The sequence below is a fragment of the Trachinotus anak genome, unplaced genomic scaffold, assembly GCF_046630095.1.
Source record: "Trachinotus anak isolate AG129_WGS33_773 ecotype Australia unplaced genomic scaffold, CSIRO_AGI_Tana_v1 ptg000020l, whole genome shotgun sequence".
NCBI classification, from domain to species: domain Eukaryota; kingdom Metazoa; phylum Chordata; class Actinopteri; order Carangiformes; family Carangidae; genus Trachinotus; species Trachinotus anak.
The window spans coordinates 1,997,993-2,267,500 of record NW_027273871.1 but is presented as its reverse complement, the minus strand read 5'-3'; the positions used below and the strand labels follow the sequence as shown (position 1 = coordinate 2,267,500).

Here is a 269,508-nt window from a genome sequence, read left to right as displayed (position 1 = left end):
GCAGCCTTGTGGGCCAGCAGCTTGGCCTCCTCCTCGGCAATCTGGGCCTTCTCTGCCAGGAGGTCTGCTGTCTCCTCAGATCGCAGCTGTAGAAAAAGCAATGCCACATTAAAAAAAATAATCGTTTTTTTACAAACTGGTATAAGATAAATTGTGGCAGAGTTTAGGGCGCAGCATGACGGAGGAATCTGGCTCCAATTTTTTTCTTGAGCCAATTTCTATCACCATTTCTGTTACATAATTAGCAACAGAAATGTCACAACAGAAAGCATGTTCACACAAAACTCAAGCAATTATTTTATATCGAGGATGAAGCTCTTACGAGTGCCTCGTTGGCCAGTCGTGCCTCGTCCTGTAGCTGGAAAAGTCTTCGTTCCATCTCTTCTTTAGCTCGTTCCGCTTCCTCCCTCATCTGTTTTTCCCGTGCCAGGATTTGACGCTCCATCTAGACGGAAGCCAAGAAACCCAATTAGAGTAAGGTTTTGCAATTTCCATTTGCATGCATGAAGTGCATCCCATCTAATCTGTTATTCTCATTGCTCCAGTGGAGTTGAGAGAGCACTGACCTTCTTGCGGGCCTTCTCCTCTTTAGCCTGAGCCTTCATCTGCTGCACTTCAATGGAGTCCACCTTCCTCCTCCTCATGAATAGATCATGGTTACCGATGCACAACTGCAGGATCTGGACCCAACCAACAATATGTTACTTCATGTAACTTTCATTTACCTTTGATATAACTGAACAATTAGATGGACGAACAGGTTAACCAACCAGCTTGTTGACACGCAGCTGAGATGAGTAGAACTTGAAAACATCTTTCTTCTTGTCCAGGGGTTTGATTGTGAACTGCAACATGGCAAAGGTAAACATTTCAGTTTTTTTCTGCTCTGCTGGTACCATTTGTTTTGCATTGTTCTGACAGACAACAGCTTTGCATGACAGTGATGAATATAACAATCCATAATGTCTTTTGCTATCGTAAAAAACAAACAAAAACAAAAAACATATGATCTGTTCAAACATATTTTCCTTAAATTAAATTTCCATCATGTTAAATCAGTGTTAAAGATGGAGTAACTAGAGGTCCCATTGTTCTACTTTTTCCAAAGTGACGGGAAAGAAACATAAAGTGCAGAAAGTAAACTGTCTGTGGACAAAGATGGCAAAGACCCAAATGGGTCCATTACTCATTTACCTCCTTTTCACTGTAGGAGATATTACGGATGTCGCTCCAAGGAAAGGACTTGTTAGGGTTGAGTTTGCTGTTGGGGCTGTAAATGTGAAGACCCTGAGCATCCACTCCAAGTAACAAGTCTGTGTCCCTCTTATTTTGCTGTCAATGTAAAAAAAATGGAAACCAGCGTGAGAGTAATCTTTAAAGTTGCATTTTTCATAATACCATGCAAAATGTACCTACAGAACATCGAGACACAGTAATTCACACTCACAGTGATGGCAAAGTAGCTGACACCGTACATCTCCAGGTCCTGAGCAATCTTTAGATATTCCATCTCAGCCTCGTCCCTGTACGGACAATGTAAAAAAGATAAGGAAGAGAACGCACATCAACCATGATATATTTATGTCACTTCGACTACAGAATCTGGGGCTACACCTTTTGTAAGGGTGTTAATTTCTCTGCTGGTTCAGTCCTACCTGGCGATGCCTCTGTGCTCTGCATACCAAGCTGTGATCTTCTCCTCCCACATGTCAGCTGTCATTTGGTATTGCATCAGAACCTGGGACGCACACGCACAGGATCACAGGAAAGACAATATATGTCTACACGCACACAGGCGCACAAACACTGGCTAACTGCTGCAACACTGAAGTGCACTCAACAGACATTTCCTCCAAGTGGACAACCTGTTAGAACTTGCTTTAGTAGATGGTCAAATATGCACAGGACTGGATACTTACTCTTTTTGGCAAAAGCTCATCTTGTGCCAAGAAGCCTGGCTTGTGAAAGTTCGGGTCATAGTCCCCATACTATGATTGAGAGGGAAACATGGGCATTAATGTTGCACATTAGCAAAACTTAAAGCATATACAGTTTGCACCGTCATGTACATCGAGGCAAAATAATATGACCACTCACAGATTAAGCAAATAATGTTGGTTATCTCTTAACTATGGCGTGTGTCAGGCTCTGAGATATATTAGATGATGTGTGATGATCGTTATGATCAGATCACTGGGTCAGATCATCTCTGAAACGGTAAGGCTCGTAGGGTGCACCTGGTCAGCCTTGCCGAGTACCTGACGACAGTGGTTTGAGGAGGGATAAAGCATCAACCGGCAATAGTGTGCTGGGGGATGTCCTAGAATAAGCCTGATCCGTAGCAGCTCCTCCTCACAACTTACAGGACTTAAAGAATCTGCTGCTACTGTCTTGATACCAGATACCACAGGGCACCTTCAGAGCTCCTGTGGAGTCCTTGCTGCTGTGGGTCAGAGCTGTTTCAGCATATTTAACAGGGGTGGTAATAATGTTTTGGCTGCTAAGTGATCTGTGCTGTGCATAAATCTATCTGGTGTCAGCTGTCGAGGGCGAAGATCAGTACACAGACATAGATTTATTGTTGCATTTGTTGGTCTCCTGAGTGCACGAGTGGACTTAAATGGACTAAATGTTTTGAGATACAAGTAGGACAAGCATCCTGGAGTTGCTGCAATAATTTAAATGACCATAAAGGGCCATTAACCTTACATTAACCTTGCATAGCTCTCTTACCTTAGCTTGGACAGCATATGATGCCAGCAGAACAGATGCTTCAGGGGAGCAGAATATCTCTTCATCTAATATCTGTTTTTTCACCTAAACACAAGTTGGAAGACATGTGTGAACATTTAACTAAAGGTGATTCATTCAGCTTTCTAAAACATGGAGATGAATTCTACTACCCACATGCAAAATAATACAATCACCAAAATCTCCAAATAAGATCAGACTAAAGGTTATTTCACAAGAAATATCATCGGCTAGATTACCTGTAAGAAGAAGAGGTGCTGAGTAATTTCTTGGACCAGTTCCTCTTCTACTTTTTCTGGGAAGAATTTAGCCAGGAAATGAAACGTTATGGGAGAGTCCTTGGGAACCTCCTGGTCCAAGACCTTGATGAACAAATAAACATCATTATCATTAGACTAGATTCACTAAAGCTACAATGTCACGTCTCTATCAGTGTCTGTGTTATGTACTAGCACAACAATTAACAATTAATTCGTCTACTGATAATTTGTTTTGTCTGACTGTCAGACAAAACAAGCAATCTGACAATGCAACCTTTGACTCTGGGAAATTGTGATGGCCATTTTCTGCTATGCTTTGACATTGTTTAATTAAAAAATAATCCAGGAATTAACTGATAATGAAAAATAATCGTGAGATGCAGTTGTATAATCCAGATTTGCCTCACCTTTCAAATTCTGGGTAACACATACAAATCATCTGCATCGTGCAAAATGTTTTCACCACGTGGCGTAATTAGTGATGTGAAATATTTTTCACATCACTCATTGTTTCCGACTCCTCCATTAGCCAGTTTGACCTCGTCTACTCACCCGTTTCTCTGGTTTCAGCCAGGCGTAAGTGTCCTTCACTGTGTACCTGAGTCCAAAGAACCAGGTCTCCCTCAAACCAACAGTGCGACACACCAGGTCAAACAAGTCTTTACCTTTCCACTTCACCTGAGAAGAACAGTAATCGACAAAGAGACCGGTGAGTTGAAATGATGAAAGGTAATGTGCTGGTTTGCAGCAGCTGTTCTCTACTTATTTCCACTAACTTCAAAGGTAACCCAAGTATAAACTAAAAACTCAAATAAAACTTTGCTTTTAATTTTATAATAAAATCTTGATGTGTCTGATTTACTGACTGGGCCTTCCTGTAGTCTGTTAGTGTGAGGAGTAAACACCTCCTCCCCCAACATCATGAAAAATTAATACACTTAGATAGAACATTAACCTTCAGGGAAATAAACAGAGGCCCTATTTCACTCAGAATATGATGCATTTAATGAGTGTGGATATTGTTTAGGAAGTCTCAGCCAGCTTCATGTATCTGGGAGGCTCATGACTTTTACTAAACAATTTCCAGGTAGATGCTTTTCCAAAGAAGTTGTATAACATCTTTCAGGAGGTATGTGTATTAAGATTGCAACAGTAAATAGTTTGGCACATGAGGAAACATGCCCAATTCCTTTCTTCTTCTGACCAAGTTTAGTGTACGGAGACTTGAACTTCAAAACGGATACATAAGCATAACCATGACTTGTGCTAAAGAATATATATATATACGGTACTGTGCAAAAAGTTTTCAGCTTTTTAGATGTTTAAATTCATATCCATTACGCAATTCCATCAGGAAGGCATCTGATCCCAAATTCATTCTGGAACATAATAATGAGCCCAAAAACACAGCCAGAGTCAAAGAGCTGTCCTCGGTGACGAGAAGAACGAGGAGTCCTGCACCAGATGGTCTGCCCCCCCCCACAGAGCCCTGATCTCTACCTCATGGAGTCCGTATGGGACAACATGAAGAGACAGAAGACACTGAGACAATCTAAATCCACAGAGGAACTGTAGCAAGTTCTCAAAAATGCTTGGAAATACTGTCACTACCTACCAAGTACTTTAACTTGTGCCGTTTTAAAGTTTCTTTTCTCTTTACTAGCTCTTGAAATCGACCTTACTTTACTTTTATAGTCTAAAACTTTTGCACAACATTGTATATATATTCTATATGCCGGACATTTCATTTCAGGCTATTCTTCAGTTTGCTGGTCCACGAATCAAAGACGGTTAATATATGTGAGCCAATAAATGATTATAGATTATGCAAATATATGGCTACATACATTGACCTGGACGTGGAAATTATCATCCATACAGAGACACATGAAGCATCCTTTCAGACTCAAAAGTCGGCCTGAAGAAATCCATACCTCACAGCTGAACTCCATTTCAGCATCCATGGTGATAACTTTGACTTTGAAAGTCTTTGGCTGTTTCTTCTTTAACCCAAGGATGGACATTTTGAGGGTTTTGCTGCCAAAGAAAACTGAGGAAAGAGAACAGACCTGCTTTCAGGATAAAACATAACAGCTAATAACTCACAAGACATTTTAATGCGATTCACAATTTTTAAACACTTGAAGAGACTCAAGCCACAGTTCTGGCAGTTAAATGTTATTGGATCTTGAAAATTACCCATCAGGCGATACTAATTTAATGTCTCCAGCGGTTTTTACAGAAGAAATATCTGTTACTTCTTTGTTATACACCACATGTATTTGAAATGTAGATGAGAGTCATTACCAGGGAGTAAAGTTACAAACGTCTGCCGTCCGACAAGGCTCAGGAGAGGCTGGGCTTTTTGTTGCTAAGCTAACTGCTATTAACTCAACAGCGTTAGCTTCCCAGCTATGCCACGAAAACGGACCAAAACAAGTTGTAGAAGGAGCGGAACTTTTGATTCTTCATGATGAAATCCACCGAACAACCGGACTTTGTAGCTATTAAAGTTTTCAGAGAAATAGAGACAGTTTTGCTAACGTTATCGGCGGCTACGTGTTTTAGCTGGTTAGCTTGGTGTTAAAAAGCCAGAACGACTTTTCATGAGATTTTTTGTTTTGACTCCCACTCTACAGGTGGGAACATGAATAGCAGTTGGGATATAGCTACTGCGCATGTGCATGAATTTGGAAGCCAGGAAGTGTTGCGTCTCAGGCGGTTTAAAGCGTGGTTTAAAGGCACTTTAGGCAGACTGTGGTGGGCGTGGATGCAAAAGCAGGGACTGCTGAATTATCTGTTTGGCTGCTTGTTACGAGCAGCACAGTAAAAAGCCCGCAAAAAAGAAGAAGAAGGAAAAAAGGCAGACATGTGCCAGTGACGTTCGTCTCCCTGACAGTCTGCACTGAGGGAAAACCGCCCAGTGAAACCTCACACTGCTCCAGCTTCCTGCCCTCTGTGTCTGCAGCCCGACTTAAATGCTGTTCCACTGTATTTGTGAAACGAGCAGGGGAAGCAACTTGATACAGGATTGTGAAGAAACTGCCAGCCAGGCTGAGAGGCTGCTGTAGGTAACTCTGTCACCACTGTCTGTGCATATACATCTAAGCTGCCTTTGAACTGGTGTAATGTTAAGCAGTCCTTGCAGCAGGCAGTATACTTTTCTAACCATAGGACAGGTCAAACAGACCCAGTCGACACTACTTGGACAATAACCACAAATACCACAAGGTTGCAACTTGTTCAACAAGTTATCGCTGCTTATTGATAAGTTATTAGAAAACTCAAAACTCTGTGCATGAACTACCTGTTGTAATTTACTGCAATTAGATTTCCCCAAACTGATTTAGAGCTAGACAGACTTCAGTTTAGTTTAGCTTTACACATGGACGGATTGAACAGGTAGATTGAACAGATGTAACCATGTAAACTGTAATCAGTTTGTACCTTGTTTTGCATATCTTTTAGTTGTTTTTGTGCCTCAGTCTTACTCATTTTATGTCTCCTTTTAGTTATCTTCTGTCTTCTTGTGTTTCTTCTGCACCTCTTTTAGTCTTTTGGCATTTCTTTGTAGTTGTTTCATTGACTTTCTAACTTTCATACAAAGGCTCTGGTCCAGGGGCTCCCTGACCCATTGGGGTTCTGGGCCTGTGCCCACTAGGTCCATTAAGTGAACTGTCCATGGCTACACATGATATCACAAAACAACTTACAAATCACATATCACTTTAACGTCATATCAAAACTATACAGTAAGGCGATCAGACTTGATAGAAGATGAATGGTCACCTGTGAAGATATATGCACACAGAGCTGCAATAAGTGTTCTGATATCTGTTTTAGTTATTTTCACCTGACTCTGTTGCCTCTGTTTCTTTCTGTCTTTGAACAGATTTTTAGATGATGTCAGTTTCCACCAACACATTTGAAAATGTGAAAGCAGTTATCTTATCAGCACATAAGAGCTCTACATCAAGGGACAAGGTCAACTTCTACAACTCCTGGGCAGAGAACTATGATCAGGTGAGATAACTGAAGCAACACATTACTTTATGTCAGCAAATATGTTGGCAGAATTTTTTTATTTTAATTTTGTAGTCCTGTTAATTCATAGGACAGATGTTGTAAATAATACAATGAAGTCAACTGGCTGAAAAACTAATGCTAAAAAAAGAATACCATCCAAAATATATAATTTTATGTGGCTCTGTATCTGTGTTTTTATAATATTAAAAATTGCCTCTGTTTTCTTTAAAATGTAAATGTACAGTGCTCACAGCAATCCTATAACCTAGTATATATCTGATGGTAAGATCAGTTATTAATACATGTTAGTAATTAATAAATATGTTCAGATACGTGTTCATGTTCACAGTTCTTCCTTAAAACTTGTTTGAATAGGATGTTGGTGTTCTGGATTACCGAGCGCCAAGTCTTGCAGCAAACAGCATCTGCTCCCATTTCAGTGGCGACCGGGAAGCAGCGGCCGTGTTGGATGTGGCCTGTGGTACAGGACTGGTGGCCAAACAGGTAAACTCACAAGAGTCTGGCCAAAAGGAAAAGCTGCATCCAATTTAGAAGATGAAGTATTAACAGTGAATGTGCAGAACTTTCTTATGATTGTCTCTGTGCATATTTTAGCTGTTTGGATAGAAATGTTTACTTCAGACCTTTCCTGTCCTGATCCTGTGATTTAGAACAGCACAGAACCTATCCCTATCGGTTTTTAGTCTCCATGTCCAGCTGATTTGATCAGTACGACTGATTACCAACCGGTCTCTGTTGTACAGATGAAGAGGTTTGGATTTGGACATTTTGTGGGTATTGATGGGAGTGAGGCCATGCTGGAGCTGGCCAGAGACAGCGGGTTGTACCGGGAGCTGAAGCAGTCCATGCTGGGAGAGGAGACACTACCTGTCCAGTGGGGTAATTTAATGGTTTATTATTTCAAACTAGGTCATTGATCATTGTGATTCAGTAGATGATCATCAGGTGGTTTTATTCAGCGTTTTTGTGTCTTTGTTATTTTTATGTTCTGCTGGCAGCCGTTTCTGATTTATTACATATTTATGTCACGATTGCAATAATGTAATGTTGTAATGTTGTAATCACTACTGCTGAAAGTTGTGATTATTTTATTTTTTAGTCTGTCTTTGAACAACTCTAAAAACTCAAATATATTATGGCAATGAAATATTATGAACTGTTATTATCAGTAGTAGTAGTAGTTGTATACATTACATTTGGAACCATAATTATCTCCTTTTGAAGTGACACTCTTCTTCCACTTCTCCCCTCCTCTTCCAGCTGATTCGTTTGATGTGGTTGTGATCGTTGGAGCTCTGAGTGTTGGTCAGGTCCCAGTTGCTGTGGTTAGAGAGCTGTGCAAATCCACTAAACCAGGTGAGGAATTTGCTTTAATGCTACCTCAACTGCAGTTCTGATCTTCTGTTATAAAATCAGTATCTCCTCATATCATCAACACTCACTCAGCCACACCACTGCACTGTTGCCTATAACCACCAGGTGGCTACGTTTGCATGACAACCAGAAGCAACCGTGACAATCTGGAATACAAAGCTGCCCTGGAGCGTGAGCTGAAGCAGATGGAGGAAGAGGGGCTTTGGCGTTGTGTAGAGGTCACTGAGGTGGAAGACTGGGAGAGGGCAGTGTCAGAGCAGGAGGACGGCTACATATCTGGCGCTGTGTACCTTTATAAGAAACTACAACTATAGCACAGTGCCCAACTGTGTAGATGTGACTTCACAACAGTCAAAATACAGAACAAAACTATTCAAAAAGATGCAAAATATTCAGATAACTCACTTTACCCCTCACATAGAAAGTGTAGGATTTTTTGATATTCTCAGTTTCTTGTAAACTCAAAGCTGAAAATGTATGTAAAACTGCTTTCACAGATGTAAATATAAGACTTGAAATTTTCATGTTTAACATCTATGTTACATGCATAAGCATGTTGCAATAAAATTGGTATCTGAAAAATGTGCTTGTTGTACTTGTGAACCACGTCCAATTTCTATCTTGCAGATATGCAGTTAAGTATAAATAGAATGTAGAACAGTGTAATAAATGAAGATGTAACTTATGTCTGGTCACTGTGTCTTTGGTGCATTAATATCTGCTGCATGTGAATAGGACAAACAGGCTAGTTAATGAGTATGAATAAGAATCATGCACTTTGTAATCAGCACAAAGATTCAGATAATAGGGTGTTAAATTGTAGGCCACTCATTTTCTATTTAAAGCAGTTTATTTTAGTGTTACTGTAAAATTTATTCTGAAGTGCTGAACATACTGTTTTGTTGATAAATGATGAGATCTACGCTGAGGGAGACAGAACTCCATCAAGTTGTTGCTGTGATATTTCACAAAATGTGACCACCAATGGGCACCAAAGGAGAAATGTACTAGTGGTCAGTCCACTAGATGTTGAAATATTTCAGTCTGGACTAAAGTGGCTGACAGACTGGCAGACCAACATCTCAGGTAGTCTAGTTATGAGGCACAGTAAGACTTTATTGATAGAAATTTACTGCAGCACAGAAGCAATAATATATTATGAAGTATATGGTATTATATAAGATTTATGTGGAGTAACACGCTATACAGTAATAATAAAATGCTATAAAATAAATATGATTAACATTATATAGCGGTATAAGTAATATAAAGTCAACATGTAGTTCTCACTATCACCTGCATTCTTCCATGTAAGCATATAAACATACTGTTTGAAGTGATATGCTCACACTTGAATTTCTCAGTGCAAATCGGTGCATTAAATGCATTGGCAGCAGCTGTCACAGCCAGGACAACACAGCAGCAGGAGGTGATAGATCATGAAATCTCATATGCCTGGCACGAGGTCTTAATGCATTCCCTCAGACTGTAATGGATTGTTTTGAGTCTTGAGGTTTCCTTTCTGTTCCAAAGTGGTCAGCTGCCATATTCCTGCCTACATCCAGCCTACTCCTTACATCTGTCTCCCTTTGTGTTGCACACTACTTAATTGGTGACTCTAAATTGCCCGTAGGTGTGAATCTGATCCTGAGTGACTGTTTGTCTCTATATGTGAGCCCTGTGATAGACTGGCGGGTGTACCCCGCCCTTGCCCAATGTCAGCTGGGATTGGCTCCACCCCCCCAACCCCCCTGCGACCTGGTTTGGATAAGCGGTATAGATAATGGATGGATGGATGTTCTGGACTACCATGCAGCAAATCAAGCAAGCATCAGCTCCTTCCATTACAGTGGTGACCGTGTAGCAGCTGTTGTACTGGATGTGGGTTGACTTGACTGATGGCACAGCAGGTAAAATGACAGCAGCAGGCAGAACATATTTGGTTTGTCTATTGCTGATAAAAAAAGATAGAATAAACAGCATAGAGGATAATAAAGAAATCAAGCTCTATTGAGCCATTTTGACCAATGATTATATCTTTGTCGGCATGTTTTCTCTACAAGTGGTATGATGTATTTCTAAGAATACATGTGCACAGGTGAGTGTGTAAGCACTTACTCCTTTTGATTCTGTCTGTTTTGATCCAAATAAACATTCTGATTTTCTTATATGGGACCATAGGGATTCACCTTTTCTATCCAAGGTTCATCACTTTGACCTCAGTGACCTGTATCAAGTTAAATGTGTGTGTTTGACAGATGAAACTGGATGGGTTTGGACATTTTGTGGGAATTGATGGAGGTGGCCCAAAATAAAAGGCTGTACCAAGACCTCAAGCAATGCATTTTGGGAGAACAGCTGCTACCTGTCCAAGAGGATGGTAAACTAATTATGTCAAAAACCACCAGTGAATGTTTTACTTCTGTAAATATAAATAACAAATGAAATCACCATGCATGATGTCAATTGATCCAGCCACAGTGAACCAGCTAAGAATTACCAGCCGGCTGCAGCTCTACTGAGCTTTCTAACTTGTTTAAAACTTGCAAATTTACTGTTCAGTCCCAGTTCATACATCATTCCCGTTTTTGGCAGCAGCAGACAGCTGTTTTCAGCAAATAAGCAGTGATAAACAAAATAATTCCTCTCCAGTACCTGCCTGTCACATAAAGTTAGGGACTAGCTGGTATAGTCAAGAATGAACAAATATCGAGCAGTTATTTTTGGAGCAAACCAAAACGGACCTGAAACAAAATCAATTTAGGGATAATGTATATGAACATTCATCAGGTGGCCAAAAACATGACTGATATAAATGATAATGTTGCTCTGTGTCAGCAGAGACGAGTACTTCTTTGCTAGAATGTTAACTACAATAACACGATAAGGCAATAATATGTCAGGGCTGTGAGTTTGGCAGCTTGCTCCTCACCAACCCAAAAAGATAGTCAAGAATAATACATAAATAAAAAATGCAGCTGTAGCAAAAAGAAAGTGTTGGTTAATTGAAAAAACAGAAAACTTTGTGTTGTTAACTGATTGTGTTCACTCGCTCTTCACCACCTCTTCACTTCCTTCTGCAGGATCATTTGATGTGGTTGTGATCTGTGGAGTGTGGGTCATGTTCCTTTAGATATAGTCACAGAGCTGTGCAACGCCTGCAAACTAGGTAAAGATTTGTGGTGGGGACTTCGATTTATATTGCATGAAAAATCATGGTGATTGTTTTATCTTGTGGGTAAGTGGTATTTTTATTTTATGTAGGTGTTATCAAACCATTCTAACTCTTCTGTTAACTCAGCATCACTGCTACACTGTCACCTGTCCCCACTAGGTGGCTATGTGTGTATGACAATCTGGGGTACAAAGCTGCCCTGGAGCGTGAGCTGAAGCAAATGGAGGAAGAGGAGCTCTATAGTTGTGTAGCTGTCACTGAGGTGGAAAACTGGGCAAGAGCAGAGTCAGAGCCAGAGGATGGTTACATATCTGGTTCTGTGCACCTCAACAAGAAGCTGTAGCACTGCAGAGATGTGACGGTTTACGTACTGTATCACACGAGCACATGTAGACAATAAAATATGCAAGGAGATACAATGTATTCAACCCACTCGACACTTCAAACGTCAAGTGCCAGGATTAGTATTTTTTGGCATTGTCGTTAATAACGTTGAGTCTGTCACATTGTGACAATAGTGCTTCCCTGTCTGTGAAGTTCAAGAGGAAAATACATAATGTGGTGTGTAATACAGCATTTAAAAACACAATTTAGTGTTTGTAAGGGAAAATGTGCGAAATACAATTATCAAATAAAACGTATTTTGATGTATGCTGTAATTACATTTTTTCCACAAGTTGAAAGTACAGCATCCTGTAGTGATCTGAAATCCTTTGTTTGTCTTCTTCGTATCGTTGTTATACACAGTCAGTTAACAAATCACAATGCACATCTCCTTTTTTAATTCTAAAAAATCTGTGCATGTGTACTTAAGTAGGTGTGCTATGGTTTCTTTGTTAACTCCCATAATGCAAAGGGTCCTGTCTTGTTCAGATTAACCACATTACACAATACAGCATAACATACTGTAGCTACAATACTCAAGTCTTCAGTATTTCAGTATACTCCCATTTTCCTTTTCCCCATATTCCCTCTGTTTTCCTCTTCCTGTCCACTCTCATTCCTGATGCAATCCGGTCTTAATAAAGTTAAAATATGCAATAGGAGGAGTATCCCACACTCCTCCTTTGCAGAGTAAATCTGCCCCAACAACACAAGGCATCCAGACCACTCATACTGCTTGCCAATGATATTGGGACAGTCTTCAGTCTTCAGTATTTGCCTCTCACATAAATCCGAACCATAACTGAATAAGCAACAAAGTAAAAAAAACAAAAAAACAAAACAAAACATCTGTAATCATAAACCATCTATGGTCAGGGATCTGGAGTTAGAGGCTTAGCTCTGAAGTCTCTGAATGAGTCTGGGTTCATGCATCGATCAATAAAAATGTGCAATATAGGAAAGTGCTATATGACTAAATGACTACTACTACTGCTATTACCATTATCATTATCACTTCAAACACACTGTTAACTGTAAAAAAAAAACTGCAGGTTATGCACATAGCCAATGTTTCCTGAGAAAGGGAAACAAGTTACAGCCCATTATTATGGGGGCTGCATCCTCATGAGACCAACCTGAAGAACTGGCCCCTATTTGCCTCCCTCATCGATTATGTGCATAACCTCTTGTTCTTTTTTGCTCTCTACATTCGGTACATGACATGAGTATGGGGACTTAGCAACCTGCTCTGAAGCACCCCTGCAGACAGACTGAAAAAAAAGGTCCAGCCTTAGCACAGCAGTAATGGTGATGTCAGTGCACCACAAGAGGATGAGAGCCAAGGGAAATTTCTTCAATTCCCACGTGGCAGGTGGAAACAGCCAACAGGTAAACTTTTATAGTGGAAAAGACGGACATTTCTCCAGTAATGCATTAAGAAATGTCGACATATTCCAACACAGAACTTTTGCGAGAAAAAATGGTCCTCACAGCAAGCATCAAATATACACAACTGAAGCATATAAAACCCCCGTGGAGATGTCACTTTGGCACTCTGTGTAGCGTCAATAACATTGGCAGGCAAACCTGTGGCCATCAGTTTCTTCCTTTCAGTGGTCAAGCCCACAAATCAAAGATTTTTGGATGTGAGTGCTATATTTGCCCATGAGCCTGCACAGTAGGTCTCTGCACACAGAGATACACCATGGTCTCCCATTCAACAGCATCATGATCTTCATGAACCAAGCCCTGGATCAATGCAACCAGAGGAAACGCCCACAGTCCAAGGCCACTGATGGGCCAGTGAGCCTGTCGCGCCACAGTGTGAAGTTCTTTAATATCAGCACAACTTTTCTACTTTCAAAGAATTGAGAAGAAGTTAATTTAAAATGATTTATTACAGCAGTAAATATGGAGTGGCTCTGTTAGTCTCAGCTGTTTCCAAACTGTCCCTGATCTGATCAGGCGCCTTACCATCCCACTATCAAAACAACTATAAAACAGCCATTTAGGAACAACAACACACAGGTACTGAAGCCCATGCAAAACCCAACAAGGAAATCCATAAAAGCAAATGCAATACAACCATGCAGGATATATGTGGCACATATTTTACATTTAAATAGTTTCTTTGAGCAGTGTTGACACGTCTGACTCGATGGGCACAACGACGGTGGAACTGCCAAATGTGCCCATATCTGTTCCACCTTGTCTGGATGCGGTCTTCATGGCACTTTGAGGCACCTGGCTGCACAAATCAATTAAAGCCAGGATGGTTCCGTCCGCCTAAGTTGGAAGATATCCACTTAATATCCACACTTAAAGAAAGGCTCATTTTCTAATATTTGTTAATGCAGGGGTTGTATTTATTTAATTTCACTACAAAAATCAACAAAATGTAGAATTTGCCTTCGGTGCCCAAATGTTTGCAAGCACAAGATCCTCAATAAAACTACAATTGTCTTTGAGCATTTGTATGTTTTTTGACCTGTTAGGTGTATTTTTGCTCTTTGGACAAAACCATAGCCATAGTGTTAATAATTACACTGACAGCATAACAGCTTCAGATCCATACTGTATGTGTCACGGTTTGAGGGGGCAACTGGGGGGAGGAACCAAATGCAGACACAGAGCAGGCAGGCAGGAACCTTTCAGTGAAGATCCACCTGTTTTTAATTTCCACTTAATTTCCACACAGGTGCCTCTGTGTCATACAAGTCTGCCTTGAGGCTCTCAGCTGTTCTTCCATCTCTCAGGGCCCACTTGCATTGCCTCAAAAGTGCCCGTCACGCCTAGTTTGGTCTTGTTGGAAACGTAAGACATCTGTTTTCAACCTCAAATGCTTGTCAAAGGTAGTAACCGATAGCAGCACTTTCTCCAATGCAAGAAAATTGCATCATCACATTTTTTTAGGTATGCTCAGTGTCCTTACAAGCCCCTCCTGGAGTGAAATGTGATCGGATCCCACTTTGTACACAGAGAGCTGACGAACAAACCCACCCCTCTGAGACAGCGCTGGTGTAACAGGAAGGAGAGGAATCGATGAAATGTGCCTCAATTAAACAGTTGCTCCTAATCTGATTTCTCATGACGATATTCATAACTCGCAATGTTTTTATGAAAAAACACTTTTATTTTTGTGATCTGTGGACCCTAACAGACTAATGGATTGTAAATAATGGAGAAATGGACAGAGAATACAGCTTCTGGGCGTCAAACAGGTAGGTGGCTGTTATATCTGGTATACTGTGCTGGTAGATATTAATAAATCATATTTATGTTCTTAAGGCACTTAGCTCAAAATGAACTGAATATTTGAATTATGGAGACTCTGACTGGTCTAATGAGGTAAAGCATGTGTAAAGCATATGTATAGTGACAAAAGTTTAAGCATTTACTCCTTCAGCACAGTTCAGGAATGTCAGATCGGAAGTGCACAGGCCAGCTGAGCTTAGGAGGTTAATGGAAGAGATGGTGATAATTAGGGCTTACAGACAGGCAGGCAGGAACATGAAGAGGTAACTAGTAATAGGAACTTTGTAATTTTGATGTCCTTATGCCAACTAGGTGGTTCTGGTCAACTAGTAAACGGTTGCTTATTTATGCCAGATCACTGCCTGTTATGGCCAATGCACTGTGCCTACACATACCATTGCTGCTGCTGCTTCAGCTACAGGCCGCTGCCTTCCTTGGCCATATTTTGCTCATGCACTTTGTGTTTGTATACTGCTCCTGGAGCTGCTGCTTTAGCTGCAGGTCACTGCCTGCCTTGGTCAAACTTAACTTAACAGGCTGGGTTTAATTTCATTGTTTTTATGTTTGTTTGTTATCACATTTTCAGGCTGTATTACTCCTGAGAGAATTCCTTCAAGGACAAAAAAAAAAGGATTAAGTGAGATTAACTGATTACACAAATTTCTACCACCAGTGATGGACCGTAATTAAGTGCATATGCACAGTGCACGGGCCAAGGCCAAGTATGGCTAAGGCAGCGGTCTGGTGCAAGCTCATCCACCCCAACCTCCTCCTGCCAACTGGCTGCCATTAATAAATGTAGCGCTTCATTCATCCAGAAAAAAGGTTGCCTCTCAACATAATCCAGCCAGTGATTACACCACCATCACAATGTACCCAGGATGTAACTGGAACAATGAGATACAGTTTAGCATCTAACCAGATAGTGCAAAGGAGCATATGATGATTATGCAAATTTAAAACAAAGGCACAGTACAGAATGAACCAGAATGACCAGAATGGGTGCCCTGCAATAAAAAAGGAAACTTTTCCTGCTCTTGAATCGCTTTAAGGGCTTTTTACTGCATAAACTGTCTCAGTAGCAATGATGGATCCGCTAGGATGAGATTATGATTACTCACAAAAAAGGATTTTCTAAGAACTAAAGAAGAGCTAGGGAGATAAGTGGATGGGGGAGAGGGTATCCCTCACAGGGACTCATCACAACGTGATGTCCAGCAGCCAAAGGAATATCAGATTTGGGAGAATGAGTATCATTCAGGGAGTTCATTTTGCTTGGAGATGGGCTTGCTATCTCTTTAACTCTGGAAACCCCTGCGACTGGTTCTCCCATCTGTTTTAGCTATGAGCTGTCCCATGGCATTTGGCACACAGATTAGAGTAATAGGGGAGAAGGGGCAGGGGTACGTTTAGAGACTGTGAATTGCATTCTAGAAGAGAGGACGGGCCACAAAGACATAAAGGAGTGAAATCACGTCTTACACAGAGAGAAAGAGAGAACAGGTCTTTGACAGGGTTTTGCTGTGAAGGCATTTAAAGGAGTGAAATAATTGGATGCTGGAGGCCTCGTTTCAGCAAAAGCAAGAATGCAAACTCCATTCTTTCCATGAGTGTGAGATATGTGGAGGAGGTAAAGTCGGGTGACAGGGGTTGTCATCCTGTAAAATGGTTTTAATAGCTTATCTTTAACACTACACCATACATTCTATATAAACGAAATGAGGGCACTTTTTGCTGAAGAATTGTATCTTAGGAAGAGGCCAAGTTATACACTGGTATCAGGGGATCTACACACTGTATGGCTTTTTCAGAGATATTGATCCTTTCATGGCTATTCTGCTCCAGTGCAGATGAAAGCGGGCTGCTTCCCTGCTCAGTATCTCACTGGTGAACTTGGCAAGAAATGAATGAATCCCTGAGACAGAAATGAAGGCAGTGCTGAATGTAATCCTAAAACCTACTCTTACAGCAATTGGGCTATGGTTTAAAGAACAATAGACCTGGACAGGACAGGCTTATCCGTATTCATGCTCATTCAGTTTATGGTAATTGACTGGAGCTGAGTTGAAGTTATTTAACCAATTTTCCCCCTCAAATGTGTCAGAGTTAATTGATGAAGACAATCCTCCACCATGCATGTGAGTCCCTTCCCATGTTTATGAACACACATGCAGTAAGCAGCATTCAAGTAAACCCCATCTTCCAGACGTTTTTCCAGCTAAAAACATTTCCGTCAAAGAAACACACTGGACTAGAGCACAGGCGGGCTGCGCTAGGCGGACCACTGGCTTGAACCCCGGTTAACGGGTTGACCATCAAAACATCTATGAAGTTTCTGCCAGCCCCGTCAGTGTCAGTCGTACTGAGGCACCCAGCAGATAAGTAGGCTAAAAGGTTGAATTTCTCTCCCAGTCCAACCTTGGTGACAATACTGCTGTGGCTTTACTGAGATGGAGAACTCTATGAGCTGCTAAAGAGCTCCAGCTTGACTCTGAACTGGCTTTTCTTCTCCTTGATGTGTAAGTAACTTCATGCCTCATAAGGTCACATGTCTGTTTTCATTAGTACAGTAGGCATGATAATGTTAGCTAATCTGCCGTTACCTATAGTATGAATTTGGAGCATATCACAGTGATGCTAGCCTGGGCTAACAGTTGTGGCTGGGTTTTTTTTTTTTTTTTGTTTGGTTTTTTTTGGAGGGGGGGGGGGGGGCTGGTCATACAGTAACTATATTCAGTTGCTCTTCTTGTTGTATGTTTAGTGGCTCACTTTCATTGGGCCTGTTAACACCTTCTTGAGAAGAAGAAGGGAGGAGGGGGAGGTGTGGCTGATGAAGAATTTGTTCTGGTCTAAGATAACTTTGGTCCGGCGTCAGTGACGATCACTCACAGGACCTTTCAGGTAGACACATAATGGTCTCTCTTAACAGTTACACAACCAGCTGTGTGCAGCTGTGCACTCCTCTCTGCTGCAGAGTGTCTTCAGTGCGATGTTGTGTTTATGTCTTTCTTTGTTGCTGACTGGCATAAGTCAAATGAACTGACCATGGCTGCCCCCTCTGGATGTGTACACCCATGCATTCCTATCAGCGCCAAGCAGAATTTCACAGATAATGCACATATTTTCACAAAGCCATACAGAGGCCATGGCAGCACTGCAGACACACACACACACACACACACACACACACACACACACACACATATGCATGGCAAAGGAACAATAATGTTTGAGTGTCTGCATATGCTTGTACCGTATGTGTTTGTGTGTGCGCCACGTGTCTGTACCTGGCAAGGTCAATGCCACACATCAGTCATCTGGGCCGATGGGACTCCTCTCATCTGTCAAAATCTGGCGACAGTTGACTGCATGGAAGAAATGACAGACTGACTGTTTTATATCCAGAGGGTTTATTTCAGTGTGCTTTATATGCATGTGATTGTGTGTGTGTGTGTGTTGTAATCATGTGTTTCTGTTCTTGTCGAGACAAACCTATTTATGGGTAATTCCTTTGCTATAAACACTATGTTCCCTCAGAAGGGACTAACCAGGCAGCAAGATGAGAACTTCATGTTTTTATTGTTTATCCTTTCTGTTTGACTTGCCGCAGTGAGAATAACAGGGGGGAAGAGATGTTTTTATTTTGGTTCAAACAGGCTTTTTGGTGCAACTCGCAGAGAGGGTGGCTTCTTTAGCTGAGAAACTTTGTCAATGAGATGCAAATCCATGCAGCAGTGAGGAGGGAAAAAGCAACAGAGCTGGGTTACTGCACGTGCACACACACACACACACACACACACACACACACACACACACACACACACACACACACACAGTCAGACATTAGAGCTTAACTTTTTTTTTCAAACGCTTTAAACATGCATGCGTTTGCTGAGACACTGCATTGTAAGAATGCCTTTCTTCGTGAGCAGTCATTTAAAGATTTGCACACCGTCGGTGTCAGCTGCAGCACAGGGGCTGTGTCTGGGCAATCCTGTGCACAAATTGAATCAAGCCCTTCATCCTCATAAAATCCAATCATTCTGCAATACAGATATTCCATGTGGGGCTTTATTGGATTACAGAAGAACTGTGTTCCAAAACATGATATATCTATTTCAGTGTCGAAATATATCATAGGCAAAAGCTTTTGGTTGACCCAGTGGGACTGGAGTGATTTTATTTGTGATAGATACTTTCACAATTAATGGTAAATGTTACATATGGGACTATTTTATGCTAATGAGGAGAATCCAGACAAGAGTCACGGTCACAGCTGCAGTTATGTTTAAATTGCTAAAATTAAAGGAGCTCGAGTGACCTTTAAGTCACATGATTCATGTACATCATGATTTACTCACCACTGTGTTTTAATTGCACTTTATTGCATTTTCTTTTCATCGATACATCAGCCCTTACATCAACTTCTTTTGACATGGAAACTGAAACTGTGCATAAACAGATGGATGACTTTATGACACAATACACAGGATCAAATGAGAGATTGTTGCGCCCAGCTGTCAGCTTCCTGTCATAGATATCAGGCAGACACTGTGTACTCTGATCCCAACATTACTCTTCTACCTCTTTGTGGAAACACCTTTTGGATACATCATCGTTTTTCCATGAAAGTTAAAGTAAACACTAAAGTAACATATTCACAACAAGTCATCCTACATAAGCCTGGGAGGGGAAGAGTCTTAGTAACACAAGAGGAGCCATATGGTCACTGACACCGCTCCATGATTGGAGTTGGAGGTCACACTGCGTTTTGCTTTGCTCCGCAGATCTAGTGAAGGTGACGGCTCTGTCAAATAAGATATTGATCTAACTTGTGTGTGTGTGTGTGTGTGTGTGTGTGTGTGTGTGTGTGTGTGTGTGTGTGTCTCAGTGAGTTTGTGTGTGTGTGAATTTAAGTGTGTGTGCTCTTGTTCTACTAGTCTCCTTATAACCAATTTATTGAAAAGCTTTATTAGTATCTGTGAACTGTAGGTCATTCAGGTTCCTCAGGGCATGTTAGTGATTAACCAGCGGCTTGTTGAATATTTGATTTTTCTCCCGTCTTTAAAAGTGTGTGTGTGTGTGTGTGTGTGTGTGTGTGTGTGTGTTTTCAGGCATTGAAAAAATATTAGTAAATCGATTCTCATTTCTCATTTGTATGTACAGACCCTGAATGTGAAGGTTGAGTCCTCTTTGTATCTGTTATGCAGCTCACCAACATGAGGTGACACTGTTGATTTGGCGATGGATCAATAGGACAGGATACTGTCGCACCAGGAGATAATGAGGCATCTCTCTCACTCACAGCATCATGTGTTTACTGATGTCATCTTGAAAGCATTTTGTTAGTGTACAAGAACTCGGATTTTTTATGGAACTTGTATTGTTTAAACCCATTTTTTTTCTATAAGTTGGATATAAAATTTCAGTTAAACTTTGTTTCACTGAAGATGTAAATGCTGTCTTCCTATTACCTGAAATCCTATCATTCATTTTTATTCTTGTGCTTTATTCTTTGAGTACGAAGTCTAACTCTATGCACACTTTTTTACTCCTTACGATTTGAACAGTAAAATACATATTTATTGCTTTGTTTCTCCAGGTGCAATGGTTAGGAATATTTAGTTTATGACCATTCAGACACGATTACCCAGCTTCTTTATTTTCTTTACTGACGTGACAATAGGCTTTGATTTAAAATTTGAAAGAAATGTTAATGGTCTGTGACGTGACAGATTGTGCTTGATGTATTTTATCTCCTTAGAACGGTGTTTCGTGTTAAGAATTAATGAACAATAAAACCTACTTTCCCATAATCCGTCTGCGTTTTGCACCGCAGCAGCACCAGGGTACTGTAAATATTGAATGAAAAGGGAAACTGGGAGTGAGAGATGAGTGTGAGGAGGTAGAGGGATGGATGAAGGAGGGTGAGTCGACAAAACAGAGATGAACGGGACAGGATGTGTTAACGAGGTCTGAGTTGGCCTTTTTCGGTGGTCAGGTGTGTGTGCAATGCCCTGGTTAAGTACTCACTGCTTTTGAGAATCAAAATTGATGCAGCAGAACCATTTTCGTCTTCTTTATTACATGCTTTCCTCTTCCTTGTCAAAACCTGGCACCTACGTTATGATGCAACTTCACCGACAACAGTTTGGTTTAAAATTAGGGTGTGTCATGCTCGTAGCAGCTAACCAAATTTTTTTTTTTTTTCATTTTCAAACTTGCAGTCTTCAGACCCAACTGATGCTGACCCTTGATTTAAGGGTTAGGGTCAGGAACACAGAGATGCTTAACAACTTTTTTCACATATAACTCTCCTATCAAATGATTGTCCATAGTTAACTTGCGATTAATTGCAAATTGATCGAACATTTAAAAAAAAAAAAATCTGTTCTAAATGTACCTTAACATGATATTTTTTAAAGTTTTTAATACTCTTATCAACATGGGAAAGGACAAATATGCTTGCTTTATGCAAATTTATGTTTATTATTATTGCAACAATCCAAAACAGTGACAAATACTGTCCAGAACATTCTCCAGAATGACCTCAAAGGTACTGCTTGCAGACTTTGAAGCTGAACTTGCTGTTCAAAACACCCTTTTCTTTATCCATTTCTTCTCGAGAAGGTTTGTGTCTGCTTGCCATCCACAACGTTACTGCTGCTTTGCCTCATGAATTCCCAAACTAAGGGGGTGGCCCGAAAGGTCATCTTCATCTTCAAGCTTGAAGGTATAGCTAGTGGTGATGACGTCACACCTCCTCTGTGTGTGTTGTAATCTGAGTTTTTCTGTTCTTTGTTTTAGTAGCTGGTCTGGTAGTGCGTGCATCTTAGTGCATACACGTGTGCATGTTAATGCATGTGAATCCCACCTGTTAAACTGTTGGTCCTCCCCACTTGTATAAACACACAGGGACAGCCCACACGTGAGATGGCACAGCGCAGTACCCAGCGTTCAGGTGCAAACGACACTGTTCAGGTGAAAACCACCTCTACTGAAGAAACCACATTTTTATTTAAAAAAGACCAGCGTACAGGTGGACTACCCATTGGGACTCGCTTAAATCCCAGTCATCTGATGTCCCATTAAAATAAAGTTTTTGCCGGTTCCATCAGTGTCAGTGTCATTTTGTGTGACCATGGTCCCAGTGGATAAGTCCAAGGCCAAATTTCTTTCCCAGTTTGACCGTGGCGCCAAAACTGCCCCCCCCCCCCCCCCCAAAAAAACATGATTTGGCAAAGACGAGCAAAGACAATTTGAAGGAGATGACTCAGCAGAGGCTACTACACAGAGCAGAGTGATAGATTTGTACACAGAACAACAAGCTGCAGCTCTGGCCTCTGTTATTGTCAGAAGCTGATGAGTGTTAACCTTTTTCCATCCTTTTTTTGAAACCATATGTTTGTGTGTATTAGTGATATTGGGGGATGCCATGTGATACAGATGTGCTTTAATTTCTGTAAGACATTTTCAAAGACATACACAAATAATAACTAAATGTAGATGGCAATAAAGGCCAGGTTGCATATTATCTTTAGAAATTTCAGTGGAAGCAACTGAGCGAGTGAGAGTAGGAATGTGTGTGTGTGTGTCTGTGTGTCTGTGTGTTTTGGCTCAACTTCCTAAATCTTCAGGCTGTTCATCTCATCATCTGAGATTTGGCAGCTTCTTGCTGTTTGTGTATGTATATTTAGATATTGAAATGTGTGTGCGTGCGTGCGTGTGTGTGTGTGGTGTGTTTGTGTCTGAATATGTGCAGGAAGACTAACTATGCTAATATGGTCTTTTTTTCTTTTCTGCTCTCATTCTCTGTCTGTGTCACACACACACACACACACACACACACACACACACTAGCAGCTTCTCCTGCTCCTCTGTTATGGCCTACTTCCTCCCTGATCATGTGACCACCAGTCAGCATTGTTGATTAAGTGGGAGGACCACAGGTCCAACTATGCTGGAGGGCACTCCAGGTCCCAAGATGCTGAGGGGCACCTCGCTGTTTTCCGTGCCCCCTGGAGAACCCTCCTGTCAGTAATTAGTGAACACTGCCTCTGGCGTGTGTGTACGCGCGTGCGTGTGTGTGTTTTTTTTGCGCGTGTATGAGAGAATATTCTGAGACATGCTGTTCACTGCTTTCAGTCTAAACCTCCAGTTGTTGCTTATTTGTCTGGTAAATACTTTGATTCTGCTAACAAGATGACAACATGCTTTGTCTAGTGATATTAGATCCTCCCTTACACATGTACCTCCATCCTTTTCTTTAACTGCTCTCGTCCTATTTTTAAAAAGTTCAGTGTCTTACTGAAGTGCAGTCATGACTTCTGAGGACTGAATTGGTGACCTTTAAATTACAGAATGATCTCTGCCGGTCCTCCGCCTCCTTGCAGCAATTCGTCTGAGAACTGAGAGAGCAGTTATATTAACTTAATAATCATTGTTTACATTGCTGGTTACATTATTGAGGGGTGATTCTCAAGTTAACATGTTTAGAGGTAGAAAAACTGATACTGATGAACTCACTGACCATCAGCTAATAGTTAGACCCGATCGCTACACATTGCACCTCAGAAGAAAGTTAGACACTGTCTAACTAGCCCTTACTGAGCACATCCTCATACAATCTCCCTGCACGTGTTAAATGTTGTACTTAATACTTACACCAAGGTTTCCCACTGCACTGACACTTTACTGATGCCCATCACCAAATGAGTATATATAAATGGGAATGTATGTAAGTCTTGTCCTCACAGTGAAGCCATTGGTGTAACCGGATTGAAACAACCCCTTGACTGTGCATTATGTCGGGTTGTGGGAATTGCCATATTTCTGTGCTGCCTTTCATCGCCTGAATATGAACAGAATGTGAACTGCTCAGCCGTACAGTCAGCTCGCTGCAGTTGGCTCATGCAAGATCAGCAATTTAACACATTTTTAGCAGTGCACCACTCCATGTTATATGACCAATTTAATAATATAAAATGTGTAATCTTCTATGCTTGTCTCACAGCTTTTGAGTCCCTTACAAATTATTTAATGTTGTCAATTATTTGTGTAAAATTTGAAAGCTGTGCAGACAAGTGCAATGATCTGGGTGTGAATGTGAATCTGAGCTTGGAATCACTGGAAAGGCTCAGTTGTGTCTTTCTGGCTAAATAGAGGTGAAAATAAAAAATAAATAAATTAAAAAAACACATCTTTGCTAACAAAAGTACTGAATTTGCTGGAACTGCATGTAATGAGCAAGTTACAGCGAGATGTGTACTCTGATGTTGCTCTTCCTTTGCTCTGCAGTTTGCTGTCATGTTAACGGAGAGCACCTCTCCATATTAAATACGCCCTTGATCCCTCCGTCCTCCTCCTGATGTGCTTCTGAATCACATTATACAGTACGCGCACACAAACATGTGCACATACACACACTCGGCAAACGGGCACAAACAATAACAGATACACAGAGACACATTAACCCAGCCTTGTTTTATATTTTTCCAAAGTCCACCTCCATTCACTCAAACCCAGTCATATCCACTCGCTTATCGTCTCCCAACTCATACTCCATTATATCACCGGCTCAGGCTCTCCTTTTCATGGCGGAGCTAATAAGCAGACAAAGACAGAGGAAATGAGAAAAAAACAGAGTTTAGACACAATCCTCATTACTTTTCCATTCACGGAACCAGAGACATTGTAATTACAGGAAAAAAAACCACGCTGCCTCTTCGTCCATTTACGGCTGAACCCTCAAAAAGAACGAGTGATTGATGTCTCTCTCTTTCTCTCATTATTTCATTCATCCAAGCAGTCTTTCATGTCCTCCATACATCTGCCCCACATGAAAAGAGCAAATGAATATTGAAGAAAAGGAGGTAACATTCAGCAAGAGGCTGAAGCTCCACCAAAGCCTAGTGAGTGACACAAACTAGCCCTTAATTGTTCTCTAGAAATCTTTCTTCCCACACGTCTCTTGTTGCAGAATCAATACTGAGTGAACAGACACACGTGAACGCATACTGACAGCTGCATGCACACAAACACAAACAAGCACTCACACGCACACAGTGCTACTCGCAGGAAATCGATTGGGATGTTCAGTCTTCTCGTAGCAGTGTTTCTAGTGGTTTTGTTTGACTCTCCGAGAGACTGAATGAAAGAAGAAATCTTTGCCCAACAGATGGACGTCAGCTGAGGTGTGTGAAGCTGTGTTTGATGCTTGCGAGTGTGTGGATATCCCACTCTGTTTTTTTTACCGGTCCCCTCTCCACAGTATGGTTGGAGGTCTTTTAATAGAGCTGCTACACATGAGATGGACGGACGTCCCGCTCTCTGATTGGCTGTCCCACATCAAGGTGAGCTTGTCCCTGAACGCCTGCCCCACCTTGTTGAACGCCTTCCCCACCTGTCACCATCTGCAGCAGTGGGACGTGGAGCACGTGGTGATTACATGAGCTCGCTCCTCTCTCTGTGCTGCTGGGACGGTTTGACATCTGGCTTCCAAGCTGCGTTAGACTGATGTGCTATTTTTCAAAGAAAACTAAAAGACAAATAATAAACAAGATAATATTGACTGTTTTGTTGAACTGACTAACAGAGGTGTTCAGATTTGTCACTTCATGTGGATTTGATTGCATGTAAGAGGAGAGTTGGTGCATGTTGTGTGTTTTACTCACGAGCTGCAGACAGATGGTGACATGCAGGAGGTGGCAAAGTTCAATGTCAACCCAGACACGCACATTTTGCACATGTTTACTCGATTTCACTATGAGCGCAACAATACGAGCAGCTGTCATGATCAGACTCGGTGCTCAGACATTATTGTAGCTCAGACGAGACACCGGTGATTGAGGAGTGTGTTGGTTGGTGGGGCAGAGACCAATAAAAATGGTGTTATGAAGGTATTATTGACAAATAGAGTGGCGGGTTTATTATGGGGTATTAAACTGGCAACAGATGGAGACCTTTGCCCATTGTTCTAGTTCAAACAAGGGCAAATATCGTCATTCCACCTTGTCTTTTTTTGTCCCTCACTTGGTCCTATTACTCCCCTTTGAACTGTGTGTGTGTGTGTGTGTGATGCTGATCTGGGCTTAACTCATTAGTATTAATGAATCACACACTAACTACATCATGTTCATTATCTCTGTCTACTTCAGCTCGGTTTAAGAAGCAGTTGTTAGTCAGTCAACATCAAACAAAATATGCAACAAAGCACAAGACAGGAAATATATAAACACTTGAGAATTATAATGAGTCGAGCAACAGACAACAACATCTGTGGGGTTAGTCCGCGGACTGTGGTAAAATAATATGGGAGTTTCTGGGAGTAAAAATGTCAAGTTGGATTTTCCTCAAACTGCCAAAATGTCAGTTGTTGAATTGAACAGTTGTGTGCAGCTGAGGTGAAGTGAACCAGCTGTAACCACCGCAATTTATTTTTATGCCTCCGCGCCGGCGACAGCCAGAGCTGGGGGCATGTTTTCAGGTTGTGCATCCATCCGCCCGTTCCATTCTCTTGGACACGATATCTCAGTAACACCTTGATGGGACTTCTTCAGATTTGGCACAAATGTCCACTTGGACTCGAAGATGAACTGATTAGACTCTGGTGGTCAAAAGTCAGTGACCTCCCGATAAGATGGTTTTGGCCTTTTGAACATAATATCTCAGTAACACCAAATTTGGTACAAATGTTCACTTGAACTCAAGGACAAACTCATTTCCTTTTTTTGCATTACATAACGGTAACACAGCAATTATGATAAAATTTCAGACTAATGGTTAATATTTTATTTGACTCTGGATAAACAGGGTTGCAATCTGAAACTAGTCTGAGTCACAGAGGCTCAGTGAGGCAGTAATTCTAGTTCATGTCTTAAAGCTCCACTTATCAATACTTTTATAGTAAATATGGGTGAAATGAATGTGTAATGTGAAACGACACCACAGGGAATTATCATTTAATTTTGCGTTTCCATTCACCTCTGTGGTGCATTTTAGGCTCTTTCAGCTCTTTGTTTTGGTTTTGTGGCCTGCACCTTTACTGCCCTGATTCCCTCTCACTGCTCTAATCAATCCTGTTTTCAGTTGGCAGCTGCGATGAAGCTCTGATAAACTATTGTACACTACTATCTTTCCTGCACCAAACAACTACCAGACAAGGTTGGCTACTCACTAGTGAACATAGTGCAGCTAAAGAGCCAGATAACTCCCTCACGAGATGGTAGAGACCAAAACAGAGCTGAAAGAGGGTGAATATTGGACTGAAACTCATCAGATGAACAGAAACTTTATGAGGTGATACGATGTCAGTGCTGCTTTAAGATTTTGAAAATTGAAAGACTCAAATTAGAAGAAATGAGATGAAGTATTCATGACCTGCCTTCTTTTACAACCTCTTAATTGACTTTGTATTTGCTCCCTTCTGCATTGTCTTTCAGTACGAATCTAGTGCTTCCTATCCGATTCTCTTCCCTCTCCTCTCACACTGTGTATTTTATTCTTGCCCTTCTTCTTGAATTTCTAGCTGCTCTGTGTTCTTTGCATTCGTTCCTCGGAGGTGGTGTCTGCTCTGTGCAGCTACTCTCTGGGCCAGCGGAAAACCCCCAAACCATCAATCCCGCATGCTGGCAGCCCCAACGATGTGGCAATGAAATGTGAACCTATGTTGTGACAAAGCTGACCTCCTTTTCTGCATCTCTGGGGATTGTGCCAGCAGGAAGGCGAGAGGAGAGGACAGAGGAGGAATCTAGGGAGGCATGGTTGATGGGAACAGGCAACTGTCTATGATGACCTGAGAAAATTGGGTTGGTGGAGGGATAGTTGAGGTAAAGGCGTTAAATGAAATCTAGGGGTGGAAGCGCTGGAATGGGATGTGGAGAGAGAGGAGACTTGCAGAGGGGGCTGGCATGTGAAAGAGGAGAGGGTGGGAGGTAGGAAAGTGGAGGGGAAAGGGGTAAATATAGGGGAAGGAGAAGTCAACGAATTGGGGAGAGTAGGACAGGTTACAGCTGATGGGGTTCATAGGTGGGGGGCTAGTAGAGCTCCATCTCTCTCTCTCTGGTTTCAGCGTCTAGTGGGAGTTGATTTACTGCCCACGGCCGAGTGCGGATCCTCCACGGTCGTCTGCCTCCGTCTCCGGTTTAGTGCTCCCTCCCAGGGGTGATATTAATACCTGAGAAAACACAGAGTTTCTATTCACCTGCTGTAGCAGGAACTTTATAGGTCACTTCACTGCCAGAGAGGTAGAGCATTGCTCACCCAAAAGAAGTGTAGGGCACCGCTGTATAGCTAGAAAACATCTTCTGCTTTGCAATAGTGACTCCACAGTGTTGTTCGGGCCCCTCAGCAGAACTTGAATGGAACAAAACAGCCTTTTGTTGTCATGCTGCACTTTTCAAATACTCATCTGACTTGTGCATTTACTGCAAAACGCTTGGTAGTGTTGTCATAGAAATTAGAGCTGCGGTTTCAGCCCTGAGTTTGGTCCTATGAACATATGACTCAGAAAGCTAATATGTTGCCATGGCAATTCCCATGGCAGCTAAGTTGAAGTCTGATGAGCTGGCCTCAAATGAAACGATTTGAAAAAAAAAAAATCCATTCAGATTAGGTTTGCAAAAGGAGATGTTATGTTAATACAGAGTCAGACACACACTGTCCTCCTGGATCATCATCATCCAGTGGTTGTTTACTCGTTCACCCTTTCTCCTTAACTTCCCCTTCCCCCTTTCTCTCATCTCCTTCACCTTTTTCTCTCCAGGGCCCCTCTTTCACCTTAAATCTACATAAGCTCTTGCTGCCCATCTTCCCTGCCTCTCCTTCCCCCCTCACTGTCTCTGCACAGCCCCCCCCCCCCCCCCCCCCCCCCCCCCCGCACCTCAGTGATGTTTCATTTACTTTAATCGAATTTGATGTTATTTAATTTAGAGAGCCGTGACTTCTGATGGCTCAGCCGGGATTTGGGGAGTAGTTGCAATGTCGCGCGCGCACACACACTGTGTGTGTGTGTGTGTGTGTGTGTGTACGTACAATCGCATGCATGTGTGTGCATTCACGGGCCTGCACTGTGTACACATGCACAGATGTGCCCTTCAGTGGAGCAGAAATGTTTGATTTCTGCAGCCTGGGTTTGTCTCAGTGAAAACAAACTAACTCACAATCATGCCAAGATGGTCATCACTTATTTATGACAGAGGAAGAAGTTGGGAGACAGTGGGGATTAAAGGATGATGAGGGGAAATGTTCAGACAGCCATAAGGGGGAAGAAATGAGAGGTGCAGGACAAGGCGAGGAAGAGTAGGAATGACCTTGGGGAGGCCAGATAAACAGAAGTATTGTGATTTATAGGACCTCATGCATTATTGACAGGGGAATTATTAGCTGCAGGGAATGGTCGTCACTTGCAATAATCTCCCGACTGTTTTGCCATGCTGCTATTGAAGCAGGCTGTTAAGACAAAAGTGTATTGCCCATTTAAATTCAACCCAAAGGACATGCTCTTCAGCTGCAGAGGACAGATCTGAATGTCTGAGATAAAGTCAAATCTTGTCCGTGCAGTGTTTGCTGTAATATGTATCTGCTGGTATAAGACGTAGCTTTTTTTCCCCTTCAGTTCTGATGGGCACATCGTTTTGTTTTGTTTTTTTTTTTTTTAGTGGCCAGCTCTAATCTCTCACTCGCTGTGTGCTGAGAAGTGTTTGTTTACTTTGTGAGTCCTGAAGTTTTGAGCTCAGATGAACTTGTAATCCTGTTAATTTTGTACCTCAGACTTTCTCAGAGAGCAGCAGTGATGCCAGCAGCATTACCATATCATGAATTAAAAGTAATTTAATCGCGTTTTAATTAAACCTCATTTGGGTCTGTTACCAGCATGTGGTGTGTGTGTGTGTGCGTGCGTGTGTGTGTTTGTGTGTAGGTGGATGATGGGGCTTTTATTGTGTGCTTTTGTGTGTGCCTACGGGTGTGAGTCTGTGCTTTTGTGTGCGTGTATATTTGTGTGTGTGTGTATTGGCTTGAGACTTTTTTTGTTCAGTGTGTTTAAAGAACCCCCTCTCGTACACTCACTCATAATGCTGCTCAGACACAGACAGACTACTGTTCTCCACTCTCAACTTCACCTCATCGCACTGATTCAGTTACTTTTTCATTTTTCTTTTTTGCCGCTTGCCTCTTACTGTGGGTTTGTGTTTACCTTCCTGCAGCCTGAATGAAATCACTGTGCCCTGACTGCAGCTTTTCATACAGTTATACACAAAGATACATCAGAGATTCACACAAAATATGTCTAGTGAAATGTTTTTATTGGTTTGTTGACTCTGTCCATGTACTGAGTTTGTGTGTGTGTGTGTGTGTGTGTGTGTGTGTGTGTGTATGTGTGTGTATGTGTATGTGTGTGTATGTGTATGTGTGTGTGTGTGTGTGTGTGTGTGTGTGTGTGTGTGTGTGTGTGTGTGTGTTATAAATTCAGGCTGATTCAAACCATTTAGAAGTAGGCAGGATGAGAAAAAAAAAAACCAAAAATAAAAACGGCTGCTGCTGAATTCGGGTGTCTGGAGAGATGATGGACTGGCAGCTGCCTGGCTCAGAAGAGAAAACAGACTAGAACAGCTTAAGCCTAGCAAGGTGTGAGATTTATTCATGCTGTGTGAGAGTGGGTGTGTGTCTGTGTGTGTCTGCTAAGCCTCAGCTGATATGGGATCTTCGAAGGCTGAATCAGATATTTCTGTATGGCAGGTTCCTATAGCTGATACTGTGTGCAGCACATTTGAGCTTTTTCATGCTAAAATTGACATAATTTCAATTTATTTTTACTTTCTCAGGTAGGAAAAGCCTCTGAAATAACATTTAGACCCAAATGTCGCACTCCAAATTCTCCTGAAAGCCATTAAAAATTTAATCGGCCCCGGGTTGAGCAGCTCCCGTTGAATGCTCGGAGAAACTCTGCCATCAAACGAGCTTTTAATTTACCAAAACATTACTGGATAATTAACTGAGGAAATGAAATTTGCAAAGAACATAAAGAATAGGTCTGTGGATCAGATCAGCATTATCTGCAATAACTGACTGATACTGACTGACAGGTAGCAGGATGATATATTGGGGTGTGTGTGTGTGTGTGTGTGTGTGTGTGTGTGTGTGTGTGTGTGTGTGTGTGTGTGTGTGTGGTCTTTATGTGGATGTGTATTCCTGAGTGTATCTGTTTGAGGCAGATGATGAGTCACACAGTAATCTCCAAATGGAAGCACATTTTGAGGACACATCCATCATGTCTGCAGCAGGTACATGCAGGTCATCAGGGTGGTCACCGTGCAGCACTAACTAGTTAGCACTTCTACCAGCCTCTCGCTTTGCCTGTCACTGCTCCAAAATTGGCAATAATCCCTTATTTAATGGTCCGTAGGCAGCCGGGGCGACGGCCTGTTAACGTTACCGTGGCTGATGTCATTACAGCCTGTCAGACACGTTTAGCTTTAGTTATTTAGCTGACAGCTTATAAACAGTGAGCAGGTGAAGCTTTGCTGACTTTCCCAAACACTCTCTCTCAGTCTGTCTTCTAGTTGCACAATATATACTAGTTGTTGTCTCTTTGTAGACTGTATATTTGTATATTTTTAGCTAATTGTGTTGTCTCCTCTTAGACTATAGCTCACATGCAATGAATTTCAATATAAAATTTTACTCTACTTATGTATCTGTAGTGTATTGTAGTGTTGTGATAGTTCAAATTGACTGTTTTGGTTGAGTTGCACATGTAAAATCCCAACTAGGAACAGGAGCTGAGAATTAGCCGTAGCTATAAACTCTTTGTGCTGCACATTGGTTTCATGCTCTGGTTTCTTTATGCATATGCAACACATTACTAGTGGAAAAAAATGCCTGGATCAAAGATACTTACTAATGACCATGCAATTTAAAATGACTGTCTTTTTGAGTGTGAGGTTGGTGGACACAGTTTCTCCATAACTCAGTCCAAAAGGTAAATGAAGGAGCTGCGTACAAATGGAAAAAAAAGGTTGTGGGTAAAATGGTGGGTGGTGCTGTGGTTCTGCTAAAACGTCTCTATTTAGCACAAAGAACATAACTTTATTCTACTTGAATGTAACCTGGGATGAGGACACACTGACTGAATGAAATGTGGACACGTCACATCTTTTAAAAACTGCACTGTCACATCCTCATAGTTGTATCCACTGATATGATCCTCCTCGGTAATGTACGGTGATCACATCCTGTCTGAGGTATGAAAACACAGATACAGCATTAAAACAAACATTACCAGCTTTAAGAAATCTATTCTGTTTTGTCTGCAAGTGCAAATATAATTTACCTTTTTAAAGATTTAGAACATTTTCCTGCCTTTTCACTGTGTTGCCCTTGCTTTGAAGTTTCCAAAATAGTCTCATTTTCACACTTTATCTAACATATCGGCACTTATTATTTGTATTTTTGCAACATGTAGTGCCTTTACACAGAACTACTCCACCATGGACACGATGCGTCTCTCCCTGGCGTTGTGCCGCAGACAAAACAATGCCAAAAATCCATTTTAATTTTCTTCTCAGCCCAAATTCTCCACGACCTGCACAATGTTAGTCCCATTTTTATTGTGTGTTGCTAAATGCTTCATAATTTTTATCATCTTGCTTAATGTTTCCTCGACACATCTGCAAGCAGCTGGCCACTCTCTCTCTCTCTCTCTCTCTCTCTATCTCTCTCTCTCTCACTCACACACACACACACACACACACACACACACACACACACACACACACACACACACACACACACACACACACACACACACACACACACACACACGCATATGTCCACACACACTCTCTACTCCAAAGGTCTGGATGTTAAATCCAGTCAGTGTTGCATTATTCATGAGGCGTCACAGACATAACCTTCCTGGGAGGAACTTTAAGTTTAAGCTCTTCAGGGTATTGTATTTTATACAGGATGCATATTCAACTGTGTGTGAGAGGAACCGTTTAATAAAAGATTTTTTAATAAGTGCACACAGCCAAGCTCATTGTTTGGCGGGATGACCTTTGAGCTGTAATGTTGCAAATGAATGATACATTTATGTCCAGTTCCAGTTCCAGCATTTCACCTGTTTACCACAGATTCCACATCATCTCTGTCTCTTGCTCACTTGCACACTCTCAGTTTGTCTCTTGGTCATTCGCCGGTCGTTTACTTATTCACATGCGCAGACACACAGACACACAAACGCTCTGTATCACACCAAACTGCTGATTGTTTTAGTATCTCCTTCTGTTCACAATCCTGGCTACACAGGTGAATGTGAATTAAACCTCCTTGGGGATTTTAAATTTAATTTTCTGTGATGCCTATGGCGCAGAACTCTGGCTGACAGGGTCCTGTGTCTTCTTCCCCCCGCGGAAGGTCATCGCGGCTCCAGGACTCGGGAATAAGCATGGCAGGGATGCGGAGTGGAATGGATGATGACGATATTTAAATGCTAATGAAAATCAGGTCGGATTTGGAGAGATGTTGAATGTATTATACAGCAGGGTTGTGATCAGAAACCGTAATCTGCTTCCTCATGCTGCCATGTTCCCGCTTTATGAGAGAGCAGGAAACAAGATCAAGGCACTGCTCCTCTGCCAGTTGCAACTTTAAAAAGTAAACAGAATTTATATAAGAGGCACAGACGGTGTCCTCTACAGCTTTGCAGTGCAGAGTGTGGAGACCGAAAGTTACGGTTCATTTCCCATTATCTCCCATTTGAGTTTCATCATCATAAGTCTAAGCTGAAATCACACAAACTTTGACACCCTTCACGATAACCCTTTCATTTTGATAAATACAACACTCTGAAAGAGGTTCTTTAAAACAGCACATTATCGTCACCTTTCACTGTCGTGGAGGAAATAAATTGCCATATCTGAACATGAACTTTGAAATGCTAATGTTCTTGTTCAAAAGACTGCTGTACTGTGACCTCAACAGAGACTCTTTCAATCTGTAAATTCATTCAGCCTCATTCCACTTTCTGATCTGCTACCGCATAGCTTGCTTTCTATTTTTAATGCGGACCATTTAATACTGTTATTTTATTTATTTGCTGAATACATTTGACTTGATTTCAGTCTTAGGGTGTTCCAGGTTCAACTTCCATTTTATTGCATGTGATTCCATCATATTTCTTGGCACTTTTAATTGTAAAGAATCAAAAGAATTAATTCTGTCACTTCAGGCTTTGTATTAGTCATGGTCTCGTTGATTTGGTGATTAACACGAAGCAGGATAAAAACACATCTCTGTTAGTCAGCAATAAATGGTCTGACAGTAAATGTGACAGAAAAAATAGGGCAGCCACTTGTGACTATCGACATGACTCCCTGCATTGATTTATTGCGAGGGCAGAGTCCATGTCAGCGTGTTCCTGTGGCTCTTATTTGATGGTTTAGACTTCCTCTCATGACTCCTGTCTTTTATTTTTTTGGCACATGAGGTTTTGCCAATTGTCAGTTCTCTCAGGTCACTTGACAGGAGCCAATTGTGAATGTACAATCCATGTAATCCCCAGGGTGAAGTGTATTAGTCAATCAGCAGGGAACTGTAACACAGCGAATCAGGATGCTGAAAATAAGTCAAGTTCTTTGACACGGCAGAGATGTTTGCATTCAAGGAAACACAAAGAGGAGCTGCTGACATTTTTCACCCGTGTCTGTTTATTTGTCAGCAGGCTTACGCAAGAAGCACAAAAACCGATTTGCTCAGAACTTGGTGGAGGGATGGGGCCTGATTCAGGGAAGAACTCACTGTGAATTTGAATTTTTTTTCTCTGAAGTCTGCTTGATGTTATTTGACATTTTTGTGAATGAATTGCAAATCTTCCATGTTTGCAGAATTATCCACAGTGTGTGAACAACCCAACCCAACCCACACCTAAAAATAGCAAATGAATAAATTAGATTTGTAAACGCCTAAGGAAATTGTGCTCAAGTCGCCATGAGATTTTGGATGATGACGCTCTCTACATTTACAAGCTCAAGCTTAACACTGGCCTCTTTGATAAAGCTTTCAGTTAGGATTGGCTCAGGTGAGCCGTGATGCACTGAACGCTTCTCTCTTCTTCTTCTCTCTCCCTCTCTTTCTCTCTCTCTCTCTCTTGCCAAGCATTTATATCACACTACTGCCCACTACACTATCATTAACTTTGTGTCTTCTCTCTCCTGTAGTCTGTGCTTCTAGTCTCTGTCTCTCTCTCTCTCTCTCTCTCTCCCTCTCTCTCTCTCTCTCTCTCTCTCTCTCTCTCTCTCTCTCTCTCTCTGTCCTCATTATGCAGGTGTCTCTGACTTCAGAGCTGCAGGGATCCAGATCTGCCACTCTAACACTCATCATTATTGTTATCATTGCATAAGGTTTTAGCTATTCAAAAAGTCACAGAGTGCCTTGTTGGGAGCGGCGCATCATGATATAGGAGCTTGTCAAACCGCAGAGATATTTGTATATTTATTACATTTCTGTATGACATTAATGTATTCATTATAGAATTAGAGCTGATGTAGGAAAAGGAAATAGCCTCCAACTCTCGCTCCAGACAAACCCTGTGCCTTTGAATAAAGCTAAATCTAATTAAAGTCATTGAGTCATGCAGGTTACGTTGTTTGGAAATGCTGACATGAGGCGCACCACTTCACCTTCACTCGTCCTGCCTCTGCTGAAGGAAACCCGTCAGCACCACGGACAGCGCCAAAAAAACAAAAAACCCCGCAGACGCTCAGAGGAGCTCTACCTCTTTGGTGTGTTGAGAATGAAATGATGCATCTAACGACCGTGTTATCTCACATTGATCTTATTTCCCCATGAACCAGGAGGTAATCTGTTGAAAACCTTGGCTGTTCTCATCAGATATGCCAGAGTGAAACTCCTCGGCTCCCGGTAGTAGCTGTCTAGTTCCCCACCACACACACTGTCAAACCCTCTCGGCGCACACATAACGTATTAACCCTGTGCAATCAGCGGCAGGGGACCAGACTTGGTGCTTCAATAAGTTGCTGCAGCCACTTTTAATTATAACGGCGCAGTAGCGCGGGAATTTTCACAGTTTTCAACCTCAGGGCTGAGACTGCAGCTGAGCTGCTGCGGTCCCACCGGCGGGGAGAACACAAGCCTCACATAGGCTATTATATAATTAGTATAGGAGATGTAAATTGGATAGTGGTGGGGTATTCTAATCACAGGCAGAGGCAGAAAAACGGCCTGATCAGGAGATAAGAGGAGGTGGAGAGGACGTCTGGCAACAGTGAGGCTTTGGGTGGAGGGAGGTTCCTTGAATCTTGAGTCCTTACCCACGAAGAAGAAGAGGATGATGATGAGAAATTAGGATGGGTGGTAGGGAGGAAAGAGAAGGGGGGGGGGGGGGGGGGAGTAGACACACTGCATCATTTAAGTGGCGGCTGATGTCATTTCCTAAGCACCATAATTGGTCATGAATGTGAAGATAAATGAAACACACACACACACACACACACACACACACACACACACACACACACACACACACACACACACACACTCACACACACACACACTCACACACACACACACACTTCCCCAGGGGAGATGTTGTGGCTTCACTGATCCACTGAAACCTTAATTGCTCGGACCTCTCTCTCTCTCTCTCTCTCTCACTCTCTCTCTCTCTCTCCCTCTCTCTCACTCACACACACACACACACACACCTGCGAGGAGGGCAGCTCCCATTGAGCGCCACGGCGTTTGCGTATTCCCCGCTCACCTATAGCCTACACAGTCGCACCTCTGCTGCCGTGGTCCCCATGTGGCCCCTCCCTTACCGGACTGGACCGATAAATGGCTTAACTCTGACACCGGGAGCGTCGGGAGATCCCTTCCCATCCCCGCCGCTGTGTGACCGAGCTGCGCTTAGAGCTTCCATCCTTTCTTCTCCGTGTTGATTCGACAGGAGAGATTGAATTTAGATCGTGATTTATCATTGTGGTAAGGAAGCGACCGGCGGCGGCAGCAGCAGCAGCAGCAGCAGCAGCTCTTAGACCCAGACCCGTGGGCGTCTGGGTGGCTTCCGTCTGGGCGAGCTGACAGGACGGAGATTTGGCACTCTCTCCACACGGCTTCATCCCAACAACACCCCAAATTCTCAAGATATGGCGATGAGAAGTGAGATGTAGAAAACGGATCGGAGGCCATTCATGTGGGTCTGGACTTCAGCTGAAACGGACAGAATCTCCCACCACCATCATCCCCCTCCTCCTCCTCCTCCTCCTCCTACTCCTCCTCCTCCTCCTCACCTAACCAGTTGATATTTTTGAAATAACTATCTGAAAAAGTGTGGAGCACATGACACACTGGTGAATCCCCGCGGCAGGTCCAGCGCACAGACTGAATGAGTCCATCTCTGGCTGTCGGACGGACTCCTCAAGAGCACAGGACGGATGCAAACACACTAAACGCGTCTTGGCAAATCAAAGCACCCTCAGCGTCTCCGCCAGCGGTGCTCTAACCGAGCGGGGGGAATCTCACACCGGGGGGGGGACCAGTCGCTTCACAGGCAGGTAGGCATCACCCGGTCCGCTGATGAGTGTGCCACCCCCGGGGTTTGGTGTGCTAAAGGTGAGAAAGGTGATTACCGCGACCATGCGTCGGTCCCGCTGATGGCCGCGGAGCCGCGCACTTGGCCGACTGCACCTGTTGTAATCTGTGTACATGTGCCGAGCGTGCGTGTGCGTGTGCGCGCCTTGAGAACAGACCTGCATGTATGTGTATGATAAGTCTAGATGCGGACGTGTTGTTTTAATGGCTGACAACCTGACAACAGTCTGTTGTGTGTGTGTGTGTGTGTGTGTGTGTGTGTGTGTGTGTGTTTTTTCCCCGTCCGTTTCAAACTGCTGAAAAACTGGTGTGATGGGTTTGATGTGTGAGATTAGGTGATTATAGGTCCATCACACACTCGCCTAAAGTCTCAAGGCGCAGCGGGATACTCGGCACTCCATCACACACCATACATCATGCTTTGTGGCTTTATCAGCCCCCCCCCCCGCTCACTCAGGCTGTAGCAGCTCACATATTGGCTCTGATAAATGGGGACTGGCTGCAGTTTAAAGCACAGTTGTATTCGTTCTCATTGCCAGACGCTGTAAAAGTCCACAGTCATAAAAGATAATGATCAAATCTATCACCCGCCTCACACATATTCATCATCTGATCACCCCGGAGCAGACCCGCCTGTGGATGGTAAAGGATGGAGGGTGTTACAGTCCGTGCGTGGTGTAATGGGTGTGTGTGTGTGTGTGTGTGTGTGTGTGTGTGTGTGTGTGTGTGTGTGTGTGTGTGTGTGTGTGTGTGTGCGAGCATCTTGGGGGGTTGCGCGCATTTTTATTTTTTTTTCTCGGACACTCTTTTCTCAGTCTTCAGTGAGGGTGACATGGTGATGTAGCACCAGCTTGGAGCAGCAGCCGGTTGAGAGTCCAGCTGCGCTCCCTCCGCTGCAGATGCGCGCAGCGTGCCAGGCCGTCATGGGTGTCGGACTCTTCTCCCGTCAGCTGGGACTCTCTTTAACATCCAACACAAAAAACCCTTAAAACGACAGGCCACCAGACGGAAGAGCAAGGGCGCACACGCCCACATCTCCTCTACCAGAGCTACTCCATTGGCGCAGCTGACGGCGGGGTCAGACACTATAGAGCGGGTTGGATGACCCAGCTTGACCTCCGGCAGGGGCGGCTGTAGGCGACGGGATGGGCAGCCCATCCAGCGCCTCTCCTGGGGAGATGCTTTTAGAGTACGGCTTTGATGGGGGGGAGAGAGACAGCACAGATCACAGCTGTGTGGAGGCTGCCTATTGTTGCCCAAGGTGACTTGAATAGGACACTGACAATGTGACAAGGAGCAGGGACAGGGGAGAGTTAATCATTTTCATCACTGGTGTAAAAGATCTAATAAGAATTAAGCCACTTTGTTGATGGTGGCCTGTTGAGGTAACACATGCCCTTTGAAGCATCACGATGATATGTCCATTTTGTTTGGCTTTGTGGTCTATATGACACATCAGAGAGTTGCAGTTTTATCCAACACTGGCTCAGCCGATCGACTGTGGTCTCTCATTATTTTTGGCAGGCAGCAGGGGCCTTCGCTCCAAAACTGGAGAAGATGTGGAAAGCCTCCTGACGTTTTAGTGGCTTGAAGTAAAAAAAGGGAATCATTTGTTGATTTCTGATGACATCCGCCTGGCCAGCTAACAGACGTCAGGCATATCAGAGAGCCCTCGGATTAAAGGGAAATCACACAGTTTTGCATGTTTTCTTGGTTAATTGGTGGCTGCCGCAGTAGCAACAACCTGTTTCCTTTGATCTGGCAGAAAAGGCTTGATTCTGTTGATACTGTTGTCTTGTCATGCAGGGCTGCCTGCTCGTGATGGCAGCGATGTGCGTGTGCTGTATGGAAATACACTGTTGTGACCCCTCAGCTCTTTTCTGTCATACTGCTAATGCATTTTTCTCCACGGGGACAGAGGGAGGTGAGGAAAAAACACGAGTCTCCTCTTTCCCCACTGCACAGCTTTTGGCTCAATCTCGGTCGGTCCTCTCCCTTCATCTCAGCCTCTTCTCTCCTTTCTGAGCGTAGATCTGCTCTGATCACCATGCTGCAGACTCCCTGAGGTGCAGGTGACCCCACAGTTCAAACACTGTCAGTCAGCCCACTTTCATTTGCTCCTTTCATCCCCCCCCCCCCCCCTTTCTCTTTCACCTGTCTGTCTGTCTGTCTGTCTTCCTCTCTGGCACTCATCTTCCTGCTCTCAGGGGATGAAGCTTATCAGATGGAGGTTTTCTGCTAAAGCTTGTCCTTGTCAGCTCTCATGCCCGTCTCTGTAAAAACAGTTTGTGTTTTCATGAGAAGAAAAAAAACACAATCCAAAAATATAATAGGGAGAAAAATATAATAGGGAGTCAGTGAGTGAGAGAGAGGTAGAAAAAAAAAAAGGAGAAGATCTGGTGTGACTGAGTTTGATGTGTGTGCATTTTCGCCATGAGTGAGTGGGTGTTTCTGTCAGGGGAACAATTGTGAGAGCAGATGGACTGTTAAAATACACTCTCATATTAATTTCATATCATATGTCTTATTAATTTCTCCAATGATAAAATAAATGCTGGATCCTGTTTAATTTGAGGTGTTGAAGAATGTCGGGGTCCTGAACAGCCATTAAATCTTCATTATTTTTCATCATCAATCTTTTTTTTTTTTTTTTGTCTTAAAAATATTTCTTCATCAGTTTTCTCCATAAATATATTCACTTGTAAATGTTACTGAATATGTCCTACTGCAAATCCAACATCACCTTGCAAAGGGGGTAAAATAATAATAGTTTACCTCATACACATGCATGTTCCCAACACCTACAGCTCCACATATAAACCTGTCTTACAAACATGCATGCACTAACACACCGCTAGGAATTTAAACATGCACATGGATTAATTAATTCCTGCAGAAATAAACCCAAAAATAAAGCCGCATACATATGATGAACCAATATGCATGCATGAATCCATAGTATCTGCACATCATACGCCAACACCTTAAAGGATGGGTTATTCTGGAAAAGAACTAGTTCGTATGACGTGTTGTTTGACCACACTGGAAATCAAGTGTTTATAGCTGCTTCAAAGGTAACACTCAAAGGCGGGGGGGGTGAAAAGACAGAGAGGGGGAGATGGATGCATTTAAACATGGGGCAATTTTTCAGACTGTCTCACCTGAAAAGCTTTCATTGTGTTGCATTTGGTTGTTTGCGTGAAAAGTGACGGCAGCATAGTCAGGGGACAAATTATAGGAAACACTTGAAAAACGAGGAGGAAACAGAATAACAATGCCCCCATCCATAGGGCATGAGGGGTCAGGGAATGGGTCGATGAGGATGAAAAATGATGTAAATCATATGCTGTGGCCCTCACAGTCAAAAGATCTCAGCCCAGTTGAACCTGTGGGAGATGTTGGACCGATGCAGATTGAAGGTAAGACACTTTGTGTCGGTTTTTCCTTTAATTCGTCACCCGTCTGCAGTTGTGTCAAGGATGAAGAAGAGAGCTAGAGAGAGAGAGCAAACCATGGCTGCTTTCTCAGCTCAGCACAGCTGGTCAATCACGCCATGAAGTGGATGTGATGTATGTAATGTTCCAACAAGCACTTCTAATGAAACACACTGGCAGCTCAACTGAGCAGCCAATAACACTCTATTTGCTCATGTTCCCAGCACATCTATTCAGGCATGTGCACATACGTTTCATATAAACCCTGTTGTATCCTGTCACAAAAGGCCTCCTTGTTATTTTCTGTCAAATGTTGTGCCCTATATTTTACTATGAATAAGTCTGACATGAATTCATCTTCCATTGTGAGAAACTGAACAATAAGGATGTTTGTGCTGTTTCTTGTTATAAACAAACCTGATTCCTTAAAAGATAAAACCTAGTAGAGGGACTGCCAGTCTCCAAAGTGATGAATTTAATTGAATCAAATCTTAAATTGATTGAATCTCTAAATGAATGCTGCAGTACCTCTTTGATGTTAACAGGCTCTACATGTCACATTTGTGAAGCAGCAGCCACTGTGACCACAAGTGATTGTGGGAAACTGTAAACTGTGGTGCAGCAGTAGCACAAAGAGAGAAGAGTCATGAAGTCAACTGGATGTACATCAGTTACACTGCAACATAAGCCTGAGGTTGCTAATGGTAGCTAACATTAGCCACCATGCTATATGCTCTTCCAAGACCAAGTGAGGCTGTAGCAGCAAAACAGGGCAATTTATTATTACTGCTTCGTAATGAAACATTATGTGTGTGTGTGTGTGTGTGTGTGTGTGTGTGCATGCGTGTGTATGTTTTCATCTTCTTGCCTAAAACATGTCGGTAGAACAGATACATGTTGCCATGGTGACCTGAATACCTTTTAATGAGCAGGTGGGACAAGAGTAGAACCAGGAACAGATGGACCGAAGAATACATTTCCTCACTAACTATGTGCAGATACACACCTTTCTGCACACACACACACACACACACACACACACACACACACACACACACACACACACACACACACACACACACACACTGCTTACTGTCCGTCTCTGCCCTAATGCACACAGCCACTGTCGGACCGGGTGTCCTCTACAGATCACCAGAGCAGATTTGCACCTATCCCATGGCTCTTAACCTTTTACACAGTCTTTGTCTCTGCACTCAGTCTGTGTCCTTTTCCTCCCTTAGCTCTGATTCCAAGATCCACAAAGGATTTAAGTAGAATAACAGAGAGGAGAGGAGAGGAAGAGAGGAGGAGGAGGAGGAGGAGACTGGTTGTTTATACTTTGTCCATGTTTCCTCTGACAGAGACATCCCCACTTCTATCTCTATCTCTCCTGTCTGGCAGCACAGCCTCTCGGGATCTCTAGCTCTTCGTTCACCCGTCTGTCTTTCTCTGTCTCCCTCATCTCAGTTCAGTTCTGCATGTACTGTTAGCAGGAATATTACTGGAAGCATATTGCCAAAGTGTCAAAATATTACAGTGGGAAAGTCCTCAGAGGGACAACGCTCATGAATCAACAGCAGAGAATCGCTCTGATCATACGACAGCATGGGCCGCTGTTGATTGATGCCCTGTCAAGCCCTGAGGTCTGCTGGTGAGGTGTTGGGTGGGGTTAGGGATTGCCTGGCGGGACAGGAAGTCAGCACATCTGATTGGGGGTGCGGGGAGACGAAACGATAACAATTGACAGGACTTTAGTGCTTTTCCTCTGTGGACTGATGGGACTGAACAAAGAACAAGCAGGAGAAACACAGCCACACAATGATTGCTAGATAATACCGAGCTCCTCATTCTCCTCTGATGGTATTTATCAGAACAATAACAGTGGAATATTTTTTTTTTTTTGACTCTATTGAATTATAATGTGATTACATAATTTGTCACTGTGATTCTGCCACAAGGAGACAGTGGTTTCTCCCAGAAATGAGCATTAGCAGAGTGGAAGGAACAATGCTCCCTCCACAGGAGCATCTGTTTCTAAAAAGGGCTCACGCCCAAGCGGGAAGCAAGGGTTTGAATACACACACACACACACACACACACACACGCTCGCACTAACACACGCACATCCTTCTTACCTCTAGTCTTCTCATTCTCACATACACGAACACGCAAAGTTTATTCAGACTCTGTGTTACACTGTGTGTGTGTGTGTGTGTGTGTGTGTGCTCTGCAGGGAGAAGATGCCATTCCACCATGTGCGGGCGGGCCTGCTCTATCCAGACAACTACCTGAGCAGCTCCCTGACCGAGGGCAGTGAAGCCTTCCAGCTCACCAGCATCTCCACAGAGGAGCTGGGAGGTGAGTGTGTCGACAGAGAGAGAGGGGAGAGGGGGGAGGGAGGGGGGAGGGAGGGGAGGTGGGGGTGCAGGGTAAAGTGTGAGCTTCTAGCAATTAATGTTTCACTGCTGGAACAATGCAGTTACAATGCTCCAGGTCTCCTGGGGAAAAGTTTTTTCATTTAGCCATTTTGTCAGCGCTTGGCTGGATGCATTGGTTTCCAATTATGGTTCTTGGGAAATAAAATCAGTCGCAGGACTCTGACAGAAATAAAATCCGTTTGACCGATCCTGAATTAGGACTCCAGCGTATTGATATCGGTATCACGGTTCAAGTTGTCGATCCATCTTGCATGAAAATTGATGTCATCGGCGACAAATAGATTGTAGAGGCGTTGCATTTGGACCATTTGAGGTAAAGTAAAGCCATGTTTTGTGTATGTAAACAACCAAAAACATAAGTGAAATCCACTGTGCTGACTGTAGCTTTTGTAAAACACAAGTATGTTATTTAACAGTCACCACCTGGCCTAGATTTTAGAATTTTTTTCTATTACTTTCTTCTTTTCTTTTTTTTTTCTTCCTTTCACTAACAGCATCACACTGAAGGAAAACTACAGCTTAATACAACACAGATTTTACTGTTGTAGCTCTGCCCACTGGTTGTAACACTGAATTCAACAAACTGTTTCCTGAGATCTTGGAACATGGCAACATCTCAAACAATAGGTCCAATAGGGAAACAGGTGTGTGATCAGATTTGTATCATATATGGTACATAAATTATGTATTGTCCTAGAGTTTAAAGCAAATTTTTTATCTCCATTTAATTGGCTCACAGGCAGGTAAACAACTCCCTGGGATAATCAAATTTATTAAGAACAGAACTGTCAAACAGTAAAATTGCGTTTCAGTCTGTTGTAAACTTCTGTTACAGTAAACAGACATCTACGGACCACTCTCTGGTTCAGCCTCGACCTGCAGTGCTGTAGTTGTGTGCAATCATGGTTTTCCTCTATATTTATATTAGTTATTATTAGCATCACATCCAGTGTGCTCACTGGACTGTGGTGGCTAATCCGGTAAAATGGAAAATTTATCATAGAGCTAAGAAAATAAAACTAAGGTCTGATGCAGCTTTCCTTTAAAATGCCTTAAACTAACAAAGAGGAGTTTTCCCTGCACGCAGTCTGTTCGGGGTGTGTTCAGTGAGTTCCAGTACCTCCTCTGTCTCAGTGCATGTGGGTCCTGATTTGACCCGATCTTATGACACAACCTCAACACAAATTCTTCTACACTGCAATGAGTGCACTTGTTTCTGACATCAGTTGCAATTCTGTCACCAAGTGAGGACGGAGAGCATGAGCGTGTTGCGTTTCAGACTGAGGCTGTTTGCTTGTGTTTATACATGTGACCTATTGCAGTTTGCTCGAATGGGCTTTGGTATGAAGTACTTTGTAGCATAAATCTTTTAATCCAGTTTCCCTTGTGCACAACTCAACTCAACCCAGCTCACTGAAACAGTTGCTTTAGTGAACTGAGAGCAGAGCAGCTACAGTGACTGAAACATCTCATCATCATCATCATCATCATCACCATCATCAGTCCAGTTGGCCTGATTCTTCGTCAAGGGCAGCGAGAAGGGTGAAGTAGTCTGAACCTGTGCTGAGCTATTATATAAATTGAATTTGGACTCTAGGACTCCAGACATTACGATGAGGCATAATCTCGGCGCCGTCAGCCACAGATCCAACGCAACCAATGGGATTGTTTGATGTGGACAAAATATCCGTGGTATTTACTGCCAGCGTTTGAAAACTCCTAATCCCACTTCAGAGAGACACTGAAGGTTCTTCCAGGATCATCTGCGAGCACAGACAGAAGGCCAGTTAATCACCCCTGTGTTGGATCGCCACCATCCTCTTCTCTAGTTTCCAGGCGTTTCATCCATCACAGTGAGAATATGTACCAATGCTGGAGGGTTGACTTGGTAACACACAGCCGCACACACGCAGGGCTGTGCGCTCGTACAATCAGACACACAGGCGTTCCACAGTAATACATCAGGGACCAGCTCATTCGTGCCCTATTGAAAATGTACTCCTCACTGTTGAGCTGCATACAAATACATTTCACTTTGTTTTGGGAGGCTGCACACTCGCCAGCATTCGCAATCCCTCGCCTCTGATTCTCACTTTATTTGGCGAGAGAGAAAGGGAGGCAGCGGCGTGGCGCTCAAGTCTAGTTATCAGCTGAAAAGGGATATTTACAGGCTCAGATGGAGGGTGCGAGTGAACTCCGGCTCTCGCGCAACTGACAGAGCAAAGACAGGAGCAGCAGGCAGATCTGAGACGGACTTATTACACAGAGGAAGGAAGGAGCAGCATGTCTGGACGAGAATATTAATGACACGCGGCCTGAGAGAGACACACAGAGAGATGAGCATCATGTAAAATTCATTGTTTAGGTTCGGAAACGGATTAGTCTTGGGGAAATTTTGATTTAAATTCCGTCGTGCGGCAGGGTATTACTGTTCTCGATTGCTTTTTTTCTGCAGAATGCCAGCTAAAACGACACCCTCTCCCACCCCCGAAGTGTAGAGCTCCACAGAAAACTGGAGCACTCGCGTGTGAAAAGATGTTGGATAAAGACTTGCAAAGCCTCTGCCCCATTTCTGCTGTCTTTATCCAGTCAATAGTTTCGACCACCTCCCTCCAACCCAAAGCTCCACCACCACCCCATCCCCTTGCACCTCCACTCAGATACTACCAACTGATTGATGGGTAATTAGCTGGAGATTGACCAGGGTGTTTAGCAGGGAGGTCCTCAGAGGTTTGAGAAAATCTGCTGCACGGGCAGATTGACGCCTCGTGAGATGTGTGTGTTTACTTACAATTCCAAGTTAGGAAGAAGCCTTTTATGTGGGAGGAGAGAGTCGGAAATTGCTCTTGGCGAGGCTCATGGTGATTGCGCTGTGTGGAGGGACTGGGACAGGCCCCTTGGGGTTTGTAAAACGCAATAAGTATATAAAGATGTAATAGAAACAAGGGGAAGGAGTGAGAGAGAGAGAGAGAGAGGGAGGGAGAGGAAGGGAGGGACAGCGGGAGATCACCCTCACCTTGATTTGCATGGAAGACAGGCTGCGGCTCTTCCTAACAGGAAAGCCTGTTATCAGCGCCGGGGAAGCACCTTCCAGCACCATCTACAGACCTGCTCACTTCTGTTAATCATTAACGTCATGGCATGGATGGGTCCATCTCACTGACACCATCTGATGGCTCACTGTTTACACTTAAGGATCACACTAAAGACACAACCATACCACTGAAACACTGTGCGCCTTTAAGCAATTGTTATGGTTACAGTTTGTTGTACTCAACAAGTCCTTCAACCTAAATAGCAAGTAGGTTGTTAGAGGTCGTCGCCCTCCCCCCTGTTGTCAAGACAACACTGGCAAATGAATTATATGACTCTAATCTATGGTAGAGTTCGACTACAGCTGGGTCGTTTTTGGACACTTGGCAGAAGTGCAACAAGCAGTAAACACAACACTGAGATATCATCACCATGTCAACAAACAGTTGCTTATTCACACGTCTGGCAGCTCAGGAGAAACATTAGCACTGATTTGTAGTTGTGTTTCCAGCTACCTGACACATGGAAGTCCAACATTCACTCTCTTTTAGCCCCGCTTTTTGGTTTCTGCTGCCTTTATCCTCCACGGGTCTGTTTTCACCAGCTGGTTTCTCCTTTGTCTGCCTGCTGCTCGGTGCCTAGCCTGGATTTTAAGAGCTTTATCACTGCTACATCTGGAAACTGTACTAGGAGCGCAGTGAGGCTGAGCCAAAACAGTGGAGCTGTGGGCAGGAAAAATGAAAGCAATGAGCTCAAACCCTCTACAGCTGAGAGGAACAGCAGAGTCAGGTGACCTCTTTAACATTTAATTGGCTGTTGATATAAAAATATTGATTATAACCACTTTGGGGTTAGAGAATGATTGTGGTGATGAATAAAGGAAATCATGCTAAACAGATGTTAGAGAGTAATGTTGGAGTCACACAACCATCCACCTCAACATCCTCCCTCAGAGATGTCGTGGCACGATAACAGCAATGCGCTTCCTTGCCAGGAAAAATGTAATGTCATAAAATGTCATTTTAAGTGTATGAACAAACAACCAATGCTGTTTTTTTTTTATCCAAATCTGTAGTGTAATAAGCACATATGGAAAGTCAGAGATCAAACACACTGAATGTCAAGGAGACAATCTATAAAAAAATGCACTTGTGCAGTGAAAATGAAAAGAAATCTCCAAATAAAATGCCAAATGTGTCAGAGTCAGTCAGTCACAGCATCTCAAAAACGAAGGAATAAAAGGAGATGAATAAAATGGGGGAACACGCCTCTTTGGCAAAAATACACACACAAAGGAAAGAGCGGAGAAGTCACTCAATCCATTAAGTTTTCGATGGCAATATGAAATAAAGATGAACAAATTTTTAACCGCTGTGGTTGCCAAGGATGGACAGATGGAAATGTACAGTGATGATATGTTGTGTGTTTGCTGTGCAGAGATCCGTGAGGCGTTTCGTGTTTTGGACCGTGATGGAAATGGTTTCATCTCCAAACAGGAGCTGGGCATGGCCATGCGCTCCCTGGGTTACATGCCCAGCGAAGTGGAGCTGGCCATCATCATGCAGAGACTGGACATGGACGGTGAGGAACTACATAAGGACACGCTCTTGGGTGCAAGCACTGAGCCCACATACAGAAAAAAAAACACAGAGTGAGCAAGTGTGTGACTGGTTGAAATATACTGCAGGGGTGTAATGTTTCCTTATAGGTGTTGTGTGTGTATTAAAACATGAGGTGCACGAGCCTGAAGAAGAATATTTTCCTTTTCAAAGAAAGCAAGCCATGTGAATATTTCTATGTGTTGAATTTTAATGTGATGTCAATGAAAAACACTGTTAAATGAGGCCAAAAACACAGAACTTAATGTCTCTCCAACTTCCTCGAGGCCACATGGAGTTTTGAGTTACAGCTTCTTTTTAAAATGCTCCCGCAAAATGTTTCTACACCGCCTCAAGAGTAGCAGGTGGTCATCTGTCGAAAACAAATTCCCCTGAGACAATTAAGTGAGAACCTGTTCGCTCCTGCTCCTTAAACTTCCAGCTCTGCTTGTAAATTCACACAAGACTGCAATTACCCCTAAGCAGTCCCTGCATCACAAACAAGCTAGTCAATCTTTCAGCTGGGTCCTATCTTAAATGTCAAAGGTCAAAGCTAAAAGCATTTTGCTTTTGCCTCCACAAGAGCAGCGCTGCCATTTGTTCTGAGCAGAGACGGCATCTCTCTTAAAAATCCTCCACCTCTGACTGCTGTCGCCTCCGTGTCGTCGCTCACAAAGCACTGAAAGCAATCACCGCTGGCGCAATTAGCTGAAGTATGTCAATCATTATCATGTGTTAGACTACCTGCACAGTCTCTTTACAATTAATTTTATGTGCTTAAGAAATCTTAATCCGCTGATCTGTGGCATTATCCTCCTTCAGGCTTTCGGGCTAAGTACTCTTGAAATATAAGATTATATTATGTTAATTCAAAGCTGCGTTTTTGAGAAGCTGCAGTCAGGTTTCAGAACAGAGAACTGTTGGTTTTTGATTCCACTGGTGATTGACATGATACAAGGCTGCACTGCATTTCGTGAATATGTAATTACTCAGTCATTTCTCAGTAATTTCCTAAAAATTTCCTCCAAAGAACTGTGTAATTTTCAACAAATTGTAGGGACCAAGAAAAAAAAAAAAAGAATTTTCTTGGAAAAGCAGCTCCATTTAAATCCAAGTAAACACTAACTTCATTGTATACGTGGAACTGTACGCTTACCTGTGGACAAATTTCACATTTTTACATGTCCAGCTGGCCTGCTGTGCTCTGACTGAAAGACTATAGGTTACACAGCAAGTAATTAGACTTCAATTATTGGAAGTGTACCAGCTGAATACTAACCTGATCTCCTCCTTAATTAATACCACATGACATTGTTTTTTTTTTTTCCAGGGAACTTCTTGGAAATTATTCAGAAATTACACCCATAAAATTAAGTGTTATCTTGCTACCAATAAAAACACAGGAGTGCTGGCACTTACACAGTTTACTACTAATGCTTCTAATATGCTCTTTATTATAGCAAATAATAAATAGACCATTAGATAAGACTGTGACCTGCTTGTAAGATCAATGTAGGCACTATATAGTATAATAGGTCTGTGCAGTAACTCAGTTTATAAGACATGCTGTCGTGGAGATGTTCACTGAGCGGGACGCCGGCTGTTGATTGCAATCTCTAACAACATGCAGCCGTAGAATACATAATGCAAAGCCTTGCAAGTTGTGTCCTTTGAATGTAAATTTGCCAAATGTTCCTGGACTTGTCACAAAGAAAAAAAAAAAACAACCCCACGGTCACTGGTGCACAGAGACACACAGGCGCACACTCACACAGGTGCGCACACATTATTTGAAAAGTGAATTAGGGCTGATGAGGCCTGGGTGTTTCTCACAGCTATCTGTTGATCGAGGTCAGTGCGCTTTTCTTTGTTTCTGCAAATGTAAACCTCTGAGTATCTGATTTTCTATTGTCCTGGTGTATGTGTGTGTGTGTGTGTGTGTGTGTGTGTGTGTGTGTGTGTGTGTGTGTTTGTGTGTTTGTGCCTGCAGGAGATGGCCAGGTGGACTTTGAGGAGTTCATGACGATACTGGGGCCCAAACTGCTGTCGTCCGACAACAGAGAAGGATTCCTGGGCAACACCATTGACAACATCTTCTGGCAGGTGAGGAGCAAAGCGTCCTCCTCCCAGCTGGCAAAGAATCTGTTTCTCATCACTCACACTCTTCATCATTTATCAGTTCCATCCTTTACGCCTCCTATTACTTACTCTCTCACCTCTGCCTGTGTATTTTAAGGAGTCAGAGCTGGTCTTACATCCTTAAGCACAGCCCTAGTTTCTGCAGGGAGTCTGCACAGACTCACATCTACTTAAGGGGAAAAATACACACATAAAAACACACCCTCAGCCCCCCCACCCCTCAACTGCTTCCTCTGTTCTCTGTCAAAAACAGAGACTTTCCTCTTTTAACCCGGAGCCTTGAAGGAAAAGAGACCTGCTGGGAATTGAGTGTTTCTTCACATGAGTATGTGTATGCTTTTGGGTTCGGGTGTGCATGTGTGTTTATCATTCACAGTGTTGCAGGAGGTATTACCATAATAAAGATATCAGGGACGGGCCCCTTTATGGGGGAAGTCTGAGCTCATGTGCTTTCAAGTGTCCAAACTGGGCTCAGTGGTGATTAAGGCTGCAGCTCACATACATGCATTTGAACGTGCTCGCTATGTTTTTGAAAATTGTTCCAGACAGAAAATTTTCTGCTCTCAGATTTATTTTTTTTTGTTTGCCCCATGCGACAATAATGAAAAGTGCAGAGTGTGTATGTGTGTGTGTGTGTGTGTGTGTGTGTGTGTGTGTGTGTGTGTGTTTAAGTGAGTAGGGTGGCTGAGAATGAGGACGGCTGGTTGAGCAGGGCGACAGCTCTCGGGAAGCTGTTCTCGGATTTTCCTTGAGTCAAACGAGAGGAGAAACGTTTAGAGGGTGACTCACTGAAATGAGGGGGTGTGTGTGTTTCAGGTTATAAAAAAACATACTGGGCCACATTTACATAGACCGTCTTCATCCCAGATTTCATTGTGCAATCACTTAAGAAAATATCATAAAAGAAAGCAATCGTCGATGCCATTCACACATCAGAAAACAAAAGAAATGAATGCAAAAAAATTCAGATTTGAACCTGGGGATCATTTCTGTCTAAACTGTGTGGAACTGAGCAGACAGTGACAGAGAGATAGAGCAGCCAGCGAGGCTGAGAGAGATGAGGAAAATAAAGAGGCGAGCTGGACAACATGTGGGGAAAGGGAGGGTGGTGCGGGTGCAGTGGGGGGGATGCCCCACATAAAGATACAGGAATATAAAAGAAAACCACAAAGGAGAAGAGTGGGAGAAAATGAAAGAAGAGGTACAAGAGACTGTGATTCATGAAGGTCGCAGACGGTGTGCGTCTCAGGGGTGATTTAAAACGTTCACCTCCCACAAAGAGAGGGAGACGGACCAGGGGAGAACAGGAAGAAAGGGGACGGAAAGATGAGAGACGGAAGAGGACAGAAAAGCAGGAGAGGGGAGAGGAAGCGAGCAATGAAAGCAGAGAGCAAGAGAATATGGGAAGGAAGAAGAGGAGGGGGGTGAAATGGTGGGAGGAAGTGTATCTGAGGACTATGAGAGCAGTGTTGTGTGTGTGTGTGTGTGTGTGTGTGTGTCTGTTTATATTTCACAGACCTCAGAGAGAGGCAGGAAGAGAGGGAGAGTCATTGTGTTGGGAAGAGAAAGGTGGAAGAGAAGCAGGCACATCACGGTGGGCCATAATGACTCAGGTCAGGATAACATCCTCGCACAGTGAGATGCATAATGACTGACTTCATGTTGGTGTTGGCATGTTTTGTGTGAAATTACATTTTCCTGTGTGAGTTTGTGTGCATATATGTCTTGAATAGATTTCGTGTGTGTCCAGTCAGATTCAGTGTACCACTCAAATATTTGGGAAACATTAGCGTTTTTCTGTTTATTTCCCTCTGTAGCGTGGTGTGAGTAAAACCTCGGGGAAATTCAGATATCTGCTTTGAAAAAAACTCCTGACTCAAGTTATCGCTTTTCTGCTGACAGTCAGTAAATTAGATTTGAAAAAGGAAGCGTCCAGTCTTCCATTGCAAATTAAGCTGCAGTGCCTAAAGATAGTCATTTTCAGCTGCAGTAAAGACAACAAATTTTAACCAATATCAGAGCAGTGTACATAAGAAAGTGTCTATAATGTACATAGGTTTGCAGAATCTTTTTACCATTTGACAGTAGCTTCAAAATGTTGTTGACACTGGTCGGCCTTGCATTGCTTTCAATTGGCTGATACTTTTTATCCCAAGGGGCCTATGTATTTTTCCTGCACGTCAGGAGGAGCAGTTATAGGGCTGTTGCTCATTAAAGACACTAGACAGAACAACAAACCATACAATTAACAGCCAACTCGCTCTTCGACCTGAGATGCTGCCACCACGAGGACCACAGAAACATGTTTAAGCCCAATTACTGCAAATACACGCATAGATTTAAGAGTAACTTAACACTCCATGAAGATCTGACCTCCAGTGGTTTACCAGTCACCCTACTGCAGTGATGCACAGGTGCATGAAAAGATCCTGTGACACATCTCTTTAACGTTACAACAAGCCTTTTTGAAAAGCATGCCGTAGTGTTTCAGTGGTTACAGTAAGGCAACAGAAACTACTTGTTCAAAAGGAACGGTTTGGTTTTCCTACCAACAGTTGAAAAAGAACATTAAAACCACTCTAATGTCTGCAAAGTAAATATATATAAAGTAACTACTGCCAGTAGCTGGTTAGTTTAGCTTAGGATAAAGACTGGAACTGACTCTGCCCAAAGGTTGAAAATCTTCCCACCAGCACCTTGACAGCTCACCAGTGTTAATCAACACAGTGTTGATCACACAATCTTTGATCCTGGTTAGTGTTAGACTATTGGCCAATTAACTTGTTAGTTAATGGTTATTGAGTGTGGCCACAGTTCATTCATTAGTTTTCTTCATTTACCAGTTTCTTCTTAAAAGAGTTTCACTGAGGCGGGGCTTGAATCCTCCAGATCTTGAAGTGCTTGTAAGCAATAAACATCACTGAATCGACAATGGAGCTGTCTGTGTCTCTTTGTTGGAGTCATCTAGTTAACAGTCAGCCGTTAGTCCATCACCATCACCAACACAACACACAGACTGTAAGCTGTCACCGCTATCAGCGCTATAAAAGAGGTCTAACAGGCATGATGTAAATTGTGTATGATAGTCAAGAGAAGACTGAACCCTGGTTATCTTATCTAAGACTGTAAGCTGGTTCCAGTTTAACAGTGAATGCACAGACATGAGAGAGTTACTGATCTACTCAAACAACTCTCTCTTGAAAAGCATAGTTCTTAAAATGTCAAACTACTCCTTTTATGTTAGGAAAAGGTTGTGGTCAAGGTGAGAATGAAATCAACAAGGACTTAGTCAGTAGGAGATGGGACACCAGTCCCGGTCTCCAGAGTCAGTGTAACAGGCTTTGTTATCCCGACCATTCACCTTGAGTTCTTACAGTCATATACAGTAACCCCATCACTTCACTTCCATCTTGGCAAATAAGTCATTATTTATTTGCCAGTGTTATATATCAAAGTTATATCAAGTTGCAGGTGTTAATCAAAGTTTTCTACCATTAACTTTTAGGTTTTTTTTTTTTTCTTTTAGCTCGACCCGCTGTGATCAGTGTTTTGTCAATGAAAACAGAAACTGAAGTAGAAGGGGGAAGGAAGCAGAACGAAGGCCAGCGACAGGCTGATCTCTGCCATCTACATCTGCTGAGACAGTCTGCAGTGTTCGTACTCATGACCAGTGATACCAAATGTGGAGTAATTTTAAGAATGTGGTCTGTCCCCGTTACATAATAGCTGCCATTTGGTGGATGGTTTCATCCAAAGTGCAGCATCATAAGTGCAGTTATTCTAACACTGGTGTCCAGGACGGGGCCTCTTCGGTTTCAGCTCCTTGACTGTAAAACATTTTGCTTCAGGTTGACAAAATCTGTTTTTATTTCTTTCATTCCATAACATACAATTTCAACTGATTATGTTTCTATGGATGTAATTGATCTATTATTCATTTATAGTTGGCTGTAGCCTCAGCTGCCTTTGTTAAAAATAACTTATCTTACCCGCAGTTTTATACAACATGTGCCCTCTGTGTGTGTGTGTGTGTGTGTGTGTGTGTGTGTGTGTGTGTGTATGTATTTGTGTACATGCAGATCACATGGATACACATCTCTGTACTTTTTTTTTTCAGTTAAAGCACTTTGGTGCAAATGTGGTTTTCCAACAGAAAGAAGGGAACTTCACTCGATCTTGAAGGTGTCACCTAACTCTGACAGCACTGCTGCAAAACAGAAAAACGGGAGGAAGAGAGTGCAGAGTAAAAGAAACAGTACTTGCAGGTTGTCACTCAGGGTGACTTTTTAGAGAAGGGTCAGAAGACAAAGCAGGTGGACGACTGAAGAAATAAGCTTGTGCTGTGTGAGGGCAGGCGGGATTAGACAGGAAGGGCGGCGTGTAAGCACCTGTTCCTCTGATTGATGTGTCCTGGCTCCTTCAGTATGTCACCGGTCACTGCTCATGATCCCCTGCTGTTTCCCCGTCACACGCACACGCACGCGCACACACACACATTGCACAACTGAGTTCATCCAGCGAAAGACAAAATGCTCCGACAGGCAAACTCTCAAATCTTCGTCTCCCCATCATCACTCTGTGTGTGTGTGTGTGTGTGTTTGTGTTTGTGTGAATGTCCATGTCCTTCAGAGACCAGGCAGGTGGAGAAATCACTCTGCTGGTTGGTAACAGGTAGCAGCTCCACTGTGGCATTTTCCCCCCCTCAGACAGACAGACAGGAACATTGTACATTCTCCGTGCTCCTGCCCTGAGCTGTCATGTTGTCTGTCCTGCGGCTGCAGTCCAAAGAGATGTTGCTCCACTTGCCTGCATCCATTCAAAGCAGGGATAAGTTCGGCAAGAAGGACAGCAGAAATCAAGCAGCCCAGGCTCTCAAACTGCTGCTGCCACTCCCAATTTATCTGCCCTCGAGTGCCGCACAAGGTTGCATGAGTCAGAGCAGTTAAAGGTCCAATCTGTATTTTTGTTTGACCATATGATTTTTAAGTATAATCACATAGAGGAAGTGGTTTTTATAGATGGCAATCATCATTATTAAACATGTAGACCTGTTTTGCAGCTAAGAAAATATTAACCCTGTAATGCCTGACCCCAGAAATAATAATACTGAAAATTCTGATTTCTTGAATCTGGAACCTTTATTTGGCCTTTTCACAAAATTTGAAAAAAAAATTATTTGCATATAGGTTTTTCCAAATTTTATACACAATTTTACTACATACTAAAATACAAAAAATTATGCAATTATAACTTGCTCCAACAGATTAAGTGTTCATGTTAGAATATTACTAAAAATTTGAAAGAAAATGTCACTGGAAAATCGTAAAAATCACAATTTTCTTTACATTGATCCAGTGAGTTGGGAACTATCTGAAGGTGTCCCATGTACTGTGTTTGAATTGTTGTAGTGATAAAGGTATCAACCAGGGGGTGGAAGACAAGTATCAGATTGGATACAAGAGGGTTTTGAGTTTTTACCATAAGGTGATACAATAGGTCTCAGAAATGCTTGTATCAAATTTGATGCATTTGGCATTATAGGGTTAAGTTGTCTATTATTAAAACATTTCAATCAAGCTGGTAGTGACAATAGTTTGCAATGCATACCACACCTTTGGATTATATTTTCACTCCAGCTAAGATGCTTGCAGTGTAAGAGGCTGTAATTTTGATTCTTGTTTGTTGTTTCGGACCATCCCGCCATCTTTATCTTCTGCAACATGGCTTTGTTTGCTTTGCAGAAAGAAAGTAAAAATGTTTTAGTTTGATCTAAGTTTGAAAAAAAAAAGTAATATTGGTTCTATGATCTTTTCAGTTGTTCTCTTTTACCCTACTAGCTACCAAAGAGAGTTTCACTGAGTGTTTGTGTGGGTCTGTGTGTGTGAGTGAGAAGGAGGTGAGGAGAGAAAACATGAGAGAAATGAGCAATTTAATGAGTGTGTTTATCTGTATGTGTGAAATTATTCTTCCATTTGCCACAGTGTCCCAGGTTTACTAATAATGTTGTGCGTGTCTGTGTGTGCATGTGTGTGTAATTACGGTGTAAATCATCAGGAAAAGCAGAAGGAACGATTAGACTGGAATCAATACACATCTGCAGAGCGATTTTTGGCCACACATGAATGCACACAGAAACAGACATGCAAAAAATACTGTACATAAAGGATGCACTTAACATTCCAAACTATGTGCATACATAAAATGTGTGTTTGCATGTGTTTTTGTTTCTTATCATGTGCATGTATTGATGTTGGAAGATGACATCACACTTTTATATTAATGCATTAATGTCTTGTTTTCATTCCACTGCTGCCTTCATTAAAATCTGACATTACAAAGAACATCAATAAATCAAGCCGGGTTTAATTTCAATACTTTATTTTGAGAGCAAAACAATTTTCAAATGTTAAATGTTATCACAAGCTCACCACAAGCGCTTTGCAACCTACATTTAAAAAAAAAAAAAAATTCTCAAAATGATGCTATAATTCATTAATTCATTTTGGGAAATACACTTAAGGTCTAAATAAATCGACCTACCAACACCTTTTACGTTCATTAATTAAGAGGTTGCATTTCTGTAGAAAAAACAAAGGATGCTTTTACAGTTCTTGGCTGCAGGCACTGACTTCCTCATGTCTCCACTCGCTGCCTGCAAAACTTATGGTGATGACAAGACTCCAGACAGTCAGAAAGAAATAGTTCCATGAAACTCTCAAAAAATTAAACCTCAATGTTTTAACGCTTATTTTTATATGGATTAAGCAGAGCAGATCTCAGGTCTTATTTCAAAAGCTCTAACTTTGGCCACCGGAGCCAGGCTAAGCTAAGCTAACATCCTTTTGGCTGTAGCTTCATATTCAGTGACTAATGAGACTAGCATCTTCTCAACCAACTCTCAGCAAGAAAGAGAGTATGCATTTTTATTTCCCAGAATGTCAAACTATTCTTATAATTAAAAAGTCAACTTCAAACTGACCAAGCATTCACTGCCAGGTTTTAATAATTAATAGTCACATTTTGGTCAGGACCAATATTGAGGTTCAATACCCAATTCAATCACTACTGGTAGAAGTAATAGTAGTTTTCCTTTGGTAAACTATATCTGTTGTCTTAGCCAAGATGTTGGAGCATTTTAGCATTTAGCAATAGCAGTAAAGCACAAGCAGGATTATGTCCCCCTGTTGAAATGAGCATCTCCTCTTCACTATCTGAACATCCCTGTACCTCTATTGTCTGCCAGTTCTGTTTTCTCCATCTGTGTCTCCCACTACGTCCATCGTCTCAGTTTTCTCTGCCCTCAACCATACTTCCTACTTTACCATCTTACACTATCTCTCTTCGACTCTCTATCAACCCCCTATTTTCCTCCTCTCTGCCTCAGTATGTCCATCTGTTGTGTTAAACCAAGCGACTGATTGTATTTGAATCTGTCAGTGAGGTAAATAATCTAGACATAGATGCTATATGTGTGTGTGCATTAGGTCTATAACTTGTAGGGGGGATGTGCTGGACGGGCAGGAAGGACATGATGTTTGGGAAGGGCAGGCGGGGGGTAGGACAGAGGCTGAGATATATTCAGATTTCAAGTCAGTGATTGGTCACAGCCTCATAAATCATTTTAAACACGAGCACCTGAGAATGCAACCGCCTACAATCAAGTAAATGCGTCTGTATTTTCATTTTCATTCTAATCGATGCGTCCATTAACCTGGTGGTACATGCATACATTTATCCAACTATATCAATTCACACACACACGGGTTTGCATAGTGATTCAGGCACCCAAAAATAGCACCTGCGATGCATAGGCAAAACATGCTGCCATTACATTACAACAGACACCTTTCTTACTTACATTTACAGCACATTTAGGCAACAAAGCACAAATGTAGGTGCCATCATTTTTCACAGCTTGTACATTTCACACCTCATTCTTACATTCTTCATGGTCTATATTTATCTGCCCTCTTAAAGCCAGTTTGTGGATGACTGTGTCTCTGCATTGATCGCCGTGTGCCCCTGCAGTTTGACATGCAGCAGCTGTCTCTGGATGAGCTGAAGCAGGTGCTGTTCCACGCCTTCCGGGACCACCTGACGATGAAGGACATAGAGAACATCATCATCACCGAGGAGGAGAGCCTCAATGAAACCTCAGGGAACTGCCCTGAGTATGAGGGAGGTGAGGGAGCTGTTCTCGTGGAAACTTTGCTGCTATAAATAATTGTGCTTACAAAGACTTATTTTGTATTGTACTACTCAAATTACATTTATTTGCCTTCTTCCTGAGAGTTAGATAGGAAGATCAATACCACTCTCATATCTGTGTGGTACAGCGCAAGTGCCAAGAGGCAGCTTAGCTTAGCATAAAGATGGAAAGCAGGGCTAAACTCAATTTCCAGACCTTCATTGCATCTCTAATTTGTTCAGCAATTCATATAAGTCTGATGTTGGCTCTGTTTATGAGACACAATTGACCAATCAGAGCTTGGTTGGGAGGATTAAGAGTAGGGAAGCTACCTAGCTACATCCACAAAAAACAACAAAAGAAAAGTGGCAGCAAGCTTGGATGGGATCAATACAGCTGAACATGCTGCTGTAAATTTACTCAAAAATCACTCAGCACTTAAACTGATATTTTTCTTCAGTCAGTGTGAAAAAAATTACGTTTACTGCTCACAGCAACTTCTCATCAACTGTCAACGGAAAATTATGTCCACAGGACACTACTGACAAAAAAACAAAAAACAAAAAAAACCCAAAACCTGACTGAATGAATGGAGTGAAACAAAATGGCAGTTCAGTCTGATATCAGGAGGAAACTGTCCGGCTGTCTCAAGCCAGGCTGGTTTTATGAGAGGCTACGTGCTGGAAAGATTTGCTGGTGTCCAGTGGCCATAGCTTAGTGACTTTCTGCAGACTCCTGGCAGCCTCACAACCTCACAGTGACACGAAACAAGCAAAACCAGCAGGTAACTTGACGTAAGATCACAAATTTCCATTCTTAGTCTTTCGAACAAGATGCAACATGTTAACTAGCACGCTTTAGAGCTGTTCGTTGGCATGTGTTTGAACTAACGCTTCGCCTCTAGCTTCCACTCTTCTTGCTAAGCTAAGCCAATTGCCTCCTGGCTCTACCTCCAAACTCAGGGCACAGTAATTGAGAGTGTCATTGATCTTCACATATATAGATATAGATCACAAGCACCGCTCTAAATTCTTTGTTCAGTTAGAATAAAGTGGAAAAGAAATAACACTTGAAACGCGCACACCTACAGACATTTAAAATGACTTTCTGAGTCTTTTGTTTTCAAAATTGAAGGTGAAATTTTTAATCAGTTGCTATACAGTATCATCCACCACAAAGCCGTCATCTGTAAGGTGCTGGCACTTAGAGAAAGGTCAAGAACGCTCAAGAAAACAGATGTCATATTTAATGATAAAATCTATTAATGTCAAGGTTGTGCATTAATTCCCTTGAGTTTCAAAGCCGGGAACAACAGGGTTATGGGTTGCTAATGTTTGAGTGCCCAAGTGAAACACAAAAGGCATTTTTCTTGAGACATAAGTTATGTTGCTTGAGGGAGAAGAGGGAAGCGAAAACCCGAAACTGACCCTTGGTTAGTTACGGTCCAGAGTTAGAAATTGCCTGTCTGCTGTGAAACTTTAACCAAGTCGGACTGGGACAAAGGTAAAGATGGATCAAACGCACTTGAAAACTAGGAAAGTCTTAATGAATCCATTGGGTACTGGCCTACAGTCTCAGGGAGCCCTAAAAAGAGTGAGCTAGGAGGAAATGGAGAAACAGCAGAGAAGGAACAGTGAAGGAGGAGATAAGAGGCTAAAGAAGGGCTCAGGGAACTGCTGGCTTGGCACTCTTTTCAGAAAGTTTCTGGTGTTGAGGGAAGGGCATGCCGTGGAGTAATGGAGAGGAAAAAGAACAGCAGAAAGAATCAGAAAGAGGAGAAGTAGGCACAAGGGAGGATAAAGGAGCTATATGAAGAGGTATAGAGCCTCTCTTGTAAACGACAACTGTATATCCTCAACATCCTTCTTTCATGCCTGCTTCCATCTTCTTCCTGACTAGTGGGACAGCAGCACCTTTCACAATCTTCTTAGATCCACGACTCAGAGCTCTGACTTGATTTATTGATGCATCGTGTGATTCTAACAAACTGAGACAAGGGGCCTGACAGAGAGGAAACTTTTGCTGCAAGGCCCGTTGCAGGACACATCTGTCTCCCCTCCTCATCCTCTTTCAATCTGAGATTATTTCCTTGGGGCAAAAGAGGCCTTTCAGCCCAAACAGAGGTGGCAGAACAAAAGTTCCACCACACTCCTCTTGTCTTTGTTTTTGCCACAGCAGAGCTTGTATCAGAGCCAGTTTGTGCTGCTCATGTACTCATCATTTTTACATTGCAGACCCTTCCACTGATAATCTGGGTCACAGAAATAAGCAAAACATGGCAACTAGAAATGTTAGCAGCTATTTCATCCATATTTCTTTGGGTCAATGAAGTATTGTGCACCATGAGAAACAGGTTAAAATTCATTCACTATACACAAATCTGAAATTGCATATTTAAACTAACAATTTCAGAGAACTTGTAACACAAAAAATAATAGTCTGAATGTAAGCAATCAAATGGGGAAGTGATATCTATTAGTAAAACATTTTCCCCTGTTGACCTCTCTTGTCTTGCCTTAACTAATGAATAAAACTGCAAATAAAGAAAGACATGCAGAGACTCTTATCTCTTATTCCTTTTCTCTTCTCTTTCTCTCCTCCCAGTCCATCCTAAAAAGAAGAATCGGCAGACGTGCGTCAGGAAAAGCCTGATATGCGCCTTCGCTATGGCTTTTATCATCAGTGTCATGCTTATCGCAGCCAATCAAATGTTGCGGAACGGCATGGAGTAACCACTTGCACTGTGAGCATGGGGAGTGGACAGAACAGCCATGACCTCACATCTTGTCTTTGCAGCCAAAGCTGGACCAGCCACAACCCGAGCACTTCTCTAAACAATCAGTTGAGGTTTTTTTTTTTTTTGTGTTTTTTTTTAAGTTTATTTTGAACTTAACCTTATAGGAGCAGACAATGTGAGTAAAATGCAGAGAGATATATTTGTTTTGCATTGAAGATATCACCATACAGAGTTACTGGACTTACTGGTCATAAGGAATCTGAAATGGAAAAGAATTATGTTTTTATATAAATCATGAGAGTAAATAGAGGGATTTATTTAGCTGTTTTCAAGACCAAGACCACCCTTTAAACTTAATTTTCTAATTACCGAAAATACGTATCAGGTGCTTTGAGCCATTACTAATTTAAAAAAAACAAACAATGGTTATTATGGACAACTGCATATTTACCCCAGAGAAGTTGCGCTGAATGTGAACAGAGTGAATGTGGGCACTGTATGTTGGGCACAGTATTTAAATGCATAGTAAATCCCTCCCATCTCGTATAGTCTTGTATAAACATCACACCTTTTGTGAAACATCTCCATCTGTCCTCAGCTCAGTCCACTAATCTTTGGACACATGAAATCTTTGTGTATCTACAAGGAGCACAACTCAATAATCAGAAAGGGACCACTTAAGAATGACCACTTCCTGCTATCTCCACTCTTTAGTCTTAGTACTGACTGATTGATTGGTCACTGAACATTTGTGTGAGTCTGTAAAAGACAGTGTTGACCATATATATATTGTATGCTCAGGCTGTCTGAGAGGTGTCAAATATATGAAGGTAAAATACAAGAGACATCAAATGTGTCCAATGAAAGTGGAGGTATGGTTTTTATAGGACCAGGCTGAGATAAATTATTTTCAAATATGTGTTGGGAGGAAATGTTTCACCTCAGTATCTCCTTGTAATACTGCCCAACTGTGGTAAATATAGACCACACAAAAGCATGCCAGTATATACACTGCCATACCAAACATTACTCAAACTCCAGCTGTTTCACTGTATATATAGCGCTACTTAGCTTGTGTAATGTATTGTTCCTCTAAACAGCAGAATGTATGAAGGGCAGAAACTAGTGAGATATATCAGGGATACACAGTAGAGCTGTGAATTACTGTCGCTACTGCTGCTTTCTTGGAAAAGGTTGCATCCTAATGGTTAAGATGAGAACTGCAGCGAAATGCCTGGACAAACATGTTTACAAGGTGGTCAAAAATCAAGAACAACGGCACTGATTTTAAGCTTTGTGTGTTGTGTCAGTGTCACAAGGGCAGTTTTGGTCTGTATTGGTGAACTTTAACTATTTTTAATGGCAAAATCAAGAAAAAAAATTTCCACAGCCCAAACTGTGCTGCTGCAGTGGTGTGCAGCCCGGGATTGGATGAGCGACTGAAGGTGTCAGCCTGTGATAGTTTCTGGGGTCATATCTGTGTTTTATGGTTTCCGATCTGATAGCACTACCAGATCGGCATGTTATAAAGCTCACCGGGATGAAAGAGTTTGGAAAAGACCTTGTAGGTGTTTACAATCACGCTCCTCTTTTATAATGGAGCCGCCCGAGGTTGAACATCCCATTGACACCGCAGATTAAATTTGAGGATGAAAGTGTTTGTTTTTGTTGTTGTTTTTTATGTGGCTGCAGGGCTGGCCAATAAAGAGATGTCACTGTTTATCTACTGTCACTGGAATTGTATTGTGAATATATATGTATGTTCATTTTCTGTTATTGCTTTCCAAAATTCTCTTGTCCAATACAAAGAATCTCAAGATAATTTTCATTCCAAAATAAGATAACCTGAGATTTTTGTTAAACACGTTTAAAGCACCAGTGGAACACAGTTGATTACAGCGAACACCATCTCTATCATTTTATATGTGATTAATTTGTAATGTTAAAATTATTTTCAGTAATATTGTGACAGGTATTTTAAAAACCACCTGCCCGGCCCTATGTGAATGCCATCTTTAAAATATATTTGCTGGTTGATCATTGCTACAACATTAACATGTGTGGATTCTTAAACTGCACGGTGCTCCCTTTGGACATCACTGGATCAGAGACTGTTTTGTTCCCATTAATACCCTGGAGCGATTATTTGCTCTCTCGTCTTTTGCTGGGATGGACGAAAGCAAAACTAAATATTTCATTCAAACTAATGTGCAACCATGTGAGTTTAAATGCTGTCTGTGTTAGACAATGTATTAAAGAAGGCAAGAAGGGGAGAGGGCTTTCTTTTAAAATAATTTTAAAAAAAAAAAACTAGCTTTGTAAGATCAAGTATAACAGCAAAAATGTATTATACTGTAAATCAGTATGCATGTTGTTGTTTAGGTTTTCGTGTCTTTAAAAGACAGGGAAATCCATTTATTCTTTCTTTGTGGTGGCACAGCCTTGATTTAAATGTAGGTATGTATGTACTACTGTCACATATTTGACTTTCCAATTTATACTGTAATAGCCATTTTTTCTAGTTTCTACCAGCTATTAATCAAATCAGAGTGCAGGAGAGGGCATTTTCATAAATATGCAAATACAAGGTCACATCATCATCATCATCATCATCATCATCATCTCTGTTTCACGTCATCTAGGGTAGAGTTTGTAGGCCTCACTGTGGATGATTAAAATTGAAACTGAGTATAATATATTGGGTATTTTAGTCACATTAGGTTTTTTTCGGGAATGTTCTCACTGCCCCATCGTCCTGTATGAACTGCTGTATAATGTAAGCTACACTTATCCTCATAAGTCAGTTTATGTCTTTAATATTCTCAGCACATTGACATTTGACCAACGGACCATGTTTTCACCTTTGTCTATTAGCGCCATGGTCCTTTTGAAACCAGCATAGACCACTTTCTCTTAACAATTCTCTAATAATTGTGCCATTCAGACATCCTTGCATGGCTATGTAAGGGAAACTCGTTTGAAAGACCTTTTACCAACACTTTTGAAGTTTACATTGTTATACTGTACATCTGTAACAGGACGGAATGGGTTCATGATTTTCATGTTTTTGAAAGTTGCTTTTGAGATTTGTTTTTACCAAAACATGTTTTTACCTTGTAGATTGTGTAGAGATAAAAACTAAACACAGACATGTAATACAACCTTGGCATGCTGCTTAGAAAAGGAGAAAGAAAACAGCAATAGTTACCAACTGAATGGATATTTAAAAATGCAAATAACAAGTTTAATCTGTTTAATCTAAAATTATATCCATATATGTTTATGCAATAAAACCTTGTTTTGATAGAAATATAAGGCATGTGTGTTTCCTTGTGGATTCTCTGACCAACAACACATACAAGACAATAATGACAAAACAATGTTACTCAGTGACATAAAAGGTAAAACCTTCTTAAATAAGGCATCTAAATTCCTGACAGTGAGCAGGTTTTCACTGACTCTTAATAAATGTAAAACTCGGTATAAAGCAGTTGATGCTGTGCTTGTCACTTGTTATCATTGTTGCAGTGTCATTTTAAATACCAACCCTTAAAATAGAATTACAACACACTGTGATTTTCGCTGAGCGCCCTTCACTGCACTTTACCACAGCACACAGAGAGGAGCTGTGAATCACAACAGCAGCAGCAGCAGCAGAGTCAGACCTCACAATTGAGATCTGTATCTTAACACTCTTTTTTAGCTTGATGCAGTGTTTGATGGCTGGAGGTGAATTTACACATTTGTCAGCTTGTTCCCTGGGGTTTTCCTGCTGAGCAGTGCTGGCATCAGTGCTCACTCTAAATCATGATAAATAGGGAGCACAGGTCGAACACAAGAGACAATAACCTCGCAGCCAATGCACCCGGACCCCATTAACTACCAGATAATGAACCAAAACATGCCATTAAGCCGACAAACAAGGCATTATACTAAGTGTAATGGTCCAGGCACACGTTATTAGCTTGACTCTCTTGCAAAATCCATTAGTCTGTTTTCATCTCTGTGGGTAAAATTAAGGGGTTTGACTTTATAAGGCAATTCCTACTCAACTATTCTTAATGATCAAGTCAAGGGACACAAATAAAAAGAAACAATACATCGTTTGTCTCCACTTTGCATCATGTGAACTCACGTTGCCAAACTCTGAATGCAGTATCAGGAGAGTCATGGATGGCGTCCGTGATTCATTTCAAGTGATCATACAGAAAAAAAAACATCAAATTATCTCCACTGTGGTGGTGCGCAAATAAAATCCAATAAAGAGCTCTGACGCCGGTATGCATAAAAAAATCTCTTTAATATGAGGTATTCATTGCAGCTTTGTTGACCATATGAACCTCTGATGTAACACACCTGCATGCACAGAGAGCATGAACGTAAACACACTGTCTCCCAGCACTTGGAAACTAATCAAAAAATGACAATGAACAGCATCCGGTTAAGTGATGCAACTTAAAGTGATGCAACTTAAATCAAAAAAAATATCACCACAGTCAAAACTGCTCATTCTGTCATAGCAGTTAGTGTGGGATTATTTTATATGCTACACTGAATCTGACTTAAAGGGAAAAAATAATTTACCTTAGTAACACTGCTTATCATTGATGAAGTAAAATATGGCTTACAAATACCATAAAAACACAAAGACGTACTGTGTGTTGCTTCCCGAAGTTTAAAAGGCTCGACAATGTAAACACCTACTACTTTTTTTTAAAACAAGATAAAGGCACAAGTGTCACAAGAAACACAAGACTCAGTTCTGTATTGTAGTGCTGCTGCTGATGGCAGTTATCTAACAATAAATAACAGCTGAGAGGAAAACCTCTTCTTGGATGTCAAGTGTTACAAACTGTAATAATAATAATAAGTAATGATATACAGTAAAACTGCATTTTGAACACCATTATGTATTCTTGTACCTGTTAAGGTAAAATCATACTGTTATTCAAATACTTTTAGCTGCTGGATCTCTGAGGATTCAATAGTTTTTTCCACATTAATCTCCACAGATATTTTGTGGGATGTGGATATTTATTTTTAAAACACTACTGTATGTCAGAAACGTCGGTGTGGATTGGATAAGATGAAGTAATTGTAGCCTGATCCGTGACAGACTTTGGCACAGTCTCTTCAAAAGATGACGGTCAAAAGGAAATGAGAGAGAAAAATGAGGCAGGACAGGGGACAGAGATGCATTTGGAGGCTGCTGGTACAGATGTAATTAGAGACAGAGGTAGGAGTACAGAGGTACACAGGGAAGAAAATGAGAAGAGACAGGAGGGGAGAAGAAAAGCTCAGAACTCTGTGTGTGGGTGACTGTAGTCTCGGCTGCCCGCCGGGCTCTCGCTGGGCTTCATGAAGATGCCCTCCATGGCCTTCCACAGGCTGTGCTGGCTGGGGCTCGACATGGCGTGGACTTCCCTCTGACCGTGGATCGGCTGTCCATACTGCTCCCCTGTCACTGACAGTAGTGCGTCAGTGGCCTTGTGACGGAAGCGGACGGCCTCCTCGCGTTTCCACACTGATCCTCCACACTGAACTGTCCACTCATCCAGGTGGTCCCCTTCCCCTTCCTCACCAAAGGCACTCACCTCCTGTGGACAAATGGGAGATTAGAAGACCAGGAAGAGGGAAGAGGGAAGAAGAAGAGGTACTTTGCTTTTGTGAACGTATTTGGGTCAATTTTCTAATTCTAACTATGTTTGTTTTTTAATCTTCGACGTTGCTTCTGTACTGAAACCATCAGCTGACTGAAATTTTTGTTCAGTAGGAACAACTTTCACAGACCCAATTATTCACCAAGCCAGATATCCCAACACATATGTTGTTTAGTCTAATACTCACTGTACAAAAGCACAGTGATGTCCTGCCTTCGGTCACCAGTGATACTGATGCTTAAGTATCAGGCTTCTTGAGTGGATCAGGGAGGCCAGACAGACTGCAGTGCATACTGCGACATGTATACTTTTATATTACAGTAGTGATAAAAAAATCATGATTTGGTGCATGTTCTGGAAACTCAGTCCACAGATAAAAAAATCACACAAGAATGTCTCTTTTTGGTTCACCCACTGAATTAAAGACCCATCTATCGAGCACCAATCCTGTAAATCAAAAAAGTGCCATAAAGCCGACCTGTTCATTGATTTACAACATTACCCACAATCATCTGATGTTAAAGGACTTTAGTATAAACAGTTCACCATAAAAGTCTAACAGTTAACAAATTTCTATGATCTCACGTCACACATCATCCAACCCAGTTACCCTTTGGGCTGACAGTGTTTTCACACTTCCTCAAGACAAAGGTGGTTTTTGCTGACCCAAGCCTGTGTGGTTCCTGAAGCGTAAACGCTGCTGTCAACACGCTTTCACCTCAAAATATTGATCTAGGTTTCACTAAATGTTAAAGGAAACCTCCTGCTATTTTCTCTGATTACTTTTTAGTAATATTAATGTAATTAATCTCTCAGTGACTTCAACTTGTCAGGGTAGTAGTGATTTATCAGATGTTACACACGCATTCTCATAATCAGCTTTTTCTTTTTTTTTTTTTTAATTAGGCTGCAAATGTAAAAACCGTCTTTTAGACATTGACATCATGTCCCAGTCTCTGCCGCACCTCCCCTCTATCCACGTGTCCTTCTCACGCCACCCACCTGGTTAGAGGACAGCGGGGAGGCGAAGTAGTGGCTGTGCAGGTTTCGGCCTGTGTTGACATGGGTGAGGCGGATCGTCTGCCCGCACTTTACTGGGGTACCCCGATGGCAGAAGGCGTCACTAGTCCCACGGACACTCCAGTAGCTGTTACTGTCTTCCACTGCAGTGACCCCTGTTACAGACTGCTGCCCGCTACCTGTCTCACACAGACAGACACACACAACGAGCAGAAGAGTGTTACAGCGAACCTCAAAAAGAACAGACCCCGAGGAGAGTGATCCGCAAAGCTGGGTTTTTGCCTTAAACAGTTAATTCAATTGATGAAGGAAGGGTTTGACTTCTAATTCATGGTCTGAATGAACAAGTTCTGGCAGGTTTGACTTAAAACCTGAGGGCTCAGCCTAATAGCTTGGGTGGTCAGCTTTAAAGGACAGAATCAAACCACCACAGCTCAGTGTGGTATATAATATTTCTCAGAGTAGCTCAAAGAAAACATCTGTAGAGTTTGGACATGTGTTCTTGTTCCTTTAGGTTCTCTGTTGGGTCTCGTGCTAAACAAGCATGTTCCTCTACATCTCTGTAACACCACAATGCTTCACTTGTTGTATGTTGTAACACATTTTACCTCCATCCTGTGATCTGGGTATCACACTTGACCATATTGCGATTTCAGTTAATCAGCGTTACTTGTCTGCAGTTTTTTTTTTATAGCTGATTGTATTTTTGATGTGGGCTGGAGAGATTTTATTAATTCAGGTTTTTATTTTAGGGTTGTTTTTTTTTTTTTTTGGAAGATGTTACGCCTCCTATACTCCTGCATCTTTCTTACCTTTACTTCAAGGACCAGAATGAAAATAACCCTTGGATTTAATTGTGTCATCATCCTTGACATTTTGTAGTTGATGTTAACCCCAGCTGCAATCGCCCCATTGTGTTCCATATTTATAACTAAAACAGTTTCTTAGTGAAGGAAACAGATTATGTTTATGATGTTCATACACTGATTTTTGATCAATTGAGTAGATCACCTAAAAGAGGCCACAGGTCATCCATCTTTTATACGTATCTAGAGTTATGCACTAAATATGAATTACCAATATATATGTCAAATCCACACTGTAAACCTTCATGCATAGACATCAGTCAACAATATTATCTTAACTGCAGAGGTGGGTATCTGGAGAGAAAGTTAATGTTAGTGCAAATGTTGTTAAGGCTTAGTTATTATTATTATTATTATTAATGAGAGGAAACTCACCGGATCCGTAGCGTACGTCGTGCGAGTGTAGTCTCACATTGTGCTTTAGATTTAACAGTTTGACGACTGATCCACATGTCACGAAACTCAACTCGGTGCCAAGTGACAGCCCAAATACACAGGATAACAACAATAAAAGTGTTGGCTGAAAGCGTGGAAGAAAAGTGCAGTTTAATTTATCCATTCCTACCAAAACCCGAGCGGCCGATACCTCACTCGGATTTGTATTATTTTTTCGCTACGTCATTAAAGTGGCACAGATGCCAGGGTGACGTCGGGGAGACGGCGCCCCTAGCGTCTCGGAATGACAACTGCACTGTACTGTGTTTTTGTTGTTGTTGTTTTTGGTTTATTTTAAATGTTATCTGGCGTCGCGGTAGGGTGATTTGATGTTGGTGATAACATGACAACATCTCCGCGGAAAACTCGCAGTGGCGTCGCATTCAGTCGCTTCGTTTTCGCGTGGAGTCCAGGTGAGCCAGCAGGGGGCGTCACCTCGCTGCTCTGAAGGCTGGAAGTTCCCTCACGGCATCCCGGAATTGTCATCACGCCGTCCGCCCTCGGCCTGGTTTTTAACAAGTACAAGCTCCCCGAAACACAAAACACAATACAAGCCCGTTATCACTGTAAATATTTACGGAGTATACCACCGCAGTGAGACGTGTAAGTCCGATTTCACCGTGGTCAGTAGCGATGTTTAGATTATTGAGCTTAGCCAACAGCCGTTAACTAGCTTAGGCTAATGCAGCTAGCTGTTGTTGTCGTTACAGCTAATGCTAGGCTAACGCACTGATGTGCTAAAGCTTTAACTGTCGTTAGACTGCGAAGTTGGCTCAGAGGCCTTGGTTTGTTTTTACAACGGCGTATTTGGTGCGGTTGTTCTTTTATCGGCAGCTTAGTTATTGTTGTGCACAACACAGGTCAAAGGGAAAACGTGAAACTGAAGTACTTGGTAAAAGGCTGCTAGCTAGCTAACTTGCATCGCATAGGTAACAGTCTAGTTGGTGTTGCTAACGCACAGCTAAGGTTATTGAGCAGAAATTTGCAATATAACCATTATATTTCTTGACCGACAGCTCATCAAGTAATGCAAAGATTTCGTTTAGATAACGTTAGCTACCGCTGCATTGATAGAAAGTAATGTGTTTGGTTGGTCACATCCGTCCATGTTGTGTGTGCGCATTGCGACATTGTTAGGTGTAGTTTTTTTTTTTCTCTAGCCATCTAAGTGTAGTTTTATTGTAACACGGCGGAGTGAAAACCATTATCAGGTCAAATACAAATATGAACATCCAGTGTTGTTAATTATTATTTAATTGATTTACTGTGGTCAGCAATACGATATACATCAAACGTGTTTTGTGAATGAGAAGGAAGTCCTTTCATGCGTAAATCTGTGCATGTGTTTGTTTTCCTGTAACATCCTCAGATACCTTTAAATAGTCCCCTGACAAGATAATGTTATACATCTTATGTGACTGGACAACATAGATTTTATATAGATTATACGTAGTCGTACAGACTTCTTCCTCGTCTACCTCTACCTGATCAGTAAAATCTCATGCTTTAAAGGACATTGTTCAAACCCAGATAACTTTGTTTTAAATATTGAGGAGATCCTAAAGTTAACAGAGATACCAAATATGACGGGGAGGAATGTTTGTCAAACACACAGAAATGATTCACAATACATCTTGCATGTTAACATTTTCTGGAATGGTGCAGCCTTAAAAAAATGCATCTTGGTTTTGAGCAATTCACACAATAAAATCATATAACATTAATGAAGAGGTGGAACAAAGCAATGGACAATACATACACGTTTATATATGTAATACTGTCCATGTAATATGAGATGTTATTTCCGACCCTAATGCTGCTTAAATGGAAAATTAAAGCAAACGTAATGTTAAGGAGTGAAATTGCAATTACAGCATAGTGTTGTGTTGTTGTTATGGTATGATTGCTTGGCTTTGGAGAACAAAGTAGTGCTTGGCTCATGTTGAGAAAGTTTACAACATTTTCAATTTCTTCTCAGGAACAGCAGTCATGTCAGACTTCATTGATAACGAGGCCGAGGAGTCAGAAGAGGAGTTTGAAGAGAAAGACCTAAAGCCTAAAAAGACCCAGAGGTTTATGGAGGAAGATGGTAAGATTTGAACTTTTTAAAATGGGGTGTTTGTGTCTTTCTAGAGGTGGGGTTGCCTGACATGTACTACTACTTATCTGTCATTTCTCAACAGATGAGGAGGAAGAAGAGAACACAGAGGACCAGGATGAGCAAGGAAATTTACGCGGATTTATTGATGATGGAGATGATGATGGGGAAGAGGAGGAGGCAGACGCTCACAAAAGTCCGAGTGGAGGGGAGAGTGACTCAGAGGAAGAGGTGAAGCATCGACGTAAAAAACGAAGTAAGTTCATCAGGTGTTTTTAAAGGGTCACAGCCAAGGATGAAGAGGCTGTACCGGAACTCTCTACATCACTACCCCTTTTTAACTTTTTTCTATGCACATTCACATTGTCCTTTCATCATAAGTGCTTTTCATTGTCTATATGAGCGTTCTCTCACTGCAATAATTGTACTATATGGTGTAGTAAAATGGCTTCTCACTTATATTAACAAAAGGAAGATCGTGAAAATGCAAAAAATATCACAATTACTGTATTTGAAGTCTCCAAACTCTGTGGTTGATGAATGTCATCTGGGTTTGATAAGTCATGCCTTTCTGGTTGACAGTGCCAGTGCTGCATTACCTCATCACTTCAATAAATTACATTTTAATGTTGAGCAGTAAATCAATAGAGGGAAGCAGTGATGTCACATTTTTATGTGAAAGTCAAGAATAAAGAAGAAAGTCAAAATAATCTATGGATGTGGAAAACTGTTATATGGAGAGGAAAACAGAAAAAAACAAAAGAGGTCATCAGAAGGGACACTGGTCCGAAAAACTGTGTACTTTGTTATTTAATGTAATGTGAACGTGTTGCCATTCTGTAGCTCTGCAATTCCGTGTCATTATTAATTTTTAAAATGATCTTGGTCTTATGTTTGCATTGGACTGTGATAAACAGTAGATTTTAAAGTGAGTAAAAATAAAAGATAAGAACATCTGTTGGGCAGGTAAAACAACAGGTGTCTTTTTTTTTTCTTCCTCTGCTTTCAGCTCTATATGCTGTGCAGCCAAATGCACCCACATACTGGTCGCATTAAGCTACTCAGGTTAATGCTGCAGGTGTGGGGTACAATCCGAGTCTGATATGTTTTATCTATCTCATTTTTGAAGGAAGTGAATGTGTTGTTTCAGATGCATTTACTTGTTTTGAGCATCATAAATAAATATAAATTGCCTGCAGCAGATTTACAGATTGAAAATATGGATTTGTAATCATAATGGTATAATGGTGCCAAATTAAAAAAAAAATTGAAAGACAATAATTTATATCACATTTTTTTTGCTGTTCCTATTCCTCAACATTTGGTTTCCTCACCAAATAATCCCACGTGTCACCTAAAAACAAGTGTTCTTATAGTGGTAGAAATGCAACATGCGTTGAAGCCGTTTCCTCTGAGACTTTTCCTCTTTGCAGATTATGACGACTACCTAGATGATGATGATCTCGACCTTATTGAAGAAAACTTAGGTGTTAAAGTGAAAAGGAGGGTAAGAATAATTTCTTATCACTATTTTCTCTTTGTAATTACAAATTTATCTTTAGCCTCTTACATCATGCCTGACTTCCAGCATTTTCATGTAATTTTTGTGCACTTGAAAACTTTTAAGCTAGCCATGCTGATGCTGTACCTGTCTTGTGTTGCAGAAGAAGAAATATGACCGTGTAAAAACACTGGATGATGATGAAGATGATGATGATGAAAAGGACTTGATCGCAGATGAGATCTTTCATGGGGATGGAGAGGGTGAGCTGGAGGAAGGAGAGGCTGTGGATGAGCCTCTCCAACAAGCAGATGACGATGAAGAAGGAGAGGATGAGGAGTCAGGTAGGCCACAGGGATTTTTAGATCTGTGTTAAATTAGCCAAAAAGGGTAAAAATGAAAGAGTAGTAATTTCAACTCAGTCCCACACTTGATATCAAAATGATGTAGCATGAAATGTATTAGTTTTTAAATTTGCACTTTTTGTCCACAGATATAGATGATTTTATTGTGGATGATGATGGCCAACCCATCACCAAAAAGAGGGGCAAGAAGTTCTCAGGCTATACAGACGCGTGAGTATTTTAGTTTATGCAGGAAATCTGTCTGTCTGTCTGTAGGACAAGAAGCTTTTTCTCTTGTTCTCACCTTCTTTTTGCTGTATGTGAAATGATCTGTTAGGACTCAAGTGTCAGCCCCGTCCATCAATTCTAATATATATCAGGAAACAGTGAGACAATAAAGCACATAATTGCTGCCATTTCCCCTCATCATTGTTGATCCTCCCTCAGAGCCCTCCAGGAGGCACAGGAGATTTTCGGTGGCGACTTCGACTTTGCTGACTTTGATGCAGATGCCTACGACCAGGGTGAGGAGGAGGAAGAGGACCAAGATGAGGAGGGCTGGGACCGACCCAAGAAACAAACCAAGAGGAGGCAGGGGAGGAAGAGCATCTTTGAGATCTACGAGCCCAGTGAGCTGGAAAGTAGCCACATGACCGACCAGGACAATGACATCCGCTCTACAGACATGCCTGAGAGGTTCCAGGTGTGTGTGTGTGTGTTTGTTAGTTAGTTAGTTAGTCTGTGTTTTAGCATTTTCATGCTTGCTGTGCTTATTCACTGTAGTAACATTTTGAGATGGACCATATAGATCATTAATGAGTGCTTTCTCTTTCTCTGTCTGCCTTCTTGACTCTGTTGTCATAGTTACGATCCATCCCAGTTAAACCTGCTGAGGATGATGAGCTTGAGGAGGAAGCTGAGTGGATCTTCAGACATGGCTTCTCCACTCTTACTATATCCATGCAGGTACGACCTTTGTCACACACACTTCCGCACACATAAAACACAGAAAACTTTCTTGGAATTTCAGTCATGATACCTGTTTAGAATCCCCTGTTGTGGGACAAAGCAGTAGATTTTACTTAGATCTTTCCTCTGTTTATCATTTAACAAATTTGTCTTTTTCTGTGATACTAAACAGGAGAGCACAGATTATCTAGACAGGGGGACAACCACAAACTTCAGCAGGAAAGGCCCCAGCACGATTGCCAAGATCAAAGAGGCCCTTAACTTTATGAGGAATCAGCAGTTTGAGGTACAGTGGGCTCACCATAGCCATATGATGAACATCTGTTCCCTTCATTTGATGTCAATCTTCAAGCCATTAACAGCTTGTCAGTGTAGTTATAAGAAGGTATCCAAAATATGTTGTTATTGTAAAGACCTAATTTTATGTTTTGTATTTTTTTCAGGTTCCGTTCATAGCTTTTTACAGGAAAGAATATGTGGAACCAGAGTTAAACATAAACGACCTGTGGAAGGTGTGGCAGTGGGATGAAAAGGTAAAGTTGGTGTTGCTTTAATCACAGAAGAAATAGATTGCAGACATGCAGAATCCACCGTTAGGAGTCAATATGAAAGAATCAAACCTTTGGGTGCACTGCACAGTTAATCCTACATTAATAATTACTTAGAATAATCAAAATCATGTACTTCCACCATCTTGGCGTAGTATGCCACCTCTGATTTCTTGACCAATAAATTTTCATGTATTCACCCATCAGTGGACTCAACTGAAGACCCGGAAGCAGAACCTGACCCGTCTGTTTCAGAAGATGCAGTCCTACCAGTTTGAGCAGATCTCTGCTGACCCTGACAAACCTTTGGCTGACGGCATCCGTCCTCTGGACACTGCTGATATGGAGAGGCATGTCTTGATAAAACTGGGGGGCTGTATTTCTATTGTATTTGGTTGTGACTGCACTGAGCAAACAATAGTTGTGGGAAATTAACATAATGAAGTTCCAAGTTCATATTATCATATTCTCCTGGCATTTTTTTAGGCTGAAAGATGTGCAGACTCTCGAAGAGCTTGGTGATGTGTACAACCACTTTCTGCTCTACTATGGCCGAGACATCCCCAAGATGCAGAATGCTGCCAAGGCCAATAAGAAGAGGCTTAAGAAGATCAAAGAGGTGTCAGAGGATGGTAAGATGGATGTGTCTGAATCGACCAAAATTGAACGTATACTGCAGAATGGTTCAGATCTAATTGAGGCAGATTTTGCATTAGGAGTGTTTTCATTATTTTACCAATTTTCTACATGACTGGTGTTGATGGACTTTCTTTATAGGTGAAGAAGAGGAGCTGGAGGTAGAAGAGGAAGAAGAGCAGAAAGGACCTGACCTCAAGCTGGCATCTCGTAGGGATATGTACAGCATCTGTCAGAGCGTAGGACTTGGTTAGTCTCCTTTTTTTATTACCTTGCACAGTCTCATTGTTTAAGTATCACTGTCTCATCTCAGCCGCACAGTTTCATCCCTTGGTCTGTGAATACATTGGTAGATCCAACCCCGTCCAATGCCTGCACTTCAGTGTCTTTTTTTCTGTTTCCTTCTGACTGCAGATGGCTTGGCAAAAAAGTTTGGGTTAACCCCAGAGCAGTTTGGAGAAAATCTGAGAGACAGTTACCAGCGTCACGAAACAGAGCAATTCCCTGCTGAGCCTGTAGAACTGGCCAAAGATTATGTTTGCAGTCAGTTCTCCAACCCTGAGGCAGTGCTGGAAGGAACCAGGTACATGGTGGCCATGCAGATTGCTCGGGAACCTCTGGTCAGACATGTTCTCCGACAGACTTTCCAGGAGAGGGCTAAGATCAACATCAAACCCACAAAGAAGGGCAAAAAGGTATGAACTCTTTGAATCACAGACATTTTGAAAACAAAAAAAAACACAAACATTCATCTAAGCAAAATGTTTTCTGAACTTGCAGAATGTGCTCTGAATACAATTCTAAACCTGCCTTATGTTGTTTACTCTCTGTAGGAGATAGATGAGGCTCATTTTGCCTATTCCTTCAAGTATCTGAAGAACAAGCCTGTAAAAGAGCTGAATGGGGATCAGTTCTTAAAGATGTGCCTGGCAGAGGACGAGGGGCTACTTACTATTGACATCTGTATAGACCTTATAGGGGTCAAAGGGTAAGTACAGTGACAGTATTGACAACCAACAACTAAAATGGAGGCAGATCTGTTAGACGATGTTGGTCTACCAAATCTGCATAGGATGAACCTCCTCAAACCAGATGTATGTTAATTTATGGTTATAGGCAGAGCAATGATTAAGGAATCTGGCCACTTACACCAAATAAATTTTAATGCACATTACTTGGGCATAGGCCATTTACCAAGCACAGGATCTGATTGGACAAACTATTGTGCCATTTTTAGCATCTGTATTGAAACCTAACATGGAGGTGGGAGGAAAAGGGGGGTTGATAAATAGGTTAGGTCCCCTGAGTTTTACTTTCTTGAATTTTGAAGATGCAGCTTATGTTTGTATCCACATCCTTGTCAGTAGAGCACGAAGCTTTTGAAATATGACTCTGGTAATATTAACACACTCCCTTCTGTCTTTCCTCTCTCTGTCTACCCTCTGCTTCTCCTCAGATATGCTGGGGACCAGACATACTTTGATGAGATCAAACAGTTCTACTACAGGGATGAGTTCAGTCACCAGGTGCAGGAGTGGAACAGGCAGCGAACTTTAGCCATAGAGAGAGCTCTCAATCAGTTCCTCTACCCACAGATGGCGAAGGAGCTCAAGAGCAAACTGATCGCTGAGGCCAAAGAGAGCATTGTCAGGGTAATTTGTGAGATCTGCGATGTCTACATTTATTGTACTGTTTTTTGTGTTGGTGTTATGCACACAAAATCTACACAGCAAGTGTTTAAGAAATAATTACAAAATCATTAAACAATGTATGTTTTAACCTTAAAACTCACTGTCAACTCTGTTGTTCGTCATTTCTTCTTGTAGTCCTGCTGTCGCCGGTTGTATAACTGGCTTAAGGTGGCACCTTACCGGCCAGATCAGCAGGTTGAGGAGGACGATGACCTGATGGACGAGAGCCAGGGAAAAGGCATTCGGGTACTGGGTGTAGCCTATGCACCCAGCAGGTATGGTCCTCTCAGTAATAGTATTTTTTGCCTGGATAAATTAGTGTCTTGAATGTTGAGTGCTCACTTTAAATGCAGAAGCTACACTGCATGTTTGAGTTTTAACCGTGGAAGACAAGGCAGTGTTTGCCACATAAATAACACAGTTATGTAACAGTGTATTGTCTTACATGCACTTTTTGCTCTGACAGAGATACACCAGTTTTCTGTGCTCTGATTAACGGGGAAGGAGAGGTGGTGGACTTCCTGCGTCTGCCCTACTTCATGAAAAGGAGGAACGCCTTTAGGGAGGATGAGAGGGAGAAGAAGGTACAAACAGAGAACCCACGTGTACTTCAGGGCAGTCGACAGATGTTTTTCTGATTCAGAAAAACATGGCACTGGATGCTTCATTAAGATTATTACTTTTTTCTATGTGTGTGTCATCCTCAGGCCAACGACATTGAAAATCTCAAGAAGTTTCTGTCCAGTAAGAAACCTCATGTGGTAGCTGTTGCTGGAGAAAACCGGTAAATCATTGATCTATTTTGTATGTGCTGGAAAGCTACCTGTATACATTTGGAACAACATTTAGAAGTCATAGGGGAGTCAAACTGTAAATATTAAAAATATTTTTTGTGTATGCAGAGATGCCCAAATGATCATGGAGGACATCAAGAGGACTATCAGCGAGCTTGAACAAGAGTCCTCTCTGCCTGCTGTGGGAGTAGAGCTTATTGACAATGAATTGGCCACATTGTACATGAACAGCAAGAAGTCTGAGGTAAACAACTTGCCTTACTGTCCATACACAGACACATTTGTGTATAGCATTTAACCAGAGCAAGTTCATTAACTTGTGGATCCAAAGTATTTTTCAGGTGTGGCCGAATGTTCTTGTCGCCATTTGTTTCCCCCTGACCTTCTGCTATCTGTCTGTGCAGGCTGACTATAGGGATTACCCTCCCTTGCTACGACAGGCTGTGTCTATAGCTAGGAAGATCCAGGATCCCCTGGTGGAGTATGCTCAGGTCTGCAGCACTGATGAAGATATACTCTGCCTCAAACTACACCCGCTACAGGTGAGAGATGGAAGAAAAGAGTGGATGTGTTTATATATTTTTATTTATATATATATATATATATATATATATATAGAGAGAGAGAGAGAGAGAATATTTATTTTTGTATGTAGTTGAAGCATGACAGGCAGATTTACAGCATTCCTGTGATATCACTTAAAGTCTAATTAAGACTGATGAAGATTAATTGTAGTGTAATGATACAATTTGAAATTTTTGGGGCTCAGATTTTTCAGGGCTGTTGTTTATTTGCTTTTCAGATTAAAGTGGGGAAGCAGCCATTAAATAGTCTGTTCAGATCAGATACATCATATATCAACTAGTGATTAATACGATGATAATGACTTGCTGTATCTTCAAACTGCTGAACATCAATAACTGTTATTGAAACTAAACTTTGTGATATAATGAAACATGATTCTGTAGTTACATATTTGTTAAACCAATCACCTTTTTTCTCAGGAACATGTGGTGAAGGAGGATTTGCTCTCTGCTCTTTATTGTGAATTCATCAACCGGGTCAATGAGGTTGGCGTGGATGTGAATAGGGCCATTGCCCATCCTCACACTCAGAGCCTGGTCCAGTATGTCTGTGGTTTGGGACCAAGGAAGGGCTCCCACCTGCTCAAGGTTTGCTTATGTGCTGCTGTCATTATGTTCTTGTGCTGCTGTCATTATGTTATGAGAGTACGGTGCCTCGTCCGCTGACCTGATAACCTTCACGGCCCTTGTATTTGTGCAGATTCTGAAGCAGAACAACACTCGTCTGGAAAACCGAACCCAGCTGGTCACAATGTGTCACATGGGACCCAAGGTTTTTATCAACTGTGCTGGTTTCATCAAGATCGACACTGCATCACTTGGAGACAGGTTGGTACCTTGTAGAGGTTTCTTACATGCCCAGATCATCCTGATGTTTCTCACCATGCTAACTCCACCATTGTCAGACGATGCCGTGATCTATCATTTAGCCTGTTGTGAACTTATTTCAAGTCAGCAGCTTTTTTTTCTTCTCTCACACAGTACGGACTCCTACATCGAGGTCCTGGATGGGTCTCGTGTCCATCCTGAGACTTACGAGTGGGCTCGTAAGATGGCTGTGGACGCCCTTGAGTATGATGAGTCGGCAGAAGATGCTAACCCAGCCGGAGCTCTGGAGGAAATCCTGGAAAACCCAGAACGTCTGAAAGATCTGGACCTGGATGCCTTTGCTGAAGAACTTGAGAGACAGGTCAGTGTGTGTGTGTTGTGGCTTTGACTGTAATAATGCTTCATGCATGTTGCCAAAGTAACATTTGGAACAGTTTAAAAAAGTATAATAGAGAGAAGAAAAGGAACAGGTCCGGTACCTCATATTTTTCAGGAACTTGTGAAGCCAAAATAAACTTGAGCTATGTTTCACATCCACTCACCCATCTGTTCTGTCCCTTTAGGGTTATGGCAACAAGGGAATTACTCTGTATGATATCCGTGCAGAGCTGAGCTGCAGGTACAAAGACCTGAGAGTTCCCTACAGAGTCCCCAACACTGAGGAGGTCTTCAACCTGCTCACCAAGGAGACTCCAGAGACCTTTTATATTGGTAATATACACTGCAATGAAGTATAAAAATGTATCTCTTGAATCAAACATCAACAAAGCTCAACGATATATAGTTAATTCCCAGCCATCATGACTCAGCCTGTGAAGTTTGTGCAGTACTCATAGCTCATGACGTGTTGAAAGGAGCGGTGTTGGTGAAGTCAAAGTAGAAATGTAGCTTGGTAGGTGCATGGTTGATCTTTTTTCTTCCTTTCCTTCCAGGTAAGCTGATCACCAGTGTAGTAACAGGTATCGCTCACCGGCGGCCCCAGGGAGAGAGCTACGACCAGGCCATACGTAACGATGCTACAGGGCTGTGGCAGTGTCCCTTCTGCCAGCAGGACAACTTCCCTGAACTCAGTGAGGTACCAGACTCCTGATTTTTCTTCTTTTGACAACCTGATGTTAGAACAGCTGAGAGTTTGCTGAGAGTTTGACAGCTAAACATCATTCTTTTTTTGTTTTGTGTTGTTGCTTTAGGTGTGGAATCACTTCGACAGTGGTTCGTGTCCGGGTCAGGCTATTGGCGTGCGATCCAGATTAGATAACGGTGTCCAGGGATTCATTCCCACCAAGTTTCTAAGTGACAAAGTGGTCAAACACCCAGAGGAGAGGGTCAAGGTGAGGTGTGGTTTTATTGTCGTCGTCCTTGTTGTGCTTTGCTGATGCGTTTCAATTTATTTTTTGCAGGTGAGATTAACAAAAGAAAAGTTTGTCTCTCAGAGTTTCCAGATTTTGCCAGTCACAGAACCCAAATGACAAATCTATGATAAATTGTTGCCTGTTTGTGTTCATCTTGTCCTGTTTTCTTCAATCGTGGCACCTGTGTGATACTTGATTGTTCCTCTCCCTACTCCTGCGTCAGGTGGGCATGACGGTTCACTGCCGCATCATGAAAATCGACATTGAAAAATTCAGCGTTGACCTCACGTGCCGCACCTCCGATTTGATGGACAAGGCCAATGAGTGGAAGCTCCCCAAGGACAGCTACTATGACTTTGACACAGAATCTGAAGACCAAAAACAGGAGGAGGAGTTCAAAAAGAAACAACAGCGAACACGTTAGTATAAAAACAGGGTTAATAAAAGTCGTCTCAACTGAAATAACTAAAAACAAACGGTGCACTTTGCTACCCATGAGGGATTTTTTTCTCTTAAAACACTTTTTACTGAATAATATTTACTTCCACAACTCTACACCTTAATACCATTTTTTGATTGTTTGCATTCTGTCTGTCTCTCCAGCATACATAAAGCGTGTGATCGCCCACCCGAATTTCCACAATATCAGTTTCAACCAGGCAGAGAAGATGATGGAGACCCTGGACCAGGGAGACTTGATCATCAGACCCAGCAGCAAGGGAGAGAACCACCTCACCGTCACCTGGAAAGTAAGAAAGAGACGGAGTAGTACTGTAGGGTAGTAAAGAGTAAAATAAAAAAAACAGAGTAGATGGAGAGAAAAGATGCAGAGTAACAGAAGAATTCATAGCGTCATGTAATTAAATATACACACAGTACGAGGCAACGTGTTTGAGGAGCTTGTTTGACACATTGTCTCCCATTCTGACTCTGATGTTTCGTAGGTGGCTGATGGTATCTACCAACATGTGGATGTGAGAGAAGAAGGCAAAGAGAACGCATTCAGCTTAGGGCACACTCTCTGGATCAACAATGAAGTAAACAGTTTTGTCCTCTTTGTTCAGCATGGTGTTTTGCTTCCTGATCAAAGCTGCAGACATTTTATGGTCATTTATCAGTGTTGTTGTGGCTGCTGCTGCTGCATGTTTCTAAAGAGTCTGTTCCATCCTCTGCAGGAATTTGAAGATCTGGATGAAATCACTGCTCGGTACATTCAGCCAATGGCATCGTTTGCCCGGGATCTGCTGGGGCATAAGTACTTCCAGGAGTGCAACGGAGGAAACAAAGAGGTATAAACTAATTCACTGTCCTGAGTATTCTGTAGTCTTTTAAACATAATTTGACAACTCTTCTTCTACAACTTATTTTTGCCACTCGTTGTGCCTCTCATACTTCCTTTTGTTCTCTCTTTGATAGAAAATGGAGGAGTTATTGATCAGAACGAAGAGGGAGAAGCCTACTTTTATTCCTTACTTTATTTCAGCCTGTAAAGATTTGCCAGGAAAGTTCATACTGGGTTACCAGCCTCGCGGAAAACCACGGTGAGCTGAAATGATTCTGTCTATGTTTTCTGGTGACTCGCTGTGTTGATGCCATAGGTAGAAAATATTGAATAAATAACTTGGACTGATTTCAGCGTGAGCTTCTTTATGTTTGAAATTGTAAATGTTGCCTTTCCTCAAAGCAGCTCAAGCTCACATTAAAACCACAGAAACAGCCAACGATGCCGTTCGGTTCTGTAAATGAATCACAGTGACATATGGTGACATGCAAACGTCCACAGCTACTACAGAGGCTCATATTTTCAATATTGAGTCATGCCATACACGTTGTGCCAAATTACTCAGCGCCACACAATTCTTATCCACTCTGACTTTTTTTTTTCCCCAGAAACTTACAGATTTGATTGACAAGGTTTCCGTACCAGTAGAACTGAGCATCAGCTGTCATTTTTTCTTTCCTAGGGTTGAGTATGTGACCATCACCCCAGATGGTTTCCGCTACCGTTCACAGATATTTCCTACAGTCAACGGACTATTCCGCTGGTTTAAGGACCATTACCAAGAGCCTGTACCAGGTATGAAAGCACTATACCTATTGTTTATGGTGTATATTACAACAGTTAAAATATACTGTGGATTATTATTTGACAATTTCTCTCGTGTCAAAGGCATCACTCCCAGCAACAGCAGCCGAACAAGGACACCTGCGTCCCTGAATGCCACCCCAGCCAACATCAACATTGCAGGTGAGTCACACTCTTCCGCACACACAAATCTACATTGTCAACACGAGTGTAGTTGTAGTACACTGTACTACTTCCTAATGTATCCCTTCCTCCCTAGACTTGACACGAGCTGTCAACGCCCTCCCTCGCAACATGACCTCTCAGATGTTCAGTGCCATCGCCGCAGTAACGGGCCAGGGCCAGAACCCCAACACCACCCCCGCACAGTGGGGCTCCAGCCAGTACGGCTACAGTGGCAGCACAGGAGGAGGGGGAGGGAGCTCCTCTGCTTATCATGTGAGTGCAGCTTGTAATGTTGACAACTGCTGTGGAAGGAAAAGGGTTGTTTTTGAGATGCTGGTTGCTCCTAAAGGAGTCACTTAACATTCATGTCGGCTCTGAACACATTGTAGGTTTTCACTTGAGTGGATACAAGACACAGATATATTAGATTGTGGTTGTGGTAAATGGGCGGCCTTATGAAGATGCATTTCATATCTGTCATATACTACTAGAATAATATTGAATTTTGTCAAGTCATTCAGAGTCAAATTCATTAGCAGAACTTCCTCCACTGCAGGTATTTGCCACACCTCAGCAGCCCATGGCGACGCCCATGATGACACCCAGCTACTCCTACACCACACCGAGCCAGCAGACCCTGGGCACGCCGCAGTACTCTGGCTCCACCCCGCAGTCCTCACACTCTCACGCGCACGCCCACCCACATGTGTCACACCACGGCCATCACGGCCATCACAGTAGTCATCACGGCCACTCGTCCGGCACGCCGTCGTCCTCCACCTCATCCAGAGGACGGACGCCACAGCAGCAGCCAAAGTAAGTACAGGGGGAATATGTGTACATCAACAACTTGACCCAGACCCAGATATTTGTTTTGTTTTAAACACTAGACATAAAATTTGGCAGTTTTAAAAAAATTTAGCCTTCATCTGCATTTTCTGGTTACCTCTAAGTCAGAATGCTTGGTGTCCGTTTTGCAGTATTCAACCCCACAAACCAAACTGATTTGTTAAATGACACATTTTCTGCCAGCAGATGGCGCTAAACTCCCAGTTTGCTTCATTTAAAGCTCAGCAGCAGCCCTGCGTTCAATCTGGTTTCCTGTTACACACTGTTTTTAGACTAAAACACCGAACTTTCTCTCCTCCCTCCCCACAGGGCGAGTGGCAGCAACGCCTCTGCCGTGGACTGGGGCAAGATGGCGGAGCAGTGGCTGAAGGAGAAAGAGGCGGAGGGTCGGAAGAAATCCCAGAGGATGACGCCACGACCGTCACCCAGCCCCATGATCGAGAGCACACCCATGTCCATCGCCGGAGACGCCACACCTCTGCTGGATGAAATGGACCGATAGGACACGAAGGGGGGCGTCGCCACACCCCCCTACCCAGCTCCATCATTTGTACTGCTCCTTTCTCCGGATAAACCTCCACCTCGTCTCTCACACAACCCATCAGCCCTTTCACCCAGCTGACCACTAGTTGGAGCCCACTCCATCCAGCTGACTGTCCATTCACATGTCCCCCTCACCTCATGATGTATGAGCCTCTTGTCCTCCTGTCTACCCATCTCATCCCCAAATCTTTCACCTCCTCACCTCCAGTCAGCTGCTCTGGCTGCATAGTATTTTGTATAGTCAGAATAACACTGTATACGTCATGCAGAAAGTCAGTATGATGACAAAAAAAAACTTGAAAATGTCTGACAGCAGTTGCATATAGGATATGGACCTACACAGACTTTGTCAGATAAGCTGTCCTGCTATCTTTCTTTTTGCAATTGGTTTTAGTTTGATCCATGAATGGTTTTGACGGAGGGGCACAGTTACAGTTTCCAGAACCCACCTTTCCTCCTTTATGATTGATGGATTTTTGGAAACAGTTGCCAAAAGAGCACTTTGCCAAGCCAATCAGGAAATTTAATTTTTTGTATGGAATGCGTCAGAATGAATAAAGACTGTTTTTTTTTTCTGTTTGAACCTTAAAGCCTCTGCTCTTCACATCTGTCTAACTAAACACATCTGTGACTGTACAGACACACACATGCCCAGTGTGAGGGATCGGGCTAATTTAAAAAGAAAAATTAATCCAAGGAGAAACCTTCTCGTCAGCTTCAGTTTCTCTCATACATGTTATTGCTAGTTGTTTCCACCACTTGCTGTATTATGATCAGCTGATGTATTTTGGCTCCTGTAGATAGCCTCTAATGTATTGTTGACTCTTATTTGACCTAAGAATGCTTGGTGGACACTTCTCATGTGCCACACGCGAGGTAACGGTGGTTGTTGATGACTTCATGTGTGTAGACACGAGGCAGTGCAGATGAAGTTGACTATTTTAAAGCGATTGATTTTAGTAACAATATCTAACTGGCAAATTTTCCAAGAGGAAGTTATCTTGCCATATCAAGCGAGCATCCATGGCAGTTTGTCAGGCGGTCATTCTTTTTAGTTTACTCAAATCTGAATCTCTTGTATCTTAAATGTTTGCAGATAAGTGAGTGTTCCACTTTTGACATTGGGTTATGATGTTTGCCACCTTGGGGGATGTGATCTCCTCATACACTGCTGCAGCGGTTCGGACCCAGACAGTATCACTTCTCCTACTAAATGTCTACAAACAAGAAAAGTTTTTCCACAGCTGCAACAGTAAAATTAAGATGTTTGAGTGGATGAGTTCAAATTTCTCACGTAACACTATCAGCAGAAGATACCATTAAACGGACTTCCTACTGTGCTTATATTCCTAACTGTATAATATTCTGAGCTGCACGCAGCTGTTTCAATAGAGTCAATATATTGTTGTTAAAAACACATTGAATCTTTTGTGATTGTCATGCGGCATATTTAGGCCACTCTGCATCCCTGTTGACTTATGCATTCAGTTTGTTTTGTTTTGTTTTGTTTTTGGCCACAGTACATACAAGCAGCGCTGGTATTCAATGGTGTGCTTCATTTTGCAGTGTGCAAACTATCATGGTCCCATAATATGCATATTGTTTTAAATAATTATGTTTTTTGGGTAAACTTGGTTTTACGTCTCTTGCCAGATTAAGATATCGCGTCTCTCACAGTGAGGCTGTGATTGGTCGTTGGGAGTAGTTGGTGATGGAGGAGAAATGATGTCACTGGCACTGCTGATGACCTTTTCTACCTGTGATCCCTTTAATAAAAGTGTTCATATTAAACCCTGAGTCTTGGTTGTGCGTATTTTGGGAAGCAAACTGGCAGTCTGGACATGTGACATACATACAAGTGTGTGTGTGTTTTTGCATTCTTGATTTTCTTCATGGAGCAAATATGATTAACTAAGAATGTGAAGAATTTTCCCAACCTGTGCTTTCTCTACACCATCCCATTTCAATGGGACAAAGGAACACAGTGATCAAAACCTGGTCATTTACAATCCATAATCTATGAGCTATAATCAAAGTATATCTGTGTATATCTGGGTTCATATGAGGACACACTTCTCTCTCTACTGAGCATGGAATCGATTGGCCTCAGATGTAACTCGCTGCTCGTTTCTCTCCCTGTAAACAATCCCTCCATTTTTGAGATCATGAGAACCCTTATGTCAGAGGAGAGAGATGTGTTTGTGGGTACGACCGTGGTCATGGGAGCCTGCGTACGCAACGCATTAGCAGCACAGACACATGACAGGAGACCAGTGAGGAAACCAAAAGAATTCATCGGGTCTGGCCCTGACATTTCATCCGAAACGGGAGAAAAATGTTCTATCAGACAGACAGACAGACACACAGTGTGTTTAGGAAAGCATCATCCAAAGGCAGTTTAATAAAAGATCTAGAGGAGAGTCATCTTCCTCTTTTGATAAATGTTTTCGTAACCAAGCCTATCACAAAGCTTTATTTGTTATAGCTCTGAAATTCCTGAGAGGACACTACTCTGGTCGCTCTGCTGACTGACTGACGTCTCTTTGTTTACAGCCTCAGATTACAACCCATTATGTCAAACCTACAACTTGGATTAAAGCTGATTCCCTCTCAGGCCATCTGCAGAGCACCACAAATACATAATCATGTAGTAGATACAACATCACTGTTTATTGGGTCTGTTCATGATGTTTGCACTGAGCGTGCAGAGTCCGTGTTTCAGTTTTATCTTCCTGTACGGTGAGCCGTGGAGTTGGTACGGTGTCATTCTCTCATCTCTCATCAGCAGCAGTTGGATTTCCTCTTGGTTGGTGTATGAGCTGCTTCTGTGCTGTCTGTGATCCCTGTGTGCAACACAAATAAGAATAAAACACCTTTTATCTATTTATTTATTTATTTTCCTATTCAGAAGAATGATGGGATGTCCTGTGGGAAGGATTTAAATGAGGCTGGCAATATTATGTATTTTTCCTTTTGTCAACAAATCCCATGAAAAGATCAAAACCAACAATACATTGATCCTACAAACGACATTGTCTAAAAACGATTAAAAACACGTAAATGAGCCACAGTTATACAGGGAGACATATGGCTTCAATACAATAAACATTGGCAATGTAGCTTATTTCAAGTGGATGTGGGAAGTTGCGAACACTAGAGCAGTGGTCACACAGTGATTGCAAAAGTATAATGACAAAAGTGTCATTTTTGTCTTTTGTCACTCGATACTTTTGTCCTTTCATTTCGATTGAACTCCTCACAACTCCATAACCCGTCACACAAGTAAACGCTGCTCGAAGGGCCTCTGTGAGTTGTGGCACAAGGTGTTTACAAGTGGGCACCCGTTTGGTTTGCATTGTGCAAACGCACGACAAAGCATGCCACACACAGACTGGTCGACCAGTTCCCGCTCCTCCACCGATCGACACTTGGAAGTGGTAACACGGCAATGAAGCAGTTTACCCACAAAGGCAGTGAAGAAGAAGAAGACTGCTTGGCTGTAAACAAGTGCAGTTTTAGATCTCTGCAAGGTTTTACGAGGAAGAAAATGCATTCAACAGGTTTTTAAGACCTCAAGGGCACACACAATGCATTTTAGTAAGTAACAGTTAGATTTTTTGTTGTTTGTTGGTTTGTGTTCTGTGTGTTTAAAAACTCATGAGGGCATCTTTAATTTTATTAGGTAACAAGCACAAAAGGTTGGTAACCACTGCACTAGAGCATCAAATCTGTATTAATCCACAGCTGAAAATAGTCCCCTGCGGAGGAAGCACTTTTTACTTCTGTTTTGAGTAATGTTTTCTCAGCCTTTCCTGAAATTGAAACTATATATTTTTGAGTTTGTTTTTAGTGTTGAGAGATGAACTAAACAACTATTTCGGTTTTTCATGGGATTTGGTGACAGTAAAAATAAAATAATTCTTGGGCTCGTGTGCCATGAGAAACTGATTTTAATGCTTCAGCTACATCTGAAGGGTCGCACATTTTTTAGTGGGTTGAGAAAAGGCCAAGACTGTCATCATTACTAAGAGCTTGTCATTGGAAGACACAGTAGTTCCCAGAAATGAGACACTAATAAGCTGGTTAATGAATCTAAGAAATAATCGAAAGTGTGATGCTGCCTTCTGAACAATGAGAATTTCCGGAGTGAACTGACTTACTGATAATGTCACCGACGTTTCTCGACCCACTTTTCTCGAGCTCAGACAAAACGTTGGCCTCAAAAGTCAAAGAGGCCACACGGAAGAAGAAATCCCTGATGCCATCTCCTGCAAACAAGATGGAGGAGAGAGTTTGGTGAGACCAAAACAGGACAAAACTGAAAATGAAAAGCGTGATGGGATGATGACTGTGGGAGTTGGGGATGTGTTCATGTTAATGTGAGTTTGACCACCTGACTTTGCAGACACAGCCCAGTACTCTGCTTTGATTTCCTCCGAGAGTCTGATGGCTTCCCGCTCAATGTTAGCCAACTGATCAGGAGACTGAAGAGCCAAGTACAGAATGGGGGACAGGGAGGAGGAGGAGAGTGGTGAAGAAAAACAACAAGCTTCAGACCATTGGTCAGTACAGAATTAAGCTCATCACAAACTAAAAGTGAGATGAAAAGCAAAGAGAGCTGCAATAATTCGTCGATTAAATCTGCAGACGTGACAAACATTTGATGGTTACAGGTATTCATGTGTGAATTTACTGCTTCTCCTTCACAGGAAACTCAATATGGATTTTGGATTGTTGGTCAAACAAAACAATTACATCACTCTGGGCTCTAAAAATGTTCATGGAATTTTTTTTATATTGTTTCATGTTTCAATCACATTACATTACAAATTTAAAAATGCATATGAAATAAATAAAAAAAATCTGTAACTGGAAATTCTTTCACTATCACTATTATATATATATTTTTTAAATATATATTATATATAATATTTTTTTATTATTGATGAATTGACTGGTTTATTATTATTATTATTATTATTAAATGGCTATTAAACTATTAAATGCTTATCACAGTTCCCAAGAGCCGAAAATAAAATAACATCTTTAATTTTATTTTTTTTTTGGTCCAACCAAGAGTCTAAACATGTTTAATTCAGTTATATAAAACAGGAAAAAGCAGCAAATCGCCAAATGTAACTTAATTAGTTTCACCCCAGACACAAATTTTTGGTAATTTTTGAAAAATGTCACCCACACTGAGGTCCTTCTTCGTACCAACAAGGAACAGTAAAACACTGGATGGGTCATTTTCCTTCATAGCGTCCTCTAGCCACTGCCTAGACACACACACACACACACACACACACACACACAGCTGTAAATGTTACAGTGGCATTTTAATGGCATCATCATTAGGTAGTAATGGAATATTCCTTACCTGGCATGTGCTAATGAGCCCACACTGCTTAAGTCAAAAACCACTATAATGGCTGGAGATGTAAAGAGACAACCAACATGAACAGAGGTAAAACAAAGTGTGTGAGAAGGTAAAAGAAGGATGGAGATTAAACACAGTCTGAATCATTTAGTCAAAGATGACAGGTGCAAAAATAGACTACAGAGATGGAGGCTAACTCACCTTGTGCTCCTCTGTAATAGGTGGAAGCGATGCACTTGAACCGTTCCTGACCTGCCGTGTCCCACCTGAAACCATCAGACGCAGCTTTAGTTGTTCTTGTTGGTATATTTGATGGGAAATGAAGGGGAGAGGGCAAGAGAAGAGAGGAGCGGTAGGATCCTGCTGCTGCCATGTCCAGTGATGGTGCAGTGTTTGGTCGTGACTATGGACTTACACAGTAAGGAGTTGAGAATACAGCTGTATAGGTGTTTTACAATGATCAGCTTTATAAAACCTCTATGCTAACACAGGTATTATGTTTACAGTACATTTACCTTAGTTTAGCTTTTTAGCATGAAAACATTTGCTAATTAGAACAAAGCAAAAAGTACAACTGAAGATGAGGAAAATGTTATTAGTTTTGCAGGTATTTGGTCACTGATAGTGGAATTTTTTTTGGGGCCTTTGTCTAACCTGTACTTATATAACTGGCACTTGACAATGTGATGATGATTGCTTTCTTACATGGCACCAGGGAGTCTAGCAGATATGCAAGAAGATACTGACTTACAGTAGTCAGGAGTTACTATGTATGGTCAGGTATATTGTTAAAACACATTACAACCTATATAAGATCTGTGTTCAAGAGTTGCTCTCTGTCAACATTTCCTGAATGCATGTTCGCTGATTATTGGCCCGTTGATCATCGATAATAAAATGTTCAACTGAGCTTCCACCTTCCAGTATCTACTATATTATTCCATATCTGTCAAATTCTCCGGCCTCCAATAAGTTCTTCTCATCTCCTCAAGAAATCATCCTCACAGTCATGAAACAAAGTACAGAGCAAATTGATGTTTTGACCTGATGATGGCACCGAAGGTAAGGTTCAGGTATCGCCAACGTTACAACAGTTCGTCCAGGAAAACTTGAATGTTGGGCAATAGATATTTCATTGTGGCACTAGAGGGAAAGTCAGGTGGTCACTAACATCAGTAGGATTCATCCTCTGGGAACCATGAATGTCTGCACAGCCTATCACGCCAATCCATTGAGGAGTTGTTGAGCTATTTCAACAACACAGTGACAGAGCAATCGACACACTGGCATTGCCATCCATAGAGTCACATCTCTAGCATGGGTTAGAGGCTCAACAAGGGGAAGAAGACGAGGAAAAGAACGTGGTCATGTCACAGCTATGAATGTACACTGACCTTCTGTGTTCAGCTCATTAACTGTCTGTCTCGCTGGGATATTAACCTGAAAATTACATTAATACTACACGTGCTCTTATATGCATGACTGAAGCCAACACAGTGATGGAAACACATGTCATTTAAGGCCCACTGACAGTCATAATTAGAAACTTATTGAATTACCTTAAGGGAATTGCATAGATAGTTGTACATTATCATGTGGTCTCATTTAGGCCTGCATACAGACTGTTCAGACATTCATCAGGGTATTTGAAAAGATGTTGGATAGGAAGCGTTAAACAGACCTTGTTGACCAATTTGACCCTGATGATCGGTCAACACAGGAAGTGAATTAGTTTGTCTAACTGAGTGTTTCTCTGTGATATAGCAAAATACTTACAGCTGTAGACTGAAGGGAACACCAAGCACCTCGAAACGCTCCATCTCAAAATCCACCCCTATGGTTGCTTTGTAGTTCTTATCAAACGCACCCTTACAGAACCTGACAGAAACAAAGGAAAAGTATGAGACCAGTTTTTGTTGTTTTTTTTTTTGAGAAAGATTTGTGTTGGCCAAATTGAGGCCTAAAGTTGATGATTCTGACTGGTCAACAGTCAAAAAAATGACATGTCATTTGCCCTAAATGACTTCAGGAAATCTAATGAATGTACATTAACTGACTCCAGCTTCCTTATCTCACTCCTGCATCATCGTGGGAGTAACTCACACAAACTCAGTTAAACCATTAATGATGATTTGGACAATTACCAAAGCAAATGTGAGTCTCAGCTCTGAGCACATGTTGACTGTGCACGAGTTGTGTCTGTCATACATTGAACCATGTTTCTGTCAAACAAAACTTTAATGATGCCCCACTGCAGCTACAGAAAAACACTTCAACAAGTAATAGAGTCAAATCAGACTGAGCACAAGACAGAATGAAAAAATCTAAAAGCTGCCTCTTATTCCTCTAATCGATTTAGCCGTTCATGAATGATGACTGCTTCTTACCTGCTGATCAGACACGTTTTCCCAACTGCAACATCTCCCACTACAATGACCTTGGCGATGTTAAAGCTGGGAAAAGAAAGTCAATTGTCAATCATGACTCCACACAGCAACAACAGCAGGAAGTACACAGCACCATGATCAACAACATGTGGACATCGCTGCAAACAACTTGCAGGATTTGACACTAATTAACCCTTAATTTTATGCTTCAAAAGCCTCTTTAACTTTTTCCATTCTTATTAAGGTGAATTGTGCATGAAACAGCCTTTACCCTGATCTCACAAATTAAGGCAAATTTGAAAGGACTGAGACATTTTAAGGATGAAAGGTTTTCTTTCTGCACTGGACTCAGACAAATTTGTTCCAAATATTTTTTGTCAAGCAAAAATCAAAACATATCAACATTTATAAAACAATTTTATTTGCCAGATTTTGTGTAAGCAAATCTGATTATCACATCCAAAAAAAGGGTATGTTTTTACATGCTATAAAGAATTTATTGACTTTAAGATTTGTGTGGAAGGTACCGACTGATTATTTTCATGTTTAATTCACTAAACTTATGGAAGGGTGCTATCATTGTAAGTTCTGACAAAATGTTTATCAAAGCTGCACAGAAAAGAGGAAATGAGGCAGGAAGAGATCAGGGTGATGGAGGCTCAGTAACAAATCAAACATCAGCATAAAGAGTACGTGTAACGCCTTGAACAGGTAATGATGATATTCTATATTTATCTCATGGTCAACAAATCCCATGAAAAAACCAAAAACAACTTTCTGTGTGGTGAAAGTCTGCCAAAGCTAGTGAGCCACATCGCTGCACTGGGTAACTGCTTCCTCTATTATGATAAACATGGGCATCAAATGTGTATTAATCCACGGCTGGAAATAGTCCCCAACAAATGTGCTACTTACGCCTGTTTGAGTAACGTTCGCTTAAAACTACAATGCCCAGCTGATTTAGGAATTTATTGAGTTTGTTTAAAGAATATAAAACTATATATTTATGACTGGTCTGTTTTTGTTTTTGTTTTTTCTCTTTACAGGAATTACTACTACGTAGTTAGCAGTGAGAGACAGACCTGTCGGTGTTGGACAATTTTATGTGATTCATTAGAAGGAGGAAAATATAGCACCACCAGCCTTATCCTGTAAACAGACCACCAAGTCAGCTGTGATGGGTGTGGTCGATGGCTGTCAGCTGACACAGCAGACAAAGCATGACTTAGAGGGCCTTGCCAGAACTAGTTTAACTAATTCAAACACATGTCAGACCGTGTGTAGTAGCAGGCTGTGCTGTCTCTGCGATCTTACCTCACTGTGCCCGTCTTCTGTACTTGACAGGCAGCCTTCACATGTGGGTGGAAGCCATCTTTAGTGTGCAATGCTGCATTTGGGCTAAAACACTACAAACAAAGTGTGAAGAAGAAACAGTCAGACACAGAAAGGAACTAGAGGAAAAAACAAATTGGACAGTAAAAGAAACTAAATTTCAGTTTTCTGGCAATTAAAAAATATAAATTTAAATTTAAAAATAAGAGAAGGAGTAATGTCCCATGTTAAAACCACCCTGCCTTCTTCTGGCTCATTAGATCTGCTTAACTGTCCAGTTACAACCTTGTATATCCAAAATGATCAGCTTTACATTAGCCATTAAATCAGGCCTCGCTTTCATTTTGACCACAATAACACTCTAAAATGTATCTACTGGGCTTCATTCACGTGGTGAAACACAGAGGAGCACTGACAATCTTCAAGAGGAGTTAAAACAAACAAAAAAAAAAACTGTGGCTGCAGGTTTTATGAGGACATTGGCAGTTTTTGCAAATTTGCAGTCATCCACTTTCAGAGAAGCCATTCAAGACCCTAAATAACTTCAACATCAACTGTAACACTGTTAGCTGTAATTGCATTACACTGTGTGTGTGTGTGTGTGTGTGTGTGACTAACCTTTGGTAGCTGAGTAATGATCCGGTCCTTCTTCACAGGTGGCAACATGCTGCTACGGTAGATCAACACACACACACATGCACTCACACACACAGTCACGTCTTCAAGCTGCCGATTTCACTGACAGTAAACCGATTTTCATTCACTTCAAGAAAACACACACACACCTAAGCTTTTCTGCTTTTTTTCTCACCGCTCCTTCCACAAAGCCACAGAAGGGCACAATTAAGGACTTTTTTTCCTGAAATAGAGCAAATATCGAAAGGTTAAAATGTTGGCTTCAATATGCAGTGTCTGTAAATCAGATTTATCTGAAAAGAAAAGAAACAGTTTGCAGTGAACTCTCATCCACATGCCCCTAATGAACATCCAAGGAAAAAGGAAAAACTATTCATGACATTATTTTGTCCTTACTTTACTTTTAGTGTCAAAACCTTTTCCCAGTTGTGTATAACCTTGTTGTGTGGTAAAACTACAACCCCAAAGCATTTTGTTTTTCCACAGTAACATTTCTCAGTGACCATTTATAGGTCAAGATTTAAGAAAGGCGTGGTTGAAACAGAATGTTTGCAAATTAATAACGGAGCATCAGCAGTGCAGGAAAGAAAAAGAAACTTGATGTAAAACAAACGCTGTGTAAATACAGAAGTGTTTAAGTAAGTTTTAGCAACTTTACCTGAAACTGCAGAAGGAAACGAGTTCTGGGTCTGGAGATGTGATGTGATATCCAAAGTCTGCCAAGAAAACACATCCAGCATCAGCTGAGCTGAGTCTCCACAGTTTATCTCCGAGGCAGACAGACAGACAGACAGACAGACAGACAGACACACAGGCTGAGCAGTCTCCATGTAACCAGTGAAGAAAACCAGCTGGTAACCTGTGAAACAGCACCACACCGAGGCCGCAGGGTATTCCCTCTCAACTTACTGAGGATTAAAGCTTCCTTTGCAAAACCAAATAAGATGTAGCTACTTTTTTCCTTTTTGAATATTTGTTAAATTTATGTTAATTGTCATGTTCAGTTGACAGTAGGCAGTGAAAAATAATGGGAGGTAAGAGGGGATGTGTTTATATATCTTCATGACCCTTTAGTAAAGACACAACATGAATTCTTTTGTCCTTGTGTATGACTTTATTTTACTCTTATGAGGTCATACAATCAGGAAGGCAGTTTGATCGAGAGCATTAGAACAGAAAAACATGTAACCAAGAGAAAATGAGTAAAAAGAAAAACAAAAAAATAAAGGACAACAAAGCCCAGGTAACAATCAAAAAAGGATGAGTTCATTTGTAGTATATTTCTTTTGTCCAAATCAACAGGTTGTTGGAACAGGTTTTAAGTAGAATACTGCATGATGAATAAAAGTTATTTTCACCTAAATCTAAGCTATTACAAATTTCCAAATTAAAATTACGTATTTATGTAAACTTGCACCTTTCAGAATATATATTATTATATATTATTATTTAGTTACTGGATTGTTATCATGTGTAAGATATGTCATAGCTGGTCAAGGTGGAGCTCATTTTAACTGCTATACACTTTTAGGTAGTTTGAGGAGAATTTTGTATCAATTGTATTTACTAATCATATATTTTGTATGTAATCTTAAAATGCAAAGTAGCTAGTTGCCAGATGACTGCAGGATACTTAAGCAGCTGCAGTGTTTACCTTTGGAATGTAGTGAAATAAATATACAGGATTTGGTTACTTGGAAAAACCAGCTATGCACTAACCTTGAAAGATAATGGTGGCATCACAACATGGATCACTACTGTCTTTGAAGTATCTTATATACATATTCACTGTACGGATAACATGATATAGAAATATAATATAACTATATCACTATAATCTGCATTTGGCCATAAGTTCTCATCCACATCTCAATACACCTGGGAAAGAGTCTTTTTATTGCCTGATCCCTTCCTTTGAGAACTAGAAATAATTATGTCCAAGTGCGACATCTGACCATAAACTAAAAATTGAAAAAACAAAAAAACAAACAAAAAAAAAAAACAAAAGCCATGCAGTTCACACTCCGGTGCAGCAGGCGGCGAGAAGCGCCTTTTACGTCAGTTTGTGCGTCTTACGTATTATTCCCGCGACGGTCGCTTGGCTTTAAAACCGTCCCGGACCACATTTTGCTCCTTTCCCGGGTCGACTTTCGTGTGTACAGCCGCATCGGATCGCATCAGTTTTAGCTGAACTTTTAAGCAGAGTCTAGTAGATACGAGGCCGCAGTAGTAACTATTAAAACAACTCGTTGGTTGAACTGTATTTGAGTCTCGGGTGAAAACGTGGTCCCGGTGGCGGCGGTGAAACGGCAGTTTTTGCTCAGATCGTCGCAGGCCTCAAGCAGCCACGTGTAGAGGACTGAAGGATGGACAGGAAAAAAGACAAAAGTGAGGTTTACTGTGCGTCTTGTGTTTTATTGTAAAGATGTAAAGGTCACTTCTGCATTTTGAAGGTGTTATGTTGAAATCAAGCATGTTAAATATCTAAATTTATCATATCACTGTGATAAAACTGAAGCCATGGCTGTTTGTGAATTGAATTCCCAGTAATACTGATGTAATATCTGTAAAGATGTTGGGAAATGAGTTTAGAAAGATGGCATTTTATTGTAATTGCCCCCCCCCTTAAGCCCCACTTCCACATATATTGTCCAATATTGACATTATTGCCCGGCTGTAGTCCCTGGCAGTGGTGATGTGGACACAATTTTAAAACCATGAATGTCTTGTTTTTCCTCAGGTGGGCGTCAGTGCGGCAGCTCCTTGCAAGAGTTCGATAAAGGCAATAATCGAGTCACGATGTCTTCTCGAGTCCCTGGCAGGAGGTGAGTGACAGGTCAAACCGACGTCTCCGTACAGATGTGTCAGTGATGAAAACTGTGAATAGGAAGTGCCGTCTGATGCGACAACTGACGATGTTTCTAACTCACTGTTCTGAGCTTCCAAAAACTGCACTGAAGGGCAATCTCAATGTATTATCAATGAAACTTAATAGTTTTTTTTTTTTGAAGGTCAGAATGCGCCCGTTCGAGATGATGCAAAGTCGAGACTGAGGTTGGTTTAAAGATGCACTTTTCCTTGAGTAAAACATCAAAGTGTGGTGATGAAATCTAAACTGAAACAGCTGGAATTACCGGCAGATTGTTCAGTGGTGACTCTCGGTTTTCTGAACGTTATGATGCAGTTCTGTTACCTGTCTAAATAAATGTTACTGTCGCCGTTCATAAATCGTGACCTTGGTATGTTTCCCTCTGTAGCCTGAGCCGCCATAATATGAGACCAGGGAAATGGACCTGCAGAGGACCAGCCATTTACACAGTGGGTAAGTTAACGCACTTTGATTGGTGTGGTGCTTCTGTGAAGGTTTGTTTGCCATTATTATTATTTTTTTTTAAATAAATAAAAAATATGGCAACTGGCTGCTTCTGTTGTGATGAAACCTAAACTGAAATAGCTGGAATTACCGGCAGATTGTTCAGTGGTGATCATTAGTTTTCTGAACATATAATAACTATAGCACTTTGTCTCGAATGGATTTAATCACTGCTCATCTCTTAACATTGTGAATTTTCTGTTTTCTCAAGGTTGAGCCAGAAGATTCCTCTGAAAGAAAGTGATTCATCTTATATTGTGCAGCTGCAGCTTTGAGACACTCCCTGTAAGTTCATTTAGATTTTTAGATCCACTTTGCAGATAAGCTTTTTTTGTATAAGCTCACCTTTGTACAGTGAAAGTGCTCAGTACCTGGTTGATTAGCACCAGATCTGCAGGCTTCAGAGGTTCCTGATGACTGAACAAACATGTCACCAGTTTCAAAGCTGCATGTAGATTTCAAATCCTCAGCTCTTCCTATTAAAGTCATGTGGATGTATCTGGCCTGTCCAGATACTGGTAAAATAAAATACTGCCAAATGGTCAATATAAGCACTTTGACTTATGTTGTACAATGGTGAGTTGATTGAAAAGCTAATTTGCTCGGAGGTAAATGAAGTGTTGTCAGTGATGAAAACCTGGAATAGGAAGTGCCGTCAGATGCGACAACTGACGATTGTTTTTAATCCACTTTTCTGAGTCCTTAAAGCTGTGTTGCAAAGATTTTTTTTTTTAAAGATTTTTGGTCCTAAATTTTCCTTGTTTTGTTGATTCCAGGTGACATTGTGATGTCTGATGCTGATGCCTGAACTCTGCTGTCGAGTGACTGACAGGTAGCTTTTCAGCTGTAGTAAATAACCGATGTCTGTTATGATGAAACCTAAACTGAAATAGCTGGAATTACCGGCAGATTGTTCAGTGGTGACTCTCGGTTTTCTGAACACTAAATGGCAGCGTTTATTAGCTCGCTTGCACATTATTTTACACATTTGTAGACCAACTTCCTCTTTGTTATGCTTCAGAGTTGGATCCAGATGGTTGCAGCGACTCTGCCTCGGTATGCCTGCAGTCCTCAAGAGGTAAGATCCATGTCATTTACTTATAAGATGAAAATGCCAAAACGTTGACGTTCATTTAACTAGAGAACTGGGCAGACTCCTGCACTGTCAGTGAGAAACACCCAAAATGCTGCAGAGGGGCTGTGTAGGATCACCCCTGCTGGAGAAAGTGCATCAATTCAACACTAAGTGCTGATAGAAATCAACAGTAAAGCTGCTCCAGACAAAACTCTTTCTAAAGTCAGCCTGATTTCTGGTATTTCTTTTTTCAGTGAAGTATAATCTTGAGAAAAGTTGCAGCTTTATGGAAAGAAAAATAAGTGAATAACAGTGATCAATGGTGAACAGGTGTGGTGGTCTGGACATTGCAACTACATCTGAAGCTAGAGAGGATTGTATGCATTTATGTAATTTATCAAATGGTCAACAGTAGGAGGGATTTGCCAGTTGATTTTCCAAACAAGTGTTTTTATAGAAATCTCAGATCTGATCGGACCTGAATAGCAATCGTAACAAGCAGCAGTGTACTCAGTGGGGACCAGATGAGCTGTGTATCAACCCACAGGACGTTTTGTGGTTTTAATTTTCCAAATCTAATCTGGGTCAATTTCTTCTGCAGATGAAGACTCAGGGAAGCTGCTCTGAAGTTGGATGATCCAAAGACATTTGGCACCATGTGAAAACAGATTAAATATTTCTATCAAAACGTTCTGAAATGTCTCCAGCTGCAATTTGTTCTTGAGCCACCATTATTACACATGAAAACAAATACAGACTAAAAGTGATGGCGGTGTTTCCCTCATTAATGTAAAAGACACGCCTGTCAGTATAATGCACTACTGTTGAGCAGCATCAGAGACTGCATCCTCCAAAATGATCGTGCAGTGGGATAAACTCCTCAGTTCTGATTGTAACTTTCATGAATAGCCTGACAGGAGCCTTTTAAAATGCAGTAGTATTAGTAGTGAGGTGTAATTCAATACAAGAAAGTGGATCCTGAGTGAGAACTACAACCAAACAGACCACTCCTCAGATTGTACGTGATCCTTTGTGCTTTGAGCGTTTACTTTTTGTGGAGTAACTTCAGACAATCGGCTACAAACACCACCCACCCACACACTAGTTAAATACTGAAATAAAGTAACAGAAAGATAAAGGTGTGTGTGTGTGTGTGTGTGTGTGTGTGAGAGAGAGAGATAGAGAATCAAACTATTAAATTGCATAAATCCATCATCCCATAAATAGATTAACACACTTCAGAGAACCTAATTATTACTATTGCTCACCTCAAGTTGCGCACATTTTAAACTGACTTCCATCTGACTTCATGTTCCTGATGTTTGTCCTTGGTTTTCTTGGCTTGATTTATCCAATCAATTAACCAAACTTAATTCCCCAAGTTTCCCTAACAATTCAATTCCCTACATTGTCAACAAAGTTCTTTACCAAACCAACATTTAGATGCATCAGAAAAATCCCAGTTTGGACAGAATCTGATATTTTCCAGTAGGGTCAATTGTTTTTCTTCTCCTCTCCAAGATAGACCTGATTGTGATTTGAGGCTGAAGCCACTTGCAGCCCCGTGTCCACCTGACACTCTGGTGTGATGAGAACTAGGTGAATAAGTTAAGTTGTGAAGTCCAGAGATCAGAGTTCTGAAGTTAAAGCGCATAGGTCAACTAACAAATGACTCGACTGAAGAGCAGGAAATACCTGTTCTTCAGGATGCTTTTCATTCACTTTGAAGAAAATTATTTTTTTTCTCTTTGATCAACGTTATGGGAATGATTTCGGTCATAAACAGATTCTGTGTTGTTTTCTTTTTTAAACAGCTTGTTTGTATTATAAACCTTATGTAACTGACATCACAGATCTATGCAGACAGTCTGCAAACGTGCCACGTAAATCTGCAACTACAGCCTCTCACTCTGGTAACTAATGTGATGTTACAATGATGTTAATGAAAAGATACAACAAAATACTCAACACCAAATGGGAGTAACAGAGTTGGACTAGCCTAAAAAGAAATATGGTCAAAGACTAGAAACATCCATCATGTATTTAAGTATAAAAACCCTCTCACACTGTTTGGTATTCTCTTGGTATTGATTAGTGATTGTTTCTCTCTGTCAAGAATTTTAAAGGGAAGTTTGTGACCAAACTAAGATGCTGTGTTTTTATGAGTGAGTCTGCTTTTTGTTTGTATCATGCAAGTGGACACATGCATGCACGTGCTGCGCTGCACATTCCCCTGGCAGAGATGCATCAGCTAAATGAAGGGGAGACGACTTGCCTACAGAGTAAACATGTACGTAAACAATGTAGGTTTTAAAACTTTGTGAAAATCGACTATGCAGATGATTCCTGACGAAGTAAATGCATCCCACGTTCCACCTCAATGATGATTTGTTGACAAGCACTGTGTAAACACAATTTTTTTTTTTTTTTTTTGTTTACAAGAAGAATTCCACAGGAGCCTTTAAGTCGGTGCTAAGGGACTTTGAAATGTGCGACTAGCCCTTAATTTTCGAGGTTTACCCAGCAAACATTTTTTAAGAGCCTGCGCTGTTTTGTCTTGAGAAACCTTCTGTTTTCCTCTGTGTGTTATTCATAAGAGGAATATGATTTCAACCCTGTGGGAAGAACCTCTGGCCACAACAAGGCAATCACATCTGGAATCCAGAAGTATGACCCTGTCAAAGAGTGTTTGTTCAAGTGGAGCGAACTGATAAGAGCCGCACACATTCTGTCACATACAATTAAACCTGTCCGAGCAGGATATCCGCATTAGTTTCAATCTCTGATGGTATTGCAGTTTGCTCTTGTGTTTTTTTTTTGTTTTTTTTTTAACAACTGAAATGTTGGTCCTTCACAGTTGTGATGAAACAAGTGGCGCCTCTGGATCAAAGCTTTAAAGATATATTGGGATATTTCATAACTAAGAACCCGGACAATCAATGGTGGATCATTTTGCATAACATTTTCTTTTAAAATAGAAATAATTATTGTGTACTAATTGCCTCTGATGGGATGTGGTTCTAGTGGAGACTTAAAAGAAGATGTTATGTTACCTAAAACATGGAGACTGTTTGAAATGCATCAGTTTCAGGAGAAACGAAAAGGAGTTTTTAACATATTCGGTTTGGTGCAGTCACTTCACTGTGACAGGAGTCAGTCAGCTTTGTACTTAACACAGCATATCCTGTTCCTCCATGTCAGCCAGTGATTAATGATGTCTGTGAGCGAGACAGGTCAGCTGACTCCTCAGAGAATTAGCAGAGTTACAAGATCAATGAGGACAGATTCTAAGGTGTGGGGGTTTATGCCGACACAGCTGTTGGGTATGGAATGATAATGATAATCATGAATGAGGTTGGACTACCAGGCAGGTAAACTAGGCACCGTGCTGCCCCCGGCTTGCTGTATGACTCCTGGTTTGATGAAGTGTAACTTAATATGGGTTTTTGCACTGCTTAGGCAACTACCTTTCAGCTGACGTTATGTTTGCTTGGTGCATATTCTGCAATTCTCATTGTCCATAGATTTAAAATCGAACGAGTTGAAAACCTGTTCGAGGATGACGACACAAGTATTTGCCTAAAGTCTTCGTCTGTTTTGACCCTGACAAAGACACAGCAGTGTTGAAGCATCAATCTGCTTGCACTCCTAAAGGCTGCAAATCACTTTATGTGCTTCAGTGCTTTTCCCTCTGAAAGCGATAACCTTCATGTGTATATTTTCAATATGGTCTTTTTGAATTCTCTTACACTTTTGAATACTGCTGTACTGGCTCTGCACAGGACTACTGATGTTTTCAGGCCTTTTATTCTGCTTCTCTGCTCCATTGTTGGTCCAGTCTGTTTATTTGCTGACTGTATGTGAGCATTTGAACCTGTTTGTGTCCTTTTGCTTGTTCAAACATGACTGTGAAACACTTGATATTTGACGTGTTTAAGAGTAATGTGAATCTGGTGGAAGGGAGACTGGACTTACAAATACGGAGCAGCGAAGCTGTTTAATAATGAACATCATCATATGCTGTACAGATCCGTGTGTAACGATCCCTGCAAAGCGCAAAGCAGTTGGTGCACAAATAAAACAGGACTTAATAGCAGGATACTGTGATACTTTGTGGGTAAAGCTCCCAAAAATAATCGAATAAATGAAAAACTGAAACATCTGTAGAAATAATGTGCTTCAAACCTCTCAGCAGTGGCTTGATTAACCTGTTTGGGGGCCCTGGGGACAAACTAATCCCCCCTCCCCCAGTATTGCCCTCATGTCAGTGAAAATGGTGATTTAGTGGTGCGTATGCCTATAATCACCAGCAGAATTACAGTTTGGCAAATCGCTACAGACCAGCTGTCACACAGTGAACCCGGGTCGCTTCTTTTTGTTGTTTGTTTTTCATTCTTTTTGTTGTTCATTCATTCATAATTTTGAAACACTAAATTAGTTATCATGGCAAAAGAAAAATCTTTTTGAACTGCACAGCATATGAAACACCTGTGATGCAGGTGTTTGTAAAATAGCATGTGACCAAAACTGAAGAGACAGGAAGGAGAGAGGGAGCTAACATGTTTGTTGTTTGTGACAGAGAGAGAGACGAGCTTCGTGATGTCTTCTCTAATGAAAAGCTCCGCATTATTGAGCAGCACTATTCTCTTTTCTTGTAGGTTTAGCGTGTTCGAGATTTTAAGGCAATCTGTGAAATGTCTCCTTGTCCTCTGATCTCACATTTTAGGATTAAAAAAACAAACAAACTCCTGACTCATGCCCCAGAAGTATATTGTTGATATTTAATATTTAAAACAGAAAAGCAAGATTGAAATAGTTAATTCAGTTCATTAACATATTATGTTTGAAATGTGGTTAAGAAAGCATTTTCTTAGCAAATGGCCATGGTATTAGGGGGAAACCCTGTTGTAAGTACATGAGTAGGCCTGCCTAACACTGTCTAATAGCTTACATGCACATCTGGATTGTAATGTAATTACAAGATCATTTCCAATTTGTCTCTGTATATGCACAATTAAATGCTTTAAGATGCACTGTAAGCCTTTAAGTTGCGGCTTCGCAACATCCTCTGCCAACTCTGATAAAGCCTGATGGCTCCACCTGCATTGAACCATACACCGCCTGAGAGTGACACATATTTGGCAGCTGATGAGTAGAAATAACTGTAGCATTCACCAGTCCTGTCATACTATGCTTTTACTTTGAAACCGCTACACGGCTCTAACTTTACAGGTAAATTCTGTATTTGCTTTATTTATTTTTATTTTTACCAGTTTTACCTGAAAGCTGTTGACCAGTTGCTGTTTATCTGACGTCAGACACCTCTGCCCCTGTTCTCCCACAGGACATCCACCTGTGTGAGTGGTTCACCCTCTGTATGTATTGATGAAGTCCTTCTAACGCAGTAAAGCACAGAGAGAGAGGTGAGGGAGTTAAATTCACCAACCGTGGCCCCCAGGGAATACTGTAAGTAATACCAGTATGTACAGACCTGTTACTGAGGGACTGAGACATCATTTTGGATAAAGTAAATCTTATGAAGAACTGAAGAAAGAAACAAAGTAAAAACCAAGTTTATTCTTTATTTTTATCTTTTAAACAAATTATTTTCATTTACAGTTTAAAGCATCTCCGGCAGGAATATATTTCCAGTATTTAACACCCAACCAAAAAGTAAAACACACACAACTAGGACAGGTGTATACAGGTGTATTATGTATCCCGGTGCCTTTAAAGATGATATAATCATTATGTTTGTATTAACAATGTGACTGTGGCTGTGTATTTTGATGTGATGTAATGAATAAAGAATAGAGAATCACCCAAGTTTTAGCTTCCTTTAACTCAACTTTGCTGTTTTAATTCTCTCAACTACATCATTTTCAGCCACAGCAGGCAGCTGTTTTCAGCAAAAGAGCTTTAAAAACCACTGGGCACTACCTGCCCAAAAATATTTCTCTCAGGCCTTGTGGGAGACAACCCACACGCCAATATAAACCCTCTTCGAAAACCACAGCCTACATGACTTGTTGTTATATGGATATTGAAAAGTCAAATCATGCATTTCAGAAATGAACAGCGACGGCGGGCACATGTACACACACACAGAGGGACTGGAGATGAAACGTTTAACTACACACAACATCAAATCAATGTGAATTTGGCTCCGACTTCACGCTCCTGCACGTTGGTGTTTCGCTGGCTGATGGACATGTTAACTGTTTCCTTGGCAGCACTTCTACATTTCTGCATTGATTTCATAGTCAGTGACTTTGGAATTGGTATAGCTATCGTTATGTTGGCTCCATATCCAGGCAGTAAAGTTGCTATAAATTGCTGGCACCTGATAACATTTAACATTTGAACTTGTGTTACTTCCTATAACCACAAATTACAGTATAATTAGTCTCCACTTCGTGTTCTGCTTTGCACAATAAATGTGAAAACACAACATGAGTGATGTGAGTTATGTGAGAGGACTCAGAATAAAGAGCTTATCATAAGCATGGTTTGTTTGCACCTTGTGTGTAGTAAGAATTTCACCCTAGGGAAATGCTCACCTTTACCTTCACAAAGTCAAACTTAACTCCATTATTTCAGCAAAGAATGTCTGAAAATGTGAACAGACATGTTGGGAAGTGGTTTAAGAGAAAAATGACAAAAGCTTTTGTTGCTTCTCAGCACACCTGTGATTTCAGCCATGTGAGGATGCTTAAAAAAAAAAACATCAGAAATGCTTTTGGTATTTTTCAGTCCTGTATGTGTAAAAGACAGTAGACTCAGGATTCTCCATGTAATGATGTGCACAATATCTTTGAATCAGGAAACTCTGAGACAAAACAGAATAATACACATTGTCTATTCTGTGAGTGAAGGGAACGGAGGAGATGGGACCCATCGTCCATAAATTCATGCAGTATTTTATTTTTTATATCATGATGATTATTTCAATCATCTTGTCACTACTGTTATAAACATGCTTGTTTTACAATCTTGTTTTACAGCCAGGGGCAGCACCACCCTCTAATTTTTTCTTGCAGCATAAGGCTTTAAAAAGACAACATGTTGGTTTTTAATTTTTTACTATTTTTATTTTTACTACTACAGTGTAATATTACTATAGAGAAATTCAACTAATAAAAGTTATCTTCCAAGAGTGAGCCCGACTTCCACTGACTCTGCTTTACATAACAATTCCTCATGATTATTTGCATATACTGCTGTGCTATTTGCAAGTTATGAACCACTTGAAGCTGTCATGATATATCTTGTTAAAACCCATTTTTCCTAAGGGCATCACTAAACCTGAAAGTAGAAGGAAAAAACCTCACAGTAAATGACACACTGAGACAAGTGCTGTGACATGTCAGGACTCGTTGACATAAGACTTTCCTGCTGCAGCAGATATGCATGTATACGGTGACACTGGTATTTATATGTTCTCATATGATGTCTGCTTCTTGCCAGTATGAGAGTGAGAATTGGTTTATCACTTTAATCCTGCAGCAGTTCATTTACATCTTTTACAGCAGCTACAGAAGCTTCTAGTAGTCACTTTTTGCATGTGTGTGTCATAAGGTCTACAGCATCGTAAAGACATCGTAAAGAAAATTTGTATTGTTAATGTTTGTTTATTGTTAATTGTTAATTGATTTTTCACAGGTCCATTTGGGTTGTATGTTTTGTCCGCTTTAGCATGGATGGACTATTGAATGGGCTGACTGGGCGCAGGCACAGGGACCTGTGAGGTCAGGGTGTCCCTGAGCCAAAGCCCCTGTGTGAAATGACTCCTAATATTTCTTGTTTGAAAGTCAAAGAGCTGAGTTAAAAGACACAAAATGACCAAAATCGGGTTCAAACAGACCACTGAGAGACTCCAAATGACAACGAAGGGATGCAAAACAATGCTAAAGAGAGGCAAAATCACCAAAAACAGAAACAAATGACCACAGAGATGCAAAATGACCACAAAAAGAGACAATGTGACAAAGAGATGCAGAAATTGGTTGAAATGACTGTTAATATTTCTTGTTTGAAAGTCATAGAGCTGAGTTAAAAGACACAAAATGACCACGTGCATGTTTTATTTCATTGAAGCCCAGTCCTGTGCACTTTCTCAATGCATATTCTTTAATTCATCAATTCATCATCCGGTGTTTTAATTCTCGCTTCTAAAAGCCGCACTGGGAGTGATGTAGTGTTTTTCTTTATGATCTGTTTGTGCGTGACAGTCCTCAGCAGAAGATCCTGCCAGGGGCAACTCACACTCAGCTCACCAACATAGTACAGAGCAAACATGAATTCCCCAAATACTTGTAAAATCACAGCTCAGTTCAGCAACAACTTTCCCAAACTTTTGCACAAGCATTCATTACTGACTGACATGACATTAACATGCTATGTACTTTTATCAGATTTTACAGCTTCCTTAACTCACAACCAAAGACCAAAACATTTGAAATAACTTTGGGTGTAGACTTTCCTACACAAGTTGATACCAAAACTCATATTTTTTAAGATCTAAAGACTATTTTTCTCCATGGTGACATAACCACATTGCCCCATAAAACTTTTTATTGTTTGTCCTGTTGAGTTATTTCTCTCTAAAAACAGCATCTTTTTTGTGTTGGACTGTCTGAGCACTATGCATTGATATTACATAAATACATTACATACGTTTCAAACATATACACATACACACACAGACACCTGTAGATCAGACTGACTCCAATTCACTGCAAGCTGCGAGAGGAAGGGGAAGTAAAAGAATGACTAAATTAATACAAATCTTATTTTCATTTGTCATAATCAAAAGGTGAAACAGTTCATTCATTCCTGCTGTCGAGTAATTCTAGTCGGTACTGATTTTATGTAAAAGCTACAAATGCAGAATTAGAGTACAGGACCAGTGAAGGTCTGACACTGAAACGTAGCAAATAAAATTATCATCGCAAGTGAGGTAGTGTTTTTCTACTTTGGATCCATTGATCCATCTAATGACACGTTCACTCACACACTAAAGATCAGAGCACCGTTAGTGTCTTTAAACAGATCACAGAGTCATTTAATCAAATCTCAGGTACATTCTTTCATTCAGTCATTCATTCATTCCTTTTTTTTTTTTCTTTTTTCTAGCAGCTCATTATGTGCGTGACAGTTCTTGAGAGAAAATTTTGCCAGAGGCTGTTTCTCACTAATCCCACCATCGTTGCAGGCAACAATTCTCTGACTACTTGTAAAATTACCTTTTACAGACAAGTTGCTGCAGGCGTTTTAGAAGCAATGAGATCTTACTGACACAAATACGACTGTTTATTCTAATCAAATTAACTCACAACAAAACACCAAACCATAAAATTCAGGTGTAGACTGATTTTTAATCTGATGCCAAATCTCACATTTTCTCTTTAAATATCCATAGATTAAATATCATTCAGCCTCCAGTCAGGACTCTCCTCCTTGTCTGACACTTTTACATATCTTAGCATGTTCATAATAAAAGTTTTCCTCTGTGTTCTATTGGTTTAAAAATTATTGTTTTTCTATTTTTTCCAATTACAGCTAATCCTTTTCCCCCTCATTTATTTATTTACACATTGAGCAGTTTTACGTTCAAAGCCAAAACAATTTAGTCACAGTCACTGAAATGACCATGACGAAACTCATTCATTCAAGTTTTTGCATTTATAGCAGAAGAAAAAAAGGACATTGTGTGGATTTCAGTTTCAATAGTCACCTGGTTGTGGCACCATGTCTAGAAACTTTTTTTCTACATATTTCTTTGCCCTTAAGCAGACAGAAATGTCTTGTATGTCCCACAGGCCTAACATGACAGAGGGAGGTGGAGATTTATACCCGAAAACCGGTTTTCTTGTCTAAAACTCTCTCAGTACCTCGTCATTCTACTTTTTCAACTCTTTACTGGGGGTGGGTCTGACTCCGGTCTTGCATAACGCAGTGTGGATATAAGTTAGCCACAGTTTGCCGCACAGACCAGACTTGGCCATTCCAAGTGAGTCCTCCTGCAAGGAAGCAGCAGTTGGTTGTAGCCGTCTCTCAGGTAATTATCTCCACTCAGCTCCGAGGAACATTTTGCATTTTAGTTTGCATTGAGAATTCTCTTATTTTGTCTTTCTCCCTCCATCTCAGAGTCTCCCTGAAGCCTCTCGTCAACATGCCTGAATCTGGTACCTGCACCTCCATCATCAACTTGCGTTACCAAGATGGCAGCGAGGGGAGCCCCTCCAACCCCGCCAATTTCAAGAACCAAGACTATGCTCAGCTGAAGGATAACAGCCTCCGCAGAAGGAGGCTGTTTGTGGACAACACCTTCCCACCTGACAACCGCTCTCTGGGAGACCTGCCCAGTCTCAGCAGCTGGCAGGAGGATGAAGTGGAATGGCTTCGTCCAGCTGTAAAATACTTTAAAATATGTTTTTTCTTCCTTTTGTAAATCTAATATTCATATATAAGTACATTAATACAGTAGAGCAATATACTTTTTTTACATTCTGAAGTCTGCCTTTTTCTCATGTATATGTTTTTACCTGCTGTTGTTGTCTTGTTCAGGAAATCTTGCAAAGGCAGAACAACAGTGAAGACCCATCTTTCTGCATGAAGGGAGCCTCACGCTTTGACTTTGGTCAAGGCATGGTTGGTAAGCAAGGATTTCTGACTTTCAGCTACAGACAACAAAAAATGAATAACTTCATGAATAACATGTTTGTTTTCTTCCTTCACCAGGTAACTGCTGGTTTCTGGCTGCAATTTCCTCTCTGACATTCCAGAAACATCTGATGGCGCAGGTTGTGCCTATGGACCAGTCCTTCAAGAACTACGCAGGAATATTTCACTTCAGGGTAAAGATTCAATGATTAATGCAGATGTGATGTTTTCACAATACATCTGCATAGAACATTGTGGCCATCAACAAACTTGTAACTCCTACCTGCTCTTTCTGTGTCAGTTCTGGAGGTTCGGCAAGTGGGTGGAAGTTGTCATTGACGACCACCTGCCAACAATAAACAACCAGTTGCTGTCTGTGCGCAGCAAAGGGGGAAATGAGTTCTGGGCTCCTCTGCTGGAGAAAGCATATGCCAAGTAAGTAACCAACTCACTCACCCTGATGTAAAACAGTTTGGAGGTTCTCAGTTGTGCTACAAACACCAGAATTAAGACTTGGAAATGCCAGATTGTAAACATCTGTTTCTTCTGTCTCCTTCAGAGTGTGTGGCTCATACGCAGACATGAACGCTGGCCTGCCATCTGAGGCCTGCAAGGATTTCAGTGGAGGCGTGACCATGACTTACGAACTTGGGGACGCCCACACTGCAGGTCATGATGAGCAACTGTGGCTCCAACTGAGCAGAGCCACTGGGTGCAAGTCCATGATTTGCTGTGGGACTGCCCCTAAAGGGGTAAGAACCAAATTCATAGAGGGGAATTGAAATAAAATTAATAAAAAAAAAAAATCTAACTATAGTGATTTAATGGTTTTATTTATTCCAGGGCAGTATGGTGAACACTGTGGCGAACACTGGACTGGTGGACGCACATGCCTATTCTGTCACAGCTGTCACTGAGGTAAAGTGTGGAGCTGCTAAATTAAATGTGTTCATGTTTTGCAGCTGAGAAGGATCAAAAATGTTGTCAGTATTAATTTGTTATCGCCTGGAGCCAGCGTGTTAGGAGCTTTGCAATTTACTCACTCAACCTGTCAACTCATCACCTCATCTTCAGGTCGAGTATTATGGCTCCAAAGTGAAGCTGGTGCGAATCATGAACCCTTGGGGCAAAACGGAGTGGAACGGGAAGTGGAGTGACAAGTAAATGAATCAATCACACCATCACCCACGTGTGCATGATATAGCAATGAAAAAACAAACTGGCTTAGCACTACAACAATAACCAAGAACAAATCTCTGCAGTTTTAATGTGTCAGATTCTGTCATTGATTTTTTCCCCCTCCTGTGCTCAGGTCTGACATGTGGAACAGAGTGAGACAAGAGGATCGGGAAAAGTGTTTCGATCGCGACGATGGAGAGTTCTGGTAAACTGGCTGAATTAAAAGTATTATGTGAAGTTTTGCTGTAGATAAACACAGTTGTGTTTCCAGTCAGTGTTTCCCACCTGAACACTCTGGGTGTAACAGATCTGATGAGCGCATGTCCTTCCTTGTAAAACATTTGTAAAGCCAGTTTTTTTTTAATAATTTCAAACCTACACTGTTAACATCCATCATCCCTAATGTGCAGTTTGCACATGTTTCTGTGTGTGTGTGTGTGTGTGTGTGTGTGTGTGTGTGTGTGTGTTTTCTTGTCATAAAAGCCCTGCCCCATATCACTGCTAGTGGTCATAAACTTCACAGGGCACCTTTAAACAGTGAGGATGAGATTTGCAGTAGAACTATGAATATAATTGTCTTGGAAGTCAACGGCAGTATTTGTCTCCATCTCAGTGGGGGACATTTTCATGTCTTTTCTGTCCTTTCTCTCTTGTTTCTCTCATTGGGCTCCACTTTGTCTCTCAGGATGGAGTTGGAGGACTTCTGTCACTATTTCAACATGGTGTCCATGAGCTGTGAGAACCCCAACTTTATCGACGGTGACCTCGAATGCCAGTGGCAATGCATGATTTATGACGGCAGCTGGGTGGCAGGGAGATCTGCAGGTGGCAACGTGTCTTCCTGTGAGTCCAGTTCATTCTTTTATCTTCACCTATAACCACAGGACAAAATCTTTGTAGTGTCTTTTTCCTTTTACTTTTAAAAACGTGTCACAGTGTCTCACTAATTGTCATGTGTATTGTTCCTGTTTCTCATTACCCGCAGCTCTCTTTGCGACAAATCCTCAGTATCGTATCCAGGTGTCTATCATCAACAAGAAGGAGGAAGAGGACAAAAACATCTTGCTTTCTCTGATGCAGAAACCTCAGCAGGAGAATCGCAAAAGGAGAAAGCCCTACCCAATTGGACTTACCGTCTTTAAGGTCTGCATTCTGAAATTATGTCCATAACATGTACATAACATAATTATTGAATAAAAATGCATTTTAGCAAGTGTGAAAATTATGAACCACAAAGACAAGAAAAAAATGTTCAATGTGACAAACAAACAAAACGTCAAGCTAAAAAGATACAACAATTCCTGTGTGTACACTGACATCCTTCTTCCTATTTCACATCCAACAGGTTCCAGCAGGGGTAAGCACAAAGATGAACAAACATCACTCTCCAGCTGTGCACACAAAAAAAAATTCCACATTCACATAACCTGAATAAAGCAATTTGATACAGAGGAGAGAATTTCACTCCATTAAACAAGGTTCGTTATACTTCCAGACCCCACAGGGACGTCTGGGATCCAGCTTCTTCAACAGGAACAGGCCAATGAAATCAAGGCAGCTGTACACCTATGAGAGGGATCTGATTGAGATGCACAGTCTGGAGCCTGGAGAGTATGTGATCATCCCCTCCACCATGAAGCCCTACATGTCTTCAGATTTTGTCCTCAGCGTCTTCACCAAGTCTGACGCTAAGATCAGGTAAAGACTTGACCAAAACGAGGTTGACTGAGTTGAATGTTTCCGTTCTACCAAACAAATTTGATGTTTATTTTAGAGGCAGATTCCACTGTGATTACTACTTTTAGTCTAACAGTCATAATTGAATACTATAGAACTGTGGCTAATATCAGTGCCTCTCATACCGCTTGCTAATCATAAAAAAAAAACAACATATATATCAAAATGCTCAGTGCATCCGTGTTGAAAAAATTCAATTCACCACCATTCAAAACTTGATGCATCATTTCTCCATCAGACTAATATGAGCATTTTTAAAAGCAAAAAAAAAAAGGTCAAACAGAAAGGGGATGTTGTTGTGTGAGGGAGAAGTCAGATTTTAACACATTCTTCTCTGCATCCAGTGCCCATGAACATGATGAGGATGACGATGATCATCATCATCATGATGATGATCATCATCATGATGATGATGAGAAAGAAGAGGAGAGACTGGTTCTCCCCAAGGTATGAAATAAAAGACTGTGGCGCATAATGTTGATGGATGTTTGAGAGAGTAATTTGCTGTTTGATGTCTGGTCCATTCGCTTGTCAGCCTCAGACACTCACACTGTAAGTGATGACCTTTAACATTGTGTTTTCCTTTTAGATCCCTACCCAGCCCACGGATGGAGACACTGACCGGGATCCCACCCGTACCTTGTTCAACCGCTACGCGGATCAGGTGTGGTATTTTCCCTTTATCTCCCCACTCATCCCTTTCTTCTCTCTCTGATATCGGTCGATCACAGCTGTTGATGTTTCTGTATCTGTTGTCAGAACGGTCAGCTGAGTGCCAGACAGCTCCAAAAACTCCTCAATGACAACTTCCCTCACGGTGAGTTGATCTACGTCATGCGAGCTCTTAAAACTTTCAGCATCTTAATTCGTTTGTTGTGAATCATGAATCGAGATTTTGAGTTTTTCCATTTTCTACAATTCACAGGAACCCGGTACGGCTTTGGTCTGGATACCTGCAGGAGCATGAGTGCTCTGGTGGATGTATCCTTCAATACAGAAATGTTTTGTTGTACCTCTTAGGATCCCAATCACCCCTACGTTATCATATCAGTTAATCATAAATCAAATTCTGATCAGAAGTGAAATTGTTTTCCACCTGTTGTTGATGTGACGTCCTTAACGTGCACCAAGACCGACCAAAGGATGACCATGTCCTTCTCTGAGTTCTCAGTCCTCTGGAAAAAGATTAATGACTACAAGGTAAAGCAGCCAATGTGGCCTTGAAGACGACACATTTCATCTTGTTTCCCTCATTTTTCTGAGTTTTATTCACTCAAGACACTTCTATTAAAAGTGTAGACATAGACTTAATCATGAAAGAACAACATATTTTCTTTTTTTGCAGAAAATCTTCCATCGTGCTGATTTGAACCAGAGTGGATCCCTGTCTGACTATGAGCTCCAGAGGGCAATTGAGGCTGCAGGTAACACTATTTATCAATGCATTAAAACTGAACTAAAACTTATAATCATACCTTTATGCCAATAGAAGAGGAGGAGCATGCATCATATTCATAATCGTAACTTTCTCTTTGTGTCTGCACCAGGGATGAATGTGAACGATGGCATGGTGAGGCTGATGATGTTCCGCTACTCAGGCATGTCATCCACCTCCCTGGAGAACTTCATCATTCTCATGTTGCGCCTGGAAAAGTCGTCTAGTGAGTGACATGGCAACACTTGATGACATCACTGTCAAAACCACACGCCATTTTGAGAAATTGGGCTTTTATTTGTTCAGAATGAAGAGGGCAATGGGGAACTTGATCCAAGAAAAAAGTGCCCGGAGCAAACCCACATACTCATCATTAATGATAAATGTGAACAGTGCAGCACAGTGTTATAGTCTTTAGAGTTTTTCTCCACGTCAAAATGTGCATTTAAGCTTCCGTTGCATTAAAAACATCTGCTTGTTTGTTTTGCAGGTGTTTTCAAGGAGAGATCATCCAATGGAGTCATCCGCCTGACCTGGGATGAGGCAAGTTTATTTCCACATAATGTCACTTTTGTTTTATTAAATCCAGCATTCACAAAGATAACATAAGGCAGAAATATTCATATCATGTACTGATGTGAAAGTAGCAACACTGCAATATTAAAATACAAATAGTCCTGCACTGAAAATGTCACCAAACTATGTAAGTATTATGACCTAAAGTCACAAAAGAAAAAGTACTAATAATGCAAAATTACATTACGGCCTCTGTGAGTGTTTTTATCTGATGCATTAATGTATAAATAGCATTGTAGCTAATTATAGCTTCTTTTTTTTATTTCAGTGTTAGGTAGTTTTATTACATATGAGCAATGAATCATATTTTAAGACCTAATATAAAATATGTACAAGTATAAAGTAGCAGAAAATGGCCAATTAAAGTCAAGTACTTGAGCAAATGTACTTGTTACGTTCCACCAGTGTAGCATGCAGAAATCCGTCATTCCAACCATTAAAGGTATTAACAACTGTTCTAACTTTCTTCTTTTTGTTTCAGTGGTCCAACATGTCCTTGTACAACTAGACCAGAGCCGACAGAGGCACAGTAGACACACAGGAGAAGATTCCCGCAATCAAACGTTGCATATATCAGAACTGATGTTTCTCCTGCACGCAACCTGTAAAGCAGTAACACGTTTCTGTGATCAAATGATCCTTGTGAAATAAACGTTGTTACCTTCTGAGTTATGGGTTCAGACTGTCATTCTTGTACACGATTAAACATCAAACTGCACATGACTGCAGAACAAACAGGAGGCGACAGACCACAAGAAACCGTGGAGCAGAAATGATTTTAATATCTCATCACTGATTACAGAGAAAGATACAAAACCTCAACAAAAGTGAATAAACACGACATCACTGGTTCACACTTCAATCCACTCTCATCTACCTTCCCAGTTAAGCAATAACACAAGATTTCCTATATATACGCTCATTCCTGCATGTGAGGATACAGGATGCTCTTTGTCCAAACTCATATTTACAAGTCAACATTCTTATTTCACAATAATATTAAATCAATAATCCACCGATTCGAGTCCAAAAGAATGGATGTATCACGCCGGTCTCTCTCTCTGGTCAACAAAGGCCATCGGCAAAGGACAAGGTTGGCACAACTCAGTATTTTACTTATTGTCATCAACCCCACCAACTGTAAATTGATCCCACTAACATGTCTCTGTAGCAAAAGCCTAATATTGCTTATTCTTCTGTGCCACACCTCTGTTGTTGCTGTAAAAACACGTCAGTGAGCCACACCGTCGCACTGGGTGACACCTTTCGCTGCAGTGACCGTGGGCACTGTATTTAATCTGGAGTCAGTTTCACATACACTGTTCTACCGCTGTAAATACTAATGTGGGTTAATCCATGGATGAAAGTATAGTCTCCAACACATGCAATATCTACTCCTGTTTGAGGAATGTTTGCTAAAAGAAATCTACTGAGCCGTGAGAAGACAATCAAATGAAACTGTATGTTCTCAGTGGGAACCAGTGGGTTTGGGTAACAGGGCAGGGGAATCGGAAAGTTTTGACAGAGAAGAAAGAAACTTTTTTGTTAATTTTTTTTTTTTTTTTAATGGGATTTGTTGAAGGGAAAAAAAAGAAAATCATCCTCTTAAGTGTTCTGAAGGTTGCGTGGAGTTCAGAGATGTTTGTGTCATGTGCTGGACGGCTCTCAGTCCTCTTCCTTCTCGATGTAGCTTTTGCAGGCCGAGCGAGCCATCTGTCTGGCCATGAACCGCTCTCTCGCCGAACTCACAGTCTGATCCGTGCTGCGCTTTGCAAACTTGTTCGCCTTTTCTTCCGTCTCCCCTTTCTCCTCGCCTTCTTCTTTCTGCTTTCCCTGTGCTCCGGCTTCTTCCTTCTTCTCTGGGTCTTTCTCTTCCTTCATCACCGCCTTCTCCTTCTCCGGTTCCTTCCTTCTCTCCTTCTCTCCTTCCCGATCTTTGTCCCTCCGCTCGTCCTCGACTGGATCCCTCCTCTTCTCTCTTTCCCCGTTCTTCTCCCTCTCTCTTTCTTTAGGGCTCCTCTCCCTCTTCCCGTGCCTGTTTTCCCTCTCTGAATCCCCTCTGCCTCTACCTCTATCATCTTCTCTGCCTCGGTCTCTGTCTCTATCTTTCCTTCTATCCCTGTCATCTCTTCTTCCTCCATGTCTGTCATCCCTTTCCCTTTCCTTTTCCCTTGTCCTGTTTCTGTCTCTGTCTCTGTCCCTGTCCCTATCTCTGTCCCTCCCTCTGTCTCTGTCTAGATCTCTGTGGCTCTTCTTATGTCTGTCCCTCTCCCTCGCTCTTTCCTTCTCCCTCTCTTCTCCGCTCCCTGATGAAGGCGACCTCTGTCTGTACTGGCGTTTTGAGTGCATAGAGCCTCCCCCAGGTTTGCTAAACCCAGACTTCTGCTCGTGTCCCTCCTCGCTGTCACTGCATGAACTTTGGATATTGTCGTGGGATGAAGGTGAGGGAACAGGGGAAGTCCTCTCTGTCTCTTTCGGAGCCTTTGACGTTTGAGTTCTGTGGGAGCAGAAGCAGAGAGATACAATTAAAGGCTCAGAATAGTTTTTAAAAATATGTGTGTGTGCTTGTTGGAATTATTGCTGACTTGTTTGCTGAGCGATCTGGTACGGCCTCCTCTCCCACAGTCTGATTCAGCAGGTGTCGGTAGAAGCCGCTCAGGTCTTTCTGCTTCTTCACATCCAAAGCAGCTACACAAAGCAAAACATAATTCAAACCAATCATTTACACTGTTTCACATTAAGTGGCCTATTTCCACAACTTCTTCAAATCTCTATTTTCAAGTCATGCTTTGCGAGCCCTAAGGGAGGAGACGCTTGAAGGAGTCATGTTATCTTCCTGAACCTTTTCTGCTTTCAATAAAATATTTGAAAGACAGTTGGACTATTTTCAGACTGGCAGGAGAAATAGTTTTTACAATATATATACAAAAAAGTTTCTTTGGTACATTCATATGCTGTTTGAAATGTCTGGAGTTCTCACTGTGTCACTTTAACAAAATCTCATCTGCCAGCGGCCTAAAAATAGTTGTAAAGTATCAGTCTAACCTTCAATCTCTGCCTCTCTCTTCTCTCTCTCCTCCTCCTCCTTCTGCTGCTGCAGTTTTTGCCGGTAGGCGGAGGTAACGTAAGCCTCTTTGTCGGCAAACTTCTCTCCCTCCGCCTCCCTTTCCTTCTGGATCTTCCTCTCTTCCCTTCGATCTTGCTCCTTCTTTCGGTCCTCCACTGCTTTCATTAACTGGTGGATATACTTTGGCTGTTGTGAAGAGAAACAGACAAAGACAGAAACGCAGTTAAGCAGCATTATACAGCAGCACGACAGAGTGCATGCTGGCCGTGGCTTCATGGGAAGTCCTACTAACCCATTACATCACTCTAGAAATCTCAGTGATGTAACGCAGCTATACAAGCATTCGACATGAATGAGATTACCCTTTTGTCAGTGCCTCCCAGAACTTTTTTGTTGCTCTCAGTTCTCTGTTTTTGAATGTCATCGTACACAGCATCGTAGTCGTACACAGTGCTGTCCTGCTCCAGGGCCTTCTGCATCTCCAAACGTGTCTACAGGCAGAGACAGAAAGACAGACAAAGGCCAGAGAAATGAAAAATTACAGGGGAATGACTGTACTTGTTAAGAAATGTTAAGGACTTTATAGCATTAAGTGGACTCAAGTTGCATAAATTCTTGTAATTCTTCCTCTCACCTGCTTCATCATCTTCTTTTTAATGGCTTCTCTCTGCAGACTCTCCCCAACTGACGTCTGAGGAACAGAACATCACAAAACTTAACAGGAGTCTGCAAAAATGCCAACTGTTGCAGCGCTTGATGAATGATGATTTATTTTGTTCTGCTTATGACAAATCCACAAGTTACCCACCTCATCGTCTGAGTCATCCGCGAACACTGAGGGTTTCTGCAGGGCCGCTGTCTTTAACGCTCCTTTCTTCTGTGACAAGATCAGCCCGTACCTGTAGACAGTCAGAAAACAAGGCTCCTTAAACCCCTGTCCTAAAAACCACACTCCTGTCAGCCAGGAACAGAAAACTGAGGCTGCAGTGGGAACAGGCTCACCAAAACTGGACAGTCGAGGACTGGGAAAAAAAAACTTAGATCTGGATTTCTGCTGAGGCATGCAATGGTAGGGTCAGAGCTTGGAGTCGACAGCATGAATCCATTCAACCTGCCTGGTGTCAACGGTCCAGGCTGGTGGTGGTGGTGGTGCAATGGAGTGGGGAGTGTTTTCTTCGCACACTCTGGGTTCCTTAATACCAATTAAACATGCTTTGAATGCCACAGCCTATCTGAGTATTGTTGCTGACCATATGCACCCCTTTATGGCCGCAGTTTACCATCTTCTAATGGTCAATTCCAGCATGTTAATGCACCACGTCACAAAGCAAAAGCTGTCTCAACGTGGTTTCATCAACATGACAGTGACTTCAACGTATTCAATGGCCTCCCCAGCCGCCAGATCTGAATCCAGCTGAACACACTTGTGATGTGATGGAGCAGGAGACCGGCAGCATGAATGTGCAGCTGCCAGCTCTGCAGAAATAACGCGACGCAGTCATGTCAACATGGAGCAGAATCTCAAAGGAAAGTTTCCAACATCCTGTGGGATCCACGCCACAATGAACAGAGGCTGTTTTTAGAGCAAACGTGATGTTCCTCATAGTGCTTGGTGAGTGTTGACCTCTTTCACTTTCCAGTTGCACATCATGATTTTAACGGACGTGAGCTTGTCTATAAGACAGACGGCTTATTACAAATATACACTCTTCATAGTGCAATAGGTGCAGAAAATGTCTCAAACTTGGTGGAAATCTACCAAATAAATTAAATTTTTGAATGAGTGACGTTATCTCTCCCTTACAGTCCGTCATTAGCAGGCAAACATCGACAGGAAATGCAGGCGGTGAAATGAAGAAGCCGATAAATGTGTGGAAAAAAAGAACATTTGAAGCATTAAACACAACCGAGCCCAGCGTATCGTTCACCAGCTGCAGGAGCAACAATGCTCCTTATATTTATTTCATAAATAACCGTGAATGGCAACAGCACGACTGCTTCAGCGAATCAGCTTCTTTATCATAACTATAACTGAAACCTCAACCAAGTGAAAGAGTTGTTTTATTACCGATCGTACACTAATATAATCGCGTTAGCATGTTTGCTACTCACTGCTTCGTAGGGACCGCCATCTTGCTCCGCTGACTGTGACGTAGCTCGGCAGATTCGACACAAGTTTTTAGTAAATTGGTAAATTTATTACATGACAAGTCCGCGATGGTCGCATTTCAGCAGCCTTGTGAATGAAGCTGCCACAAACATGACTCATATTTTCTAATTTTTTAATTTTTTAATTTTTTTTTTTTTTTTTTTTTTTTAGCAGTGGCAGTTTTATTTGCATTCGTCTCACTGAGTATGGGTTTGTAAATCTGCTGCGAATGTGCGGACTTCCATAGATAGATAGATAGACAGATAGGGGCCGCTGGTCATGATGAATGTCATGTGATTGATCACTGATTTGTGTAATATTTGGTATTAGAAATGAGCAATAATACCGTGGTAGGCTTTAAAACGCATTCAATTACAGATCTCTATGTCAAATGTAAAAATGTGAGGATGGTAAAGGTATTATTTTTATTATAGCTGTGCCACAATGTTACCACAAGATGGCGACATGCTACTAAATGTAACATACATTTGATATTAAAATGCAACAGATTTACTAATCTGTGTTTCACTGGGGTCTGCACACAGAGCAAACTTTCATGATTAAAAATTTCTCCAGGTCCAAGTAACATCTGTGGGATAACTGTAGACTTTGAAGAATTTGCAGATAATAGAAATAATAATAAATTAAATACTCTTAACTTAAAACGATGTTAATAAATATTCTATAGATAAATACAATTTATCACTGCAGTTTGAATGATTTAGTCTTTGACAAACTTATTAAGAATTAAAAAAAAAAACATGGCCTAGACAAATGTCAAATCTCAGTGAGACTTACTTAAATTGTAAGCAAATTTAAATACTAACCCCCACATGACATTACTAAATTACACACATTACTTCTCCTGGCACCCAGAAAGCAACCCGTTCCGGAGCTGAAATGATTCATTGATTAATCAATCAGACGATCGAAAGAAGGTAACAGTTATAATAACTGATAAATGATAAATCAATTTAAAATATCCCATCACAGGATGTGTATTCGTGAGTTTTGAGCAGATCAATCAAAGACTTTTCCGTATGACTGTCTAATATAAATGAGGAGTGGAGGCCTGATTATACAGCATTTCAAAATAAAATATAGAAAGTACTGAAAATATGAAAATATACATGTTTGTGAAGCAGAGTTTAGATTTTTATTTTACCTATCCTTGTGATCATCCTGCGTCGTGGTCATAACCCAGTGAAAGCATCCCGACCTCTGAGTCTTCTGCTGTATATCATCACAGTGCACAGCAACCAACGCTTACAGCAGATCTAATTCTGTTCTCTTGATCACACATCATATATCAAATAGCAGCACAAGTGCTATTCTGAATATATAAAGGATATAATGGATTTATTGATGAGAATATTTACAATAAGTAGTAATGGGGTTTCAACACTTGTGGGCAGTCAATGACATGAAGTGCTTCTTTAAAAGAGGATGATGAAAGATGCATGAGAGTCTGCTACTGACTGGAGAGGAAACAGAGACTCACACTCTGTGGCTCCTGTCTGTCCAGCTAGGACTAAAGAAAGCGCTCCCATTTCCTTTTATTTGCTCACGTCATTTGTTATTTTCAATGCCGTCAGCTTCTCTGTTGTGAACCTGTGGTAAGGCGTTCTCTGAAATCAGATCAGAGAGCACAAGGCTCACCTGTGATTAAAACTGCAGCTTTGAATTCCCACTGCCTCCTCTGAGTAACTCTAAATCCAAACACCATTATCTCTGCCGTAATCTCCATCTCATCTCCTCTCTGGCCTCACTGCTAATCCCTCTGGTGCAAACAGAACGACCAAAGCTGCCTGATGGACGAATGATAGGATGGAGTGGCGATATAGTGAGCTATGAAATGTTTGGTTGAATACATAGGTAGATACGTAGCTTGACTGTCAGATGAATGAATAGATGATGATAGAAACTATAATTTATATTAGTGTAACTGCCAGTGGTGGTGCATTTGCAGCCATCCTGCCAACAGTTTGTTGACATGTCTCTAATTCTTTTCACTAAGTGAGAGACCATATACAAGTCAGAGGCTGACATGAACAGTTTTCCCTCCAGGCTGCTCATAATTACAGTTTGAATTTTACAACAGGAACGTGGCATAAAGACTCTAATCAGTTGCACAATAGGTAATGTCCTGTATGTTTTATGAGACAATGGGCCCCTGAGCACGGACACATTAATGACCCCCAACCTTCCAACACAGAAGTAAATCACCCAAGCTGAAAGAGACACGGATTTATGACAGAAGATGTCGATGTGTTTGGTGACTCTTTATCGATGTCTTGTGGTCTCTGTGGTTGTTTTGTGTCTTTCTATGGTTCTATGGTTGGAGTCTCTCTGTGGTTGTTATAAGTCTCTGTGTCTCTAGTTTTTTGTCTGTTTCTGGTCCTTTTGAGCCTCTATGTGGTTCTTTGAGTCTCTTTTTAGTCCTTTCACAACTCTTTGAAATTCTTTCAACTTTTGCATCTTTTTGTGATCATTTTGCATCTGCTTGTAGTTGTTTGACTAACTTTCCAACAGGAAATGTCTTGGGCCCGTTGACCGTTTGGGCCTTTGGGCCTGTGCCTGATTGGCTTGTTTCGTAATCCTTCCAAGGGTAAAGTAGGATCCAGATTAAAAGGAAGAACATTCAGAATATTTCAGCATTTGCTGAATCTATTTTGACCATTCTTTTTCACATTTGTTTTGCGAGTCCCCTAATTTTATAGAAGTAAAATTCAAGAGGAATCTTTAGCACGTACATTTTCTGGTTTGCTTACTTATTAATTTTCTAATATAATTCAATATTACACAGCAGCAGCAGCAGGCCTATTGTTTGATTGACAGACACTACTCACAGCTGCTTTGTTTATGTCCAGCACACATACGGTTAATCGGGATTGACAAGCTCAGGGTAGTTGCGCATGCGCAGGTGGCGCTGACAGAGGAAACAGCCGGGGAGTAGTCAAATAGTCTACGATCAGAGAGAAAGAGAGAGGGGAAACGAGAGAGCACCGACAACCCGGGTTCGGCTGGGTTTTCTCTCCCTCTGAACAATTATGCTCGTCTCGCCGGTGTCGCTTTCTCTCAGGTGTCCGCTTCCCAGTCGCTGAATGGCGCTGGTTACCGTGCAGCGTTCACCGACCCCCAGCACCAGCTCCAGCCCCTGCGTTTCGGTAAGAGCCGCCTTTATTGAACCCGTCTCTACTTTCGCTGCCATCACCACTTCCAAACCCAAATCTCTGTGCTGTCGAAAGCGATTCGAGGCTTCATTTCCGCTGTCTTTTTATCGGCTGCTGACTGTCATAAAGTGCCTTGCCTTTGTACTCCTGCGCATGCGTGAAATATAGCTGCTCATCATTTTTCTGTTATAGTATCAGTCGCTGCTAAGTTAACCTGCTTCAAAAGGCTTTGTTTCCGCTGTTTTAAAATATAGCACCGCTAGCAGCGTTAGCTTAGAAGCAAAGAAGAGTTTCCTTTTTTTGCTTTTATTGTTCTCCACCGTTGACATGATTCCTCTATTCCGCCAGTTTTAAGGTTCAGTACATAAGACTGAAGAGAAACTACACTTTCATCGATAGTGGATTAAAAATTGGTCCCTGTTCGTTCATGTGACAACAAATTGTAGTTTTTGTGAAAGCGTTTTAACCAAGAAAGTAGTTTTTACCAACAAATATTTCACGCACTTCCGCTCACAATGAGTGCCTTGTGACACGCATGAATGCAGGTATTAGCTCTTGCACTATTGTTATGTGCTCCCAGTTTGTAAACAAGGTTGTGGACGTGTCTTTCTGTGTGTCCTTATCTGCATGTGTCTCTTCCTGTCTCTTCATCTGTGTGTAGCTTAACTCATGTTGCGGGGACAAAGATCTTTTAACACTGTCATTGTGGGGACTCCACATCCTTCTGGGGACACAAAGCTAGCCCCCATACTGTAGGCAAAATCATTAGATTTTAGGGTGAAGACTTGGTGTAAGGTTTTGGTAAGGGTTAGGCAAAGTAATGTTTATGGTATAGCTGGGTAGTAGGCCAAACATTATTATGAATTATTCTCAAATTATTTTCATATATATCGAAATAGATAATTATCCACAATTATCCACAAACATTTCTACCATTCATAAGGAGGGAAACGCATTCAGCATGTTTGTTAGACCTAAAGGATTCACACAATATGTTTTAGTGAGGAAACTGAATGTAAACGAGATAACTCCTCAAGGTACCTTTTTTTTTTAAAAATTTGAAGTTCTTCAAAGATTTGTTATGGTTCTAAATGATTATTTATTTTGTAATCAATCAATAACTTGATGCTCTGTACAACCAACGTGGTATAACTTTCTCACCACAAAAACACAACGGTGACAGTGCTTTTAGATAAACATCCCACAAAAGATCAACATGTTACACTACACATAGTGACTATTCCACACTTGCGCTACAAGTTGTGTTTCCTCCTATGCGCTGTTTAAATAAATATCCTTTTTTAAAATATACTTATCATGTGGGGTAATGACAAGAGCGACAGCTGCTGGGATTTGAGCCAACATTAAACTGTCATAACTAGCACTAGTGCTTCTTTGGATTGCAGTCTTATTGAATCCTCTGTGGGATGATGCTACCTTTTCAAATGGCAGAGAAGGTTTGTTGTGTCTCCTGTCTTCGTCTTCACAGGTCACCTGCATAGCTTGCAACGGATATCACTCTGCTGTTTATCCAGCTGTAGAAATCCAAACCATTTCCAAATCACTGATGTTGTGTGACCTCTCTTCACAACAATTTCCTCATCTTGTCTGACTCTCCTCACAGTCGCTCATTTATTACATTTTCGTGTGTGTGTGTGTGTGTGTGTGTGTGTGTGTGTGTGTGTGTGTGTGTGTGTGTGTGTTTTTTTTTTTCCCCCTGGTTTTGGCCCTACAAGTGTCAACTAAAAAAGCTAGAATGAAGATTGATCCAATTGCAGAACAGATCCAAATATTATAAGTTACTTATCTGTTTATCACTGGTGCTGTGCAGATGTTTTTCATGATCAAGATAGTTTTATCACTCAGCTCTATGGTTGGGGTTAGGGGTAAATCTCCAGGAAATGAATGTAAGACAGTGTAATGTGTTCTGAAGTGATGGAAAAACAAGTGTGTGTATGTGTGTGTGCTGAAGGCAAGGCAAGGGAAGGAGTAGGTGGTTTTCCTGTTGCTGTTCTCTGCGTTCATCTTGTTTCTACAGAAGCAGGGATCTCCACCAGACAATCAGCAAGAGAGTGAGGAAGTGATATACAGTACAAGTTTACACTCTGTTTCCCATTCAGACGTTTTTCGCTGTCTGGTTCACACAGCATCATACGTTTCCTGTGTGAGTTGCAATATGCTTTGTGCATTACCGAGTGTCTTCAGTCATCTCGTTCTTCGTCAGAGAGGGGTTTGAGATTAAGTGATAAATGATGATATGCTTTATTTACCTGGATGTAACTGTTATGTTAATACAGATAAGTTCCAATATCAAGATTTTTGTCTAACGTTAAATTGTAATGCTTATAAATAATGTAATATTGTGTTTATATATGTATGAAATAGCAGATGCAGGATTTTTAAGACCGATGCAAATTTAGATTTTTGAGAGTTTACAAAATCTGATAATGATGTATCAGCCCATGTTCATTTGTTTTTAATGGAAACAGATAATTTAAAGATTTCTGATAATAATCCCTTACATTTGGTTATTGAAGGGTGGCTGGTCTGATAATCTTTTTAACATCACCAGTTTTAGCTTTGTGTTTTGAAATGTGATGGTCAGACCTTAGATAAGGGGGTTGGTGTTAATCCTGAAAAGTCTCAGCTTTACATGTTTGAGACATCTTTAAGTGAAGACCAGTGAAAATCAGGTTTCCAATACCGCAACTGTAACTGTACGTGATTCTCAGATAAATTTACCATTGTGTCATTAAGGCAGAATGAGTATAATGATAAATGTTATTGGATCATCAGCTGTCTTCCACTTCTGTAATATTAGCTAGCTTTGTGGCTAATTAATTTAGCCACACATGAACTGCAAACATGTGTTTTATAGTGGCTGTCAGCGCTGTACTGACAAGGGAGAAAATGATGGAGTTGTTTATTTACTTGCTGGCGCTGTCTTACTGGCTGTTTCACAAATTAAAGTAAAATTCAATTTGTCAACGGGCTGTAGCAACAACTGACATGACTGCTATGCTACACAAAAAGAGAAATGAGGGGGCATGGTTTATTATTATTAAAGTAATGTATTACACATGAAAATGAGCATCTGACCATGAAGACACAGATCCACAGACACAGACTCCATTCTGCTCTGCAGCGGTCAGACTCTAGAAAAACCAGACTGCAATGTCTGTTTTTGCTAACTGAGTGACTTTAATACCTGACAAATAGAAGTTTTGCATCATATTGATGTATAAATTAATAATAATCCAGCATTGTCATAAAGCAGACTTGCTCATTAATTAGCAACTTTGCCCAAAATGGCCTAAAATGACCAAGGGATGGGTATCATGCTATGGTAAGTATATATAAACATTACAGCAAAATCTTTGATGGTTGACAAATGCATATTGCTGTATGTCTTTAAAGTATGTCTTTAAAGTATACTGTGCTGTTTAACCCAACAGCAGAATCAATGGCCAAATGGCAATTGCCATCTGGACCCAGTAGTAGGTTAGAATTTGTGTTTGAAAGTTTGTTACCCTCTACCCTCAGGTGTGTCCCAAATCACAAGCTGCATTCAGTTTTTTTTGTTTGTTTTTTTTTAAATACCAAGAATGTCGGTCACAAACTCTGGGTATTGTGGCCTTGAAAACAATCCTGTCCTTCATACTTTGTATATTCTCAGAGTAAAACAGGTTGTGTGAGTATAATAATAACTGTCTCACTATGTAATTTGTCCTGACTGTCATTCAGAATGACTCAAAATATTCACAAGAGTTAATGAAACAAAAAACTGTTACATTGTGACATTGAGCAATTATTTGCAAGAAGTGTGAGGGTCAAAGCAGCTTAGTGTATAGTTCCAGTCTCTATCAGTTGAGGATGTGGTAGTGAGCCACAGTCTTTCATCACAACAGGAGTGTGAGCTGTAAAAGCAGAGGAAGAAGATATGCATATGTGTAATTTAGCAAGGTGAGGCAGGCAGGGGTGGTGAAGGATGTGGAGCATTTTCTTGTGGAAATATGCTTTCAAGTTGCAACCCGCACACAAACAGTGATAACGCATTGCACAGACACATGTCTGGTTTCCTGTGTCTTCGTCATGTGATGTGTGTGTGTGTGTATGTGCGTGTGGAGTCTCGTGTAAAGTTTTGCATGAAATGTCTGCTGGCTTTTTTTTTTTTTTTTCTTCTCCCCCTACCATTTTTACTTGAACCTTATGTTGAACCAGACTCAGTGGTGTGTGTGCTTCACAATAAGGGTGTTTTTATTGAAAACACACATACTCTGCTATACACACTCGGACACATTTATTTAGCCTTTAGGGGAGAAGCCTTGTTAGTTTTAACTTGGTCACTCTAGATGCTGTAACATGTGACTCCCAGTGCAGCACAGACTCGTCTCTAGTCCTGCACAACCCAGCCCGGCCTGCATGTTCAGGCTAAACATTTCCATAAGCTTTGGAAAAGTCCTCTCACATTTTCATATATCCAAAACCTTTGCGTGTTTTCCCAAGTAAACAAAGGTTGGTTGATATGTCACAAAGTAGGGCACATCAACATGGAACAACAGCTGAAAGTTTGTCGAATCAGGAGAACAAAAAAATCATAAATATGTAGTCTTACTCATTTGGCAGAGGCTTTTATTCGTTTACAAACTAATTCATACTTTTTTTTCTGAATGATATTGACTTACTCATTCTCATTGTTGCCTCACGTTTACAATCATGTGCTTTGTATTCATTTGAAACTTACTCATTATGATTTGAATTCACAATGAAGTGCATATAACTCAACATAACTAAAGCGTTTAAAAGTTATTGTCTTTAAAAGATCTTCCAAGTACACAACATCCCAGCATTTGGTGCTAAGCAGGTTGCAACCATACACTCAGCTCACATACTTTACATGAGGTGTTCAGCAGTCCACAGGATCTGTTTTAAATATTTCTTGCACCTGAGAACCCACACTGGTCACCTGCTTTGGATACAGCGACTGAGACGGGATGAGGATGTCCCATTGCACATATTACATTGAGCTGCATCTACAACAGTGTCACAAGACCCAGCAGTTACTTCTGCCAGACCCTTCCCTTTTTTTCCTCCATAAATACCGAGGCCGCAACCTACCAGTTCCTTACTACCTTATACTTGCACTGAAAATTAAATACACAGATACACTGCGCACAATTTGCATTGGCCATATCAAGAATGGTCGTGCTTTCTCAGATAGGAAAAAACACTGATATGATTTTTCCTCCATATCACTCAGCGTCAGTCAGTGCAAACACACTGAGGTAGCCCTGCATGAGTTCTGTGCTCAGCATGGCCTATCATCAACCTGTAATCCATTTCTTCCCTTTATGAAGCTGTTAATGGTTTTGTAATTTTGTTAAGGCCAGCTAAGACCACATACAGTGTAAACAAGATAAGTACTGGCCATTACAAGATAAGTGCCAGGTGTTTATCTGACACTAATCCTTAGCTTCCCATTCAGCAAAGGGTAATATTCCATAAGTTGCTGATTTTGGTTTTTCTCTTTGTCTCTCTTCCTCATCGACTTTCTTTTTGTGTGTGTGTGTGTGTGTGTGTGTGTGTGTGTGTGTGGATATGTTTTTCTCTGACTGGCCACACCTTAAAAACAGACTGAGGTCATTTTCCTGGAGAGTGTGTAAATTGAGTAGAAGCTGAACTCTGCTCTCCCTGCTGTCTCTCTGCACTGCTGCTCTCTGCTCAGCCAGTACTGAACACTGCGCTGGATGCACATTTAGTGTATATGTGTGTGTGTGTGTTTGTGTGAATATTGAAATAAACAAGATACTCTTTGTTTTAGCCAACAAAGGACAGTGGGGTTTAATTCCTTTACATTTTCTCTCACTACTTTTCTCTCACTACTTGCTTAAATAAAATTGCACTTTTGCAAAACAAGTTACAGAATCCTTTTTTTTTTTTTTTTTTTTATTAACTGAATACTGTGAGATCAAAATTAGAGCATTAAAAAGAGAAAAATTTTACATTGCCGATAAGGGGTGGTTTAACATAGTAACACTGATATAAATAACATAATGAGGGGATCTAAATGAATCATAAAGAATGAAATTCAAATTTGTCACAAATCAGAAGTACAGGTTTCACAGTCTAGGATGGAGATTTTGCATGTATGAGGAATTTTGTGTTGCAGCTAATGATTATTTTCATTATCAGTTATTTTGCCCATTATTTTTTTTTAATTAATTAGTTTCTTGATTAATTCATTTACTTGATTTGGGCCATTAAATACCAGAAATCAGTGAAAAATACCCATTACAATATCAGTGCAACAATGACATTAAATGTCTTGTTTTATCCAACCAACAGTCCAAAACCCAATTTCTACTTTAAAAATAATTTAAGGATTAATCTGCTCTCGAAGTAGTTGCAGATTAATTTTCTTTTGATCGCCTAATTGATTAATTGACTCATCTTTGCAGCAGTTGTTGTAATACATTAACATTCATATCTGTGGGTTTAAATCTTATGTTGTGTCTCTGTCTGTCTCTAGCTCAGTTATTAACTGGCTAATGTTGCTCTGAACTTCCACGTTATTAAATGTAATTCTCTCTCTCTCTCTCTCTCTCTCTCTCTCTCTCTCTCTCTCTCTCTCTAGGAGTCGGGTAGTGGGGAGGATGACCGCCGCTCTCAGCCGAGGAGGTAAGATATTGACGGATATTGTGCAGCTAAGTGTTCTCATCTTTCTCCTTTGTGACCTCAGCCCTAAATTAAAACACAGGGGATGTGATTTGGTTGCCACTGACCCTTGACCCGACCTGACCTGACTGGAAAAAGGAAATAGACTTTACCTGATGATTATTTATTACATGTGTTGGGGCCTGCAGGACTTTTTTTTTCTTTTACTGTTGTGACTTGACAAAGAGCTGCTGTGGTATTGTAGTGTCACAGTCCTGTGCTGTCCCTTGTTGCCTTGGGCATTGAACTGGAGTTGACAATCTGGTTTATCCTGTTTTACTCAACCACGTTTGCAACAGGTTATAGTCTGCCAGCGATCGGCAAGTTTATTTGTTCTAGATGCTTGTGATACCAAGAACCTCAGCTGCAGTAACACTCTTACTTTCACCATTGTTTTATTTGGTCCTTTAGATAACAGATGAAATCCAGAAATCCTCTCATGTATCAGATAATTAACTGTGGTTTGCTGACTGTCCATTAGAGGGCAGTAGGCCCCCTGTGAGTCAGCTCTGGGTATGTGGGTCAGGGGAGCTGCAGTGCTGATCCAGGGTTTGATTGGTGGCCACTCCCAAAGTTAGAGAGCCTCTGTGTCTGGTCACTGGAGCTGTGTGCCACCCAACTGAGAGGACTGTCTGTATTTGTGCAGCTGGGAGTGAAATCTATATTCACATAGCAGGGCAGTGTGTGTGTGTGTGTGTGTGTGTGTGTGTGTGTACACAGAGATGGGATCAGACGTCATTTTGATTTACAGTAGTTTGTAAACTAATATTATTTGCAGTATCTTGTTTTGAAGTCCTAAGATAATTTGACCATTGACCTTAATGCTCACCTCTCATACACCCACATCTGTGACACTTTCAGAGGAAACCACAGGTCCCTTTATGCCTGATTTGAAGGCATGCTGTTACACCCAATTATGGGATATGTAACACCATGACCATGTTGCTTGAAAGGACATGACATGACAAGGAGCACATATATGGACATCAAGTCACTAGTGTGGAGCTGAGCCTTGTAAGAATAGCTGCAAACCTCTGTGTGCTGCCAGTCAATCTTATTGCCCTTGGTGGTAGCTCACAACTATTTTAGTATGAAACTTGATTTCAAGCTATTACCTAGTAGGGTTTGTGTTATAGTGAGTCACCTAACCAGACAGCTGTTCATACACAACAATGATGCGAGACGTCCAAAGTGCAGCAACACATGCTTTGACACCTTAGTGCAGTTGCCACCAATGATGCAGACAGTGATGAATTTCAGCTTTGTTCCTCACAATCATTAAGCAAATTTTATTTTTTCTTGTCTGGGGGCTTCACCATCTGCTGATATGGCAGCATCACAAGAGAAAAGCACTTGTACCTTATCTAATAAAATAATCACATTTGTTGTCCAGCAATTGTCTAACCTCCACAATTCCCGATTTCATGCATCACTCGAAAAGCCATCGGTCAGCTTATATGGACAATACGCTGTGTCTGCTGGTGATGCACTACAGAAAAGGCATGAGTTCTCTCAGTGTCGTCTGTTTCTCTCAGTACATTTTCATGCATCGATTTTCACGTTAGAGTGAAATGCAAGTAGCTTCTGTATTGTGACATACTTCAAAGAATAAGAGAAACTATGTGGGCAGGGTTCAATCAAATCAAACCATACAGATGTGATTAGTTCGCTCAAAATAAAAGGTGTGGTTGAGTGAATACTGTGATTTGTGGAAAGATATAGACGACTGTTTCCCCACACGCCCCCCCCTACCAGCTATAATCCAAACATATACCTCCTGATATGATATTGCTCTGCTAACTACCTACACTAGCTAATAGTCAAGTGCAGTTTAATGTGAGGGGTGGGATTAGCTTCTCATTACAAATCCCATCTGATTGCACACATTTATGAAGCAACCCCCAGGTTCATGATGAGTTATCAAATATGTTTTTGTGTTTCACAGGAAGAGAAAAGATGCAGGCACTTTTAGACACATAGTAAACATAAAGCAAGAGATAAATGAAGAGTTAACAAAGGAGGGGGGGGGGGGACTGTCTTTGAGTCCAAGCTGCAGCGTAGTGTATTCACACCCCGATGATCAAAGGTGTGTTTGCTACGAGGCAAAAACAACTCGAACTAGAAGTGAATTAATGTTCCCAAAATCTTGGAAGCAGGTTTTTCCTTTTTTCACAGGCACTGCTGACGTCTGTGAGGCTGCCTGCCGTGCCACAGACGTCAGCAGCTGCAGCAGGGCTCATCTCTGACACAGGTAGCCACGTTCATTCAGACTGGAATAAAGCTGGGGTGATGCTGTGTCTCTCTCTGCGTAAACACGGCCCACTGCAGTCCCGCTGATTAAAGTCACTGACATCAGCAGGACAGTGACATCAGCCAAAGCAGCGACATCACTGACGTACCTACAAAAAGGGAAATCAGAGGGAGGAAGAGCAATTTATTTTCGCACTTAAAGTGAAGGGTGTTTTTTATAACTGTGAGTGTGTTTTTTCTACACATTTCCATTTGCCTTCCAGTTTATATTTGTGCCTCTAAGCCTCTGTGACAAATCTTGCAGGGGTGCTTTAGCAGTTTAAGACTTAAGATTTGGTTTTAGAGTTCAGGTTAGAATTAGGTTTAGGGTAAGGGTTAGGGTTAGGCATGTTAGGGTTAGGGGCTAGGGAATGCATTTTTTCCAGTGAGTGTCCTCATGGCTAACGTAAGACAAGAATGTGTGCGTCTGCTTCAAATCGATAGGTAAAGGAGATACTGAAAGGCCTTGGTTGTACTGTATTATATGTGTGATGTGATCCCCAAGGTGACTGTGTGTGCGTGTACATGGAGACATAAGAGCAACAGAGGAGTGTCCGGTGTCTGTCAGCATGTAACATTCACATGCTGCCCTTTACTGCTTGTCATTGGACGGTGTGACTTTCAGCAGACAAATGAGAGACCAGTACCTGAGAGATGGGTCCAAAAACACTCACATAAACATGTTGTGTTGCTGAGAGTCCAGGGGCCACGGGGACAGGAATGTGGCCCATGATGGTTCCTGACTAGACCTACAATACTTTTTTACAAATGATGTAACAAATATTTCCATAATGGATAAAACCAGACAGGGAGCAGGAAGAGATTTTCTGAGGTTAATGTGAGATGAAAGTCTGTCAGAGAAGGAGAAAGCAGCCTAATGCCAAGAAAGGAGCTGAGCATAAAGCTGAGGTTTGGATTGGGCACCAGTCAGCGATGAAAGTCGCTAATCAGTAATGAAGTCTAATTAGTGCAAGTTTTTTCTGCTTCAAACATTTACAGTATGCCCCCTTCAATGTCCCCACTTAATACTTGGCAGTAGTGCTACATCATCTAATCTACACACCTTGATATATTAAACCACCTGTGACTCAAAGGACTGATAAAGAAACAATCTGCTTGTAAAGATCACTGAGAAGTCAGAGCCTGTAACACCATGGAGCAGATAAACCCTCTTCATCTTACAACTGAATCCATGCCTCCTGGCTGCTTGACCAAGGAGGATTAAAAAAAAAAAACATATACAAAAAACACACACAGCACATAAACACTTCAGTATTACACAGGTCAGAGATGGATCTGAAAGAAAAACACACTCCAGTTGTTGTTTACCCTGTGATATGTATTGGGAGTCAGGTGGTGGCCACACATTTACCCTCAGTTTGTAATCTATCCTATAAATTGAAACCACGAGGAATCAACAAGCAGCGTAACCAAGTCTGAGGTCAAGTTTCTCCTCACGGGTTGTCTGAAGTCTCCTTTTTGATTTCTCAATCCTTTTTCCGTTGTTGTTGTTTTGCTGTTGCTGGAAGCACATTAGGTGTCAGGTTTCGCTGACCCCGGTGAGAATTTTCCCTAAAGGCTACAGTCCTAGAGATGGTTACACAACTTTGTCACCCTTCCTCCGGCAGCAGGGTTCAGACAACACAACTGTGATCAGTGCGTGGCCCACACTCTCCAGAGGATGTCCCTGTGGGTATGTGGAGTAATTGATGCTTAATCAGAATAAGTGTTGTCATGGATGTTAAGTTGCGAGGTTCCTGATAGTGTTGACACCATGAAGAGAGAGAAAATTGTGACGTGCCATTGACAAAAATTGCAATAGTCCATAACCAGCAAACCCTCTCCGGACAACTGTCCGTTGAGGAAGTGAAAACCATGACTGGTTGTGCAGTTGATGTTCATTAAGCTGAACTGAACATCAGATTAGTCATTTTCAGTATCAGATGCTTTTTCCTTTTTAAATGGTTTCATTTGAATCAGTCTGGAAAGGAGGAAGCGAAAACCATGACTGGTTGTGTAGTTGATGTTCATTAAGCTGAACTGAACATCAAATTAGTCATTTTCAGTATCAGATGCTTTTTCCTTTTTAAATGGTTTCATTTGAATCAGTCTGGAAAGCTGTGGTCTCATGTATAAATGCCACAAAAAAGGAAAATGAATTAAGTGAATTATACAACAATTGCACAACTCTGAATATTTGAGTTCCCCAGATATAGAATATATATAGAATATTGAGTTTGGGCCCCTGAAAAGTCTATATAATTTTCAGCCCTGGCTTTGAAGAGGATCATCTACAAATCTACAATCTACAAACTGATCGAAGGGCCACTTCTAAATGAGTAGACCCGAATAAGCACTCTGGCATTTTATTGATATGGTGCAAATGAATGAGCTGAAGCACAAGAGAGTCCTTTTATGAGGATCAGAATCTAGTTCTCGTTAAGTTAACTCTCGTAAGTTTCTCGTTTATCAACTAATAAACACACAAAAAACTTTTGGCTAGGTAGATTTAGTCCATCATAGGAAAACTGTAAAGCTGCAACCAACAATTATTTTCACTCTAAATACATCTGACACTTATTTTCTTTATTGATCAATTCATTCTTCAGTGTATAAGATAATTGTGAAAGATTCTTATAATTATATTCCAAAAAAGAGAACTAGTAAAAATTCATATTCACGTCCAACTTACTTACATTATTAATCAAATGGAGCAATGGAGTTGGTAAGGGCCCAACAAGTTTTTTGCACCAGGGTCAGGGCACAGTTTGCGGCCAGTATTTTACCAGGTACCGCATCAGAAACAGTTCTCCGCAGTCATTTGTTTATAACTTTTCAAAAGAATATGTTCAGCTTAACCAATGCTGACCCTGAACCAGCCCTGGCTGTGGCACTAATAATCCCTCATACCGCCCTCGACAGACGGCTGTTTCCACCCATTGGACCATGAGTGTCTCCTCCCCCTTCAGCGGCAGGATTTACCGCATCCTGCTGCAGACCATGAAGCGCTGCCTCCCAGCAGATGTTATGGGCACCTGCTCCTCATCAGCATGTGTTCAAATATGTAATAATATCATCAAGATCTTTAAATGATCTGTTTTTACATCGTGTTGACGGATAATTTCCCTAAATCCGCGGTGACCATTAATGTCCATTAAAAGCAGAAAGTGAGACCCTCCAGCAGAGCTTCTGCGTTTTTTTCGAAACTACCTCGGTCGTGCGGAGCGATCGCCTCCACACCACAGCAGCGACTGTCGGTGACCACAGCCCGCGTCTGTGCGCCCTGCCCCCGCCACCGGAGCAGCGATGCCCCCCGGTGTTGTGACCGCGCCACGGAGCTCGTCAGCCGGCTGCTTCTGCGTGTGCTGCGGGGTGAAGATGAGACCGCACTTCACCGACAACTCCGTGATCTCTCAAGGGGAAATTTATCAGCTGTAAGTTTAAGAGGACACTGTGTTCAGAGCCTCGGGCTTTTCTTTTCTTTTTTTAAATCTCAGAAGTATTTAACAGAGATTTACAGTAAAATCTTTAGGTTATTTCTCACAGCCTTATTAGTGAGGTCTAATGTAGTCTGCTAAAACCTTAATTCAGTTTGTGTATCATGGAATGGTTGGACACATTTTTCTGACTGGAAGCTTTCTTGGAAAATCCCTATATATCCTGTTTTGACACAGTTCATATTCTCATTTACTGCTCTGTCCAGTATCTGGTGATGGTGGTCTGGTATGACAAAGGCATGTGGTTTTCCCATGATGACTCAATGGGAAGGATATGACAGCAGGGTCAATGGCTGGAAGAGGAGATTTCCTTCCCTTTGCTCCTTGTGAAATGTCTGCCAGATGCCATGCTCATCTGCTCACACACACTCCCCTCCACCCATCTTTATTTATTTTTAATTTTTTTTATTTTAGATGTTCCTGAAATGCGTCTTGAGGGGGCACAGCAGAAAGGCACACCGTGTGCCTGAGACAGATTGTTCATGAATAAAAGCGATGTGATTAATCTTGACAGCCGGATGTCTTTAGAGGACAAAAAGCTGGGGATGACACTGGCAATTTATGTGTTTGATCAACTCACACTCGTGTTTACATCTGTCTAGTGTTTGTGTGCATTTACACCTCTGCGAACTCAGCCCTCCGCCTCTCTCACAGGAAAATCTATTTGTGTTCTTTATATATTTCTAAATGACACATGGGTAGTAGGTGGTTTTCACAATTTCTGTCCAGTTTTGTCATTTTGCCAGTTTATCTTGTGAGCACAGTCCCTGTTGCTGGGGAGGAAGACAAGGTTTTTTCACTTGAAAGCAGAGAGTTTCTCTGGGGGGCAACTATGCTTGCTGATATTCACGCTGTGTGCCCTAGATCCAGTTTCACGTGATATATATTTTAAATTTCATTATTAAGGAATCATATTATTAGTACAATGTGGGTCACGACTGTAAATTTGTAACAACAAATCTGTAGATGTCACGGATCTCTAACATCCATTTTCCAGCTGTGGATTGCTTAATTATCACTTTTGTAATTGCTTCTGTCCATTCCAGGTTTATCTGCTTTGACTGTGTCTCTCTCCTCTTTCACCGTCACATGAAAAGGTGTCAAAAACCGGTCTCTGAGCCTTGGCCTGTGTTGATCATTTCCCTCAGTACATAGTGACAAATATGGATCCATTGGTACAAAACACATTGAAGCTTCCACTGTGGCGTCAACTTAATCCCTTTTGTTCGACATTGGGCATTTTTAGTTGTTTCTACGATTTTGTCTGTGATTCAAAAAACGTCAGAGCAGTGTTAAAATCAAAGGAATGCGTTGAGCATCTTAAGTCTCTTACATAACTCTATTGTTCAGAGTGGTGTCGTCAAGTAGCTTAGCTGCAGTTGCCAATTTCATGCCAGGTAGTTGTTTAGTTTTGTGCCTGAAAGGATGAAAGTCTCAGCCAAAGCCAGTGAAGTTGTAATTGCCTGTAGAATACAAAGATTCAAAACTGTGGGTGAGTTCATGTGAAAAAGAGAAGTGGTGATCTGGGTGGAAAATCTGTTCTTTCCCCTCCGTAACTCAATATGTCTCAGTCTGTTGTGCCTCCTGTCATTTTATGAACCGTTATTGGAACCAGCTGGTGTCTGTTGCAAACTGTACAATCAAGTGTCTCCAGTTCATAAAGGCCCATAAATCTTTCAGTTATTGTTTTGTATAATATGTTTATACAGGATGTCATGTGTGTTTTCTGAGAAAACATTAGATTAAATCGCTGTTATTGAGATACCTTCAACTTTGAGATGACAAAACCCCTCGTACTCAATATTCCCCAGATGTTTTCATGACACATACAATTAGTTTAATCTATAAATCATCATAAAAAAATAGTGAAAAATTTCCATCCCAATTTCCCAGAGCCCACGGTAACGTCTTTATATTGCTTGTTTTGTGTGATTAAGTAAATTGACTTCCCCAGCATGTACAATGGAAACAGGCAGAAAATCCTCATGTTTGAGAAGCTGAACAGAGGAATGAGGAATGTATTTGAAAAACAACTGAAATGATTATCAAAGGATTTGCAGATTATATTTCAGCCAGCAAACTAATTGATTAATCTAATTGTATCAGCTCTACAAACAATGCACTTACGCAAAAGCTTCTGTTTTAAGGTTTGCAGAGGGCTGGGGGCTTATTGCCCTTTAGCTCTCTAATGCTTTTTTCTTTAATGGCTTCAGTTGGAGCCTTTTGTTGTGTGTTTCATTGTTGGGATGAATTTTATTACTATTTATGGATGGTTATCACTCACTGTATTTTTTTTCTCTCTGTCTGTCCAGCATCAGTGAAAGTTTCCTGACAGTTAAAGGAGCTGCTCTTTTCTTACCTCGAGGAAATGGCTCCTCCCCTTCTTCTGCCTCTCGCTTTTCACAGCTGCGCAGCAAACATGCAGGTGAGGTCCTCAACAACAATGTTTGACTGTATCAGCTCTGCTTTTGGTAATTAAGGGGTCATTTACACATGACTGCGGTTTTTGATACTAATCAAAGTTGTGTTTTATCACTCTCATCTTGCAAGGAGACATCCAGCAGCACCTACAAACCATGTTCACTCTCCTCAGACCAGAGGACAACATCAAACTGGTGGGTGCTCACTATAACACAAACACACATACAAAATTCAGTCTTAAGATTTTCAACCAACTGTGTCTTTTTTTTTTTTTTTTTTTTTGTCCTGCTCCAGGCGGTTCGTTTGGAGAGCGCCCACTCTAACATCACCCGCTACATGGTGGTGGTCTCAACCAATGGTCGTCAGGACACGGAGGAGAGCGTGGTGCTGGGAATGGATTTCAGTCCTGTAGACAGGTGAGACAGTAATATATGCAAGCTTGTTTGTTTTGATACTGTCCATAAAGTTGTAACATTGTGAATTAAAACATTTTTTTTATCCCCCTCCCAGTTCATGTTCTGTAGGTTTGGTTTTGCCCTTGTGGAGCGATACGCTGATACATCTGGATGGAGATGGGTAAGAAAACTTGCATCATGCTTGAGCAAACACCCATCACAACACCATCATGCTAAGGTGGCTAACGGTGTCTCCCTTTCTTCCTCCTCCCAGGGGTTTCAGTGTGTCAACTGACAACAGAGTGCATGTTTTCAAGCCTGTTTCTGTGCAGGCCATGTGGTGAGTCACTGCACTAATCACACTAGTTAGTAGACGTGGATATCTATATCTTCCTCACATTGTTAGCAAGTGTCCATCTTGGTATCTAATATGTGCCATTTTCTTAAAAACATTTTTATGTCATAATCTGCGACTCTCTCCCCTTCATCTCCTTTCCTTCTCCATTTTTTTTCTCTCACTTGCCCCCTCACAGGTCGGCCCTCCAGTCCCTCCATAAAGCATGTGAGGTGGCTCGCTGTCACAACTACTTCCCAGGCAGCTTGTTCCTCACCTGGGTTAGCTACTATCAAAGCAGGGTCTCCTCCGACCAGGCGCGCATCAACGAGTGGAACGCTATGCAGGACGTGCAGTCCCACCGCGCTGATTCGCCTGTCCTCTTTTCTGATGTGTAAGTATCTTCCTCCCCCTTTCTTAAGTAATTTTCTAGCTGGTATGATCATGATTATTTATTGTTCATTTTAATGACGTGAACATGCAAAGATTAACTGTGGAAATTAAAATCATTATCATTGCATATTTGAGTGTAATATACTACACTTTGGTCATAAGTCTCCTCCAGACTGTATGTTTGGAGTAATACCCCATAAATGGAGATTTGCACTTTTTCATTTATCATATTTCAATGTGACTGTGTTTTTGCAGACCTACAGAAAGAGAGCTGACAGAGCGTCAGATCAAAACCAGTTTGAGGGAGATCATGATGCAAAAAGACCTTGAGAATGTCACCTGCAAAGAGGTGAGTCAGAAATGTATAAAGCCTCAAGAGGGAGACGTGTTTGACTTACTTTTAGTATTTAACTTGCACTTTAACTGCCTTTTAGGTTTAGATGAACTGTTTAAAGATTTTATATGTTTGCCTGTTTGCCGGCTCGATGCACTTTGTAGATCCGGACAGAGCTGGAAATGCACATGACATGCAACCTGCGAGAGTTCAAGGAGTTCATCGACAATGAGATGATTGTCATTCTGGGCCAGATGGACAGTCCCACAGAGATCTTTGATCATGTCTTTTTGGTAGGTCCACCCAGAACACGTCTGAACTACCACTGCTGAAATCCACAGGATGAACTGCTGTAACAGCTAGATCACAAATTAATAAATAAGAACACCCACATATAGAAAGACATTAATTTTATTTTTAAGTAAAATGCATGAGCACTGGTTGTACATGAGGCTATCTGTGTACAAGGTGCTTTGTTCTTGTTTGGTTTGGAGTGCACATTGGATATCAGGCATGTCTTCCCACAGGATTTAAGCATTATGAAAAGCTCAGTCAGAGGCTCTGAACAAGTCTGAGGATTGCTTTTGTTTCCTACAGGGATCTGAGTGGAATGCATCCAATTTGGAGGAGTTGCAGAAGAGCGGGTAAGGAGAGGAACAAAAGCAACAAAACCCACTGCACAGTACAAGCTGTATTGAAGTCAATGAAAACATAAAGTATTATTTGATAAGAATAATTAAATGTTTTGGACATAGAATTTCATTCTAACAAAATGATTGTTAAGGTCTGAAGTCTGTTATCCAAACAGGCTCAGTGTGACATGCACACCCAATCTTCTCTCATCCTCTTCTCTGCTTTCCTCTCACTCAGGGTTCAGTACATCCTGAATGTAACGAGGGAGATTGATAACTTCTTCCCTGGTGTGTTCGAGTACCACAACATCCGTGTTTATGACGAGGAGGCCACTGACCTGCTCGCCTATTGGAATGACACCTACAAGTTTATATCTAGAGCCAAGTGAGTTTCAGATGCTGCATGTGCTCTGGTCTTCTCCTCTCAATCATCTTTCTTCGTCTTTGCCTTTTCTTTATGTTTCTCATCAGTTGTTTTTTATAGAACTTTGCTCTAGCTGACAGTGACAGGCTAATGCTGAATGCTTGATTCTCTACATCTACACCAGGAAAGCTGGCTCCAAGTGTCTGGTGCACTGTAAAATGGGTATAAGCCGCTCTGCAGCCACAGTGATCGCCTACGCCATGAAGGAGTACGGCTGGGATTTGAACAAAGCCTTTGATTACGTCAAGGAGCGTCGAGCTGTGACCAAACCCAACCCCTCGTTTATGAGACAGCTGGAGGAGTATCAGGGCATACTGCTGGCCAGGTACCCACATATACACACATACACACAAGTATCTTTCATGTGGGTTTCTGAGTGTGGCATGATGTAAACACTGTGTGATAATGAAATAAAACCAACCATTTGGATGAAAGAAAAACAGGCTAACTAAAACTGCTTGAAACTGCTTGATCATATTTATCAATAAAGTTGGCGCAGTGACCTTACAAATTAACGGCATGAACAGTATGTGCATGTTTATGTTTACATGTTTGCATAAAGAGGATAGGAGTGGCATGAGGACAATAAAGTCAGTTGTTTTTTTTGTTGTCATGTTTACTCCAACCTGATTGTCACCTTCTCCTGCAGCAAGCAGAGGCACAACAAACTGTGGCGCTCTCACTCTGACAGCGACCTGTCCGAGCACCACGAGCCCCTGTCGAAATCCTACGCCCAACCTCACAGCCTGGGTCGCTCTGACCCACACAACCAGGCCAGCGGCACGCCTGGTCCCTCGGTGAAAGAACTGCTGGAATCACTGGGAACTTCCACCAGCACTGGCAAAGCGTCACACTCCACTAGCCAGCCTGATACTGGCATCCAGTCCAATCAGCTCAGCTCTTCATCCTTTGAGGGGTTGGCCGCTCTGTCCGGTGTTGCTGACGCTCGGAGCCTGGAGGCTCCCTCTCATTCTGCTGTAGCCCAGAGCAACCAGCTGGTTGCCCCTTGTGCTGAATCCTCGGCTGGCTCCGTGTCTCCGTTATCTCCTCCGCTTTCAAACGGCTTATGTGACGCTGAGGAGGAGCACTCATTGCTGCCTCTCTCCCAGCCACGGGCAGCCACTGTGGTGCCTGAGCCTCAGAAGACAGACATGGTTACTGTAGCACAGAATGTGCTGGTGGACCAGCCTCACCCCCCTCCATCCCTCCACCACCTCCCCCTCTCCCCTGCTCCATCCCCAACTCCAGCCTGCGTGGATGAGGTTCTCAAACCACAGGTGTTGCTGTGTTCTCTGCCTGTTACAAAACCGATGCTGGTGTCAGCGTCAGAGCCAATGACAACGCAAATACCAAGCACACAATCCGCTGGACCCCAGTGTCTGTCTGCACCAGTGCCTGTCAGAACACAGGACTGCGACCAACAGATGTGTGGCTTGTCCTTGGACGGTTTAGCAGCCAGTCCTCCCTCCACTGGTGATTATATCAGCTATCACAGTGCCATTCCACAAGACAATGAGGTGTTGTTCGGCAACAGTGCAGATCACATTAACTTTTTCAGTGCCAGGGAAAAGTTCAAGGAAATGAGTCAAGATGGTAAAACCCACTGTGCTGCAGTGCAGCAGTCGCCCCAGCTGAAGAGCTGTGCCAAGGAGCAGCCGCCCCTGCTTCAGGAGGTCTCCACCAGTGAGGAGAAAAGGAAGGTGAGGATACTGCTTGGAGCAAAACTTTTTAAAAAAATTACTGCACACTTATTTCCATTGCAAGCCAAATTAGTGCCCAAGCTTTGGGCTACACAGACTCTCTTCAAAGCCTCTCTCAGGCTCTTGTCGTGCTCTGAAGGTCTCTAAACAGGTTTTTACAATGGAGAGAAGTCTGTTATTGTAAGATAATCAATGTAATGTTATATAGACTGTCAAAAAAATTGTTTATGATATTTGAAGTGTATTTACCCTCCAGCAGTTAGACTTGGACTCAACTTATTTATGGGTGCAAACAGTTTGGCTTTTGGGTTTTTGAGTGTCAGGGCACCACCTGGTGGTGTGAAGGTAGAATGGTCCACACATCGTATCTGTCACAATGCTTTACTTTAATGTCTGCTGAATAAATTTATGGATATACTAACACTTTTATATGGCACTTAAACAGAATGATCATTTAATATATCTGTCTTTTCTTTGTAGGAAATGACTGTCCCTGTGCAGGTCACGGGACTGAAGCCCGCCGTACACGCAGAGACGACACTTCTCGGCCCTCTCAGCCAACCAGAGCCTCAGGGCCCTCAGGACCAGGAGGTGAGGAAATCCAGGCAGGAAGTAGAGGACAGAGATGTTTCATCACAGAAGGAGATTAAGAATGTAAAAGAGGAAGTGAAAAACAAAGAAGAGGAGGAGGCGGCTCCTGCTTGTCTCTACAGTGACTGGACGAGGGGGTCCGTGCGGCGCGTCACACGACAGCTGGAGCAAAGAATGAAACAGGAGCAAGAGCCTCCGTCAGCCTCCTCATCTTCACCGCCCCTCGCTGGTGGTAATTCCAGTAATTCCTGCTCTCAGCGGCATTCGGCCAGCGTCCACCCTGCATCAGTGTCAGATTTTCAGGACGCATCAGTATCAGTAGTTAGAACTGCGCAGGAGGAGGATGATGGGAAGTTTGGACCAGTTAAAGGGGAGAATGGTGACGTAGTTGAGATGGGGGCACTAGGAAATAATGACGGAAGCACAAAAGGACACAAATTCCAGCCTGCTGATACTAGATTGCTCTCTACCTCTTCTCCTTTCCACCACTTTGCCCATTCTCCCTTCGCCTCAGTGAACTTCCTGTGTCTGGAGGGCGTGACAGAGCTTGAGTCAGGCACAGACTGGGACTGCTTCGAAGAGGGACCCCACGGTGACGTTATCATGAGGGAGACATGGGAGACTTTGTGCGAGCTGGGTGCCTTCCTGCAGCAGGTGAGCGCAGGCGGGACCTGCAAGACCAGGTGTGTGGACCAGGTTTTCAGCCTCAGTGGTGGAACGGCTCAGAAGCGAGTTAACAGCATCCAGAGGAGGGTCAGAGAGGTGGAAGCCAGGATTCGCCAGGCAGGGCTGACACCTCCATCGCTGATGAAGCGGTCAGCCTCTCTGGCCAAACTGGGCTGTCTGGAGCTGCTCGCCAATGACCTGAGTGAGTGGGAGCTCAGCCGCTCCTCTGTATCTCTGCCCTCAGCACAACCTCCAGTCCACACAATTAGCGAAGAGTCCAAGAAGCAACGGGTCCACGACTCCCCTGCTGCAGCCGGCCAGCAGCCAGAAGTCCCCGGGGTCGGATCGGAGAGGCTTTCTGAAGCTGGGGAAACCTCACCAGGAATCTCTCCACCATCAAATCAGAATCAGCAGAGAGGAAAAGTCGCTAACTCCAGCCAAGATTCTCTGCATTCACCTGGGCAGACACTTATAACAACAAGGCAGCAATATGGCAGGACTCACCCCCTGAGGCGGCTTAAGAAAAGAACTGTTAGTACCCTTTACCACACCATGTAACCCTCACTGTGTGTGTGTGTGTGTGTGTGTGTGAGTGTGTGTGTGTGTGAGTGTGAGAGAGAGAGACAGGGATGATGTGCACCCGTGGGAAACGAAGATTAAGTGCATTCGGTGGATTTACTCAGCAAAACACACCAATGCCTCTTGCCTTAAAGGAAATGTTCAGTAGTTTCTGTATGTTTCTCCCTGCAGATCGGCCTGTGTGAAATCTGTGATGCCAGATGTTTGTCTCAGAGCAAGAGCAGTGACGAGGCTATGAAGGTTCTGTTTAACTGAAACAAAAACTGAGGGAAATTGGAAGAAGTCGTTCAAAAAAAAAAAAATAGCAGCAACCACTCAAATGTCTATGGGTGACTTGTTTCAAACGTTAATAAGCCTGAGCCTGCACACACTCAGCCGTTACATCATTGCTGGTTTCTCCATCGTCTACTTGATATTTACTTGATCGCTGTTCGTTGACTGAATAGTCTGACCTGATGTTCGGTGGAATGAAGCCTATCTTTCCCTCTTCTCGTGCTTTCACGTCTCTTCATCAATATTTGCTAGTTGTGCGGGGTAGCTACCGAGAGAACAATGCAGCTGTGCTTCTGGTACAATCTGACGGCAAATGAATCTGCCCGACATCAATTCAGCACCCACGCTTCTCCAACGCTCAAAAATGGCGATTTAAAGATAAAACTTTGATCCATTTCACAGAAATGCACTCACAAAAACACCACTCAAAGTCAACTCTGCTGTCCTGACACTGATTTTTTTTTTTATGCATCGGTTGCGCGAACAGCAGCGCGTCGAAAACGCACAAAAGCTCAGGTCGAAGCACAGACGCCGCAGATTAGTGTTTCATCCCCCAAAGAAAGGTGCATCCAGAGCTGGTGACGGGAACGTCAGCTGAAAGTGGTTGCGTAGTTGTACAGCGCTTGATGGAAACAAACTGCAAAGAGAAGAGGCATGCTGTTTCATTTTATGTTTGTTTTGACTACACAATACCTCAGTACGTCTGAACCAAATCTGAGCTGCACAAGCGTCAGGCTCTGGGTTCCTGGAATGTCCGTCTCAATCAGAAACAATGTCAACTCCACTACTTGATGAACTGAAGTAAACTTGTCTCTCTCACGTCCTCTCACAGTTCTGATGCCACTCAGACAAGATGTTTTTTTTTCTTTCTTTTATTTGTGTGTGTGTGTGTGTGTGTGTGTTACTGCGTGGGAGAAAGGTTAGGTTTGGGGATTGGGTCTTCTGCTATGTTCTCTTTGGGATGTAAAGGTCTATATTGTGAGTGTTGACAATTTAGGAACTGTACATGTTTTTATATCTGCTTTGTGTCCATGTGAGTGTGACTGTGTAGCACAACTTTACCATGTGGGTGCGTTCATTCTTCTTCTTCTTTTATTTTTTATTGAACGTTATCTCTTTGTACACTTTTTAGGAGTGTGCCTGTGACTGGCAATGAAGCTTCTCTGCAGTCTATCAGAAATGTCTGTACAGAGAAGTCCGTCATACATGCACTTTACTCCCTTTTTAATTTTAAATGTGGCTTAATTTTAAGTTTTTAACGTGTGGTTGCTACTTCTGGGGAGCATGCTTAGGTAGTCGAAGCTGTTGGGTGTGTGTGTGTGTGTGTGTGTGTGTGTATTGTCAAAAACTGATTTTTTTTTTTCTCCTTTATTTTAAACTATCAATGTAAATATTCTTTTATATCATGTGCTTCAACTGTGACCATTAAACAATGGAAATTATGTAGAGTCAGTTTTGCTGTGAGTTTGTGTTACAGTAATGTGAGATCAACACGTACCTGAAGAGTGGTTTAATCCAAAGATGACAGTATGTTTAGTTTTTAACATTATTCAAGCAAAGGCTTTGATGTTATTTAGATTTTATCGACTAAATGGTGAAAATTTCATCTTCAGAGTGCTTTTTTTCCCCTCCACAGTTACAGTTACAGTGAAATTAAATGGATAAAAGCAGCAAATACTCACATTTGTATCACTAGAACCAGACAATTATTTCATGTTTAGCGATTAATTCAATAAATCCGTAATTGAAATTGTCATTTTTGATAATTGGCTAGTTGTTTTAATGATATTCTGCTAACAAGTAGCAGTGACAGAGGGGTACATTTCCCACACTTCCTTATTTCATCTTCATTTTCCCTCCACATCGCGTTGTACAACATTGTGATGGTTCGTCATTCTATGAGGTGAGTGTTCTCTCTTTTACTTGGAAAACTATGCTTTTGTTTTCAGTTTAAGGTTTGGTCAGAGTACTTAAACATCACCAAAGAAAAGTTCAGATAGAAATCTCCTTCAAGAGTCTTTCTCTCAGTTAGATCAACCACAGAACAGATTATCAACAGTAGAAAGTAATTTTAGTGAAAACAAATTAAGTAGCAAACTGCAGACAAGGCCTCATGTTAATCTATAAATTGTGAAACCTAAATCTAGCGATAACGAATTAAGTTCTTGCTTCTGTGATAAATTGGATAGTATACATAAAAAGGTATCCTCTTATTTAGCCAAAAAAAGTGGCTGCAACAACATGAGCTTCAGTTAAAGTTTGTAAAACTCTCAGGACTGAAACAGAATATACAGTAGGGTTTGTTGTGTGGGTTTACACATCATACATATATACCGTACCTCCAGAAACCACAGTAACATACATAAAATGGCATCAGAGTAGCTGAGTGAAATTGTTTTTTTCTGTAACCTTAAGTTTGCAAAACACCTTCAACCGCAGTTAGAGAAGAGAAACGTTATATTTCTCTCCAGAGAAGTGCAAACTGGATTTATACAGCTCAACTTTTATAGAAATCTGTTCTGATGTGCCTCTTGCTGTGGATGTGATACTCATGTGGAAAGTGCAATATCTTAACTGACTGAAGAGTAGAGTCATTAAGCCCATAGACAGTGACATTTGTTATATTGGTACAGTATTGTGTTCTTACCAGTCAAACACTCCTGTCATTGGCTGCAGGTCAACAGTGAAAGCCTGAAGCAGCAGCTATAAAGTCATTTGCCCACCACCACATGTCAGACTTTAAGCATAGATTTCCTGCAGTGCAAAGCACAGCAATCATGTCGCAAGGTCATCCGTCTGATTTGTCCTCTTTGCTGTCTTCTTGCCAGTCACAGGGGATCTCTGAGGGATCCAATAAAACCCCGTTTTGTGAGTGCATGTGAAGAGGAGCCTGGCCTCTTTCTTGACTGATAACAACAAGGGAACCCAGCTCAGTGTGCCCCCCCAGGTAAACAGGTATGGTCAGGGTGAAATAAAGAAGACTTAAATGCTCATCATCTTGTGTTCTCTGTAGCTGGAATTAATGCTGAGAACCAGTGGAGCTGACATTACATTGTGATGGAATCTTGGTTTATATAATCAATAAAAATAAATGATAAATTAAAAAAAAAAAAACAATAAATAAAATCTACCTCAAAGGCAATAGTGATATAATGCTACTGGTTGTGATGAGAGTTTTAGTTGCATTAGTGCATTTTGGATGTGACATTAACTATTGTGCTGAGCTGCATGTTGGTAAAGAGAAATATGTAGCTTTTATAACCTGTTATAACCCGTTGTGAACCTAGATGCCACAAACTCAGCAGTTTATAATCTCCACATGCATTTATTTATTTTTATTTACCCCCTGATCCCTGCAAACCAGCAAACTGCTTTATTCATCTTTGTCAAGCTGTAAGTGCTTTTTTCTTTGTAGTTCTTATCATCACTTTCTGTCCATCAAAAAAAAAAAAAAACGGTGAGCACCTGAAGGCAGCATTGGAGACCAGGTCTCCTGTGTGCGTTTATTTACCTGTTAAAGTCACAGATCTTCCGTCAGAGCCCACCAGCTGTGACACTGGCCCCCGGGGACGCGCTGGCCCCCTGTAACCGGTGCGCGTCACGTTTCCCTGTACTGACAGAGCCTGTTCCAAAATAGACGGCACCCACCCTACACCCACCCTCCTCTCTCCCTGCTCTGCCCCGGTCCTCTCCCCTCTCTCTTTCCCTGCCGAGGAGCGTCACGCAGTTGTCCAGTGCGTCTCCTCAGTGAGTCCGCACCAACTCCAGGAAGCCGGATCACCGCAAGGAATATCATTCAAGGGAATAAAGTCAGCAGCAGCAGCAGCCGCCGCAGGAGGAGGAGGAGTGGGCTAAACAGCACAAACCGTGAGAGTTGTCCAGGGAAGAGGGGTCTCCCCAAAACCTGAGGTGAGCTGTCTTGTGGACTGTCTTTCCTGCTGCGTGTGTCCGTGTCGGTGCTGCAGTGGGGTGAGAGGTGCGTCAGCTTCTTTACTGCACTGCTGGAGAGGAGTGAGTGCGTCCCCACCTTTGGAAATCCTACAAAAAAAAAAAAAAAAGTCGAGACATTGCGATTACGCACGTCCCAGAACAGGTCTTGAGTCTTACATGGCAGCTGTGGGCTACTTTAAGGATCAGTTGCACATTAGTCTACTAACCCCCCCCCCCCCCCCCTTCCCTTACACCCCCACATGCGCCGCTGTCAGCCTATATGTTCCTGCGTTTATGTGTGTTTGTGCGCATTGGCTGTTTAAATGTTCATTAACGATAAAGCGCCACCGAGAGCGCTGGCTTCTTTCTGGGACTATTTAGGATCAGGCAGGCCGGGGGGGGGGGGGGGGCGGCCCGGGTGGGACAGTGCAGTTTGTCATGTCTATATTAGGAAAGTGGCAGAGTCATTCTTTCGCTCTGTCCCGACTCCTCAGAGCCGTGCTGTGCGCGACACAGGAGGATCATCTCATTAACCTGAGGGGTATAAAAGGAGCATGTCGGGGTTTTTTTTTTCCACATTTCATTTCATTTACTATAAATCACATATTTCTCTCCCACTAGTTTTTACAAAGGATACAAGTCTCCCAGACATTATTTCAGTTAGAAATACTGGGCCTACCATACAGGCCTGCTGGCTTCAGCTGTGGTTTGAAAATCAACTTTTCTTTTACTTTGTTTTTGAGTTTTTTAAGCCCTTTCCTCAGAATTGACAATGATCAATATATTTTCATGTTCAAATCAGATTTATAACCATGCACTATAAATAAATATTTGTTATTTTGCCTTTTTTTTCAATTATTAAGATGCGTTGTTAGTTGGTTACTTTTTGACCTTGGAGACCATCATAACAGCAGGAGAGCAGCTTCTTCTTCTTCACTTTATCTGGACGGCCAGGTGGAACAGACACAGTATCAATACAGCATCAATAAAAACATACAGTGAGGTCCAGAGGTCTGAGACCACCTTCTTGAATGTATATATACAAGTAGCCTGTGTATGATATTGTGTTCGCCCTGCAGTGCCCCACAGCTGGCCCGCCTGAAGTGGTCGCTGGAATGTAAATCTCTTGATAATGGAGAGCTTACAGGAAGGCAGCGAGAGCTTCTGTCCTCTCATCAGTCTGCTTGAGTCATGCATCCCACAGTCTGTAGATCTGAGTTTGGGCCTACATGTAATATAAACTCTAACGTGAAGGTCAGACACCATCATTTAAGGCTGCGGTCACAGCAGGATTTGGGTCATCGAATGTTCGCTTGATCAGAGGCCTGATAAGATGACAAATTTCCACTGAGAACAAACTGAGCCCTGGCCTCAGCTGGTGCTCTGTGTGGTTTTATTTTTAAGAGCCAGACAGTTTGAGATCATGATCATCGACCAAACAAGAGGAAGAACCCTGCTGCATTTATCAGACGTCTTCAGGGACGGGTGCAGGCCTACTTTTAGATTTGGGTTTTTAGTTTTGGCCTTATGTAAGTCAGTGCAGGCTGGCAATGTATGTTAGATACGTTTTAAAATACATTCTCATAGTGGATTGTATCACATGAGTGGGAATGAATGTAACTGCTGTGCTGTGTATTGCTAGCTTCACTCCGGTATTGTATTTGTCAGATCTTAATTTCTCTCCCCTGACGTTTATGTGCTCTCTGAGTCTTAGCCTTTGTCTTTGATGTTTGGCTATCACATAGTGTTTGGGGGGACAATCAACTATTAATAACTGTGCTGATGGTAGACACTGTTATAGAATATCTCCTGTGATTTGGAGGATTACAGTCTCCTCTGGCCTGGTGCCTGGGCGAACTGCAAGTTGCAGCTTGCCGTCAGATCTATTGACAGCAAGCTGCCGGTCAACCATCAGAGTTCACTCATTATTAAGAGAAACACAGAAAGTTATTTAAAGAAAACTTGGCTTCAGTTCAATGTATTTCTTAACAACATCAAATATCCATGACTGAATAGCAAAAAGTGGGAAAGAAACTATTATTTATTTAGACAAAAAGTCAGCTAACAACTTCATCAGGACTGTGACGTGGTCTGATCAGATTTGATTGGCAGTGATAAACAACAAACAACCAGTCAACTGCTGGATCCTGATTGGACCACAGAGGGAGGTGACATCACTTTTTCCTACTCACAGTAATCTCTTCTGTAAAACAACCAAAAACTGTAACCAAACCACGGGAAATCTTCATATGGATCCCATCACCCATCATAACTGAGAAGGTTTTCAAGGCCTATAAAAAATATTGATATTCAGTGTTTATGAAAAGTACTCACATCCTTTACTGAAGTAGACAGGACACTACAACAGTGAAAAACTCCATGACAAGTAAAAGTCTGTATTATATTATATTATATTATATTATATTATATTATATTATATTATATTATATTATATTATATTATATTATATTATATTATATTATATTATATTATATTATATTATATTATATTATATTATCTTATCTGCTTTATGTGGCTTTCAGTCTGAATAAAATAAATACCAATGGCGAGTGAACTGCCCTATGAACTTTCAAAATAATACGCTTGAAAGCATCATTGAATTACTGAGTCATCCTCAACCTTGAAAACAAGTTACGGCTAAAACAGCAGAAAGCTGCAGCACATCAAGCGATAATAGTTACTGTTCACTAAGAACACTGTTCACAGACTACATGCTGTAGGGGGAGATATAAAGCATAAAAGGTAGAGATTGAGAAGAGCACAACATTGTGGTGATAAGATCCTCGGTAGCATTTTCTGTGAAATGTCTTATTCTTTGTAGGGGTGAGATCTGATCAAACTCTTCTTCAGTATTTTCAAAAGAAATCACTTGGATCACTGTCACAAAATGATTCACGTGAAGTCAAATAAATCACAGCACTTTTGGCCTAACAAATACACAGTATGTCACTGTTCATATCACACTGCTGGTGATTTTAGTTTTATTTAAATTTTGTTGTTGATGATGCTGAAGTTTGTAGTGACTGTTAATGATGAAAGTTGTGTCTTTTTCTCTCTTTTTTGCCCAACGTTTTTTCACCTCTCACCCCATTCCCTTTGTTTCTGACCATATTCTGACATTTCTTTATCCACCTGTTTGGCCCTTCCTCCTCTCCTTCCCCATTTTCTGTTTTTTCCTATTTCAAACTTCACCATCTCTCTCCATTCATCCTCCCCTTGACTCTTGTCTTTTCATCTTTGCATCCTCCTACCTTCCTCTACTCGCTCCAGCCATGAGTCGCAGCATTGTGCGGCAGAGTAAGTTTCGCCATGTCTTTGGCCAGACGGTCAAAGCTGAGCAGGGTTACGATGACATTCGCGTTTCCAAGGTGACGTGGGACAGCTCCTTCTGTGCCGTCAACCCAAAGTTCCTGGCAGTCATTGTTGAATCCAGCGGTGGAGGAGCGTTCCTGGTCCTGCCCATCTCTAAGGTCAGTAAGGTCATTGAGGAAACATTTCTTGGCTTCAGAGGGAAAGAAACACAACAGAGTGACTCCATGACTTCAGTGTTCACATTATCTGCTACTGAATATGATGATGATTATCCCAAAATTGCACAGAAATTTGCACAAAAACACTGAAAAACTGAATTTAAACCCAACCTAACCTGGTTTTTAGATTTCTATATGTGCTTGAATTGGTCATGAATCTATATTTTCGATACTTACCCATGTTTCTAAACTTCATTTAAATCTTAAAGTGATTACTTCATGCGCTCAGAAGTTGCTGCTGCAGTAAATTAGATTTAAAAACGTGCCTCAGAAGGAGAACTTATTCTGCTGCAGAGTGAATGTGGATTAGATTGTAAATGAAACTGTGTTTACACATGTTTGTGGCATGGCTCGATAGCTGGTAGTCTGGTTTGTTGGTCAGTCTGCCCACTGCTGGAATATCACAGCTAGTAACAAATGGATTGCCATTAAATTTGGCTGCACATTAATATCCCTCCTGGGATGAATTGTAATAATTGGGATTTCCTTCAACCTCAACTTTACTTTGTGTTTCCTGCTAATTTCCAAATGTTAGCATTCTAACATTGCCAACCTATGATGGAGAACATAGTAAAAATGATACCTGCTGAACATTGTCACGTTAGCGTGCTGACATTAGCATTTTGCTCAGCATTGCTGTGGCTAAGTACGGCCTCACAGAGTCACTAGCATGGCTTTAGACCTTTAGTCTCGTAGGCTCACTGCTGGCACGTGACGACACAAGAAGATCACAGAGGACAAATAATCTTCTCATCCATAAATTCAGGCTGCTGTTCCTTCCTGTTTGGAAAGTATGTGTGTGTGTTTAAAACATTGATTGAGCATGCTTTGAACAGATAGTCATTTTCAAATTATGTTTCTATTACATGTTTGTTGGTATGCTAAAAGAAAATTATTGTACTTTCAGTCAACCTATGCCATCAATAGAGGCTGCAGCAAGATGTGTTAGTCATACAAGAGTAAGGGGAAATAACAAGAGAAGAAGAACTTTATGGGAAAAGAGGAAGAATAGAAAGGGAAGTAAAGATGGTTTCCTTGTTTTTGTTTTTTTCTTAGGGGACAGCCTGTAACTATTTGTATCCCAGTATTCATGAGCTGACATTATTGTTCAGCTCGTCAAGGTCACACAAGGCAATGCCATCATAAAGAAATCTGTGTGGCCACTTCAGTTTCAGATCATTGTAACGTTGTGTATTGATCGGTTCAGATTTCCCCAGATATTTGAAATACACGAAAAGCTTATGTCTCATCCATTGAGGTTTACCCATTAGGTCATTAGGTCGACCTCAAAACCCCAAAGACCCACATCTTAAGTTTTCAAGCGTAATTCTTTCAGAAAGACCGAAAACAAGCTCCTTTTTAAGACTGATTAGTGCCAAATCATGATATCAACATTGTGTGATGGTTATTTGCTTTCAGAAATAACACTTATTTTCATGCAATAGTTATTTTTCAAGCTTGACTTGACAAGTATGTTTTCCGTCTAACAGCGGAGGACATAATATTTGCTCTGGACCTTGAGACGGACACTGTAATTGCTGATACAGAAATACAGCGACAGGAAAAGCAACAGGTCGAGACAGATCAGGCATTTAAAGCTGCGATGCTTCAGTGTGGTGTTTTTAAATTCATCGTGCCACATGATGAGAACAACATCACCTTAAAATAAATGATGGATGCCAGAAAGACAAAACTAAACCAACCCATTATCATGTTATGAACTACACAACTCCAGTGAGCCTATCAAACACATTTAATGCATTTTAGAGGTTAAAATAGTTAAATAGCGTTTGGGTTTGATACGACAAAAACTGTGATCTAAAATCTATATTTAACTGCTGAAGTTGCTTCAATAATACTGCAGTAAAATGTTTAGTTATCACATGTTCAAGACACTGTTTATTTTCCTGGCCGGTTTCACAATGTGTCCATTTAGCTGCAGATCACAGCTCAAGGTGGAGCTCTCCAGATACCTGCTGACGCCGCTGTAATCAGCCAAGGCTGCAACAATTGAGTTGACCTGCCCTGTGAGACACCTCCACTCAGCAGGTTTCATTCTGAGCCGGGCTGCTAACACCAGCTGCCAATCACAGTCCAGCAGGAGTTCATTATCTTCTGTCCGAAAATGATTTTAAAACATTATGTAATAATAATAATATGATATGTAATAGTGGTATATGGAGCCTGTAAGTAATGTGTGTACTTTCTATTATAAATAACTTTAACCCACATGAGAATTATGCTAGTGTTATAATTAGACTACAAAGAGTGGAATGAACAACAGTTCAGAAATTTCATAACAAGGTCATCAACACTGAGATTTATCAGCATATCAGTGGTGGTAATTAGTGACACAGAGTAATGCAGAGTTTTTTGGAGACACTGGGAAGTGGACGTGATTATATACTGGAGTCATGGTGAACAGACATGCTATTAATACACACCAACGTGCGCTCCATCCTCCATCTCCCCCCTCCGGGTCCCCAACAGGCCACAAGAAAAACTCCCCTTTCAACGCCTCGTCACTCAGCTATAAATACACCTCTCTTGGGGTGTGTTTTTGGTGTGTGTGTGTGTGTGTGTGTGTGTGCGCGCAGGGAGAGATATCTCAGAAGAACAGGGAAAGATGGAATAAAGGGGAAGTAGCATCATGATTTTAGTTTGCATCGTATTTAAATGTCTGGGTTTATTGGTGTCCTGGAGGTTCACCGTGATGCTGGGGTTTTTGGCTGCATGTGGAAGGTTTTGACTGCGGCATTTGGTTCTGTTTACATGAGAGAGCCATTCAGGCAAAACACTCTTTTCACAGTCAGACTAATAACACTGCCTGACCAGTCTTTAACCCGGTTTGAATCTACAGTTTTTGATATTGATGATGATGTCATCTGCAAATAACCAAATCAAGGCTCACTACAATTTTTCACTTAGTTATGGGGAATATGTGAATGTCATTGTTAATTACTGTATACACACACAGTCCTGACTTGCTCCTTTGTGTCACTGCTGCTGTGTGCTGCAGACAGGTCGTGTGGATAAGAACTACCCACTGGTGGTCGGACACTCCGGACCGGTCCTCGATATTGACTGGTGCCCTCATGACGACAACATCCTGGCCAGCTGCTCGGAGGACTGTACTGCAATGGTAATGACAGTGTGTGTGTGTATATATATGTATATATAAATGTGTGTGTGTGTGTGCAGAAGAAAAATTCTGAGTGGGAGAGAGAAGTTGCAAATGCATATGGAGGAGTCTGTTGTTTGGTGACTCAGATAACAGTCATAGAGTTCGTCACAGCCCGAGTTTATCACATTAAGTTAGTCAAGGCATCACTGTGTCTACCTGTCTGACTGCCCACCCACCTGTTCCGCCTCATCTCCGTCTCATCGTCAGGCTGCTTGTCATATTTCGTCCTCCGCAGGCTGGTGAGAATCTGCTATCTGTCTGTAGCCAACCTCGTCATTGTAATGCAGCTGCTAATCCTGCCGCTCTGACCTGTCTCAGCGTGATATCTTCCCCAGACTCTGTCTTTAATGATACTGTGGCTAATTTAAATGTGCATTCAGCTTCCTTTCATCAGACCAGGAAAACATCTCAGGCAAACCTGCAGGCCGAGTAAACACAGGAAGTAGAGTTTGAATGATCACCATCAGTCTGCGGTGATGATGTTCTGCTCTACCTGCTATCATCATCGATCATCGACAACCTGTTCAACTCACGTTCGCCTAACAAACCGTGACATGACTTTGTGACTTTCACAGCACTTGAAATACAAGTTAGGTGAGTGAATTATGAATTTGAATATAATGGGGAAAAAAACAATAACAAGAAGTGAATATTTAAGATGCATGCACACACTGTAGAATAGGCAAAAGGATTGTAAATATGCTTTGTAGCTCCATTTACATTATTGTTGTTGGGCTGAGGATAGAAAACAGAAGTAGTAGTCGTTGTTTACCTGCCTGTGAGACACTGCAAGTGTCTGTGGCCCTGAAACTCACGACTGAGTTCGGCCAACAGGGGTCACTGTTAGGCCGAGACTGCAGGAGAGGAGTAGAAACAGTCACATATATTTGTGTCAGAATATGAATCATTATGGAAATTTATACATATTTATTATTGTTCAGGCAAATACAGTTTATTTCATTATGTGTGAAACTGAATGAAGAAGTATGAAGTTAACATTATTGCAGCTGGGATTTTTAGAACCTCCCTTTAATATTGAATATTTTTTGTTTATGTGTTCCTACATCCTGTCTGTCATTGTGCACAGTTAATTTAACTTAGTAATGTGTCTACACTGTTTAAAGGATAAGTTCACTCTTATTTTAAGTCTGTCTTAAAACAGTAGTCTAGTCTGGTCCGACATGAGCACTCAGAGGTGTCCTGTCCTGTCCATACTTGCCAGTGAGAGATCCCTTTCTAATGTTTCACAGTCCATGTTCTGAGGGAAAACATATTCAAAGTTTATCTGAAGCTACTATCAGATGTCAGCCGTCTGAGTAAGACAAATCATGTGGACTTCTTCCAAAGTCCCTGTCTTTTTAGTACAAACATCCCTCTTTCTGTTTCCTGGACAGTTTTTGCTCGTGGAGCTGCAGTGGAAGCATCGTAACACAAAGTATTGTACTGTTGTACTTAATACAAAGTATTACTGCTTTAAGACAGATTTGCAAACAGTAAATTACATTATTTGAGATGTTCTCAGTAGAAAACGCCCGTGATCGTGATGATGTGACTTTTACAACATGGACTCAAAAAGCAGAAGCAAGAAGTGGTTTTAGTGTCTGGGATGTGTGTGAGTGATGAGCCGCTCCACTGACACAAATAAGATCATGTGTGTCACATAACTGTGACAGCTCTGGGGGAAATTTTTTGGTGATCTAGATTAGGGATCTGACTAACAATTATTTTCATTATTGATTATTACTTTCTCAGTGAATCGATGAGTTGTGTACAAAAAACGCTCATCACAGTTTCCGAGGTGGTGACAGAAAAGGAGGAGCAGGAACAAGGAAGCATTTTGGCATTTTTATGGCATGACTTTCAGAATAGTTGTTGATATGATGAATTTCTGTTGACTCATTGATTAATCAACTACAGCAATGTTCACACCCTTTCTACTTTCATAATGGTAGCAGGGAAATAAAGCTGTACTTGGAACACATTGATAATATTTTATATTATGTAATGATAAAAGAACTAATGAGATGCTAAAACATTATATTACTCAATAATAAATCTAATTTTCCAGTTATGGCAGTGTGGTTCTGTCTACATCAGGAAATCAAACATTTTCAGCCTGAAAGTTGAAATTACTTCAGAAAGATAATATGTTCCCCAAGTCACACCATGTCTACACAAATGTGCAGAATGTCAAGTATGTGAGCATGTGTCAGTTATAATATTTCTCTGTTTGTGCTATGACAACATGTGACTCAACATGTATCTGTGCATCAGCACAGTTGTCACTGCCCGAACAGATTTGATCGCACTTGTTCACAACAACATTGCAGGAATCTTTGTGCGATCGAGTGATTGAATCGCTGCTCCTCCCATGGCAGCAGCTGCTGGGATGCTGTTTGAGTGCTTTGTGTGCGTGTGTGTGTGTGTGTGCGCGCGTGTGCATGTGCATGTGTGTGTTTTGTTTAGGTCCAGCACACAGACGGACAGTTGCAGCTGTCCAGTCTTGGCAGTGTTGCCGCTGTGGAGCTACAGAAAGGCCATAACTGTGATGTCATTCTCTTCAGTTCACAGAGACGGATCATTGTGTCATCTGAAAAGGCTCATTAGAGTGTGTTTATGTGTGTGTGAGTGCAGGGCAACAGGAACAGAGCTGTGTGTCTTCTCGAGCAAATGTGGATCAACTGATCACCTGTCGTGTTATGTGACTGAATTGGCTAAAAAAAAAAGAAAAACCACTGTGTTATTGTGACATTATTGAGAAATGTGTCTGCATGGGCCGGTTTGGTTGGTTGTTTTGTTGCTGCACCACCCTGAGTTACTATAAGGAATTCACACAACACAACAAAGTGCAGTAAGTAACACCTGCTCAGCTCGTCTGTTACTGTGACATGTCAGTATTTAAAATATAGGTTTTATATGAAAGCCCTGCTGAACCCTGTGGTCAGGGTCGTCGCAACCACTGAGGGCACAGAAGTGAAACAAACGTGGATTCTTTTTGATTCAGGTTAAAACCATTGTCTTTAAATTAGACCTTTTCAGACAAAACATATTAAAGTAAACCCCTTGCAGTGGGAAAAGGCTTCGAAACAGCATTTAGACAATTGACAGAAGATATAACTGAACAGTTTAAAGGAGCTATATGTAAGTTTTTGCTGTTGCTACATAGCCAACGTTAGCATTAACAGCTGTTTACTTACAGAAAAAAAACACATTGTGAGTTCAGCATCAAGCTCCCATGCTTTACTCAACAAGAGCTGACTCCATTTAAGTTAGAATGCTAACCAGCTAGTCCCAAACATAAAATAATTAGCCCATCAAAAATTGTAACCCGGTATAGGCTTCAAAAACCATAAACCTTTAACAGGTTTGATAAATGAATGGACCAGGCAGTTATGAGTTAGTGTTGATGACAGTTTTAGGAGCAAAATCCTTCTCCAATAGGAAATCTGTTGGAGTTGCACACAGGTGTGGACATTACAACAGGTGTGGCTGTTATCGGCTGTCACCTTCACTATGAGGCAACGCTAATGTATCTCTCCAGCAACTGTCACAGTCTAATCGATTAAAATTACTGAGCTGCACAGTAAATCTGTAGCAATGTGCTGAGTTAAATGGAAAACTGAAAGATGTGGGCTTGCAGCTGTACAGCTGTCCTCTGTGTCCTCTGGGATGTGACGTTTGTGCATCTGAACTTTGTCAGATTACTTACTTTTCTCAAGCTTTTATTTCTCTGACTGCTACCACATTTAGCCTCCCTCGCCATCCCTCTGTTCACTGTAGTAACTGTTAACAACAGTACATGTCATTTGAGCACTATACACTGTAAATGTGAAAGTATAGATCGACCTTTAATTGATGAAGTGGATAATACAGATATATAGTGGTAATATCTGTCTTTGAGCATGTTTTAACTCTTCTTTGAGAGATTTGACACCTTAAAAGGCTCTATTCATGTGATCACTTACACTTCTCATATGAAATTGTTTTATATAAGTATCCTTATTTATAGTTTTCCTTTTTGTCTCAAACTCTTTGATGAATCATTTGGAGTTTTACAAACTAAAAATAAAATTGTAGTAGCAGTTGTGAGCAATGGGATTAAAGAGGCCTGAGAGGTATTTTAGTTTCTACTTAAAGTGTGATTTTTAATAAGTTTTTGCACAACTTGTTGCATAGCTTTAAAGATTAAAGGACGCACAATGCTGGGTGTTCATTCCCTCATCCCTCCTCTCCAGGTGTGGCAGATCCCAGATCATTCGCTAACCCGCCCCCTCTCCGACCCCATTGTGGTCCTGGAGGGACACTCCAAGCGTGTCGGCATTGTCAGCTGGCACCCCACCGCACGCAACATACTACTCACTGCGGGTAGGATATACACACATGCTCTGAGTTTTCTTGAAAGCCTTCTTTTTTGGACCTTATGTAAAAACAGGATTTTGGTTACATTCACATGTCCATCTTTTTTTTCTGACCCTGTCCACCCCCCCACCACAGGCAGTGATAACCTGATAATCATCTGGAACGTGGGGACAGGTGAGCCCCTCTTATCCATGGACGACCACCCGGACCTCATCTACAGCATCAGCTGGAACCGAAACGGCAGCTTGTTTTGCACCACCTGTAAGGACCGACGTCTGCGTGTGTGCGACCCCCGCAAGAGGGAGGTGGTTGCGGTGAGTGAGTAGGAAATACACACATCGAAAGCTCACTGATGAACACATTATATCTTCCTCTGTATTTCCCAAATGTGACCTAGTCCTTTAATACAGTGGCGGTTATGTACAGTGGTCATGTGCCAGTGCAGCACTTTCCCACTGACATTGGAGTTTATACAGACAAATAGTTAATACTTTGAAATCTGGCATCAGAATAATGAACCATTAGGTGGAGATATGTTTGATTTTCAACAGGAAGTTTAATTCAAGACATAGTAAGACATAAAACTAAAAATGCGGGGCATGGAATTGAAAAATGGAGGACAGCAATGATTTTTTAATATATATTTTGTGGTGATGTTTGTCCTCCGCCGATCAACAGGAACGTCTGGCTCCACATGAGGGGATTCGGCCAATGAGAGCCATCTTCACCAGAGACGGAAACATCTTCACCACAGGGTTCACCAGGATGAGCCAGAGAGAGCTCGGTCTCTGGGACCCGGTAACAAACAGTTAAAATTCATATACTGTTTATACATTCTCACAAAGTGCAGACATATATGTAAGCTTACTGTACAGGCATGTACACAACAAAATGTTGGCTTTCCTCAATGTTTTTATCTCAACAGACAAATTTTGAGGAGCCCATTGCACTGTTGGAGCTGGACACAAGTAATGGAGTGTTGTTACCATATTATGATGCAGACGCAAACATGGTCTACCTCTGTGGAAAGGTACGGGACATTTAAGTATAAATGCACTGTATAATATGGACAGACGAGTGTATTTCCAGCTTAAATAAAGACAATGTCACATTTGTTTTTGACATGTTTTACACGTGTGTTTTCTGTGTTTGGGGTGTGTGTAGGGTGACAGCAGTGTCCGTTACTTTGAGATCACAGAGGAGCCGCCGTACGTCCACTACCTCAACACCTTCAGCAGTAAGGAGCCCCAGAGAGGGATGGGCTTCATGCCCAAGAGAGGTGTGGACGTCACCAAATGTGAGATCGCCAGGTAAGACTCTGACAAGATGACAGCTTTATGGAATCGTTTCGTGAAATAATATTTGTTTGACGGGATGTAAAGGCTGCAGATGTTGCTTTAGGGCTGCTGTTTTACTGATGCACTGATGTCTGATAATATTAAGAGATGTTACATGCAGCAAGCTTGATGGTGATACCAGAAGCCATCTGGGGTCCTTCTCATGTTTTAGGCATCTCATTGGTTTAATAGATTTGTCAGTATGTCACCCTCCAGAGTAAAGGTTAATGGCATTTACGAAGATGTACTAGTCATTGCTCTGTCAGTAACTGAAGATGTGATCCATTAATTGTTGAGTACAAGTCTATATTTGAAATTGCTGTTTTGTCCAGTTCATGGGAGTTTCTAGAGGTTTTTTTCTTTTTTGGAGAAACTTCAATTTCACAAAACTCAGGACTTGGAGTGTATCACTTCACTTGAGGTCAAATCATCTTTTTTCACTAGTTTATCCACTGCATTTATGCCACAAGTGTCTATATGTGATGAATTATCCTTCATTCAGCTCTGAAGATGAAGTGAAAGTGCACAGACTGATGCACAGATGTGTAACTGATGGGTGTCCTCCCTCCTCTTTTCTCTCTGTCTCTTCTCTTCACTCGATCTCTCACAGGTTATACAAGCTCCTTGACAAGAAGTGTGAGCCCATCACAATGACAGTGCCCAGAAAAGTAAGTCCTGCTGATCTATTGATCATACTTTATAAGTATTTGACTTTTACAGTAGTGGAAGCTGAGTGAATCTATTCAAGTAGAAAAGAGACAGAAAGAGAGAACTTTGATCAACCTTGCAAAAGCAACAACTGTACGGTACGTGCCAAATCAAAAACACGAAACCTGTCTCGCCACAGTCAGACCTATTCCAGGACGACCTGTACCCGGACACAGCGGGGCCTGAACCCGCCATGGAGCCTGAGGAGTGGCTGGACGGCCGCGATGAGGATCCAATTCTGGTGTCCATGAGGGACGGCTACGTGCCGCCTAAGAGTCGAGAGCTCAAAGTGGCGAAGAAGAACGTGCTGGAATCCAGACCCACCACCCGACGCAGCATGTCCACTTTGGACACCAACAGCCTGCCAGTAAGTTCTTTAACTTACCTGTTGCTACTTTATGCTCACATAATGTGTACCCTGTTTGTGAACCACTGTTTCTTATACCACATATATAGATATAGAATAATATTACTCATCTATTGTAATCTGCTTTCACATTGTGGGCTACAAATGCTGGGTTTTTTCTTTACTGCTGCGTTTTATGTGTTGACACTTGTAGGTTTATGTTACACATGTTCAATTAAAAAACGACTATAGCTTTGCAGCCTGCAATCTGAGTGCACTGTTACATCTGAGAACATCTGTCTCTCTGTTTAACCCTTTTCTGATTATCTCTCTTTTATTTGTATCTGCCCACAACTTTTTTTTTTTTTTTCCCCCCAAAGCTCCCTTCTTTATTTTGGTTTATTTTCTAGTTGTTCACTGTCCTTGACCTATTTTTCCTCTTTCTCTCTTTCTTTATCCTTAATTTTCCCCTTCCCTGTCACTGTCTTTTTTCCTTTCTTCTTCTGTTTCCCTTTTCTTCCTCCTCTCCACTCGCCTCCCCTCTCCTCCTGTCCAGCCTCAGTTGCTTGAGAGGTTGCTGGAGGAGATTCAGAATCTGAAGGCCACAGTTTTGTCTCAGGAGAAGAGAATCTGTGACTTGGAGAATAAGCTTTCCCAGTACACCAATGGCACTGACTGATGTGCACGTAAAACACACCTCCTGAAGAACTGGTCTGAATTTCATAGAAACACATTTCCCTTGCAGTGACAAGGAACTACTCTCAGCGTTGTCCCTTTAAAGGTACCTTTGTGTAAGAGCACGAATGTGGTAATGTAAACGCTAATTGACAACAAATTTGAACAAAATATATCAATATTTAGTATAATTGTTTTGTGGTTGAACATAATCACCATTCCAGTTTTAACATAATGTACCTTTAATGATACGGCAAAAATACTTTAATATATTCACAAAGATTCACAATGATTTGAGAAGAGTGAGAAGAGAGCAGAAGTGGGGTGAGGGGGCTGTAGGTTAGTGGGACATGTGCAAGTTGTGTTAAAGATGTGGAGTAAGTCAACACTGTTATCACTTTTTTTCAGTGTTTGAAAAGGACAAGTATACAGAAGTAGCAAAAGTGAGATGCTTTTTTTTCCAGACTCCCCAAACTACACAGTAGTAAACACATACACACATCACCATGAAACATCCATCAGACAAACGTGCCTCAACACATGTATTTGCTTCCCCCTCCCTATCAGATGATCACTGACCGGTTTATTTAAATAAGCCTCTGAAAACTTTTCAAAATGTAAATAGTGACAGAGAAAACCAGAGAAAAATTGTTGAACTTGTAGCAGAAATGTGAAAAGCAAAACGCTTTGTGTTCTGTAAAGGATTATACATTAGACACATGATGACAACAATTAAAAAAAAAGTGTTTTTTAAAAAAAAAAAAAAAAGTCTGCCATTTTCATCTGTTGTTACATCTCCCAGATCATCTTCTGATGAGAACGTGGCTGTTAAATATCTTTCCATCTGAGCCTGGGAGAAAATTAGCCAAAACAGAACTTTGCTCAGGCACGATTAGATCGCTCTTTAAGAGTAGGTGTTGTGAAGGGAAGTTGGATGTTTTTATCTGCCACAAGTCTTTCCACAGTACACTGGCCTTCCGCAAATCATCAAGGCTTTCAACAAGATCCTCTTTGGCAAGTTCTTGCTTAATTTCACCCATTACAGCCACCTCGCCAGGGCAATGCAACACATCGGCTACACTGTCTCTTTTCCTGCTTCCCAGTAGCCATTGAACATCTACTTGCAATGCACTGACACAGACAATCAGCAGATTCAAGAAGAGAAAGAAAGAGGCAGAATTTTGCAAAAAGAATCTAAATGCATCAACAGGAATCCCTTTGTCAGGACCCATCAGATTGCAACTTTAGTCTAAATTGGGTTTATCAGAGCTCTTCTGAAAACAGTTGTTTGCTCCTGCTGCAAACCACGTTGACAAGAGGGTCACTGAAAGCCCTCCTCAGTCAGTATATGGAGCCCTCGTAAGACCACACCGAGTAAGAGAAAGACTGTCTGAGTGACTTTGGTGGACGAAGAGAGAGCAGCTGGTGAATTTACCTGCAATGTGTAGAAACAGAAGAAATAGTCAGCTGGTTTTACATCAGGGGTTAAACTAGCGAACACAATGATGAAGGGATTATTTCACTGCCTTAGTATATACAATCTGCTAGTTCTACATTTTAGTGAATTAATCAACCAAAATGATCATAAAGGAAGTTAGAAAGGCAGAAGAAGAGGTAACTTTTCCAGGGAAAATAGAGAAGATATTCGATTGGTGCACCTTCAGTTAACTGCTTCTTTCTGTAATTCCACAGTTCTTTCCAGAACATATTCTAGCTTTCTAACTTCATTGATAAATGTTATTCTTCAGTGTGAGTATTACCGTGTTAACGACAGAGAAACGCAGCACGATGTAGTTGGTGTCTGCACCATCAGGAGCCTCGGCCTCAATGGTCAGGGCGACATCGGTACCAGATGTGGTGGTAAGAGGTGCAGAGAGGGTCACTGTACCATTGGTAGTGTTTCCGGTCTCCAGGAATAAAGTGGTTGGCCAGGTTGAGTCAAAACGTTGGTTGTTGGTGGCTCGGATGGTGAAATTTCCCCCTGTTCCACTGGTCGTCACAGAGAAGGGCACAGAGAATGGTGTCCCTGGTACCAAGATGCTGTTCGTATCAGCCTTAATACAGAGAGAATCAGACAAGAGTCCATGTTTGTAGTGACGAATTACTCTTTTACACTTCTTTTATAAAGTGAACAAAGTTTTAGTTGCTGCATATCCTCTCATGGTTGATGTTGAGGATACTGGTCTGGGATGGGTACTCACAGTGATGGTCAGATTGGAGGCTCTGAAGGTGATGGGCGACTGACGCTGGAAGTTTACCGGAACTCTTGGGGTAATATCCTGCCCCTTCACCAGCACCACAAACTCCACTGATGGCATCTGCTCAACCTGAACTAAGAAGTTTCCACTCCCCTGTGCCTCCACAACGCCTTTAATCTCCCCTGAGCCCGACGATTCAATCAGGATGACTTCTGTCAGCGTGGCAGTGTCACTCCCCGTTAAAGACACCAACAAGCTACCGTTGACTCCTTAATAAAAAAGAGAAATTTCATCATGTCTGCCTTGGTGATCTCAGCACATCATCAAATTCACATTTTTAAATTCCTTTACCAGCTCTGGGACGTGTGTCAAGAACATCGAATCCTGCGAACGGGCCCTGAGATGCCTCCAGGAAGTCAAACAGGAAGTCAATAGGACTTTGACCTGCAAATGAAAAGTCACGAGGAAAAGGAAATTCAAAAGGGCTAAGGCTAACAAGCCATACATCGTTTACCTTCCTACTCACTACTACTCCACCTACCCAGTGCTCATTTTTCACCACTATGTGTTCACAGTTGTTTACATTTAGAGACAGCAGCATGAAAAAATGTGAAACTGTAGTGGAAGTTACAGGCATGTTTTTTTTTCCTTATTCAGTATCTTACATCACGTTTTCAAAGCTGAGACATGAAACTGGAGAGTTTTCAATGCAAAATTGGTACGTTCTTCCTGCACATGAGAAACATACAAGAGGGGGACAAACTCTCTGAGATCCAAACCAAAACAGTGAAGATTTGGACTTTAAGGTAAGTGACAGCTAAGACTTGGTTCTAACAAACGCAGGTATTCATTTTATGATCAGTTTAAATCAACCATGGAGGTCTCACCTATGACCTTCACGGTGTAGGGGTTAGTTGACGCCATTCTCATTTCCCATAGTCCAACTTGTTTGTTTAGCCGTAGAGTCTTGAAGTTTCCCACTGACTGGGATTCAGTGATCAATGGTCCTGTTGTGTCGCTGCTTTGCTGAGATTCACCTTCAAATGAGTAAGATGATTAAGGTGTGCTGCATTTAATGGACCATTTCTAAATCTCTACACATTTTTTGAAAATAATTATAGCTGCTTGAATGAGTGACAGGTAGTTATATTGTCACCAGACTGCATTTCCCTTAAAGCCTGTTGTTTCCTGTAGCAAACAAAGTCTTTTTTTGTTCCAAACAGCCTTTTTCTCTTTGCACAAATGCAAAAAAATGATTAAAATCTCTGATTAAATTAATAAAATTCAATTTCTGACCAACGATAACCGAAATTCCACTGAAATAAATGTATTTTTTTCTGTTATAAACTCTGCTTTGTTACATAAAACAAGCAATTTCAGTTCAAATTGCGCAAGTGTTCTGCAATTATATTGAGATGACTCAAAATCAATAATAACTTGGTACTGATGCTAAAATAATACATACAATGCCTTGACTGTAGTGTTTAAATTTAAAGAGGCAGTGTTACCTGTGGGGCCGATGAGAGTGAAGGTGACGGAGCGCCCAGTGATGTAAACTGTCAGGTTTGTTACTGTTTCATCTACTACAAAAGAGAAATTATCAGCCTTTCCTGGGCTCCTGGCCGCTTGCAGAAGTGTCACCTAGGAAATCACATTACACAAATGACACAGCTGGGATATTTGAACTGACAAAACTAACTGGCAGTGAAATGTTCGTGCTATTACCAGAGAGGAGCTGGAGGACTGTGTTATGATGCTGGTGGCCACAGGGAGCTCAGTCTTTGTGACTTCAATAGCCTGACCTCCTGACGCCCGAGCCACGTCTCTGTACAGCTGGGCATCTGACGCTGTTATCCCCCTGTGTTGTTTCTGGATGTTATTACTCCGCCTCCGACGATTGATCACTATTGAGTCAGTAATCATGAAGTTCACCTGGAAGGAAAAAGGTTAATGATAACGATAACCAAAATTAGAAAGATCTGTCGTAACCATTAATGTGAGCAGGGTACAAAAAAATTCTTCCAAATGAAGGTTTGATACGGTCATCTGTTCCTGTTTCTTCTTCATTACATTGCATTAATTATTTTCATCAGTGATTAACCTGCCTGTTGGTGCCTCAATTACTCTATAAAAAGTAAGAAAACAGTCACAAATTTCCATCCCATTTTCCCAGAGCCCAAGGTGTTGTCTTCAAATATCTCATGTTGTTCAATGAACGGTTCAAAACTCATAGAAAACCAAGGAAACCAGCAAATACTCACATTTGAAAAGCTGAAACCAGAGAATGTTGGTATTTTTTCTTACCAACAATTAAACAATTAATTATCAAAATTGCTGCCAATTTATTTTCTGTCAATAAACCAATGTATAAATCAACTAACTGTAGCTCTGATATGTTTCTAACCCAAAGTGGCTCTTTGTCAGGTTCAGAGGAAATAAATGGAGACAAACATGTGTATATCATAGAAATAGTCTTAGTCCCACTCATTGTAGTTAAGTGCACCACCAGTAAATCGCAAACCAGCTGTGTATACACAGGAGATTATAAGAAACCATGAAACAAAATAATTTTTTTTTTTTTTTTTTTTTTTAAACATAGATTTTTAAAGGAGCTATTTGTGAGTTTTGCTTTTGCTGCAGAGCCAGCGTTCACTTACCAGTCTTGCCCAGAGATTCAGCCATCGTTGCATTTACAATACAAGAGGTTATAATACATGTCTTGAGCAGTGCTGCTTCTTTGGGGCAGCCTGGACACTACAGTGACTCAGTATCGTAAAGTGGCCAGAGGATCTGGCTGGACTGAGGCTAGTGATTAAAAATAGAAACAAAACAATATGCAGCTTTCCACCACTGGAGACAGCTCTTGGTGAGTAAAGGAAAGAAGTGTGATGTTAGACTGGTAAGTAAACAGCTGTTAATGCTAACGTTGGCTATGTAGCAATAGCAAAACTTACATATAGCTGCTTTAAGTATATGACAAGAAAAGAAAAGCATAGTGGATACTCACCACTGTTTGTGTCCGCTCTATGAGCGCGATCACTGTGCTTTTCAGTTGTTTGTCTTTAGCCGGCGCATCAGTGAAGAGGAAGACCTCAGAATTGAAAGGAGCACTAGTTAAAGCCAGCTGTATGAGGGAAAGAGTACAGGATAGAAAGAATGGTTTTAATTAAAACTGTTTATCAGCAGGATTTTTTGAGGCAGATTTTGAAGTAGTCTCAAAGACATCACAGAACCTGAAGCCCAGAGAGACTCAGTTCTTCCTCATCTCCTCCAACAGTTGCTGTCAGTGAATTAATAGCGTTCATGAAGACATTTGGGTCTGTAGTCCTTGTCAGCGGCCCGAATCCTTAAGAAAAAAACAGAAGAAAAATGTGTTTCATCCTTCATCTTCTCTGTATCAGGATGATGCATGAAAATCTGATGAAAAGATGATTCATTTTTAATTGGGAATGCTTTTTGCAGGAAAGCATGAAGAGGAAGCTCGTTTAAAAAAAAAAAACTGGACAGAACAAATATGACAAATTTGTAGAATCCTAAATCCTAAATCCCTACCTGGATCGTTGAACGGTACAAGAATGTAAAGTGAGGGCTCATCCTCCGTCCCCACTTTACTGTTGATTATAGAGGAAGTGACGGTCCTCACTGCCTCAATGTCATCAGCCATGCTTTTTGTTGTGTCAATCACAAAACAAAGAGCTTTACTGGATCCTTTGGAGATTCCCATCATCCTGAGGGATGAAGAGAGATGGATGATAAAATTTAAAAAAACCTTTGAACAACTGTACATAATTGAAACATGCAGAGTGGGTTTCGTACTGGAGGAACGGTCTGTCACCAGCAGCCCTTCGAACGTCCTCTAGTAGCTCACTGGTTGCAGCTATCGCCAAATTTGCCGCTTCACTGTGGAGATGTCCATGACTGGAATCAAACTTGTCTTTGTTGATCCCACCTTTAGGCTCAATCTTACTTGTTTGATCAATTGGTCCTCCATGGCTGCATTTTCCTGTTCAACAAACAGCAAGAAAGACAAATGGCACATCTCTGGGTATTTAAGAGTGTCTGTTTCCAAAGACAGATGGCAGCAGTGTTCATATCTGACTCTGTACAACAACTATACTCAAAAGCAACAACCACTGAGGGCAAGTTCACGGATTAGCCCTTATGTCTGTAAAACATAGGGGTGGAAAATTTCTCAGGCGGAAAGCACAACAGAGGAAAAGGCCACTTAAGTGTCTGCAACGACAGAGGAGGGTCGACAAAGTCTTAACAGAAAACTTTATAAAAGTTCAGGATGAACGGAAACCAAATTTATATGCGTGTTTCAAGTGCATTTACATACTGTAGCGTAGTGCTGCACATACAATGCAACATGTGTTTAAGGTTGAGTCAAATGTCTCTGAAACATTGTTAAAGGACACATTGTGTACTGATGCTTGGATATTATACTGTAATGTATGTATTTGGGGACAGCTGGGATTGGCTAATGAATGAATAAATGAATTAATACGTTACTGTGTGAGCAGCATGTTGGGTAGTTTAACCTGTAACAGTTCATCTAAAATTAATCAAGTATCAAGTTGATACTTTATAAAGTGAGCATATATTGTATATATAAAATGCTGCTCTTTGAAGTAATTAGTAACTATAGCTGTCAGATTAATACAGTAGATAAAAAAGTACAACCTTTTTTCCACTGAAATGCAGTGGTAGTATTATGAAGTAATATAAAATGGAAATAGTAGGGTAAAGAAAGTACAAACTACCTTGAAATGATACTTTCCACCACTGCTCAACAACCATCAAATAGAAATAAACATGTAAACTTCAAAATAGAAACCTCAGGTAGACCTCAAGAATGTGTCTCTGTGTTCATGTGCACCTTCTTGTGACAGTGTGGAAAAAATGCTGTGACATTATTATTTACCTTTTGGTTTGGTTGAGACTACAGGGACAACACCAAAATACCCAGAAGTCAGTACCCTCTCCTGGATGATATCCTCCAGAATATTGTTCGTGCAGTCATCTCCATCACAGCTGCGACATGTCGCTCTGCTTATACCTGGGGGAAAGGTCATCAACAAGACATTTTAACTAAATTTTCTTCTGTGAAATAATCTCTCTACAATCACGCCCCCAAACTACATTCCTCCTCAGTTTTGCTATTTGATTGCAGACAGAGCCAAACACAGACAGGCACCACAGCGTGCCATTTCTTTACCTGCTATGTTACCAATGCTGGTGTCTGATCGGATCAGATTGGAGTTTGGCAGTTTGTTCCCCAGTTCCACCCAGTTACTATGACTGTAGAAATCCTACAAGTTGATAAAAGAAGATGTATTATAAAATTTCTTTCAATCAGTAAAAAAAAAAAAAAAAAAAAAGATAAATACCTGCAAAGGATGTAAAATCTCTCCAAGTTTCTCCCTCGCTGCCTCAAAGTTTTCTTGCTTGTTGCTTGCTTTGACAGCCCGTAGTCCCTCTGTGATGATGTTCCTTCCTTGAATAAACATTTCTTCGTCAAAGTGGAAGCTTGCATTAAAGGCATGACGGAGGTCCACCCTTACATTCCGTAATGTGATGGATATGATGGCTTGGCGGAAACTCTTGGTTGATTTTGGTGCATTGCAGGCAGCAGCGACGGCCATTGCAGTGAAAGGCTGTGACTAAATAAACAAACAGTCATACACAGCAGTTGTTACTCAGAGGGATGTACTAAATACTTGTAAAAAAAAAACAAAAACTTGACTTCATGGAATTGAATTCTTACAGGAAAAATGAAGTCTGTCCCTTCAGCCTGAGCCAGAGCACGGCACACCTGCACAGTGGTGTTTAATATGGCACTCTCAGTGATTTCCAGGTGATCCAGAGCCCTTCCTGGCAATATCTCAAACCCATGGGCTCCAGTGTGCAGGAGCAGGAGACACAACACAGCCAACTCTGAAGACATCCTGAACCTGAAGAAGCACAATTATCTAAATTAATGCAAAATTAGTCTGAAACAAAGATGGTCTCTGTTCATAAGGGTGTTTCATACGTCACAAATGTTGCAGGCAAGTGAGTCTAATTGCTTTTACATTGTTTCACTTTCTTTATGTAGCCGAGAGAGCTGTGTTTAAATAGACTGATTACAAAATCACTTGTCCACATTTACTACTAAGAACCAGCTCACACCTCATTACAACAACTTAATTTATGTAACAAACTTAATTTCTGATTACAAACAAGGTAGAGCTCTCTATCTTCTCTCTATATAAACATTAAATGATTTTATGGAACCCTTCACATTCAAATCTCAAGTTAAAGCATGAGGACTTCCTTTGGTTCCATTTTTCGTAAGGATTTTCTTTTTGTCTACAAATCATGGAACTTTTAGAAAAGGAAATATGATTTTTTTTTATTTTTTTTAGAGGATATATACTGTATCTGCATATATGGTCCACGTAATGTAATAAAAATCCAACATACCCTCTATTTTTCAGCCACTGCTTATAATCAAGAGTTAAAAGAGAACTGTACCTGAGGTCTCGATGCTGTCCTATTCACTATCATTTATCATAACCATCAACACCGGCTTTATGGAGCTCCACAGACTGGGCGGGGTCATGCAGGACTTGCTCAACCTGTTGCTGTGGTATGACTCTGTTGGGTACTACCAAACTGATGGCACAAAGGCACTGGAGATCTCTTATTTAAGGTTTAGATTTTCTTTTGATAAGTCATTGTGTAAAATATGTAATAACCTCAACGACTTTGACCTTTTGGATATAAAATGTCATCACTTCCTCATTTTATCCTATTAGACATTTGTGTTAAATTGTGTCATAGTGTATGCCTTCTTGAGTTATTGCCAATAATAAGTGTTTTGTGAGGCCACCATGACCTTTGACGACAAAACTCTAATCTGTCCATCCCTAAGTCCAAGTGAAAGTTTGTGCCAAATGCAAAGAAATTCCAAAGCGGTGTTACATAGATATCATGTTCAGAGAATGGGATGGACGGATGAACGGACAACCAGAAAATATTACACAATGAATCCCGCACACAGTGAGAGTTAAACCTTTTGAATTTCTGAATTCTCCAAAATAATTTATTTGCAAACGTCTGTGTTCCAGTAAGGTTTGCTGCATACACAGATGTAACCTACTGAGTGACTGATATGACACCTGCTGGTTGCTGGTATTTCTTTTGGATGACATTTTTCTTCTCAAAGCAAAACAAAGACCAACACTTGCACCAATCAAAGCAAATGCTGCAGGTAGACACTCTACAGATACATATGAGGTTGTTAACAATAGTTTTGCTTCGTCTAAATAAACCAGAGAACACAGCTGCGTGACAGTGACCGTTTCACTTTCACTCCTCTCCTCTGCAACCACAGGTGGACTGAAAGGATCTGATATCTGTGATGCATACTGCAGAAACATGACAACATGATACACTGCCTTATCACTACACTGGTTCTGCTATCTTACAATGGAATTTGCTTTGGTGAACAAAAAAAAAAAATTCTTGTATGTCAACCTTTCAGTGAGGTTGGATGTCACTTGCAAAAACAACAAAGCAGGGTTTAGCTGGGCTTGTTGGGGAAATAAAAGTCCTCCCTGTCACATTTACCTGTATTTGACCACTTCCCAGTGCTTTACCACACTTCTCCTGGTGCTACTTACCAAACTAAATGAAGTCAAAATCATTTCTAATGTCAACTTGAACTAGAACATGAAACCAAATGTACCAAAAAAATAAAAATAAAGTTATACCATGTTGATTAGTTAGTTTGAACAGAATTTCTTGGCTTTTGAACAGAGCCAGAATATCTGTCAACCCCTGTTTCCAGTCTTTAAGTTAAGCTAAGCTAACTCACTGCTGGCTGCATGTAACATATACTGTAGGTATGAGGCTGTCATCAATCTTCTTGTGTAACTTACCTCAGCAAAATGCATATTTACCAAAAAGTCCATCTTCTTGTCATAGATGGTTGCTGGACATGTTGAGGCCACCACATCGACAGAGAATTGAAGAAGCTTCAGATAAAGTCTAAGATAAGTGACACAACACAGACCTGGAGAGAAACAAAAGCCTCCTGTGCTGTATACACTGACCATACTTACTAGTGTCACAGGTGGGAGACTGTAGGGAGACGGCATTGTGTTACAGCAACCATACCTGCTCAGAGGTACAGTACACTGCAGCACTCTGCCATGAACATGACACCTGACACAGTCACCTGGACGGTTGTGTATGTATGTCATAGGGAAATGAACTCTATCTGTCTGACCTGATAAAAGTACATGTGGGTTTGGGAAGTCAAAGTGGTGGAATACAAATATGTCTTGTGTTCCCATTATTTATGGTGACGTATGAGTCAGGGGGGCTCATTCTTCCTCCACTAGATGGCGATCTAATGATTTTGACCAATGACATGTTTGGGATGAAGTCACTTCTGTTCTCTGCTGCTCCCATGTGGAACAATAGAACAGTTCATGAGTGGAAGAGTGTTTGCGTCCTTTTTCCAGATGTGGGTTTCTTTCATTTTTACGTCACTTTTTGGTGATAACGACCAATGTTTAATTCATATATTGTGCGTAATCACCTGTTGCTGAAGATTGAAGGTGGATGTACAGGTACATATAACAAATTCAGACAGGTTTATTGAACAGTATTGATCTGATACCAGTTGGTCACCTTTTTTGACGTTTGAAATGTCCTTAAACCCCTGAAAGCACCACAGTAGTCTTAACTTTTTTATGATTATATTTTGATGTTTTTTTTTAATAATGTGTGAAAGAAGCAACCCTGAGCTGTAGATGTAATTATAAATGAACAAATAAATGCAATCACTAAAAGTAACATTAACATTTCACAACTTAATATCAGCAGTATTACCATAATATGAGCAAGTGATCCTTGATTGAAGCATCATAAGTGCCATGTTCACATGGCCCTAGGTCTTCATCACATAACACACGACCCCATTAAGCTTTTAAAGAGAGTTTCACAATGGCATCAAGTAGTAACACATGCAGCACATGTAGTTACATAGTTGCACAGATAGTTGCCAGGTTATTAAGTTCACTTAGCTAAATCCATTTATATCTATGAGGGTTGACAGAATATTACAAACACCTCTCAGTATAATAATAATAACTCAGTTATGGGTGTAATTCTGAAATTCTTAAACTGAGTCAACAAACTCATTTTTTATCTCACAATTAACAGTTTTATATTTAAAGGTGTGGACAAACTGTATAATTTGTAAATATTAAACATTAGACCTATTTTGCTGTGTTTCAGCTGTGTGTCACATGACTTTTTGGTCCAATCATGATCGAGTGATCACACCCTGTGCTAAAAGTGAGGCTAGTTTAATTAGCTCAAGATGGATAATAACCCTAAGTTTGCAGACCACCACCCAGCAGTGTGATTTTTTTGGTATCAACTGCAGGTATGAACTGAACAGTGGCTCAAAAATCATTACACCCCTATTAACAGTAATATACCACGGTAGTGGCCATGAAACAAAAATGTCAAGCATTCCCAGCTGCTAGCTTCTTTGAAAAACTTGGATTTTGAGCTCTAGCAAACAAATTCATTAGATTTATTGCAGGGCTGTTATATTAAACTGCATTAGTTTTAGTATGTGTAGCTAATAAAGCAGCAACTGAGTGTATACAGAATGTACGTTTGTGATTTTTCAAAAGATGAAAGATTCCCCACACCAGTGTTTCCTAGGCTTATTAGTCCCACCACAGTTTCATGATAAACCAAAACTATAACCTGTAAAGGCTCAGTTGATCCCCATTTCAGAAACTGAGCCCTAGAATTGCGATGCTAAGGCAAAGAAGAAAAGACTGAACAGCTTTGGTAGACGAAGACACAGTGGGAGTTGCTGTTGGAACCTGGGAGTTGGTACTGGTACTGGTGGTGGTGGTTGCAGTTACATTCACAGGTTGCGTGCTGTTGTCGGCTGTTGCCCGGACAGTGTAGAAACAGGAGCCTACATTACCCGCCTGATCCACAACCAGCAGCTCCACATCAGGTGAACAGCAAGACGCATTGTAGGACACCAGCGTTATGTTCTCGTTGTCAGCGGACAGACTGGTGTTCATGGTCCCGTTGCCTTGTCTGAGGCTGATACGGTCGACTCCCGTCCCCTCAGCCCCATCGGTCACCTGAACAGAGAGCGACCACATCGACAAACTGCAGTTTTCGGAGCAGTTGGACTGCAGGCTGAGCAGCTGACACACTGGACGGGTGAAATCGGTCACCTATGAGGAGAGGAAAGAATAGATAAAGTCAACCAGTGACTCAACCAGTAAACACCATGATGAAGGGAGTTAATGAGCTAGAATGATTATTTTTTGCCTTAACGTTTATTGAAATGTGATTTTCTCCCTCAATTTGAGACTTACCGTGCTAAGGGCAGTGAAACGCAGTACGACATAGTTGGTGTCTGCACCTCCTGGAGCATTAGCCTCAATGGTCAAGGTGACATCAGTACCAGATGTCGTATTAAGAGGTGCTGTGAGGTTCACCGTACCATTAGCACTGCCTCCAGTTCCTAGGAATAAACTGGAAGGGAAAGTTGAAGGAAAACCTTGGTCATTGGTAGCTTGGATGATGAAATTTCCTCCAGCGCCACTAGTCGCCACAGAGAAGTCAACAGAAAGTGGTATTCCTGGAACCAAGACACTGTTTGAATCAGCCTAAAAAAAGAAGGAAAACGGACAATGGTCAGTATCAGTTGCAAACTTAATAAGCCAACCTTAAAAGGTATATCATAGGTTTTACATTGATGTATTTTACTTACGGCAGTAACAGTCAGAGATGAAGCCCTGATGCTGGTGGCTGACTGCCTTTGGAAAGGCACTGAGGAAGCTTTGGAGGAAGTGTTGCTGGTTTGCCCCTTCACGAGCACCACAAACTCAACCGACGGGATCCTGTCAAACTGAACTAAGAAGTCTTCTCCATCCTGAGCCTGCACACTGCCATTGACCTTCCCTGACCCCGAGGATTCAACTAGAGTGACTTCTGTCACTGTGGCCGAGTCACCGCCGATTAATGTCAGCCTCAGGCTACTGTTAACACCTGCAGGAAAAAGAGAAAATCGATTCAAGTATGTCTCATTTGAATAGATTATTTTGACATATCATAAAATTCTGGGTTGTTTACCAGCTCTGGGACGATTGTCTAAGACATCAAACCCTCCCAATGGACCCTGCGACACCTCCAAAAAGTCAAACAGGAAGTCAATGGAACTCTCACCTGCAAATAAAAAAACTGATTTGGATGAAGCAGCTATTCAAGGTAAAGGATAGTAGAATAATAATAAAGTATTTCTTATGTGATTCAACCACATAACAATGGAGGCCTCACCTACAACCTTCAGAGTGTAGGGACTTGCTGACTCCATTTTAATTTCCCACAGTCCCACTTGTGTTTTTAGCTGCAGAGTCTGGAAGTTTCCCACTGACTTGGATGTAATGATCAGTGATCCTGTCATGTTAGCACTGCTGTGAGAAACGCCTAAAAAAAACAAGAAATATAACACACTGATATTAATCAAACAGGCCAAGAGCTAAACAAACTGAGTTGTTTTCACCGTTAACAGTGAAACATCACCTGTGGGACTGATGAGAGTGAAGGTGGCAGAGCGCCCAGTGATGTAAATCGTGAGGTTTTTTACTGATTCATCAACTGTGAAAGTGAAATTTTCGGCCTTCCCTGGGCTCCTGGCCGCTTGCAGAAGAGTTACCTATGAGATTAAATGAAACTGGTGACACAGCTGAATCCTTTTTAACTAAGTCAGTGGTGATGCCAGTGTGAGTATTTTGTTACTACCAGAGAGGAGCTGGAGGACTCTGTTATGATGCTGGTGGCCCCGAGCAGCTCACTTTTTGCGACTTCAATAGCCTGACCTCCTGAAGCCTGAGCCAGGTCTCTGTAGAGCTGGGCATCTGATTTCAGCATCCGACTGTTTTGTTGTTGGCCGTTGTCAGTCTGTCTTCGACGACGAGACCCAAGAATGTTAGTAATCATGAAGGTCACCTGAAAAGTAAAGAAGTGAATGAGAATTTGAGACTAGAAGCCCACCGGCGGGCGCTTTAAGTTAATCATTACCAAACTGTCTTTTGTTATATTTTGATTCAAAAGCCCAGCAGCAGAAAATTACATATTGTGCATTTAATTTGTACAATGCACCAGTTAAACATAAATCATATAATTAAATCCTAAAATATAATATTAGTTGTGATTAAGAAACAGGCTTCTGATGTTAGTCTGAACGTGGACAGTGTTATTATGTGACAACAGGTCATTTTATATCTATGCAAGGTATATTTGCTCAGCTGAAGGTCCCTTCACACGTCATTCTATTAATTAGGTTATAGAGAGGTTTTGCAATTTTAAATCCTTAATACACAAATTATTACACGATTCATTTCCACACCATGTGTTTTTATATTGACACATAACCGCTCACCACACTTTTGGTCCGCTCAATGAGCGCAGTCACTGTGCTTCTCAGGTGTGTATCTTTAGCAGTTGCATCAGTGAAGAGGAAGATCTCAGAGTTTGAGGGAACACCAGTTAAAGCCAGCTGTGTAAGGGAGACAGGCCATCAAGAATAGTTCAGGTTCTGTTTTACATACGATCAAGACAGATTTGGAAGTAGTCTCAAACGCATTCCAGCACCTGAAGTCCGGAGAGACTCATTTCTGGAGAATCTCCTCCACCATCTGCTGACAGTGAATTAATAGCATTCTTGAAAACATTTGGGTCTGTAGTTTTTGTCAGTGGGCCAAAATCTGGAATTAAGGTGGAGACAGGAGAAAAAATGGGTTTTTATTCTTCATCCTGTGCTTATACTGAAGCCCTGAGTGGTAAGTGATAGTCTAGTGTGGAGCGTCCTACCTGGATCATTAAATGGTACAAGAATGTAAAGTGAGGGCTCATCCTCCGTTCCCACTTTACTGTTGATTATAGAGGAAGTGACGGTCCTCACTGCCGCAATGTCATCACCCATACTTCCCGTGGTGTCAATCACGAAACAAAGAGGTTTACCTTTGGTTATTCCCATCATCCTGAGGGATGAAGAGGGAAGTCATAGACAAAGAGTTAAGAAAAACGTCATAATTCATCTATCTATAGTACATACAGTAGCTGTGACTTAAAAATGCAGAGTGGGTTTCGTACTGGAGGAACGGTCTGTCACCAGCAGCCCCTCGAACGTCCTCTAGTAGCTCACTGGTTGCAGCTATTGCCAAATTTGCTGCTTCTCTGTGGAGATGTCCATGACTGGAATCAAACTCATCTTTGTTGATCCCACCTTTAGGCTCAATCTTACTTGTTTGATCAAATGCTCCTCCGTGGCTGCATTTTCCTGTTCACAGTTAGAAATGAGAACAAAATGCTCCATACAGCTTCACATGTGCCTATTTTGTAGAGAATACCACATATTTCTTAAGTTAAAGTAACATGTAGGCTTGTTGTGTATTGCTTAAACTGTTGCATTATGTCCGTGTTGGGGACTATTATATATTGAGTAAAGGCAAGCAAGCATAAGATTGTGATCCTGACAGAGAACCAGAATATGACCCAGCCTGGCAGCTTCTTTAAAAGTATGCTAGATTCATTGATAAAAAAATAATTACTACTTAATATGAAAACATGTACCTGTAGGTTTGGTGGAGAAAAAAGGCAGAAGACTAAAATATCCTGAGGTAAGTATCTTTTCCTCGAGGATATCCTCCAAAATGTTGTTGGTGCAGTCGTCTCCATCACAGTTGCGACAGGTTGCTCTGCTTTTAGCTGTAAATTAGATTAGATTCAGTTTGACTGTCGCTGGACACAGTAAGCACAACGAAATGCAGTTGAGCATCTGACCACAAAGTGCCAACAGTAGTAAAAAGCACACATAGACATATTTTCAAAAAGACAGAAATGAATAAATCGTAGTATAATGGGTGGAGATATATACAGTATTAAGAGGCAGCAGCTGTGCAGAGTGTAAAAGAGGACAATGTGTATATTTTTGAAGGGTAGTGTCAGGTACAGTTGGTTCAATAAAGTGCAAAGTGTGTTCCTCTTCTTCATTTCTTTTATTAACACATCCTGACACACATTGACATTATATGACCCATTTACCTGCTACGTTGCCAATGCTGGTGTCAGATCTGATCAGATTGGAGTTTGGGAGCTTGTTTCTCATTTCCACCCAGTTACTGTGGCTGTAGAAATCCTTCAGATTGAAAAAATTCATTATTTAAAACAAGTGTTATTTAACCTCTATTTCTAACTAATTTAATTTAATTTACATATTTACACATTTATTTATTGCTATCAAAACAATCTTTCTTCATAAAATAACTGTTGTGGAAATAAAAGCATTTATAGAAAGTAGCGTACCTGCAAAGTGTGTAATATTCTTCCCAGTTTTGCTCTTGCTGCCTCAAAGTTATTTCGCTTGTTGCTGGCCTTCACAGCTGAGAGTCCTTCTGCGATGAGCTTCCTTCCCTCTGTAAACTCTTCATTGTCAAAGTGAAAACGAGGGCTGAATAAACGAGAAATATCAACTCTCCGGTTGTTTTTTTGGATTAACTTGATGGCTTGGCGGAAACTCTTGGATGATTTTGACGCTTCACAGGCAACAGCAACAGACTCAGCAGTAAAAGGCTGTGGCTACATACACAGAAACACACACAAACACAAATGGTTTTATTGCAGTGTGAAATTAAATGTACTATTTGACAATAAATCAGTACATAATAGTCATAGGATTGATTTCATTCTTACAGGAAAAGTAAAGTTTTTGCCTTCAGCCAGGGCCAGAGCCCGGCACGCCTGCACGGTGGTATTTAAGATCGCTCTCCCAGTGATGTCCTCATGTTTCAAAGAGTCTCCTCCGAATAATCCAAATAAGCTTATTCCAAATCCATGAGCTCCAGTCTGCAGAAGCAGGAGACACAGCACGGCCAACAGAGACATCACTGCACAACCTGTCTGATAGACATGAGGAAAAGATTTAAAAAAACACTGCTAACGCCACTGTTTATAATAGGTGGCATGACACCATCACAAAGGTCAGTTCTTACCAAGGAAATGTCAGGTGGCAACAACGCCAACAGTCAACAAAGTTTATTAGAGTGTGACTGTTGGTCAGACTGTGACTTAAGTCATTCTTCACCATCTCAAAGGCTGTTTGGCAAAATAACTTGTTCAGGTGGCATCTCAGTTTCAGTTTTGTTAAACTTCACATGAGTTTGTTTCATTAAAAACTATACTGGGTAAGTGGGAGAGGATGTTTTTCTCCTTGTTAGCTTTAACAAATGCGATATTGTAACCACTGAGACGGGTCTTTGGGCTCTGATTCTCTTCTTACAGCAAAGCCAGAGTAAGGGCAAAGTTTTTGTGAAATGGAGGAGGGTATGTAATGTTCAGATCAGACACAACAACAGCTGAGTTTTTCATTCTTTGCCCGGGCGCTTGACTGTTTTTCTTTGTGAGTAGATTTGATCTAGATCAGGCAGATAGTGTTTCCTCTTATCTCACTATGCATCATGGCCTAAGGTGCTGCATTACACCTTTTTACTGCAACATTACTGTTGCTTATATTCAGGCACAAGCAGCTAGAAGTCACCTATCATGTTTTATTACACAGATCTGAACCATCAGAGCTGACTCTGCACAATAATTTCAGACTGCTAGTCAGCCCTTCAGTTTTTGCCTGTATTGTCAGAGTAGACTGGGTGAGATGTGTTGCCCTGGGCTGGTCAGTCACAATCTGGATCCTGAATGACACGTGTTGGTAAACATACATGTTATTAAGTACTGATTTATATGAAAAATTATATCAAAATCTAAAAATCTCATTTCTGTCAAACTCTACTTTTTTTTTTACATTATCAATAATTGAATATGAATACACTATACCTTACTCTTTGTCTTGATATCCTCTTGTAGAGCACTCACGTATTGTGACAATGTCATTTATAATGCTCTGTGTCCGGGGTGGAGTCATAACACTGGACTTGTTTCACCTGTTGCTTTGCATAATAACATCCATGTAATAGTACAAGATGTAATTCAACCTCAAGTGGCTCGACATAACAGACTTATTTACATGACATAGAATTCTTTTTAAATAAATTATTGTAGCAGACTTTGAGGAAATGTATGCAATTATTGTTTTTATTTATTTTTCCCATTTATTTGTATGTGCATGTGTGTGTGTGTGTGCGCTCTTGGCCAAACAAGCCTTCATTTGCCTGTTTCTATTTGATGTGGAATTGATAATATATTATTCTGTGATTAGAGAAAACAATTTAGACTCTTAACTAATACTGTATCATTGTTAGCATTATTTGTATTCCTTACCTATGTAACAGATCCAATTATCTTTTTATAGCCATATCCAACTATTTATTACAGTTATGGTCTCTTTATGTTCAATTAAGAAGTTGCTTTTGTAGAAAAATAGACCAAAAGGAGAGAGTGAATAAAATCAAATCATCATTACTATACAATATGTAATGTTACCCCCCATGACATTAACTAAATGTCTTATAGAACATGAATGCGATCACATGGAAACCCTGAATTCTACCTGAATAAAAAAAAAAAAAAAAAAAAATCTTTTTAGCCTTTATAGGAACTCATCTACTTCATCTTAAAAGGAATTATTGAATCTGCTCATACAAAGCTTTCCCTTTGGTTTGAGCATTTCTTCTCTCAGAGTGATCTGCGTGGGAGAGAATGATTCATAAATTGACGTCATGAGAGCGAACCAGAAACGTGCAGGCGGTAACCACATCAAACAATGCAGACAGATAAGGTGCAACTTTACTGAATTCTTTCGTTTTCATTTCTCATGAATATGCTGTGTGAGAACCCTGTTTTGTCAGTTAAAGTCCCTGACAGCACATGGTGGTACAATATGTGCTACAAGGCTGATAGATTATTGATTGAGATAGAGAGAAAACACCCATCCCAGGCTTATTATGTATCTTAAAGATTTAAAATACTTTTATGATTGTTTCCAGCTGGTATAACAGAGTCACAGGACAGTAGCATTTCTGTCCACTACAAGCGAAATGATGTTGATAAGGCCACATGCCTATGTGATTGTACTAATCATCTGTAATTACTTATTTCTATTATTTCATTCACCCCTTTCAGCCAATTTATAATTAGAGCTAGAATAAAATTAACAAAGGAAAAATTTCCAAGGACTGCTGTATCGACAGTTCAAAAAATATTTGCACGTAAACTGGGGAATGAATGGACAAGAAATAATGACAGAAAAGACTATGATCCTGTTCATGTTAATGGGACAGATTTACAGTGCATTCAGAAAGTCAGATTTTTCTTATTTTGTTATGTTGCAGCCTTATGCTAAAATAAAAAAAGAATTTTTTAAAAATCTGGAAATCGCTCTGGAAGTTTCTCCCATGTCCACACAGGATCTCTCGAGCGCAGCCAGAGTAACCATCTGGTTCTCGGTCACCTGTCACACCAAAGCCCTTCTCCCCTGATTGCTCAGTTTGGCTGTGCAGCCAGTTCTACGAAGAGTCTTGGTTGTTCAAAACTTCTTCCGTTTAAGAATAATGGAGGTGACTGTGTTCTTGGGAACCTTCAGTGCAGCCAGCCTTCCCCAGATCTGTGCCTCGACCCAACCTTCTCTCTGAGCTCTGCAGGGAATCCCTTTGACCTCCTGGCTTGGTTTTTCCAACCGAACTGACCAAAGGTGGACTAAATATGATGATCCAGAGAAACTGGAGGCAACTTAGTTGAATTTCAGGTGTCATAACAAGGGGTCTGAATTCTTATGCCAATGTGATATTTCAGTTTTTCCTTTTCAATAAATTCTGTTTTCACTTTGTCATTATGGGGTAATGAGTCTAGATAGATGAAGGGAGATATGATTGTTTGGATTTTGGCACAAGGCTGCAACATAACAAAATGTGAAAAAGTCGAAGGGGTATGAACAGTTTGCGAATGCACTGCATGTGGCCGGTGTTTGCTCACTTTCTATCAGAGCCTGTTCTTGCAGTAAATGATTTATGGAGGGAGGAGAATGAGCGAAGGGGTCTGAGAGACAACAATTTACATGATCCTCCAGTTCACGCTTTCTGTGTTTCTTCATCATTGAAGACTGCTCTTTACTCTTCTTAACAAAGTGGAGACACGGGGAGGACTATTCAGAACATCAGGATCAGGCTGCACTTTCACACTGGTGCATGAAGCAACAAGGCAGGAGTTTGTCAAAAATGGAGGTCAAAGGTCACTGCGGAAATCACAGCAAAGCGTCCCAGAGGATTTGATGCTGAACTAGGATCTCTTGTATTCACCAATGGCTTTATTTGTATGGGATTGTTTCTTCTGTTTGCTCCCATCCCTGTTACTTTTCCTGCTGTGTGTGGCCCTGCGTTGGCCCAGAGCACGAGGTTGGACCAGGCTGACTGTCAGGGTAGCAAAACCCAGGTTCATCTGCAAAACCACTGCGCTGGCCAAATATCTGCTCCGGCACTGTGGCTCTCTGGCCAAGCCGAGACTGGTCCCATGGCCCAGAGGAGACCCCCACCTCCAGACTCTGTCCAGCCTGCTGTGTGAAAAACCTGGAGACACGATACAGTTCGCTAGAGAAAATCTGTTACTGAGAGACGGGGGGGTTGTAGCTGTGGACTGGGCTGTTGGGAGGAAGGGGTGGGAGGGGCAGAAGGAGCATCAGTCAGGAGGAAAGGCTCTGGGCTGTTTCACCTCAACACCACCCGTCCTCCTCCTCATCCCTCAGTCCTGGGGAGGGATGACCCCCCACTTAAAGGCACTGTGCCATCTGGCAACGTGTCAGGGCTTTTATGTGGTGGTGTTTCACCCTCGAGGCACAGCGGGGTGCCCGCTGACCACGGCACGACTGACTGAGTTTGGAGACCCGGCTGATCTTGAGCAGGTAGAGAAAGAAAACTATTTATCATTTAATGTGTAGAGGAAAGTATTTTTACCGTGTATGTGTTTGCTGAGACAGTTTGTATACAAATTAATGGAGAAAATTATTCTAATTTAAAAAGTTTCAGTAATTTATTACTCAAATCTGTCCAACACTTTTGTCCTTTTTGGTTTTGTTTTGTTTTATATCACTGTAAACAGAATACCTTTGGTTACTAGACTGTTGGTTGGACAAAATAAACAACTTGAAGATGCCCCTTTGCATTCTGGGAAATTGTGATTGACATTTGGGATAATTTGGAAAATTAATTGACAGATTAATGTATAATCAAACACAAAATCTTATTTTAGTGTGTTAGTATGCTAACAATTGTTATAACAATAATTATCACTAAACTTAGGTACAGATGAGGTTAATGGGTTTTGCAGGAACCAAAATATTAGAAAGAACTAAACTTTTGACCTGATGACCTGAGGATTACTTTTAGGATTCATCCCTTGAGGACCATGAACATCTGAACCAAATATAGTGGCAATGCATCATCACTTGGATTCATCCTCTGAGAAACGAGTGTCAGAAACTGACACAGTTTTATATGTCTGCACAAAAGTGACTTGAATGTTTTGTTTTTATTCTTTTACCTGACACTGCTGGTATCTTTGATGCCTTCCATTTTCAGGCGGTGGCTTATATCCACAGCCGCCACCCGTCCTCTGTGCTGGTTGCAGTGAGTGAGGGTTCAGGCTCAGGGATCCTTCTTTCCTACTTGGGGGAGCGTGGATCAAGTACATACCTGACAGCGGCTGCAGCCATCTCACCTGTGCTTCAGGGCCAGCTGTGGTTTAAAACAACCATGGCTCCTATTTATCGCTGGGGGGCACTGTTTCACCGGAAACTGCAGCTCAGGAGGTGAGAGAAATTAAAGTCAAATTAAAACATATTAATAATAGCAACAGCACTGATATGAATGCAGTGTGGACATAATCATTTAAATTTGTTTTCACATGGTTTAAGGTACACAAGTTCCTTCAGAGGAGTCCTGGATGTGGATCGGGCCCTCAGCTCTTCCTCCCTCAGAGACTTTGAGGAAAGTCTTTTCTGCTCTTCAGCCCGGCTTCAGCACAATGCCTCTAGACATCCAGCAAACTCAGGACCTCATTCCCCGCAGGGCCTGGCACCCTCAGTGGCCTGGGCACTGGGCGAGAGGGCTTACCCAGCCAAGGACTGGGACAGCTACTGGGAGAGGAACGAACCACTGAGAGATGCAGATGAGGTGGCTGTCCCAGTGCTCTGTATCTGCAGCCGTGACGACCCTCTCCTCCCGCCTGCCTCCACTCTGCCCATCCCCCTTTTTCAAAGCAATCCTTATTTCCACCTGGTGTTGACGGACAAAGGAGGGCACTGTGGATTCACTCTGGCGGGCCGAGAAGAGATGGAGGGAGGGAGGACTGAAAATGAGGAGGTGGAGGAAGGTAGCTGGAGTCACATCTTGGTTCTGGAGTACTTCAGAGTAGTGGCTGATTTCCTGAAAGGCCAGGAGAGGGATGGGGCAAGCTGGGGTGGTCCACATGGAGAACAGAGTCAGGCTGGGCAGAGGAACAGGACCAGCAACATGGCGCCTCCTCGCAGGAGGAGAGCCACCATGATGAGGAGACCAAGACCACAAGCACCTGAATGGAGCAGCGCGGATGCAGAGGAAGAAAACTTCATCTGGAAGAGGTCCTATACACGCTGAGGAGAAAGTGACAGTGGAGGATGAACTCTGCAGAGAAAGACTTCATCAGCTTGGGACAATATTTAGGTTTTTGGGTTTGGTCACATCTGGAAAAGAAAATCAGTGAAATAAGGGCACTGGACAGTTCAGAAAACCCCCTGTGCACAACAGAGATGATGCAAATTAAACAAGCAGTCTGATGACAAATGCATCTTTTTTGGCTGTGTTTTAAACAAAAGTATAGCGTACAGTATAAGTGTAAATGAAACATTTAGGCCACAGTGAAGGGTTTTGTAAACTTTTGTAAACTTTTGTAAACAAAGTTTTTACTTTGTCAGGTTCCTCACACACAAAACACCGTAAGACAAAGAAATATTAAAATTACTTTATTACAGATGATTCTTTATCCAGTAGCCCTCTTCCAACAAAAAATAGTAATTACAAACAAAATATTACATTTATCACCTAAACTTTGTTTCTGAATTTCTTTTATACATTTTAAATCACTTTGTCATCTGTAAGGAATAGCTTTTCTCTTCTGCTATGCGACATTCAGCTTTTTGCACAATCTATACAATTTAATACAGTTTAATACAGGTCTCTGGACCAGGGAGAATAAAACAGCAAGATCCACCAAATGACAGGAGAGATAAAAGGAATACTGATAAACAGACTGTACAGAGACATAACCCTGCCTCCCGCCCACTCTCGGCCAATGGCAGCAGTCCCTCAGCACACTGAGGGGGATCACAGTAGACTCATTGATCTGGTCAATCACTTGTGCAATCAGTGCAACTGATCCAGTTCAGAGTGACCAAGGTCTAAAGCTAGACTCTGCCCCAACTGCCTCAAAAAACACCTGGGAGTTCTAGTAAACACGAGAGGTGGTCTAAAAAAAAACCTGCCACTGGTTTGGCCCTCTGCAGACATCATCTGGAAAATAAAATCAGCCTTTCTGGTATTAAAGGAAATAAAACACTAAAGAACTGGAAAAAAGGTTGATAAAATATGTTGGGTACAATGCAATACTTTCTGAAGAGAGAAGTGGGACCACCATGTTCTGTTTTTTTTTTTTCTGTTTTCAGAACTGAGCCATGAAAAACAACAAGATTACACGTTCTAAGTTCAGGGTGGTGAGATTTTAAAAAGGCAAATACTTAAGTGCAGTGTGAAAATGCTTTGTGTAGAATCCAAAGAAAACGGGGCGCATGTTTCATAAATCAGACATAAAAGTCAAAATAATATCAGTGGACCCCACAACATCTAAGAGTCACACTTTGTAGATATCAAACAACAGATATATTTTCACTGTCTTGTGCAAGAATTTGGAAACGATTTTAGGTTGTGGAGTGAACTAAATACCGTTTCTGCAGCCAAATATTTTAGAATTTAGTAGCTTTTCCGATTTTATAAGACAATTCTTTCTTTTTCTATGTTATTATAAACTTGACTTTAGGCCTGTGAGTCTTCTAAAAACTAGTCTTCTATATTGGGTATCATAATGTCAGTAAAATGTAGCCTATGCTATAGCAAATGCTACACCCTAACTAGATTTCAAATCATGTGCAAAATCATCCTCATTCAGCATTAAACAAAATGTTGCCATTTACTCAAGGCAATCTGACCTGGAGTTGTGTTTGTTCTTATTCACAACAGAATATCTGTAACAAGTTTCAGAACTCGCAGCTGCAAGTAAGACAGTGAAAACCCAGCGGCTGTAAAACATCTGAATACCGCTGGTCTAAAACCACGTCACTGTGTCTGCATCACAACAAGTTAATTTGTCTTTGATTTGTCAATTAGATTCCCATATTTTCAAATTCAAAATATACAATATTAACAGGTTTCCTGTACATTCCACCTCTGAAAATCATATAATGCATATTCTCTGCATTTCACAATAAGACTTTCACCTTTTTCTCTATAATCCTTTTTTTATATAGACTCATATAATAATACATATATTTATATATTTTCTTCTTTTCTTTCACTTGAAAATCTCTTCTCAAATAGATCAGGGAGGTGTTGAAGACCACACCAGGCTCAGGGGGGGAGGAAACGGAGGTCGAGGGAAGCAGGGAGATCGGTGGTCAGAACATGACATTGGGGTCACCAGGGGTGAGACAGAGCGGGGTGTCAGACCGGGGAAGGTTGCAGGGGCATGGCAGCGGAGATCACAGCATCACCACCCATCCACCCAGTGAGACATTCAGCAGTCACCAACCAGCAGAGGAGCAGGGGAGCTCACCACGTGTTCATTCATTTTACTTCTACCCCTTTAAAAAGGTCTTTTCAAGTCAAAAACTACACACTGGGACATTTTTAGACGATGTGATGGACAATGTGACAACTACAGAGTTTCCCCAAAAACAAATTATCTTTGACCTAAAATTTGAGTGTGTTTGCTCATTTACAGCTAACAACTAGGTGCACTATTATTCAAAAAAAAAAAAAAAATTAAAATCAGATTTTTTTTTTTTTCCTTTTTACACTTTCATGTCCCAATCTGATTTCCACAAAATGTAACCCTGTACATGCATTCATCATCCAAGTGTGCAAAGGGACATACTGGGGAATAAAAAATATACAATAAGTATTGTAGGTATTTGTGTGTGCGTCTGTGTGTGTAAATATATCTGATTAACATTTGGTGGGTAAAAGCCTGTGCCAAAGTGCAAGTCACTGTCAAGTCACAACACCCTGTGGTGAAGTTGAGCTTGAGTGTTCTCGAGGTAGGCCTCCAGGCTTGGTTCAATTTGTCAGAGAAAGTTTTTTTTGTTTTGTTTTGTTTTCACTGCATAGTGCATCACTAAGACGGAGCCAGATTAGACCAGGGAATTACTGCAAACAAGTGAGAAGTGAACACACAGTTTTGAAACTATTCAAGTAGAGGTTGAGTGCTGCTGAAAACCCATCCCTGTCGTGAGGGCTGTGGACTAATAAGGCTTCAGTATCCCTCAAACTGGCCGTCCACTGAGCAGGTGTGAGTGAAGGGCAGAGGCCTGTGGAAACCCAAGAGCTGAACCAGTAAGGCTGAGCACGCACAAGAAATGTCTGCTTCTCTCCTCCAGTCCAGCAAAAGATGCATCTACTTGGCCACAGAGAATGAACTGAACTTCCACCGACATCTCTGGCACAATCTCATTAAAAACGTAACAATATATTGGCATGAAAAGTCATGACGACAGACCTGACTCTGCACCCTTAACCTTTGGCATCTTCGCAGCCCTGCTCATAGTACAACAGCAACTTCTAAATCAAGGGACTTCAAACCTGTGTGGCATTGAGGACTGAGAGTATTGTTTCAATAAATCACTGCATCAGGTGATTTCACTGCTTAGACTGCCTCTCTGGTGGAAGATAAGCTTCTCAGTTAAGTCACTTAGGCTGGAATGAAAGATTGCATACATTTAGCTATCCAACAGCTTTCCCTGCACTACTTTTATAAAGTCAGAGATACTCACTGGTACTCACTTACAACAACCTTTGTTCTCTTCTTCTCTTCTTTCATTTTCCTTCTAGCTTCTGTCCAAACATTTTCTGTTAATTCTTTAATCATAAATCTTAATTACCCCTACCTTCCCTCCTGCCTTCTCGTTTGCCTGCAACTGCACATAAACAATAATCTCATTAAACTTTCTATCAGTAAGATGTCTGTGCTTATATCTTGAGCCATGAGTGGTTTGACGGAATTTGCACGAGGACAAATATCTAAATGTGTGCACACATTGAATGCAAATTTCCCATAATGCACCTCATGGTGCTATTATAAAACAGCACATAAAACAGCATACTGCAAATAAACAACTCTTGATCATATACTCCACAGTAGATAATATGAAAACACTACTTTGTGTCTATGGCAACAGAGACTAACATTGCAAATATAAACACATAAAACAGCACTCAAGGCTACAGTAAAAATGACACTACTGCGTTGTGGCATACTGTATATGGCCCTCAGCCATCTTGGATTAGTCTCAAGACTGTTGGGTTTCCACAGACGGCTGCGAGCAGTACACTGGTGTAAGAGAACAGTGGTGATGGGAGAGGAACTGGGCCGAGGTAAACCCAGTCTGAGTGCTGTGCAGTGTGTGTCAGATGTTCTGTGGGAGATAACAACAAGTGTATGTGAAGCATGTGTGGTGCATGCATGGTGTGTGTCTGTGTACAGTGTTACATTGGTGCACAAAGATTTTACTTTAAGACAATTACTGTGTTGCTTTTGTTTGTGTGTGTGTGTGCGTGTGTGTGTTCTAGGTGTACGACAGGTGGGATCCGTTGGAGATCTGAGAGGTGATGCTGGCGCTCCTGCTCATGCCCTGTTCACTCCTCCCCCCTGATGACGTCCTCCTCATAGCCTGCGGGCTGTTCCTCACCCCTCCAACACCGCCCCCGCTCCCCCTCTGACTCCCTCCTCCGGGGTGGTGGAGGCTCCAGGGTGGCGGGCCCCCAGCCAGCATGGGGTGACCCCAGGGCTGCTGTGAGCTGGAGCCCCCCTGGTGGTGATGACTATGGTGGCCACCTCCACCACCTCCTCCAGGCCAGTGGCCTCCCCCCTGAGCCCCCTGGCCTCCCCCGCCTCCTCCCCCCCAGCCTCCCTGGGAATCGGGAGCCAGGTTAGTGAGCACCATGTTGCTAAAGCCCAGCCGCATGGACTCCGAGTCAAAGGCCTCGATCTCTCGGGCCTGGCGCTCCAGCAGTGAGCGGATTCGCTCCAGGCGTTCGTTCTGCAGGGCGAGCATTTCCTCCTCGATCTGGAGAGATAAACAATGAACAGGTGAGTCCAAATTAATATTGAGTCATAAAAAAAGTCAATAAGTATAATAATTAGAAAAACAAATATAGAATCTTTTTAACAGAACATCAATAAAACAACAATTGTACAATGTGCACAGTGCAACCCGACTTTTGGACCTTTGACTTAAAGACACAGTACATGAAACAGTATGAAATTTGAACCCTTTCAACAAATCGATTCAATTCTGGTTTGCTTGAGGAACAATGCAAAGATCAGATCACTATTATCTGCCTCTGAACTTATCATTCATGACTTTTTTCCCCACCTCAACTGCCGTAATGCCTCAGTCAAGCTACTTTTTCAAGCTACGTCTTCAGCTTGTGCAAAATGCAGCAGCTAGGCTGTTAACTAGGACGAGCCCATAGACCTCATATCACTCCAATCTGTCCTGGCACCCAGACTATGGAGCAGTCCGCTGCAACCCCTTTCCCTTTAGATTAGGTGAGTCTGACGACTATTTTAAACAACAGTTAAAAACCCACTCTTTTTAGGATGGCCTTTCATTCACCTTCAGTAACTTCAGTTCGTGCTCTGGGTGGTGACTGGTTGCTGGATGCTTTCTGTGTTCATATGTGTGTTATCTGCATGTATTTTTGAATGTGATGTTGATGTAAAGCCCTTTGTAACCTGTGTTAAAAAGGTGCTATATAAATAAAGGTTTACTTACTTATTAATGTCAACAAAAGGTCAGTGTCATAACCAAAACCGAAAAACGCAACTTGAGTGTCTAGTGTCATCTTGACACTGCACAACACTAGACCAAGTCCAGGGTCTTTCTTACTTTCTGCTCCAGCAGAGCCCTCCGCAGAGACACCCTCTGCTCCAGCTCCCTCCTCTCCTTGTCGTGCTGAGCATCTGTTTGCATCTTGATCTTGCTCTGGTACGCGTTGAGCAGCTCTAGCTCCTGCTGCAGCTGCATCCTCAGGACCTGACACTCGCCCTCCTGAGCTTCATCTAACCGCAGCTGAGGGCAGGCGAGCGAAAAGAGAAAGAGAAAAACAAAGACAGAAAGAAAGTCTTTCTTTGTAAGCACCATGAAGGAAGAAAACAACAACAAACAAAAAGAAATCCACATAAAATCAAATCAAAACAAAGGGTAGCGCATACAGGCTGCAGCGCCAGTGGTTCCACATTCAGGGTTGGTTATGGTTGAAATAATACCGTCTGCAGAATCAGATAACCTACACATACGTCTATAAATAAGATTTTGGGACACCAGCAATCACAACATTTGGCTGTGGTTGCAGCTTTTTGGGAATTTCAGCAGCAGCCTCATAATTTTATTATGAGCCACTGAGTCTCCACCTACTGTGTCTTCAGTAGAATGATGATCAGAATGATGACAATGATCATATATTGATATCTCACAACATTTATGTGGAACCTACTGACAAAAATTGATAAATTAAATAAAAAGAAAAAAAAATATGTTTAGCATTTGCATCACAAAACTTACCACACCATAGATGCCAAACCAAACTGTGTCTTTAGTCAAGTATCAAAAACTGTTGAGCTTAGAAAGTTTGCATCAAATACTCAATCTGATTGTTGGTCTTATTCAGATTTCAATTCCTTAATGTGACTAAATGGGGACATTTTCATATTTATGCTTTATAAACCTGTTCTTCAGGTACTCACAGCCTGCGTGGACAGCATTTCATTGATGGAGTGGTCGTACTGCTCGGCCAGGATGGCCAGCTTCCTGGTCTGCTCCTCCTTCAGCCTCTTCAGCACGGCCTTGTGGTCAGACTTGGGCGTAGTCTCCAGCAGATGGTTCCTGAGGGCCTTGTACTGCCTGGTCTGGGTTTTGCAAGTCTCCTGGAACTGCTTCTTAATCTGAAGCTCCTTCGACTGAGGAAGGAAAAGAAATGTTGACTGTTAGGTGTAGCGGACGCGTGTGTGTGTGTGTGTGTGTGTGTGTGTGTTTTGTTACAAGGTCAGTCACTGAACAGCCTCTAAGGACAAGTCTCCCGTCACTTTATGCACCTTGAGGCTCTTGGGCTGCTGTCGGACCTCCATGACATGCTTGCGCCTCAGCTCCCTCTCCCTCCTCTTGTTGTACTCCAGCTGGTTGGTGAGCTCTGTCTGGTGCTGGGTCCGGATCAGCTCTGCTCGCGCCTTCTGGATGGTCCCCAGGTGCCTGAACTCCAACTCCTGCATCGACTCATGATGCCTGAGCAGCATGGCGTGCTCCAGGTCCTTCTGTGTCTGCCGTTTGTTCAGCTCCTGAAGAAGAGAAAAGGAATAAATGAAGGGTGAGAGCGATCAAACGAAAAAAGTCTGAGTGGGTGGTGGTATCTGGCTCTCTCTGTGTCTTTATGTACCTCTCTGGCCAGATCCTGCTCCACATTGTGTCTGGCAATGAGGATCCTACGTTTGAACCGGCGACACTCCAGCTCCAGGTACTGCCTCTGTCTCCTCAGCAAGTTGGCTTCTTCCTCCGCCTGGAAAGGGAAACATTGTGGCATTACAATAATACAAAGTATACCTCACATTTAAATACTACTGAGCAGCAGACATTCTAACTCTCAAAAAGACTTGGCAATTAAACTTTAGGGGGAAGATGAGCTTAGCAGGGTCAAACCTGATTAGTGCTTGGATGGGAGATATTTTTTGCTAACATTAAAGATTCTATTGACTGTGCAACTCAAGTAAAATCATCACTTGATCTTGGAAGTGTCCACGGTGTCTGAGAAATCCTCACCTGGAAGTGCTGGATGTTCTCCTTCTGCTTGGACAGCCACTCCTGCTTCTCTTTCTTGGGAGTCGACTGGTTCTCGCTCAGTTCCTGCCACACAGGTGTATTTTGTTTTATTTCAGTGTGTCAGGGCTTTAGCTCAGCATTTAGCTTACTGACATTTAGAAACATAAGAATGGGTGGGTGGGGTGAGCACTGGCTTCTTCAGCCTGTGTTGGTCATACGTCTGGTGTCAGTGCTCATGTTGACTAGAGCTGAAACACGAGTCCGGTAAACATACACTAATTTGAAAACTAATGTTGAACTCTGCCCACCAAGTGAATCAGGCTTATCACAACCTACACAAGAATGTTAGTCAAAAACATACCAACAATGCAGCAGCAGTGTTACCTAATTATTTTTTGGCTGAAACCACTAAATCAGGGGCATGATAATTGTGTGTGTGTGGCTCAGGTGTGTTACCTCTTTGAGCTGCTCCTTGCGTAGTTTATACTCCCTCTTCTGTGACTCCAGGAAGCTGCTGAGCTCCTTCTTCTGCTGCACCTGGATGTGCTGCTGAAACTTCTTCTCATCGTTGGCAAACGTCTTCAGCTAAACCCAACACAAAAAGGCACAAATGTAGGAATATACTTTGACCACAGTGGATTTTTCCTTTACATGATATGTTATGTGTGTATTTTCCTCAAATTGCTTGTACACATACATCTTTCTCCAGGGCTGCCTGGTGTTTTTTGAGCAGCTTCTCCATCTCCTGGGTGAAGTTGCTTCTCTGACTCTCCAGCTCTTTGTCCAGCCTCAGGCGGTGCTCATCCATCTCCCCTTTCAGCTTGTTCTCCAGGGCCATCAGGTGCTTCTGATGTTGCCGTCTCATGCGTTTGTATCCTGACATTTGCTCCCGCAGCTCAGAGTCCTGCTCGTGTTCCTGCATCTCACGGGTCACCTGCAAGATGTGGACACGGCAGACAATCAGCACAGTCCGTTCACATTAAGATTATTTTAAAATAAGAAAGATGTCTTGTGTGTAGGTATAACAGCAATGTTGAGAGTTTGTTAAATTTACACAACAGTTCTACTCATTTCTCAGCCTTTTCATCAAACATTAAGCACAGAAATCTGGCCCTTTCTGTTACACAACCACTTATCAATAATATTTATAAGTAAGATAAGTAAGTGAGATGCATGGAGGAGTAAGTGTGTTCTCACAAGTGATGCTGTGCGTATGGTGGCAAAATGCTCTCGGTTGCGGTAGTGCTTCCTCGGACCCTGAGCTGGTGTTGCCTGGGGCTCAGAGGGTTGACTGCTGGCCGCCTGCTCCCCAGAGAAACTCTCCTCTTCCTCCTGGAGACGTAAGGCAGCACCGTTTACATATTATTTTGTTACGGTAATTAACAGTGCACATACAAAAAAAAAAAAAAAGAGGCTTTGGGAGCACGAGAACATTTGGGACAGAGCGAGAATGAGAGAAAGACAGAAGAGAAGAGAATCAGAAACAATCCTCTACAAAAAAAAAGTGCTGCAGACACATTACAGCAATAAAGTTCTCTGTCCAACTCTGAATCCATGTATCAAGCTGCTGTAAGAAAAAACTGAAAAGGCTGATTGTTGTGCAGTTTATGGCTAACTTACTGTGCACTGTGTTATAATACAAACTCCTCTCACGTACAGGCTGAAATGAAGGGGAGCACATGACAGCAAAGAGGAGCGATTACATGACATATGTATCCTAACATCAGCTCTGAATACCTCTGCTGCTGAAATGATCAGTTGAGAAAAATCAACAAGTTTGATATTTTAACCGTTAAAATATTTCATAAAGCAATGTGACGATTTGCTGCCTCTGTGTTATATCAGTAGGTAAATAGTATTTACACTTGAGTTTGGTTTCAGTTTGCTGACAGATCTGATAACTTACAATGGGCATATTCCGTAATTTTTGATCTATAATTATAAACAATTAATCTGAACAAATAATAAATAAATTCAATAAGAGACAGATTTAAGAATTAAAAGTTAAAAATGATGCAGCAGAGGCTGAGACATCCTGACTTTTAGTCCCTGCTATGGGTTGCACTCTGGCTCACCACTGGCTCTTACATTTCCCATAATGCAATTCAATAGCATCTTAAATTAGACCTTTCCTGATTGGTACATGCCCACGTCTTTCAAACTTGATGTCCCCAGTTACAATGCATAATTTTTATTTTTTTATTTGTGGTAGCTAGCTGATTCCACTTGAACTAAACAAAGCTCTGACCCAATCCACTGATATTATTATAAACTGATCTTATTGTGTTAAATCAGCGGAGCGTCCCTTTAATCAATCACTGAAATAATGTCCTATACTTCCTCTAAATAGGTGTGTGTCTGAGTCACTTCACCCACCGGTTTGAGGTGTATGACAGAGCTGTTGGACATCACTGTGTGGTCTCCCTCCATCAGGTCCAGCTCGCTGCGGCTGTCCTGGGCCGCTTCGTTCAGGCTGTTGACAGAGCTGCTCTGGGAGCTGGCGCTGATGGACATGCTGGGGATGGACTGATTACTGCCCACACTGTTCACCGTTCCTGTCCGACCTCCGCCAGGCTCCAGCTCCTGGGGACAGAGCGGACAGAGCAAAGAGAGAGGCAGCGAGGGAGAGAGAACGAGCCAGAGAGGGAATACGAGAAAGACCAAGAGACACAGACAGACATGCATACAAACCAATGCATGCTTAGTTATTTTCTATGCATGATGCCATGAAAGTGGCAAATGTATTTCTGTCGTCACCCCCCCCCCCCAAAAAAAAAAAAAAACCTTGTTGTATTCCAGCACTGTTACTTTAATTTGATTTCCACGCACCTCCTCTCCATCCTGGGCTTCTGCTGTGGGTCCGTTGTGGGCCTCCTGCAGGAGGATCTTCTTCATCTTGCGGTACTGCAGGTTATCCAGCTCTCGCACTGCATCCTTGGTTCTCTGAATAAGATCCATCAGCACGGAGTCTGGACGTTCACGCTGCAGAAACGCATGCTAGAGGGGAGGGTGACAGGAAGGCAGAGGATCATTGAACAGAGGAGTCACAGAAGAAGAAGGCAGGGCGAAGGGGAATGACAATGAGAAGGACACAGTCAAATTTTGTGTCACTCAGAAGTTCATCTTTTTGGGGGTAGAGAAGAGAACAGAACGGCTGAGAGTTTATGAGGTCATCAACATGTGAAGTTGTTTCTGTGCAATAAACTGTACAAATCGCAAACACAATGGGAAGAAATGTTCAATATTCCAAGATGGGAGCCTTCCGGTTAGCTCAAAGTGAATCAGGTATTAGCTTCAGCAATCTGGTCAGAGCCCTGGATTTAATGAGGCAGTGGATGGTTTTGCAGTGAAGCTAAAGAAAAAAAACAGTAAGGTAAAACAGCTCACAGAAGAGTAAACATCTGTCCACCACTGTTTCTGATGAGTCCATGTTTATGGTTTGGGATATACCCAGGTGAAGCCTCACTACCTGCAAGAGCTAACTTCAAGCAGTCTGGTTTAGGGTTATTACTGCTACTATTCCTGCTGCGTCTCACTGGAACGGGCCTCATGTTAGCTAGCCAAAGCCGACAGATGTCTATTAACTAGGGCGTGTGGTAAAAAAGTTTTGGAAATGACAGGGCACCAATGAGCCACATACACATTTACATCTAAACAGTAATTTTACTGGTTTAAAGCAAGTGGCTGTACTTCTAAATCCTGAAAATGTCCATATATAACCACTCTACCACTCTGATCTTGTACCGTTTTGGAAATTAACATTATGGGCTCAAATGACAGTCAAAAAGATTTAGAGGTTGTTAAATAATGTTTACTAATAATAAGTTTGTAGTTGTAAATCAATCTTTGTAAATGTGTAAAATAAATTTGCAGGAGAACCTCAAGTTTGTGAATGTGTGAAAAAGATTTGTATTGTAAGAGACAGAAAATCTGTGAACAAATGATATCAGTGGTGAGGCAACTCAAAGACACTGAGAAAGAAGAAGTGCTTTACTGAATTTTGACCCTGTTTTTACACCTGAATATGATTGGACAATGAATGTCCAATCACAGGGCAGAGTCCAATCAGAGTGCAGATGATTGTGTTACTTGTAATCTCTGCTGCGGGTCCTGAAAGGTGTGGTAGACCTTCAAGATGGACCACAGCAAAGGCTGATCTGTGACCCAGCTGTTTTCATACATGCACAGGGCTTTAAATGTTTACCATTATTTTCTACAGCATCATCAAATATAATTTAACCCACCAGGGTCACAGAGGAGCCAGCGCCATCGCCCGTCTCGAAACTCTACCACACATTTCAGGACCTGTTGTGGAGATCACTTTAAAACCTCAAAAAATTTTTTGACCCTAATTTTATCCCATATAACATTAAAGAAAGAAAGACACAGTCTGCCATACCCCAAGGACAACCCCCATTAACAATAGTGAGTCCATTAGAGGGCTAAGTGACAGCTGCTCAATTACTTAACAGTGGATGGAGAAGTCACATCTCTACCGTAATTATATCTGTGTTCTTTCAACAAAACTGAGCGCTCTCTGTGTGTGTGTGTGTGTGTGTGTGTGTACACACATGTTGCGGTTGTGTGTGAGTCCGGAAGCAGAGGATTAGTGAATCAAAATAGAAGCTTATGGAGGACAGAGCAGAGCTCAAACATCAGAGAGAGATTTATCACCAGAGGGCTTGTCAATCTCCCATCTTAACAAACTGACCTTGCTCTCTGTTTCTGTGTAGCAGTGAACAGTATGTGAATGCACTTACACCCAGCATGTCGTCAGAGTGCGGCCTGTCCTGGGGGATTTTCTGAAGGCAAGAATCGACAAAGTTTCTAAAGTAATCCGTCCTGAAACAAGGATGATGAAACAGAGGGTCAAAACAAAACAAGAGTCCTTGACAGATATCCTTTAACAGAAGTAAACACCAGCACTTTAGGTGCAAAACATAAAACATAATGTGAGAGGTGAGTATTTCCCTCCTGTGTTGTGCTGGCGATCAGCGCGAAAAAATATCCCTCTGCTACTGGCAGAGGGAGATACTTCTATCAGAAAAGACTACAAAGCTGCATGTACATGTTATAAATAATCTATAGAATTTCCCCTGATTCCCCTGATAATTCTGTTTTGCAGTAATCAACAGTATGTTAGAGGAAGAGTAAATTCAATTCCTTCCATAAAAGTAGCAACTTATAGCAGTAGAATCAGTTTATTACTTAAACCAAGCATAAACCGTTGGACTATATTGAAATAGCAGGTAGCCTAAAATGTTGGACACAGACAAAAAAAAATGTTTTTAGATGTGACTGAAACAACTCTTTGACAAGGTCCTCTCCACAGGAGCCTTTTCCTTGTATTAGGATTCCTTTGATAAGCAGTCATTTACAATAAAATGATCACTGCACAAACATGAATGCAAAATCACCAGGATGGTCCTTTAAGATATCTATTTTGGTTGTGTGTGTGTGTGTGTGTGTGTGTGTGTGTGCGTGGCACCTTACCATTCACTACACTGCAGTGTGGGGCTCTCGTTCTGCGCTATGTGGTATAAGGCACTCATTGCATTCATGTTAAACAAGGGAGGCTTCCTCTCCGCTGCGACAGAAACAAACAGTCAAACAAACTGAACTCCTTCTTATTAAAAATACACAATAAACATATAACAGCTTAAAAAAATAATGCCCTGTTTTACTCCTGGGCTCAGAAATATTACTCATTCATCTGAACCTTAAAATCAAACCTTGCTTTAACTTTGCAAAGCATTGCTCAAGTTGATGTAGCAGTCTACTGTTATTCAAAGACCTGTCAGTCAGTTTGACAGTGACAGTAAATCCTGTGTTTAGAAAGAATGATAGGGCTGTATTTGTGTTAACATTGGGTTAATAGATTGTATATTAAGTATATTAAATACAGGGTTCATACTCTGTTTAATAGAAAAATATCCTTTCTACTGCAGTTACATCTTAATACAATATGCACACACACACACACACACACGGTCATCTACCTAATTCTATACAGGTGATCCCCAAGGACCAGACATCCACCTTCCCATCATACTGGCCCTCATCCATAGCTAGAATCACCTCAGGGGCCATCCTGGATGAAGTGGAGGAGAGAGAGAAAGTGGAAGGTAGGAAACAGAGAAAGATAAATAAATACAGCGAGGGGACCTGCATGGATATTCAGTCACACTTCTTAAGAGTGAAAAAAGGAATGACTGTTTTGCTGTAAATCTCCAAACTTAAAGAGGTATTGTCATCTCATTCCTTGGAATTAAATAATGGTGTTTTTCATGACTCATCTAAGTAGTTTCTCTGCAGCATAAATAACATCACACAAGCAGCAACCCCCTCTTAAATAGGGAGTTGCTGCAATCATAGCAGCAAAGCATTTGAATACTTCAGCAGGCAGCTCTTTACTAGTGTGTGAATATGCAAAGAGGAGCAAATATTTTCTAAAAGGCAAATCCATTTCATGAATTGATGCTTCTTTAAGCAGACATTCAATTAGAGACTGTTATATAAAGTCAACGTTTTGGTCTGTGCAACATTTAACACACACACACACAAACACACACACTTCTCTCACTTCTCACTTACCAATATGGCGTTCCCACAAAGGAGTTTGCAGGTGAGGCGATGGAGGCAGAGCCAAAGTCTGCCAGCTTGACCTGCCCAGGCTCAGTCAGCAGAATGTTACCTGCCTTCACATCCCTGAGAGTGAGAGAGGACGATGAGAAGAAATGTTTGTCAGAGCAGGGGCACTCTCAGAAAAAAACAACAACAACGTATGTCATGCAAAAATCACTCACCTGTGGATCATATTGTGTGAATGAAGGTAGGCCAGCCCCTGCAGAGCACCATGTGTAATGGCAGCGATCTCTACTTCTTGTAGGGGTTTTTTATGAACTAAAGGAGAAAAAACAAAACAAAAACAATTTGAGCAGGAATCAACATCAGCTGAAGAAAACACATCAATGTCCACTTTTCTTTCCTGTGAGCTCAGAGAGATAACCAGTCCTACATCTCATCTCCTGTGGAAGGGAGAAATCTGTTTGACAAAGAAAACCCCCCCCCCCCAAAAAAAAACAAAACAAAACATGGAACACCTGCTCACCTTCTAGCAGATCAGAGGCTGAGCCCAGACAGTACTCCATCACCAGCTAGAAACAAGAGATGAAGTCATGAATAACAATGTATAGACACATATAGACCCATACACACGGACAATCTTCCCATTCTGTGCATGGAAACAGGTGACTGACCCATGCTGTGTGCTCACGGAGGTAACAGCCTTTGTATTCTATACTGTTGGGGTGCCGGATCCTCTGCAGAAACTTCACCTCCTTTATAATGTCCTGCCATTTCTGTTGAGGGAAGAAAGGATTTAAAAATAAAACAGGCAATGCATTGATTCTCTTCACAGATTATGTGTAATCTGATTATAGCTAATCTGAAGTCATGAGCTGTATCTAGGACGACAACAGTGAAAGTGAGCGCACAGGGCTGACCTCGTTGAGACTGTAAGGTTAAGTGATTTCATGCCCAACACTGATGTTGTTGTCCAGCTGCTCTTTATCTGGCCTCTGACTATGATAGATGGACTGTGATGGATTAATATCCAGCAAATTAGTTCACTCACAGACACAGGATTACTTCAATGAAATCCACTTTTTTGGGAGCACCAAATGTTAAATGCTGATATCAGCATTTAACATTTGTATTTTAAGATTTGTATCAAAGTTGATACATTTACAAACCAAACATAAATAGTTATTAGTATTTTATTTCTTAAATGGCCACTATTAATGTAAAGGAACATTTTGCAAGCAAGACAGGTACTGTGGTCCAAAATCAAAATATTCAAAGCTCAAAGCTCACACGGATTGCCAGGTTGATGAAACTGACCCTAAACAAAGGAGTGCAACAACAAACTTTGCAAGCGACGACGAGTCATACACTGTTAGTTCAGCTCATGTATGTGTTATGTTTGCAAATTTAAAACAAAGCTGGCTACATACGGTAGCCAAAGCTAAGTCTGTTATCCCCAAAACAAAAGCCTAATGCTCCAAAAACACACACCGTGGAGTTGTAGTTTATCAAGCAACAAATTCCACATTTAGGTATAGTGGAGCTGATGGTGAGAGAAACCCATTTTAGTATTTCATACAACAAAAATTGCAAAGACGACTTCCCTTTTAACCACAACAGTCTGCTGTAATACCACTGTGTAAACACTTACACAGTAACTAAAGGCCAGCATCTTCATTGTCTACATCAGTCAAACGAGGCCAAACTACTACTGTTAAGTCCATGTTTTACACTGTGTGCAGAGTGAAACTGTCAATGGTCAAGTCTGAATTCTCAGATTTTATTATTTTTATAATAAATATCAATCTTGTCTCACCTCATTGGACTGTTTGCCACTGTAGGACATCTTTTTAATTGCCACCACCTCATTTGTGCGCACATCCCGTGCCTGGCAAACACAAAGTACGTTGTTAGTGAACACATTTCAACCATAACATACAGAACATCTCATTCTCAGTACCTTTTGTCTCATGAAGGATGTGTTCATGAGACAAGACCTCTTATACTTTTTTTAACCACACTGCGTGCAGTGTTCAAGAACGAAGGTCAGATCAAAACATCAGGGTGAGTCACAAAACTCTGCTGTACCTGCTATTCAACTGCATGGTCGTGGGTTGGTAAAAATAACTTTGTACAAATCGTTTCTGTTCTTTACTGAGGATCAAAAAGCTTTATTTTTTATAACTGAGACAAACTCTGACTCGCTATAAGCTCAATGATGTACAACATCAAAATATAAGCTGTATATGACCAAGTTGCTTTCTTTAAGTAGCTAACCAAGTAGCCATGAGTTACTATATTAATCACAGAAAGGAATACAGCAGCCAATCAAATACAGAGACAAATTTTGCATCACAGATTCAAGTGCAGCACGTCAGTGTGAGTCAGTGTGTGAAGATGTAGTTGCCGTACAAAGTAGACGGCGCCAAAGCTGCCATGGCCAATCTCTCGGAGGTCTGAGAAAAGCTTCTCTGGGTCTTCTTTGAAGAAAAGCTCAGCCACCTCCGGATCCTTCAGGCTCCCTGCCCTTACAGAGGAGGGCATCCTGGTTAATGTAGTCCCGCACCACCCACGCAAAGGGGATGGGACTATCTGGGTGCTGAGCTACGCCAAAGCAGCTGAAGATTCATCTGCAGTAATGGATGGGCCTGAGGAATCAGCACATGGGCACCTGGATGGACAGAAAGGGTGAGGGGAAGCAGGGACAAAGAGAGAAAGGCAGATGTTAGCAGGGACGAGATAAAACACCCTCATCCTGCACACTATGAAGAAGAGTCTCTTTGCTTAGCTGATGTGATTTTGAAGATACCAGTGAGAAAAGAACAGGAAGAAAACTCAGCAAAGTTTTGATCAAGTCACATTTTATCAAAGTCTTCTCTTCATCCATTCCAACCACAACACAAAGATGTACTACAAAACAAAGCAAAAGTAGAATAGTATGATACATAGCCTGGAAAAAGGCACAGCAGGAATGAATGAATGGGGAGACCACAGGGCTCCAGAACTACTCTTTACAGTGGCTGGGCTGGAGCCAGTCTGTCATTCTTTACTACAGTGATTTCATGTGTTAATGCACAAAATTTGGACACATCCAAATATAAAAATTATGAAACCACTTGTGAATTTTTCTTTGGGGGTGAGAAATATAACAAATGTTTCCTCCCCCTGTCTTGTAACAATATGCTATGCTCCCTGTTCATTACACAACCACCCAGCAAACATCCCACCTAACAACTTCCACATAAGTACCCTAGTCCCACTGATATGATTAACAACTGGTCAAAGACATGGGGGCTAAGGGCATCATTAAAATATGCTACAGCAGGTGTCCAGACGACTGATGCCTCACTGGCTAAAGAGAGCACATACGAAGTTTGTTCAGAAAGGTCAGGGGCTCCTGAAGTATTTTAAACACAGTGATTTTAGCCACTGGTCACACTGTCAAGTGCTGACCCCTGTATAATCTGCTAACTGCAGAATCATCACAAGTGCATCAGTTCACATTGCTTTATTGCAGCAATTATTGCAAATCTATAAGCTACTGGAGTGACTGGGCAATGCAAATATCCCGGTTCAAAGATTGATTTCATGTCGGCTGCTATGAGGTGGCCTACAGTAATGAGGGGTGAGCCGCATCAGAGGATCAATTAGACGACCTGGGGTCAAATTCTACTGTGCACTCTAAACTGGATGCATCAATTGTGCTCTTGTTTAATTCATGTAACGTGCACGTAAACCTAATCCCGTGTATGTGTTGTTATAATGCACCACATGCTGTTACCTGCTGTCACCTACCACAAGTGCATGTGTGTGAGCATTGTGTATTCTGTACCTTACACTGCAAATTCTACTATATGTGTGTGTGAGAGAATTTCAAGTTCACAGAGCTAAAATAATCGTCACTACTACTCCTCAGAATATACTGTAGAAACACTGGAAAAAAAAAAAGACGGTTACACAAATTGGGGAAATATTACGTTTCATACAAATTAGCAGCATTTGCCAACGCCCTGTATGTCCTGTATTGCGCAGGTGACACTGCTCTGATGAACATGTGATGTTTGTTGTTTGACTGTCGTTTTTAAATCACTTCTTTTTTACTGTGTACAGTGCCTGTACAGTTGTATGCAAAGGTTGACCTATCCCTGGGCCAATTCATGTGTTGATTTTGGAAGTGAAAAGAAGCAAATGCAACCGCTGCAGGAAGCAGACATTAAAAGAAAGAGCGTTTCTTACAATGTTAATGCACTGCACCTTTATTTCCTGAACCTAAAAATAGAAAAGAATGACGCAGTAATTGTAGCATGTGCAAAAGTTTGAGCACCCCACTAAGCCAGTACTTAATAAGCAGCCCTTTGCCAACTGTTATGCATGGGGGTGGAAATATAATTCTTGTGAGGCAGCCAGCGGCACAGTAAACATTGCACGAATAGAGGAAAGAATGGGTTCCACTAAATATCAGCTAATTCTGGATAAAAATGTCATGCAGTCAGTCAAGAAAGTGAAACTGAAGAGCCTGGCTTCTACAGTAGAGCAGTGAGCCAAGGCAGACCAGAAAACCCACCAATAACTACTTCAAGAAAGCTGAAGCTTTTGGAGCGGCCCTCACAGTCCCCTGACCTGAACGTCACTGAAATTTGTGGATAGACCTTAAACATTCTGTGTGTGCGAGACTAAGCCTAAAAATATCTGAGAACTTGAAGTGATCTGCAGGACGAATGGGTGAAATCTCCAGAGTCAATGACAGAAAGACTCTTAACTGGTTACAGGAAGTGTTTGCAATCTGTGATATCAGCCAAAGGAAGGATTGTTCAGTACTGACTCAGGTTGCCCAAACGTTTGCATAAGCCACAATTCTTTCCGTTTTTTTTTTTTTTAAGTTAGTGAAATAAAAATACTTCTTTACACTTGCAAAACAAACACACACAACAACAACAAAATATGTCATTTGCCTGGATTACAGACCCACAGCATCCTTTGTTGTCTGACTATACACTTTTACCTTTTGGGCAGAGACATCTGCATTTTTATACAAGAAAAAAAAAACAGTCATCATTTCTCTCACAGAGCATCGAGCTACTGAATAAAATCCAAATTGTCTAATGTGAAGGGAGGGCTTGATGCCAAATACACCTAACATGTATGATAAGTGCATTGTTTGTACAGATTGCATGCCAGTGTAACCGGTCTGATCTGTTGCTTTCCAGTCTGATCTGTTGCTTTCCAGTCTGATCTGTTGCTTTCTGAGCAGCTCCACTCCTGGGTCGAGAACACCTCATGATTTGGCCAATCTATACAAAATCTCTAAAAAAAACTTTCTATCCTAGTGCCTCACAGGATGTAAACCTAAAGAGAGCAAAAGAAAATGTACAAACCCTCTTGTAGAAAAAGAATTACTCCACCCTTTCTTAACCTCATCTCCATGCCTTGTCTTCAGCCAATCTGAAACTGGCAACAACCCCCCTCCATACCCAAACGCCACATGGATATCATTACAGACACGCTCAGCGGGTAAAATGCTGCTTTCCTCCTTTCAGCTTATCTTTGGGCTGGCAGCACCACTAACCTTGCCGGCTATAGTTATCAGTACAGCCTGGCAGCCTGCTGTACCAAAGCCACACTGCTGGCTGAACGTCACAAGGTTTGTCCTGCTGAAAAAAAAAAAACAAAAACTATCCAGCTGACTGAGAAAAAAAAAAAAAAAAGAGTGAAACTCTTCTACTAAGACATCCAGCCCTCAAGGACAACAAAAATCTCGGTGGAAAAAAGCTAAAAACTGCTGCTGGGAACAAACTTCAGTAACACAAACAGGAGATCTTGTCTTTTTATGTTGGGTACAAGTGAACATTGAATTTGTCATCCTTGCAGCAATATTAGATAAGCATTGTAATGCAGACTGCTTGGCTGCCAAATGTGTTCAGACACCTCCAAACTTTCACTTTTAAAAGGCAAAAATACACACTATGAATCAAAATGTAAATGCCTTATTCTGTAAAGAAAAGCCATCCAATCTGACAACTGAACAGGACAATGCCCTTTAACACTATGCATTATGACCACAACTATAGAGAGTCAGAGAGAAGCAAGGGGTGCTGTCTTCCACTGGTTTCGCTCCACAGCTACACAGTTAAAAAATGAATATACTGTGTGCAAAAACACATGAAATATTCCAACTGATATTCAAAGTGATGAACTGAGTTCCAGGCAACACACGGGAGCAAGTCTTCATATGTGCTGCGACCTGACAAGCCAATCAACATTTCCCAACAGCAACAGAGTATGATCTCCACAAAACAACAACACAAATGTGCCAGTTTGGCTGTCAGATCATACTAGACCACGCAGAAAGGAGGTAAGAATGATACATTAGTTATGGTGGGCACAGAGAAATTTGACATTCAGTACACACTCACAGTGTGTCAGAGAGAGACTTGATTGCAGGCTGAGGTTTTGGTCATTTTTGTGTGAAGAAGGCAGAAAGGCTGGGACGTAGTGTTGACAAGCACAGTAAAATCGCTGACATACTCTAAATGACTAATTTCCTTGCAAAGACAATACTGACTGTCATGATCCACTGACAAAGCAACAACATCAGCAGCAACAACAGAACAATGTTATTAATATTCTGGTGTCAAAGCTTTCTGTACTTTTTTCTGAACTACAAAGACTTTTTCCACCTAACATGCGATTGTACCTCCTCATGAACACTTTGCTTGATTCAGCAAAGGCCCCTACTCACAATCTTGTGAAGCTTATTGGGGTGTCCCATTTTCACCCTTTATGACTCATGATTTTATTCATTTATTGTGTGTTCTATTTCTGTGAAATAAATCTGTGAAAAAGAAAAAAATGCAGACTTCACTCATGGCTCCAATGTGAGACCATACAATCACAAGCTGGGTTGCTAACAAGTATATTATTGTTTACTGACATTTACTGACTCTATAGCAGAAGCTAGCCTATTTTCTAATATTTCTATATTCAATTTTTTGAATAGTCATGTTTTTCAGTGTGTTGTTAAACAATGTCTGTGCTTCTAAGACAACTATAGCTTTTTGCTGGTGTTGTAATATAATTTCAAAACATAAATTAATTTATGTTCTTTCCATGTGAATGGGATTTGCAGTCTCAGTAAATTGCACCTTATCAAAAAAAAAATCACCTACGTTTTCTTTTTTTTTTTTTTACAATTTAAGCGCCCTCTGCTAAATATGACATTAGAAAAGTGATCACCAAACTTCACACCCTTCCAAATTGTAAATGGATAGTGTTTTATCAATACAGGGGCACACTAGAAACAAAGACAGTCAAATTGTTGTTTTTTTAAATAACATGAAGCATGCTTCTTTTAAAGATTGTTCCCTCTCATATTGTAATGACTGTGCAACCTCCCAGGCTGACATTTCATAAAGCACCATGTTATGAAACAACATTAAAAAAACACAGTCAATGCCAACTTTATTTACAACAGCTGGATCCTCAGATCTTCTTCAGGTAAAAGTCAAACAGGCAAATGCATTGGTACTGTAAGTATATACTACCATTACTACTATTCTGTCTTGTTTCCACATCAAGATTTTTTATTTTTTTTAGACAATGTTGGCCTGTCTTTACTGTTTTTTTAAACAATACTAATCATGAATATCTTGTTTTAATAGGTTTGAGAGAGTCACATTGATATGAACAATCCACTGGTCGCTCAGTGGACAGGACTGCATGCCCTGTGGACCTTAAGTTCACTTTCAGTCCTTGGAGAGTCCAGTCCAGGACTTTAGTCGCATCGCAAAAAAGTCATGGGGGGAAAAAAATAAAAAATAATAATAATAATATATATATATCATATAATATATATATCAGTTGAGGAAAAATGGCTGTTTTTCTAAATGACAGCTCAAGGGGGCAGAGGTGTCTGAAATGTGTGATGGTTTTATCGCCTGGACATTTTCATTGCCCAGCAATGATTCACCAAATATCAATCGTCAAAAATAAAAACAAATATATGTATACACACACTTTATTTTGATTCTGTTTATTTGGAAGGTGGATGTACAGGGTGATGGTGGTGTTTGTCTGTCTGCCAATGTTTGTGTGCATGGCAGTAAAGACTAAGCTTAACCCTCAAAAAGCACTTTGAAGTTTCTGAGAAACAGCTAAAATGACCTCACGATAGTTTCAAACCAAAATCAGGCCTCACATAGAACTATGATGTATATTAAACTATACAAGACATGACTCAAGTTAGATTGGACTGTTTGTACATTTCTAGTGTACTGGATAATACAGTGTGTATAAATCAAAACAAAAACACAACCAGGTATTTATCTCTGTCTCTCTCTTTCTCTCATAAACACACAATCAAACACTAGGTCACAAGACTGAATCTGAAGAGGTGGAACTACAAGATGTGCACGCTCATGTATTATCACAAAGAACAGTGTGTTCAAGAAATGCAACAAAAGTTGTTTTCCTTCACTGCTTGGGGAAAAAAAGATTCTTTCTTGACGTATGATGTCAATTGATATTCTCTGCACAGTAAAAATCACCGAGAAGCCTAATGATGAGGCAACCAATACACAAAGCTGAGCAGCAAAGGGTGTCACGGAGACGAAGGAGGAGAGAAATGGAGAGGGAAAATAAATAATCAAATACTTTATTGATCCCTATCATGAAACTCTCTTAGCTGCACAGCACAGGGTCAGCTCCAGAGGAGCAACTCCGGAGAAATCCTGCTGTCTGTCTTATCAAAATACACAGAAACGATGGGAAAGAATTACAAAAGAAAAGCTAAAGAAAAAACTAACATTGCATTTACAATCTATAACAACATAATACAAATACAGTCACCATCATTTACCAAATTCCAATGCAACGCTTTTATGTATTCGCCAACAGACTTATTTCAGCTGGCTGCAACTGCATTGCTATGACTTCCAAAACAGTTCTAATACTGGGTTAAACAGAAGCCTGAAACTAAAGAGGTTATCATTCCTCCAAAAGCACCGAGATCTGCCTGCTACCACAGTAAACAGACCGTCACATTAAATTACTCTGAACCCCTACACATCCGTGGTATATCTACCTAGTTATTTTTTGGTTATTCTGGCTGATCACACCTCCTCTGTGCATACTGTACTTGACTGACAACTCACTGACTCTCCTGGTTTTGTTGCACCTGTTAAGGGAGGACAACTTTATGACTCTTTTATTCACATGAAATTGAAGTCAGAAAAGCTTCAACCTTAAGGGTCAACCTGAAGTTTCATCCACCACGATATCTGAAATCACTTGTTCGGATGTGCAGGGCTTTTAAAATATACAACAGAAAATATATGCTTATATATATATATATATATATATATATATATATATATATATACATATATACATACACACACACACTCACATACATATGGTTTCAAAATGTCCTTCAGTAAGATGCTTGATGCTGTATTGCTAAATAATTCAAGTAGGGATGCACTGAGCTGACGCATCTTATTAAATGATCATGTATCAGCCAGACGAAACTGGTCCACATGAAGTACTTCTCAGTCTCTTAGCAGTAAAATTGTAAGAATGAAACTTTATAACAACGATGTTATTAATATGTTCACAAGAACATCTCTTACAGTTCAGAAATGATATGCACCCTCATCCTACCTTAAACACGAACAACCCAAATCAGGTCCAGTGAGGTGTAAAGATTTTAAACTGAGAAAAAAAAAAAAATCTGATTGATGTTTGAATCCAACACACCGAGTTTATTGGATTTGATATCGGGAGAGAGAAGATGGATTCGGTGTATCACTACTTTGAAGATCATCAGCCAAAGCCCAATAAACAACATCTCCGCTGTGTGTTCAGAAACAGTGTTGATTTAATGACCTACATGTGTACTTTTGTTCAAATGGATTACACACTATGTTTCTATCCCCCAAGATGGAGGGTGGGGTGTCCACGCTCCTGCTTCCCAGACTGATTACAGACTGTGGCTTTCACTGAGTGGATGAAGTGAAAGCTCTCTAGCTGCCCAATGTCAACAACAACACATCCCAACGTGTTGTGCTACAGAGATGATGGTGACAGAGGAAAGGAATGGAGTGACCGAACACTAAGAGGATTTGATCCATCCCTTTTCTCTCACGGAGCTCCACTTACACTCTTCCTGTTGGGATAAATCTCACAAGCATACAACAACAGACCAGGTTTCCTCTGAAAAAGAGACAAAAAAGAAAACAATTCCCTTGGCTACCGTTAAAACAACAAGACATACAGGCATCAAAACACCCCAAGTCATCTCAGAGGCTGTGATTGGCTAACTCAGACACAAGCACTTGTCTGAATTAATCCCTAAAAATGAGTCAAATTTAAGACAAAACTTTATGAAGATCAAGTGATTTAAGTCTTAACACCTACAGTGTGTGTCCTCTGTCTGTCACATGGAAAATGTTTTGGATGTTCCCATCCTCTGCCTATTATTTCTTGCTCTCAGTCCTTCTCCTCAAATATGCTATTGCTTTCCAACTGTTCAGCAGCCAGCGTCAAACACCCTGAGCAGATGCTTAGGAATTCCATTTAAGAAACAGGACCATAACTTTAGTATCTCAGTTTTTTAAACTAACATGTCACCAAGAGATGCCACTGTCAGTCGGGTTAGTCAACGCATTTACAACCTGAAGATCACTGTCATTTGATTAGCAATCTGTTTTGCCAGCTAGAAAATGACTTAAATATAGTAAGTAAATTGTGCTGTAGCGTTACAATCCCTAAGTTAAATAAGGTTCATACTAGGTCATCCATAAGTACATTACACACATCACTTATAAATAGATTTATGATGGTGATCCTATTGTGGAACCAGTCCTGCAGTGGCTGCCTGTCACTGACTGACTTGGATCTAGACTTTAGTGAACAGGGCAGGCTTTGCTCCAGTGTCTAATCCATTTTTCCTGGGAGACACTTAAATCCATTATGCAGTGTTCCCACATTCAGCACCCCCTGATATAACAATGACACACACAAAAAACACAACTTTTCAAAGGCTTCTCCTGCATGGAGATGTTCATACTCAATAACAGCTGCGTACCTCTCATCATCAGCTAGCAGCAAGTCCTTGAAAGTAAACAAGGGGAGCTGTCCCTGCCTGTGAATGCCCTGTTGTTCTGACAAGCATGCAGAGACATAAATGAACAAATGACAGGTGTGCAGATCTGGACACAGGACACGCAGAACATAGGAAAGCAGGGACAGGCAGAAATCTGTGATAAGAGAGTAAAAGGACAAGTTGTACTTGCCTTTCAGCTGCAGCCCATAGGCTGCATTAGTAACATGGGCAGTCTGTTCAACACGGTCTAAAGACAATAACAAAGATAGGTGGATTGCTCATACTGCGGTGCTTAGTTGACAAGCAGAGTCAGTATATATAGCACATAAAACATAAATCATGTGTAGGTGTTTGTGTTTATCAGCCATCAAACCCTGGACATCAGCTGTGACAGATTACTCCAACAGAGCGCAGCGTCTCGGCCAGATGAATGGCACCCTCGATGTCACAACACAGACGTTATGCATGACTTAACCATATTCAAGGTGCTGTGATAAATCCTCGTGTCGACGATCCACTGTCGTGCACAAGTTGAGCCGCGAAGTCACGGATATGCCCAGCAGAAGAGTGGCTGGCTGAGTGATAGCCAGTGTTACGCAATATCAACACAGAAAACCGAGGAATGCGACTCACGTCAGTGCACAAAAACAACCACCAGCGGCCGATGGATGCGAGCTGCACTCGTCGCTTGTGCAGGGCAGACACTCGGCAGCGATGATTTCTCGGACTCTCCGGGCTAATGCTGCCTGTAAACACAATGCCAGGACGGTGTACGTGCCACAAACACTGACAGAGGCTCGACCAATGTCACCTACCGTCACACAGCCAGCTGCTCAGACGGTGTGTGACTCATGATGTCCCTTGCAGATAAGCAAACTTCCAAAACAGACACCTCCAAAGCCGAGTTTCACTTAACGCAAAGCCACAGTGGACAAAAACAAAAACGAGGGAGTGGCACTGCTTGCAACGATAGTTGCATAAAGCGGATTAGCAAGACAACGTAGCTAGCTAACGCTTCTTAGGGAAAGCAATCTGTTCCCATTATTTACAACAAAACTAACCACTCATAATTTAGCTCACTAGCCCTGCTCTCCGTACACTGATATAATTTGCTTATGTGTAGCGCTGACATTCAGAATAAACACCCACATGCTAGCAAGGGGTGACTGGAGTTGCCCAGTGAGGCAGACTCAAATCTGTCGATGCGACAGACCATACAAGTTGTGACAGCAACTTTTGGTTAGCTGGCGAATAGCAACCAATCTAGCTAGCTAGCTTTCGAGCTAACGTTTGCAGAAATGAAGCTCGCCTGCACCATGTAGCGGAGAACAAATCTATCGTTACTCATCGTTCGTTAGCACAGAGCTAAAGTTAGCGACCAACTCACCTCGTCGAAATGGGTCCACAGAGGTTGAGAAGTGGGGTGTAAACGGCGGGTTAATCCAGTCAGCCTGAGCACGGCGGAGCGAAGTGACGGACGCGAAATCACAGACGAGGCATTGCAGTCCAGAGAAATCAAAGTGTGAATTCGCTAGCTAACAAGTTAGCAGTGCTAATTCGCTTATCTATCTGCAAAATTGCCCTACCCTGTATAGACGGTCACGCTGACTTCAAGCCTGGCTGATGGTTTACTTTAGCAATAGCCGTTTTTGTCACCTTTTTACTGGCCGGTGGCGAGAATTCAATTCAACGTAAGGCAGGCTGCCCTGGCTACCGACTGTCAAGCGTTAACTGTCACAACGGACTGGCGAGCAGGGAGGCTACTGGCCAGCTAGCTAGCTAGCTAGTTGCTAACGTTAGGCGCTAGCTAGCAAAGTTTCTCTCTCTCTCTCTCTCTTCGATAGGCAGTTCCCTAAAAATGGCGGCGAGGAGAATCGCCTCCCTTCCACCGCGAAGGAATCAAGGCAAGCAAATGAATCGCCACCGGAGCCGGAGCGGTGCAGTCGGCTTTCAGTGAGACGGGAGGACACGTGTGGCGGTGTGGGAGAGTCTTGTTGATGCTGTGCAGCTGCACCCTGCAGGGTAACTGTGCCCCCCTCCCTCTCTAATCTCTCACTTTGGCCCCGCTGTGCAATCCGACTGCTAGTGCAAGCATGGGTATGTGGTCTGGATGGAGGGAGCCGCACGCATAATGACCGCGAACATATGAGTCCCGGTCCATTTTGCAGCAGGGGACAACCGCGTTTCTCTTCTTCTCCGTCTGTGTGTCTGAGCGTTTGGCCTTAGACACTCGGAGTCACTGAGCTCCTAACCTGATTAACAGTTTCGGTCTTAATCTGGCCTGTGCTATAAATAGCCCGTCGTTAACTCACAGACTATGTCAAAAACGGTTTTACATTTTCCTAGAACAACAACAGATCTTCTCAGTGCGTCAAGCTTCAAGCAACATTTAGATGACGCTGTGCGCTTATAATAATAATTTATTTACCCTAGTAAACAAGAACAGTGCAGAACAAACAATACAGCCTAGATGTGTACTGAAATATAATTACACTACTATAATTAGATTGTCACTGTGCGCCATGTGGTGTATACAACACCTTACAGACATTTATTACACTGTTATATAATATGAAGTTTTAATGGTCTAACACTATCAAAGTGCAGATGTCAGATGATCAGTCATACATACAGTAAAATCAGAGGGGGCTCAATGTTTCTATGCTCAGTCCCCAAACAGTTTAGCAGTTGCAACAAGTCCACACTACAAATATTTCCATTTCGGACTCTCCTTTTATTTATTTTTATTTTTTTATGATGTCATGTTTCCATCAGAGAAACATACATATGACCAGAACCATTTGTGAAGCTGGAGCCTCTGTTGCTATGACAGAAATGCATTTTATTCAGATGATCCAGTCATCACATGCAAAAACAACTTGATATCAAGTCGGTATAAGCGTGACATCATATCTCAGAAGAGGATTACACACATAGCTGTAATCTGCATTGAGGAAAATATAGGAAGTATGCAATGTGCATGGCAGCAGAGAGGTTAAAGATGGGCATTCCACAACAGGCTGCAGGCTGAGAAACCAATCAGCTTGCAGAAAAGGGCTCAGAGGGCTTTGATTGGTTGCTCGGTAGCCCTGTTGTCATGATGATGGGAATCGGGTCCTGCCTGTGTGGTCTGTATCCAGGCATAGAAGTATACTGAAGCAAATGATATGGATGGATAGGCTGCAGAACTTTCTGTCCCTGACACACACACACACACACAATACCACACATACATGTATATATATAGTATAAATAGATGAACCTCTCTAGGTATCACCACAGATACTGAGGTTTATTCAAACCAGGACTGAACATATTAGTGATGACTGTGCTTGTCCACAGATGTTAGATGCTGGGGAAGCATCTGTCCCACTTGTGCCTCCTGAAGATGCACATTCACAAATACCTGCTTGTCATAGAGGAGTGAGTTTATCTGTATTTGTAACAACGGATACTTGGAACCCTCCTGGCACTGATCTTATGATACTGGTACTTACAGTGCAGCGACTGACTGTGTGGTCCTTGCTCTTCATTATCACTGGGAGTTTGACATTTTTACCATATGTCAGCCCTAAGAATAGAAAATCAGGACTGAACCAGAGCAGTTCAGTTCAGTCTTTTGAGGCATTTCTGGATAATGATCATGGTCATCACATTTCCTTCCCCACTCACTTCTTATAGTTGATCTATACATTTCTTTGTTTGTCTCCTTTATGAATGTATTTAAGACATTCCCTGTGTTGAGGTGCTACATCCACAACTCCACCGTCTCCTTGGCTCCATCACTTTCACCTGTGTAACCTTCAACTACCACATGAGGGCACACATGTAAAGCTTTAGGCATGTAACCATATGCAGATAATTTGGTTATATGTAGTATTTATTTTGTTTTGTTTCTTGTAATAATTTGGATTATCTGGGTGTATTAATGGATTCCATCACATTTTTATTGTGTCATCATTTGCATGGGCAAAATTAATCTCTGCTCAATAATTAATTTCTCAGAAATATTTCAGGTCTGTCCTTTTTTTTTTTTCAATGCTTCATTTTGTGATCTAGGGACAACGGATGTAAATTTGCATTTCTGATACAATCCAGCATGTTTACCTCATGTATTTAGTACTGATGTTCATTAATATGTATTGTTCCTACCAAATAAATAAATTAATTAAAAAAATCTAAATGTATGCATAAGACCTCTGGGTTCTGCATGTATCTACTCCAAGGCTTAAGATAATGAAAATATAAATATATAGGACTTTCAGCACAGCACAACTATAGGCTTTCTTCACAGTAGACATTTTGACACACCGCAGGGGGAAAAGCACAGGTCTAAATAATAAAATGAATGATGGCTGAATTCCATTTAGTTGCTTTGGTTTCAGGGTCTTGTTACTGCGCGTGCTGGCTCACTGTCGTAGTCAAAGCTTACTGGGCCACTTGGATAATAGAGGATTTGTTAATGTTTCAGTAACATTAACACGTTAACATTAACACGTACAAGTCAAAATGTCGGATGTTAATTTTCCACATTAATGAGTTAAAAACATTGACTTCAAAACTGTTTTAATGATGGATGATGAGAAAGTCATTTGTGTTATGTCGATTATGTATTTACTACATTTGCTCCAACACTAAAACACTGATGCTTTGCTACTTAAACAGAAGCTACAAAAGCCCTACAACAGGCATTGGAGAAAAAAAAAAAAGTTTACACAAATACAGAAACATCAACTGCTGATGGAAGTTGTATAAGCCTATCTGAAAAGGTACAGGACAAATAAATAGTAGCATAGCCATTTCTACATATAGTACTGTACTATTTCAAATCCTTAACAAACTGTGGTGAGTGAATGATGAATTGTGTATGATGTAACAGAACAGAGGACAGAGGTGTAGATTATCAATTTTGAGCATCAAGACAGTGTCTCAAAAGCACACAGAAATATACACTGAATTAATTCAGCATCTCCTAAACTGTCTCCCAAAGCAACGAAGAGCAAGCAAGAGCACAAACACTACCTTTGTGTTCATGTTTGTTGGTGATGTGTCAGTGAGGTGTTCTTTGAACTAAATTTTTAGATGGAAATTTCACAGGTATTATGTATAGTATTATGCTACATGTATTTTATTACAACTAAAGAAAACTGGATAAGTGACCTTGAAAAATCTTGAAGAGGAAAACAGATAATGGAAAAGGATAATGATTAAAACATTTTTTGAAAATGTTAACTGCTGTGGTGTTATGAACTGAAAATGCACAAAAAGACTGACAAACACCATTGGTACTCAATAATAAAGTATCTGCAAAGTCACAGTCAAGGACCAATCCACCTCCAAACATCATGGCTGTTTACAGGAGAACTGGGTCAAAATGTATCTGCTGATTTTTGTTTCATACTGTTTTAAGTGATAGATGGGTGTATTTTTGCTCAAAGGACAAAGTCCCATAAAGTTAGTCGATGTAGCATAATTTTGTTGAACTGAAAACTCACCACAAGCCAACTAACCAGTCTTGATATATCAAATTTCACACGTTATACTGCTCAGAAACACAAATTATTATTTACAAATACCAGACCAGATTAAAAAAAAAAAAAGATTCAATAAATTATGGTTCACACTGGAAAACTTTGCAGATGCTTATTATCAGTGCCTAAAATGGAAAAGTGGCCTCCATGATGGAAGCAAAACTTTTTACACATGAAATAAAAAAACAAGTCGAAAAAAGGAAAATAAAATAAACCAATCTTTCTTGTATTTGTTGACTTTTTAAAACATTTTCTCACAATACCCAAACTTAATGTTAGCTTCAAGCTGGAGGACCAACCCAAGTTAGCAAACAGACATAAGGCACTTCCTGGGTGAGCAGAAAATACCATACCTGCTTACGATTTCTTGGTGGTGCTTATATTTCAATAGGGCTGTTGATCAACCCTCACTACAATCAGCCACTTTTTACTGCACTGACACAGATCCTCCAGCTGTGCTTCTCTTTGCCTTCCTTTCTCTCAGCTCTCCTGTAGAGGCCACAGAAGTCTATGAGACTGGGCCCTCAGAGAAGTGTGGAGGTGCCAGTTATGGCCTTCACTACTGATGTCTTTAATCAATTAAATGACCATGAACGTGCTCCCTCTCTCTGGCTCATTCTATCATCACCTCAAATTTTGATACTGCTTGCAGACAGCACACCTACTAACTAGGCGCAGAGGCTCTAGGCTGGACCACACAACTTACAAATCATATCACTCCTTTCTTTACCTCTTTCCTCCCTTCTAGTCCAGCCTCTCTGAGACTTATCAAGTCTCCCTGTTTCTTCCTGGGGAAGCTCACTGATCTTAAAACATACATACACACACACTTCACCACAAGAGGGAAAAGCTCACTGAAACCACCCTGCTCTCACTACATTTGTTTGTATTTCATAAGTAGTGGTTGTTTGCTTTCTTTTTCCATTTCCTCTCCCCTGTTAATCTCCTCCTCTTCTTCCTCTGCTTAAGTGTGTCTTCTCTCCTGGCTGAGTGGCAAGCAGGCTTCAGCGGTTGGGTTCCTTTAATGCCAGCTTTGCTAGGTTCAGCCCACTTTGGCCCAGCTGAGGAAAGCAGGGATGTCTCGTACTGGGACATTGCGAGTCAAAGCTTTGACACGCAGGTTACGGTCGTCTGTAAGGAGTACCACCTCTCTTTGGAGCCTCACTGTCCCATCTGTGTGTGGAGAGAGGGGGGAGGGAAGAGTAGTAAGAGCTAAACTCAGAAGATTTTAGTTACATCAATACATGCAAAGTGTTCATGCACGTCAGGAAATATGAACACTGACAGATAATCAGCGAGAGTCCATGATACATACTTCTCTGATCAGGCATGAAATCTTTTGCTTTGTCTTTGCAGTATTGGAGACAGCAGGACAGAATCACATCATCATTGTTCCCCTGAAGAAGAATAGAAGACTAAGTTACTGCCTCTTGGCACAGTTTGATTTCATTGCACAATCTGAAAGTAAATGACCCACAAGGTAATAAAACAAAATAAAATGAAACAACGCACTTTGGGATACATTTATTTACATGTATTTGGGCTCTCACCTGTTGTCCAGAGGTGTCTTCACTGCGGAAGGCAATAGACTCGAGCTGATTTCCTCTGCTTGTCAGGGCTCTGAGGCATGGTTCCCTGGCTTCAAAGCCTTTCTCTAAGAAAGCCACAGCCAACCGGGCCTTCTCCTGCACAGACCGCACATGTGTCGCACTAACATTATAGTTGCTACGACTGCCAGCGTTGCGCCCTCCTGATCCCACTCCACCACCAAAGATGTCCTGGCCCTTAGCCAAGCCATCCAACTCTGTAATGACTGAGAGAAAGAACATGCAACATAAGTAAACATAAACATTTCCCCTTTTCTACACTGAACGCGAGAGACACTGGGCATTCTTATCATTTCTAACATGTCACAACACCACGATTTAATCCTCCTACCGATGAGTGGCACAACTATAATGTATGTTCCACATTGAAGGAGTTTCTTCAGCCCTTCCAAGTGATCAATGAATCCATTGGTATCTGGAACCAAAAATAGAGGCCTCACTTCCAGCTCCAACTGTCCGCCTGTCTGCAGCACCGCCTGGGAGATACAGACACATTAAACATGATGTTAAATTTAACCCAATGTTTAACACAACATTGTAATCTTACTGTACTATCTTAAGACACAAGCATGACCAGAAAGAAAATTTATCACACACACAATCACACAATGCCAAATCTGAGCATTTCAACTTAACCCATGGGATTTTTATAATTAATGGAAGTCCTTTCAGTAAAAACTTGCAACAAAAATTTGCTTAACCTTTAAAATGAAATGAAAAAGACATACAACTGCTATCTAAATGTATTTCCTTATTTAAATGATTATTGTTAGGTAGGTATGTGTACGGCAGTTTACCTGTATTTTATCCCTGCGCTTCTGTTGCTGTGCCAGTTTGTTGGCGAGGGCATGACGTCGTGCCTTCAGCTGTCTGATGTCATTCTCACTGTCTCCCGCCTCCTCTGCATCCTCCTCTCCTTCTGATGCAGAGAAAGATGACTCTGCCTCGACTATGACATCATCAGCCTGCCAAACAGACACAGACACGTAGCAGCTGATGAGACACATTTTCAGCAATTTGGCACTCACTGTTGCACTCACTCTGCTGAACTGCAGCGAAAATTGAATTCCAGCATTTACATAATTATGAGAGGGTCAAATTTTGAAAGAAAGGAGGGCAATCAGAGATGGAAACAACAGAGGGAGTTAAGAGAACATGTTATTAGAGGGAAAGTAGGAGGAAAATATTCACCTCTTTTTCTGTTAGAGAATCCTGCCTGCTCCTTGTATCCACTGAAGAGTTAGGTGGAGGAGAAGTTGCCACAGAGATGTATTTGCCTCCCTTGAAGGCCAACAGAGGCTCTTCCTGTCCACACAAAGCCTCCAGAAAGTACTTCAGCACTGTCACTCTCTTACAATCTGCTGCTATTGCCTGAGGAAAGACAATGGGAACAGAACATAAGGATGATGAATATGGGTACATGTAAAAGATGACAGACGAATAATCAGTACAATCAGTAGTACATGAGTAGAAGTATGTACCAGAGCATCCATGTTACAGAATAATGAAACACACCTTTGACTTCTACTCACCATGTCAGTGTGTCTGTCTGTGTAACACGGCTCCTGTGGTGCAGCCAGCAGTGGTACAAAACCAGCAAGCATCCTGTCTTCCTTCAGTTGCAGCACAGTCAACTCCTCATCTCCCTCACCTTCATCAGTGTCGACTTTGTAAAGCGGTACCTCCCCGTGGTCCACACGTGCCAGCACATTACACAGGTCAGCCAGGCACTGCCAAACATCAGGGCTGCAACTTGGTAGAAAGGAAAAGCTGGTGTGAAGAACCAGTAGAGGCCATGAGCAGAACCAACAGATTAACCTATTAACAACATTTTAAATGACAATGTGTAATGCAGGACGCTTTGCTTACGGTGATGAACCTAGAGAATTTCCATCTGCACCTCAGCTTCCCTGTGTTTTACAAGGCTTTTTTAAAATGAGTTTCTAGTTAGTGTTTTAGATGTCGGGACCGCAACTTTATGGTCCTGATTCCCTCACCTCTCTCCGTTTCTGGCCACAGCAGACAGCTGTTTACAGTGAAAAAGCTCTATAAACCTACTGTACACTACCTGCTCAGCACCAAACAGCAGACAAACAAAGCTGGTGACTAGCTGGTGAAAATCATGGAACATTTAGCAACTAAAGAGCTAAATATTTTCCTCATCAAAAATAGACCTAAAAGAACAGTCCCTTACATTTATTAGGTGGTCAGAGACATGAGTGTAAATGATGGGTAATGTTGCTCTGTGACTCCTCAATGGTGATCATTTAATTCCCACTGCCCCATAGTACACAAAATGAATTATTGCATGTACTCACTCTATACTGCATGGTGGTGGGTTCCACTGGTCTGGTTGTCCCAACATCCAGTCAGACCAGACCTTGATGCTTGGCAGCATTTCTCTAAGGTCCAGTGGGAAGGCAGAGACCCTCACCATACCATCCAGCTCCTCCCCTTTACTCTCCTCTTCCTCTAAATCGGCCATGGGGACTGGCTCTGAATGAGAGAAAGAGGAGACACTTTTCAAAAACAACACGTAATTGTAAACAAACAAAAACAAATGAAACTTGTGTAAAAAAGGGAACATTACAAGGGGATTAAGTACACAGTTTTCTAATAAGCTCTACAAGTAATCTCCACCAATCTGCTATGAGTAATTTTTGTCTTTAATAGTCAACTGATACAGATAAAAACAATTTAATAAATATTTACAAATGAGTTACATATGTGAGTGGGCCAACCTTAATAAACACTGCTGATCAAATACTTGTGGAGCTTACTGTGTGTGTACCTGCAGGTATATCTCTGAGCAGCTCTGTGCAGCGCTGCACCAGGAGTGCAAACATGCCGAGACCCAGGGCAGTGCTTTGTTCCTGTAAAACGGACCGCACTTCTCCTTCTTCACCTGACAAACAGAGACAAGGATTTTAAAAAGTACTCCTCCAAGACTCTATCAATATTACCAGTGACTTGTGTGCAGCCCCAACATGTGTGTTCATTTTATAATTGTATTCAAGTTGCATTCTCTATTGCACATAATATAGAACTTGCATGTGAGAAGATGAGATATAATGTGTGTCAAAGAGCTATTATCATCTCTGCAATATCCACCCAGACTCCTCAAGTTTAAACTTGCCAACAAGCTTTTTTGTAAATGGAGTCAAGAAATTAATGAAATCCATATTATTAACCTACATAAAAATAAAATGAGTTGTTCACTGGTCATGCAGTGAACAACTCATTTATAATTGAATTAATTTTGGAAATGAACAATACATAAAAAATACATTAAAACTTTGAGGTTTGTTGTGTGATGATGTGTGGGTGTGTGCAGCACTACCTCTGCTGTGGGCATTTTGAATGGTGAACATGTTGATCGTGATGATTTGCAGCATGTGTGTGCTGCCCAGTAGGGAGGGGCCATGCTGGAGCAGTGTCCTGAACTCCTGCAGAACACGACTCGCCACTCCAGGGAATGACTCCATGCTGCATAAGCAAGACACGCATGTTCAATTAAGATAAGGAAAAACAGACTAAGGCACACGCAAAAATACACGTTTTAGGTAAAATTCTCCATCCTTCAAACTCATTCAGTGTATGAATGTAAGACTGGGACAGATGAGACGTCACTCACCCCACTTTAGTGAAGAGCTTTCCATGTGCATGAAGGAAACTCAGAATGAATCTCTTATTTAGCTGGAGTAAAAAAGAGAAGGTAGAAAGAAGAAATTTATTTCTAGTCTTTGTCCGACAGTTTTATTTACCTACAAACTCTACAGCTCATGACAAAAAAAAAAAAAAACACTTCTTCATCCAGTGACAAAGCACATGGAGTGGTTTGGAGCTGATGTCACCATTTAAATGCACCCAGGATTTTGAACAATATGAGTGGGAGGAAATGGACTGAAAGGCTACTGAAGCTGACACAGAGGAGACACAGACAGATGCCTCTCTCAACAGGACACACTGACAAATAGTGGACAGAGACATTGGAGAGAGACAAAATAGTTTTCTTAAAAAGTAAATAAAGTAAAATGGAAAGAGCACAAAGTTCCTTCCCACATTTTAGCAGGATATTTAGAGTTATGTTTAGTATAATCCCAAATACAACATGTCAAAAAATTGTTCCCTCTTAAAAGCACACAGCGTAAGAAATAAAGCCGAACTGATACAGGAATGTGAACAAGAAGATGGTAGAGAAAAATCTGAGCTTTCACTAGAACTCACTCCTGAACACAATAAATTATTCACTGTGTAATGTTCAATAAAGAATCACAACAGAGCCACTACAGCTTAAACCACAGAACACACTAACAGAAACAAGTTATTTGCATCTAGTTTGTAACTAAGCCAGTTGATAAAGTTGGATGCCACCTGAGCATCTCCTATTGCAGGTATTGTGTTGCCCATCAGTCTACACACAATAACCCATAATGACAAAGTGACATTTTGAAAACATTTTTTAAAAAGTATTTACAAAAGTATTCAGCCCCTTAATTCAGTAATTTGTAGAAGCCCTTTGGATTAATCCCTATAACCTTTGCACTTTCCTGGCAGATTCTCTGCCATCTTCAGGTCAAATATCATATTGGGTTTTTCATCTGGACGTTGGCTGGGCCCCTCAGGGACAGTTAGAGACTTGACCCAAAGCCTATCGAGTGTTGACTTGGCACTTTGCTTCGGGTCAATGTCGTGCTTAAGGGTCACTCGTCATCCCAGTCTCAGGTCGTGTGCACTTTGGAGCAGGTTTACTTGAAGGACCTCTCTGTATTTGGCTGCATTCCTTAATTCTGATCAGTCTCCCTGTACCTGTTGTTGTTGCCACAGGCGAACTCAAGTTCAACATACATCTCAAGGATAATTAAAGCAAATCGGATGCCCCTGATTGCAATTTGAGTGCTACAGCAAAGGGTCTGAATACTTTTGTAAATGAGAGATTTAAGTTTCTGATTTTCAATAAATTTCAACAAAATAAATTTCAACAAAATCAACATGTTTTCACTTTGACAGAATGGATTGTTGAGTATCATGAAATAAATAATAATAATAAAATCTAAAAGTTACAATGAAATGATGACTGAGGGACTAAATGAGAAGAGGAAAAATGTAATGCAGAGAAAATAAATAAGCTTTTGAAGAAGAGAGAGAAAACATAAGAAAACAATGTAAGAGACGTCTACAAGCACTAGTGTCGCTGTGCATCAAGAAAATAAACTCTATATAGACTCTGTGTATGAGAGAGAGAAAGGAAGAAAGGGATCTTACATCACTAGCGCTGAGACTACCCAGCTCTCCATCCTGTTCAGAGTCTCTGCTGGACTCGCTACCTCCTCTCTGTGAGGATGGGGTTGCTGCTTGTCCGCTGGGGCGAATCCAAACCTCGACACGTGCTCCTTCTTCCCCTCTTCCTCGTCCTCTTACTGCTGGACCCCTGGAGCCTCCTTCATGCTCTTGCCTTCTCCTTCGCTCCAGCTGCTCTGCCTACAAGAACAAAATCTGTAAACAAGGAACACTTGTGCTGCCTTACGTCTCGGCATAATCACCTGATTATAGTAAACTTAACCAGTTATGCTGCAAGATAATTTATTAAGCAAATTATTGCGTTAACACACTAATGCATCTCTGTGATTATATTTTTCTTAACATCCCCTAACATCACTGCTAACAAACCAGAGCAATGGTTCATTTCCCAGAGGGTATCCATGTCAAGGTCAATCATCTGGCACAAGTTAATGACCAAAAGTGTGTGTCTAACCTTACGCTTCGCTTCTTCAAAGAGACTCATCAGACTTTCCTTTGCAGTCAGGATGGGGTTGGAAGCTGCCAAGCTGCGCATGTAATAATACACAGCATCCAACTTCCGCTTCTGTAAGAAGGACAGGTGGGATGAGAGTAAGAGGAAAGAGGTAACCTACACACACCCACACCTGCACACTGGGGGTGGGTGCAAACAGATCATAGCACAAAACATAGTTGCATTTTTCTATTATCCTCGCAACATGGCCAGAAAAATACAATCAGTCATAAAAAAATCAAAACCCAATTACTCTAATGCCAATGATCTAATTATGATTATACATAATGTTTGCAGCTAAATATTTAACTTTCAATTTTCCTTCACTACTCACTAAATATCACTTACTGTATAGACTGCTAGCAGAGCCAGTTGGTTATATGGTCGTCCGTTTTTGGGAGCAATCTGCTGGGCTTTCAGGTACCAGCTTAGAAGAAACGGAAATGTGTAGTCATGAGTTATTATCAGAGAAATTTTCTGCATCTGCTTTTTGCCCTCATCTAATCAGTAATATACAGCTGGGAAGGATCAGTCTCTATTATGGTACTAAGTCTTTAGCAGGCAGTGTCTCAGGAAAAAGAAGTCTGAGACTGAGAAAGTTATGAGATGCATTAAACTGTCAGAGATTGAGCCTTGTACAAGAATTTTCAAAAATAATCAGGACTAAATGAAAACCAGTTCTCTGGGGAAAATTAAAGAGATGGAAAAATTGTCCCATAGCAAAAAGGTTAGTTATGATCATTCGCTTTTGGACTTAAGATTTACCAGACACATTTTTAATGTTGCCTATTGACTCATTGAAAATGAGTAACTCAAGTCCTACCTTTAAGGCTAATACACATCCTATGCTCTTGAATGTGTTTAAGAAATATCATGATACCTAGAGACTGCTCAAATTACAACCTACCTGCGAGCCTTGCCATAGTTGGCTGAGTCGCTGGCTTGTTCCCGGTAACGTGCAATATCTCCCTGACAAATCATGCAGCGTTGAGCACTGATAAGCGCATACTTTACCTGAAAAAAACAAAAATACAAGAAAAATTTGAACTGTTCACTACATACAAAGTTCAGTTAAAGCATAATCACAAGTAGTAAGCAACTAAGCTGCTGTCAGCAACTATATTGCTAATAACATGGTAATCTGACCTTGTTCAACGAATGCAACACATTATAAATTATAATTAAATTATATAAATGTAACATGTTATAAATTGTGTGACTGCTACAATAATACTTAAAAAAAAAAAAAACATACATCTCTGAACACATGTTAAGTGCCCACACAAACACACACAGACCAAAAGGAATATTGCTGTACCGTTTTGCGTAATGCCCGCGCCCTGATAGCCATGCCATCCATGTAATCCTCTAACTTAAATTGGTACACTGTCTGCAGTTTCTGCAGCAGCGCATCAAAGAACAGTGCTCCCTGTGACAACAGACCATGATCACAATAAACAAGTGAAGTTACAGTGGAGAAAAAAATTGACTGAAATTATTGTAATGTGTCACCTCTACAAGAAATCAAAACTGTAAAATGGTTCAACACAAATATTTTCAAGCTTCATAGCAAACATCTGAATACTGTATTGTTTACTAATATGCAGTTTTGTGTTTACTGGTCCAAGTGTTTACCCAAATACTAGACAAGATCACGACTCTACAGCCCAGCCCTTAGGTACAGGATAGTTACACATTTTTGGTTCTTCAGCTCTGTGCTTCAGTGACATAAAATAATGGATATTACATTAAAGCTCATAAAGCTCAGCAGAGGATGTATTTCCTGAGGCAATTGAAGAAGTTCAACCTGCCAAGGACTATGATGGTGAACTTCTACACCTCCATCATTGAGTCCATCCTCACCTCCTCCATCACCATCTGGTACGCTGCTGCCACGGAGAGGGACAATAACAGACTGCAGCGTATCATCCACTCTGCTGAGAAGGTGATTGGCTGCAATCTTCCGTCCCTCCAGGACCTGTACACCTCAAGGACTCTGAGGCGTGCAGGGAAGATTGTAGCTGACTCCTCCCACCCTGGACACAAACTCTTTGAGACACTCCCCTCTGGCAGGAGGCTGCGGTCCTTCAGGACCAAAACCTCTCGCCACAAAAATAGCTTCTTCCCATCTGCTATTAGCCTCATCAACAAGGCTAGAGAGCCCCACTGTTGCTGATCAATTGCACCAATCACCAGAAAAAATTCCTTGTATGTGAAAACATACTTGGCAATAAAACTGATTCTGATTCTGATTCTGATTAAAGTGCCAAGTCTAAGCTTTAATTTGAGTGGGTTAATGCCAATACTGAAAGAGCTATGAGTAAGATATAGCCCTTTTAGCACATAGTGCCCAAATTGCAAGGGCTCCAAAGTAATCGGACACTTAGCTACTAAATGTGTCTTGGACAGCTGGTTGTCACTTCAATGCATGCACAAAACAGCTCACATGTGACTCAGAACTTGATGGAGAGTCAAGAGTTGCCATTTAGATTAAGGTGGAGTTCTCTGTTAATATAAGGGGTAAAGAGGTGACCATGCAGGTGAAGAGGATGAGTATGTTTAAAAAAGCAAAAAACAGATAGATAAAAAATAAAATTTACAACCCAAAGCCACCGCCTTTTCTGTCAAACATGGCAGTGGTTCTGTTGTAGTTAACTAGTAAATTGGCATTTATTGATGATTTCACTGCCGATGGAAGCAACAGGTTGAATGCAGAGGTATACACGAGAATTCTGTGCTCAGATTCAGCTTGGCACTTTCATGTAGTAGGGCCAAAATGTGTAACTGTCCAAGTACTTGTGGCCTGTGCTGTATATCTAATGAATCTTGACGTATGTTCAAGCAAGAATATGAACCCTGCACACAGATCTTCAATGCTAGATATGCACCTCCCATCTTCCCACCTCGCAATAACCTCTACATATTCGTTACCTCATCAAGCAGTGTGAGCAACATGTTCCTGATGTGAGGGGTGTTGTCATAGGCCGGGTCTTTGAGTAGCTGCCGGAAGCGCTCTATGACCTGGTAAAAGACATTCTTCCACAAAGCCTGATCCACGTTCTGAGAGTCTGAGAACTCGATGTCTGTGAGGATGACCTGCTCGTATATCCCTAAAAGGTCAGCTCTAGAAAACAGAAGGGCATGACAGGACAGTGCTTTGTCAATGTCTATTGACTCAGATCCGTTAAGGTTCTTATTAATTAGTCCAAGGGCCAATTGACAGCCAAACAAGTAGTATAAGACAAAAGAGTAGAACATTAAATCCTCACCTGAGCTGGGCCATGCGATCCAGTCCATCAGCACTCACTCTGTCCCTGGAGAGCAGGTTACTAAGCTGGAGTTCATGTGCATCTGCAGCCCTCAACAGCCTCCCCAACTCCCCCCTGGCTTGTTGCTCCACCTCTTCAAATGTCAAACCACCTCCTCCTCCTGGCTGAGAATAAGCTGCTCCCCTGTAACCCCCACAGATCTGTCCCACACCCGGGCCTGGGTACATACCATTAGGGGGAGCCATTTGGTAGGGCCCCATATGATAAGAATATGGATAGCGCTGGTTGGTGGTGGTGCCAGGATTATGTGTGTTGTTGGTGGACATGGGATAGCAGTAGGGGTTGTCAGAGTTTTGGAATTTGTAGTAGGCCATGGCAGCAGCCTGCTGGGACCGAAGGTGCTCACCCTGCGGGACTGGAGGACTGCCTGCTACTTCATCATCAGTGTCCAGAAAGTGAAGTTGTCCATATCCTGTCCCTGTCTGAAGATATACAGGCTGTTGTAGAGACTTATGCTGTGATGACTGGGTGCTGGTAAGGGCAGGTTTCTGGTCTGGGTTATTGGGATCCCAGAGTCGTCTGACTCCTCCTCCTCTGCCTCCTCTACTACTGCAAGCTGCTCCTCCCCTAATTCCACCAAAAAGAAGTCTTTGCCCAACTTCAGGTGTATTAGAGATGTCTGTGCGGGATGGAAGCACCAGGATACCCCCACCTCTGCCACGAGGAACCAAGCCTTTCTTGCATTGCTGTGCATCCCCACTGTGTGATGAGATACCCGAATGTTTTTCAAGAGAAACCCTTAGGATTCCTCGACCTCCACCTTTGTTTCCCTTTGGTCTGTTCCTTTCTTCCCTTCGCTTCATTGTACTTAGCTCCTCCTCCCCTCCTCTTCTTCTCCTCCTTCTATCTTCTGCTATGTCACTCATCTCACTCCCTTCCTGTGATTCTGAAGATGATTCCCCGTTGGTTGTCCAGCTTTGTAAATGACTCCTTCGTCCTTCCCCACTATTAGCTATCTCTTCTTTGTTACTGTGCTTAGGATGCAAGCGTGGCCACCTGGTACTTTCCACATCCATCCCTAGTCCTGGACCATCCAGGCTGGTCACACTGCTGGTAGAGCTACTGCTGTAAGTTCGATTCCGTGGACGCCGAATATCTGATTTGGAATATCGTTTTGAGGATAATGATGTGATGTTTGCATTGGATTTGTTTCTATCAACTCTTTCTAGAGTCCTGTCTACATTTTTTTCTGTCTTAGCATCTTTCTCCACTTCTCTAGACTGGTTGTTGTTGTTGTTGTCTCCTCTCCTGTTTTCTCTGCAACTCTCTCTTCCTTTGCTTTGGTGTGCCTCTCCTGTCCTTCCTGGTTTGTTATCCCTATCTGCTTCTGCTGCTCTTCTGTCTCTCTCTTTCTCAAGTTTACCATGGTCACTCTTCCCTCCAACACTTACATCATGTTCTCCTCTTCTGGAATCCTGATTCCTCTCTTTTTCCTTCTCTCCTCCTCTTCTCCTGCGGTTTCCCTTTTCCTTCTTCTTTTCTGTCTTTTCTTCCTCCTCTTTTGTTCCTTCCCCCTGGCCTCGTCTTCCCTTGTCAGTAATTTCCCCTCTCCTGCAGCTTAACTCTTCAACATCTTGGCCTTCATATCCCACTTTACCCTTTTCTTTGACACTGAGTTTTTCTACTTTGCTGGTAATTTTCTCCACTGAGGCATCAGAGGGTAATGGAGGTTTCTGAACACCTCGACTTCCTTGCTTTCTGTTTGTCTCACTGGATTTTACATTTTCCTGTATACCCTTTACTTCTTTACCCTTCCCTCCCCGCTTCTGTGTAGATGTTTTTTTGTTCCCTTCCATTTCCCCTGTACTCAACTGGAATTCTGACTCAGTTTTCTGCTCATGCATCCTAGGAGGAGGTTTATCCTGGTCTCTTCCAACCCCACAATCCTTTCCCTGAATGTTCCTTCGGCTCCCAGGTTGATAAAATTCTCGATCGGGTTTGCGGGCTTTCTTTGCCGGTTTAGCAGCTTCAGCAGGTTCCCCATGTTCTGTGTAATTTTCAACAAAACCTTTTTCTTGATTTACTTCCATTTTAGCCTGTGAGTGGCTGCTCTTTCTAGAGTTCTGAGTGTTACTATTTTCAACTCTCATCCTGTCTTCTTCTCTTTTTTCAGCACTCATCCCAGCATCTTCACACTCTAAAACTTTTTCAGAGAAACTGTTTTTCTCACCCTGCAATGGTTTATCGTGCTCATGTACAAAAGTGCCCAGGGGATCACTTTGACCAGCTTCTCCTTCCTCACTGTCACGATGACGCCGTGAATGCCCAGGTACAGGCTGGTAGCGCTGCAGATCAGGGCGCTTTCCTTCACGTCTCCTATGTTGCTTGGGTACACATTGTTCCTCTGGAGAGAGATAAAAAACACAGAGAGAAGAAATTAAGAAGTTGAAAGTCAAAGTCAGGCATTAACACAGTATATGGAGTATGGGTATTAAAAAATATTGCCTCAAATTTTGTTTCTCTTCATGTCAAGAAATCCAATGCAAAGACCAAATACAAAATGCTTCAGACTGTCACTCAGTACTTTCCAAATTCACTGCCTTGTCTGTGGTGCTAAACCCCAAGCCCATTAATTCCCCAAAAAATGGATCTTCTAAAAAAAAAAAAGGCCTCAGTAAATTACATAATCTCCTGGGCACTGTAGTTTGGAGAAAAGCTTTCTTAAACTGGAGTAAATAGTGCACTTGTTAGGGGACAATTTTCAGCTGTGATTGGTATGCACTTGGCACTCCAGTATAAATGACAGCAGAACGTAGTATGCTGAACGGACTCAAGGAACATGTCATCCAGTTTAAGTGTGTCTATTTTATGTGTTTTTTGAACAACAATGAAGGGCTCCTGCATGGAGGGATATGCTACATCAAGCTCTTCATTTGGGATTTGTTGACAATAATAAAATAAAGAATATCACTTGCCTTATCCTTTTAAGATACAACAATTAAAGTTTTGCCTGTTTGGATCCAAGTTACTGGAATTGGAGCAGAGATGGAAAAGAGACATGTTTATACTGACACACTAAAGCTAACGTCACCCACTGCATTGATTACACATGCAAAAAGTAATCTATTTTACAAAGACAACCAAACTACCTCACAGTAAACGTCAAGAGAGCATTCCCTTGGTGTACTTTTGACAAAGTACTCAAGGGAACAGCAGCTATAAATAAACCTGAAATATTTCCCCCACAACATAAGAAATGCACACACCAGTGTTCAGACTACTATTTATTTTCAGTTTTCAAATTAAACCCCTGTACATATACACACAAAGACACATAAACCTAATGTTTAGTTGACGTTAGCCAAGTTCTCTAACGTTAACCGATGAGTCGAGCTTTTCGGTCCTAACGCAATTTAACGTCACATAATATTAAAACACATTCTTTATGCTAGTGTACTCAAAGTGTAATGAGTAAACATAAAAAAATGGTAAGAAGGATTTACAAACGGGGTTAAATTGAGACAAACAGTCGTAAATAAATTACAGTTGAAACGGTTTGAAACAAACCGCGCGGGACCAAAGAATAGACAGATAGCTAAGTTAGCTAGCTAACAACATTAGCTCGGTACAAACTTAGCAACTCCGTACGCTACTTTCAGCTGACTTGAAATACTTCTTCGACTGAATTTATCGACTTTTTCGCGAATGCACCCCTCCCCAGTATCTGGTTCGTTTCCCCTCACCTTTCTGACAGTCGGTTGCATTAACTGTATTCGACGCTTCAGCTCGGAGTTCCGCAGCTGAGATTCGCACTCGGTCCAGTTCGTTCGCCATCTTTGCTTTGACTAAAACAAACACAACAAGTATGGAAGCCCAGCGGGGTCAAACATGGTCACCGCATGACGAAGGCATCGAAGGCAGCTGGGTAATAGAGTATGATAATGTAATTCGCCGAGTTTATTCATCCGTTTTCAGATCTTTTACTTAAGTACGTATTTAAATAACAGAGTTTTGTAGGTTATACGTAAAAGTACTGTATTTAAGATTTTTTCACTACTTTTTTATTATTATGTATTTATTATAGAGATGTTCTTTGACAGAAAGGTTTTTGATAATTTTTGCAGAAAGTCTTCCAATCTTGCCCCACACTTATTGCCATTCCAATTGGACTCATGGTTAATTTCAAAGTGACCCACACATTGCCAATGATTCTTATAGGCGTTTTCGGTTTCAATGTGATAAAATGTGTATTGTTCTGAAATGTGCAGTTATGTAATTTTTACGTAGGCCTTGACCTACATATGAGGTCTGGGGGAAGGGGGCTTATATGCCTGCACATTATATAAAGAAACAGACAGGCAGATATACTGCCTACATACAAACACACCATGCTCAATTCCATACAATATCCACTAGATGTCAGGATTGATTACTTTATTCTCATTTTTATCTTGAGTGTCATATTGTTCAAGGCTTTGGATTGGCCCAAAAATGAACTTTCCATCTACTTTTGTTTTCCAACTAAGGTATTTGTATCAACGTAGTGCAACACCTCCACCTCAACTCATCTTTTCTCTTCTGTCTTCCACTCATGACTTTGATGTGAACTGACCTGACAAATCGCATGAAGAGGTGTGGAGGGGAATTGTGACAAATAGCATAAACATACATAGGAAGACTGGGTATTTGTGTGTGTGTGTGTGTGTGTGCGCATGTGTACATGTGCATAAGAAGAAAGGGGGGTGGAGAGTTCATGCAGCTATCATCTATGTGGCTGATGCTAGAGTAAACAGCTTCATTTCCCTAGCAACACCAAATTAAAGGGCCAGAGTCTCTTGTCCTCCCTACAAATCTCCCACACACAAGTCTTCATCCAGAGCCAAACCTCCTCTTTCTCCACACACATTCCTTCATTATCTCACTAAATTATTAATCCAAGGTGCTTGGCTCACGTCTTTGGCATAGTAATCAGAAATATCTACACATACCTATGTGTGTGTGCAGAATACATCTTACAGTAATAGAAGTTACTTTTGTCTAACATAGTTACTACCAAGTTATAAAGAACAGCAGAAAGAACTGGGCTTAATAGACAGTTTTATAGACCGTGTATGTATTTATTTATCACATTTCTTGTTTTTAATTGTACAGGATTTGGTTTTACTTTCACGGTATTATCTTATTTCATTATTGATGTCTCTTACAGTGTTTTATTGATGAAGTTTATATTTTATGTAACACACTTGAAAGAAAGGTGCTACACAAACAAAGGTTAAATTAAAATGATACATTGATGATTATTATTGTCATTTATCATTATTATAATCATCATTACCGTTTCTATCTTCTCATTTCCATCATTAACTCTTTCTCTGTTTTTCGTTCTAGCATCACGAGTATTTCTATGTGGTATAATCTATATGCCCTGTTGTGCGTGAATGCAGAATATTGTTTTGATGTAGTGCTAGCAGTGTCTCTCGATGAAGCGCTGGCACACCAGGGGTTGTAGAATATTTCGTGTCTGCAGTGGAGAGGTGTGAGAGAGGGAGGGGGGCTGCCGGAAGTGGTGGGCGTGTGTCTCCCTGTGTGTGTGTGTGTGTGTGTGTGAGTGTGAGCGAGTCTGTAAGTTACTTGTGTGCCTCTGTGCGTGTGTGTATGTGTGCAGAGTTCTGATTGTCAGTGCTGCACCACAGTGCAGGTGGAGCAATGCAGGATGATAAGTGACACAGAAGGACAGAGAGGGGGAGGTAGAGAGGTGGTGAGGGAGAGATGGAGGGAGACGGAGAGCAAGAGGAAGCGAGGGAGAGAGGTGAGGAGGTATGATGCAGGAGGAGAGGGGAGAACAGGAGGAGGAGAGACTGTGAATACAGATGAGAAAAGCGGGGGAAGCAAGGAGTTTTTGCAGGTGAATTTCTGACACCAGGGGGTTTCTCCAACCCAATCATATCTCGATCTCTCCTGCCCCCATCTCATTTTCTCCCTCTCTCTTTCTGTCTATCTCTCTCTGTCTCCCCACACTGGGACACTGGGAGGTGGGAGGAGATGACTTTTAGAGATGACTGGAGTGGAGGAGGAGGAGGACAGATGGGGGAATACAGTCAGCAGAGAATGGTGGAGACAAGAGTGGGACATGGTGGTTGAGGATGGAGCAGAATGAAAATGTTGCAGGACTGAAAGACGGGTAACAAATAAAAGAGAATGAAAGCAGCAGGGAGAGCAAAATGAGTCGACTGAAATGGGATGTTCATCTCGAGTAGTGAGAGAGACAGATATTAGAGAAGGTGTGTGGGTAGGACAGACAGACAGAGAGACACAGAAAGCCAGAGGCTTGTGTGACGCATATTTGCTGGCGCTAGATGTTTGGAGTATATCCATTCCAACTGCTTTTTAATGCATAATTCACAAAAAGAGATGGAGGGAGTGACAGAGGAGGAATGAGCAAAAAAGACAATATGAGATCGTGCACATGGAGTGATGTGTCAACGCCGAGGAGCCAGACAGAAAACAGAGAATTTTCAACAAAGAAGTCCAACGCAGAATGTAACACAGATTGTGGCAATGAAGCTACTGACAGCATTTCATGACCTCATTCAATGAAAGTTTTATTCAAGACGTTAATCACAGACCAAACCTATATTTCATCACTCCTGACAACAACTTCTTAACCCTTTAATATACAGATTTCCCCTTAACTGTGTTATTTTGACCTAACTCTTTATTGAAGCTGTGTAAAATAACAAATAAGTTTGTCTTAATGGCTGCACTTGTAGAGATTCAAGTAGAGATTCACGTGTTGCATTTCCTCATAAGTCAACCTGACATGTCCGGTATCTTTGGAAACTTTGGTTGGCATCTTCACCACAAAGTTGCGTGAATTTGAACAATGTTTGGCTGCAGCTAAGAATGGCCTCCAGTGTAATGGTTCCATAATCTGGAACCAGCTAGACGGGCCTAGGTTAGGCTTTTAAATGTTCTGTTTTAATTGATTGTTCCTGAACAATCAATTGATGCTACTGTAATACAGTAAACTGAAGACATACACCTACAGTACATGGAAACTCTTGCCTCATGTTTACTAGGCGATGTAAGTGCAGTACACATGATATTAGGACACGGCGTGGGTTTTAAATGCGTGACACGTGTGCCGCATTAAATCTTCCCTGTCATCTGCGCTGAAAATTCCAAAGATCCCCTTGCTGAACTCATGCAAACAGGACCACTCACACACTCCAACACTGACACCGCCCTCAAACACATGCAAACATGCACAGTTGACTGCCCACACTTGCACAAACACACACACAAACGCAGCTGGCATTGCATGTTAATCACATTCAGCATATGACTTTGGCATAATGTTGTGAAGTTTCGTGTGAGTCACTGTTGGAGTTACAGCAGATGAGAAGAGATGGCGCATGACTTTGCGAAAGGACAGACCATCTAGGCATCCTATGCCACAGATGCTCTGTCAATGTAATGAAATCACACGAATAATCTTGTCATGCCATCTCAGGTGAGTCAGTTTTGCTGGAGCCATTTAATTAGCTCCAGTGGCTGAGGAACACATGTCGCAGAGGAAGTACGTGCGCCATTGCACACATGCCTCCCTCTCTGTCACACAACACGAAGAACACACACAGATATATTCAAAGTTTCTGGCTAGATATGGGTTCATAGTTCCTGTCACCGCTTTGGCGGGTGTGTGTGTGTGTGTGTGTGTGCGCGCGTGTGTGTGAGTGGGTGGATGTGGAGTTGCTGCTGTGTGTGAGTGTAGGTCTGCAATCTCACACATCTTGTAGGCAAGAAGAGCACGGAGACAGTAGAGGGAACGATGTGGGGGCGAGAGGGGTTTCACTAATAAACACCCACTTCAAACCTCCATCTCAATTTGACACACACCCCCGCCCCCACCACCACCACCCCCACCACAACACTACCTCCGCCACACACTCACACACGCTCTCCTCCTCCCCAGCGCTCCTTTGACAGAATCCTCATTATGGGCACGTTTGGCAGCACAGTCTTCCTCCTCCTCCTCCTCCTCCTCCTCATCTTCCTCCTCCTCTTCCTCTCCCTCCCCGTCTCCTTCCCTCCACTCCTCTCTCCCTCTTGATCGTTTTCATTTGCTCATTCTCTCTTGCCCTGCTCGCTGCGTTCGAGCCAGCTTGGCAATCAAAGGGAGAGAAAACACAAATGAGAGCGGAGGGGTGGGGTGGGTTGGGGTGGGGGGCCCTCACTGGGATTTCAGTATGAGTCAGAATGGGAGAAGAGGAGGAGGGGAGTTGGGGAGGTGGGTAGGCAAGGTAGGCGGTTGTGAGGAGAGAGACGAGTGTATGGGAGGGATGAGTTTTTTTTTCTTCTTCTTCTCTCTTATCTGACTGCATTCTCTGTTTGGAATACAGATGAGGAGATAGAGAGCCAACAACTGGCCGTGACAGACAGAGGAAAGATTCTAACAGGAAATAATCTGCATCCCGATTCACCATCAAGCTTCGAGATATAAGCTATAAGTTCAATATTGAATATGAGTTGAAAGCTGTGCTGATTGGTTGGCGTCAAAACAAGCGGCAAAAGGTTAACAAACTGAAGACATCATCCAGAGCATAACCCTGAATTATGATCAAATTGCAAATTCTGTAAAGATAAAGAAGAAACACTTTATACTGTAGCTGTGTGTGTGTGTGTGTGTGTGTGTGTGTGTGTGCTTGCATGTGTGTGTTTATGGCACCGTGGGGCTAGTAGTAAGAGGGAGAGTGAGATTAAGGAGGGAGTAAGTGAGGAACTATTTCATTCACACTTTTTTAATCATTCATCTCCCCCCTGCTTGCATATTCATGTGGGGTGTAGTATGAGAAAATTGGATTGTGTATGCTTGTGTACACAGAATTTGCTGCTTACCAAATGCTTACCCTCCACCACGCGTCAGCAGATTTATATTGCTGTTTGATTGCAGTCAGTGGAGATTCTACAGTTTTGAGGCCCAGGGCTGATGGACTGACATTCCTCCCATAATTTCTGAGGCAGGTTTATTCTAGAAGATGTAGAAGAACAGAGCACACGTCCCAACCGAGACGTGACAACAGACTAAATCAAATTTAATGCTGGCATCGCCACTGTGGGTGTGTTGTTGTCCTGATTTCTTACCATGCTGCAAGGATGTTTCTTCTTCTGTGAAGTGATAAGCATACATGTCAGCGGGCTGCCTCTAGAGGGGGTATGAATGTAGATTTTAAACTCCTAGGGGATTGAGCTATGGTCAAAACATCTATTCATATTGCATCATCTTCCAAACATTAATACAAAGAATCTTTGATCTTCTCAGTTAGAGACAGCCTGCATATTCTTTAAACCAAATTAGGTCTATATAAATGATTAATCTGTGCAAAATCAACTAATTTCACAAATTCCACAACAGCATTTCCAATTTCGAGCAAATATCTGACGTCCATGACCTTGTTATTGTAAAGAAAGTGAAACATGTCATTTATGTCAAACCAGTTCTCAAGCTTTCTTTTGGAATATTCAAACTGCCCATAATCAAAGATATGAAAGAACATAACACCTACAATGGTTAGAACTATCACAGATGGCCATGCAGCCTGGTGTTTTTTTGTCTTGAGATACAGAAGGGAAACAATGGGGTGTGCATGCTTGCAACAAAGGGAGTGATATGCACTGTAACGACCGTTTTGGTGTTTAACATAAAAATAATATTCATCCAGGCCGAAGTCTAAGAGGGCTTTGTTCTTCAATTGAAATGATTTTAAACCATGTACAAACATAGACATTACGTGTGCCTTTTTGAGTTGAGCTTAAGTTAAGTTTATTTGATGACTAACCATATGGGAGAATAGGTTTTCACTGTCATTTAACTGAAAGGTTTTTATGTTTTATATGTCAATCAGCAGAAAAATCAGCAGCAGGCTGTTTGAAAACTGAGACTCTGGACTGGGGAAAAATATTCTTCAGGTTGAGCTTTTGACCATATATCATAGTGTTCTTCAGTGAATGGAACGTGCTCAGGTGACATCATGTGACCGAAGTGCAGAGATCACAGGTGATGGTACAGGAGGAGAAACCGTAACACCTGTTCGTTCAAGGATGCTCTTGGCCTCCTTGATACTTTCCCGGCCATCCTCTGACACCTGGTCAATGACTTTGACACCTGTAATGACACCTGAGCAAGTTCTATTCACTGGAGAAAACACACAGATAAAGTGGGACACTGATGAAGCCTTCAGCAAAAGCAAAGTAAGGGAACCTTGAGTATTGAATATTTTGGCACAGATATGAGTTCTAATCAATTTCTAAGCTCCAGAAGTTCTGGACCATTTGGTTTTGAAGTCCTGGAAGAATATCTACAGGTCAAGTTTGACCCGATGAGAATGACCTTAATATCCTTGAGAGACAGAGAGAGGGAGAGGAAGAAATGATGGTGGTGATGAAGCTCAAACAGCACATCATCACTACAGGTTGTTTCCCTGTTGTTGAGGAGTTACTTCAAATTCACAGAAGGAAAGTTTCTGAATTTTATGGGGGGGTGTATCTTCCCTTTTTTTTAAAAATATATATATATATATTTACAACTCAAAAACAGTGGCATTATAAGTGCACTAAAGGGGGTATTCATTTTAAATTATTCACACAATTAAAATTTGAATTAAACTTACATGATTAAAAACTAAATCAAAAGAGATTGAACGTGCACTGGGGTAATATTACACTACCTTTAAATCATAACGCTTCAAAGGAGAGGCGTGACAGGAGGTTTCCCTCCAGACTGCGGTGGCTACCTTTAAAATGACAAAGCTAAATTGGGAGTTGAATTATAATTTAAGAGTCTTTTCTTTTGAAATCCACAGTCGGTAAGAGGGAAATCAGCTTCTATTTATTCAGTAATTTCTGGATAAAGGAGGCCTGTGGAGGTGGACGGTGGTTGGTGGTTGGTAAGGACACCTGTCATAATCCACATCCGCCCATATAGTGCACGGAGGAGCGCAGGGGTATTGAAGTTTTCTCCCAACTTCCACTGTTGCGTGGCGTGACTCTGTGCTTTCTCAAACCAAGGGAACGGCCTCAAGAAAAGGGCATTTTAGTCTTGTGTCCAAAGTGCGTCTTAATTTACAGGAGTCTCTCGCTGCACACGCCTACGTGGGTCTGACATACTTCTTTACGCATGAGGGTCTCCCCCAAATCTCGCAGAATGTGTTGTGAGTTCCACAGCGTGGCGACGGATTTACGCACGACTCCTGTCACATCTCTCCTGAGGTTTCTACAAATATGTAGAATCTGGATTGGATATTTGGATCATTTCTGAGATGACATCAATATTAAAAAAGAAAGAAAGAAAGAAAGAAAAAAAAAAGTCAGAGCGCTGCACCAAAGATTTTCGGTCATTCTAAGCAGACAGCTGCAGTGATTCACCGCTTAATCTACACATCACGACTTTCTCTCCGCGATGTTCACTTGGTTATCAGTTCTGGAACATAGTGGAGTATAAGGGTCAGCTTTAGATAATTGCTCGTAGCAATGTTTTCGAAGCAATTAGTCTGCTTTAATAATGAGAGAGAGAGAGAGAGAGAGAGAGAGAGAGCTGAAGATCTGATCAACTTTGAACACACAAAACAACATCTGTTGATGCCTCGAAGCCTCCACTTGAACTGAACATAATATTATCACCGGAGCAGCAACAGAATTCTCTGACAGAAGCAACCCCACCATGCTCGGTCAGTCTTCTTGGCTAGAAATAGACAATAAGGTTTATCTCTTGTGAAACCGAACAGACACTGATATGATAAATTGGCTATTATAGACTCTAAATATCTTTAGAATACATGAATTTTCGCCAGAGCTTTTAATATTTGACATTATCTCGGTGTAACGGGAGCAAACACAGAAAATGCTATTTTCATCCTCCTTCATAAAGACCTGCACAGTGATTCAGGCTATACTTTTTCCTCCCCTTTATAAATAGCTGCACTCCGTTCAGTGACGTGGGCTACGCACGTACATGTGTAGGTGAATCTTTGAATGAGCTCTCCCTCTCCTCCTTCGTCCCTCTCTCCCCTCCCTCCCTCCCCCGGCCCCTCTACTAGTTACTACGGGATCTCTATAAAAAGCCTACGGTTGATGGGAGAGCCCGGTCTGTATGGGAAGCGACTTTGGAGAAGAGGGACGACGGCGCCTGTGCGCGAAGACAGCATGGCACAGATTTGCGCTGACGTTTTCGCGCTGATGAAGATAGATAGGACAGGCATATTTCTACAGCAAGGAGACGCAGCCGCGGCCACACTGGGAACTTTGACTGAGGTAAGTTCGATTCCTGTTTTTACAGACTAGACTTGTATAATTTTAATCCGAAATTTTGGGAGCTAAAAAAAAAACAAAAAAAACCTGTGATATGGTTGAAGTGAAACCCAGGGAGAGGACGGACTGGACGCGGGCAATCCCCTTCAGAAGCCCCGTAGCCTGCGTTGATTGACACTGTTCTCATCTTCACTCTCTGGTTGGAAGTTGCTGCAGTGTGACTCATTTTCTCTCCCCTGTGGGCAGCATTCAGCCAGCAGCCAGAGAAAGAGAGGACGTCTGATATCTCAGAGAGCAGAATACAAACTGCGGATGAGAAAAAAAAATCGTCTTCGAAACAGCCTATATGTGTGTGTGTGTGTGTGTGTGTGTGGTCAGTCAGAGTCTGGATCCCTCTGTTCTGATCAGGGTTCACACAGCCCACACGAATCACCGCGTATGTTGGTTCACCTGCCGCACCAGTTGCACCTGGGTCAGAGTGGAGCAGGTAGACGCTGTTCTGGTTCTGGTTCTGGTTCTGGTTTTGGTTCTGGACCGTGGATCCTCCGGTGTTGTCCACCCGCGAGACGTGCAACATGCCACCGTGCAACTGACACGTGCGCAGACCCACGGGCGCAAACACTCCACTGTTGTACCAGTGTGTGTGTGTGTGTGTGTGTGTATGCAGATTTTTGTACGAGTGTGTGCGTGTCCGGGTTGGCTGTGGGGAGGGTTGGGGGGAGTGTGGGGATGTGTGTGTGTGTGGAGGGGGGGGGGGCGCTCCTCATCAACCCCTGTACACGCGTGGCACCAGGAGGTTTCCGGTGATAGTGATGACATTATAGCCATCACTTTCTTTCGGTGTGGCGATACCCCCCCTCCCACCCACCCCCTCCCCCTCCCCCTCTCTCCCTCTCCCTCCCCCTCCCCTCTATGCACTTCCGGCGGTCGGCGCTTCCTTTTAACTCCGTCCGTGACGTCGTTAGGCGGTGACGTCAGCCCTGCGTCATTCTTGCGCACTTTGCAGATGATGCGCAGTCACCTACTATAACCCTTTTAAAGGCATCGCGGGCACGCTCGCACGCACGCACGCACGCGTACGCGCGCACACACACCGCAGCGTGAATCCTCCGGCGCGCGTGGGTGTGGATGCGCGCAGTGTCCGTGCACGGAGGACGCGGGGGAGGAGTGGGTGGAGCGCGTCAATGAAGCCCTCTTGTTCATTCACAACTCGCTGCTGCGCGGACTCTGACCAGACAATGTTCATCATGTGTTTGCAAAGCGCAGCGGCCTGAAACGTTGCAGTAACGTGTTCCTGTCGAATGTGTAGAAAGAGAAGAAGGCCTGGAGGAAACCACTCTAAAGACCTGATATCTACCCTCACTGCACCGTTTCACTGCCGCTTCGTGTCCTGACCGCCGGGGTGTCTTCCAGGCTGCGAGTCCAGGCTCAGGTTCACGGCTCACTCCTTGTGACGCCGTGGTTCCGTGACACCGGAGGATCCGCGTACTCGTCGAGACAGCCCCCCCCCCCCCCCCCCCCCCCCACACACACACACACACACACACACACACACACACTGTAGAGGCGGTTTCTCCCCGGTGCCACGGAAACCGAGCCAGACCGAGTCGCCGCCCCCGCGCTCTGATAAGCCGGGCGGCAGAACGGGACGAGAGGTGATTGGTCTGCTCCCGACGTGACGTCACATGCCCGTACCCTCGGGGCACGTGACTTCTGGAGCGCTGAGACGCGTGACGGTGCCGGTCACCTGAGCGGCACCCACCCGGTGATGAGGACGGGGGCCGCAGAGGGTCCAGCCTGGTCCACCGCTGCAGCACAGCGGCGGGAGACGGGTGTTAGGAGTTAGCTACATCTTACAGACATAATAAAACACCACGAGGTTGAACACAGAGATCCGGTGCGTTTTCCTCTCCACAGTCCGCCGCGTCCGCAGCTTCTCGTCGTCCGGGTCACAACAGCCCCGGTTCAGCACCGCGGACAGCGTCGGGCCACGGCGCCGCTGGGTCGCTGTCCCGGCGGCGTGGTGCTGAAACAGAGACGACAGGGAACCTGTTGCAGAGAAACCCTCGTTAACAGGAGGCGTTTGGCTTATTCAAGGAAATAAATTTAAAAAGAGATATTTTTGTTTGTCACAAAACAATTCTGTGAGCTGATAAAGGAAAGACATTAATGAGCTTTGTTACTGAAATATTCATTGAACACGAATGGCTTTCTGTTATGATTTCTCTTGCTAGACAGATTACAGTTAGTGTGACTGGTGTTGGTAGTCTTTAAACTACTGCACCATGACTGCATAGCTTTGAAACGTCCCCTGCAGTCAGTCAGTGAGCCACTGAGTAGAGGTAAGTCTCACAGTCCGGGGTAAAGGGTAGAAAACACAGCAGTTTAAGGATGTTGAGTGTGAGAAAGAGAGAGACAAAGTAAGTTTTAGGGGTTCAAGTTGTTTGAAGTTTTGGTAAATTGGTAAGACATCCCCGACCTGATCAAAGCACCCAATTAAAAAGAGGCTATTGTCCTCTGGGAAAGTCAATCAAACAAAGTCAAACACAGCTTATTGGATCTCTCTCTCCTTCTCTCTTGTTGTTTCTCTGCCTCGCTCGCTCTCCCACTCCATCTCACACACACACACACACACACAGACACTTGCATACTCATAAACACTACCAGGGCCAGAGACAGGGAAAAACAGTGGGTGGATGATGCCCAATGCCAATCTTGCCAACAGTTTTTGAAGAAATACTTATAAAATTTTCTAAGCTCTTAGATAAAAATATGACTGAGAATCTTTGTACGCACTTTGACTGCTTATTCTGCAGTTGCTTGGATGGTTGTTTGATTTGTCTTTTTCTGTCTCAACTTTAAAAAAAGGATGTATATTTTTGAAAAGATGGTAAATTATTTCTGGACTTTATAGATGTCCTCCTCAGCTGGTGAATCATTAGTGTAAATAATGGTACATCAGTAAAAAATAAATAAATAAAAATACACTTTGCAATTGTTGCCACGTGGTAAGTTACAGAACTATATTCCCAAGTCATCAGAGGGGAAAATCAGCCCCTGAGTAGATGGTCAGAGATCAAGATGGAGAATCACTGTGCCGCCATAGCTTCAAAATAGCACAGGACAGCCAACTGAAAACTTTATAATGTTTCAAAAGAAAGAACAAAGCAAAGTGTATTTGCTTCACGTTTTACTCCAGTTCAGAGCACGGCAATGAAAGTTCATTTTGGACATGTTTTAGTCAGCAACATGTTGTTGTTTTAAATGAATCACAAAGGGCCTAGAAATAATGATGCTGAGATGATGCTGCAACTACACCAAAAGCCCTAACTGAAGAAAATATTACAATAATAGTTAAAGTAGTAGCAGTAGTTTTCAGCATCTTATCTACTCAGTGTCTTCCCTTTACAACTGTTTAGGTCACTGCGATGCTCCTGGTCATCAAAGACTGTATTGATATACATCTGTATGAGCACTGTGTCAGGTTTGATGTCAGTAATGTTATACCTATATCTCCTCCTCTTTTTGCTGATGCAGGATTCCACTGGGGGAGTGTTCTTCTTACCGTCTCTTCCCCATCCTCCCAACTCGGCCAGAGCATCAGCACCTTGGCTTTAGACTGCTTACTGCTTATACAGTGTCACAGTACAGTAACAGTCTACAGTCATGGCTACTGAAGCCTGGCAATGCACCAAACGCCACGCTGAAGAGAACATGGACATGCAGAAGCTATGTCGTAGTGATATCAACCTGAAGGAAAAATGACACCATGGAAATACCGCTTAATACTTTTGAAATGGGTGACTTATGGGTGATAGTTGAAGTTCACTACTTATGCTAGAGATTTCTCTCTGTGTGTCTCTTTTCTCCGGCTCAGAAAGGAAACCTGTGTGGGCTTGCATTGGGGGAGTCCTGCACCGTCTAAGTGCGTAATATCCATGCTCAAACCAATGAGACTTTGCAGTTTCCAGTTTCCAGTTGCTATGCCAACTCCAGCTCCTCCTCCACCCTGCTGTCTCCATGGTGACCGTGGCTTTAGATTGTTACTCTAGCAACAGCACCATGGTAACAGTCTACAGCCATGGTCGTTAGGGGCAGTTGCCATCAGGAAAGAAAAAAGAAAGAAAAAAGTTAGGTTATAGCTAATAATGAAGTCTGTATGTGATTATCTGAAAGTTAGAAGGTCAGAGGTCGTTCACTCATCTGTCTGGAGCAGGAGCATTGTCAGTCGTACTTTTTTATGGCTGCAAATTTCTGTGCAAGTCCTTTGATAACAAAATGACTGTTTTTAAATTTTGTGATACATACTAGTGTAATACTATGTAATATCACAATAATACACATAATGTAATCTATGGAAAGAAAGGAATTTTAACAATAAAGTATGCAATGACACATATGGACACAAGTTGCGTTTTACTTTTGTTTTATTAGGTATAATGTGTTTCTTTAAGGTTTGATCCTTGAGTACGCTAATAAATGCAGAGAGCACATGCTGAACAGATGAGTCAGCCGGCTCCAACACCTGCTCCGCTCTCTGTTTATCTGACAAGAGCTGCCTCACTTCAAAGCAGCACAGCCAGGGATTCCCAGTGGGCAGCGCTGTAACCTGCAGGCAGACACAAACCACACACTGGATCCTACACAGGTGGGCTAACCCATATGTATGCATGCTCACATGCAGACACACAAACAGTATGCTCACAAAAAAAAAGAAAAAAAAGAAAAAACACACGAAGAATAGGTTAGTCCTTGATCCACTCTTCCTCAAGTGCTACTGATATCTAGAGTTACTCTGCCCTCTGCAGGTCAGGATTTGTCTGTGTCATCTAGTTATTTTGGAGCAAATCCTGTCTGATTTAAAAAAAAATCAAGTTAAAAAAATTAAAAAATCTTTGCTAAGGTAGATGTTTTTCAACGTACCCCATATGTTACGTTTTCATAGTTTGCACCTGATGTGACATATGCTGGTAACAAGTAGGAAAGCTGACTCCTGATGACAGAAAGGTAGATCTATCAATTTTAATTATGTGTGGCAGCTGAAAAAAAAAATACAGAGGACTGAGCGATTCAGAATGCATGTTGTCAGCATTAGTTTAGTGCTGCAAGCGAAAAGCCAGCACATAAAGCATGTCTGCACCACGGTGAAACTGGAGTGTCATTCTGAATATAAAAAGTTGATGTGAGCCACATTACCGTGCATACCACTGGCATTTTGAACCACTAAGATGAAAAACACAATGATAATAACATACACAATCGCACTCACTTATCACAAAGCAAACTAACAGAGGATTTACTCAAGTTTACAGAGAGAAATCTACTTTGCTCTTGAATGCATCCTCAGCCATCACATTTGTGCCACGCATTTTCTTTGTCCATGATCTTTAAAAATGGCGAGATCTATCTGCTGCATGCTGACTGTGTAAAGAAAAGAAAAGAAAGTAAAAGAAAAGAAAAGAAAGGGGGAAAAAAAGGAAAAGAAAGGTGAACAGTTGTTTATCTTCTGCCTCCCTGCACGGTAAAAGCTCATGTGCTGACAGTTAAACAACAGCACATAAACTCTTACTGTTCAGGGCTGAGAAGTTATCAGATACACACACACACACACACACACACACACACACACACACACACACACACACACACACACACACACACAAACAGGTTTGTGCAACTATTTTCGTTAGCACAGTGCACTGACTTCCACATCCATTCATTGTGGACAGCCTAACCCACAACCTAACCTGACCTCTATGCAAACTTTACGCCTTAACTCAACCAGGACCTCGTTAGGACCAAGCTTTGGTTCCCATGAGGATGACTGTGTTTATACCAGAAAAGGTTCCAAAGAGGTAACAAACACACCTACACATACACAAACACACACACGCACAAATTGCCGCAGGTCAAACCAGATTTAAAGGAGCATTTCACTGACCAGTGGTAGAGGTCTGCTGTTTACCATTCCCAAGTGCTTCCAAAATTAATCTACATATAATTATTATGAATGATAAATATATATAAACCTATCAAATAAATAACAGTATCGGTTTTTTGTTCACCATTAGGTCCAAGTGCAAGGCTGAAAAAGTCTGGTGTAAATCAATAGCCAAGTTTTTTGACTTTTATTATGGTCATTATTTCTTATTGTTTGTTTAGTTTGGACAGCTCCAAGAATGTTCTCGCTTTTAGTCAACATGGTTTCCCTCTGCAAATATCACACAAGCACAGCAAAGGCTCTTGATATCATTATAGTAATGACCCTTTTCCACCCCCCAAACCTCTTAATAATTGTCCGAAACGAAACAAGATTGTGCAACAGCGTTCACATTTTTTTTGGACATGTGAGCCAAGACGTGCCTCTCTCTCCCTCTTTTATGTGCAGTCTCTACCACAGTCCTCCTCCATAGTCACGATGACTAATATCTACCCCTGTAGTGTCAGTTAGGCACCTATAAGGACAGCCAAACCACAGCTCTCCTCGCCAGGACCCAGCCACGGCCTCTAAACCACTCCAGTAAAGCACACAAGCAGACAAACGACTGCAGATGACATCATTCATCAAACGGCTGCTGCCCTAACTTCAGAAGGCCTCAGCTGTGTCCTCAGTTCACCTCTGTCCCTCCTCGGCCGACAAGCAACACTACTATGACCTCTGAACATATTAACATGTGGTATTAAAGAGTCTTTTTTTTTTTTTTTAACCAGAGACACCCACACTAGACTGACTGATCAGTCACTGACAGGATGTTGCAGGAGATGAAATCTGTGACTGTTGGTTAACAGGAAGTTTTTCCAGGTGAAAGGACCACTGAACAAATAGATGAAAATATGTCATAGGTCTCAGTCAGTGAGAGGGATAGATAGAGAGAATGCTACGTGGGCTGACTGGAGGAGGACAACAACCAGACAGGTTTTGGCCTCAGCCAGAGTACACTTTGTCTACACAAACAAGAAAACCACAAAGTAGAAGAAAACCAGAAGCGTATGAGTATGAGCATGGAATAACAAATGACCAAATCACACCCATATGGCGGAAAAAAAAAAAAAATGCGGATACAAACCCACGCATGCACACACGTGAACACCCACTGCCTGTTGTTAGGGCCCTGATATCACACTGATACTGCGCATAGATTTCTTCACTGTGTAATTTCATGTCGTTAGGTGACATCAACTGACTTTCTTTGCCTTCTCTGTGCTGTAAATAGCAATTTGACTGACAACTCTAAATATACTCCCTCTGTTCCCTCTTTCATGTGTCAACACACACCACACACCTCACACTGCAGTGTCTAAGCTGCTCTCATATCATGAGATTACTTTCTTTTTCTATGTAAACTATGCAGGTACACAGGAAGCAGGGAGGCATGCCTAAATCCCTGATACTGGACACAGGCCATACCTCTGGAGAACATCCAGTATGATGTTACATCACATCCATCTGCAGCAGCACACCAATTTAACAGTGCAAGAACACACACACACACACACACACACACACACACACACAAACACACACACACGCACACGCACACACACACACACACACACACAAGCACACAAGCACACACATGCAGGCATGCGTAGACCTGAATTAAATGATATCACTATCAATTCAATATCCATGTTTTTACGGAAGTCTTAAAAATCCAAACTATACACCAGTCTGTTTGTCCTCAGCACCTTCTCTTTGTTGGGATCAGATCGTTGTAGATTATAACGCTGACAAAAAAAAAGTATTGGTGAACAGTTTGGTTAAAAAAAAAATCGTTGTAAATCCGAAAGTTGTAGGCCAGGTGATAAAATCTCAAGTCCTGTGCTGAGCATCTTGTAATCACAGATTATTCCAGTGAGGGCTGTCAGTAGTGGGGGCTGTGGTAACAAGGCAGGGTTGGTCAGCCTGGGCCATGGGATGACCAGGCTCTTTGGAGTTTAAGTGCAAGTCTTATATAGACACACGCACTACGTGGCCCCTCCCCTCCTTCCGTTTCCCATAACAACAAATGCTCCATAATCAAAATAGAGCCCATCTGTGCTCTGACACACCCCTCTGCCCCCAGCTCCATCCCCCAAACTCCACTGAGGGAAGAGGGAAAAAGTGATCCTTCAATCGCGATGAAAACTTGAATGTGCCTTTACTCTCCCTTTTTATAACCGCAACAGCCAGAGAGAGGCAGAGGGAGAGGGGTGGGGGTTCAGCCGTGGAGGAAGGGAGGATAACTCCACCCTCATCTGTCTCTGTCTCTCATTCCATTATTTCCCGGTTGTTGTGCAACAGGGGGAACGGATTCCTGAGAAGAGAGTCACGGCTCTGTTGTAAAACTTACTGGCAAGAGTGACCCTCTGTGTTTTTCTTTTACTGTTTGCCTCGCTCGCTCACTCACTCTCTCCATTCGTCTCTACTTGTTATCAAAACCATGTGTATGAGTGTGTGTGTGTGTGTGTGTGTGTGTGCTGCAAGGTCTTGGAGGGACACAAGGGCCACAGGGGAGCGCAGGAGAGAATGAATACCAGGGCTGTGATGGAGAAACGAGACTGAACAGCCACGAGATCAAATGTGTGAGAGCGTGAGTGGCAGCAGGAGCTCATTAGGTAAGACGGACTGGTTGAGGGAGCGAGGGTGTGTGTTTACAGGAGAGGAAGTTCATGCTGAATATAAGCTCTTTTACTGTGGAAATACATCTCAGCAAGCCAGTTAACCACCTACCACTGCGCATGGTTGTCTATAGCTTTTGGATTTGAGGAGTGGATTCTGAGACCTCCAGACAAACAAAACTATTTTTGTCCGTGTCATAAATGTGGCAGACATGCGATAGGGGGTACGTCGCGCCCCGAAGCTGATGACACACAGAACCTGGAAGGGAGGAGGATGTTGAGGAGAGTTCGGAGCGAGGTAGAGGCCGGTGGGAGATGAAAGCAAAAGGGAAGGGGCAAGAGAGGTAGGGAGGAGAGAGAGCACACATCTGGAAACAATCGAATGAGTGCAGTCTGACATGCACATGCTTCAGCTATAAAAGAACAACATGTCCTTGAACCCTGTGCGTGTACATAAACCTGTCTATATAACCCACCTTCACACACCCCTAAAACTGAAACAACTAAAGCGATCACAGACACACACAGCCCCTGGACGGCACCCTCCATTACTCTCCACAGCTGACACTCCCCGAACACTGCGATGTAACTTCAGTGAGGGTTGAAAAGGACTCAAGACTCAGTTCTCACAATACGACACAAGCACAGGAAGGTTTGCCAAGCTGCGTTCTTCAAAATATCACTCAAACCTATTAAATCAAGTTTTCCAATGTGGCTCTGATAGAGAATTCCTGCCATAACTTTCCACAATCATGGTAGAGTGTTCCCCTCACGTACTGTAGAGAACATGATGTAGCTTCTGCTACTGAGACTACTGCAGGGAAAAATGGAAAATACATCTACGTGTAATGAGTCATGTATAATATTTCCTGATATTCGTCTGCTTCCCAAATGAATTAAACAAATTCCCAGACTGCTCCCATCTGCCAGTCTGCTAAAGGCCTCAGTAAACTTCAAACACGGTGCTTGTTGGATTCTCTAACGGCGTCTGAAACGCCCTCTGTGAAGGCGTCCAACAACTTTGTAACTTTCCAAAACCAGCAATCCTACAATCACACTCCCTTAACCTGCCAGGAATGTGGAGGTGTGAAATGAAGGCAAGGTGTGACCCCCCCCCCCCCCCCCCCCCCCCCCCCCAAGCTTGTGTTTCATTTTTCACATCACCACCTCTTTCACTTTTTCTGTTTTGTTTTGTTTACAAATGAGCGTGACACTGTGAGTTTTCTTCGAGGAGAGACAGACCCAACACTTTTGCCTGGAGACCTTTGTTTGTTTGAAGCACGCTGAGGCCTTCACCTCCGTATCTTGATCTATTCTCATTCAAAACAGATTTCCATGTTATTACTGCAGGAACAGCACAGGTTTAATTAATAACACTCGAGTGTGAAGAAAAGCCACAATGAATGTTATTAATTACACCTATGCTCATCCTTCTATGATAAATTAAAATCTTTTCCATAAACATAGATTGCACGGAGTAAAGAATCACGCGATAAAGTTTGACTTTATGTAGAAGTAATTACACAGGTCACAAAAATAGAAACAGAGACCACAGTACATAAAATAAATAGCTGTCGTCTTATTTATTGTCTACTGCAAGACATCTTCCCTGAGGAGGACAGCAGTCACTGAATTGTTTTGGATGAATCAGATCAGATCAGAGGAGAAAAAAAAAAAAACAGCATCCAAATGTCATGAGTTTGAACTCAAAGTGCTTCTGGATCCAATTACGGTATCACAAGATGTCACAACATGAAATAATCAACATTCCCTGGCCATATTTCAGAGCTGGAGTCTTATTCACGGACTGTAGCTCTTTTCACTGGAACCTCTTGAGAAAGTCCTGGTAGGTTTGTCTGTGAGCAGATGCAGCAGGAACAAAATGGCCACCAGGATGTGTCAGGACCTGAGGGTCTTGGAAGGAAGGGAGGAGGTCCCTGCTCATGTTGTCAGGGATGACTCGGTCCTCCAGTCCAAACACATGCAGGGAGGGGATCTTGAGGGAAGCGTTGTAGAATTTCTGGTGTTCCTTACACGCGCTGCGGAAACCTGCAACAAGGATGGCAAAGCGGAAGTCGAACTCTGGCTCCAGTTTCTGCTCCTGAAGAGAGCACAGCATGGCGACAAAAGCGGCTCCCTGACTAAAGCCCAGGATGCCATCAAATGGACCTTGGACCTTCACAGCTTCTCTCACAACCGTCACACTCTCTTCGAGCCCCAGGCTTTCCTCACACTGCTGCTGAGCGCTGAAACTCCGAGCCTGGACGTCAGAAAACCACCAACCCCTGGGGTCCTCATCACCTCCAGGGCCAGGACCTGAACCATTCTCCTTCTCTGGAGCCTCTGAGAGGGCAGAAAAAGAAAGTAGTTAATATGTTATGTTGACTTATTTGAAATTCAAAGAAAGGCATCATAAGTGGACCAATAGTTTCTTTCATCATCTGAAAATGAATCTTTGCACGGTCATAATTAATTAGGACACAGACAATTTAAGGTCAGGTGGGATTAGACATTAAATGTGTTCACTGTCTTGTTACAGTCTGTGACTTTAATGTTCAGGTTACAAAACGACTGCTGGTATAGAAACAAAGAATGTATTGTACTATATCATATCATATTATATACTGAAGTTGACCAATTAAGCCAAATTAGCAATTTTCACCTGGTGTTTCCCCTTTACTGTAAGAACACACACTGGTTGTTGTGGTAGTTACAGATATTTGCATTATTTTTTTTCAAGACCATGTACATGATGATGATATCCTAGTCTCTCTTTTTTTTTTTTTTTTTGCCAATGAACTATTTTTATCATGGATTAATCTGTAGACCATTTTCTTGATTAAATTATTCATCATAGCAAATCTTTCTTTCCCGCTAAAGAGTCAAAAACCCAAATATATTCAGTTTACAATGATATAAATCAGAGAAAACCAGCAAAACCTCACGGCAGAGACGATGCAACCAGAGAATTGTTGGTGTCTTTGCTTAAAAAAACTCAGGCAAATAACAGATTAATACCTGTAGATTAATTTTCTTCTGACCGAGTGATCAATCAACTAAATGTTGCAGCTCGAAAGACAGTAGAATTAGAAAAACACTGTCATATTTGAACAATTATACAAGTAAAAACTATTTAAACTTGTTGGAACAATCGTGCTACATTTACATAGTTATTACAGTGGCAAGAAAAAGGTTTTCTGTATTTATTTATTAAATATTGGTCATAACGTGATCTGACAAGTACAGACAACACAAAGTGCTTGTGTTAATAAAACACAAACAATTATAATTTATACATAAATGCAGGTTTACTTCTCTGTTCTTGTAAGGCAGAGTTTGTTCATTGGTTGATTTTATTGGTTTATTTTCTTTACTAAATACATCTAATATTCCTGCTGTGTGGAAACTGCGTCCATACAGAGCCAAAGCAATCTGCAAAGTGAGACTAAGTTTCCCATGTGCACCTCCACCTGTGCGCCACCTGTGTGCTTGTTACCCCTCCCTGTGCGTCGGTGGGAGGCAGGTGCGGAGGGGGACCCACCTTCACCGCCGGCCCGCTGCACGCTGTGCGGCGCACTCAGGTAAATAAGCTCCACGTGTTTCTTCAGCAGCTTCCGCAGAGCCCCGGTCTTCTCCCGGAAGGAGCCGCTGTTCTGACGGTAACCGTGAACGCACAGGACCCGCAGAGGCGCCATGGAGCGGTTAGCCTTAGCTATCCGGAGAAGTTCGCTTCCTGCTTTTAGATAGTCAGATATTTATATTTACAGAATAACAAGTCGTTGTCAGATAGCACTTCACTTTAAGTGGCGAGTTCAAATCCACAGCGGGGTGTCTGGAGGGCGAGAAAGAGTAACTTAGCTTTGAAAGTTCATCAAAGTTAGGAAGTAGCTGCACTGGCTCAGCCGGTGTTGTGCCGGAATGAATCGAAAGTGCTTCCGCTGCGTCTTTTCAAAGTAAAACCCCATTTTTCTTCATGTTGTGTGCAACTTCTGCCAAAATAAAAGTGGCAGTACACGTACCACAGTTGAGAAATACTCTGTTACAAGTGCTGCATTACTACTACATTCACAAAGTGACAAATGTCAAAGTATTCATTATCCACAATCATGCTTTGTTGTCAGTTTATTAGGTAAATCTAGCTAAAACTAATGCCGTCTAATACAATAGTCCTGCAACAAATCCTGCCTTTATGAAGATTATAATGTACACTTCACAGTAAGTTTAACCTTACTGTCATTTTGGAGGCAGCAATTTGTGTCATGTCTATTTTTTTGTCCACCCCATGTATATCAGTGAGGGCAGGGTCAATAACATAAACACCTATGAGACTAATTCAGTCCAGTTCAGCAGCACTACAAATCACATCCAACACAAATGACAAATAATAGTTCAGTAAATGTTTTTGTCAAATGTTGGTTTCCACCACTAGCTTAAATAAAGAATACAATCAAATGACAAAATATAAAAGAAGTGAATAAAAAAGAACTGCATTTCATTTTTAGCATTTTAAATTGGTACTCAGTGCATGTGGCTTTTGTCAATATTTACATATTTTTGCCTTTATTTTGAAGGAAATGTGGATAAAAAAGATTGAATGCAACAGTTCAGTATTAAATGCATACAGCTTTGGCTGATATAAACAGCTGATGTACAATTTCCAAACTGAAATATCACATCAGTTAGTTCTGCTTAGTGTATTCAGGACCTGCTTTGATTCAATAATTCAAAGGTTTTATTTGTGTGGTAGTATCCTATACTACATAAAGCTGTGCTAAAATACTACTACACATCAAAAAAAGAATAATTGGTATAAGGGTAAAAATAAGTATTAGGAAAATGAATATAATGGACAAAAATAAAAAGAAAATAAATTATACAGATATGTATTATAGATATTGCTGCTAGACACTGCATTACCTGCTCTACTTTCCTTCACTAGTAACAGTTTGTAAACTTTGTGGCTCTTACTCATGATGCTGCAACCATTTACATCAGCAACATGGCATGTTGCGCTGACTTCTTTAGGCTTGATAGTGTTCTCATATGAAAAAATATAATCTTGCTTGTCCATTACGTGTCATTTTGTAACATACAGGCTTTTTCCTCAATAGATGTTTCAAAGTTGAACATCAGATAGTTGAAAGTAAACTGAATGTTCTGACAGTCAAATCTCTGGCTTTGATATTAGAAGAAACTCTGTGTTCCTCAGTATATTCTGTACCATCTCAATTATTCAGCACTGGATATTCTTCTCTACAGTGTCTACTACTTCTCAAATGATTGACCAGTTCACTGACAGAAAGTGAACCCACTGAGTTTTGACAACTTATTTGTGTGGCTAAAGCATTGTGGAGCTTTACACAGTTCTTGAGAGAAGTGCAAATCAGTGGACTTTGTGACAGTTTAGTCACAGCCCAGGGCTAGCCAGAGTAATGTTGCTGTATATATTAACCCAGGACTTACAGTAAGACACAGTTCACAGTTGATTATTGGAGCCAAACCTGAGTTAACACTACTGATCTTAACTTTAATTTTATGAGAAATGCAAAAACAATCACGCAAAAAACAACAAAATCCTGCCTTCCATCTTCTCACATTTATGGCAGATGCATTTTACTGTCTGGCTGATGCTCTACTTACAGATCTAGTGTGTGGTTGCATTTCTGGGGCAGAAGGGTGTACTCATTGCTAGGTGGTGGGAGACTGACCCCTAAAGTCACAGATGAGAACGTCTCTTGCTGTGACATCTTTTACAAGTCAGCTCATACAAAGCAGCTACTGTAAAAAAATAAATAAATAAATAAAAAAAATCACAAAATCTTTGTGTACTGAAATCTTTTATCTCTCTGCAACAACACAAAAAAACCGACAAATAACTTTATTTTCAGCATGGATAAAAGCGAAATGCTAATTCTAGGCCACAGTAACTCACTTATCAGACTCTCTTTCAACTTCAGTGGCAGCACAGCTCTCCCAAAGGATTCTATCAAAAATACAGGCATTATCTTTGATCCAGATTCTCTTCTGACAAATATGTGAAGGCAATATCCCAAACACCATATTCTCACTTCAGAATGATATGCAGGAGTTGGCATTTAGCCAGTCCTCCTAAGGGTTTGAGGATGGCCCAAAGCAGTGACAGACTTAAAAGTGTAGCGCTCAAAAGGGGAGAAATGAAGGATGGGAGAAAAGTTAAAAGAAAAATGAAAGTTTAATCTAATCTGCCTCCCCCCTTCTATTTGCTAATCTTTGTTACTATTCACTGATAAAAAATTTTTAAAAAATGTTCACATAGCTCCAGGGCACACCTCCTGAGATGTTTACTAAGATGTCTTGTGAGCCCTGGGTCTGAGTTGATCCAGCTGGGACGCAGAAGTTGAGCAAGGAGGACACGGCCTGTTTCGTAGGTGTGGCCTGGAGGTGAGCCTGTATGTTTTCACTGCCTCTGTCTCCTCTCAGGGTTTCTGTTGCTGTTTTCTTTGATGAGGATGTTCTTGTTTTTGGAGTGGCCTCATATTCAGGCTCTGTCAATTAGGTTTAGTACAGGCCTTTTGTTGCAGCGATAGCTCACGTGTTGCCTTGCCATGACGCACATGGTAATTAGGGAGAGTTTAAAAAAAAAAACCAACAGACACTCACCCAAGGGACAAGGCTGCTATTGATGTTCTCCAGCGCTGGTGAGGAGCCATGTGTCGACCCCCAAGGGATGTAGAGAGAGAGGCAGAAAGAGAGAGACCTTCCCTGGTGCAGACAAACTTATCCTCCTGGTTCATTTTTTTTTTTTAATTTTTAATTCCTTCCAGAAATGGCTGCTACATATGCCACAGTATTACTGGCTGTCCCAGCTCCACACTTAGACATTTCCTGTTATTGAAGACACATCCTGAATAGTCACGAGGATCACGAAACCCAATATCACCAGCAGTAAACACATCATAACATATATCAACTGAATAACAACATATCAAAATGAGTATTCAATTACAAACCAGTAATATAATAATTATCTTAATTATAGTATTGTATAATACACACCCCTTTGTCACAATGATTACTTAATGAACAAAATATCATATTAAGTCTATAAATATAACATGAGGCCTTAATGTGTATGTGTAAATTACTGTGTAGCATGACTTTTTTTCCATGTGATACTTCTGTTTTGACACCAGCTTTGTGATTAATATTATTTTAAGTTTTGAGTAAAAAAAAAAAAAAAAAATCATGCACAAATCACTGCCTATGATTTACAATACTTTGAAGCAAAAATTGCATATATATTCAAACTACCAAAATTGGAAAAATAATTCCTTATAGAATCAAATCCGTGACTAAAAACAGATTACTATGCATGTTCTTTATGATTTGCCTCAGTATTTGTAGAATGACTACAGTAAAAAGGTAGACACTGCAGCGAATCTGTCATGTTTAAAGAGGTTACCAATTATAGCTAGGAGGTGAAATAAGGTCTCCCTTCATGTTCGACTGCAGTCCACAGGGGGGCAGTGGTGCACCATAAGTTAAGGATTTACTGTTTGTTGCAGGGCTCACACCTTCCCGGCTGCAAAATACTACCAGCAAGCTGAACCTACTTGTGTGTTCACTTGAGTATACAGGAAAACAAGTCCATAGCAAGTAATTGCACAGGATAATGATTAAGAGCTGAGTCATGCATAATACTGTAATTAGGAAATTCAGAAAACACTGTGATTCAAAATGAAACCAATCAAATTAATAACGGCTGATCCACCCTACCGTGTGCGTGTTGTGACCTACAGTGGAAGATCTGTGCCGCTGTCCTCTGCAGTCACATCATTTGATCGATAATCTGTGAATCTGTGTGCAATCTGTGAAGTCTGAGTGCACATAATAGAGGACAGAGAAGAGTATGACAAATGTCCTGTCTGCTCCGGATCCTCATTGGAGCCGGTGATGTAGGCCATACACAATGTGAATGTCCTCGTAGAAAAGTCGATAGCTGATCCAACAAAGCATCTTTATGCTTATTCAAAGTGTTTATCTCTTAAGTGTTACATTCTGCGCAGGGAGACACCACTACGGTTCTTATCAAGACAAGTGCAGTGCAAAAATAAAAAAAAGGGTGATAAAAGGCTGTTTTGTTGCTGACAGCTGACAGATGTTATCGTGAAGTGGGATGAAGGTGGCAGGTGAGGCAGCAGTAGTTGGAGACATGTCATTACTTGTAAGTGAAAATGTCAGAGTTTCTCAGTGTGTGAGACCATTATGATTCTTTTGTTAAATAATGCAAATAATCACTGAATCTATCCATCACCTCATCTCCTGAAGCGTCTCATACGTTTCATCTGTGGGCTATTAGCTGCAGAAACACTATTTCCCCATCTTATGTCAAAATGAAACATTCACATTTTTTAATCTACACATTTTCCTTCATGAAATCACATTTTACTAAAATGCTGGTGGTCTGGTAGGTCACCCATGACAGATGCGAGTGTCAGACGGATGGTGTGCCTTCCAATTAGGCTGATCAGTGTGAGACTATTATTTTGGCAAAATGCAAGTAAACAATTATTGTCGTGCCCCACTTAGGCAGTCACAGAGAACGTGTGTAAAGAGATTGTGCCCCGCACCTTGAGCTTGCCTGTCAATCTTCATTGCTTTCATGACTGAAAGGGTGCCCCGGATGGACACAATCCTTAATCACCTTCCACCAGACCTGACACCTCAGCAGCAGCTGCTTGTGTGTACCTTCCTCTCCTGTGTTAGAATTATGATGACTGGTGACCAGGTCTTCCACAAAGATGTGGCCAATTTGCCGTTTGACACAGGGGAGCGTTCAGGTTCTGCAGCTGCACTCAGACTTGAGTCTGCAGAGTGTGTCTGACCTCACAGTGTGGACGCTGCACAAAAATGTTACGCACAACCGGCCAAGGCCAAAAGGAGAGACGGGGAAGAGGGAGAAGGACGTGGGTTACGAAAATGTTCAGTGTGTCAACTAAGAAGAAAACAACAGGTCGGCCCTGTCTCCGAGCACGTGTGTGCAAGTATCAGTGACAAGTGATTGGAGTGAGTACGAGAAGAGTCTGATCAACTTGGACCCCAAAAAGACCCTGGATGGGGTCTATGAGGCTTACCTGAAGAACTGAACCCCTAACCCTTTACATTCAAGAATGTAGCAGAGGAAACACATTATTCCCTGAAGCTTCACTAAAATAAAGGTGCGACACCGTGTGTCACAGATGGAAAGACTGGAACTGATCTGTAGAACCTTCCAATGAAATCTCTGCAACACTTCTTTAACCACTGAGTCACACTGCAATCGGTTAAAAAGCCTCTTTTCCTTTCCTTTAGATGATGCTTTCAGTGCTCTGAATGAGCAGGCTCATTGCTGATACAAGATAATGCTTGAGTTTACCCATTGACTCACTGACTGTTTCTTCTTAGCAGCCTTGAAATGCAATAGTTACTAGTATTTAATTTAAGCATTGGGCATGATTCTGATTGACTCACACGGGAGGGACTCCTCGTGATCTCAGCTGTTCATGTTTGGGAACAAACTGTACAATTTGACTTGTAGGCATGACAGGCACATATCACGTCACTCAGCCATAAATAGAAGTAATGGGGAAAGAATTGGCCGAATATGTACATATAAACAATACTTTGCCACCATGTCTGATTCATATTGTAAATTTGTTGAGATTTTTAAAATCATACTCATTGCAGGGGCATTGACCTATTTTCTTTTAGTAGTGGAATGTACAACCAAGTACTTTTACTTAAAGCTATTTGTAAGCTGTACTATTGCTATATGGCCAACGTTAGCATTAACTGCTGTTTACTTACCAGTCTTGCCAAGAGCTGCAGCTAACATGGTATTAACAAGACAAGAGGTTACAATACTCCCTCTGATCGACTTCTTCAGAGCAGCACATCTGAACCAGGTCTAGCTGGTTAGCATGCTAATGTCAGTAGAAAGTAATAGGTGATAGAAATAGAAGGAAAACAAGAGTTAACACTGGTGTTGCTCTCCACCACTGGAGACAGCTCTTGGAGAGTAAAGGAATGAAGTTTGATGCGGAACTCACAATGTTTCATCCAGACTGGTTAGTAAACAGCTGTTAATGCTAACGTTGGCTATGTAGCAATAGCAAAATTTACAAATAGCTGCTTTAAGTACTATACAGTTGAGCTACCTGTACTTTGGTACTTCACTTCTACTCCACTACATTTCAGTGGAAAATACTATACTTTTTCACTGCATTTATTTGTTAACTATAGTTTCTTCTTACCTTTCAGAAAAACATTTTTCATACAGAGCACTTAGACTAAATTAGACTAAAATATGATGCATTGTTACAGCTTAAGCTACTGGCTCAAACCTAACTTAATAAACAGTTAAATGCTGCTTATGAAATAATGTAACAGTATGAACAATTCAATAATACAATATTAAAATGTTACTACTCACAATGAGCATTTTTCTGCTCACTTGATATGTTTAGTACATCTTTCTGGGACATTTATAATACTAATGTACTTTTACTGTCATATTTTGAATGTAATACTTACCATACTATGTAGTATGGTATTTAAACACTGTGGTATCTAAAAGCATCCAAATTACTTCCATTGTCGCTGACCTTTATAACATATTTTTACACAAATGTTGGCTGTGGATGTTGTCTTTTGTCATCTTTTACAGTGGAATCACATTAGCAAAGGTTTTCTTCACAGCCAGTATGTGGAATTTACAGAGGAAAAAAGAGAATTGTTTCAAACATTTGAATATTGTATTAAGACAGACTCTATCCTTTAAGTTAATTGGAAAAGAGAAAACGTGCTCTATCATTACATTATTCTTTCTTACATGGGTGAAAAAGATAATCTCTGCATCAGCAATCAAGGTCTTTTTCATTGTAGAAAGCTCACCAACAATACTCTCTGGTGCATATTTCAAAAATGATGCACTGATGCATCACTGTTCAAATTCACAGTCCATTGGCTGCTGCAGAGCTAGCAGAACTTCAATGGATTGCAAGTGGTCCTGATGCTTTTGGCTGCAGGCTTTCATTAAAAAATAGATCAAAGAGATCAAATTGATAAAAGTCTAGAAGGGGGGATAAACCATGTCGCCACCAGAAATTAAATTTCATGACCAGACACATGGGAATCAAACACTGAACATGGGAAATCCCACTCTTTACCCTCACACCATCATCCGCTTCATATGCTGCTCAATTATTTAATTCTATGTTACAGATATTTCAAGATCAAGTAATTGAAGTCCAACCCCTGCATATATTATAAAACATTAACTCAGTCCCACTCCTCTGTCAGCATAAAGCAATGGCTTGAACATAGTGTTGCTGATCCTCTTGAAGACAACGTTTTCTTTGGACGAAGGCCCAACCTTCAGAGAGACAAATGACTGAGCTTCTGGAGAATAATAAAGGAGGCCATCTGGGTTGTGTAGAGGAGTTTCAGTGGTTCATAACTGAGGAGGCTGCAGCAGGATAAGTGTCCAGAGGAAGGGAGAAGGACACAGTGGATGCTGAAGATGGAGACTGAAGAGATGGAGGGAGAGGTAGTGTATTAGTGCTCTCAGAGAGAAAATGGAGAAAGACCTCCCTGTCTAATGTCTGGTGAAAGGTCCTCTGGTATTTCAATTGCTTTGAGCAAATGGGAAACTTAATGGGGGCTAACAAAAGAGACACACTGAAAGTTACATACTGTACTTTCTCCTCACTTTTTCTTAGAACCTTATCAGAACATCTTTAACTCCCCACAGAGTTTTACCTTCAACTGCTCTCGGTTAAAAACAGAAAAAGGGCAAAAAAGTAATCTTAAATCCCTTAAAAATCTAATGATGAAGGACCATACCTGTGATTTTGCATATTATAGCCTATTACCTACAAGACACATGTATCTAACATACCTTTTGACCTTTTTCCATAGCAAACTAATATTCAGTGATTGTGATGTTCTCATAACTTGCTAATGGAACAGCCTCTCTTTGCTCTCAAAACAGCCTCAGTTCTTCATGGCATGGATTCCTCAAGATGTTGGAAACTTTCCTTTGAGATTCTGCTCCATGTTGACATGATTGCATCACGTCATTTCTGCAGATCTGTGAGCTGCACATTCATGCTGCCAATCTCCTGTTCCACCACATCCCAAAGGTGTTTTGCTAGATTCAGACCAGGCCATTAAAGTACTCTGCATTCATTGTCATGTTCATAAAACCAGCCTGAGACAGCTTCTGTTTCGTGACATTGTGCATTTTCATGCTGGAAGACGCACATGGTCAGCAGTAATACTCATATAGGCTGTGGCTTTCAAACCAAGACTGATTGGTATCAAGGGACCCACAGTGTGCCAAGAAAACATTCCCCACGTCCTAACTCCACCAGCCTGGACTGTTGACACAAAGTAGGTTTGGTCCATGGATTCATGCTGTCGATGCCAAGTTCTGACTGTACCATCTGTGTGCCTCAGCAGAAATCCAGATTCATCAGACCAGGCTAAGTTTTTCCAGTCTTCAACTGTCCAGTTTTGGTGAGCCTGTGCCCACCGCAGCCTCAGATTTCTGCTCTTGGCTGACAGAAGTGGAACTCACTGTGATCTTCTGCCATTGTAACCTATCCACCTTATTCTGAGATGCTTTTCTGCTCACCGCAGTTGTAAAGAGTGTTTAATTGAGTTATCATAGCCTTTCTATCAGCTCCAACCAGTCTGATCGTTCTCCTCTGACCTCTCTCATCAAGTAGGCGTTTTCGTCCACAGAACTGCTGAATGTTTTTTGTTTTTGGCACCATTCTGAGTAAACTCTAGAGCCTGTTGGGGTGAAAATCAGCAGTTTCGAAAAATACTCAAACCAATCTGTTTGGCACCAATAACCATGCCTCAGTCAAAGTCACTGAGATCACATTTTTTTTTCTCCATTTTGATGTTTGATGTAAACATTAATTGAAGCGCTTGACCTGTATCTGCATGATTTTTTGCATTGCACTGCTGCCTTGTAATTGGCTGGTTTAACAGGTGCATAAAGTCCTCAGTGAGTGTATAAGGCTGTATCTGACACTTGTAAAAACAAAAACAAAACAAAAAAATTGACGGGACAAAGACAAAGTATTGTTGAAAAGTTGGTTATACAATAAAATCATTGGTGCTTAGTGTGCGATCATCTCTTCAATATATGTCGTGTCATGACCAACACCTATATTTTGGTGTGCATTCACCAGACAAGATTTGCTGATTTGACCGACTGGACAACCACTGACGTCTGTTCACTTTCCTACTGTTATGCTAATCAACTTGCAGAGACTGGACTCGTGCTTGAGATAAGTTACCCATTGCAGTAAAGTTTTAACCCGCTTTACTGTAAATAAAGATCGATATAGGCTCATTGACATCACTCATCCCTCGCTTCATTTTTCAGCCCGAGAGGTTGTCGCTTGGACTTACATCATTACATGGTGATGCAGCTGGGAACATGCAGTACAATGATGAACTGTGGTGTCATAAAATCAAACACAGTGGACAAACAAGAATAAAATCAATCAACATTAAAGGAAGTGATTAAGAGCAAGTAAAAGGGGTAATGACAAACCCCAAAAGAGAACTATCACCCAACCCCTGCAACTTTAAAGTGCTTCTAAGTTTTGTGTTTTTAATGGCACATTTTTCAAAAGCACCAAGTGACTGACAAAAAAGTTTGTGACTATCTGTTTAATGAAGTCATTCAAATGTTTAAAAAATGTTTGAGCTGGTGGAAACCAAACTAGAGCTAAAAGAAGAGTGATTTGTCAGGTACAGGCAGAAATAACACCCAAATGAGATGATAATGTTGCTTAATGTCTACTGAATGTGCATTAGCCATAACCACTTTAAAAGCAATACTATATTAAAGCTGAGTGTCAGCCAGCTTGTTCTGGGAATTATTCTGCACCCAGGTGGCAAAAAATAATTAATGGAGCTTTAACTTGGACAAAAATAGATCACTAATAATCACCTGCTGTATCAACCAAGATTCAAGTCTCTGCAAGCTGATATTTGTGCTGTAGTGAAATACAGGGAAACGAATATGCACCTGCAATGCAAGAGCGAATCCTTAATACTTGCATGTTTATAGAGAGACATCACTGACCAGACAGCTGTATCCTGCAGGCAGACAGAGTCCTGTGAGCATCTACGTGGTATCAAAGAGCCCAGCTGGGACCTGGTAGTTAGGCAGGGATAACACCAACTGTTTAATAGGTGTGGTCCCTGGACCTGCTTCAAGGTAAGGCGGCTCCCAAGTGAGAGTTTGTTTTCAGTGCATCTGTCTCCTCTCAGCATCTCTGACTGTTTTCTTTTTCAGTTTTTTTTTTTTTATCTTAAAGGATATGCCACTAGTTTTAGATAGGTGTCACATATAGGCTCTGCTGGTTAGGTTTACTAAAGGTCCTTTGCTGCTGTGAAAGCACAAACAGACCTACTGTTGTGTCATGATGCACATGCCAATTAGGGAGAGTTAAAAAACACGCCCAGGGGACAAGGCTGCTGTTGACGTTCTCCCGCACTGATGAGAAGCCATGTGTCGATCCCTGAGGGACGCACAGAGAAAGAGAGCACAAATAAAGAGAGGGTGTGATAAAAAGGTAAGGAAGAAGAAAGAAAGCGAGGAGTTCCTATACTCAGGTGTAATGTGGCCCTTCCCTGTCGCAGTGATTTATGAGGAGTAGAAATATTATAATATTCCTGCTGCAAACCAGAGGAGGGGGGAGAGCAAGGGTTATGGGAGTAGGAAGGTTTACAGTGTGTGTATGTGTGTCTAAGACAAACAAGTCAGGCAGAGGGGAAAATTACATTTATAAGCTAAACCAGACAGGAAACTGTATCAAAACAATAAGTGGGACATGGCACTTAAAACAAAACACACGCCGCCCCTGATCTACAACCTGCACAAAAGTCCAAACACACCAGGACGTTTAAATGCATGTGATGTGTTTTCTGTGCTCCCCATCCTGTAAGGGTGGGGGTCTTTGCAGTGACGACTCAACTCAGTGTTCGTTCTTGCATTTGTGCACGAATCACTTTACAGGTCAGACACAGAATAAAAACAGAAACTTTATTTGAATGTCTCTTCGAGAGTTTTTTTTTTTACTTATTTGTGAGTGAGAGCTGAAGTCTCACTACTTTCAGCAAGTTCAGCCAGCACAACAGGTTCAGGTTCAGTTTGCGCTTTGCATTCATTGGTACAGTTGCGTGCACATGTATCCGTTGCTCGTTACGTGCCTTTAATTAACCTTATCACTGCTCAACATGCACAGAGAGAAAGGAAAAACAGTGGGGTGGAAAGAGTGATAACCTTGAGAGAAGGTTTCTCGATGTGTTTCCATGCTTTTCCTCTTTGAAGTATTGCTCTGAATCCCCTCTCTCACACCCTTATCACATTTATTCATGCACCAACAAATCTCACCTAACAACCCCCCGCCTGGTTAGCTATAGGGCTGTTTGATACATTACTCTCATACACGTTCTGCTCTTAGACTTACGAGCTTCAAGTATGTTCCAACATGACAGCTTGTGGCATTTCCAAGATTTTAATTAACACAAAATAATATCGATTACATTTCAAAGAGAAATATTGGTATCTCTATACACAGATGGGACCCCCCCCCCCCAACTGATCTCAGTTAATGAGAATACCAAGGACCATGAGATCAGTCAGTCCTCCGCTGGCAGAATATTTACATTTTCAGTGTACATAACTATAGAAATCCATTTACACTGGCTGCTCTGGGGACTCGTAGTCAGCACCACCTTTTAACCTTCATTTTGAAAACCTCATCTAAAACCTGTTCCAAAGAAATATAAGAAACTTGATTCCAACCATGTGTACTGAACCCATTTTGCTTGTTTGCAGTTATCAAAAGAGGAAGGAAGCGTATACCGTATGTCGCGAAGAGAAAAACAGACTTCCCGTCAAGTTTGACGAAAAGTGAAAACATTCAAATGTTCAAACGTTCAAACGTCATTTACAGGTCAGTCAGTCTGATACCTACTCAGGTGTGGTTTATTGCAGTACTTCCATTTAGAGAACAGCACAACATTACCACTGTGACAACACACACCGCAACTAATTCTACTTCAAGTAGAACATTTACAACGTTGCCAGCTGTCATTAGTGATGGATAATAGGTGATAACAAGGGGGGAGGGGAGGGTTCAGGGGCCTGCACATTTAATAATGGCATGCAGAGTCAAAAAGCTGGGAGATGTGTGGGGTGATGCAGGAGGAGCAGAGTGAGATGAAATGGAAGGGGGCAGAGGGGGGATTAGCTACAGCTATTAGCAGCTTCTAAAGTAATCACACTCATTAGTTGCTATCAGATTGGGTTAGATGGTTATAAAACAACAGGGAATGAGAGAGAGCCAGTGAGAGTTACACACAGAGCATATTTCCTATAGCTACTTTTTCTCTCTCTATTAATACCAGTGATGTACAGGCCTGGCAGACTTGTTAGAAAACAGTTCCTTGTTTACACTTTGCTTGTTTAGCACTGATGAGAGTGTTGAGAGATCCATAAAATCCGAACCGTTAGTGAACAGGCTGTGAAATGCTCCATACAGCTGAGGGGAAGTGCAGAGTCAGGAAGACGTTTTGCCCAAACAACAAAAACACCTTCCAAGTTTAAATAGACTGTAATTTTGCTTAAAGTAGCAGGTACACAAGTGCCAATACAATACCAATACACCACCACAGCTGCAGATATGTTATAACTATTAATAACTGATGTAGTAATTTAATTATACACTGATGAAAATGTGTTAAACTTAAATTAATATTAAATAATTAATATGGTTCAGACCATTTTTCAGAGCATAAAACTGAAATGTTCAGTGTCTTAGCTGTTAGGAATATTTATGTAGGAGCAGACCAACCTCAGTTATCAGACAGGATCACCAGCAGGTACTGCACAATGTCATCTCACAAGGAACTGCTATCAGTCATTTTATTTACCTCTTTTTTTTAATCATTTTTGCCAGACTTTGCCAATAAAGGCCCTGACGCCTTAATGTCGCTGCTGACTCACTGACTCCCAAATACTGAAACATGCATGTGCAAGACGAAACTTGAAACGTCCACTATTCCATCAGATGTTGTGCTCAGTCCCTCTGGAAACGAGCAAGAAGCCCTGATATATTTTATTCAGTTGAGGACGCAGCTTGTCAGTGACATTATTTATGTCATCTCCGGTTCCTGTGGTGACAGGAATGTGACCAAAGGGTTTTGGAAAGCGTCTCGGCTCCAGAAAATAAGAACATTGACTGTATTGTTCGATGGCATTTTCTATATTGTATTCTGCCTCTGTGAGGGGAGGAGTGCGAGTCCAGAGCTGCAGTTGCAGGGAAAGTTTGGAGTAGCTGTGCATTATATGAGTGCTTACAATGGAGATGTTGCTGACTTGGTTTTCATGAATAATTTTCACCTTATCCAACAGTGCAGAAAACATAGTGAGACGGGGAGAGGCAGGCAGAGAGGAAGAGAAGTAAGAAGAGAAAGGAGCACATTTTAAGGAAATATGAGCTTTTTTTTGTAATTGTTGTTTAGGCTTCACATTTCTTTTTTACATTGTAAATCACCTGCCCTGGTGTCCAATCACAAAAATGGATTAGTTGACTTTACTGTCTTGGTTTGGCTGCGAAGTAGGTGTTGATATCAATGAGCTGTCTGAATTCATGACAGGGAGATGGCCCAGGTTGTCAATGATTATCATTAATTAGTATGATAACATGTTATTAGAAGCAGCGGCGTACAGTAAGCAGTAGAGATATGTGATATGTTTGCAGGTGATAGAAGAGTGTCATACATTCGCTCCCTTTAGTGGAGACTAAAACTGAACTAAAAGATAGTGAATACTGGCCAGAAACACGTCTCCAGATGAATGATAATGTTGCTCTGTGTCTGCCGGATGTGTATATAGGCAAATATATGCTAGCACGTTTCCCATAACACCACTATAAGGTGACAAAATGATGTGGATCTTGTGTTTACAGCTTGCTGTTGTGCCCCGAGTGACTGAAAACTCAAAACAGACTTGCCTCAAAGATTTAAAATGAACTTGTGTCCATTCTTGACACCTAGTTTAAAAGAGAGTCTCAGTCCATTTTTGGGCGGAAAGTCAAGAGTCAAAAGTGTGAATTTGTGACAAACAATGCTCCCCACAGGCTCTTCCCCTGGTCTGAGTGAGGTAGAGTTGGCCGACCTTATTCTTTCATGAGAGACAGTGCACTTCACTTCGAGACAGCAATAAGAAAAAAACTACAGGATGACAGCGAGGAGCAGGGACAGTAAGGACTTGCTCCTTTGCCAGGAGGGACTTGTATAGTTTCACTGCTGGAGGCTTTAACCACTACTCTCCAACACCTGTGGACCCCACTTGCAGTGCTTTAGGTGGGTGTATACTGTTATCTATCTGTAGCCAGTGCATTCTGGACAGAAAACACAGCCTTGATGATATCAAATGTGATACAGATCTGCTGTCGGTGCCACTGGGTCAATACAACTGACAGTGGAGGAGGCTAGAGAGAGCTTGATTTTAGCTTGCTCAGCACTTTTGCTCTTCCTCAGAGGCTCCATACAACTAATTCACACCTGATATGCACTCCCCACAGTCTCTCACCACTGTGCTTGTCATTGCTACTCTCTCTTCCTTCCACCCGGTTTATTATCCTCTCATTTATCTGTTCATTGCCAGATATGTGTTTTTTGCTGAAAATACAACCACAAATTGCTTTTTATTTTTTTTTCCTATTTACAGGGTCAACTTGGTGTTCAGCAGCACATCCAATACACAAACTCACTGCGTCTTCTTTCATGCAAGATTATTGATATCTTTATAATGACATGGATCAGAGTGACAGACAAAAATAGTGCGCTCACAGTACCAAAAGATGTGATACATCAATTTAATGGCTGAGATGTTTTGGGAAATATACTTTATTTTACTTATTTTCTTTCCTGCTGAGAGTTAGATGAGAGCACTCCCACATCTGTCTGTTGAATATGAGGGTATAGCCATGAGATTGGCAGCCAAAGAGCACAATATTTACACTTTGCTTTATAGGCAAATTAAACTTAAACTCTTAAACCCTGTGTTTAAGAACATTAGGCACTGATGTCATAAAAATCAGCTCCAAATCAGAAAGTTGGCCACTGAGCTCCAGTAATGGAGGGTTATCTATGAAGGTAATTTAGGGCCAGAATGTTTGAAAGCAAAAAATAACAAACCATGAGTGTAAAACAAAAGCCAGAGAACAGAAAATTAAACCATTTGCATAAACCAGATGACGCTGCAGAAGCCTTGTGATATCTGATAAATTCTGAAGACAGAAAACAACAACAAAACAAACATGACAGTGTTAAAGTGGGAAAGAATACTAAGATATGTACCTGATCAATCAGTTAGCCATACAGTGCATTCAGAAAGGATTTAATCACCTTTTTCACATTGTGTTATGTTAGAGCCTTATGCTGAAATCATTCAAATTCACTCTACCAGTTCCACTTTTCTGTTTTTCCTTTTAAATAAATTTGCATTTTTTTATTTTTTGCTTTGTCATTATGTGGTTATATGCAAAAAGTGAGGGTGTCTGAATGCTCCCTGAGTGCACTGCATTGGTTATTAGGCACATGTCAGCACAGTAATATTAACGCACCATAAAACCCTTGTCACGGTGTGTCTAGCGAATCCCTGAATGCAAGATGAATCCAGACAGTTTGACAGTTGGAAACGAACCCCTTAAATTACCTTTGACCCAGGATAAGCAGCGCCACAGTGTGCTCACAATACACCAACTAACTCTGCATTATCAACCCAACACTGTGTTTACAGAAACAATCCAGCACTTTTTGGAGTGTAACAACTAACCTCTCAAATGACTAACCCCCTAAACAAAAATAAGGATCAAAGCTGGAACAAAGCTCTGCTTAATACACCAAAAAGAGCAGGGGAGATTTGAAACAGCTTGGGGCAATTTAAAATTCACAAGGTAATATGTAAATCTTATGTCCTGGTTCTTGCACCAAATATATTTGGTGCACAACCAAAACCTTTTTGCCATTTTGGGAATACATTATTGTTTCATTATTCTCCCTTAAAAAGGCTATTTGTGTATACTGTTTATCAAAAGCAGCAGCTCATAAGTTCATTAGGTTCCTCAGCTGACACCTAACTTTTGCAAAGTCTTGACAATGTAACAAAAGAAACAGAGAGGTTATCTCCGAGGTTATTATTGTATGTTTTGCTTGGTGCTGTTGGTTTGTAATTTCCCTGTGGTATTCAATTAAACATTATTTATATATTTCTCTGCTCGTGAATTATTCATGAAGGTTATTATTGCTAAAATGTGTGCGTGAAGAGTATTATCGTATTGTTTAGGAAGTTTTACATTTGAAAACGCTAAATGTTAGGAATGAGATGCGCTGTTTAAAATTATTTGTGAGACAGCACTACATTCTGGAAATATTAAGTACTTGCAGAGGAGGAAATGTTGGGGAAGGCTAATTACTGGAGGGAGATAGGAGTTTAGTGAATTATGGTTGTTTGCTCCGGTCTGTGATATTTAGCTATTTATAAGCAGAACCAACGTGCGAAGCAGTGAGGGGACGAATGGTCTCTTGGCAAAGAAAGCAATGCACTCAGTGGTGTGTGATCCACTATATTTGTAAATAGTTTTCATACCAGCAAGATAATTGCGCCACCCAGCAGCCTCCCCTTTAATGGTGACACTGTTGCCTTGCAAGGAGAGTTTTTACCAACTGCTACAGAAAGGCTAGAACAAATGTGGACTACATGTCCACTTAAAAGGGCGAAGGTGGTGATATTACAAACATAAACAACAAATTAGTCTGCATGAGCTTCATCTTTGCTTCTGAAGTTGCCACAATACTATAGAGATATAGTATAGATAATATTGAGTTTTTTCTCAACAAATCCTGTAAAAAGACCAAAGACAACAGAGGTATGCCACTAACACGTATTGTCGGTGTTGCCAAAGCCTAATAGATCTTATTCCTACATTCATGTGCAAAAAATATATCAATAAGTTTACACCTTAGCACTGGGTGACATAATCCTTCAATGCAATTAATTTATTTTGAGTCAATTCTACAAGCTGTACCTTCTGCTGGAAAAGTTCATGAGTGTAATGCATGGGTATTAGCTCACAGCTGGAAAGAGTCCCCAACAAATTCGGCATTTACTTTGTTGAGTTATTGTTTGAGTGACATTTTAATCTATAACCTGAAAAATGAAAAAAGGAAAGAAAAAAAAAAAAACTATATAGTAGTGACCAAAGATGAGCATCTTCTGTAGGAATGAATGGACTGAGTGCCACAAATAGGGCAGAGAAACTGACAAGTATTGAGAGACAAACTCAGGCATTGTCGGTTTTGTTGTCTTTATGTGTATTTAACAAGTAAAGATTATGTCAGCTGCATCTTTTAAGTTATAGTAACATTCACTTGGAATAAGATAAAATTACCTCTACTGATCCTTTGGAAAATTGGAAAATAAAGATTTTTATTTGCAATATGTAATATTATTGTTGGCAGAGAGTAGCACAGTCTGTCCTTTTGAAATTATAAATCATAAATTTCAGGTGCTGTTGTACAACTAAATTAATACACTTAATTCTGCAATAACTGAGTTTTTGGCCACATGGGAGCAACGGAAACAAGCTGTGAACATTAATGTATCCTCACCTTTTATGTTAATATGGCACGCACACGCTTGTTAGCTAACAGTTGCTCATTTACACATGCAGCAGTTATGGAGCAACATTAGCGTTCATTTGGAGTCATGTTTCTGCCCAGCTGCAGAGTACTCCCTCTCTTTTGGCTTTGGCTCCACTATGTTCAACAGCTAGTTGCTAACCTTGTCTCCCTGCTGTTTGGTTCTGACCAGGTCACTTTGGGGATTTTTTTAAAAGAGCTTTTCCACAAACAGCTGCTGGTGAGAGTGAACCAAGACTGTAATTGCAGAAGAAAGACATTTTTCATAGCCTTTAAGATTCAGGTTTAAAACGAATATGTCCCCATTCGTCTTCTACAACCATTCAAATCACTTCTTCATGTTTTAGCTTCATGTTTTAGTGAGGAGTCTGTCTCTCTGTCTGTATGTGCACACCTCAAGGTGAAGCCCAACAGGCTCCCCCACAGGGACCAACAGACGCTGTGAAGCTGCACAGTAAACACACCACTTTGTCTTCCTCTCTCTCTCTCTCTCTCTCTCTCTCTTTCCGTATTTCATTTCTCCAAACCCTGTAAAACAAGACAGACAGCGATAAAATACAACAGGGAGAGAGAGAGATAAATGATAGGACAAGTGAAAGATATGGATTGGGCAGATAAAATAACTCCTTCATTTGGGTTGAGTCTCAGGAGAATAAATGCAGTGTGTGGGCAGACACTGCTGACGGTTTACAATCTAGCCTATAGTCAC

The 269,508-nt window shown here is 41.6% G+C and overlaps 16 protein-coding genes, 2 long non-coding RNA genes and 5 other non-coding genes across 34 annotated transcripts in view; 14 read left to right on the top strand and 9 right to left on the bottom strand.

Moving 5' to 3' along the window:
- nf2b (NF2, moesin-ezrin-radixin like (MERLIN) tumor suppressor b) overlaps positions 1-5,640 on the bottom strand; it is a 10,971-nt gene extending 5,331 nt beyond the window's left edge. Inside the window, exons 1-13 of the mRNA XM_071506004.1 lie at positions 5,319-5,640; positions 4,946-5,061; positions 3,564-3,689; positions 2,991-3,113; positions 2,734-2,817; positions 1,920-1,988; positions 1,656-1,738; positions 1,448-1,523; positions 1,195-1,332; positions 771-845; positions 567-680; positions 323-445; positions 1-86 (exon numbers count right to left, since the gene is read on the bottom strand). The exon at positions 1-86 is cut by the window's left edge and continues 132 nt beyond it. Coding sequence (XP_071362105.1) covers positions 1-86; positions 323-445; positions 567-680; positions 771-845; positions 1,195-1,332; positions 1,448-1,523; positions 1,656-1,738; positions 1,920-1,988; positions 2,734-2,817; positions 2,991-3,113; positions 3,564-3,689; positions 4,946-5,035 — 1,187 coding nt within the window. The 5' untranslated portion in view covers positions 5,036-5,061; positions 5,319-5,640. The remainder of the gene's footprint in view (positions 87-322; positions 446-566; positions 681-770; positions 846-1,194; positions 1,333-1,447; positions 1,524-1,655; positions 1,739-1,919; positions 1,989-2,733; positions 2,818-2,990; positions 3,114-3,563; positions 3,690-4,945; positions 5,062-5,318) is intronic.
- A 52-nt stretch (positions 5,641-5,692) lies between these two features.
- mettl27 (methyltransferase like 27) lies at positions 5,693-9,117 on the top strand. 2 transcript variants are annotated; one of them, XM_071506007.1, is made up of 6 exons: positions 5,693-6,078; positions 6,904-7,034; positions 7,413-7,541; positions 7,802-7,937; positions 8,319-8,414; positions 8,538-9,117. In XM_071506007.1, exons 2-6 carry the CDS (start codon positions 6,912-6,914, stop codon positions 8,744-8,746), a joined length of 693 nt encoding a protein of 230 aa, XP_071362108.1. In that variant the 5' UTR covers positions 5,693-6,078; positions 6,904-6,911; the 3' UTR covers positions 8,747-9,117. The 2 variants fall into 2 exon arrangements, with proteins under 2 accessions (XP_071362108.1, XP_071362107.1); XM_071506006.1 differs by having other exon boundaries at positions 5,933-6,082; positions 8,538-8,884.
- Positions 9,118-36,913: 27,796 nt separating this feature from the next.
- On the top strand, positions 36,914-63,716 carry caln2 (calneuron 2). The gene is made up of 6 exons (XM_071505790.1): positions 36,914-37,817; positions 43,522-43,646; positions 48,197-48,340; positions 50,348-50,460; positions 58,525-58,678; positions 61,289-63,716. The coding sequence occupies exons 2-6, from the start codon at positions 43,529-43,531 to the stop codon at positions 61,414-61,416; spliced, it is 657 nt and encodes a 218-aa protein (XP_071361891.1). The 5' UTR covers positions 36,914-37,817; positions 43,522-43,528; the 3' UTR covers positions 61,417-63,716.
- A 1,986-nt stretch (positions 63,717-65,702) lies between these two features.
- sdf2 (stromal cell-derived factor 2) lies at positions 65,703-69,592 on the bottom strand. Its single transcript, XM_071505789.1, has 3 exons — positions 69,343-69,592; positions 68,084-68,280; positions 65,703-67,018 (listed from the first exon to the last, which is right to left on the bottom strand). The coding sequence occupies exons 1-3, from the start codon at positions 69,524-69,526 to the stop codon at positions 66,719-66,721; spliced, it is 681 nt and encodes a 226-aa protein (XP_071361890.1). The 5' UTR covers positions 69,527-69,592; the 3' UTR covers positions 65,703-66,718.
- A 138-nt stretch (positions 69,593-69,730) lies between these two features.
- Positions 69,731-86,187, top strand: supt6h (SPT6 homolog, histone chaperone and transcription elongation factor). 2 transcript variants are annotated; one of them, XM_071505785.1, is made up of 37 exons: positions 69,731-69,921; positions 71,381-71,491; positions 71,586-71,756; positions 72,934-73,007; positions 73,165-73,345; positions 73,495-73,576; positions 73,793-74,048; positions 74,210-74,311; positions 74,487-74,600; positions 74,758-74,847; positions 75,070-75,212; positions 75,349-75,494; positions 75,640-75,747; positions 75,913-76,193; positions 76,332-76,486; positions 76,955-77,150; positions 77,325-77,464; positions 77,656-77,773; positions 77,897-77,973; positions 78,092-78,227; positions 78,388-78,525; positions 78,988-79,155; positions 79,268-79,395; positions 79,549-79,756; positions 79,959-80,106; positions 80,328-80,470; positions 80,586-80,726; positions 80,971-81,166; positions 81,351-81,496; positions 81,692-81,784; positions 81,923-82,036; positions 82,164-82,288; positions 82,712-82,824; positions 82,918-82,995; positions 83,093-83,271; positions 83,555-83,814; positions 84,157-86,187. In XM_071505785.1, exons 2-37 carry the CDS (start codon positions 71,392-71,394, stop codon positions 84,347-84,349), a joined length of 5,241 nt encoding a protein of 1,746 aa, XP_071361886.1. In that variant the 5' UTR covers positions 69,731-69,921; positions 71,381-71,391; the 3' UTR covers positions 84,350-86,187. The 2 variants fall into 2 exon arrangements, with proteins under 2 accessions (XP_071361886.1, XP_071361885.1); XM_071505784.1 differs by having other exon boundaries at positions 69,731-70,005.
- Positions 86,188-86,757: 570 nt separating this feature from the next.
- rab34b (RAB34, member RAS oncogene family b) lies at positions 86,758-96,093 on the bottom strand. Of its 3 annotated transcripts, XM_071505787.1 has the most exons (12): positions 95,845-96,093; positions 94,784-94,841; positions 94,108-94,348; positions 93,472-93,563; positions 92,158-92,223; positions 91,547-91,648; positions 89,972-90,036; positions 89,771-89,822; positions 89,588-89,669; positions 88,784-88,874; positions 88,551-88,658; positions 86,758-87,233 (listed from the first exon to the last, which is right to left on the bottom strand). In XM_071505787.1, exons 3-12 carry the CDS (start codon positions 94,153-94,155, stop codon positions 87,172-87,174), a joined length of 768 nt encoding a protein of 255 aa, XP_071361888.1. In that variant the 5' UTR covers positions 94,156-94,348; positions 94,784-94,841; positions 95,845-96,093; the 3' UTR covers positions 86,758-87,171. The 3 variants fall into 3 exon arrangements, with proteins under 3 accessions (XP_071361888.1, XP_071361887.1, XP_071361889.1); XM_071505786.1 differs by lacking the exon at positions 95,845-96,093 and having other exon boundaries at positions 94,784-95,043; XM_071505788.1 differs by lacking the exons at positions 92,158-92,223; positions 95,845-96,093 and having other exon boundaries at positions 94,784-95,045.
- Positions 96,094-96,217: 124 nt separating this feature from the next.
- Positions 96,218-99,263, top strand: LOC139637223 (uncharacterized). The gene is made up of 8 exons (XR_011694569.1): positions 96,218-96,513; positions 96,866-96,950; positions 97,137-97,179; positions 97,383-97,447; positions 97,710-97,783; positions 98,275-98,330; positions 98,520-98,576; positions 99,175-99,263. It is a non-coding gene; the product is annotated as an uncharacterized lncRNA (long non-coding RNA).
- Positions 96,989-97,060, top strand: LOC139637702 (small nucleolar RNA SNORD49). Its single transcript, XR_011694670.1, has one exon. It is a non-coding gene; the product is annotated as a small nucleolar RNA SNORD49 (small nucleolar RNA).
- LOC139637703 (small nucleolar RNA SNORD65) lies at positions 97,224-97,297 on the top strand. Its single transcript, XR_011694671.1, has one exon. It is a non-coding gene; the product is annotated as a small nucleolar RNA SNORD65 (small nucleolar RNA).
- Positions 97,554-97,627, top strand: LOC139637704 (small nucleolar RNA SNORD65). Its single transcript, XR_011694672.1, has one exon. It is a non-coding gene; the product is annotated as a small nucleolar RNA SNORD65 (small nucleolar RNA).
- Positions 98,121-98,198, top strand: LOC139637705 (small nucleolar RNA SNORD49). Its single transcript, XR_011694673.1, has one exon. It is a non-coding gene; the product is annotated as a small nucleolar RNA SNORD49 (small nucleolar RNA).
- LOC139637709 (small nucleolar RNA SNORD65) lies at positions 98,366-98,439 on the top strand. Its single transcript, XR_011694676.1, has one exon. It is a non-coding gene; the product is annotated as a small nucleolar RNA SNORD65 (small nucleolar RNA).
- A 9,261-nt stretch (positions 99,264-108,524) lies between the features above and the next one.
- Positions 108,525-114,833, top strand: LOC139637498 (calpain-8-like). Its single transcript, XM_071506234.1, has 22 exons — positions 108,525-108,633; positions 108,723-108,987; positions 109,143-109,230; positions 109,317-109,432; positions 109,540-109,673; positions 109,798-109,990; positions 110,082-110,156; positions 110,313-110,398; positions 110,551-110,622; positions 111,103-111,260; positions 111,403-111,560; positions 111,763-111,774; positions 111,913-112,115; positions 112,499-112,601; positions 112,744-112,818; positions 112,914-112,971; positions 113,080-113,135; positions 113,286-113,354; positions 113,500-113,578; positions 113,702-113,815; positions 114,080-114,132; positions 114,647-114,833. The coding sequence occupies exons 2-22, from the start codon at positions 108,748-108,750 to the stop codon at positions 114,671-114,673; spliced, it is 2,169 nt and encodes a 722-aa protein (XP_071362335.1). The 5' UTR covers positions 108,525-108,633; positions 108,723-108,747; the 3' UTR covers positions 114,674-114,833.
- Positions 114,834-114,922: 89 nt separating this feature from the next.
- On the bottom strand, positions 114,923-119,458 carry nsrp1 (nuclear speckle splicing regulatory protein 1). Of its 2 annotated transcripts, none has more exons than XM_071506235.1 (7): positions 119,345-119,458; positions 118,041-118,131; positions 117,867-117,923; positions 117,595-117,723; positions 117,211-117,418; positions 116,751-116,853; positions 114,923-116,662 (listed from the first exon to the last, which is right to left on the bottom strand). In XM_071506235.1, exons 1-7 carry the CDS (start codon positions 119,362-119,364, stop codon positions 115,831-115,833), a joined length of 1,440 nt encoding a protein of 479 aa, XP_071362336.1. In that variant the 5' UTR covers positions 119,365-119,458; the 3' UTR covers positions 114,923-115,830. The 2 variants fall into 2 exon arrangements, with proteins under 2 accessions (XP_071362336.1, XP_071362337.1); XM_071506236.1 differs by lacking the exon at positions 119,345-119,458 and adding an exon at positions 118,235-118,338.
- A 2,847-nt stretch (positions 119,459-122,305) lies between these two features.
- On the top strand, positions 122,306-145,244 carry ssh2b (slingshot protein phosphatase 2b). Of its 2 annotated transcripts, XM_071505917.1 has the most exons (15): positions 122,306-122,548; positions 129,189-129,232; positions 137,367-137,479; positions 137,605-137,669; positions 137,770-137,891; positions 137,986-138,051; positions 138,145-138,210; positions 138,404-138,598; positions 138,853-138,946; positions 139,096-139,224; positions 139,529-139,575; positions 139,802-139,948; positions 140,112-140,312; positions 140,637-141,687; positions 142,168-145,244. In XM_071505917.1, exons 1-15 carry the CDS (start codon positions 122,486-122,488, stop codon positions 143,500-143,502), a joined length of 3,738 nt encoding a protein of 1,245 aa, XP_071362018.1. In that variant the 5' UTR covers positions 122,306-122,485; the 3' UTR covers positions 143,503-145,244. The 2 variants fall into 2 exon arrangements, with proteins under 2 accessions (XP_071362018.1, XP_071362017.1); XM_071505916.1 differs by lacking the exons at positions 122,306-122,548; positions 129,189-129,232 and adding an exon at positions 134,541-134,991.
- Positions 145,245-147,478: 2,234 nt separating this feature from the next.
- On the top strand, positions 147,479-162,400 carry coro6 (coronin 6). The gene is made up of 11 exons (XM_071505922.1): positions 147,479-147,705; positions 151,018-151,217; positions 154,297-154,419; positions 158,697-158,826; positions 158,956-159,134; positions 159,499-159,618; positions 159,746-159,850; positions 159,985-160,130; positions 160,768-160,825; positions 161,005-161,232; positions 161,768-162,400. Exons 2-11 carry the CDS (start codon positions 151,020-151,022, stop codon positions 161,888-161,890), a joined length of 1,410 nt encoding a protein of 469 aa, XP_071362023.1. The 5' UTR covers positions 147,479-147,705; positions 151,018-151,019; the 3' UTR covers positions 161,891-162,400.
- Positions 162,111-170,678, bottom strand: LOC139637309 (von Willebrand factor A domain-containing protein 7-like). 2 transcript variants are annotated; one of them, XM_071505920.1, is made up of 16 exons: positions 170,601-170,678; positions 169,852-170,038; positions 169,475-169,747; positions 169,303-169,396; positions 169,009-169,143; positions 167,901-168,087; positions 167,637-167,812; positions 167,318-167,430; positions 167,092-167,208; positions 165,810-166,016; positions 165,593-165,725; positions 164,972-165,121; positions 164,436-164,528; positions 164,088-164,353; positions 163,647-163,940; positions 162,111-163,321 (listed from the first exon to the last, which is right to left on the bottom strand). In XM_071505920.1, the coding sequence occupies exons 2-16, from the start codon at positions 170,029-170,031 to the stop codon at positions 163,208-163,210; spliced, it is 2,532 nt and encodes an 843-aa protein (XP_071362021.1). In that variant the 5' UTR covers positions 170,032-170,038; positions 170,601-170,678; the 3' UTR covers positions 162,111-163,207. The 2 variants fall into 2 exon arrangements, with proteins under 2 accessions (XP_071362021.1, XP_071362022.1); XM_071505921.1 differs by having other exon boundaries at positions 170,550-170,607.
- Positions 170,679-172,714: 2,036 nt separating this feature from the next.
- Positions 172,715-182,065, bottom strand: LOC139637584 (von Willebrand factor A domain-containing protein 7-like). 2 transcript variants are annotated; one of them, XM_071506396.1, is made up of 16 exons: positions 180,012-182,065; positions 178,875-179,081; positions 178,488-178,760; positions 178,227-178,320; positions 177,756-177,890; positions 177,276-177,462; positions 176,994-177,163; positions 176,775-176,887; positions 176,563-176,679; positions 175,923-176,129; positions 175,704-175,836; positions 175,458-175,607; positions 175,254-175,346; positions 174,892-175,169; positions 174,494-174,787; positions 172,715-174,349 (listed from the first exon to the last, which is right to left on the bottom strand). In XM_071506396.1, exons 1-16 carry the CDS (start codon positions 180,066-180,068, stop codon positions 173,885-173,887), a joined length of 2,973 nt encoding a protein of 990 aa, XP_071362497.1. In that variant the 5' UTR covers positions 180,069-182,065; the 3' UTR covers positions 172,715-173,884. The 2 variants fall into 2 exon arrangements, with proteins under 2 accessions (XP_071362497.1, XP_071362498.1); XM_071506397.1 differs by having other exon boundaries at positions 178,875-179,077; positions 180,012-180,073.
- Positions 182,066-182,185: 120 nt separating this feature from the next.
- Positions 182,186-185,983, top strand: LOC139637585 (protein ABHD15). Its single transcript, XM_071506398.1, has 3 exons — positions 182,186-183,027; positions 183,704-183,933; positions 184,039-185,983. Exons 1-3 carry the CDS (start codon positions 182,431-182,433, stop codon positions 184,757-184,759), a joined length of 1,548 nt encoding a protein of 515 aa, XP_071362499.1. The 5' UTR covers positions 182,186-182,430; the 3' UTR covers positions 184,760-185,983.
- Positions 185,797-212,269, bottom strand: LOC139637582 (serine/threonine-protein kinase TAO1-like). Of its 3 annotated transcripts, none has more exons than XM_071506393.1 (21): positions 211,317-212,269; positions 201,241-201,499; positions 200,645-200,716; positions 199,503-199,604; positions 199,355-199,400; positions 199,050-199,146; positions 198,838-198,951; positions 198,243-198,334; positions 197,737-197,830; positions 197,004-197,085; positions 195,073-195,240; positions 194,620-194,826; positions 193,441-193,575; positions 192,941-193,177; positions 192,700-192,828; positions 192,244-192,327; positions 191,864-191,983; positions 191,526-191,765; positions 191,178-191,390; positions 190,321-190,503; positions 185,797-189,495 (listed from the first exon to the last, which is right to left on the bottom strand). In XM_071506393.1, the coding sequence occupies exons 2-21, from the start codon at positions 201,370-201,372 to the stop codon at positions 188,995-188,997; spliced, it is 3,048 nt and encodes a 1,015-aa protein (XP_071362494.1). In that variant the 5' UTR covers positions 201,373-201,499; positions 211,317-212,269; the 3' UTR covers positions 185,797-188,994. The 3 variants fall into 3 exon arrangements, with proteins under 3 accessions (XP_071362494.1, XP_071362496.1, XP_071362495.1); XM_071506395.1 differs by lacking the exon at positions 211,317-212,269 and adding an exon at positions 210,745-211,267; XM_071506394.1 differs by lacking the exon at positions 211,317-212,269 and adding an exon at positions 210,563-210,713.
- A 2,209-nt stretch (positions 212,270-214,478) lies between these two features.
- Positions 214,479-229,995, bottom strand: smg6 (SMG6 nonsense mediated mRNA decay factor). Of its 2 annotated transcripts, none has more exons than XM_071506391.1 (19): positions 229,874-229,995; positions 226,131-228,534; positions 225,793-225,985; positions 224,180-224,290; positions 223,769-223,875; positions 223,210-223,288; positions 222,823-222,933; positions 222,333-222,548; positions 220,702-220,763; positions 220,408-220,553; positions 219,859-219,972; positions 219,386-219,563; positions 218,600-218,837; positions 218,259-218,438; positions 217,865-218,032; positions 217,399-217,543; positions 217,011-217,273; positions 216,776-216,857; positions 214,479-216,633 (listed from the first exon to the last, which is right to left on the bottom strand). In XM_071506391.1, the coding sequence occupies exons 1-19, from the start codon at positions 229,962-229,964 to the stop codon at positions 216,503-216,505; spliced, it is 5,019 nt and encodes a 1,672-aa protein (XP_071362492.1). In that variant the 5' UTR covers positions 229,965-229,995; the 3' UTR covers positions 214,479-216,502. The 2 variants fall into 2 exon arrangements, with proteins under 2 accessions (XP_071362492.1, XP_071362493.1); XM_071506392.1 differs by having other exon boundaries at positions 218,600-218,819.
- An 8,221-nt stretch (positions 229,996-238,216) lies between these two features.
- On the top strand, positions 238,217-242,844 carry LOC139637600 (uncharacterized). Its single transcript, XR_011694633.1, has 2 exons — positions 238,217-238,439; positions 241,974-242,844. It is a non-coding gene; the product is annotated as an uncharacterized lncRNA (long non-coding RNA).
- Positions 242,845-248,522: 5,678 nt separating this feature from the next.
- Positions 248,523-252,814, bottom strand: ovca2 (OVCA2 serine hydrolase domain containing). The gene is made up of 3 exons (XM_071506413.1): positions 252,678-252,814; positions 250,579-251,026; positions 248,523-249,380 (listed from the first exon to the last, which is right to left on the bottom strand). The coding sequence occupies exons 2-3, from the start codon at positions 250,730-250,732 to the stop codon at positions 248,857-248,859; spliced, it is 678 nt and encodes a 225-aa protein (XP_071362514.1). The 5' UTR covers positions 250,733-251,026; positions 252,678-252,814; the 3' UTR covers positions 248,523-248,856.
- Positions 252,815-269,508: the final 16,694 nt, after the last annotated feature.

Excerpts from the sequence above, each read along its gene's own strand:
- mettl27 (XM_071506007.1), top strand. The coding sequence starts at position 6,912 with ATGATGTCAGTTTCCACCAACACATTTGAAAATGTGAAAGCAGTTATC. Across the intron at positions 7,035-7,412 it reads GGGCAGAGAACTATGATCAG|GATGTTGGTGTTCTGGATTA; the intron begins GTGAGATAACTG and ends TTGTTTGAATAG. Across the intron at positions 8,415-8,537 it reads GTGCAAATCCACTAAACCAG|GTGGCTACGTTTGCATGACA; the intron begins GTGAGGAATTTG and ends TATAACCACCAG.
- caln2 (XM_071505790.1), top strand. The coding sequence starts at position 43,529 with ATGCCATTCCACCATGTGCGGGCGGGCCTGCTCTATCCAGACAACTAC. Across the intron at positions 48,341-50,347 it reads GCAGAGACTGGACATGGACG|GAGATGGCCAGGTGGACTTT; the intron begins GTGAGGAACTAC and ends TTGTGCCTGCAG. Across the intron at positions 50,461-58,524 it reads TTGACAACATCTTCTGGCAG|TTTGACATGCAGCAGCTGTC; the intron begins GTGAGGAGCAAA and ends GTGCCCCTGCAG.
- sdf2 (XM_071505789.1), bottom strand. The coding sequence starts at position 69,526 with ATGGATAAATTAAACTGCACTTTTCTTCCACGCTTTCAGCCAACACTT. Across the intron at positions 68,281-69,342 it reads CGACGTACGCTACGGATCCG|GTAGCGGGCAGCAGTCTGTA; the intron begins GTGAGTTTCCTC and ends TGTGTGAGACAG. Across the intron at positions 67,019-68,083 it reads CCCCGCTGTCCTCTAACCAG|GAGGTGAGTGCCTTTGGTGA; the intron begins GTGGGTGGCGTG and ends ATTTGTCCACAG.
- supt6h (XM_071505785.1), top strand. The coding sequence starts at position 71,392 with ATGTCAGACTTCATTGATAACGAGGCCGAGGAGTCAGAAGAGGAGTTT. Across the intron at positions 71,492-71,585 it reads GAGGTTTATGGAGGAAGATG|ATGAGGAGGAAGAAGAGAAC; the intron begins GTAAGATTTGAA and ends ATTTCTCAACAG. Across the intron at positions 71,757-72,933 it reads GCATCGACGTAAAAAACGAA|ATTATGACGACTACCTAGAT; the intron begins GTAAGTTCATCA and ends TCCTCTTTGCAG.
- rab34b (XM_071505787.1), bottom strand. The coding sequence starts at position 94,155 with ATGTTGCCACCTGTGAAGAAGGACCGGATCATTACTCAGCTACCAAAG. Across the intron at positions 89,670-89,770 it reads GGCTCATTAGCACATGCCAG|GCAGTGGCTAGAGGACGCTA; the intron begins GTAAGGAATATT and ends GTGTGTGTCTAG. Across the intron at positions 87,234-88,550 it reads AAACGTCGGTGACATTATCA|GGATCACAGACAGCACAGAA; the intron begins GTAAGTCAGTTC and ends TGTTGCACACAG.
- LOC139637498 (XM_071506234.1), top strand. The coding sequence starts at position 108,748 with ATGCCTGAATCTGGTACCTGCACCTCCATCATCAACTTGCGTTACCAA. Across the intron at positions 109,433-109,539 it reads CAGGAATATTTCACTTCAGG|TTCTGGAGGTTCGGCAAGTG; the intron begins GTAAAGATTCAA and ends TTTCTGTGTCAG. Across the intron at positions 110,157-110,312 it reads CTGTCACAGCTGTCACTGAG|GTCGAGTATTATGGCTCCAA; the intron begins GTAAAGTGTGGA and ends CCTCATCTTCAG.
- nsrp1 (XM_071506235.1), bottom strand. The coding sequence starts at position 119,364 with ATGGCGGTCCCTACGAAGCA. Across the intron at positions 116,854-117,210 it reads GAGAGAGGCAGAGATTGAAG|CTGCTTTGGATGTGAAGAAG; the intron begins GTTAGACTGATA and ends TGCTTTGTGTAG. Across the intron at positions 116,663-116,750 it reads CCAGATCGCTCAGCAAACAA|AACTCAAACGTCAAAGGCTC; the intron begins GTCAGCAATAAT and ends CTGCTCCCACAG.
- ssh2b (XM_071505916.1), top strand. The coding sequence starts at position 134,864 with ATGCCCCCCGGTGTTGTGACCGCGCCACGGAGCTCGTCAGCCGGCTGC. Across the intron at positions 137,892-137,985 it reads GATTTCAGTCCTGTAGACAG|TTCATGTTCTGTAGGTTTGG; the intron begins GTGAGACAGTAA and ends TCCCCCTCCCAG. Across the intron at positions 139,576-139,801 it reads GAGGAGTTGCAGAAGAGCGG|GGTTCAGTACATCCTGAATG; the intron begins GTAAGGAGAGGA and ends CCTCTCACTCAG.
- coro6 (XM_071505922.1), top strand. The coding sequence starts at position 151,020 with ATGAGTCGCAGCATTGTGCGGCAGAGTAAGTTTCGCCATGTCTTTGGC. Across the intron at positions 159,135-159,498 it reads GCAAGAGGGAGGTGGTTGCG|GAACGTCTGGCTCCACATGA; the intron begins GTGAGTGAGTAG and ends GCCGATCAACAG. Across the intron at positions 161,233-161,767 it reads TGGACACCAACAGCCTGCCA|CCTCAGTTGCTTGAGAGGTT; the intron begins GTAAGTTCTTTA and ends CCTCCTGTCCAG.
- LOC139637309 (XM_071505920.1), bottom strand. The coding sequence starts at position 170,031 with ATGTCTTCAGAGTTGGCTGTGTTGTGTCTCCTGCTCCTGCACACTGGA. Across the intron at positions 169,748-169,851 it reads GGACAGACTTCATTTTTCCT|TCACAGCCTTTCACTGCAAT; the intron begins GTAAGAATTCAA and ends TTGTTTATTTAG. Across the intron at positions 169,397-169,474 it reads AGATTTTACATCCTTTGCAG|GATTTCTACAGTCATAGTAA; the intron begins GTATTTATCTTT and ends ATCAACTTGTAG.
- LOC139637584 (XM_071506396.1), bottom strand. The coding sequence starts at position 180,068 with ATGACATTGTCACAATACGTGAGTGCTCTACAAGAGGATATCAAGACA. Across the intron at positions 178,321-178,487 it reads GAATATTACACACTTTGCAG|GATTTCTACAGCCACAGTAA; the intron begins GTACGCTACTTT and ends TTCAATCTGAAG. Across the intron at positions 175,347-175,457 it reads CTACACTCTGAAGGTTGTAG|GTGAGAGTTCCATTGACTTC; the intron begins GTGAGGCCTCCA and ends TTTTATTTGCAG.
- LOC139637585 (XM_071506398.1), top strand. The coding sequence starts at position 182,431 with ATGGCTTTATTTGTATGGGATTGTTTCTTCTGTTTGCTCCCATCCCTG. Across the intron at positions 183,028-183,703 it reads ACCCGGCTGATCTTGAGCAG|GCGGTGGCTTATATCCACAG; the intron begins GTAGAGAAAGAA and ends TTCCATTTTCAG. Across the intron at positions 183,934-184,038 it reads CGGAAACTGCAGCTCAGGAG|GTACACAAGTTCCTTCAGAG; the intron begins GTGAGAGAAATT and ends ACATGGTTTAAG.
- LOC139637582 (XM_071506393.1), bottom strand. The coding sequence starts at position 201,372 with ATGCCCTCCTCTGTAAGGGCAGGGAGCCTGAAGGATCCGGAGGTGGCT. Across the intron at positions 192,829-192,940 it reads AGGCAGCCCTGGAGAAAGAT|CTGAAGACGTTTGCCAACGA; the intron begins GTATGTGTACAA and ends TGTTGGGTTTAG. Across the intron at positions 191,766-191,863 it reads AGCAGGATCTGGCCAGAGAG|GAGCTGAACAAACGGCAGAC; the intron begins GTACATAAAGAC and ends TCTCTTCTTCAG.
- smg6 (XM_071506391.1), bottom strand. The coding sequence starts at position 229,964 with ATGGCGAACGAACTGGACCGAGTGCGAATCTCAGCTGCGGAACTCCGA. Across the intron at positions 219,973-220,407 it reads TCAAAATGCCCACAGCAGAG|GTGAAGAAGGAGAAGTGCGG; the intron begins GTAGTGCTGCAC and ends TCTGTTTGTCAG. Across the intron at positions 218,838-219,385 it reads CCACCACCATGCAGTATAGA|CTTTTCCTTTCTACCAAGTT; the intron begins GTGAGTACATGC and ends TCTTCACACCAG.
- ovca2 (XM_071506413.1), bottom strand. The coding sequence starts at position 250,732 with ATGGCGCCTCTGCGGGTCCTGTGCGTTCACGGTTACCGTCAGAACAGC. Across the intron at positions 249,381-250,578 it reads GCAGCGGGCCGGCGGTGAAG|AGGCTCCAGAGAAGGAGAAT; the intron begins GTGGGTCCCCCT and ends CTGCCCTCTCAG.